At 48.7% G+C, this 254,149-nt stretch overlaps 5 protein-coding genes across 7 annotated transcripts; 2 read left to right on the top strand and 3 right to left on the bottom strand.

Annotated features, from left to right (window-relative positions):
- Nucleotides 1-1,147: 1,147 nt before the first annotated feature.
- On the bottom strand, nucleotides 1,148-184,322 carry LTN1 (listerin E3 ubiquitin protein ligase 1). The gene is made up of 32 exons (XM_078877327.1): nucleotides 184,156-184,322; nucleotides 182,140-182,397; nucleotides 180,827-180,925; nucleotides 179,640-179,870; nucleotides 178,611-178,663; nucleotides 177,484-177,661; nucleotides 176,445-176,618; nucleotides 175,361-175,551; nucleotides 173,548-173,761; nucleotides 154,841-155,035; nucleotides 152,670-152,922; nucleotides 150,016-150,491; nucleotides 148,211-148,252; nucleotides 128,265-128,487; nucleotides 120,715-120,954; nucleotides 50,872-51,025; nucleotides 44,852-45,008; nucleotides 33,743-34,034; nucleotides 15,015-15,222; nucleotides 14,208-14,318; nucleotides 13,338-13,480; nucleotides 12,543-12,681; nucleotides 12,199-12,340; nucleotides 11,678-11,948; nucleotides 10,922-11,168; nucleotides 8,539-8,613; nucleotides 7,697-7,883; nucleotides 6,692-6,890; nucleotides 4,406-4,632; nucleotides 2,860-3,054; nucleotides 2,156-2,323; nucleotides 1,148-1,332 (listed from the first exon to the last, which is right to left on the bottom strand). Exons 1-32 carry the CDS (start codon nucleotides 184,195-184,197, stop codon nucleotides 1,270-1,272), a joined length of 5,847 nt encoding a protein of 1,948 aa, XP_078733453.1. The 5' UTR covers nucleotides 184,198-184,322; the 3' UTR covers nucleotides 1,148-1,269.
- On the top strand, nucleotides 88,362-95,073 carry LOC144947931 (uncharacterized). Its single transcript, XM_078877342.1, has 3 exons — nucleotides 88,362-88,596; nucleotides 90,484-90,882; nucleotides 93,755-95,073. Exons 1-2 carry the CDS (start codon nucleotides 88,530-88,532, stop codon nucleotides 90,849-90,851), a joined length of 435 nt encoding a protein of 144 aa, XP_078733468.1. The 5' UTR covers nucleotides 88,362-88,529; the 3' UTR covers nucleotides 90,852-90,882; nucleotides 93,755-95,073.
- An 88-nt stretch (nucleotides 184,323-184,410) lies between the features above and the next one.
- Nucleotides 184,411-198,609, top strand: NSUN3 (NOP2/Sun RNA methyltransferase 3). Of its 2 annotated transcripts, XM_078877191.1 has the most exons (6): nucleotides 184,411-184,667; nucleotides 185,692-186,533; nucleotides 188,993-189,150; nucleotides 193,528-193,652; nucleotides 196,866-196,989; nucleotides 197,990-198,609. In XM_078877191.1, exons 1-6 carry the CDS (start codon nucleotides 184,429-184,431, stop codon nucleotides 198,158-198,160), a joined length of 1,659 nt encoding a protein of 552 aa, XP_078733317.1. In that variant the 5' UTR covers nucleotides 184,411-184,428; the 3' UTR covers nucleotides 198,161-198,609. The 2 variants fall into 2 exon arrangements, with proteins under 2 accessions (XP_078733317.1, XP_078733316.1); XM_078877190.1 differs by lacking the exons at nucleotides 196,866-196,989; nucleotides 197,990-198,609 and adding an exon at nucleotides 195,601-195,894.
- A 990-nt stretch (nucleotides 198,610-199,599) lies between these two features.
- Nucleotides 199,600-217,042, bottom strand: LOC144947932 (F-box only protein 30-like). Of its 2 annotated transcripts, none has more exons than XM_078877344.1 (11): nucleotides 216,765-217,042; nucleotides 214,083-214,161; nucleotides 210,218-210,481; nucleotides 209,519-209,725; nucleotides 208,850-209,314; nucleotides 208,470-208,589; nucleotides 207,692-207,909; nucleotides 205,970-206,114; nucleotides 203,983-204,213; nucleotides 203,249-203,548; nucleotides 199,600-203,000 (listed from the first exon to the last, which is right to left on the bottom strand). In XM_078877344.1, exons 2-11 carry the CDS (start codon nucleotides 214,083-214,085, stop codon nucleotides 202,803-202,805), a joined length of 2,151 nt encoding a protein of 716 aa, XP_078733470.1. In that variant the 5' UTR covers nucleotides 214,086-214,161; nucleotides 216,765-217,042; the 3' UTR covers nucleotides 199,600-202,802. The 2 variants fall into 2 exon arrangements, with proteins under 2 accessions (XP_078733470.1, XP_078733469.1); XM_078877343.1 differs by having other exon boundaries at nucleotides 205,970-206,117.
- A 7,024-nt stretch (nucleotides 217,043-224,066) lies between these two features.
- Nucleotides 224,067-245,841, bottom strand: LOC144947802 (uromodulin-like). The gene is made up of 10 exons (XM_078877155.1): nucleotides 245,590-245,841; nucleotides 241,001-241,113; nucleotides 237,756-237,844; nucleotides 233,444-233,548; nucleotides 230,510-230,670; nucleotides 228,992-229,127; nucleotides 227,460-227,554; nucleotides 226,363-226,531; nucleotides 225,381-225,540; nucleotides 224,067-224,410 (listed from the first exon to the last, which is right to left on the bottom strand). Exons 2-10 carry the CDS (start codon nucleotides 241,080-241,082, stop codon nucleotides 224,067-224,069), a joined length of 1,341 nt encoding a protein of 446 aa, XP_078733281.1. The 5' UTR covers nucleotides 241,083-241,113; nucleotides 245,590-245,841.
- Between the last annotated feature and the right edge of the window lie 8,308 nt (nucleotides 245,842-254,149).

A 254,149-nucleotide genomic window follows, 5' to 3' on the forward strand; every position in this document is an offset into this window, starting at 1 on the left:
GTAGCGACCTCGCCACAAATGACAGCTCAATGAAGTGGCTAATCACGTGGAAATTTAGAGCGGCCAAATTCTCTAAACACATGTTTCTAGATGTAGAGGGAAAAACCGAAGGACCCGGAGAAAAAAATCCACACCGTGGGGAGAACATGCAAACTCTAAATATACAGGAGTCAGGATCGAATGTATGTTGAACTTCTTTCGCACCATACGGAGACAACCGTGCTAATCGAAGGGTCGGGATTGAACCCACGGCCTCCTGTATACTCGGAGGTAGTTAACATCTCGCAACCGTGGCGTCGGTGGCGAGATGATCTATCAGGGCTAGGCGGAGGAAGAGGGTGGACAATTTTTCATGGTGCAAAATTTCAGACAGATGGTGACTACGATCTCCAGGTTGCAGATGAAACATCTACCTTTATAAATAAGAGGCAGTGTGCACTGACTGATTTCCATAAGTATTCATATTCTTAGGTTTTTTCGGTAAAGTCACGTAGGTAAAAAATAAAAATAAAAATTATAATAGAAATAAAATAATAATTGTATTTCTTTTTTATTTCTATTTTATTTTTTACCGACGTGACTTTACCGAAAAAAACCTAAGAGTATGAATCCTTGCAGTCACGAAAGCTTCAAATCTAGAAGTAGTCATATTGCCAGCTGGCTTCATGTATACCCATCCCTTTATGATTCAAATATAAAAAAAACATTAATTCTGTAGCACTTATTTAACAGAACTGAGAGAGGCAAGATAGCACACAATGACAAGAGATGCAACTTTTCTTAATTATAATTATATCTTTTATTTACCAATTACCACTCGTGTTGTTTACAAGAAGGCTCCGCTTTATTGAATGACACCTCTATACAAACTGGCTCTACTGGACTGCGCGTGGTTTGACGATAATGCAGACCTGTTTGTAATTCCATTAAACGTTTGTGTACACGGCTCTTAGCTCCACTGGGATGAAGTCAACACGTTCAAAATATTGTTTTTTTTTAAGACATCCCAGCAGTGCCCAGGTTAACGAATCACAATGCCGAAGTAGCCATCACTCACACACCAAGTCACAGGGATTCAGACTCTAAAGTGCCAACTCATGAATATAGTAAATGCGGTGGTGTTATGCTGCTCGGCTCATGTATTGTAAAAGTCTCCTTGGGGTGGAAAGCAGCGTTTGCAGCTCAATGCGGGATGAGGTCACCGTGCAGTCGACGAAGTGAATGAGATTCCCGTGGGGGCGGTCGGTTTTGGTTGAGATCCACCTGGACTTAGAAGAAAGTCTCCCGGCACAAGGGGCATGTGGACTTGTTGCTGGACGTGAACCACTTGTACTGCAGCACAGCAAGAGCACACAGGAAGGGGAACGCGCACGCACACACACACACACGCGCGCGCTGTCAGCAATCGTCACCGTCACGTTTCTTTTGCAGAGCGTTTTGCTTAAAGGGCCTCGAAATACAACCAGTCAGCTCTCTTGCGATCCACGCTTCTTAAAGACACCAGCTAAAAAAAACAGCTCTTACCGTGCAGATATGTACCCAAGCTGTCCATTGCTAATGTGAAGAAAAATAAAATCACATTAGAGTTAGCTTCGAGTAACTGCAAAAGGGTTCTCTGCTCACATTCCTGCATTGATCTATTAAAGTGTGCGGGTGGGATGCCAACTACAATTGAATTGATTTGATGCCCTCATCATCGACGCCATCCCCAAATGTCACCGTCGGCCCCCACGGACGGTTTTTGTCTCCCCCCCCCTCTCGTCTCAGTGAACCCTCGCACCCCCTACAAAGACAAAGATCCCCTGTATAGCCTCCACAGGCTGTTGGGGCAAGTGCTGTTAGCGAGCACCTATGAAGGCCGGCACGGCACACGGGGGGGGGGGGGAGGGGGGTGGCCAGCATCACGCCCGGCTCCATTTGCCTCCCGAGTGGCGATGGTTAGATACCGCACCAGGGACTCATTTAAAACTGAGTTGACCTAGGGAAGCCCCAGGACCGGTTAAAAATAATCATCACAGGTGTTGGCCGTGAGCGGGATGTGAACTCTGCTCACCGGCTTCGTAGCGCAGCGCCCTAACCGCTACACAGCTACTGCTCCCCATACTCCCCCTACCCCCACCCCCCCCAACCCCCACCACTCCAGCCCCGCTCGCACCAGGCACGCCGCGTGGAATTTCTTGCGGCACGTGCGGCAGGCCTTGCGCGGCAGGGAGTAGTTGGAGCCGTGGATGACGGAGTAGCAGATGGTGCACTCCTCCACGCCCTCGAAGCGCTTGTCCACGTTGGCCTTCCACAGCGCCAGCCCGTCCATGATGCTTCCGTTCTGAGGAGGGGGAGGGGGGGTGGAGGATGGTGACGTGGATGGGGCCAAGCTTAGGTGTGTAGCTACAGCGGCTCAGGTGCACGGAGGCCAGGTGGCTCAGACGTCAGTGGTGAGCTGGCACCGCTGAGGACCCAGTCGCCTGTGAATTAACCAAATTCTCCAGAATGATCTCAAGCCCGGTCAACATTGACTGCACGCAACCATTGCATGCAAATTTGGTTCCGCATTTACATTTCAGCACTGAGGAATAAAACAAATATTGGTGTCACACTCATGCATCGAACCATGACTCTCAGTGGCATAGCAAGTGGGAAAGCGCTGTCCCATACTGTGGACCAAATGTCACTGGAAGCAATCTCAGAAGTAGTTTTGTGATATCCGCTTGCGTGGGCTCTACTCTCACACACAAAGGGTTGCACTGCCCAGAGAGAGCGAGAGAGAGAGACCCAACTGTATACTTGGTGGTGGCGGTTAACACGCTGCTATCACACCGGCGGCCAAGGTGCAACAGCGGTGGCTTGGCAGAGCTGCGGTACCTGGTGAGTGAGGAAGGTGCTCAGCTGCAGCATCCAGTTCCACCACTGCTGGCTGGCGACGCCGACGCGTTTCCCGCACTCCACGGCCACCGGCCCCAGCGGGTGGTTCGGTGGCAGCGTCACCACCAGCTCCATGTACACCTCCTCCACGTTGTACGTGGCCACCACCTCACGGGCCGCGGGCCGCGCGCGAACCTGCGGAAGCCGCGGCGACGGCCGTGATTGTGACTTCCGTTCAATTTTATTCGATCGCGGTTGCCGAGCGCAGGCCTAAAAAGATGGCAAAAATTCCAAGCGGGACAGAAGCAAACTAACCAAGGTAGAAGTGAGATAAAGGTCGCACGTAGAAAAAGACAACCTGATCACGATGCAAGCAGCGGTGAGAAGGAAACCGGCACTATTTGGACACGTGTAGGATGGACAGCAACAGGAATATTTTAAAGTGTGTTGCTTGGGAAAAATGGAAGGAAGCGGAAACAGAGGAAGAGCTATGAGAGGATGTCTTGAGGACATCACAACAGATTGGTGCCGGAAAGATGTGGCACTACTTGAGCATATTGGCACAAGGCAGGGAAAGTGGAAACAAATGAAGATACGTGAGTGGTCACCTACGGGGCTATCTGTCCATGGATCGTGACAATGATGAGAAACGAATGGCAAACAGCACTTTTAAGGTCGTAATAATATATCTATAAAGAATCGATGTGTTTCTTGAATAGAGCCAAGGTTATGGGAGCTTGGGAAAAAGAGTCGATGGGTGGGAATTCTGAAGCGGAGCAGTGCGAGGGAAGGAGACGGAGTTAGTGTTTCGACCTGCCGTGTGGCGAGTGGGCAACAACGTGGGTGCAGGAATTCACGAGCGAAGTTCAAGCAGAACAGTAAATATTGCGGTGGCAAGAGAAGAGTGATACGGACGCAGGCGACCCCTCCAGTGAGTGAATTAGTGACTGCAGTGAAATGGTGAGTGCTCGACCGTCAATCAACCTGACTACTCGACGTTGCATTCTATCAAGTGGCGTGGGGTGGCGGACACAGCTGTTACCTAACATGGCAGTAACTGCACTGCTCTGCGAGAGATCCGTACGGAAACACTTCAATTCAATGTACGTTGAACTTGCTTCGCATCATACGTAGCCAACCATGGTGCGGAAGGAGAACAAACTAAACACTCAAAGCAGTTCTAAAGAAATGAGTTTTCAATCGAGATTTAAAGTGCATAGCTCCAGTGGCTTCCTAATAATATAATCGGAGGCAAGAGTGTTCCAGGTGGCCGTAGAAGCGCATCTTAAAGCGCGCGATGTAGTGACCATCTTTGTTCGACGGCGAGCCAAAAGCCGCTAAGAGGTTGACCGGAGTTTGCGCGATGATTTATGCTCCTTGACGAGATCAGCCAGATATTGTGGTTTACTTGTGGCAACGTATTCGTTCGGCAACTTAGCTGCTAGCCAAAAGCTGCCGCGAGGCCGTGAATCCGATCGCACGATTGAAATACGAACGGGGGGATGGAAAACAAAGCGTGAAGAAAGAAGCAGCGTGCTGCACGCACCGTCATGTCGTGGATGCGCTGGCCGGTGGCCTGCACGGCGGCTATCTCCTGCGCCGACAGCACGGGGCTGGCGTGGCGGCTCGTGAAGCGCTCCACCACGCCCGACACGCGCTTGTCCTGGTTGTTCCACCAGAGGCGCACCATGGCCGGCAGGCAGCGCAGCGCTTCGGCGTACACGCAGCAAGCCACGTGCGGCACCTCCACGGGCAGCGCCGCGGCACCATCGTCTGCGGGAGGGGGACGCGGGGGACGGGACGCGCGGGTGTGCGGCGGGGCCCGGAGAGGCCGCAAAAGTCGCACGTCAACTACGATAACTAAACTATAAACTCGTTTTTTATTTGACCAGGTAAGGCCCCCATGAGCTGCAGAGCTCTTTTTCAGAAGCGACCTGCCCGCAAATGATAGCTCAACGAAGCGGCTTATCGTCACGTGGAGATTTATAGCAGCCAAATACTCTGAAACGCATGACGTTGGTTCTAAATGTGGAGGGGAAAAACCGGAGGACCCGGAGGAATATCTACACAACCACAGGGAGAACACAATATACAGCAGCAGGCGCCAGGGTCGGAATCGAACCCACGCACTCCTGTATACCAGGCGAGGTAGTTAACATCTCGCCGCCTGGCCGATATGCCTAAAACCGAGTGCTTTTACCTGAATGTAACCTTTAATCACAATTTAAATGTAACGTAAACCTGACCCTACCACGGATTTTCAAAGTAAATCCGAACCAAGTTGCTGTTGTCAGCCTGAAGTATGACAATCACAAACACAAACATCTAATCTAATCCATATTTATAGACCGTCTTCACTCAAGGCGCTTGACGTAGTTTACAAAACGATGACAGCATGAAATTATGTAATTGGCGGGGGGCGTACTCGGATTGAGGAATGGGTGACCGCGATAGAGAGGAGAACTTAGGGATCACGGAAGGGTAGGGGGGGGGGACGGGAAGGAGTGGAGCGGAGTGGGGAGGGAAGAGGAAGAGAATGGGCAAGAGAGAAGAGGTGGAGCTTTGAGAGAAGAATGGAAGAAGGTTGAGGGGGAGACTGCTTAATGTGCAGGGGCAGTGCTGAGTCTATGGGCAGTGTTGAGTCTATGGTGTAGCGTTGAGTCTGTGGGGAGCGTTGAGTCTGTGGGCAGCGTTGAGTCTATGGGCAGCGTTGAGTCTATGGGCAGCGTTGAGTCTATGGGCAGTGTTGAGTCTATGGTGCAGTGTTGAGTCTATGGGCAGTGTTGAGTCTGTGGGCAGCGTTGAGTCTATGGGCAGTGTTGAGTCTATGGTGCAGTGTTGAGTCTATGGTGCAGTGTTGAGTCTATGGGCAGTGTTGAGTCTATGGGCAGTGTTGAGTCTATGGGCAGCGTTGAGTCTATGGGCAGTGCTGAGTCTATGGTGCAGTGTTGAGTCTATGGGCAGTGTCGAGTCTATGGGCAGTGTTGAGTCTATGGGCAGTGTTGAGTCTATGGGCAGTGTTGAGTCTATGGGCAGCGTTGAGTCTATGGTGCAGTGTTGAGTCTATGGTGCAGTGTTGAGTCTATGGTGCAATGTTGAGTCTATGGTGCAATGTTGAGTCTATGGTGCAGTGTTGAGTCTATGGTGCAGTGTTGAGTCTATGGGGAGCGTTGAGTCTATGGGCAGCGTTGAGTCTACGGGCAGCGTTGAGTCGATGGTGCAGTGGTGGGTCTATGGTGCAGTGTTGAGTCTATGGGCAGTGTTGAGTCTATGGGCAGTGTTGAGTCTATGGGCAGTGTTGAGTCTATGGGCAGCATTGAGTCTATGGGCAGCGTTGAGTCTATGGGCAGCATTGAGTCTATGGGCAGCATTGAGTCTATGGGGAGCGTTGAGTCTATAGTGCAGTGTTGAGTCTATGGTACAGTGCTGAGTCTATGGGGAGCGTTGAGTCTATGCACAGCGTTGAGTCTATGGGTAGTGTTGAGTCTATGGTGCAGTGTTGAGTCTATGGGCAGCGTTGAGTCTATGGGCAGCGTTGAGTCTATGGGCAGCGTTGAGTCTATGGGGAGCGTTGAGTCTATAGTGCAGTGTTGAGTCTATGGTACAGCGCTGAGTCTATGGGCAGCGTTGAGTCTATGCGCAGCGTTGAGTCTATGGGTAGTGTTGAGTCTATGGTGCAGTGTCGAGTCTATGGGCAGTGTTGAGTCTATGGGCAGTGTTGAGTCTATAGGCAGTGTTGAGTCTATGGGCAGCGTTGAGTCTATGGGCAGTGTTGCTCAATGTACAAGTGAAGTTGATTCCAGTGTAGAGGGGTGCACGCAGTCTTGCTCACCTGTGAGTGCCAGTGGCGGAGGCTCCGTGAACATGCTCCGCGTGACTTTATCCGTGGCTCCTCCACAGCTTCCGGCGCCGGAGAGAGATGGGGCGGCCGAGGGGAGAGCCGGACTCTCCGGCATGAGCCTGAACAGTCCCTCGAGCAGGCGGCTCAGCGAGCCCTGCTCACGGATGAAGCCCGAGTACTGCACGCGCAGCTGTGCGGGGGACGCGCAGACGCGGGGCGAACAGACGGACAGACGGGACGAGACGTGTGGACTTTAAAACCAAGTAAGAATTCGTTGCCTAGGACCAATTCAATTAGAGCGAGGGCAATGAGCAAGGTTGAGCCTAGACAGTGCGTGCATGGGTGATCACCATGCACAGATTGTAATCGGGCCATTGTTGTACTGTAGTTCTATGCTCCAAAATGCATCCTCCCCACCTTCACCAACCTGCACTGACCAGGGTGGTGAAGTATGGTCAAAAAACCCCCCATGATCGGAAGGTGTCAAGGGGCCTTCACTCAGTAGTGGACCGACAAAAATGGCCGTATAAGCACATGATGACGATGAGGACAGTGCTGGTAATGTCGACGACGATGATGGTCACGAAAATGACGATCCTCTTGGTCGAGGAAGACACAACCCTAAATCAAATCATAGCTCACCTCGAAATGCCGTGTTCTGTGCCGTCCGACACAAACGTAAACACTAACGAAAGATCATTTATCTTTAAAGTCACAGTCAAGCAAATCATTACAGCACTCTCGTGACGTCACTCCGACGTCGCTCCCACACAAGGAGCTCACTCGAGCACACGACATCAGCACACTCGACCGGAACTCTAAATCGATTTTTTGTTTTACTCATTAACAAAGTAACAGGTTTATTCTATACCCATCACCCAGTGATTGAATGAATGAAAAGACGAGTCCGAGTCCATGGCCTCGCTCTGCTGCTGCGAGGGGGCGGGGAGGGGGGGGCGGGGGAAGGGGGGCGGGGGTGGGTGGGGGAGGTCGCACCTCTGACGAGGCGGCCTGGAAGAAGCTGAGCAGCAGCTTCCAGGCGAGCAGGTAGCCCAGCGTGGTGTGGTACGCGGGCGTCAGCGGCTCCACGCGCACCGGCTCGCCCACCGGCACCGGCGACAGCAGCTCCAGCAGCTCCTCCTCCAGCAATGCCAGCACGGACATCAGGGCGGCCGGGGGAGACCTAGCGCCGGGCGAGACGTCAGTTTGGGCCTCCCCCGCTCGTCGAACTTTATTTCGTTGTGGGTCAAAGGTGGGGTGGCAGTCACGTACTGCTGGGACCGGAGGAACGCTACGGCAATGTTTGTGTCAGTGTTTGGGAGCACGGAAGTGGTGGGTGACTTTATTTTGATGGCAACATTTGATTGGTAGAATACTTATGATAATTTGTAATTTACGTTGATTCTTTGTGTATTCTTGCACACCACTACTGATGCAATCATTAAATTGTTTTCACCTATACGGTACGTGTTTAATTCAACTGGCTACATCTCTCTTGTACGCTAGAGCATCTGTAGAACGAGTCACGTGCACAATAGACGTGCGGGATACGAGTTGTCTTGTATACAAGGTAGGTGTTGTCACCCGAATAAAATCCTTTCAAGGTTTTTGTTTATAATATATTTTTTTATATATATATCATTTGCTAATATTCACAAGACACAATTCTGGCCACTCGATCGTGCCAGCCACAGGAAAGCCCTCATCACTCACAACTCACAATATGAGTGAAGTGGCTTCACTGATAAGTCTCGACACATGGCGACAATGTTAGGGAAGAAAGAAACCACTGCGGAAGGCGTGCGAGGTCGGACAGGATGATCACGCGGGCCACTCACAGGCACGACTCCGTCTCCCCCTCGTCTTCCGGCTTTGCTTTCCCGGTGTCAAACGCCGGCAGCTCGGGCATGAGCCTGAGGAACACAAGGCGGCAGATGGCAACACAACTCGGTACCACACACGTCACACACTGGGGCAGTATGAGCAGTCGGCACGCTTGCTACTGCTGGTCCCACATACTATTCAGGGCTTTCATTCATTCCGCTAGATGAAGCTGATTACTTATACATTGCTTCTCATCGTTGTTTGCTGTAATGCACAGCACCTGTGGAGTACCTACTCCTTCCGGAGAGCCAAATAGGACGTTAAAACTCCGGTTGCGGGCCAAGCATTACCCACACACACACACACACACCTCTGTCACTTCTGTCACTGCAAGACACCCTTGCAGTAGCAGAAGTGAGTGAGCACACCAAATTAAAAACAGAGCACGCAAAAATATTCTGCCCCGAGTATCCGCTTAGCGCAGCTAAGACGCTTGCAGTGAGGGATACATATTGTTCGTAGGCCATTTTTCAGTGGTAGGCCTCTCATGGTTGTGAGCCATGCGAGTGGCGGGACGAATACGAGCCGCGGGCTGCAGGTCATTCACCCCCTGACGTGCATAAACAACATTGTGCCGTCATCATTTGCAAAAGCAGGCCACCGTGTACTGCTATAATGACCCAAACCCGTAGCGTGATAATTGTCTGCGGCGAGTTGCAACAGGCTGGAGCCGAGGTACGGCGGTGAGAGCGCGTCGCTATGAACACGATGACCCGAGTTTCCGTGGCGAGTGATATCAGAATCGTTCCTGAGCCTCTCCTTTTCGCCAATAATGCGCACTGAGCAAGGGTGTTGACATGGAGAGGCCTGAATCCAGCGGTGGATACTATAACCAATCTGGCAAGCCGGGCCATTAAGCCAGCCACAGTTTATGACTTGCGGATTTGATTGTATAAACAAATGCAAGCGTGCGCACATGCAGATTCACGTACAAATGGATGCATGCAAACGTTAGGCACGCGAGCTCACACTCAAATGCACACACCCTAACGTACGAGTGCTTAAACGCAAAGGCGCATGTTCCAATGAAGCCGTGGCAATTACTCCGGCACACAGACAACATTACACATCTTCGTCTCTTCCTCCGATTGTACTCCAATTGTGCGATGTCAAGAGGCAAAATAATCCATTTACAACTCTCCGTGGCAGTGCATCATCCCGGGAAAGAGAACGGTCCGTGTATTATCACAGTTGTTCTTGTAACATGTCCTACAAGTGACAACTCATGCACACCAAGTGGCTCGGCAGGAGAGTGAGCGGTGCAACGTCACGAGGTTGCTTAAATCCCGGTTACATGATAAAAAAATAGTTCAGTTTTATTATTCGTTTCGTTAGTGATTTGCTTAGCTGTTATATACTTTGCACTCGCATCGTGTTTGTTGTTTTAACTTTCTGACCGGCCCGACTGGACATCTGTGACAAAGAGCTTCACAGCTCATCGGATTCCTCCAGTATGAATAAAGATTCTGATTCTGAACTCAGCCCATCGTTCCATTGGGGGTCGAAAGATTGAGCACAACTTTGTGTGGAAGTCCACAGTGAATATCTTATGGACAGACTCACTCAGTCGTAGGAAATTCCCTCCCACTGGCTCAGGGTGAGCGCTGCTTCGATGTCCAATCAAGCTGGCAACCACTTTTTAAACTGATTTTGTTATTTACCAGGTAAGGCACACTGAGCTATATAGCTCCTTTTCAGAAGCGACTTGGCCACAAATGAAAGCGCAATGAAGTGGTTTAAGTGGACATTTATAGCAGGCAAATAATATAAATAATATAAATGCATGTTTCTAAATGTGGCGGAAAAAACAGAGAAAAATCCATGTGACCGCGGGGAGAGAGAGAGAACATGCAAACTCCAAATATACAGCAGGTCTCAGGGTCGGGATCGAACCCACGACCTCCTGCATACCAGGCGAGGGAGTTAACTCTAGATTTGAAGCTTTCGTGACTGCAAGGATTAATATGCTTAGGTTTTTTTCGGTAAAGTCACGTAGGTAAAAAAAAATCAAAATTAATAAAAGTTAAATAAAAATAAAATAAAAATCACGACGTTTCGGAGGCAACACAAGCTTTCGTCTTCAGGTGGAACCGTCACAGCACGATTGCTGTATCAAGTGAGAGAAATTCCAAGAAAACAGTCCTTGTATATATACTGGTTGAGGGTGGGAGGAGCCAAGGCAGGCACCTGGACATTATTATTGTGAGGTTCGGTGCGGCTGACGCACGCTGCTAGAGGGAGTTAACATCTCCTAGCCACCGTGGCGCCCACTTTGAAAGGTGGGGGGGGGGGGACACCCGGCTTGCTTGCGCAACTCGTGGCGGCGAGCCTCCTCACTTGTCGAGCATGTGGAAGGCGGCGAGCTGGACGGGCCTCGCGGGTGCGCCCAGCAGGGGCGCCAGCGTGTTGAGGGCCGTCTGCAGCGCGTCCGGCAGGTGGCTCCGCTGCCCGGCCACTAGGCGTGGTGGCAGTCGGTGTCCGTGCAACTGCTCCACAGGGATGGGGCCCAGGGCCTGCGCCGTGGCCTGCAGCAGAGCCAGGCAAGGCCTGCCGGGGCCGGTACCTGCCGCGCCCACCGCGCCAGCTGCGCACGCACGAAGATGTACAACCCCACCCCCCCGCTGTGTATCCAATGCAATCGTCCAGCCATCTGCATTCTATCGTCCGACACCATCAAGTGTTTTAGATTTGTGTTTGAGCATCACTGGTAATGGAAGCGATATATTTTCTGCTTCACTTCAGGTCATCATCATCTGGAATGGTCAATCCACAGCTAGATGAAGCCCTCCGCAAGCGGTCATCCTGCAACGTATCAATCCACCTGGCGTCTACACACACAAGCCGATTTGTTCATCGGTCCATATCTCTGCAGTGGACATCTTGTCGGACGCGTTCCACTCCTCGGCTGCCACTCCGTTATTATTCTTGACCATCGGCCATAGTCTCCCCATGCGACGTGTACTGCCCAGGCCCACTCATAACTACGTCATTAAGCTGCAGCACATTCTCAAATGTACATATTCCTATTTCTCTCTCTCAATATAATTCCAGGCTTGCAAGGTGGGGAGGGGTGGGGCGGGGAATGATGCGTACCGCACAGGGACACAAACGCGGGCAGCAGCAAGCTGTAGGCTCCGTCCGCGAAGAACTCTGCCCACTCGGTGAAGAGGTGCGGAGGCACCGCAGCGGAAGCCTCCTCCGGATCCACGCTCTCCGGCGGTGGCGCGGAGACGGCGGCGGCAGCGCCGGGCGGAGGCGTCTGCAGGAGGTCGGCCACCGACGCCAGCAGGCGGCAGCTCTCGGCCGCAAAAGCGAGCACGTGCAGCGACGCTCGTCGCGCGTCCCCCAGGCTCTCGCCTGTGCTCTGCGCAGCGGGGGAGGGGGGGAGGGGCAACACAGCACAGGGGTCGCGGTGACACTGCGGTTATTACCTGTCCCGATTAACACACCCACACTATTAACCCTTTTCGGTTCCAATGACGTACACATGGTGGGCTCGAAGCGCGGACCTCGGCGATGAGCGGAAAAAACGCGCCGCGTCTCGTCGGCGCCACCCGCGACATCGTGAAACGCGACCCCCCGCCCCCCGCCGCCGTCACGCGCTCCGCACGAACCTGCAGCCACGAGAGCATGGAGCACAGCAGGAAGTCCCAGTGGCGGTGCGAGAGCGGCGAGTGCGCAAACAGGAGCCCGCGCAGAAACCGCATCATCTCCACGTTGCACGCCACCGCCGCCCCGTCCTCGCCCGACACATCCCTGCCGCGCGGACAGACACAAAGGCAAAGACCGTTTGCCACCCGCCCCACTGTGTGCTGTACCACAGCCTTCAGCACTTGTCCCAGGGGACCTTTGTGTTTGTCGTCATGTGCGATTGCTGTGTGTGTCTGCGTATGCATCTGCGTAACACTGATGGATATGAGACTACGGTGTGTCTGTCTGCGTGATGGTTGGCTCTGACCGTGCGAACAGGAAGACGTCGTCGCTCTCCTCGTCCCTCCAGGCAGAAAGCGTGTCCAGCGCCCTGTGCAGGCCGTCCGTGGGGAGCTCAGGCTGCGACAGGAGGCACACGGACAGCAGGGAAAGGCAGCCACGGGCCCCTGCAACACAAACGCACGGCCCCCAAAACCAAGTCTCAGAGGGCCGTAGGGATACGTTGCCGTCAATGATGGCCTACTAAGGCTGGCACGGCACGTGGCGGTGGGGCCGGCATCACGCAGGCTCGGCCACTTGAAGCACTCCTCACTGCCGGCGTCGTTAAACACACACCGATGACATTTTGTGCAAGGCCATGTTAACCTGGGGGAAAAGCCCAACCCGGCACAGGCACCACGCGACCTTGGCGTTGTGCATCGCCGAAAGACCCCCAAAAACCCTGGCGGCAAAGTGTCAGAATGACTGACCCCACTCGTGGCGAGTCCATTGATCTAGGAGAAGAAGAAACTGCCCACCTGTCTATTTCCCAATTTGTCCCTAACATGTTTTTCTGCCTGTTGCCTGTATGCATCCCCTGCATCTGTTTACTTGTCTGCCTGCCTGTCTTTACGAATTTCTGTCTGTCCGTCTTGTCTCTAGCTGTCTGTCCTGTCTCTACCTGTCTTATGCCCTCCTACCTGACTGTCTGCCTGCCCATCCATCTCTCTGCCTGCCGTCTGTCTGTCCATCCATCCATCCGTCTGTCTGTCCGTCCACCTGTCCGTCTGTCTGCCTGTCCATCCGTCCGTCCGTGCGTCCGCACGCCGATCCGCGGACATGCCTTGAGCACGGGTGCGAGCGTCCGGCGGGCAGGACATGAGCAGGGCGGTGGCGACGTCCACGAGCGCGTGTGCGTCTGAGCGCGGCAGGAACGGAGCGAGTGCCCACGCCGTGTGCAGCTTGGCCTCCGTGGGCTCCGAGAACCTGCGGCGGTGGTGGATCAGCAACAGCAGCAGCAGCAAGCGCAGCGCGACGGCAGTCACCATAGAGGACAAATACACAAGGATCCTCCCTATAGCCCTAACAGACTGTTGGGGCAAGTGCCGTTAGCGAGTAGCAGCTATGACTGCCGGCACGGCAAACGAGGGGGTGGGTGACCAGCACCATCCCCAGTCGCCTTTGTCTCCCCAGCGGCGATGTTTACACACCGCACCGGGTACTCATTCGAGGCCGAGTCGCACAGCGCCAACAAGGAAGACGGCACTGGCGGTCCAAACGTGACACCGTTCGAATGAGACACAGAGAGGTGACGACAGAGAGGCGACAGACGAATACCAATAGGAGGAATGGCACAAGACAGTACAAAGAGTACATAGGATGCACACTGCAAATGAGGAAGTATAAAGGAGACAGGCAGTACGAATGCAATAGTAAGGAGAGAGAGGAGCACTGAGACACAGTACAACACAATAAAAGCGGTACAAACAAGACAGTAAAAACGGCACATGCAAGACACAGTGCAGGTGAGGTAGTACAAAGGAGACAGAAAGTACAACTGAAACGGTGACAGTATCACCGAGTTCATAGTACAAGCAAGACAGTACAAGCAGTACACACAATACACAGCACAAAGGAGACGGTACAGAGGAGTCTGTAAAGTGCGGTGGGTCGAACCCGGCGTCGGTGATGGTGTGAGCGCATCGCGTCGTACCACTCGACGGAGCCGTAGAGGGCCTTCACGTCCGTGTCGAGGCCTCGCCTGGAGGCTTCGGGCAGCGCGTGGGACAGCGCGAGGGCCCACAGGCCCCCGTGCTGCACGGATCTGTGCGGCCGCACGCGAGATAGAGACAGAGAGAGAGAAATAGAGGACACATTACTTATTAAAAGGTAAAAGCGAATGACCAAATCACCGAGAATGCGCCCCATCTTATCAGATCCTGGAAGCCAAGCAGGATTTTAGCCTGAGCTTGCATGGGCAACCTCCATGCACAGCAAGTTGTTAAAGGCTGCTTGCAGGGATATGTGTGTGGGCAGCAGAGGGTAGTGTCAGCGTTAACTCTGCAAATGGTCAAGAATGAAATAAAAAGGCAAAATATCTCTGTAAATTCAGATTTTTATTCTGTGACGTGGCGCTGTGCACAGGTTTACCTTGCGTTACGCGAGAGTAGTCGATGCGTTCCACAAAACCGAGTCAGCTACCTCGCCGCATGTCGAGTGAATTCAAATGACAAAGAGCGAATTTTGTGCAGAAGTATTGTTAGCCGCATATACGCGGAACCGCACAAAGCGAACTTACACCAGTACGCCACGGAGACCTATGGTCAGTGTTCACATTTCGCTGAAACAGGCTCTGGCCCCAGGTGAAACTTCTGGACGAAGCACGCCCTGGCGCAGCGGGCACAAAGCGTGCTTTACTTGCGCCTGTAACGACTGATCGGTGCGGTAACGAATTGTGAACTGCAATTATCCACCTACAGGTCACCTGTCACCCCTCCCGCTGTCCCGTCGTGCCCGTCACCTGTTAAAGAGCTCCCCGAGCAGCTGGCTGAGCGCGAGCGGTGGGTCAGCGGCAGGCGTGGACGGTGTGGATGCCGCGCCCACGAGCCCCCAGCAGAGGGCACCGACGCAAGGCGGCAGGGAAGGCCCGGCTGGGCCGGAGCGACTCAACCGGCACCACGTGTCCGCCAGCATGCACTCGCACGCCAGCTCCAGGCAGCACGCGGGGTCTGCGCGCAAACGGTGGGGGGGACCACGGTGGCGAGATGTTAACTCCCTCGTCTTCTATGCAGGATGTCATGGGTTCGGTCCCGACCGTGACGGCTGTTGTATAGTCGCGTGGATTTTTCTCAGGGTCCTCCGGTTTTTCCCTCCGCATTTAGAAACACGCGTTTAGAGTATTTGGCTCTTATAAATATCCACGTGATAAGCCACTTCGTTGAGCAATCATTTGTGGCCAGAACGCTTCTGAAAAAGAGCTACATAGCTCAGTGGGCCTCATCTGGTAAAATAAAAAGTTATGTTTAGTTGACTTAGCTTAGTTTTAGTTTATTTTGGAATGCTACATGAGGACTAACTAACAAACAACCCCTAACTCTTAATTTGCACACACCATAATCAATGTCGGATGAACTTAAAATATCTGGGAGCAATTATCACGGATGGGAAGGCCAAAGGATAGCAACAGTAATCCTTGTAGCTCAGTGGGCCTTACCTGGTCAAATAAAAAAAATTGTTTATAGTTTAAACAGAAGTGTTGCCCGTGCAACCTTTAACGGACTGTCGGGGGAAAGTGCTGTCAGTGGGCACCTGCGGTGGACGTCATGGAACACGAAGCATTACCACCGGCTACCTTCGTCCCTGATGATTATACACAGCGCCAGCTACGTAGAGGTGGCCCACATCTGATTCAGATATCGCTTGGGGAAGACGTTATTAACAACACACTGCTTTGAAACCCACCTCGAATGATCGAGCGTGATCATTATTGTCGTGGCTTGGTTCACATTGGTTTACATCCACGATTGCCATCCACTAGACACTGTTTTGATACTTCAAATAATCAACATCCTTTAACCAGGCAAAAACCACCGTGTGACCTCTATTACTCACACAAACAAGATTTGTAAAATATTAGCTACAATCTGAGGTGTTCTTGAATGTGGTTTACAGCGACAATTGTATTGCCTTTTGACCTAATTACCTGGAATGTGCCCCATCTCCTCAGACCTCGGAAACCAAGCGGCAAGCTTGAGCCTGGATAGTGCTTCAACGGGGAACCAAGCGTGCATAGAGGCCGTTATTGGCTGCTGCGTGGCTACGTGGCTAGCAGCAGAGGGCAGTGCAGATTCATATATAGTTGGACTGTACTTCTATGCTCCGGCATCTACGTCACCGAGCCACACTGACCCTCGTAGTAGAGTACGATTCAATAAGCCCCTCCCACGACTCGCACGGCGTGGGGAGGGGCCATCATCCAGCAGTGAATCCAACAACGCTGCACGGGCGTGCGCCACCGTGCGCCACCGTGCGCCGCCGTGCGCCGCCGTGCGTTTCCTCTGCCGGGCAAAGCAAGGGGGAACTTACGCTGCAGCAGCGGCACGGTCTGGCCGCCGCCAATGGTGAAACTTCGCGCGGAAACATTTTTAAAAGCGCTTAGCGCTCACGCTCTGGAATCGCTCCTGCTAAACAGATAACCCTCCCGCGGCTCCGGTCCCAGCGTCTTCGCCTAAGCCGCTACTCCGGTGGGCGGGCGACTTCCCGGTGTCGTTTTGCACATCTTCGAAATAAATCAGCGCCGCATGCTTCCCTGGGTCTTCCCCCCCACCCCGTAGAAAGGCGGCTAGTGATTTAGAGTTCCCTTAAAAGGCGAACCCCCCCCCCCAGCCCCGTTTGTAAGCGCAAAAATAACGGCCGAGAAACCCTGGGATGTCCCCCCTTTGTGCGAGATCCGTGCGCCGTCGTTCATACATCACCGGCGTACAGAGGCACTCAAGAGTTTTCCTTCACTGCGCCAGGCAATCGCCACTAATGACTCGTGTGTGTGTGTGCGTGCCACTGCCGCGTACAGTTCGAGCGGTACCTATCACCCCTTAACCTAATTCTAACCCCGATGCAGACTCCTCACCCGTTTTCGTATTCCTACCACCAACCCTGAGCATCACTCTAAAACTAACTGCTAATCTCTAAACGGACCCCTGCGCATATTCCGCAAAACCCAAATTATTGTTTTGTCAGCGTGCCATCGATGTGCATTCACGTGCCATTTATAGTCCGCAATTCTAGATCAAAAGTTCTCGTTAAAATACAACTTTGTTCCTATGCAATAACCTTAAGGGGAATCCCACAACGCTTTCTGAATCGCAGTGCTGCAGAGCCCACCGCGGGCACCGACCGATAAAACCATCAACGCTTGCTGACCGGCCATTAAGATGTGAGCGTCGTAACGGAGACCCGTCTCTGCAGAGGCATTAAGTGAGATGGGGCATCGCAGTGCACCGCTGGGCCATAAACCCTACACATCATTGGTTAAACAGGAATACGACCGATTATTATTATTATATCCCGAAGTAGACTAAAGGGATTTCTCAAAAGCGGAATGTCTTCCTGTTCACGAGACAATTATAACGGAGGTAAATCGCTCGTCCCCCTAGAACACGTGTTTTAAAAGAAGATCTGCGCAGCGGAAATGTTTATTAATTCAGGAGAGAACTGCACGCTTGTCACTGTGATTTGATCGCAATATTTAACGAATTTTTTTTCCTCCCTCCCTCCCGGCTCTGCCAATTTTCTGAGCCAAATTCAATTCTCTGACGTGCGGAGGCGTAGGGGTCGGCGCGTGCGAACTCTGCGTTTCACACCAAGAAAAGGGACCAAAAAAATGCGGAGAGAATAACAATATAAAGTAGAAAAAATGCAGTATAAATCAGAATGAAACATGATGTCCATGATTACCGGGTAATAAGCGAGCCCCATAGGATGAAAACGAAGGGAGTGAGAGCGAAGACAGACGGGTTACATGGCCAGAACAAAAGGGAGCAGTGGTGCAGGAAAAGAGGCGGCAGTGATGAAAACGGGTGGCAATGGGGAAAGGAGTGGGTGATGAAGAGGGCGACTGTCTGGAGAGCTAGCATCCATTTAACAATGGGAGTCAGTGTGGAAAGAGGGCATCAATAAAGGGGCATACGATGGATAAGGGGGCGGCAGTGACGATCGAGAAAGGGCCACTGTAAAGGGAGCCTGTATGTGTGTGCGTATAACTTATTTTGCACCGTACATAGCCAACCGTGCTAATCGGAGGTGCGGGGGGGGGTAAGGACAACAAATTAAACACAAAAGAGCAGTTCTAAAGAAATTAGTTTTCAATCTAGATGATGATTTAAAGGTGCATAGCTCCAGTGCCTTCCTAATATCGGAAGGAAGAGCGTTCCAGATGGAAGCGTGCGATGCGGTGACCGTCTTTGTTCGATGGCTAGCCAAACGCCGCTGCTGCGAGGATGCTGACCGGAGCTCGTGTGATGGTTTACGCTCCGTGATTACATCAGCGGGGTATCGTGATCCATTTTGCGGCAAGCACTTCGTGTGTACCGAATGCGAACTTATCACGTATTCGTACTCTTTGGTTTTTTCGGTAAAGTCACGTAGGTAAAAAATTTAAATAAATTAAATCACAACGTTTCAGGTACAACACAAGCGTCCTTCTTCAGGTGGCGACAACTTAGCGAAAGTACAACCGCTTAAGTGTGAATTTAATTTATTAGAATTTTTCACCTACGTGACTTTACCGAAAAAACCAAAGAGTACGAATCCTTGCAGTCACGAAAACTTCAAATCTAGAATTATCACGTGATTCATTCGGCAACCGGCTGCAGTGGAGAGGCAGGGGCCGGCAGCAGCAGGTGCCAGCTCCTTGGCGAAGATAAACAAATCCACTCGCACAAGGGTGGCCTCTGCAATGCGGTCAACCTGCACAATTCATCACGGACCCTCCTCCCCCCCAAACTTCCCGGCTCAAAAAAAAACACTTCACCGATAAGAGCTATGGGTCCCCGGTCACAGAGTCGGCGAAGCTCAAGGGCCGAACGCCAACGCTGTTCGGCGTGCTTGCGTTCGGTTCTTCCCCGGCTTGAGCAGCGACGTCAGCGGTATCGCTGTCGTGCGGGGAGGCAGTGCCACTGAAATGGGGGGATCACGGGCCAAAGGGGTCTGGGTTCCAAGCAATGAATAGGGCCCCCCCCCCCCCCACACTTACCACCCCCCACTTACCCGCTCCCCTCGCTGCGCATTTCAGAAGTTCGCGTGATGGTTTATGCTCCCCGACGAGATCAGAAAGGGATTGCGGTTCACTTGTGGCGAGCGCTTTGTGTGAACTTCCAAAATATTCGTTCAGCTAAGCCACTGACAGGAGCATAGATGGGCAGGTGCGTGTGCCAGCACGTGCCAGCATGTGCCAGCGTGTGCTAGCATGTGCCAGCGTGTTGGTACATACATGTAAAGAAAACGCACACGCGCATGCTGGAGTGCTTTTAAATTGCACGTATGGGACATCGGAAATGAATGTTTTCTCTGTGGTGTATAAACTGCCTACGACCAAAAATCACCTGGGATGTGCCCAATGGAATCAGATCTAGGTAGAACGTATCAGTGTTGAGCCTGCACAGTGCTGGGTGATCACAATGCACGTGACTCGTGCTGCTCCCCACTTTCACCAAACCCGCACTGACCAGCGTGGTGAAGTATAGTCAAATAACATCATGATCCGCATGGCATGGGCAAGAGGCCTGTCAATCATTGTGGATTGTCAGCAGGGCTCTGCATGTAGAAGAGTTGCCACCCACTGCTACGATACAAATGGTAAAAATCTTTAAAGTAAAATCGCTAAAGCCAGCCCTTTCTGAGGGGCTCTGATCTCGAGGCACTGTTGGTCAAAGGGCAACATTCCCCGTGGTATTTTTCCACAACTTCAGGCAACCGGGGGTTGCTTTGACAGGGATCAGAAGCGAGTTCTCTGGAAAGCTTGCTGGCTGTGTTCCCCGACACGGTGCATTATGGCCCCCAGAGACACCCAGGCACATGGCGTGAACCCAGGACCTCGGCAGGGCTGGCTCAGCACCCCCAGCGTGATACATTAGCCCCCTGAGGCTGCCGTGCCTCCTCCGTCGAGGCTCAACTGGAGCTTCTCCATCCCCCACCCGGCCCCAGCCCGGAACCCGTCACTTCCAGAGCGGCTTCGGTCGAGTCACGGCGGTGACACGGTCGGCGGCGGCGTCGCGTCATGCAGCGTCCGCGCTAAGCGAGGCGCGGCGAGCACGCGCGGGGAGATGCAGCGAGTCCGCCGCGAATCTGGGCCGTGACGTCAAGGGGTTTAGTTCTGCCATGGAGAAGAGTTGAACCCCAACGCCGACACGTTACGCAGGCTGATGCCTATGTGCAACATCACCGTGAACTGCCCCGGATCTTGTCCGATTTTGACAACTAAGCACCACTGAGCCTGCTTTGTACTTGGATGGGGAGGACTGCCTGGAAACACCAGGTGTTGTAGGCTTGGGCTATAAGGTTGTCAGTACAGCAATGTGTTTTCTTCAATCTATCTGTGCGGAGCATAAAGTGGTGGGACCTGCATGACTGCGCCGTGAGGTTATGATCATGAGAAAAAAATAATCTAGAATATTTTTTTCTCCAATATCTTTGCAATTATTCCAACAATTTCGTGTTAGAAAACAGCCCGCGGGAGGGGGGATATCTCAATGCTACATCCGAGATCCTTTCAAGTGAACTCTGGAAACGCAGAAAGTTGTGACCGGAGTTCATCGGAGCGGATCGCCTCTCGCGGAGCCTCGTGAGGAGCCTCGTGAGCAAGGCGAGGGGAGTGACCGTCTGCATGCCACTTGCCTGCTTGAAGCTGCTGGTTCATTGCGCGGGGATTTTAAACGCTTTCGTGAAAGCGCACGATACATGACCAAGCAGTTGCAGCTGTACAAACCCATCGTTGCATCCTAAAGCATGGCGAGCCTCTTGCTGTACGAGCTATTTATTTTAAAATGTCTAAAAATCCAGGACATTAAAACACAAACATGTCCCAACGAGACTGCAGTGCCTAGTTTTGATAACAATTAAAATGTCTCTGTAAAACTAGTCTGGGTAGATTTCTAAACGACGCGCTCAGACGGATCCCAATGAGCTCATTAAATTAATTTGCTCAATTCGATCTGCGACACTGTTTTCTTTCCCTGATTGCCCCCTGGGCAAAGACGTATTTGCACAATAACAGAACCCCATGCAGGAGCTTGCGACCACACAATGATGACTCGCTTTAGGGTCAACGGGGGCCCCAATGATGGCAACCGGCGCATTTACTCATGGAAAAACAAGTGAAACAGCCTAAGGCCTACTATACGTGCAGGTCACAGTCACACATCAAATCATGTTAAAATATAGGGTCAGAGTTTGGGCTGGGATTCCGTGAAAAGTTAAAGAGTCTGGAGTCGAGTTGCGAGTTATAATGGAGCGCGTCGCTTTTTCAAGTTCCGTCTTATTCCGCGTAAAAGAGGCCCTCCTGGAGTGACAATGAAGTGTCCGATTTCACGCGGCGGACACCTGCCTTGATATCCATCCCGCGCACGCCCGTAGGCTGAGATTTGTAGCCGTGTAAATGTGCCCGAGCGCGTGCCGCACGCACGTTTAGCCGCGGGCGGCGAAGGTGCCAGTGGAGGCCGGCGCGGGCTTTTGGTGCAGGTGGGGGGGGAAGCGTGGTGGGGGGGGTAGAGGGAGCGTGGTGGGGGGGGGGCAGCATTCATTAAATCGCGCGTACGGAAAATAAACGAGGGCCAATTTGCGGTCGTCTGCGTCGGCAAGAATTCAACTTGGCCCGGCGCGCGCCGGTACGTTTGCGGGTCGCCTGCCAAAGACAATCCGCGGCTCCGCGCCAATCACGGAGAGCCGGCGAACACAGATGAGTATCGGCAAGGCGGCATTTGAAGTCCCCGCGCACTCGAGCGCGGCTCAAGATTTAATTTCAAGCGGTCGAAGGAAGGCGAGAGCACGACAGAAAGAGAAAAAAACTTTTATCGGAGAAATCTGTGGGGAAATTTAATCCGACTTCATCTCAAGAGTTAAGAGGGAAAGGGTGCGATAAAAAAAAACTTTGGAATTTTACAACCACCGTGGTCGTAGCTGCAGGATGACAATGGGTGCGCGACCACGAATTCACTCGTTTGCTCGCTCACTCAATAATTTACTCACCCACTCATTAATTCGCCCGCTCACCCACTCACAGTGATCACCCGAAGGGCGTTCGCTGTTCGGTGCGAGCGCAAAAGCAATTTCTCTCCTCTTCCAAACACCGCTTGTTCTGCCCCCCGCCCCGACCTCCTCCGACTTCAGCCGAGGCTCTCTCAACATGGGCACAACAAACAAACAAACGTGCGTGCAATTTCTGCCACTTCTTTGCTTTTGCTTTGCCGGAAAGTTATTAGTGGCGCTTACAGTACGGGGTCAAACTTTTTTTTTGTCCTTGTCCACATGTGGGAATGAGAACGAGGCAGAGGTCTGGATCGCTTAGGCTGGGGCCCACGTCAGGTGCGGGCCCCGGCAGAAACGTTAATGCGAAAAGCATGCGGAGCCATCAATCATTAGCGAAACTCAATTGGACGCACCCCGGACCGATGTGTCCTGGGAATTACAACATGGATCACTGAGGACTGGGAAATGAACCCCGATACGGGGCTCTTCATGTAATAAAATCATTATGATTAGACAGATGGAATTTCCACTGGCGCTCACAAAGACAAAGATCCCCCGTATAGCCTTGACAGAATGCTGGGGCAAGTGCTGTAAGCGAGCACCTATGAAGGCCGGCATGTACACGAGGGGGTGGGTGGCCAACATCACACCCTTTATCTCCCCAGTGGTGATATTTACACACCGCACCAGGTACTCATTTGAGGCTGAGTCTACCTAGGGGAGGCCCAGGACCGGTTCAGACAATCGTCACTGGTGTTGTTGGCCGTGAGCGGGAATCGAACTCGGATCGCCAAGTTCCTAGCACAGCCCGCGAACCACTACACCACCGCTTCCCACAGACGCTTACACACACGCACATGTGCTCACTCTCTCGTACTGTACGCACTCGCTCGTACTGTACGTGCACGCCTAGAAGAGTTGGGGATACGCGCATGGTTTTGGAATGAAATATGAATGTTCGGGGGAATCTTTTTATGAGCGTTTCAGTGAGACGATGATACACGATTCCCTAGAGGGCAATGGTGAGATCAGAGACGGGAAAGGAAAACGAAGATAATACGATAAATTATTAATAATAATCATGCGACATAGATTTATCTCTCTATGTCATTCATTCATGCGTGGATTTAATCGTAACATTTTTAAAAGCCGTGTACCCTTTGCAAGCGACGACTGCGTTCGTTTTTATTTCGAAAAATTTGATATATGTAGTTTTTTATATATATAAGCAATGTATAACGCGGTGCTGCAAAATATCGAATTTGTTTTAGAATAAAAATAATAATAATAATAATATCGAGAGCCGAAGCACCACATATGGAAGAGAAACACATGAAAAAACAATAGGTTTTATTTTACTCAGGAAGCCCTCACTAATTATGAAGATTCATTTTTCAAAGAGTCTGGCTTCAGCATGATTGATCAATTCTGTTTTGGAGTAGTTTTCTGCGCACGGGATGGCATGAGCGCCAATGTGAATGCCGGGGGCCTACAACTCAAATTGCACACTGATATTTGTGGCCAGGTTGCTGCTGCAAAAGTAAGTTAGAACCTCAGTGGGTTCATCTTCTTGGTTCTTTCGGTAAAGTCACGTAGAAGGGAAATAATAAAATAATAAAAATAAAACATAATAAAATAATTCTGACGACGTTTCGGCCACAACGCAAGCAGCCGTCTGTTGTGGCCGAAACGTCGTGAGAATTACTTTATTATGTTTTATTTTTATTATTTTATTATTTCCCTTCTACGTGACTTTACCAAAAGAACCAAGAAGATGAATCCCTGCAGTCACGAAAGCTCTAAATCGAAACCTCAGTGGGCTTTGCCTGATAGGACGGAGATGGTTGCGTTTTATTTGTGTATTGTTAATTGTAATTTGCACTCATCTATCGCGTTGTTGTACCGTTTGTTGTTGTAAAGTTATTACCCGCCCCGACAGGACATCAGTGGAAAAGAGCTTGACAGCTCATCGGATTTCTCCTGCAGTGTCAATTCATATTCTGATTTGGAACCCACTCGTTGCCTGGCAAGTGTGGGGCTCTCTCAGACAGCCTCCATCTTTGTAAGACCCACCAACCCCAACCTATGAGTCTCAGTATTATATTCTTAGGTTTTTTCGGTAAAGTCACGTAGGTAAAACATCAAAATTAATAAAAATAAAATAAAATAAAGATCACGACGTTTCGGAGGCAACACAAGTCTCCGTCATCAGGTGGGACCGTCACAGCCAGATTAGCTGCATCAAGTGAGGCAATGATTCAAGATGTAATCCCTTAAAAGCAAGTTGAGGGGGGGAGGAGAGGGGGGGGGAGCTCATCAGAATGTGGTAGCCAATGAATGGAACGTATCGGGAGGGAGGGGGGCGGGGCTCATTGGCTACCACATTCTGATGAGCTCCGCCCCCCTCTCCTCCCCCCTCAACTTGCTTTTAAGGGATTACATCTTGAATCATTGCCTCACTTGATGCAGCTAATCTGGCTGTGACGGTTCCACCTGATGACGGAGACTTGTGTTGCCTCCGAAACGTCGTGATCTTTATTTTATTTTTATTAATTTTGATGTTTTACCTACGTGACTTTACCGAAAAAACCTAAGAATATGAATCCTTGCAGTCACGAAAGCTTCAAATCTAGAATTCTCAGTATTATGTAGGCGCCATCCAACTTGCTGCCTCCACAAATGTTAGGCACCTACAAAATCCATACAGAAATAAAAGCAATATATAGCTTGTAGAATGATGAGGCCTAAAGTGAAACTTGGACTAATTTCTTAAAACCGAATCACTCCTGTGTGTAACCCACTGTGGACAGACTTTTGAGTCTTATCTCCACGTATAAGTCTTTATTTATATGGATACTCCAGATTTTCTCCCACAAGAGAACCACTCCCTATAAAGCATTTGGCCAAACGGCACAATGCAAAGCCCTCGTGACACACAGTCAAGATAAATAAAAGGCCTGTCGTGATGAATTTATGTCGCCACTAGCCATGACTGCACTGCCTGGGGTCGCCTTAGGGCGATTGGAGTGATCTCCACGTCAGGTGAGCACCTTCAACAACCCACACCGTCCACTACGGCGAAGTACGGTCACACATATACATTTCCCCCCTAAGATCGTGCAGCCTGAAACTCAGTCCTCAAGTCATTTACAACTCTCTATGTATGTACGTTGAACTTCTTTAGCACCGTGCATAGGCAACCGTGCTAATCGGAGGTGCGGACAACTCTGATGTCGTGAACCACGACAACGGCCGCATGGCGGTTGGAATAAGCGACATTCGGAGAGTACATCCGACGCGGAGGTGCAACGTGGGTGCATTTGAGATTTGAAGTTGGGGTCGGTGGATCATGCAGGGATGGGGCCTGTCTGAGAGCCCCATTTGCAGGCTGGCAAGTGGGTCACTGACATATCTTTATATTTGAACTGCATTTCATAATTCGAGGTGCTAGGTTTGAGTTTGAGTATTCTAAATGTTTTATCCGTTACACGGATGATCCCATGTAGCCAATTGCCTGGATATTTTACAAAGGAGATCTGTGGTTAAATTTCGATTTAAAACTTTCGTGACTGCAGGGATTCATCTTCTTGGTTCTTTCGGTAAAGTCACGTAGAAGGGAAGTGATAAAATAATAAAAATAAAACATAATAAAATCAAGTAATTCTCACGACGTTTCGGCTACAACGCAAGCAGCCGTCTTCAGGTGAAGAATGAGACACTGCCAAGCTAGGAGCTTATATATGTAATGTAGTAACTCGGCGGGAGACGACTTCACGGGTAACACACTCTTTATTTTATCAAACTCGTTCACAGGTGACTAACGCCTACTTTGTATCTCGGGTGACAAACACCCACTTAGTATCTCGGGTGACAAACACCCACTTAGTATCTCGGGTGACAAACACCCACTTAGCTACTTGGCGACTAACGCCCACTGAGCTACTCGGATGACCAACATCCACTTAGTATCTCGGGTGACAACCACCCACTTAGCTACTCGGCGACTAACGCCACTGAGCTACTCGGATGACCAACATCCACTTAGCTACTCGGCGACTAACGCGACTGAGCTACTCGGGACACTCCCTGCCCGGGGTATCCGTCTCGACTGTGGGTCCCCAGCCCGACCCACGGGGGCGTCGGACCCCGGGTCCCACAGCCTCGCCTCCGAGCCACACAGGGCCCCGGTCCCCACAAGGACGGCGGGACTAGGGGTCTCGGGGCACTAGGTCTTCAGCTCCGTCTTCGGGTCTTCAACTGGGTAACTCTCCCCGAGTGCTCTCGCGCGTCCCCCTTTATACCCCACCTGCGGACGTCGCTGCGAGCACCCACTTATTCGACCAATCGCCGGGCGCTGGCTACGATCCTGTTTTCCCACATCTCATCGTGCCTCACCACCCACGCCGCGCCGCCCCGTCATCTGTCACTCCCGGCGCGCGCGTCCACACCACGCCCACAACGCGTGCCCAACCCCGCACCCCGCGCCGCCCCGTGATCCATCACTGTCACAGTCGGCGCACGTCAATACCACCACTACATCACCCCCTACCACATAGCTCGCAGCCGACCCGGCTGCTATAAAAATATACAAACCGCCCTGTGTGCCCCGTAACACAACACAACAACAAGAACAACTAACGTAACAACACAACACGAGGCGAACACTACCATCCGCAACCATCAACCAGTGCCACCGCGACAATAGAACAATATATACAAACCGGCGAGTGACAATAGCAATGTGTATGCAAAAAGGAAAATAAATGGAAATTTTTTTTTTTCTTTCGACTCGTGCAGTGTCCCCTTCTTTTTCCGAGCGTCCCTACAACGGGACATTACCCCGGCAGAGGGGAACACCGGGCGAGCTCGGTGTAGAGAAAAAAACGTCTTCATGAAAATTGTTGAGCCCTAGCCCGAGTCCGCCTTGCCGGTCCGTCGTACGGCACCAGACGCGGTTGAACGTCCGGTGGTGCCGGCGGTTCAGGAAGACATCGGCCAGGCATCGAGGACCCGTGCGTGCCCCGGGGTTCAGGCTCTCGACGGTCAGCAGCCGTCAAGCCCGAGGCACCTGGGGGTGGGTCAGGTGGAGACACGTGAGGATCAGCCTGCGACACCTCCCTCCCCGAGTCGACAGTCACATCACACGCCCGGTCGTCACGGCACAGAACGGGGTCACACGGTGCCGCATAGGGCTTCAGTCGGGAGGGGTGCACGTACCAACGGCGTTTCCCCCATTTAATCTGTATACTCTGGGGTCGTGCAACCCGCACAATTTCCACCGGTCCCCTCCAAGGTCTCAACAACTTGGGGGACGTAGCCAACGGTGCATGTGGACAATGCAGCCAGGCCTTATCGCCTGGTTTCCAATCATGCGTATGCACCCTCCGCTCATGCAATTTCTCGTTCGCAATTTGCCGCGACCGCGAATTCAACCTTGCCGCCTCCCGCGCTTCAGTCAATTTGGCGATATTAAATTTGATGTGGTCTGCCAATTTAGATTTTGCACGTGGCTGGGAAATCCCCAGTTGGACGTCCATGGCCGGATCGGCCTCCCGCCCATACATAAGAAAAAATGGGGAAAACCCCGTCGCCGCATGAGGGGCCATTCGATAGGCCGCGAGTACCCCCGGCACCTGTAAGTCCCAATCAACCTGATCGTCGCAGACCTGTTGGCACAACATAGACGTAATCGTCCTGTTCAGACGCTCAACCATCCCGTCAGTCTGCGGGTGGTAGGGGGAAGTACGCACTTTCTTTGTACCCAACAGGTCGCACACCTCGCGCAACAAAACGCTCGAAAAATTCTTTCCTTGATCCGTCAGCAAGCGTTCGGGGGCGCCCTTGTCCAAAACATAACCCTGGACAAAGGCGTCCGCCACCGCCGCAGCCGACTGGTTGGCGAGCGGCCATGCCATAGGCCATCGGGTGAAGTATTCCACGCCAACCAGCAGGAACCTATTTCCCCTTGGTGTAGCCGGAAAGGGCCCCAAGATGTCCAACGCTACCAATTCGTTTATGCGCGAAACCTGAATGGATTGCAGCGGTGGATTAGCTGCCAATGGTGGCGGTTTCCTTTTGGCGCACCCTACGCATCCCTTAAGAATATTCGCCACGTCGTTACCCATCCCCGGCCAATAATAGTCTCGCTGGATTAGGGCGAGCGTTTTGTGAAAACCCAGATGCATGAGCCGTTCATGAGCTGCCAGAACAACCCTACCCCGCATAGCAACAGGCACAACGAGCACGTGACGCCGGGACATGTTGTCCCACTTCATCAAAAGGCCCTGTCTGCACACCCAGGAACTGACCCGCGCCTCCCCTACCTCGGGAGCGCCAACTTTCCGACGTAGCGTAAGTAGGGAGCTGTCGGACATCTGGAGGCGGCCCCACTCAATGAGGGGCAACGACAACAGCGAATCCCTCCCCGTGGGGGCGTCCTCTCCCGGGGTGTCAGTGGCGGCGAGCGCAACTCCCGGGGTGCCGGCAACCGGGGGTTTGCACCGCGCCGATCCCAACAAACATGTGCAGTCCGTGCACGGAGGCAACCGCGACAAGGCGTCCGCATTTGAGTGTCGCAACCCCTTGCGGTAAATCGTCGTGAATTGGTAGTCTTGAAGGACCTCCAACCATCGGGACAATTGGCCCGATGGCTGTGCCACGCGCATAGCGTATTGTAGAGCCGCATGGTCCGTACGGACCGTAAAATGACGGCCGTAAAGATACGGCCGGAATTGCTGTGTAAAAACCACAATGGCTAACAATTCACGACGAGTTACGCAATAGCGTTGTTCGGCGGGGGAAAGAACTCTACTACCGTAGGCGACCACCCGTTCAACCCCCCCGACCACCTGTGAGAGCACCCCCCCGATACCCGTATTGCTGGCGTCTGTGTCAAGCAAAAACGGTTGTGTGAAATCGGGGTAACACAAGGGGGGAGCCTGCACCAAGGCGTCACGGAGGGAGCAGAACGCAGCCTCCTCTTCCGCCCCCCAGTGAAACCTCACACCCTTAGCCGTCAAAGCGTGCAGGGGCCTGGCTATGGTGGCAAATTGCTTGACAAAACGACGGTAATAGGAGGCGAAACCAATGAAACTACGAACCTCCGTGACCGAGGTTGGCGTTGGCCATGAGCTGACGCAATGCGTCTTAGCAGGGTCCGTCGAGATCCCTGAACGACTCACGATATGGCCCAAATACCTGACCGATTCCCGAAGCAGAAAACATTTAGCCGGTTTAAATTTAAGCTTAGCGGAACGCATCCTGAGGAACACCGCTCTCAGTCGCTGGAGGTGCTCCTCGAAAGTCCGACTAAAGACGATGATATCGTCGAGATAAATCAAACAGGTATCCCATTGGAGGCCCGACAAAACCAATTCCATGAGTCTCTGGAACATGGCGGGAGCGGAATGTAAGCCCATGGGCAAACGGTTGAATTCAAATAGGCCCCCAGGTGTCCGGAAAGCAGTTTTAGGTTTAGACTCGTTATCGAGTGGTAATTGCCAAAATCCAGAAAGCAGATCGAGTGTGGAAAAAAACTGCGCTCCCGCCAAGGCATCCAGCGACTCATCCATCCTGGGGAGCGGATACGCATCCGCCATCGAGATTTTGTTTAAGCGGCGGAAATCGACACAAAACCGCAAGGACCCGTCCTGTTTCTTTACTAGGACAATAGGAGCACCCCACGGACTAGAAGAGGGCGAAATGATATCGGCCGCCAACATATCATTAACCGCCGATTGCACATGTTCCTTCTCGGCTGGGCTGAGCCGGAAGGGATTCTGACGAATAGGGGCCGCGTCCCCTGTAGCTATGTGGTGGCGCAACAGGTCAGTGCAGCCGATATCGTACTTATGTTTGCTGAACACGTCAGCAAACTCGATTAGCAAACCCCTCAATGCTCCCAATTGCACCGCGGACAAGTTAGCAGAACCGGCACACAACGAGTCCAACCACTCAGTCCCCTCATCACTTGGAGGATGCGACTTAACAGTGAAATCTGCTTGAGCCACGAGCCGTTCCTCAACGGGTAGCGGCGCGGCGTGAGCCAGCACCGTTCCCTGCGCAATTACGGCCGGCCGCGACCCCGTATTCAGGACCATTACGAACGGCTCACTGTCCCCTCTCACCATGGTTTGAGCAACCGCTAAGTCGAGGCCCCTACTGGCTCTGTTAGACGGCCCCAACAGCACCCCCTGTGCCTCCGCACCCACCTCGAGTGGCTTCCTGAACCGAAGGGGTACTAACATTTGCGATCCCGGGGGCACCCGTACAGTGTGAGTCGCCAGCGCCTGCACCGTCGCACAAACCGTGCGCATTTTGGTAGGGCTCGACAAGAACGCAACCCGCCGACCTGACGGAAGCTCTATGCAGGCCTGATCTATAAGAATTTTGATGGGCATTTTGGACAAAAAGTCCGTACCTAGCAAACAGGGAACGGCCAGCGATGATACAAAAATAGGGCCCGCCAATTTGATGTCACCAATGCAAATAGTCGCCCGAATCTGGCCGATGATCCCCAGGGATCCCCCATTCGCCGCATAAAATGGCACGTCTACTGGCAGAAGGGGTCTACTTTGGACGGGAAGAATGTTATAAATAAGGTCCGAGATGATGGTGGCCGACGCACCCGTGTCAACAAGCACCCGGACCTCAACCCCGTCAATGAACCCCGTTACCACGGACGACCCGGCCGACGCAGCCACGATCCTGTGGGCCAATTCGGACCACTCGACTGCTTGCGGGCCGCGTACGGACCCCCCTCGCCGAAATGAACCCCCGGCACCCAGCCGCGAACCCCCCACCGCGAAGCGGCGACCCGAATGTGCCGTGTTTGTGGACCGAACGTGTGAGGTGCCGCGACTTGCCGGGTTTTGTTGGGATGACTTGTGGCCCTGGTCGTCGTCCCGACGTGGTCCTGTGGCGCGCTGACGCGGGGCCCGGCACCCGGCTGCGACGTGACCCCGAAGGCCGCAGTTGTAGCAGACGACGGACGTCGTAGGTTTCGGTTGCTCCAGCTTGCGGGGCGAACGTGTGGGCGAACGACCTCCCGTTCTCCACTCCCCCGGACGCGATGCAGCGAAGGCCTGCTCCTGCACCCCAGCTGGCTGAGGTTCGGCGATCGTGGCGGCCAGTGCCGCGTTCCCCGCCCATTTGCAGACGACCCCCGGCTTGCGTTTGAGGACCTCGTACGCGTGGATGCTCGTGGCGATCGCCAGGGAGCAGATATCCATCTCGTCCGCCACGTTGATGGGGACCCCCAACTCGTGGGCCAACACCAGCAGCTGCTCCGTCACCATGGCGTCCTTCCCCTCCTTATCCATGCGGGGAAAAGCTGCGTCCGCCAAGGCGAGTAGTGCCGTGCGATAGGCGAGCGTCGTTTCTCCAGCCACCTTCCGCCGATCGTAGAACTGGTGGCGACACGTGGAGGGCGGCCCGAACACCTTCGCCATCAGGTGTAGTGCGGCCTGGAGCGTAGAGCGGGACGACCTTGCAGCAGATGTGAAGGCTGCAAGCGCGTCGTCGTCAAGCATCGCTGGCAACGCACGCAGGGCAGTGGTGTCGGACCACCCCGACATCTCCTGATGAGCGAGGAACCTTCGTTGGAAGGCTCCCCAGTCGCCCCCATCCGCCTTGAACGCCGACAGCGCGGGCAATCTTTGCTGGAGGACCCGATCGTCGTCGACGTCGGAGAGATTTTCCCGCGCTCCGCTGTAGTTGTGTAAAATGTCGGCTCGGTTGTCAGGCGCAAAATGGAGGGCTCCGGCGCGCGCTGATGACGTGGGCTGCGCTGCGCGGAGGTGTCCGGCCACGTGGCGTCCGTCTTTCCCGCCAATCGGTGGCGGCCCCCCAAAAACGGCGGCAACTTCCAGACTTTTGGCGCGAAGCGCCTTTTGGCGGGAATCCTCCAACGTCGCTTCCTCCACGACCCCCGCAGCCGTTTTTCCGCTCGCCGGAACGGAGATGTCGGCCAAGACAGCGGCGGCGGCGAGTAGCAACTCCGCCAACCGGGAGTGCACGTCCTGGAGGCTGGTGTCGGAGGCAAGCGGAGCGTCGGCCATCACCGCGAAGTGCTGCATCGGCGGCAACTCCTCGTCCTCTACTCCCGAGGTCGGTGTCCCCGGTACGCCGTCGTCGTCCCGACCTCGCTCGTGGGTACGGGTAGTCTTCCTCGTGTCCATACTTCTTGAAGACAGGTTTACTTCTGACGCCAGTTGTAATGTAGTAACTCGGCGGGAGACGACTTCACGGGTAACACACTCTTTATTTTATCAAACTCGTTCACAGGTGACTAACGCCTACTTTGTATCTCGGGTGACAAACACCCACTTAGTATCTCGGGTGACAAACACCCACTTAGTATCTCGGGTGACAAACACCCACTTAGCTACTTGGCGACTAACGCCCACTGAGCTACTCGGATGACCAACATCCACTTAGTATCTCGGGTGACAACCACCCACTTAGCTACTCGGCGACTAACGCCACTGAGCTACTCGGATGACCAACATCCACTTAGCTACTCGGCGACTAACGCGACTGAGCTACTCGGGACACTCCCTGCCCGGGGTATCCGTCTCGACTGTGGGTCCCCAGCCCGACCCACGGGGGCGTCGGACCCCGGGTCCCACAGCCTCGCCTCCGAGCCACACAGGGCCCCGGTCCCCACAAGGACGGCGGGACTAGGGGTCTCGGGGCACTAGGTCTTCAGCTCCGTCTTCGGGTCTTCAACTGGGTAACTCTCCCCGAGTGCTCTCGCGCGTCCCCCTTTATACCCCACCTGCGGACGTCGCTGCGAGCACCCACTTATTCGACCAATCGCCGGGCGCTGGCTACGATCCTGTTTTCCCACATCTCATCGTGCCTCACCACCCACGCCGCGCCGCCCCGTCATCTGTCACTCCCGGCGCGCGCGTCCACACCACGCCCACAACGCGTGCCCAACCCCGCACCCCGCGCCGCCCCGTGATCCATCACTGTCACAGTCGGCGCACGTCAATACCACCACTACATATATAAGCTGAGTTGGAGGTGGAAGAAGAAGAGAGCCTTAACAAAAGAATGTGCATATCAAGAGGAATTTGGCATATTCATGGGAAATGCGTATGTTTTATTTTTATTATTTTATCACTTCCCTTCTACGTGACTTTACCGAAAGAACCAAGAAGATGAGATCTGTGGCGCGTGAGCCCAACAGCAACAACAAAATAAAGACAAAAACGTCAACATTGCAGAGGATGAGTACAGGGTCCTGCAGGAACATTGCATGATTAACAAAGGGGATACTTGACAGTCAAAAACTAAACAATCGCCGATCGAAAAAAACTGTCCAAATATGATGACAGAAAGAGGTGCTCGAGAAAGGTGAGGTACAGGTGCAATAAGGTGCACTGTTACATCGCAACAAAACACCATGAGATACGATACCGGCTTGAGCAGGCCTTCATCCAGCAGTAGACGGACCATAAATAACCACGATAATGATAATGATGCGCACGCATGTCCACTCACCCAGCAGGCGGGAGTCGGCCTCCCGCTCCTCGGAGTCGCCGATCTCAGCCGCTGTCCCCTCGTCTCCGTCGGCGCGACCGCTCCGCTCGTCCGCCCTCTGCAGGTGACCCACGAGACGCGACAGCAGCGAGACGGCCGACAGGTGTGCAGGGGCGGCGGCGTCGTCGGCGGCGTCGCCATCCTCACCGCCGTAGTCGTCGCCGGGCGTCGGGCTACAGGGTCCCGGCTCCTCCGGCACCGCGTGCTCCGGTAAGGGCAGACGGCCGATCAGCGTCGCCTCTGTCAGGCTCTGCTGGGAAGGGGGGCGCAGGGGGACGTGAGGTTGAACTCTGCCGTGGGTTTTCACGGCCGTGCTGCTGCGTAGCTTCCCGCGATGTGTTTCTGGGTGTGTACGGAATCGGAATTTGTTTTTAGACTGGAGAAATCCGATGAGCTATAAAGCTCTTTTTCGCGGATGTCCAGTAGGGGCGGGTCATGAAGTTACAACAAGAAACAATACAAAAACACGATAGGAGTGCAAAGTATAGGAAAGATAACAAAATCACTCAAAATAAATAGATAAATAGATCAAGTAAATAAGCAAAAATTACAGAAGTACACCAATTCCAAGACTTGGGCAAGGCAGCAAAACAACAGCAAAAAGAGTCACAAGATACAACACAGTCCCCGAATAAAAATTGCACATTAAAATCTAACTATCGATATATGGGTAAGGACGACGGTTTACAAATCACATTCACCAATGCAGAAGTATCTGGGTACTACCGTGTGCCGGGTCGCACAATGACCACATGCCGGGAGCTTGTTTATGAACTCAAGCGGTTAGTCCACCGCATTCGCAACCTACCAACCCAAGTTCAATTACCGGCCGTGGCGAACAACAGTGTGGTGAAGTATGGTCACACGAACCCCATGACTGACATGCCATATAAGGAGGCTTTTTTCCCAGAGTAGATTGACAAAGGCTGGTATATCACGATTATTAATCAAGGAAAAAATTAAGGTGTCGAAATGTCTCGATTTCTATATTTGTACGCTGCTCCTAACACATCTGATCCATTTTTACGTGAATCGTCTCCTGGCTCAACACTCACAGCTTAAGGCATCGCACGTCAGGTGTGACCGCACTGTTGCATTAATGTCACGTGATCTGTTTACAGAGTGATTGCCACTGACTAAATAAACTGCTCATCGGCCGTCACAAAATGTTTTGTTTAACTATTCATTAACCGCGGACCGTGCGCGGCCTTCCTTTTCTAGGAAAGAAAAATAAATGTTAATAAGTTGAAGAAAAACACTCACCATTCTATGCCAATTATATAAATACAACACGTGTGGTATTATTCAAGAGAACAAAAAAAAACATAAATATACGTGCATTTTTATTCATATTGTATAAGTGAGATGGGTTTGTTTTTTTTGTTTCGAATTAAGCAAGCCAGCTGTCATCTGCCAAGCAGAGCCCAAACTCTCAGGAAAATTTGCAAAGACCAAGCCGGAATTATCATCTCACCAACACCGACTCCGTTCCATGCTTAAACGCAATCCACGCTCGAGCTTTTTTGGCATGCACTGTGGCTGCGAGAGCTGCAGAACGGTAGGTAGGCAATTAAAATAAACACACTGCCAAATTTACAAAAACACGCTCCATGAAATGAAACTAAATCAATCTCGTAGCCACACGGAGCTCCCAAATTTCTGCGCAATTTGACGAGAGGGTCTCCCGCTGCGCTTTGACACCTGCCCAACGTCTTGCCGCTGTGGTCGCGTGAAAAAAAAAGAGCCGGTCTTGAGAAAAACAAGAAATGTAATTCTCTCTCTCTCTCTCTGGGACAGAAACTAAAAAGCACAGGGCAGGAGAGAGAGAGGACAGCGGACAAGAGAAGATGGATCGTAGTGAATACAAGCCCGGCATACCAAGTGGCATTCTGATCACCAAAAGCTCTTTCGAATTATTGCTATTCACCAGACATTAAAGGTCAGGAAAGTCTGCAACGGGCATCGTGAATAATGTGCGCGCGTCGCTGTTTATTCCATAACGGAAGGAGAAGAAAATTGATTAGCGGGGCCGTATAATGAGCGCCTTAATGCGTTAATTAAAAAGCAAGGTTGAATGGAAAACATTTCCTATTGTCGGCGCGGTGGGAAGCGGTGGGAAGCTGATCGAGGTAGCCAAACGGAAGAGGGGCTCCGACGCGCCGCAGTACACACCGAGGTCGTCGGTTTTTCGTCATTCTTCAAGAGAGAAACGCTCCCTGCGATTCCCGCAACGCCGCACTCCGGAGGTTTAACTCACACGGGCCATTCATCAGGCCTCGTGATCTATGGCACTATTAGTAACCCGTTGTCGAAAAACTGTCCCAGTTAAGCCTTAAAATATCTAAAGCAGACAGGGCCGGGTCCTGGGGATTGTAAAAGCAGGGAGAGGATGGGAGAATTTCGAGCAAGGAGCAGGAGGGGGGGGGGGTGTTTGATAATCGCTGCGTCCCAGGGTCATCAAACAGTGGGGCAGGTTTGAGGACACGATTGGTGGTTAGTACAACGAGGATTTTCACAGAGTGTGTGAAAGGATTGGGGCCAGCACACAGGCAGTGGCCTCTATCGCCCCGAGGGCAATGATGCTGAGGTGGAGGCCGTTTGGACCATGAAGCACCACCTGTAACCAAACTTCCTCCTAGTAAATGCAGGTGCCTCTCCTCAACACCCACATAGACCCCTTAAAAGAAAAAAAATTCTGGTCGAGATTCTCATATCAGAAGGGCATAGGAATATTTAAGAGTTTAAATGCGGTCGTCGCATTTGAACAAAGCACCAGTCAGAGTTAACCCTGGATAGTGCTTGAATGGAAGACCACGGTTGGCTACGTATGGTGCGAAAGAAGTTCAACATAAACGCAACCATTTTTTTCTTTTACCAGGTAAGGGCCCACTGAACCACGTAGCTATTTTTCAGAAGAGACCTGGCTATCACAAATGATAGCTCAACGAATTGGCTTATCATGTGGACATTCATAGCAACCAAAAACTCGAAACGCACATTTCTAAACGTGGAGGGAAAAACCGAGGACCTGGAAAAAAATCCACGAGACCATGCGGAGAACACGCAAAACTCCGAATATAGAGCAGGCGTCAGGGTCGAATCCACGACCTCCTATATACCAGGCAAGGTAGTTAACATACATACATACACACATACATCCATCAATATCAGCTGACAATTGTGCCCCTCGTTTGGCACTGCGAGTTCCAGGGGGTCGAGCGATGCGGTTACGCTGACCCGTGCCTGGCCCCGCCACAGATAAGGCAGTGCCAGACGCCTGTCCTGGGCCTTGACAGCGGTTTATTCGCAGTTAACGAAGCCTCGGAAATTACAAACAGTGGACTGGGCTGAAAGCATTCGGCCAAGATGGCCATTCCCGGCTCACGTTCCCAGCGCGGTTTAAAATCTTGGCTATTATGTAAAACAATGCGTGTCACGTGACCCCCACCCCGCACCTATCCCCTATTTATCATGGGCCAATTATTATGATCAGTTTGGCTGTGCGTGTAGCCTTGTGCCTCAGCACAGGGTGTCCTTGCACCTGAAGGGGTATAAAGGAAGAGGCTGTTTTTCATTGTTTGCTGTCATTTGGTTCACGCTGAATACATTGAATATGTTGATCTGGACGATGTGCTGAGGCAGCCTGCTCTAACGAACGTCATCGCAGGGTATCTAATGTGAATATGCTTAACCAGGTCAGCTTGCTTTGGTAATGTTGACCTACGGGATTAACTGGGCACCTCCGGTGACGAGATGTTAACCACCTCGCCTGGTATGCAGGAGGTCGTAGGTTCGATCGGGACCCTGATATCTGTATATTTGGAGTTTGCATGTTCTACCCGTGGTAGCATGCGGTTTTTTATTCGGGTCCACGTGATAAGCCACTTGGTTGAGCTACCATTTGTAGCCAGGTCGCTTCTGAATAAGAGCGACACAGCTGAGTCGGCCTTACCTGGTAAATACAAATCTTAGTTTAGTTTAACTGGTGAATTCAGCTTCTGGTGAAGTCAGGTTTCAAAGTGCCAAACCCTTGCAACTGTCCAGCTTGTTTGACAGTGTGTATTGTGCTGAGCTATCTAGATGTGAGTGTCTGTGTGTGTCTTTGCCTTTGTGACACAGTGGTTAAACCACAGCGCTAAAAACCCATCGATTTGAATCTGATTCCTGGCCAAGGCTAACTAACATCAGTGGCCAGTGATATGTGAACCACTTCTGGGCATCCTCTATGTTGATTCAACCTTACATGAGTGGGTGCTGCAGTGTATAAAACATAAGCAATTGGGAAACAAAGGCGGCCAGGCGTGTGTGTTTTAGTAGCCACACTACCCTCTCGTGTGCTGTACTATCCTGAACAGGTGCTCACTAGCAGCACTTTCCCCAACAATCAAAGTGGACAATACCGGACATGGGACCTTTGTCCCTGCGTACACGAGTGGCACGATTCGCTATGAAGCCCAAGTTCGATTCGCGACCATGGACAACATCAGTGACGAGTGATATCAGAATCTGCCCCTGGGCCTCGCGCCTTTGGTGAACTCAGTCTCAAATGCGTGTGTCCGCCACATCAGCACTGGGGAGACAAAGAATGGCCAGGCCATGGAGCTGACCCCAATACCTCTTTCGCGAACAGCACTTGCCACGACAGTCTGGAAATAGCAGTACTGGAGGTTCTTTATCTAGGTGTGTGTGTGAGAGAGAGAGAGAGTGTTTACAAGTCACGCAAAACTGGATCAAGGGAGACCCAACATTACGACATCATTTGGTCAGGCTAACGTAAACAGGCGCAGGCTGTAGCTGGCTGCTAGCGTGCGTGCGGCGATGGGGGGTGGGGGCATATGCGCTTCGCCAAAGGGGCGTAAGGATAAGGGAAAAAACCTGGGAGGCTTTACTCGAGGGATAACCGTGGGGGGGGGGGGTTGGGAGAAGGGGGGGGGGCTGAACGATGGTGCAGAGCGCTCGGGAGGTTACCGCCGCCGCCGCCGCGTGAGCGAGAGACAACGGAGACGTTGGCAAGGGACGCTGTGCAGAGCGAGCGGCGCAGATCCAGACGCTGATTTCGCGTCGGGGATGAAAGGCCGATGGAAAGCGAAAAGTTGTCCATTTCCTGCGCATTTTCTTGCACTTAACTCTACCTGGACAGATGGTATTAGCATCGTCGTCTGCGGGCAAAAAAAAATTGGCGGTGTTATTTCCTGTGTCCAGAGTCAGAGAGTTCGAGTGTCTGTGTACTTACTGTGTGTGTAGTAAATTATCTCCGAACAAGTTCCACATTTGAGAGATAATAAATAATTGAACATTTAAAAACATATGCTACTTGTAAAATAATGTTTAATGTATTTGCTTACTGTTATATAAACCAGGTGAGAGTGCATGGAGTCACATCCTCGAGGGCACAGATGACAAAATCAGTGCTAAGCTGTTCAAAAACTGAATACTCCAAGTAAAATCATTCATAATACCACAAAACGTCCACTGCAATTAATCATATCACAGGACAGCACCAAAAAAAAACTCATTACTTGCCGCCGTTCATTTTGAGACGTTTCTTTACGCTCGCACACTTTCAGAGTCCTTTAAAATGCAATATTTTAGGTCACCGCTTAAAAAAAAAGTTCTCTAGCAGAAATTCCAGAAGAGGGGGCTTGCTGCCCGCAAAGGGCGGAGGAAGTGCTGTGAGCTTGTCTGCTTATAATAAGAATTAGACTACGTATTATTACGTATGCACCGCACTGTGAGAAGAACCCGGGTTTAAGACCAACCTCCCGTAGACAGGCATATGAGCATGCGGTTAAGTCAATCTACTGCTGGATGAGGATTTTTCCCATTCCGGTGTTAATCAGCATGGTTGGCTACGTACGGTGCGAAAGAAGTTCAACGTAGGTACGTACGTACAACTTTAGCTCCACAATAATCAGCTAGCTCCACTTAAATTTCGATCTAAAGCTTTCGTGACTGCAGGGATTCATCTTCTTGGTTCTTTCGGTAAAGTCACGTAGAAGTAAAATAATAAAAATAAAACATAATAAAATAATTCTCACGACGTTTCGGCCACAACGCAAGCAGCCGTCTTCAGGTGGAGAACAGGTCAGACTCTTCAGACTCTTCAGACTCTGCCTTCTCGACAGACCTGTTCTCCACCTGAAGACGGCTGCTTGCGTTGTGGCCGAAACGTCGTGAGAATTATTTTATTATGTTTTATTTTTATTATTTTATTATTTTCCTTCTACGTGACTTTACCGAAAGAACCAAGAAGATTAGCTCCACTTATTACTGTGCTTCGTGTGCAACCCATTCAGTTCCAGTTTTGGTTCTTAATTAAGACATACTTTAAGTTATCCTTGCGGTTATAGCATTTTTGTCAGTGAACCAATAGTTATTGCAGTTCTCCCGAAGAGAGTGGAGCAATATAAGAATAGGTTTTACCCTTTCTGGCAATAAAACAGTTGTGTTAAGATGTTAAAACACCAAACTGAAACATTTTGCAAGGAATCATGTCTGCATTAATACTGGGAGGAACCACCTGGTTCCACCAGCCTACAGGGGATTATTGTGTCCGTCCGTCGTGCATCCAAAAATGGGAGGGGTGGGGCTGGGTGGAGAGGGGAGGGTGGGGAGGGGCTGGGTGGGGAGGGGAGGGTGGGGAGGGGCTGGGTGGGGAGGGTGGGGCTGGGTGGGGGGTGGGAGGGGTGGGGGTGGGTGGGGAGGGGCTGGTCACCCCGTGGTACCCTTATAAAACTCAACGTTTAACCTACTCACGCCGGCTTGTGCCCGCCCTCACAGTCGGCCATATTTGCGGAATACACCACGCCGCCGTTGACCCTGGCCATTGACCGAGCAACCCAACGTTCCTACCAGCTCCCTCCGCAGGAATGTGTTCACATAAACATGTGGTGAACATGCAAACAAAAAACATGCTCTGGTAGTACATGCATTGTCTTTGAAACTGATTGGTCCACAACCAGAGACAGCTTTCTTTAGAGCCTCGTCTCAAACAGTGTTAGACCAGAGGATGCCAAAAGGCGAACAGCACAAAGACAACGCACTATCAGGACATTGAGAAGTCGGGGTGAGCAGCTCGCGGTGAGCCAGAAAGGGTAAACCCTATTCTTATATTGTGATACTGGCAAGAGAGATCCCATGATAGAGTGGAACAATGTGGATGTCCAGAATAAACGCCTCATTCGAAACCCAAACATCGCACCCCCTGGCTTTGACACATCTCCAAGACACGGGTGTAACCATCAACCGCATCAGAACATCAACAGGCTGATTCGCACATCTCCTTCGTGAATGGAGAATTAAAAGGACACAAGCGACTGTGGCCATGCAACACAAACTACGGACCATCTAAGTAAACCACTGTGGGTCTACGCTCCTTCGACGGAGGAGGAACAGCAAAAACGACACCAAGTCTCTCCTGAAGCCCTCTCGTCGTCGTGGCTAGCTGACCTTGACATTGGCATCAAGCTCCCAAACATATTGCCAAAATCAAGATGGGATTATCTATACTCTTTGGTTCTTTCGGTAAAGTCACGTAGTTAGTTTCTTTACCGAAAGAACCAAAGAGTATGGATTCCTGCAGTCACGAAAGCTTCAAATCCAGATGGGATCATCTGTCGTTCTCCCTCCTGTTAAACGCTTACATTTAATCATAATCAATGTGAGCAGACCAAAGCAAAGGTATTGTCAGAAAGTAAGAGGTGAGTTTTGTGTAAGTGTTATTATGTAATGCGTATTGACACCGTGTGCGACCTAGCGCCGTTAAGCTTGACACCATTCGATAACATTATTCTCTTACATATGTTGAACATTCATTTTCAGTTCCATTCTAGTGCCGCCAACATCATGCCATATATATTCGCTGTGGTTGCTGTTCAGGGAATCTACAAGCGCTAAGTTCTGGCCCTCGGTCGCGATCGTGACCACGGATTGCACCCCATCGCCCCACAACTGTTCACTTGCCACAGCGCAGAGAAAAGAAAACACTGCACAGCGCCAGCAGGCAGGCTCCGATAGAACAAAAATATATAGCATTGCCCATTTTACGGAAAAAACAGGCGAAACTCATCCGTTTGTAAAACAGCCCTTCTAAAATGTGACTTGTTTGTTTATCACGTTAATGCGTCATATACTACCTTAGCTGAATCATACAAATGTAAGACTGCAACAAAAAAAACGATGAGTCATGTGTTACTTTGCACATCCGAATCCCGTGTTATTCTTCGTGAAAAATAAACACACGCACATACACAGACACACACCGCGATGCGTTCGGCGTTTTCACGTGTCCACATTCCTGCGTGCATGTGAATAAACGTAAAAATAAAAACTGTCAACAACAAAAAAACCTGTCACGTGTAAACCTCCAACCGTTACGACCCAAAAACAAACGGTCGCCTCAGCGGTATCACCGCACCGTAGCTCCACGTGGTGGGGCAGCCAAAGCGACGGTTTTGATGAAGAGGGGCCCCCGGAGGGATATAGGTAAGAGGGTCATCATCATCACCATTACCACCATCCATGGGCAGATAGCCCGTAGTAGCTGTCCACTGCACTTTTTGGAATTTGTTTCCGGTTTCCTCGGTCTTTGCGCCAATATGCTCACAAGTGGTGGCCACATCTTTCTGGCACCAATCTCTCATCATGTCGTCGTTTAGCCATTCTCTGTTGGGGCTTCCTCTCTTTCTGGTTCATTTCAATTTTTCCCAAACAACAACAACACTTAAAATACTCTTTGGTTCTTTCGGTAAAGTCACAGGGGTATAAAATAAAATAAATTAAATCACGACGTTTCGGGCGCAACACAAGCGTCCGTCATCAGGTGGGACAACCACAGCAAGAAACAATTGCTGACGTGGGCAAAAAGACTGCCGTGACAAGAGGCGAAATAGGTAAGAGAGGGGGGAGGAGCAAAGGAGGAGAGATAGAGAGGGGGGTGTGAGGTAGGGGGAGTGGAGCGCTGCTAGAGGGATGTTCCTGTTGTTGTCCACCCTACGTGTGTCCAAATAGTGCCAGTTTCCTTCTCATCACTGATTGCATCAGGTCTTCTTCACATGCAGCAAAACGTCGGTCATCGTGACCAATATTACGCAGCACAACCCGTAAACTAGATTGGAGGTGTGTGTAGCACAAGCGCGAAGACATATACGCAGCAGAATCTTGTTACGAATGATTGCAAGAAGGGGCCCTTCTCTAGCAATAGTATGAGCGGATGATATTTGCCTCTATATATATATAAATATATATTCCATCCTCATCAGCCGTGGTCAATCCACTGCTGGATGAGGTCTTCCTAAACTGCCAGCACCACATCTCACGATCCTGCGATACAATAATTATGACAATAATAATCCACCTAGCACTTGCAAACATATCTAACAGCTACAAATTAATGGATGAACGAATGAGTGGCGATGAATGAGAGGCAACGAATGAACAAAATGGACAAAATGAACGAACCCAAGGAGGCACTGAGTGGGCTACGGACATGGACATAAGCTCACGCGTCAACCCTGTGGGAAGCCGGGTTCCAGAGACGGTGGCACAGACCCACGGTCCCACGCAGCCCGCCCAAGTTCTCGCTCACAGCGGCACGAGTCTCGGAGCGAGTGTCGGCTTCAATTTCTCCTCCCGCTCTTTGTGTTGCTTTTTTTTTAACTTGACTGGAGTCTAAAACCTGGTGCATTTTCTATGTCGGTAAACTTGTTATTCACAATCTCACAAAATGCACCTAAGTTACTCCTTCTGTTGATTGCTTCCCCTCCCCTCCCCCATCACCCCGCGTTTCTCTTGCGACCAATGACCAAATCATCAGGAATAATAAATAAAATAGTTTTAGAAAGTGCCTTTTTAAAAAAATACACAAAGCGCTTAACAATTACGCAGCAGTATTGTGGCCACAAGAGAGGTCCGGATAAGAGAGAGATGTGTGGGGGCCGTGACAAACGTGGCGGTTGCGAGGAGGGAGAATTGAAAGGAATGGGGGAAAAAACAAAGATTCGTCTTGCGTTCACGCCCCTCGTTGTATTTCTGAGCTCTCACTTGCACTCACCCACCGTGGTCGTAACGGACGTGACAGGATGCCATCGTGCACGGGTGACCTCCACGCAACGCCAGGTTGTCATCGGCCGCTGTGAGGCTGTACTACGTGGCGGGCAGCAGAGAGCTGCGTGGGAAAATCCATTGCTGAATTGAACTTCACTGCTTCCCACCTTCATAAAACGTGCATTGGCTATTATTGATTTGCTGATTGATCTATTGATTGACTTACCAAACTAAACGACCAATTGCATGACCAAGGAACTGCGTGCACTGCACGTACCGCTCCACAGATGAAATGACAAGTTTCACAGCCAGTGCTCGGGACAGACAGCTCAGCGCGCAGCGTAGCGGTGTAGCTATCTTTTCACGCAGATGGTGCAACTGCATCGGAGAACATGGGCTGGAGGGGCACAGGTGCTGGGCTACGAAGAGGGAGAAAAGCAGGTGGCGAGAGCTGGAGAGGGGCCCCACACCCCCCCTCCCCCCCCCCCCCGTTTCATTTCTTGCAACAGGACTCAATGCAAAGGTCGCGCCGGTTCAACCTTTCGGCGCAGCGGTTGAAACAACGGCGCAAGTTTCTCAAGTCTCCCCTTGGAAACCTCCGCCCGGCCAGCATCAGCGTGAACGGCTTCACCGCAGTTAGTCGATCAGCAGGTAGCGTTTGGCGCGGTAGAATGTGGGGGTTACTCGCACCTATTCCGAAACCGCCTGACTAGCTGCACAAAGTAGGCCAAATACCCTCAAGATGGGATCTCTCTTGGGCTTACTCGAATTGAGGCACCATCTGCCAGCACTGGCGTGGACCCACACCAATCAACCAACAGCCCTGGCACAAGTGGCTCTTTAAACACGAGAAACCACGACAATAACGACTCGCATTTTGCATCGCACAACAAAACGCCTCGGAGAACGTGGCTTTATTTCTGCCCGGGGGACCCCCACCCCACCCCCGATGAAAGCTGTGTCCCGTGAAACGCGTTCCCATTGAAAAGAAGGAGGGGGGGGGGGGTGAGGGGGGGAGCGCCATACCGTTTGTCCCAGCAGCAGCGGCGCCCTCAGGAGGTCCCACTCGGCTGCTGAGGGCAGCAGGCAGCGCAGCACGGCAGGCACCGGGTGGGCGGTGGGCAGCCCCGACGTCAGCGCGACGTCCACCAGCGAGCAGACGGCGGCACCCAGCACGTCCAGGCTGGGGGACAAAGCTCTTTTGTCACAGATGTTCAGGAGGGCACGGGGTTAGAAATTAGTTTGTTTGTTATTTGACCAGGTAAAGCCCACTGAGCTATTTGATTCTTTTTGCAGAAGCGACCTGGACACAAAGAATAGTGCCACCAAGTGGCTTATCACGTGGAAATTTAGAGCAGACAAATAACTCGCAGGCACCGGGGATACTCAGAGAGGCACGTGCAGACGCACGCACAAACGTTCGGAACACAATCACAAAAAAATTGGTTTTGTACCTTGGTAAAAACTGTTCTTTTGATGGTTGGTGTCGCTGAGAGATACACAATATATTTTCAGTAATGTGTTACGTAACAATGATAATGGCCTTTATTTATCGATTACAGCCTCACTCTTGAGCCTCCAGGACTTTTTTTTTCGGTTGGGCACTAACATTGAGATGTTTGGCTCATTCCATGAAGGAGTGTTTTGCATCTGGGAGGAAACCAGAGTAACCGCAGCAGATGACACATATGAGAGAGGACAACACTCAAAGCGCCGCACAAGTGGATTCAAGGATTTACTTTCTGTACCGCCATCTCCAGGCCACCTGGTGGGCCCAGTGCATTTGGGACTTTCACAAATAAAGAAATAAATAAATCTGCCCCATCCACCCTCGCCTAGAAGGCGCTGAATACAGGCATTCACCACTACGCTTGGCTCTGACATGCATCTGCAACTACAGTAACCGTTCACTCGGTGGAGAGAACCTGAAATGTCCAAAATTGGAGAGATTCTGGATGACAGGGAGGAGCCGTGGCACACACACACACAATGGTTCCGACCATTTATCGATTTAAATTTCTATTTAAAGCTTTCGTGACTGCAGGGATTCATCTTCTTGGTTCTTTCGGTAAAGTTACGTAGAAGGGAAATAATAAAATAATAACAATAAAACATAATGAAATAATTCTCACGACGTTTCGGCCACAACGCAAGCAGCCGTCCTCAAGTGAAGAACAGGTCTGTCGGAAAGACAGCGTCTGAATGAAACAACACCAGGCTTGAAGCGTATATTTAAGCTGGGTTGGAAGGGGGGAAGGGCGCCTTGACAAAATAATTTGCATATCAAGAGGAATTTAGCATATTTATGGGAAATGCAGATATGCGATTAGTACTACTTGTGAAATGCGTAGGAGGTTTGGCGGGGAGTTTTATTTTTATTATTTTATTATTTCCATTCTACGTGTCTTTACCGAAAGAACCAAGAAGATGAATCCCTGCAGTCACGAAAGCTTTAAATCGATATTTTTATTTTGCCAGGTAAGGCCCACTGAACTATACAGCTCTTTTTTCAGAAGCGACCTGGCCGAGAGCTCAACAAAGTGGCTGATCATGTGGAAATGTATAAAAGCCAAATAACCTAAACGCATGTTTCTAAATGTGGAAGGAGGAACAGGAGGACCCGGAAAAAAATCCACGCAACCACAGGGAGAACAATACAAATTACAAATATACACCAGGCGTCAGAGTAGGGATCGAACCCTCGACCTCCTGCATACCAGGAGAGGCAGTTAAGATCTTGCCACCGTGGCGCCCCATTTGATTGTCATACTCAAAATAGAGTTTGACAACCTAAAGTAGGACTATTACTTGCAAAAATGAATTATTTATCAATGAAACCACAAATAATATTTTTTGTTTTTTCATATATCACATTTTGTAAAACAAATTATTATTTAAAGCCTTTGTCAGTGCATCAGCAGAAAGCATCCCCACCCCACACCCGTTGTGGGTCAAGGGGGTTGGTTGACTACACTTCACCACATTGCTCAGTCAGAGCACAGGGCCCAGCACTGGTTCATCGTGCAATATGCTAACCAGAGCACCCAGCAACCCAACGCTACCCGCGGTTTTAGAATTATGTTTTGTTAAAAAGACTCATAAATCTGAGGCCTCAGACATATACGTACACCATTGCAAACACTGCCTCATCATGTTGGTTGTGTAGGTTGTTTTTCTTTTCCTCCCCAGCCCCCCCCCCCCAAAATAAATTTGCGTATTAACAACAGCGAGTGGGAAAAATACAGATTTAAAAAGCAACACCTGGCATGGTTCACCAGACTTCAGAGAAGCCATCTCGGTGAAAAACCAACTGCACAACATTGCCGTTGTCGGCCACGATCCGACGCGCGTATATCGATATCGACTCGCGCCGTTTGAACCTGTTTCTGTTTTGAATCGACGTGTATTTTGAGTTCGGGATTACTGAACCGCTGCCAAGTGATTACAAATGCTCCCCAACGGCAATGCCAGTTACGTTTGAGTGCCTGGTCAACACCCAACGGCCGTAACAAATACAATCCCCGACTCTCCCGTTAAATGCGCGCATTAAGGGCACCGAAAGTTCACTGCGAGGCGCGTAAAAAGACGTTGCTCTAGCTGACAGAGGGTTGTGATGCGATTATAGGGCGCAGACTTTAACCTGAATTCGCTCACCGCCGTGCCAGCATTGCACGCGATCGCACAGACGGCACACGCTGCTTGACGCCTGGAAACTGTCCAAAAGCAAAGTGACAACCCACGAAGGTTGTTGTGATGGAATCGAAAACATGACTCTTAAATGGGCTGCAAGCAAGCACACTTTATTATGTTACTGACTTTGGGGCTGACTGGAAATGACGAGGAACAAACTGACACGGCCAAACAAAGTAAACAAGCTTCAAAATAGGGGTGCAGGTGATTTTCACGTCGTTTGTTTTTACAAGTGGATATGTTATGACCAACTGCAATGCGACTGTGTCATCCCTCCTAATGAGATGAAACGTCGAACGGGATTTTTCGTTACGGCAGGCAGATCCTCACGTTGCGTTAACGAACTGCCCCAGACGATGTCTCCAATTCAGCCGCTTCTCGAATCGCTTCAAACGCCTCTCTTGCTCATCGCTAGACAACAGTCCTTCGCTCTCAGATACATCCGACAACTCTGACCCTCAGAACTGCAGGGGGCCTAAGTGGCTGCAGCCTCCATCAAAATGATTGCAAACGCAACACTGTAGCACTGTGATAAATCACACAGGTAATGTGGCCATGAAAGCCATCGAATCACTCTGTGTATGACTACCAGTTATGTGCCAAAATTGTAATAGTTTTGATATTTTGAGCTTTGACTTAGCTTTACAATTGCTATTTCACATTTTTTAAACGCCAGTGAAATAACCAAGGTGTATAACAGTGGAGCATCTGGCATGGGTGGCGGAAATACGCTAAAGGGAAGGAATTGAATTTCCAAAGAAGGGCCCCCCCAGAACTATAACAGCCCTGGGCCCCCATCGAACTTAATCCAGCCCTGGGAATCAAGGGTGACAGTTCGTCAAATTGCTGCACCTAAACATTCCATAGTAAACCCTTCAGGGATTAAATTTAAAAAATGTGACCGGTGAATCTTTTGCTTTTGATTTAGACGCTGAAACTGCACGTACACATCGGGGCCTACCACGAACACCCCTCCGCCCACATCTTGCTGATCGTACCAAAAACTCGGCTTTGATAAGCAAATAACTGCAAGCAAGCAGCAGGAGAAAATGTATTTACACAACCCCTCGACTTGTCAATAGTAATTGGTGTAAACAGTTGCCCGCTCCCTGCGGCTAAGCTACGTCATGTGCCAAGCACGCGATGGCTCTGGGCAGGAACGATGATCATGTAATGACGGCATCGTGCCCACACAATCACTCTGAGGGTGTGTGTGTGTGCACAAGTGTGTATGTGGGGCTGCGATGGCTGGGTCATTTAGCCCGCATGCCCAGCCACCGCATTCATAAACAGCTTTTGTTCGGCCGGATAGAGGGGGCTAAACGGACGCGGCACGGGCTAGAGAAGAGATGGAGTGATGTGGTACAGGAGGATGTGGAGCTGAGTGGACTTGCCGATGACTGGTACCAGCGGTGTCATGATCGGCCTCTGTGGAGGAGGCTCGTGAAGGACGCTGCTACTGGGCAGTTAGAGGCCGTCGCCCTCCAACAACAACGGAGGGCAGAGGAGCGACGCTCACAACAACGAGCGGAGCGCCGGGTGGCTAAAGCACAGCAAGTTAGTACAGTAGGGGGCACAGGTGGTGCATCAGCCAGTCATCTCAGTCAGTCGACCCGTGGGCACCTGGGTCTGTCCCGTGACCTCCTGCCAGCGGGCGTTCGACACTTCACGTGGCCTCAACGTGCACATGGCCTGGCACAAGCGTGGTGGAGATGTCACCGCCACTTAGTGGCGAATGGCGGTTGTTGTTATGTGGGTATATATATGTATGGTAGCACACAGGGGAGCACAGGTGGTGCAAACTGCCAGTCATCTCAGTTAGTTAACACACAACAGCTGGATTGGTCCCGTGACCTCATGCCAGCAAGTATTTGGCACTTCATGTGGCCTCAACATGCATATAGCCTGGCACGACTGCTGCGGTGACGTCACCTTCACTCAGGTGCGAATGGCAGCTGTTGTTTTTATATATATATGGGGAGCGGTGGCGCAGTGGTTCACGCCATGTGCTATATGAATCGGGCAACACTGGTTAGATTCCCGGCTATGGCTGACATAAATAGCTAATGTTATATGAATTGGTCCTAGGCCTCCACGAGGTTTACTCAGCCTTAACTAGTAACCTGTAAAACAGCAGCAGTAGGGGGAGGAAGGCGCACTTGCCTCAACAGCCAGTTAGAGGCTATACAGGGGGATCTTTGTGTATGTGCGAGTGTGTGTCTGTGCGAGTGTGTGTCCATGCGTGTGTGTGTGTGCGCATCTCCCAGTCGTCTCGGTCAGCCGGCCCCATGGTGCCTGGGTCTGTCCCGAGGCCTCCAGTCGGTGAGCCTTCGCCACTTCACATGGCCTCAAAGTGCACCTGGCCTGGCACAGGCGCCGTGGTGACGTCACCATCACTTCGTGGCGGGTATTGGTGTGTGTGCGCTAGTCTAGCGGTCAGCGCGCTGCGCGATTAATCAGGTGACCCGGGATCGATTTCCGCTCCTGGCCACCGCCAGTGACGATTAAGTCAACCGGTCCTGGGCTTGCTCTAGATCGACTCAGCCTCAAATGAGTACCTTGCGCAGTGTGTAAACATCGCCACTCGGGAGACAATGGCGGCCGTGAGTGGTGCCGACCTCCCACGCCCTCGTGTACCGTACCAGCCTTCATAGGCGCTCTTAAACAGCACTTGCCCCAACAGCCTGTTATAGGGGCTATACAGGGAATCTTTGTCTTTGTTTGCGCATATGTGCGGCGGGGCATTCTCTCGCGGCTTTGAACGCAGCTCGTCTGTGCTCGTCTTGCCGTGGCCTGTGACCATGCGACCTTCGACCCCCAGTCAAATCAGGTCTCGGCCTAGAGCCGAGGGGCACAGCGGCGGGACGGGGGGAAGGGGGGGGGACCGCCGATGGTTTGAGTTCAAACAGGGCCCCAGCTCTGTGCTGGAGGGCAGTGCGCTCTGGGATGCGCCGACCGACCTTCGGATAAGACGTTAAGTCGACATTCTATTTGCTCCGCGGATGGAGCCCCGAGTCTCCCGTGGCACTCTTCAATCAGACGCTTCGACTCCAGTGTCCTGGCAGCGATCCCACGACGGGTCAGAAAAACACGTCTGGCCTGGTCAAATTACCCACCGCTTGGATGCTGCCCAAATATCAAGACTTCCCCTGTGTGGGCTGGACATCTCTAACAAAGAGACGTATGGTTCTCAGCGGAGTTACCCTGCATAAATATGTCCTAAACTAAACAACTTATGCAAAGTCACGTTAATGTTTTATTCTCAAACTTAGCAGTAATTCTGGATTTTTCGTTGACATTTTCACAGTACTTTACAGTGAGGAGTTTAGTTTTTTTGTGCTGTAAAAAATATGTACCTTGCAGGGCTGATTTGTTTTCCCATGATCCTTTCCTTCACCCACAATGCCGTGCTGTGGAGAAAGCCGCCCTCCTTCATGTAGCCTCCCTGTTGCGTGAGCAGGGCCGTGAGACCGGCCTTCCATGTGCTGCTCAACTTCTCTCTCAGCTCATCTGCGCAGGGTAAAAAAAACAAATTCAACCACTTTTATTGTCTTGTATAAATATTAACTTGAAAAATGGGCCAGGAAAACATTTTACAAAAAACAGGAACTAAAAGGGCACAAGTAGTAACACTCGGCTCTTCATAATTTTTTTTATGATTAAATCCACCCATATCATAAAGCTCCATAAAAAGTTAAACATCGTGTTGATGTATATTCTGGCACGATCCTATGTTTATCACATACACTACATTTGTAACACGCTGGTATGCACGGTTAAGGAAAATTGGGGCATTAGTCGTGTTTACACGTATGAAAATAAACCAGTTCAGCACAACCGTTCACAACACAATGTTTCCAAAAATAAACCACCCCGTTTAGGTGGTTCAAATACATAAATCACTGTATCTCGTTGTGCACGAGTGGGTGGATCGGTTAAAATTATTCTGCTGAATCGGTTTATTTTTATGCAGGTCAAGAAGTTGCGTGTAGTGTATCGGCAACACATTTTTGTCAAGGGGAATCCACAATGGGCAGATGCAGCGACTGGGCCAGTACCTATATAACCGCGGTTGTTATTCGATGTGTTATCTATCGGTAACCGCTAAAGGAATCGAACATGGACGTCACATGTCAAGCAATCGATGATCGAATCTGGTAAAGTTTTAGCAACGATCGAACCAATTGGCAAGTGCGAACGTTCGAACAGTAAGGCAGGAGGAACCAATGTGATTGGTCACGTCACAACCCATTATATATAACAAAATATATATATACTTTTGAAAGTTACAGCCCTTCGTCAGTTATAGCTAGATGAATGCTTCACCATGCCGTGTCGGTCACGGGAGTTGTTTGACCAAACTTCCCCACACTAATGAGAGTGGGTGGTTTTATTGATCATTGTTTTGCATGTCATTATCAATATTGCTGAAAAAGAAACTGAAACCCTGAAATTAACCCTACACACCACCCAGACAGAAAATGCACAGTGTGTTATACAGTCACGACATCCGTCCCACACACACTTCCAAATAGAATCACACGAGGTCTCAACAGAGCCAACGACTGCAGAAAAAAGTTCAATTGTGGGGGACGGGCATCGCCAATAACACAATTCGCAAAAACAACGTTTACTGGGCCCCCAGCACAGGAAATCCCTTCCGTTCACGTGGAAAAACGAGAGCAAGTTGCGGCAATCGCCGCCCGTGAACCTTTTGGGAAAAGCTCAATATGGCAGGAGCAGTGGGGATGTGTGGGCTCCGGACAGGAACTTGCCAGGGAGGTGACGGGCAGCACAGGAATGTTCCCAGCAGTATGGCACGCGTAAAAATCGAGGGTTAAAAAAAAAAATCAGTTCGGCTCGATGTATTTTTAGCCCTCGACTTTCGATCTGGGACACTAATTTCGAAAAAATGTTTCAAAACGAGCCAGCCACGGGAACATTATTATTTAATAGGCCTACGCCCTCCGGGAGCCGAGGTCTCATCTGCTTGTTTGTGGACATTAATGAGAAACAAAAACTCCCACGGCACGCAGCGGTCCGGTGTCGTCGCTAAATCTGCCAACAATTTGGTCGTTGCTCCTCAAAACAACCGAACAGAGAGAGAGGGATGCTCCCACAATCATCTCAGCGCTCGGCTAATGATCGCCAACTCTCGGCGGGCATGACGGCCCTGCATTAGAATTGCCACCTGTCCTGGTTTTCCCAGGATTGTCTTTCTGTTTGAGGTAGCTGATCTGGGAAAACCAGTACATGGCTTTTGTCAGTTAAGTAATATTACACCCACCCTACGGACAATGCATCACACGTATTTCTCCCATCTTCCGGTATTGCAAAGAATTCTTCTTCTATATGCTTATATATTTATTTTATTTTTATTTTACTTTTATTTTAAAAAAATTAACCTACGTGACTTTACCGAAAAAACCTAAGAATATGAATCCTTGCAGTCACGAAAGCTTCAAATCTAGAATTAATTCTTCTTCCCAGTTTTTTGTTGTACCGCAGAGGTGGCAACCCAAGCCATTATCACCGCCACCGGGCGGTTCAAGAGACCGACCGCCTTATTTGGGCGCTTCCTGGCCATGACGATCAGAGGCAGGCGGGGCCGCATCATTTTGTGATTTCGCGGAAGAGGGGGGGGGGGTGACCTGACCAAAACCACATGGCGGAGGAAGGTTGTGTCGTCAGCCACGTGACGCCGTGTTGGCCGCAAGGTGGTTGCGGCCTACGGGGGAAGGTTTAAAGGTTTTAGACAGCTGCGGCTGAGATTCTGGCAGAGGCCCCAACGCGTGGCACGACCAACTCCACGGTGTCCCACGCAACCCGTAAACGAACTCCCCTTCCAGAATTTGTCTCGCTCTCGCGCCTTCCGGACCAAACCTTGGATTGTCGACGCAGCCCCAAAATATGAAGAGCGAGCAACCGCGGGGATGACGCATCGTGATTGAAAGAAGCCACTGGAGCTATGCACTTTTAAATCTGGAATGAAAACTCATTTCTTTAAAACTGCTTATCGTGTTTGTTGTTCTCCCCCCTCGCCTCTGATTTGTTCAGCTGGCAACGTACGGTGCGAAAGAAGTCCAACATACATACATTTTTTGCGTCTCCTTGACTTATGTTTTGGTTTTACTAAACGATGATTATGATGATGACCCACAAATGAGTGCATTCATACTTGCAGGGAAATTGGCCATATTAACCAATAAATGAAATATTACATAGCATTTGTACACAGTAAACAGTTGTTATGAAAGATATAAAATATATATCCAGTAATGCACAAAAAGTAAACGATACTGGACTGTTTAACTAGTTACGTAAAACCTAAATTTTAAGTTAAATGTAAAAAGAGTGTCTTTTTACATTTAACTTAATCCGCTTTGAAAGAATCCCTTTCCCCATTCGTTTTGCCACCGCCACTTCCGCCACCGCCACCGCATGAATCCCAAACGCCTCGTATTCGCGGGCGGCTCGGGCAAACGAGACGCCATTTCTACATCGCGAGGCATGGGTTACTGTGACGTCTCGGGGTGAAGCCGTCAAGTGTGTGTGTCGGTGGAACGCGCAACTCCATAAAGACATCAAAATGGTTCTCCCACGTGCCCACGATGCCACGGCCACCACCACCGCCGCTGTGCGCTGCATTCCAAGGAACCGTTTTAAAGCCTTCGCTGCTGCTGCTTTCTCAGCGAGGCACAGGGTTGGTTTATAATTAAAACAAGCCTCTGTCTTTTTAATGGGTCGACGCTATCTTTAGCCCAAGTCCCAAATTTAGCGCGCGTCCCCATCGAAAAATTGCGATCCAGTATTGAAAGAAATTTCTAACACGCTGTCCTATCTCCGACATGAATCCTGTCTTTAAATCATGGTCCGACATATAAGATGGGTCCTGTCTTTAACATGCATCCTTTGGTAGACACTGAACATGTGTTTAAAATGGATCCTATCTTTAACACCGTCTTCAAAAATGGCCCTCGACTTAATACGGGTCTATAATTGACTGACCCCATGTTCAACAATGACCCGATCTCTAACTTGGTCGATATATTTAACACGGGCAACACTTTCAACAGTGACAATGACCCTCGAGTGATATGTTTGGTGATGAACACTGCTGAACATCCGTGTTACAAACATCGCTCATGAGAAATACCGTTTTGTAACGCACGCAAACCATACATCACTTCTTTACTTGTTACGGCTAGACATTTCCACAAGACAATGTCCGAGCGAGCAGTGCACCATGTCGTGTCGGAGAACGGCCCCAGGAATAAGACATCGCAGAACTACTTCTGAGGTCACTCTTTATTCAGATTAGGGGCATGCCTGCTACACACGTCAATCAAAGCAAAACACACTGCATGAGAATAACTCCAATTCATACAAAAACATTGAATATCATGTTTTTTTTGGGTGCAATCAATCCTGAGTGGGCTGAGACCATTGACGCACTATACTCAGGGCAGCATTAAGTTTGATGGGAGCTCAGGGACTTTCTAGTTTAAGGGCCACTTCTGTGAACTAAATTCCTTGCCTCGACTGTTTTAAAGCCACCCATGCCCCATAACAAAAGGCCCCCACTGCTATTCGCTTTGTTGATTTCAGTTCCAGTTGTTAAATGTGATGTACAAACTTTGAAGCAAAATCAAAGTCCAAACGCACAAAACGATTTCAGTATCGGCGATGCTATGGCTTCAACGACCAAATTACCCGTGGGATTTATCATATCACTACGACAGTGTTGCGTGTTTCAATCATTGTGAAGCAGTTCATATATTGGGGGGAAGGGGGAGGGGGGACACTTCAGAGTGCGGGCTGCAGCCCCTAAAGCCCTGGCATGAACCCAGCCACGCTGGACTCAACGTGGACATTCGTCTTCTTGGTTCTTTCGGTAAAGTCACGTAGAATGGAAATAATAAAATAATATTATAAAGAACAAAGTCGCGTAGAATGGAAATAATAAAATAATGGAAATAAAACATAATAAAATAATTCTCACGACATTTCGGCCACAACGCAAGCAGCCGTCCTCAGGTGAAGAACAGGTCTGTCGAGAAGACAGAGTTCAGACAGAGTTCAGACTCAGTCTTCTCGACAGACCTGTTCTTCACCTGAGGACGGCTGCTTGCGTTGTGGCCGAAACGTCGTGAGAATTATTTTATTATGTTTAATTTTTATTATTTGATTATTTCCATTCTACGTGACTTTACCGAAAGAACCAAGAAGATGAATCCCTGCAGTCACGAAAGCTTTAAATCGAAAAGTGGACATTCGTGTTTCACTTAACGCAACCCCCGTGTGCATTCACACAGCACTTAACTTAGCCTCGTGAACATTCGTGAGGCACTTAACGTAACCTCGCATGCGTTTGTTTTGTCAATTAACATAGAATCGTGTATATACATGATCCACTTAACCTAGTCGCGTGTGCATTTATGTTTCCCTCCACGTAGCCTCGACTACATTCGCGTGTCACTTAACATACCATCGTGTAAATTCGAGTGCCATTCAACGTAGCCTTGTGTACGTGCATGCGTCAATTAACGCAGCCCCATGGACACGCGTGTTCACTTCACGTAACCTCACACGTGTTCGCGTGTAACTTAATAATGTAGCCTGGTGTGAATTCACACTTCACTTAACATAACCTCGCGTACACTCGTGTTTCGCTTCAAGTAGCCTCGAACAGCTCTGTGCGCCAGAGCGAAAGGAATCGTCGCCTAGCGATGGCAAAGACAGGCGGTTGCAATTTAAATGGTTAAAAAGTAACCACTTAACAAAAAAACTACCTTTGCGAAAATCACCTGCGCGTGTCATGTGATTTACTTCTAATTCACGGTCAGTTCCAGTCGGCAATACCGCAAAGTAAAGTAATTTAAAAAAATTCTAGACATAACTAGTAGTAATGTGCATCGTGATGCTATGGTTTTAACGACTAAATGAAACCATATAATGTATCACAGTGCCGCAGTATTGAGTTTCAATCGTAACAAAGCACTGTATTTTTATTATTTGGGGGGGGGACCCTAAAAATACCAGGGCCTAGGCTGCAGCCCCCACATTAAGCCAGCCCTGGCCACACTTGAGAACCTGGTTTCATCACCGTTAGGCAACGCAAACCCCCCGGATTAGGAACCAGGATCTCAGTGGTGCCGGCTCAACGTCTCTAACTGCTCTGAGCCACCGGGCAAACCCCTAATAGAGTGTCTCTCTTCCACCCCCAGAGTGTCTCTCTCCCACCCCCAGAGTGTCTCTCTTCCACCCCCAGAGTGTCTCTCTCCCACCCCCAGAGTGTCTCTCTCCCACCCCCAGAGTGTCTCTCTCCCACCCCCAGAGTGTCTCTCTTCCACCCCCAGAGTGTCTCTCTCCCACCCCCAGAGTGTCTCTCTCCCACCCCCAGAGTGTCTCTCTCCCACCCCCAGAGTGTCTCTCTCCCACCCCCAGAGTGTCTCTCTCCCACCCCCAGAGTGTCTCTCTCCCACCCCCAGAGTGTCTCTCTCCCACCCCCAGAGTGTCTCTCTCCCACCGCCAGAGTGTCTCTCTCCCACCCCCAGAGTTTCTCTCTCCCACCCCCAGAGTGTCTCTCTCCCACCCCCAGAGTGTCTCTCTCCCACCCCCAGAGTTTCTCTCTCCCACCTGCAGAGTTTACAGCGCAAAGAGCGGCAGCGCTGGCGTTCGCACTTCAGCCGGTGTGGGACGCAGCGTAGCGTTGGGTCTGGGAATGCCGTCTGGATTCGGTCAACAACTCTATAAAGATCGCTCGGTCGACAGGCAGAAAACCCAGCGACGTCTCCTTTCATATTTTGAAACATTCCTTTGTTTTTCTTGATGAATCTCTTTTTTTACTTTGCACCCCCCCCGCCCCCCCCCCCATTTCCATTCGTGCTCTTGTACGAATGGGGTCTTGCTTCGTTCAGCCGACACCAGCCCTCGCTATCATGAGCAGAGGGATTGAGCGCTATCGCTATCGTCCACGCACATGAAGCAACGACAAATGAGACTAATGATCTGTAAAGCGGCACAACGTCCGATACAGATATCCCATCGCAGTGGACATAACACAGCAACACGACGGGGTTATGTAAATATACCTCCTATATACGCGTGTTCACGTTTAAGACTATGCAAGGATACACATTTTTGCAGCGTATATGTACCATTAAATAGTTTTGTTACTATGTACGTACTTGCATGCATATGTTTGCATGCGCACATGACTAATATTTCCACGGCCAGATTTGCGTGTATGCAGAGGCGAGCGATTTTTTTCCCATTTTGATTTGTTTTGGGAGAGCAGTTTGGTTTGTGCCCCGTGCCTCAATCTCGGCGTTGTGCTGGCGCGTTTCTGTGAACTGGCTGTACGGGCTTTGCGGCAAGGCAGGAGACAATGGCAGTCCAGCAAGAGGGTTCGTGAACACAAGTGCTGGCCCTAAGTATGCGTGTGTTTTCTCTCAATGCAGTTGCCTCCCAGACGAAGCAAAAAACACTCTTTACAAGGTGGAATAATTGGCCGAACGTCCAAAAGCAGAACCGTGCTGAAAAATATTTACTTCCCGAATAAGTCACATTATTGTTAATAACGTGGCATTCGAATCGATCTCAGGCCTGATTTACATTTCCTCAGCATTCAATCGGTGAAATGAGCCACCTAGACCCGTCGCGACAAAATCGGAGACCTCCCTCGTAACCAGGACCCCAGACCCTCGCGATAGTTGGATGGGCGACCTTTTCTGCCTAGCGCGGTGCCAATAGGATCTTGTGATTAACTTATTGTAATTGCACGTGGCTTATCGTCTGCCATTAAAAACGATCAACACTTTTAATGGCGCAGCTTATAAACGCGTCGCGGCGTCACCGCCATCATGGGAAATCATCCGAACGGAACAAGAGGGCCAATAAAAACCTCGCGATAACGCCCACTAACTTGTGGGAAATCGCAATAAAAAATTTCTATAAAGGAAAGCAAAAAAAAACGCAAGTAGAAAAAAAAGCACAAAACAAAAACATGGAAAGAGCGTGTTGCTCCATCGATAAACCGAAGAACTACAGATGCAGAGTGAAGTGTAAGGGCAGAGGGCTGGGCACGGGGGGACACCGACTGATGCTATGACCGCGTAGCTTTTCGCTGCTGCTCCACAAAGCGCTCCGATGTGTTTTCGGGTTGCGCCGCTGCGTGCTGTTTGGCACGACGTCCAACGATTACGGTGAAACAAAATGCTCACGGAACTGCACGCAGTCACAACCCGACAACAACAACAACACATCTGAGAGCTGCGACTAACTATGTTAAAAGGTTCTTTCGGTAAAGTCACGTAGAAGGGAAATAATAAAATAATAAAAATAAAACATAATAAAATAATTCTCACGACGTTTCGGCCACAACGCAAGCAGGACGGCTGCTTGCGTTGTGGCTGAAACGTCGTGAGAATTATTTTATTATGTTTTATTTTTATTATTTTATTATTTCCCTTCTACGTGACTTTACCGAAAGAACCAAGAAGATGAATCCCTGCAGTCACGAAAGCTTTACATCGAAATTTAAAGATGTTAAAAGGGTTTCTATTTGGTGTTTGAACATCTTGACACCTGTTTCATTGCAGAGAAAGGGTAAAAACTATTCTTATTTTTCATGATGTTAAACGGCCTCTGCAGGTGCCGTCACTGACGCACGATCGATCCGTGCTTTACGTAATCCCGCACGTGGGCGGCATGATGTATGTGGCATGATTTACGCTGCTCTGTTGTTTTCCTCACAATTATATTCCAATTGCAGCTGTCGGTGCTCAGTCATGCGACAAAAAGGGTTTCACTTCAGAACTCTTGGGAGTGAACTGCCAGGAGATTGGGCCCTGGAAGATGAGATCACGAAACTACTTCTGAAAACCGCGGCGATGGAAATGTTATCCATGCGAGGTGGTACGCTTCTTACTCAGAATGTGAAGTGTTTATCGCACGGCAATCGTAAAGATATGTTAAATCATCAGAGACATAATTATCCAAGTTAAGTGAAACAACTAATTTTGTATGATGGGGTGGTTTTTTTTTTTGGTGACCAGGCTGAGATCATCAACTGCCTATATACTTGAGAATGGTTTCATCACAAGTGACATCTTAGATAATGTGGGAGTACCCACATTTTACCCCACAAAAAAAACCACGGCCCACTTTGCGAACCAGCTGCACGTAGCACAAAGTTCACACTTAGAGCATTTATTTAAAAAAAAAACGTCAGCATATTGCAAACAACCAAAATTCCGCTCAATGCACACACAGGAAATCAAACAAATAAATGAGTCATCTTTTCTCCACATCGGTTTTTTGCATTTGTAGAATGTCATGGGAAAAACATCCACGGGTGCTGCTGCAATTGCCTTCAAATGAAGTGTGGCTTAAATTAAAGTTCAAACCCCACCGCTTACTGGAGGCCCTGCTTTCTATCCAAGGGTGTAAACAACCCTTCATGTACCCCGCATGCATCCTCTGGACCACTGGCACACGATGGCTGACTCGTAAAGAGTCTTTAAACCTCTTGGAAAGAGATGAGATGTCATGCTGTTAAGAAGAGTAAGTGGGCTTGTGTAGGTCACGTTAATAGGGGCGTCGTGGTGGCAAGATGTTAACTACCTCGCCTGGTATGCAGGAGGTCGTGGGTTGGATCCCGACCCTGACGCCTGCTGCTGTATATTTGGAGTGTGCATGTTTTCCTGTGGTCGTGCGGATTTTTCTCCGGCTCTTCCAGTTTTTACCTCCACATTTAGAATCAACATGAATTTAGAATATTTGACTGCTATGAATGTCCACCTGACAAGCGACTTCGTGATAACCAGGTCGCTTTTGAAAAAATTTGCTATATATAGCTCAGTGGGCCTTTATCTAAATAAAAAGTTTAGTTTAGTTTAGTCTAGATAGGATGGCGAAGTGGTACCTATGGGAGAGACGAAGCAAAACGATCGGCTTGTGTGGAGGCGCTACGTGGATTGTTACATCGCACGCGCGTGAGAGGTGATGGTTGCTTTGGAAGGCATTCATCCAGCAGTGGATTGTCCATGACTGATGATGATGATGGAGATCCACAGCATTATTGAGTGTCTCTTAGCAGCAGATGTCAGCAGAAAGGGTGATCTAAGCAAGTGTGATAAACACGCTACTGCTTGTAAGTTTTTTTTTAAATGCCAGGGTATTAAAGGCAAAACACAAACTTTAAATAAAAAGTGAGCATGTACAGCACATCATTTCCTGTCCTGAACGAAGTTGATCTCGGCCTTGACAATGCAAGAGCAGAGCGTAATTCACAGCACATTGAGGATGAGTCTATCTGTGACCACGTAGACTCCCGTTAAAAGTTTAACAATGCCATCTGGACAGCAGTAAAATAAAGCAGTATCAAGTAAAAAATACAAATCGCGCCAAGTTACGCTCAATTAAAATACCGCTTTGTGGAAAACATGCACGAGTGACATCCCACAAGAAGCAGCAGTTAACCATTTCCCAGGATTAGCGGGTATCTGCCGCCCCGTAAAAGTTAACGGGATCGCGATGGGCGCTTCTTTTCGGCCTGGGAAATGAACTGACTTGTGAGATCTCTCTTGCCTAGACCCATAACCTTGCACCGTAAGGACAGAAAAGCAAATGTTATGGCCTTATCGGCAAACTGTCGCAATTTTTCAGGACAGTGTTTGTGATTTTTTTTCATTAGTTTTATATCCAATATTTCTCCAAGACTTCATCCTTCCTCTCATCACTAAGCCACACATGGCAGTCATTTAATATTTTTAAAAATGCATTATCTTACTGCCCTGCACATTTTTGTTATGATCAAAGCAAAAATGTTTTTACTAAATTTAACCTTTATAAAGGCTAGGAGTTTAAGACTACAGAGAAAGTGACCTTGTAGAGCATATCTATGCTCCCATAATATTTCCTTTAATGCCAGTATGCTGAAATATGATATACACACAGTGCATAGGCACACACACACATTGTGCATATACACACACATACAAAGAATGTATGATTCGAAGCCAAATTTCAAAGTGTCTCAACACTCTAACAAGAGCGGTGCTCATCTTTGTAGATATTAAGCCGGTGGTGGACATTCTACATTCATAACACAGGGACCATGCACGGTCAAAAGTATAACCACTTTTAGATTTGAAGTTTTCATGACTGCAAGGATCTCCATACTTAAGCGATTGTCCTTTCGCGGTGTTTGTCCCAAACTGAAGACGGACGCCACTTGTGCTGCGCCCGAAACGTCGTGATTTAATTTAGCTGTTTTCAGTTTAAATTTATTTTATTTTTTTACCTACGTGACTTTACCAAAAAAACCAAAGAGTATAACCACTTTTGTTGACTTGACAATCTGGAATGCTTTATACTGGCCCCGGAAAATCTGACAATGAATCATATTTATTAAGCCTATGACCATATCACACAAAATATGCCCGTTCTCATCTGACCTTGGAAGCCAAGCAGAACTGAGCCTGAACTAGGCTTGGATGGGTGACCATCATGCACAACACAGGTATTGTAGGCTGGTGCGAGACTACATTGTCATCAGAGGGTACGGCAGCAACATCCATCGTTACTCTGGAATTCTAGCCTCCAACTCATGCTGTTGCAGGAGGTGCAAATGGAATCCATTTGACAACCCCAGATGCCATCGGCCCTGCCATGTTTTGATGGTAGGGGGCAATGGTGCTGTGTGTAATCCCAAATGTGTTATTTGTAGATAACGTTTCAGCAGTGGGATGTTTGGTCAACACCAGTTACATTGTATTCTGTTTTTATACATGTAAATATATTTAAAGAAATCAGAGTGCCCAGAGGAAACTCGTGTAAAACATGGGGGAGACACAAGCTCCACACAGTCAAAAATCAAACCCAGGCCACTCTTGCTGTGAGGCACAGGTGTTACCACCATGCCGGTCAAATAAACCCGGCCCGTTACTTGTTAAAATGCATAGGAAAGAAGAAACGCACTCATCGCTGAAAAGCGAATTGTGCCCGTCTCGTCTCCTCATCCGTTGAGGGTTCTAAGGATGCAGTCGCATTTATTTAGATGCTTGCAATACAAATCGCTTCGTGCTCTCGGGAGAGACACCCACGCGATGACGTCAATTCCTCAGTGACAAAGGGCGACGGGGCGTCATCCGCAACGGGACCACGCGCTTGCAGCGACCGCAACGGCGTGATCACGTTGGAGGATGCCGCGAGCAAGCGTGTCTCTCGTCGCCGCACCGGTTATTTGTTACACCATCGCGATCCGTTGGATGCGAAGCTCTGTCGTCGCTAAATCGCTTTTGCAGAGCAGCGTGCCGCTTTTTCACACAGAATCTAAAGTGGTACTCACCCCGAGATAACGTCAAAGGCCTCGGAGGTCACAGAAGGCTGAGTTGGGTTCGAATCCAGATTTCAGCCGCACCGTGATTATGATGGGAGTTATTGAGTGTACAGAGGTGATAATCATAATACTTAAAATGTATATAGCGTCATTGATGCTAATAGCATCCAACAATGCCACACATTAATTATATATATAAAATCCCATATCCAGCCACTAACAAGCAAATTAAAACCCTACTATCAAACAAAATAAAAAATTTGTGAACCAATTAATAAATGGTACCGCAATCAACAAGTGACTGTAAAGACACACGCACACAAAACCCCCATGTTAAGTTTGAGTTTGCAATTCATTTGGGTAAACTTGCAGCTCCAACAATTGAAGATGGCAGTTTGACCGTCATGTGACAATCTCCTAAGCGGGTGTGTGGGAGAGTGTGACAGCTCACCCCCCCCACCCCCAACTGTGTAAATGATCAAAGGGGGATTTGGAAGGATATTTATAAAGTATATGACATTTCCCAATGGATTGATCATCTCCATGATTTGATGGTGCCCACTGCACAATTCTGAATACATTTATTTAAAAAAAGGTAATATAAACACACATTCCAAGACGCCAACTGTAACATGAACTTTACGTGATGGGCACGTTTACGAGAAGCGCGCCAGAAGGAGGAAGTGGCCGGCGAGACTCAGAGTACTTAGCATACTTTTGTCAGAGTAAAGAGTCCGAACATCTGTGTCAGAGCACCCAGTACACCAGCCAGTGACTATACCAGATTCTCAAGTGTGAAGATTTAATTTTCCGAATGAATATGAAACAAATAACATGAACAAAAAAGTAATACAATATTATATTATTTCAACTCCCATCCGAGGAGTGAGTTAACGCATTCACATGTACACGCCTCGGTCAGTCCACTGCTGCATGAGGCAGGCCCTCCTCCAAGTTTGCACGGGCTGAGCAGGTTATGTGACCAATCCTCACCATGCTGGATAGTGCGGGTTGGTGAAAGCAGGGAGCATAAAAGTGGGCGCAAGGAAGTGTAGTACAACAACGGGTCTTGCTGCTCTGCCCCCTGCTGCCTCGCACGTAGCCCCGCAGCCAAAATAACAATTCTCATCCTCTTACTTCTACCGGCACGCAAGGGATATAATTGGTCGGAAAACCATAAATGTCTACGTTTACACAAAAGTATAGTTTTCCATCGTATAATTGCCGGGCAGGCATGCGGATGTGGGATTTCATGGGGCCAAAAACGAATACCGCCACATTGTACTGAAGCTCACTCCAGCCTCCGCCGCAACAGACAAGGCTGACATTAAATGATAAACAAACGCGGACGATGCTTTTCAAGTTTGGAGTGAACAAAGCGGTGGCCGGGTGAAGATTTGTTTACATTTTTAGCGACTCCACTGGAGCTATCGCAGCTCCTTTTTCTGCAGGGAAACAAAATGTTTATTCATCTGGCGAAAAATGTGCAGCGCAATTATCCGTGGCAGGGTTCCATAGGGGTGCTTTTATTTTTAATTCAAAAAAGCAGTTTAACGATGTATATTTTGATAGGATGTGCATTTAAATAGACACATAAATAAGACGCACACGTGTGTATACCAACGGCAATAACAAAAATAACAGCTGATAATGTGTAACAAAAATGTCACGCAAATGTATTGTGACTCGGGAGGGTGTTTTTTTTTATGCAAACGTTTTGCTATTTTCTCCCAGTTACATTGCAAGTGAGCTAAGAGAATCACTTTTTCAGATTACAAAAGACACACTTGGAACTCTCATCGATAGCAGTCCGTCGCCTTTTGTTTTGTTTGAGCAGCCTTTGGAAGAAGACATCACGAAACTACTTCTGAGATTCCTTCCCTTGCCCCAAATTAAGAGGCGCACGTTCTCAAACGTCCCCATTATTTTGGTATCGCATGACGATAAAATACATCTAATTTGTTTAAGTCCTCAGAATTGTAATGCCCCAAATGCTTCTTCTCAGTAGACTTGAGTTAAACCTAGGACTGAAAGGTGGCAGCTACGTGCTTTTGACATGGAAGTTTTTGTTTAACCAGAACTCGAGAGACCAGGATAGTCAAATTTACATAAGCAACCGGCGTCAATTGCTTACGTACAAGCCCAAATTTGCAGGAAATTTTCGAATAAGAAAAAATTGGACTGGCACACCATGGGCCTACTCTTGCAAATGACGTCAGGGGACCTTTAACGCTCACTCGTCAAGCAGACAGCGCATCATCGTGGTCATCACACCCACAGTTATAACCAGGGCGGCCGCTGGATTGAACCGTGGTATTAGTCCCGCTGAGCCACCTGTCCCCCTTCTGTACGAGGCTCTAAAATAAACACAATGTCACATGAGGTGAATTTTAAAAATAAAGTTTTGCGGTATGGTGAGTTTGTGTAAAACATTTTATATCTCATTGTCAGAAAATCCTTTGCATATGCACACACGTAGACACGCATATACATTTTACAATAACGTTGTGCCCTTATAAACCTCAACGTTCATCCTACAAAGTCCTATCACAAGGGAGAAACACAAAAACAAATGTTTTGTTGTTGCCCGTATTGAAACGGCTGTACGTCATATGGACCTGAAAACTCAATTTCCCTGTACAAGAATACGGGTAAACCGTGTGGATTGACAGGTATGCTACCACGTAGAAGCCGGTTATGAAGGGGAATTATCCCATACTTGAGGTCGGCAACCAAAATAACAAGAAGATAAAAAAAAATTCGAAATCGGTAAAAAAAAAAATATCGAAATCGTAAAAAAAAAACCTCAATATTTCAAGAGCTGCAATGCACCGTGTGGTGAATACGAGACGGTGGTCCTAAAAAGAAAACATCGCGAAACAACAATACTTAAAGAGCAACCGCATGCGGCGCCGGAAGAACAGGTTGCCAGCCGTGAAGACAGACTTATGATTTTGTCAGATTAACCTTACAACAATAATAATGTCCAATATCCAAATAATATAACAACAACCATGCCCTGTATCTACAAAAGCCTCACCGCGTCTCAAGGTCCTGCAGTATTACACGGGGCAAATTCCTTTCAAAATGTCGCTGTAAAAGTGGAAATAACCTCGAGCAAAGCACAAACACATGGGGTTAACACCGAAAGGTGTGCACAGATGGATTCATGAATTTGTTTTTGCTGTACAGACATATGGCAGCCAATTGACAGCTCAGAAGACCTTCACTCAAGACCCTTTTTTTTAGAATGGTACCCTTTGGGATGTTTGTCCAATTTCATTTTTAGTATTTGTGTGTGTGTGGGGGGTGAAATCAGAGTTCCTTGGGAACACTATGCACGAGAGAAAAGATTACGCTCTAAAAAGTGAATAGCCACCCGATGGGCGAGTGTCTCAGAGGTCAGAGGACTGAGCAGGCACGGGCTGAGGCCTAAGGTTGGAAACCAGTCACCTGTGATTAAACCAGACTTTCAAAAGTTGATTGTCTCGATAACGAAATCACACGCAAAAAAATCCATCACCACTAATTAGCATTCATTTAATTCAGGAGAAAACTACATTTCAAAAAAGGATCGATGTCACGCAACTTATTTTCAGTGGCAGAAAAGTACCACCCACTACCATGTGACCAGAGGTCACTTAAAGAGATCTCAGAGGTCGCTCTGATCTCCACTTCCACCATGGGCTGTTCTCGAACACAAAGGGTTGCAAATGCTCTAAGAGAGAGCTCAATGGATTCTTCACTTCACGCTTGAAATTGTATCCACAGTTAAATCAACAACCCGCTCAATGCACTTCTACCCAATTCCCACAGCCCTGCACAGGTGATGGGCATTCTCACGAAACACGACGAGATCCCCCAGGTAATCCGCCAAACCCAGAACACGGACGAACATCGCTAACAAATGAAGCTGTCAAAAAATGCAGGCGCGCCAGTTTACATCTTGTCATCTGTGCTGCATCTTGCTTCTAGCTCCGGCCTTAAGTTTGGGCGGAAGGAAATGCATTCCAGAACCCTAAATAAGTCGCCTGCCGGACCAACCCCCCCAAATCTCCCCCCCCCCCAACTCTGCGTACTCTCCCGCTCATTCCCGCGCTGGCCGAGAAAGATGCATTCTGGCCGAACAAGATGCATTCTTTATTTGAACCCGCCCGCCCCCCTCCCTCCATCCCGCCCACCCCACCCACCGATGTATTTGCCTGCTCATTCCCTCATTCCTTTCATTCGTACATTTCACATAAACACCGAGGGAAACATCCGACTGTCACGAGCACTTCCACTGGGAAGATGAGCGGAGTCTCCCGTGAGAAACCGGGGGTTCGGGTATTACTTAGTGGGGGGGGAGGGGGAGGGGTGTGTTTGCCGTAGAGCGACTGCCTGCGGTGATGGGAAGCACTGCCGCCCCCGGTTCTGGCAAGAAGGTTTGGGGCAATTAAGCTGACGAAACAAATTGGCGATCGTGGCCACAGCTGTCTGCCGTCCAATCGAGAAAAACCCGGGCATTGGTTTGAATTTGTTCGGTACCTTTGGAGCGTTTAGTAAGCACGGGCATGTGCGTGCGTGCGTACACACGTGTTGCATACATTTCAACTAAAAACAGCCGTTCGCTCTCTTGTGCAGGAGTTCTGGGCCTTTCAAATTTGTTCCTTGACAATCCCTCGGTGAACCGGTGGCTACATCCTGCAAGCACAGTGATTGAGAGCTTTGATCGCAACGTTGGTCGGGGGGGGAGGGGGGGGCAGCACCCCCCAATCAACAAGCGAAGCCACCAAACCCGGCTCTCCCCCATGCCGCATTAAAAGGAAGCTGGCGCCGATCCCACCTCAGCTGCGCTCACGTTCACCGCCACCCTCCACCGGGCTCTCTGCGCAAGGGACCGAGTCGTGCCGCTTGTTATCGTTACACGAATGACTGAGCCGCTCTAATAGAGGGGCCACTTCAATAACCGCAAGAGCATTAGGCTGCGTAGCATTTAAAATCAGCGGGCGATAGGGGAACGGTTCCGCCAATGCACCTGCGCCTCCTGTACTGTGTGGGCTGGCGGGCGCTATGATAAACGGAAGTGTAATATCGGCCCCTGTGTTCCGCCGCTGTGTGTGCGTGCGTGTGCGAGTCCGAGGCCTCTGTCTGAGATTGACAAGAGACGCTGCCCATGCCACTGCGTCGCCAAACTGTAACCTTGAGAGCCATGGTGAACATTCTCTCCTTGGCTTATGCTCCATGCCTTTGATGGCCACCTGTCCTAATAATGAGCCCGATTTGAAATAGAAATGTACTTGTGTTCAGGGGGAGCAGTTGCGGAGTGGTTCGCGCGCTGCATTGTAAACACGCTCGCCGATGTTCGATTCCGGGCCTTGGGCCCCAGGCCCCTTCGCTAACCCGCGATGCCCAGCAAGATGAATAATAACTAGTTGGTTATAGATAGCGTCGTTCCTGCAAATTTCTCCCTCAAAATCACCGAGGAGCCACAGACAAGCTGGAAGGCAGCCAGGCGGTGAGCCGGCACCAACGATTGCTCACAAGCTCTGCAGTCCTCTGTATATTCAGATGTTTTCAGCCAATTAATCAGTGTTCGTACATGTGGGAGGAAAATGGAGCACGCGGAGAAAACCCATGTGTGCGAGGGGGTAACACTATCCCCTTACGGAAGGGACAGATTAATTTAGTCCACACTTTTACTGGACCGCCTTCTCCTGGCAAGCCAGGGTATGGCAACCTCGACGCTCATGGGAAGGGAGTTGCCCAACTTTTGCTGAGATCTACCAACCCTCGCTGCCTCCACAGTGCTGGATTACAGGCCACGTGCATAGCCACGACCGCCCGGCTGAAGCCTGATAAATAACCACCATGATGATCATTCACGCAGCAGTGCATTGACAAAGGGCTGGCAATTATTACGACTATTATTGTGTTAAAGAGAAACATATATACATTGTATTTTTCTACAGGCAAGTAGTATCAGGTTTCTGAACATGAAAAAATGCATTGAATTAATGAAACGTCAACAATTTTAAAACAATTACAAACCCATCATGATTTGGGTGGATACAAGTTTTTCATACCAATTAACAAAAAAAGTTAATATAAAGGTACAGTCGTGCATTTTAGGATTACCGTGGCAAAATTGTCACTCAACATGTGTGCGGGCCTGTGTTATGGGGAGTGTTGGCGCAGTGGTCAGCGTGCTGTACTATGAACCTGCAAAACTGAGTTCCATTCCCGTTCAAAGCCAACAGCGGTGATGAATATTTAAACTGGTGCTGGGTATAGTGCGGTGTGTAGACATCGCCCCTGGGAGCACAAAGGCGGGCAGGCGTAGTGCTGGCCACTCGCCAGAGATCGCAACCGGGTACCCGATACCCGTACCCTACCCGATACCCGGCTACCCGTACCCGGTCGGGTACGGGTACCCGTTTGCGACCCTGGTGAGGCCGGGTACGGGTAGGCCGTGAGTCACTGATGAGTAACCGTTTGTCACTCATTTCCCAACGTCTTGTCTCTTCTCACAATTCAAGTTCCTAGAATCAACCCACCCGCGCCTGCAACATGGCTTCATCCCAGAGGTCGCAATCGGGTACCGGTACCTTACCCGATACCCGGCCGGGTATGGGTAGCCAGGTATCGGGTAGGGTTCGGGTACCCTTTTGCGACCCTGGTGCAACCGGGTACGGGTACCGGTAAGGAATCAAAACCCGTTTGCAACCTCTGCCACCCGCCCCCCCGTGTGCTGTGCCAACCTTCATAGGTGCTCCCTAACAGCATTTGCCCTATAAGTCAGTTAGGGCTATACGGGGGATCTCTGTCTGTGTCTTATTAGTGAAGTCAATGGTTCAGTCAGATGTTGTTTAAAAAACAACTATTATTCTTTGCACTGCTCAAGAGCTGTCACATTAAACTGTTGCCATTGGCTCATCCATTGCAGCAGTTTAATTAATTTGCAGATCATTATCAGTCATTGCTAAATATATTGTATTTAATGGCTAAAGAATGCTACTTATTAGAAGAATAACAGAAACGTTCTCAGGCTCACTTTTTTTGCAGAAATTATCTTCCATTATTTGAACATGAAAACAATTGTTAAAAAAACAAGGAATAATACTGCATTTTTCTCTCCCCCCCCCCACTGAGAGTGAGATAACTTCACAAAAAAAATAAACTATGACCCAGCAACAACTGAGAACACAAAAAAAAAACTCAGTCCCAGGGTGACTTGAAGAATTCTCTGACATGTGCGATGATGAAGTTAAATGAAAGCATATTTGGAGCCTCCCTTAAGGAATATATCTGGAACCAAAAATAGCATTATATGGTTCATGTAATTATTTATGTTCACCTTATATTATTTTTAGCGAACACACATCTCGAATTATCCCATCCTCGGTTCATCCCACGGGTCGTCAAAAAAAACAACCCACACACATACACACAGGAAAAATGTAAAGAAACAACACAAGCCAGGCAGACACGCGTGCCAAACTCTGCAAATATGGTCATGCAGGATCCAGCGGCAGAGGGTGCTGACGCATGCTCGTTTGTCTCCGGAATTCGCTCCTCCGAGTTTCCGGAGCCTCGTTACTCCACGCAGGATCTCATCCCCCACCACCCCGTTGCCCGCCCACCCCCGTCCAAGCGATCAAATGCTTGGAATGAACCACAAGCCACGTTTCCTGTTTCATCATCATCATCATCGCCGCCGCCATCATCATTACCACCGTCATTACAATTATTAGTATTCCTATGACTGTTTTGTTGAAAATAATAGGATAAAACAAATATTTAAAACTTTAGTGGTCGTTTCCTGCCGGGGCTCCGCTGCCCTGCAGTTACGGGACCAATTTTACGCTTAGTTCAAGTGGTTTGCGATAAGAGGGAGGTGCGGCAGCGGAGGATGGGGCAATCGGCGAAGGGGGAGTTGTGAGCGAGCGTGCCACAACCACCCACACGCTCCATCCCGGCAGCTCCAGTCAACCGAAAGACCGCAGCAAACGCTGGGGGGGGGGGGGAAAGATTCCCTAATGAATGGGTTCTCAAAAAAGGCCCTGCGGACCCGTCTGAGTGTGCGCAAGGATAAAGCGTCCGTGTCAAAATCTGCGCTGCTGTACGACGCGGTAAATGCATTCTCTTACCTCTTCAATAACGATTGCACAACGGCCGCATGCTGACGAATGTCTGCGAGATTTCCAAAGGGGTCTCATGAAATGTGCCCTCAAAACCCAAAAATGGCCAAAGGAGCCTGTGCAGTACATGGTGTGTTACATCACACACAGCCAAGTGAGAAAATAATCGCCAATAAAAAATATTATTAATTAATGTAATAGACATGAGTGTATATCGTTTAATTTGCAAACCTTAGTAATACGTGGATAATACAAAAAAATAATATATACTCGAGGCTCATTTACAATTAATTATTTCCGGGCACACAAAAACACATTTGTGCGTCAAACTCTCTCCCCGTATATTATGGCGCTGCATGGACACGTGTATTAGCGCGTCGTCTACGCATCGCTAACCAGTGGCCAGGCTTACAACCAACATGCCCTGCGAAAGGGCCTCGGATGTAAAGTAAACCAAATGTTCCTCACATACATTTCTCTCCGAATTTATGGAACGAGACATTTTACTCTTTCAAGCGCGTGTAATTTAATTGACATGTGGACGTTTCGACGAGCCTGCAGGGGAGAAAAAATGTGCAAGAAACTTGACCTTATTTCTAAACTGGAATTAAATGATTTCCAAATGAGACCCCTAACGTTTGCAAACGTTACGGAACGATACAAAAAAGCACACATCCAGGGTTCGCTAAGAGGGCACTGCTGTTGAAGAGAGTGCTCAATGGGGAATCTATGACAAACCGTTCGTACTCATAGGGACTACGCAAGATCTTTCCACGGATAACCTACATAATGCGCACGATTGATCATTCTGAGAATAATGATGTTGATGATAAAGATTATGTACTCCCCAGTAAATATGTGCACGTGTGCAACATGATATAACATTTTCGGAATTGAGAATAAATAAAAAATGTTTTCTTTTCTGCCGGTTTTGGATACTAACAAACCGTATGTACCAGCTGACTCTTTCAAACAAATCGCTACATTTTTAGCAACGGAATTACAGGAATAACTCACACTCGAAGAGATCCAAAATGGAGTGGAATATGAAATGATTCTGACAAAACAAACAAGTTACAGTTTTGGATGTTTGGCCATACATCAATCTTTCCCGAGGCCTCCAGTGGCCGTTTTTTGGATGCCATGGAGTTGGACTCCTGAAACACTTTTCTGGCCAAAATATTATTTCACTTGCATTCCTTTTCCCCCAGTCTCACCCCCAATTTATTTCTGGGTTTTTTTTTTCATAAAAATTACGCTGGTGTGGAGGGGCGCGAGGAGGGAGAAATACAAACCAGAATGGAACTGAAAACATGGCTACAGTGCAACGAGGGTTCTGCTTGTGGCCATGGTTGGGCGTTTTAAGCCGTTTCACCGAAATGTTTGTGAGACCGGTGAGAAGATGGTCAATCAAAGCGTCGTGTTAAACCAATACACCGAAGAGAGAAAACAAACACAACTGCACAGCACGGCTATTAAAGGGAACCTCAGATTTGTTCGGGAATTTGACTGCATGATAAACAAAAATTGTGCGCACAGGCCTACGCAAAATGCTCACACAGATGCACGCACTTGTGGGGCACGGCGAAACTTGCCACCTGAAGTGGAAAAACTTTAGCGGAACTCAATCACCCACGAATGTCTGTCCTTAACGCTCGTGACGTCACTCCACATCGACCAGCTCCCTCATTAATATTGATGAGCAGGTGACGTCCTCCATATGGACACCCCCCCCCCACTAATAATCATGAGCAAGTGACGTCACTCCACATCGAACAGCCCCCCTCATTAATAATCATGAACAGGTGCCGTCACTCCACATGGAGCACCCTCTCCCCCATTCATAATAATTAGTGGGTGACGTCACTCCACATGGGGGGCCGAGGCGCCTCCTCCCCCCACCTCGGCGTCAACTCACAACCCTCACTACAAAGGCAGAACCCTCACGTCACGTGATCTTCGTCACGCTGTTGAGACATCGAAGTAAAAAGGACGTCGTGATGAACAAGAGATTATAACCTTTAAATGAAATAGGTCTGTGTCACCGCGCCCTTACAAATTGCACACGCATTGATGCAATGAATATATCACGCTGTGGTCTGCTTTTCGCTTGCAAGTTTCAGATTTACTGCAATACACCCGCCCTTGGATGGGCGGGTGATGGGCAAAAGGCGAGGCTATAAGATATCCTATCCAAATGAATTGTTTAATATTGCACCTACGGTCATCGCTGGCCACGCCAAGTGGAACTAACGAGTGGGATATCTGAACCGGAGCAGCCATGTGCTGCTCGATGCACACTACGCAGAACGGTGACAGTGCTCACACCCAGGGGCCCCCGGACGATATCCGGCTCACCGAGATATTTATTTTCACGCACGAGAGAGCGAGAAACGGGCGGCAGTAGCAGCGGCGGCAATTTGATACCTTCTTATTTTCCACTTTGCAATAAGATCCGTGCCGAGCGAGGCGGGTGGGCGGGGTTTACCCAAAAATGTATTTTCGGCGCAGAGCGGCAGCGGCGTGCGTTCGAGGACCCCCTCGGCTGCGAGCAACGAAACAGCGCCCTCTGAGATGAGCCGAGGGGGACCAACATCTAACCCCACCCCCCCCCCCCAAGGGAGAATTCTTTTCCATCATTAAAAGCCCATTTTGTGTGTAAAAAAAACACGGGGGAGGGGGGGAAATAAATAATACATGTGGGCAAAAAAAACACCCTTTGGCAGACTCTCCGATATGCGTTTGTTCGCTGTGGTCGATGTTTTTTTTTATGCTGCATTGTAAGGAGGTTCATGAGGAAACACAAGCTTTCGAATTTTTTTTTTAAATCGGGGATTTTTTTGTTACGTAGAAGACATGCGCCAGATGCCAAGATTTTTAAAGTGGGTCATGGCGCGGCAGTGGCAATTATTTCGGCTGAACGAATGTACACGCACAGCATTGTCCCTGCTCGTAGTTTAAGGATTTAGCGCAAGTTATTGATACGTAATGCCCGAGAGACAGCGACACGACAGGGATTTAGAACAACACTTTTGAGCGCAGGGGACCGGCCAAGTTGGCTATATAAATAAATGCTTAGCATTGCGGCACAGAGATATCCAGGAAAGAAACACACGCTCAATGGGTAAACGTTTGTTACAAACCATCTGAGATTAATTTCGTTTTTTTTGCTAGTTTCGCAACAGTAAATCTAACTCCGGGGGTGTAGTTGCCCTGACTTGAGCAAGTTTTCTGGACAGCCAGCTTACAATGCAATCCTGTAATCGACATGCCATAAGGATCCTGTCGGTGTGACGACTTACACAAAATATGCCAGTTACACCTGAATGACGCCACACTTAAAGCAGAGAGCATTTATGCAAAATGATTAATCGCTTGTCCACAATGTGAATTCACGGTACCCATTGGTGCTGTGGGCAGCTGAAAGTTTCCTGCAGTAAATAAAGAATGCTTGGATTAAGTCCAGAATTTAGGAGCAAAGTACTTTTAACTTGTAAATCACTGCAAACAAATCAAAAGCATATTTATATATAAACGAAAATGCTAACAAGGCCAGAACAAGTTTAGAAAAGATACGCAACTCTTGGCCGACTAAACAACCAAATTCAATGTCTTTTATGAAGAAAAGAAATACTTATATAATCTATATGCGTGAAAAAAAAGGAAGAAAATAAACAAACAACATGTCTTGCTACGCACACAGCATTTACACGATGAGCGTGGTTGGCTACGTACTGTGCGAAAGACGTTCAACGTACATACATCCGTTCCGTGTTTTGATATTGTTCAAAAGTCACTGCTCAAATGTGAGTAGTGAGCATGGGCCTGAAGAACCGGAAATGTAGACAATTCCAGCCACTGGCTGACCAAAGCAAGCTCCCTGAAGGAAGGACCATCCCGGGATAGAGAACTCCCATAACTCAGCAGCAAAACATTTTGGCCTGCTCGCTAAATAATAATTTAAAAAAATCATAAAAGCAAAGTGAGACTAAAAAAACAACATTCTTAGTGTTTCGGCCAGAATGTCCACGAAGGGGATGCAAATGAATGCTGGATGGGGCCTGTGCGAATTGCGGAGGCTTGCAGCGATATCGCCGACTTGTGACCGGAAATGCTCCAGATTCCATGATAGTTCCCAACTGCTCAGCGGGGACTGGGACCAGTCAGGCCGAGATGTCCCTGCTGGCCCTCTGATCACCATCGGGGGCCTCCTCTATCTGCAGGAGACCTACCACAGCAGGCATGACCATGAGCGCATGCTGCGGGGGGGACAAAGGCGGTCGCGTGTGGTTCTGGCGACGCCACCCCCTCGCGCGCCAAGATGGTGGTCTTGGTAGACGCTCAGGAACGGCACTTGCCCCAACAATCTACGCGGGCTACGTAGGGCATCTTTTCCTTTGTGTGCAGAATTAGTTTTGCAGTGGTTACTCTCCTGTGGCCATGAAACCAGCGACCTGAGTTTTATTCCCAGCCGTTGATAGCATCAGTGTTACGTATTGTGTTGTAAAGTAATCTAAAAAAAAACCAGCACGGATGTACACATTGGAAGTTATTGCATAAATGCCAAAACTTGCTTCATGAGTAAACCATGTCGTCGTAGACGACTTCCATGAAGAGGAGTTCCTATTTAGAGCTGGGTAGCAATCCCACCAAGCAAAAGTGGACACGGCGTAAAGTATCATCAGGAGGAGCCACGATTAATACACTGCTGGATGAAGGCCTCCCCAATCCGCCACCACTTCTGATGATTCTGCGATACAAGGATCCATCCAGTACCTGCGCACGCACTGGTTTCACTGCTCCATCTCTTGGCCACCACTCATGCTGTCACGATGTAACAATCCATCCGGCACCTGCGTATACATTGATTTCATTGCTCTATCTCTTTGCTAGACATACCCTGGACACTTTCCATTCCTTGGACGCCACTGCGTTATAATTCTTGACCATAATATAGGTTTTTGGGTCAGATCGCGTTATTTACAAATGTGTCGTAACCCTCCACCACCCGACACAGCCAAACAGTAAAAAATGTGTCACGTTTTTCAAAGGACAAAATAATAAGCGAATTATTTTGAGGATTACGACACATTTATAAATAACGCGATCTGACCCAAAAACCTATATTATGAATAATATTGGTCGCGAAAGCCTACGTGTTAAATTCTTGACCATCTTCCATAATCCCTTCTACCCGTGCCATGTTCTGCGCAAGCCCACTTACTTTTTTTATGGCTTGAACGATGGCATTAAACTACGTATGTTCTCTAATCCATGTCATCCTCTTGCTGCCTCTCTATGTCATTCCAAGCAAGCATCAATCCATGGACGCTTCTTTGTGCATTTTTCAGTTTCTGTTTTATATTTTTCGCTCGTGACCGACCGTGTTTCTACGCCATTCAATAGCAGATAATAAAAAAACAATGCTACCGATACCAGTTTTGCTATACAATGTTCCCTAAATGCTAATGCCCAGCTTTACCTTGTCTTTGTGATACGAACAACGTGTTAACACATTTAAAGCAATGCGTAAGTTTATTCATGAATTTGTTCATTAACTTATCCTCCCATATCCTCATACGCCTACGTCACCATAAAGCATAAAGCATGGCAGGGATTTCCACATCTCGACTGAGTACACTCCTCTGACAGGGAACAAACATCGGCTATTTTTAATATCTGATCATTTTTTTCCATTCCGCTCTTGCAAAACGACGGCAGTGCCCCGAGCACGTAGCACAGGTGAGGTGACAAGCGACCGCTGTCAGAAGTGGACTGACCAGAAAGGCACGGCCAGTCATGCGCACGTACACACAAGACAAAGATGCCCCGTATAGCCCCTAACAGGCTGTTGGGGCAAGTGCTGTTAGCGAGCGCCTAATAAGGCCTGCACGGCACGCACGGTGGTTGTGGCCAGAAGCACGCTTGGCTGCCCTCGTCTCCCCAAAGCTGTTGTTTACACACCACACCAGGTACCCATTTGAGGCTGAGTCGACCTAGGGGAGGCCCAGGACCGGTTCAGATATATTCGTCACTGATGTTGGCCGCGAGTGAGAATTTAACTCGGCTCACCGGGTTCAAACAACGCGCTACCCAATGGACAACCGTTGTATGTGTGTGAGAGATCAGCGATGGAAGCACATTGGGAGTCAGATGTTATCTTATCTAGATGTATATAGCGCCTTTATTCAATCCGATTTACGGCAATTATAAAAGCGGTACATTTGATGAAAAGACAAACACACACACACATATATAAAACACAATACCATCTAATTGGCACATGCGCAATGCCGCACGCACACCGCCACGGCGCTATACGCTTGGCGACACACCTTTGTGTGTCGATGATTAAAAGACACTTTGTGCGCCTTTTGTCGAGCACGGCGGAGCCACATGACGCGTTGCAGCTACAGAGCCCCCCCCCCCCCCATCCTGGAGCTCAGAGCCTCTCAGCTGCCTTTTCATCTTCACATACAACATGGTACCAACAAAAGCTTCAGAATCCTCACGCGTTGTTGTGCGTGTGCGCACGCGTGCATATTCGTCTTCGACGATATACGTGTGTGCATGCGCATATATTCCAATGATCTCATCCAGTTGACCCATGACACCTGGGGTCTGTCTCACGACCTCTGCCATGGAACTTTCGACACTTCACGTGGCCCCAAAGTGCATCTGGCCTAGCACAAACGCTGTGGTGGTGACCTCACCGTCGCTTAGTGGCATATGGCGGCTGCTTGTTGGTGTTGTACGCGGCGGGGCGGTGGTGCAGTGGTTATCGCACTCCAAAGCGGATCTATCCAATGCTGGATGAGGGCCTTCCTTCCCGAGCTGTTGTCACCTCTCACGCTCGTACAATGTAACAATCCACGCAGCGTCTCCACACGAGCCGATCGCTTCGATTCTCCCATGGGTACCACTTCGTCATTATTTTTTACCATTGGTCATCTGTCCCTTCTATCTAAACTAAACTAACGAAAATGTTTACTTGACAGGGTAACTTCCACTGAGCCCATATATAGCTCTTATTCAGAAGCAACCTGGCTATCGCAAATGATAGCTGAACAAAGTGGCTTGTCATGTTGTTAAATTCTAAATGTGGAAGGAAAAACCGGAGGACACGGAGAAAAATCCACGCAACCACGGGTAGAACATGCAAACTCCAAATATACAGCAGGCGCCAGAGTCGGGATCAAACCCACGAACTCCTGCATATCAGGCGAGGTAAGTTAACATCTCGCAACCGCAACCCCCCCCCCATCAACGTGACCTGCCCAAGTTCACTCACTTTTAATTCTAGATTTGAAGCGTTGATACAGCAATTGTGCGGTGACAGTTTCACCTGAAGACGGAGGCTTGTGTTGCCTCCGAAACGTCGTGATTTTTAATTTTACTTTTATTAATTTTATTTTTTACCTACGTGACTTTACCGAAAAAACCTAAGAGTATGAGTATCACTCACTCTTCTTAACAGCATGACATCTCATCTCTTTCCATGCGGTTTAAGGACTCTGTACGAGTCAGCCATCGTGTGCCAGTGGTCAAGAGGATGCCCGCTGGGCACATGAAGGGTTGTTTACGCCCTCGGATAGAAAGCAGGGCCTCCAGTAAGCGATGGGATTTGAACTTTAATTTGAGTCACCACTTCATTGAGAAGCTATTTCAGCACTGCCCGTGGATGTTTTTTTTTCCCACGACATTCTATAAACGACATTCTATAACAACCAACGTGAAGAAAAAGATTACGAATGTATTTGTTTAATCTCCTGCGTGCGGAGAAGTTGCATACAGTGAGAATACGGGCTGTTTAGGGGACAACCCGCAAGGCTCGGCTGACGGCCACCGTTTAATCTCCTTCATTAACTCCCATGTTTCTGATCTATGTGTCACAGCGGGATAGTATTCACTGATTACAAGCACAATATATACGATTATAAAAAGGCTCTTTGTCTGTATATGTAAACAGTTTATTGTGCATTGCAAGAACAGGCAGTCCTTGCTGCCAATCTTAGATGCAATCAGGCATGAAAGTTAGTGGGCAGGTGGAATTCTAAATGCGGGTTGGCTGCCGTCAATCTTTTTTTACCTTTCCACTTCACTGCACAGTAAGTTCACGTGCAGCAATTTCGCAGTTTCGTACCAGTTGCTTAATTCCAACTATGAGCCCACTCTCACGTCGTAAATCAAACAACTGCTCACTCACTGACATGCATAAAATGCCCATTGTGAAACTCGGAGGGTACGTACATGACATATAAAACAACCACACTGAATTGTGGTGACAAAAGCACGCCGATGACGCAGTTTGATCAAACGCGGCAATGCACGCAGGCGGGCGTGGAAGTTACGATGTGCGGGGCGCGCAACTCGCGGAAGTTCAACAAGACGCGAACGTCGTCGTCCTCCCAGAGCGACCGCCGGTCACAGCAAGCGCTCGTTGCGGCATCGCAGACTTCCAGACGAGGGGCATCTGTCCGAAGAATGGCTGACTACTTGGCCCCATCAGGATGACGCAGAATGGGCCGTTAATGTCCCATGTAACTCCCCATCTCCCCCAACTCACCCCCCCACCCACACAACACCCCCAATTTTGATTCATGCAGCGCAGGCTGCCCGTTCAGAACGACGCCACTTTCAATCGCAAACACGTGCAATGCTCCTGCACTTTCCTTACTAATAAAACACGACATTGCGAGTGACGCGATAGGTACGAGGAGATCGTGCCAAATTATTATGCTGTGCCTTTGCCGCGAAAACACAGAAGCTTGGCGGGATTAAGGTTGCACGTCATTTTCAGTCGCAAGATAATATTAGACCAAACAGTACTTGGACACTGCTGATGCTCACAGTGGCTTAGCAGAATCACAACTGTTTACACGAGCATGGCACGGATTTTGGATTTCAGGGAGAGAAGGCGGCTGAGCACAATTGCCAAAACAACGGGCCGTTGTTTGGGTATTCTTGGCAAGATGTACTGGACGAAACGATATCATAACAGTTACAGATGTCAACTGGCGATTAAAGAAGATATCTTTTTTACGACTGCGAATGTTTTTGAAATGTTTTCGGGCTACACCACGGTGCTGTTCGGCACGCTGCCTGTCCCACGAGCTGGGAGCCATTTTTTTTTTAAATTAAACCTCGCTTTCATGTCATTTAAAGGTAACATAAAATATAGTCTAGAATCCTGTGAGGCAAAGGGTCAGCGAAAGATTTATGAGGTTTTTCTTTTCCTTTACATTTTTTAAAATTGTTAAAATATTTTTTTTTTAATCCACTGTTTCAAGGTGGGCTGTGAGTTAGAGTCGCTGAGAGGGCATCGCTCTCCGTTGAATGTGGCTGCCCGGACGCTTTCACCACCCACGCAGACTCACAGAGCGCAGCGGCTCAAACACAGCCCTGCTTGAGGTGGACATGGGCGACTCAGGGGAGGAGTAATGTGGCGAGATACTTCGGATTCTTTTTTTTTGTCACTGTTGCTAAGCGCAGGGCCCAAAGGCCCCACAATGACAAGTTGGTCGTAACAAGCAGCACTGTTAAAGGTGTAATAGAGAAGAATTAAGGTTTCTTGGAGTAAGTGAAGTTGAAAAAACTTGGTCATGGAGACGACTGGAGGGGAAAGGATGACAAAAAGAAGTGTTGTGACCTGCAGTGCAGTGGTGATTGAACGCAGCGTGGGTGAAACGAAGCAGTCGGTCGGTTAGGCCGAATCCTCAACATGGGAGGAGGAATCAATAAGGGAAGTTCATGGAAACAGTAGCCATGTTGAGTAGCGATAGAGGAGTGACAAGAAAGAAAGTGACCATTGGCGAGGGGGTGAATCGAGTGGATCAAAATGAAGTGCCCACTCCTTTACGTTCAATTCCATCCGTCGGATCCTGGGTCCCAGCCACCCGTGATACAACTGCGTTCTCAAGTGCAGCACGTTGACGCCAATAACTGAACACGCGCACACAAGCAAAGTCCTTACATCTCATTCCTGAGGATAAAATATTGTAGCCTCATTGTTACACAACACTCTATGATGTAGGGCCTATAAAAATGTCTCTCTCGTGTCAATAAGAGGCAATTTAAAGGAATTTAGAATCACTTATGTGATGTCACCTCCCAGGGGTTGTTTCTCTCAACACATTCTCGTGTTGAATGTGAATTTCTTCATCTCCTGAGATGATGCACATGGCACAATCAGAATTGGCAGTAAAAGACAAAACAATGTTACACAACCGGACTAAGGCGGAAGGAAAAAATGTAGACTGTGGTGAAACTCAGCCACGGTAACTAACACCGGACTGTGCGCAGCAGCTCAAACTCCAATACCACTGCTGGCGTCATCAACCCACCATCAGTATTCGTTTCGTAAAATGAATATCAATTTGTCGAAATGGCACGCGGATAAAGTGGCAACCACCACAACAATTTAATTTACAAATGGAGCTCGGCGCTGCCACCGTTGATGGGGCATCGCTCCGTCGTTGTTGCTGGGATGAACTTTGATCTTTGACCTTGACTTCATCACGAGCCACCCAGCACACAAGCTGCCCCCCCCCCTTCATTTTGTGGGCTAAACCATGGGGACCCCCACCCCACCACCACTCCGTGTGCCGCCGTGCAGTGCAGGGTTCAAGTCTCATGCAGCGGCTGGGTCACGTGGACCATTTCCAACTGCCCACCACTCTGACACCCACCGCCCGTTCATCCACAGTCCCGATATCAACATCCCGCATCTTCGTTTAGGGTGATCGTACCGCTACTGTTGCTGATGCGAAGGTCGTTCAGCCCCAGGTCTCAAGAGCTTCACTCCTGACGGGTTGGCCACGGCCAAAGGGTATTTTGCTGCCCCTGTACTAAATGAGGAAGATGAAACTGCACTGCATGGGTGACCCCCGCTAGAGGGAGAGCTACGGTCTCTTCACGTGGAAACGCGGCAGGCTGAACCGAGTGACCCTGTTTAATAGGCGTGTTGTGATTCATCGAGTGAAATGTTATTCTTACACTCGTATTGCAGGCACCGAATTGCCCGTGAAAGGATTCTTTATTCGCTACTTACGAATAACGGTTTGCAAATGCGACTCACAGGTCAATGGAGCGGACGAGAGACGAGGGGGGGAGCTTACGAGACAGACAATCCACACGAGGAGGCGGCACAAAATAAAACAACAACAAAAACATCTCGAATAGAATTGTAAACCAGACTTGTGGCATTTGAATGGCTGCATGCCTTGCATAATATATAATTGTTCTCAATAAAATATTGAAGGTTTCCTTGTAAACAAGCTGTACCACCATCACTTTATAACTCCACACCGCGAGTAAATAAATAACACGATCGAGTAGAGCTGTAATTTCAGCCAAATTCTTATCTAATCAGACATCCCACCACTTCGCTATTATCCACCGCACTCCGAATAAGTTTAACACAAACGTTCAAAATGCTTTCACTATTTCATTATTTCTGAACTCGGCTGAATATTTTTTCTCACATCTTTCATGCATCCCCACCGCTCAATTCCCCACTGCGGCCCACCCGCTCACCTCAATCGCCTCAGTCAAGTTTTATCCCGTTACTTCCAATCTTTATTGCCGGCAGAAGATAAGAAATAAAACGTTATTCCAAAGGTGACAAAGTTAATCATTGCCATCGCTTGCACTACACGTTCATCCTTGCAGAGCTGCGCCTTGCCCGGGGGCGTTGCTCGCAACAATATTTTGCGAGTAGACAAAGCGAGGATTTTGCATTTACTGCCCCCAAGACACTTGCAGTCTGAACCTCATCAACTGCCGGTGGTTTGGCGGTGCGGTTTGGGCAACGTCGCCGTCAAAACAAGCGCAGGCTGTGAACAAATTACAGCGCACGGAGAGCGATGGCCCACAGATACCGTAGATTTACAACACTCGCAAGAGCGCCGCGTTAAGCAACGCGACTTGTCTAGGGCCGGACGCGTTGCTGAGAAGGAAATGAAGGCCGGAGAATGAGCGCAATGACAAAGTGGCAGCGAAGGGATGGGAGAGCGACGGGAGGAGGTGGCGGCGGTGGCAGTGGCTTTGGGAGGACTTCACCCGATAGGGTTGCTCATGACCGGTGATGGCATTATCGAGCGTCTCTTGGCAAAGCAGACATCAGTTGAAAGGGTGAACTGAGCGTGAAAAACACACTGCCACTTGCAAGCCTGAAAACATCCTGCGGCATTAAAGGCAAGACACAGTTCTTACGTTGTTGTTATTATGACGCTCGTTTACCCAGGTGAGTCTAGCCAAGTCTCAAAACTATTTTTTTCAGGAGGGTCCAGCCAAGATTTGCTCACAAGTGGACAACGCTTCTGTTTTGGTATCTCACGAGTTATTTGAACGGAATTTTTCAACATGGGGGTTTTTTATTACTTACTTATTCATTTATCCGGAAGGGCCACGCTGAGTCTATAACTCCGTGTGGGACTCTTTTTTGTTCAGGAGGGTCCTGTGCATTGGGTTTCCATTTCAATATGTTTTCAACCAATTAATGGTGAGCTGTGCATATATCGAGGCTGCTTTGGCTGGTGGGTTCACAACTGCCGGGATTACAGGCCACATTTGCATAAGTCTTGCCCCCCGCCGCCACCGCCCTCTAATTGAATGCATTTCATCACATCGACATGGATAATGCAAATCGGGACGTTTCGGCGTAGCGTGATGTACGGATGTCCATAGATGGAAAAAGATGGCGATTAATCCACTTGCTGTACTGCCTTCTCCTGGCCAGCCAGGGTATGGCGGCACCTCGGCACCCAGGCGGGTAAGGGAGTTTCGCAATGCATGTGCAGCGATCCCACCAACCCTCACAGTGGCGGATTGTAGGCGCGCACCACCACCGGCCAATACCTTCCGTTATGTTTTTAGCTACGGGAATATGCTGGAGAAACCCCCGGACACACAGGGGGAGGACATACAACCTCCACAGAGAACGGTGCCCGTGTTGGAAATCAAACCTGGGGACTTCTTGCTGCGAGGCAAACGTTTTACCACTGCGCAACCACCCCTAGCGCCCACGTAACAAGTGACGATTTACAGCGCAAAGGAATGTTTTATTTCACGTATCCTAAACTGTTTATCTCGGCCTTGACGGTGCGATTGCAGAGATGGCCCAATCTGTGCCCACAAGCACTCATAATAAAAACATTTAACGTGCAATCGGGAGGCCGTAAGTTATTTCCGTAACTCGGCACACGACATCCGGTAAACCTCCCACGATGGTTGTGCCTGCTTAGCCGTGTTTTTACCCCTGGTCTATCACCGACCTGGAAAAACGATCGCCAAAAAATGGATCCGTGGATCCATTGCACGCATGGGGCGCGCCGGAATACAGCTGTGTGCTTTCTGCCACGTGCCAGGGCGTGCTACAGTTACCGCGCGCACAAACGTGCTTGTCGAAATTGTCCCGCATGGGGACAGAGGCTAAACGACGTAGGTACAGCTGTGAGGATACGGCAATGCCTCACCACGCCAGACTGCAAACACTGCAACATCCTATTGCCTTCCCTCTGAGGTTAGCGTTACCTCTTCCATGTGATGAGGCCACTTTGGCAGGTGGGTTACAACTGCCGGGATTTACAGGCATCATTTGCATGAGTCTTGCCCCCCCCCACCACCCCCCTCTAATGGTATGCAAAAGGTAGCCAAGTAAGCATTGATGATTGAATCCATTTCATCACAGAGCACCGAGATGGATTATGCAAATCAAGACAGATAGGCGTAGCATGATGTGCGGATGTCCATGTAGCCTGGTTCGCTTGTTAGCGGATCAACTGCTAGGGTAACATTAGCAAGGCTTTCATGCACAGGAATGAATCTAACCCACAAGGCAGTGCCATCAGCCGCAATTAAAGAATACAATAAAACCAACACGATAAAATGTCGTACAACCCACTGAACACAAGGGGCGATGTTTGCAAGATATGACCATTATACTGCCGATGTTGTGACCATAACAACAATGTTACGACGGAAGTTTTTCAAGGACGTGCTGTGTTGCCCTGCCATGCTTTGTCGGGTCATACCGTGCGCTGTTCGGCACGGTGCCCGACGTTTCGCTCCACGCGTTGAACAGGCTTCCAAGCAAGTGGAGCAGATACGTGGGAACGCATTGCCGACCAGCATGGGAGGGGGGGTACAACCTGACAACCCGTCGAAGAGCCACCCTCGAGACAAGCACCCACACTTTAGAAACATTTTTATAGAAAAAAAATGCAAGCTTCACATCTGCTTGGGTGGGCACATGGCCCAGTTGGAACTCGTCTCTGTGCTAATAATTACACTGGGCATGTTTTGCCAAAGACAATGGTTTAGAGACGCTATTACACCATCTTGGCCGGGCCCTTCTATGGCTTCACGGCCACCACAGGCGCGCACCCTCTACTCAACCGTGCGTTCCACATCGCACGCCCGCGGACACACGTGCCGTGGACAACTGCTGCCTTTCAACAGTTTGGACGATCGAGGCCTGTCCGATTGAGCTGAGCGGAGACACCAAGTCAGATTACAATTCATACTGTCTTTCGCTTTTTGCTTTTTTCGACGCAACTATATTTGCAATCATGCAATCAACGACACGTCACGTCCCATGCACCACGTCTGCTTCGGAAAACGACCCTGGAAGATGGCGCGACAGAAATACTTGTGAATTCCCTCAAATAGACTTACACAACTTTGCCACCGTAGATTGTATTGTTAATGTTGTGCCTGCGCTATTTGTGTTCAACACAGACGATACAATTATCCGCACGCCGTACGATCTATCGTAGAATCTCCATATTGTGGCACAACAAGCAGGTAATGATCCAGCAGCCAGAACCAAGCTGATGTCTGTGAGTACAGAGTCCAGGAGGGGTGAGGAGACAGCAGTGCCCATCGAAAAGCAAACAGAGCCTGCAGCATGGTCATTAAGGCCGTGCATGACCCCAACATGCTGTGTATACGTATATAGCCTCACCCAAATATGTCAACTGGTAAGAGCACAACAGCATTCCCCAATAAGGAGATATTAAAAAGGAAGAAATGAGACATCGGATTTTTTAAATTCAGATAACAGAGCTTCTGCTCGTAGGGTGCGGTAGGGCCTGGCACTCCGCCGCTGAAGGATAACAGCCACAGGCACACATGACTGAGTCTGAACACACCAACACAATACAAAGATGCCCCGTATAGCCTGAGCAGACTGTTAGGGCACGTGCTGTTAGTGAGCACCTATGAAGGCCAACACGGCACGCAAAGGGGATGGGTGGCGAGAGCACCACGCACCAGCCACCTTTCTCTCCCCAGTGGCGATGTTAACACAGCGCACCAAATACTTATTTAAGGCTGAGTTGACCTAGGGCAGGCTTGGGACTGGTTCGGATTTCACTCGACAATCCATGGAGGGGAATTAAACTCAGCTTATCGGGTTCATAGCTCTGCTGCGCTTGTGTGTACAGGTAGTCCCCGAGTTACGATGGTCCGACTTACGATATTTCGATCTTACGATTGCGATAGCGATACGACAAAATTGTTAAATATTTAAAATTTTGCGCGGCAGGCAAACGCAGCAGCGTACGTGATACGGTGCTGTACGTTAGAACGCTGACGGGATGTAAGCATGTTAAAAGGTTTGATAGCAGATAGGATTGTTTCCTGAAAAAACTTAAATTGCAGTTCATATAGGTAGGCTAAGAATTTACCTTGTTTTTTTTACTTTACATTTTACTGTGCAATACAGTATTGTAATTCATAAATAAATACAGTATATAGTTTATACAGTACGGTAATGTAAATTGCTCTGTTTTGCTAAATTATCACCATTCTTTAAGACTCCTGGGTAGGCTAGGCTATCTTCGACTTACGATATTTTTGACTTACGATGGGGTCGTCGTAACGCATCTCCATCGTAAGTCGGGGACTACCTGTATATTTATACACAGCGACTCTCAAGTGGCTTCTTAAAGAGCAACGCAAAATTTGTGATCCAGCAGAGTTTTAAAAGGCAACTTTAGAGCTTCCTGGAGGAACACAAGCCGACTGACTGAGAAAGCAAACATCGTAAACACGTCAACTGAAAAGGCAGACAAAGACAACTGGAGAGATTGTGCACAATTAGTTGAGGGGGCGAGGAGGAGGGCATACATTTCACTCTAACACGCCGCCTGCTTCTCACGTCAGCGCCAATTTGAGGTTAATTGAAAATCGAGAGACGCACAGCCAGCCTAGTTTTTATTCACAAGTGGCGAATTCAAAACATTCCTGCGGTCTCGCTGCCGCGTCCTCCACATTGCGCGGAAGCTGCGACACCGAACTGCGGTGTGTACCCTCCCCGGTATCCCCGCGCAGAAATCAAGAGTGCAATCGAATCGATTGCACTCTTGGACTCGTATTTTTGATGCATAAATAGAAAGTTCATGAATACCACGAGCCGAGACGTGCCAAGCGCTGGAAATATAACCTGATACAAGCAAGCAGAAAACTCCCAGTAAGCATTTGGGGATATAAATCTGTGAAACCCACATTTTGCATAACACCCTGCCCCTCAATTGTGTCTACATTACAGTGAAACAAAAAATACAAAAATAAAACTGCCGAAAGGCCCCGATAAAGCTCGATATAAAATGGCTGTACACAATGTACAGCCATTTTGTCACTCCGCTGATCACAAGGCAAGGGTCGTGGGGGTCACTGGACCACCATGTAGCCCCTCGAAATAACGACAACCTGTTTATTGGACAGCGATCGCCCCGGTCTGGCACCATATCCAGGCTCAACCTGCTTAGCTTTCTCACAAACTGATGAGATCATGCGCATTCCAGGTGATGTGGTCAAAGGTTTCTGCCCTTGCAATGTTACAATGAAGCAGCATTCCTCCGGACGATTGGAACATGAGCTCACGGGGGGGGGGGATGGAACAAACACTCAATGACTGCACACACAACAAAAGATTAGAGGCCACTTTGGCACACTGGCTCGCAAACAGGTGAGGCTCAAACTCAGGAGGGTGAGGCAATCTCTTTGGTGATGTGCAGAGAGGGCAACAGAGAGGGGCAAGAGGTGCTGTTCCTCCCGTGCTGAATAACAGCAAACCGCTGTCGCTGCCCATTTAATTCAGCGGGACAGGCAGACCGATAAGTCAAGCATCATTTTGTTTTCAGGAAGCAGTGGGCGGAGGTTTTCTGGGGGGGGAAAGGCGGAGGGGCAGGCAAGGGGTGGCGGTAGTTGTTGTGGAAAGGGGGGGTGACGAGGGGGGGGTGGCGAGGGGCGGGGGGGAGGGGCGGAGGGGGGATAGATGGATGGAGGGAGGGGAGAGGAGGCGGAGGTGGTGGTGGTGGGTGGTGTGGGTGGAGGCATCCTTGCAGATAAAGCGCGTTGCGGCTCTGGTGCGGAGCAGTCGTGCGCTACTGAGCAGCACATTCAACGCCCGCTGGCTACGCGCGTGTGCTGCACCAGCCAGAGCGCGCGGACGCAGCCAGCCACAGCAGCGCGCGGACGCAGCAGCGAACCGGCGCACGCACGTGTACAACGATCACGCGCGCCGTCTCACCAGCGAGCAGCCATGAGCGGCCGGCTTAACCTCATCTGTGCGTTTGTCTTGGTCGCCCTGCTCGAGTCAGCCTACGGAGGTGAGTGTCCGTCCCGAGCAAAGCGCCGTTCGCCGTTTGCTTCGCTGCAAAACTTTCTGTCGCGCTGCGCGTTTGTATGCAATGAAATGCTCGCTTTCCTTTTTTGTGTCAATGCACGATGAACTTGGCTAAAGAGAAAATGTTTGATGTTGGATGCACGAATAATGTAAACGCGTTTGCGTAAAAAAAAGGTGATGAACCTACCAACAGGTTTTTTTTCCCGTCGATTGTTTTTGGAACGACTCCAAACGTTTCAAAAATTAAGAAGATTCGTGCTCACATCCAATAGGCATCTAACAGCGTATAAAAATCACTACAGATTGAGTAGATTTAAACCAATTCCGTGCATCTGTAACTTATTGCACTCAGCTTGGTTCCTTTGTGATGCGTACATTTGCTATCGCGACCTGTTTGCGGGGGGGTGGGGACCGAAATGGTTACATTTGTTTGGCGGGCACTCAAATCTAAACGTTGCAGAAAAAATAATTACGCAAAAAAAAAATATGAACCGCAGAAAAAGCAAAGCGACGCGAGACAGTGATCAAACAAATGCGGCTCAGGAACTGTGATGTCTGTATGACAAACCGCAAGCCCAACGGCGCATGAACGACTCGCTAAACTATGCGCGCAGCAGATGGCTTTAATTAAGTCCTTGCTTTAAAAAATGCTCTTGCGAGATTTAACGAACACTCAAATATTTTATGTGCCAGGTTGGAAAAAAAACGGCGAATGAGTGGTCCCACAAGCACAGACGCGCACACACAGACACACACAGATACACACAGACACAAATAGACACACACAGACACACACAGAGACACACACAGACACACACAGACACACGCGTGCACACGCTTACAGCTGCCTCCCCCTTCGCCCTGCACAATTAACACCTGGGTTGATTGATGTCCCCTGTAATCGCGAGCCGAGCCTATGCAGCATTAATGGATGCGCGTCCCAACTTGGCGGGGGATCGTTCACTTGTGCCGCTAACGAGGTGTGACCGTTGCGAATCGTTCTGGCAAAACAAAAAAAAAACCCTTGATGCGAATCAAAAAAAAAATGATCGACGCAATTCACGAGCGCCGGATAAAAGGCGACGTGACGAAAAACCTAAACGTGCCGCCACTCCAACGGCGCGGCCCCTTTTGTCGCGTCGGCCGCCTGCGCGGCTCGACGGTGCGGCGGTCTCCGTCTCCACCCCCCCCCCCTCCCGTGCCGGCCACAAATCTCTAAACATCGAAAGGGCAAATTTGCCTTTGCGACTGAGTTTGTTCAGAAAAAAAAAATAAACAACCCCGCATCCAATCCACCTTGGGTGCCAGAGTCCACGGCGGGGCCGTGCTCCAGCAACTCCGCCAAGCTTCTCCGCGTCGGGGTGCTTTGTTAGGCACGTGCACTCTCCTACTGCCTTGTTGTTCCTCAATTTTTGTTTGTGGTGGTCGTGTAAAAAAAAACATTTTCAAACAAAACCTCGAGACCCTCAGCAAGGGGGAAGCAATGGAAGAGCGCACGTGGTGTGTGCCGTCCTCTACTCCATTTAACTTCACGACAGAAGTTAAGAGTATTTTTATTGTAATATTGTAATGTCAATCATTCCGTGTCAGTCACTGGGGTTGTTTGAGCATACTTCGCGACGCAAGTCACAGCGCTATTTGGCGAAGGAAGGGACCTCATCGCCACCGATGTCAGCCAAGGTCATGGATCAAACCCAGGTCACCGACTTCACGACCCGCCGCCACTGAACAGTGATGCGCGTGACCCCGTGGGAACATTGAGCGAACACTACGTAACGTGGTTTTCGCCGATTGACCGCACGAGTGCGAATCTGCTCCCACGATGGGTCGGCTAAACAAACACCTCCTGACACTGCCTCGCTTTTAACAGGAGTCATGCGGAAAAGGAGAGACACCTTCCAGCACGGTCTCCAGATGTCGTCGTCATCGCACTCGTCGCCGTCGCGATCGTCGTCGTCGTCGTCGTCATCGTCAGCAGCGACGTCAATCTTCTCATCCATAATGGAGGGCAGAAGGCCGCAGGCGGCGGCCGCGGCGAGAGACGCAAGCGCGTCGCACCACGCACGGCGCCACCAGCACAGGCCGCGGTGCCGCGATCACCCGCACCAGGGATTCTACCCGCAGCACCAGCACCGGCACCAGCAGCAGCACCAGAAGCACAGGTGCAACCACAGGACGCCGCAGCAAACCTTGCACTCATGGAATCGCCCGTCTCTCAACGGCCGGGGACCCATTTAAGCGGCGGCGCCGGCTGCTCCACACCCACACGGTAACGAGCGCGCGCACGCACACGTACGCACACGCACGCGCGTACGCACGCACACGTACGAGAACTGTTGCTGTCCACATGATGTGTTCATACAGCAGTGGCGTGGCTATCGCGTGTGCGGGCGGTGCAATTGCACCTGATGTGGTGGGAGGGGGGGGGGGTCCCATTTCATTAGTTGCAGCAGTATACCCCGACGTGTACATGTGGCACATGTGCTCGTACCTAGGCCACCCGCATGTCTGTATAATCGTGTCTGTACATTGGAACTGTACACCTGGCCGGTACACCTGTGCACATTCAAGCTGTGTCTCTGTGCATCCGAGATGGGGAATTACATACATACCTTTACAGCTATTCATCCCATCCAATCTGCACATCTCTCGACACAATCGCCCGATCCGCATGGCTTTACACGACCACTAAAATCCACACGCTTCACGCACAGCGCGACGTGTTTACACAGCTGCACGGACTCACTTCATCTTCCCACCTGCATCAGTGTAGCGCAGTGGGTACACCTGTGCTGAGCGAGATGACCCCGACACCTGCCGCCACTGTGCATACTGACGGCTAGGGCCAGGAAATTGGAAGTGGCAGTGGGGTCATGGCCATGGAATTAACCTCTACGTGAGCTCATCCTGTGGCAGTTCTCCCAGCGTACGCGTGTGTACGCATGTGCAGCATTTACACGTACACACAGCAGAAAACACGTATTTTTAGCAAAAGTGTATTCATACTTCAAAAGCCATCAATTTGGTCACCCACCAATTAAATGAAAAAAAACGGTTTAGTTTTCGTTTGCTTGGTTCTCTTTTCCTTTCAATGAAAGCAACGCCCCTATCAATAGGTGGTTAATGCTCAGAAAAGTCACATTCCACAGCCTGCTTTTTGTCCAAATGCTGTTTTGGTTTTACAATGCGGTCAGAGGAGGATCAGGCAGCCACAGGAGCACAGTACCACTTAGTCAGCTGACAGGTCTACGTGGAAATACTTTCATATGAAGAGCAGACAGATGTAGAGGCATGCGCTGGCACTCGCAATGTGCATCAAGTCAACGCACACACACTGCACACTCTTGGGTGGTGGTATTGCCTGCACTGCCACTCAATAACTTAACTATATTATAGACTTTCAATCGTTCATTCATCTTATTTCAGGATCAGTGAACTACACACTGTATTTACATTTGCCTCATCTTCCGTGGCATTAAGTAAATAAAACAAATCATCCTCATAAAATCTGTAAATTTAAACTATTTGCAGCTAACCATCTGCAGGTGACACCAATGAAAGTCACGAAATCCCACTGTGCAGACCAGGGGCCCCCGAATGAAACCAGTTTACCTTGTCAGCGTCAGGGAAGTCTGCCCACCGCCCAGCACAGAAGGCTAGCAGACCTCAAGCGGTATTAAGCCGGCTTCTGCAGCCTGCATTGCGGACTTTTGGGCGACCCCGTGAACGATCAGTCGCCTAAATCAGTGGTCGCTGATAACACGGTCTGCCAGGGCCTTGACAAAAACCACTTCTGGTCTCACTGGACTCCCACCTGGGTACCACGTCATAAAGAGCTATCTTTCTGGGCAATTCCACTACTGCACAGCTGGGGATCGCCCTCGAAATCGATCGTGTCGATCGTGAAGTTCGGTGAAAACATGGAGATAAGCGATAGTTGCCGAGCTGAGAAGCGAGAGAGGCTCAGCTTGATATCTCCCCCTTTGGATAAACGCTAATTCCCTAGGTTAAACTCCGATAATTGATCTTGGGATATTTTTTTTTATTAACGCCGACGTTGCTAGGAGAAGAGAGCCGACTGGCGGGTAGCCACACTCTCCGGGCGGGTCTCGTTCGCGCTCGGTGCAAATCATTTGCATGAAAGGAGCCACTTTGGCGCTTGACGGCACTGAGGATCGGGGCGTGCACGTGGGTGGGCAACCTCGCCACGCTCTCAAACACACGCACACACAGTCGAACGCACACGCGCTCTCGCACGCGCAGGCTCGGCACACGCAGAGGGCATGCAATTCACCAGTGCTTATTACACTTCAGCAACATCCTTCGGCACAACCTGGCGAGCGGCAACCCGGTCGCTTTTGTTTCCAGAGCTCCCGACAATTCTCTCGCGCAGTTGAGGCCATCGATCCCTCCCCCTCTGCGCTACCAAAGCCCCACGGAACCCTTCCCGTGCTCACGGGCATCAGTCACAAACGCCAGTCGGATGACCTGGACTCAGCAACGATAAGAAACAGACGCTAGAGCCACATTCTCACCACAGGGATGTGCGACACCAGAGGCAATAAAATAACAAGCGAGCTACTTCTGCAGCGTGTAGCCTACCGACGTGGTCGCTGCCCACCTCTCCCCCCCTTATCAACGTTGGCAGCACCACCAATCGTGTGAGCGTGGCCACGGCCAGGGGATTAGTCACTCGCTTCTGAAGCACTTTGGTGCGGCATCACACGTTGGGCAAAGCAATTGTGAGCAACGTACAAAAGGAACGGTGTAAGTGTGGATTAACGCGGAGGGAATGTGGAGCTGCATTGCACTGGCAGTGGGGGGGAGGCCACTGAGATTTGTTTTACGAGCGACGGGACCTTGCCAGCGCTGTGCGGTGGCAGAGTGGGGAGAGGGAGGGCAGGGGAGGGGCGCAAGTCGACACAGCAAACCACTGCAGGCCTCTAGGTCATGGTCAGATTAGAGGGGGGAAAAAAACCCTTTTCAAAACACGCCGGTTTACTTTTTGGGAATTGTGTTTCAGTTGCTGCTGTGCGGCACTTGCCGCGGCTGAACTTTGGTTTACAAAATAAACATGTTGAAAAAAAACTAAACGGCAACAATCTAACTCTGGCGCGCGTGCCCTTCGATGTGCTTCACAGGCAGCGGGGATTTCGTGAGGAGCGGACGGGAGGCAGCAGACACGCGGAGCGCAAGGTCCTGGCGACGCGCGTGCGATGAAGCGTGACAAAAACAACAACAACAAAAGAAGAAAAATCAAACCACCAACAACCGTCAACGGGGGCAATAAAAACCAAACACTTATAGAAAAAAAATAAACAAAAAAAACGGCAGGCACCAGAGAGCATTTTTGTGTGGCTGCACATCAACTCGCAGACGCCACGATGCTTGCCGACTGTAGATCGCTCCTCTCTCTACGGCGAGCCAGCGAGCGAAGTAGTGAGCGAGGGACTGAGCGAGCGAGTGAGCTGGCGGGTGTGCTGAAGGATTCTGCGTGCTGCGGTTTGGAGGAGAGCACCGTCAAGTGCCGTGGGGGCTCTCTCCCAGCCCGCGAGTGTTCTGGGCAGAACGTCAATGCGTCCCTGCGGACGCCAAATGAACCACCCCCCCCAACCACACCGCGTTTGCCGACCCCCTCCTTCGCCACGCTACTCAAGCTCCTCCAACTCTCCCAGCTTCTTCCGCCAGCGGGACCGCTCGAGTTAAAACCCCGCGCGCATTTCTCAAGCATGTGTCGAACATTTTTCGAACATTTTTCAAAACTGTAAACCACCGTCTCCTGTCCCGCCCCTGCCGCCTGCCTCACAAAGCCTCCACCACCCCACCCTCCTTCCCCCCCCCCACGGTCTCTTAATTGAGAACAAATTAAACTGGAACACAGCGTCCTGCTGCCAGGCTTCTGTGGGGAGCGTAGGTGAATAGCTGTCACAAAGGGACCCTGGTGTGAGATTCTGGGGCGTGAACGTCGTCGAACGAATGCGGTGTGTGTGTGGAGAGGCACCGCGGTCGGTGTGGCTTTGGGGGTTGGAGGGTCACGGCAGCGCTCTAGTTTTGCAAGTGTCCAGTGGGACTGGCACCGTCTCGCCACCGTTGCTTTAGTGTTTATAGACGAATGTTGTAACCTCTCCTCTCACGTGTTCTTTTCTGTTTTGCTGCTGGTCAAGTATGAAGTGCTGCCTGTCTATGGGCTGCTACGTAAAAAATATATATATAAAATTAATATTATTATTTTTATTATCTTTTTTGTTTTTTTTCTTTCACTTTTTTTATAGATTTAAGATGGCATTTTTACCAGGTATGAAGCAACAGTATTTAACTTTGTCATTTGTTTCGTTCAGTTTCTCTCATTTGTTCCTGCATTAAAATGTTGTTATACGGACATTTTTTTACGAAAGATGTTTGTTAAAATGTTTCTCATTTGAATGCTCACTGTAAATAAAACTTTGGATAATAGACCCAACTGATGACTTCAATCTCTCCTCCTCGCTCTTTACAGCCACCGTGACCTTGTATCTCATAACAACTTTTGGTATAACCTACGACCCCACAATGAAACATTAAAACAATAAAGCAAACACACAAGAGACTGCTTAGTGGTCTAAGGCAGTCATGAACGCTGCGTGGACGTTCCAGAAAACGCTCCGTTGCTTTTACAACCCGCGTAAGGTGTCTTCACGGCCGTGCCGTAGAGCTCCCTTGAGTGCTTTTGGGCCGTCACCGCGACATGTCGGGGTGGTACAACACGTGGCGGTGACAAACACAGCTCTGTTTAGGAAGTGCCACGGCCAAATTAAGAAACTGCGAGCTCCTTTGGGAAAACAGGACCTGAAGAAAGTCCCGGCACGTGGAGAGAAAAGTCGGATGGTCGTACTGAACAATGCACGGCACAACCCCCCCGAAAACGCACGTGCGCCTGTGTAATGTTAAACTTCTCTGGCACCGTACGTAGCCAAACGTGCTAATCGGAGGCGCACTGCAGATCTATCGGTTACTTTTACTGCCCCGAAAGCTTTCATTGGGCACTTTGGCAATGGACAGAGGTGCCTAGCGAAGGCCAACGGCAAATCCTCGCTGCTGTGACAGGACAGGGAGAAACCGGCGGTTTACGGGCACGAGCGATCAGTTCGTCCCCACGCCTCCATGCAGGAGCTGTGTGGGAGCGGGGGGGGGGGGGCGACGGCAAATTTGAACGTCGTCGAACGAATGCGGTGGGTGGAGAGGCACCGCGTTCGGTACCGTACGCGCAAAAAGAGAATACAAATTGTAACCATTTGCCGCCGCAGTTATGCCAAGGGGTGTTCAAGTGGCAGCCTTAAGTGTGAGCAGGTGGCAGTCACGGAGCAGGTGGCAGGCTCCGTGGCGGGGCAGCCCTGGGGGTGAGGCGAAGGCAGCAGCGGCACGAGCCGAGGGCGTAATTTTAAACAGGGGAAGGCATCATTACGTCGCTTTGTAAGTGGTGCGGCTTCAAAAAGAGAGGGGGGGCGGGTGGCATTTGAATCTAAATTCTAAAAAGCTGAACTTTCCCCCCTTGAAACGACGCCAAGAGAATTAACAAACCTAAACACTACCATGTGGACATTGGGGCCAAAGTTAACACAAACGTCTATCCACATGCCACGCTAATTGGATTAAGATGTAATGGTTTGTTGATGAAATATGCACACGGTTACGCCGTCGCCTAACGACAACAAAAACGTTGCACCTCGAAGCCGCCGGCGCTTCGTTACTTCTGCTTCAGCGGGCAATGTTCACACATTGTCCCCTTCAGTCGAAAAGACACAACTTCATACGCCGGTGGCATCACCGTACCGTACGCGCAAAAATAATAAAAACATCGCGCTGCACCCACCGCGCAAACGTGTCAGGTCAGACGTTTTGTACAACTGGCGTCGTGGCGGCATGCTGATCGATTGCACTGAAGCGCCCTAGGCGGTTGCAATTTGATCGACGGTTTGCAAGGCGGCTCGCGTGAGCTGTGTGCGTGTGTGTGTATTTGTGCGGGTTTTTAAGGGCAGCGGTAGTGCAGAGGTTCGCGTTACGTTTTATGAGCCCGGCAACGCGAGCTCGGTTCCGACTCACGGCCAGTACCGGTGGCGAATATCTTAACGGGTCCTGGGCATCCCCTAGGTCAACTCAGCCTCAAACGAGTACCTGGTGCGGTGTGTAAACATCGCCACTCGGGAGACAAAAGTGGTCGGGCGTGGTGCTGGCCACCCACCTCCTGAGTGTGCGTGCCGACCTTCACAGGTGCTGCTCGCTAACAGCACTGGCCTCAAAAGGTCTGTAAAGACTTTATGGTGGGACCTTTGTCTTGTGTGGGCTCTCAGCAGCACCGTTAATCACGCACAAACTAACCGCCCCATGAACACCCACCCCCTCCCCTGCCGCCCACAATCTTGCATCTGCTTTACTTCGAATTCAACACCAAACTGTCCTCGTTAGCAATTCTTGAAAAAGGACACAAAAAAATCCGTGTGCTGACAGAGCACGTGTTAGCGAGTTGGGTTAAGAGTCAAATTAATCTGTTAAAATTCGTGCGGCGTTAATTTTTCAATCGTATAACACGAACGTTGGCGGCGAGCGCTGGAACACAGTTGGCATCGCGAAACATTCCAGCAAGCCAACTGCGAAGGCACCTGGTTGACAGCGTGTTACGTCTGGCGTGTTTTATAAGTTTATATTAAAGCAATGGCATCCGTGTGCAACCCAGTTGCTGCTTTGAAATCTCATCTCCCGGTTTAAAAAAAAAAAAACAGTTTACTAATTTGTGATAACACATTGACAGAGGTGAGTGCAATGTTAAATAATGTAATGAGTTAGCCGCTGAGTGTGATTTTTTTATACTTTTAATACCTCGCTCGCAAACCATTTTTTACCGACCCTCTTGACACAGACGTAAAAAAATCCACTTGAGAAACGCCGCTCTTATTAACGACAGGCGGTCGGGGGTTAGGAGACAACAGGTGAAACCTAGTATGGTTTTGGCCTGCGATTGCATCTGTGCTGAGAGACAATCGTTTGACGCTGTCGAAATGTAAACATAGCCCCGTGTGTCTGCTGTACGGTGGACGTTACACGACCCCCCCCCCCCCCCGTGACATCGACGTTCACGCGAGTGGAACAGGGCGACTTGGTAACGGATACCACGTCTAAAGTTGTACATTACACTAAAACATTTGGTTCACTGAAATCTTCTACATTACCAGAGTTATACAATAACAACATATGGCCATTTGTCAATTTACTGACAAATGGGGTCTGTTTGGCCATCCCTCACCATAACTGGTGAACAGCGGAGGGATGCAGGAACAGTTCAAAGACATTACCCAGGGCTGGAAATTGAACTCAGGTCACCAACAGTGTCGTGCGCAAATGACTATCCTGCAAGTTTCCTCCCCCCCCCCACAACTACAGTGATGGAGGTGAGAGGAAAATCTCACGACCACCGTCATTAGCACGGCCGTATAATAAGTGAGTGATATTTCAGAGGCTGACATGACGCACCGTATCGCTTTTTTAGAGCCGGAAAAGGGCATAAAGACTTGCATAGCTGTAAATCACACTTTATAGTGCGATACTACTCTCAGTGAAAACACCGAGAAACGTGATATTCGCACACAAGTTAGCTCTCAAATGAAACATGAACACTCCTGCATAGGTTTTCGCGGTTGAGCTGCACGGCTCTCCGACGATGAGTTTTCGGGTTTCACCACGCAATGTTTGGCACACCATGTCCGACGTTTCACTCCACATGCTGGGATCTCGTTGAGGACCTGAATATTTGAGTTTCACTGACTATTCATGCCAAACAACAAGACGCAGTACAACCCAAAAACATAGCGGTGTATGAATGGTTACAGAAAAAAAAAAGCTAAATTACATCAATGGACTTCTCACCCGGTGACGTAAAGGGAATTGAATGAAACAAAAGGAATGAACTAATGAATACATTTTTTGTTTAAATATCTGACAGCTCTCTCCCGGCCTCGCGCTGCACCTGCCACGCATGGCTGAGTGAACGAGTATCTGATAACCGGGTCACATGCCCAGTCTGGGCGCCCCAACGCATCCCTGGGCATTCCTGTACAGAGTCGATGAGCTGAGCAAACAAAGCCCAGCCGTGGTTATTGTTGTAGGCGTTGGATATTTTTTTTTTAATGGACGAAAATAAATAAGCTGTGCACAGCTTAATGGAGCGGCTCCAAGGGTCCCGCACCGACTTGATATACGATCGACGGGCGGAATGACAAGAATCAACGACGGCGGTGATTGTCACGACGATTATGATGATGATGATGTTGACGATGATAAAGCTGACAATACACGGTCAGGATGATCACTGCGATGACAATGATGGTGCTCATGATACTCATGATGATGATATTTTAAAATATATTTATGCAGAACAGCATGAGCAGTACGATATTTATAACTTCCAATTATGATGTTTGGCTATTTCAATGTGAATTTTCTTTACAATTTTGTGGTATTGACGATCATAACACACAAATATGGAAAAATGCAAAATTCAATTAAACTTTCTTGATTTAGAGCCCAGTGGCAACTTTCGCAATCCTCTTCCACTTTGGGAAACGCAACGTAATTTTTGCGCAACACTTGACCGAATTAACCACTCCCCGTGCCGGCATGAACCCCTGAGAGAGTTCAGAGCACAGAGGACTTCAACTGGCAAGACTCGAACCCATCGGCGTTCGAAGTTAGAAGCGAAAACAACCTCGTTGCACAAAGTCAAGGTCAGAAAATTGCAGTGCTTCGTGTATGTTGCACTTCTTTCGCTTATAACTCCGAACACCGTCCGTAGCCAACCGTGCTAATCGGAGGTGCGGGGGGGGGACAACAGATGCATTCTGGGAATGAGCCTCGTCAGCATCTCGTACTTGGCAATGCAAAGAAGAGAAAGGATTGCCACCAAACGAAGCAGAAATACTGGAGGAAAAAAGAGATCCATCATCGCGGAAATGTGTTTGTTAATAAGCAGTTGGAAGGGACAGATGATGATGATGCCTCACTCATCTCCTTCCATGTCCCCCATCGTGCTCTTCAATCCAAAACTTCTCTCGGTCTCTCACTGTCCCTCCCTCCTCCTCCCTGTGCCCAATCCCGTGTTCAGTTCTTCTCCCTCCTTGCACTCCTCCACTCGAATCAACTTCCCCTGTAAATTAATCAGCACCGCCCATAGACTCAGCACTGACCATAGACTCAGCACTGCCCATAGACTCAGCACCGCCCATAGACTCAGCACCGCCCATAGACTCAACACTGCCCATAGACTCAGCATCGCCCATAGACTCAGCACTGCCCATAGACTCAGCACTGCCCATAGACTCAACACTGCCCATAGACTCAACACTGCCCATAGACTCAGCACTGCCCACAGACTCAGCACTGCCCATAGACTCAACACTGCCCATAGACTCAGCACTGCCCATAGACTCAGCACTGCCCATAGACTCAACACTGCCCATAGACTCAACACTGCCCATAGACTCAACACTGCCAATAGACTCAGCACTGCCCACAGACTCAACACTGCCCATAGACTCAACACTGCCCATAGACTCAGCACTGCCCATAGACTCAGCACTGCACCTGTACATTGAGAAGTCTCCCTCCTCAACCTTGTTCCATTCCTCTCTTAAAACCTTTCTCCATCGCCCATTCGCTTCCTCTTCCCTAACCCTCACCCCTCCACGCTGTCCTGTCCCTCTGCAGTGCCCCTTAGTGACCCCCACGTGCCCTCTTTCACGGTCACTCATTCCTCGGCCCGAGCATGCCCCTTGCCATCTAAATCACTCTATTTTTACACTATGGGAACCTCATTTGCCAGTAAAAATATGATCATTGGTTTTTTACCCTTCTATCTGGCAACAAAACTGACACCTTTTTACAAGGAGTCATGTTTGCATAGACCGCAATACCTGTAGTCATAATACAAACAAAAGAACATAACTCTGATAATGTGCACTGTCCTTGAAGTTGATTGGTCCACACCCGAGACAGCTTTCCTTAGAGCCTAGTCTCACATGGGTTGGACCAGATGACGCCAAAAGGCGCACAACTCAAAGACAATGCACCATCAGAGTATGAGAGCTCGGGGCAAGCATCTACACTATGGGAACCTCATTTGCCAGTAAAAATATGATAATTGGTTTTTTTACCCTTCTATCTGGCAACAAAACTGACACCTTTTTACAAGGAGTCATGTTTGCACAAACCGCAATACCTGCAGTCATAATACAAGCAAAAGAACATAACTCTGATAATGTGCACTGTCCTTGAAGTTGATTGGTCCACACCCGAGACAGCTTTCCTTAGAGCCTAGTCTCACATGGGTTGGACCAGATGACGCCAAAAGGCGCACAACTCAAAGACAATGCACCATCAGAGTATGAGAGCTCGGGGTAAGCATTTACACCATTGGAACCTCATTTGCCAGTAAAAAAATATGATAATTGGTTTTTTACCCTTCTATCTGGCAACAAAACTGACACCTTATTATCAGAGTTATGTTTTTTTGTTTGCATTATGACTGCAGGTATTGCGGTCTATTCAAACATGACTCCTTGTAAAAAGGTGTCAGTTTTGTTGCCAGATAGAAGGGTAAAAAAACCAATTATCATATTTTTACTGGCAAATGAGGTTCCCATAGTGTAGATGCTTGCCCCGAGCTCTCATACTCTGATGGTGCATTGTCTTTGAGTTGTGCGCCTTTTGGCGTCATCTGGTCCAACCCATGTGAGACTAGGCTCTAAGGAAAGCTGTCTCGGGTGTGGATCAATCAACTTCAAGGACAGTGCACATTATCAGAGTTATGTTCTTTTGTTAGTATTATGACTGCAGGTATTGCGGTCTATGCAAACATGACTCCTTGTAAAAAGGTGTCAGTTTTGTTGCCAGATAGAAGGGTAAAAAAACCAATTATCACTCTATTTTTGTTACCGCTTTAAAAACTATGTATAGCGCTTTGAGCTAAGGTGCTCCATAAATATAAAATATGATAAGATAACAAGATGACCATGACACCCCATTGAGTGGCTCGACTTGACGAGCCCAACAGGGATAAGAAAGAAAAGACTGCGGAAAGGACATGGAAGACTCTTCGGCGTTGAACACCCACGGCGGCCGATGTCGATCGCAAACACTCCCGCACCGATTTACAACACAGACCCCGTCAAACCTGCTGACATCTGATCGGCGTGATGCAACTTGCTGCTGCAAGGTTCACCTTTCCCTGAAATAATAAACGGGGATGACAGATGCAAAAAAAAAACCCATAGTCACCATTGCAACATTTTTACGTCGGAGGTGACAGCAGCCACTGGAGTCAAAGTTAAATATTTTTTTTGGAAATAATTCAGGAGCTGTAAAACAAGAATGTAATTGAGCAATAAAAACCAGGGCAGCAATGCAGCCGTCGCCCGTGACGCGCGTACAACTTCGCGGGTCCCGTGGGACCTGGACACTTAACCCCGCAATCGCTCAAAGCGACGAACTCCACCGCTGACGCGGCAAAACATGCCCCGCTATCTTGCACGCCGTCCGGCTAATCGCTCCGCCTGGCCCAGCGCACGCCAACGTTCCATTGTCGGCAGGACATCAGAAATATACGCTGCCCATTTATAGAGGATTAGAACGGTTGGCTACGCATGGTGCAAAATAAGTTGAACGTACATGCGTAAATAAATACAGAAGAGAACGACTGGAAATCCATCCATGAAACTAGACGGCCAGCATATCTCTTTAGTACGGAAGTTCAAGTATATTGGAATCCACAAAGCCAGACAATGGAGAGAGATTGACAAGTAAAGTTAGGAGTGGAATAACCAAGGTGTGGGTCAAGTAGAGTTGGGTGATGCACAAAAATAAAATGCCAATTTTTTATGCAAGGCATCGTCCTTAAGCCAGGGTTCATGCGTGATTCGGGAGTGCTGGGTACGAGAGAAAACGGCCGGAGCACACGATGAGGCTGATGACGGAGATGGATTTGTCGAGTCGGGCAATTCCGGCACAATTTGTCCGACAAAGCCAATTGCTGTATTCACCAGCAAAACATCAGGGTACTCAAATACGTAAATGTTGTGGGTTTACTCTCCAACACACCGGTACGCTGAACTAGTAACTAATTGGCACGTTTGGTCTACGTGACAAACCTTACTGATTGGCTGCGTCGGGTGGTGGGTGGGTTAACAACACATTTACGCGATCTAACCAAAAATAACTTTTATCATGAAGAAAAGATCGCGTGGGAAATGAACAAGTGAGCCGACGGGTAAAAGTCGCGGGCATCGATATAGGAGCAGTTGGGTCGAATAGACTGCAACGGTTTGGGCATATGTGCAGAACGTCGAGGGGGTAAGTTGAAACTAGAGAACACGAAAGTTGAGGGAAAGAGAAAAAGGGGGAAACTGAAGATGACAAGTCAATAATGAGGACATGAGAATATGTGGCGTTACTGCGGAGATGGTGATAGATCGAAGACTGTGGATGGAGAGAGGACTTGGCCAGGACTACGCCCGGCCACCTTTGTCTCCCCAGTGGCAATGTTTACCCACCACACTAGGTACTAATTTGAGGCTGAGTCGACCTAGGGGATGCCCAGGACCAGTTCAGATAATCGCCACTGGTGTTGGTGGTCGAAACTCGGGTTGCCGGGTTCGTAGCGCAGCGCGCTAACCACTGTTCCACCACTCTCCACAGACCTCACCAAGTGGAGCAAATGCTCAAAAGAAGAAATACGTTTCACAATCATATTTAGCCACAATGGTTGGCACAACCGGTGATGGAACTGCCACTGTGGTATGAGGCCTCGGGTTCATATATAGGGTTAGCAGTTTCTTCCACTGCAGTTCACTCAACATAATCATTGCAACTTTACAGCCTGTAATGCTTATAATGCACATTCTGCCAGTTATGCAAGAAATAATCAACGAGGTGAATGAATTGACAAGATTAGGAGACCATATAACCACCACATGGTAAATAACTCCAGGAAATTGTTTGCAAAGCAATGATTTAATACATAACAGCAAATTGACTTCAAAATGTAATGATTGTGATTTTGCTAATATTTTGTGATGATTTTTTGTGAACCTTATATTTTTTGTGAACCTTATATTCTACGGCATATCGTGTTATTATCATATCACGAAAACCCTTATTGTCATGGCAAGGTGGCGTAATGGTAATAGTTGTGCCTAGCAGCAAGAACGTTTCATGCCCCGATCTGCATTAAGTTTATCCTCCAGGTTCTCCATTTTTTTTCCTCTCGCAAGAAAATAACAATCAGTGTAACTGGCGTTGACCACAGATCGCAAATGTTGAAAAATTACCCGCAAATTACTCAAATGAGACAAAATACGGCAGCAACATCGTACCCCCTACTGCAAAAACTTGGCAGGACCCTCCTGAAAAGAGTCTTGAGACTCGGTGAGACTTTCCTGAGGTAAACTAGCGGGGTAGTAGTAATAATAATAGTAGCAGTAATGACAAAAAATCATTCTCCAAAAACATTACCGAGAACCCTACTTTGTTAAAAGTAGCGTCTTGCACGCCGCACGTTTAAATACATTTTCTGCCACTTCTGCCAAATCGATTCCAAATGATCCAATCGCCACCCTCCCTCGCTGACGGGGTCAACGGGGCTAAACTTCGCAACAAGAACATTAATTTCCGGTTGAAGCGTCATTTTCTCCTCAGTTATTCCGGCTGCTGCTGCTGCTGCTAAAGCCACGAGGTCATGCGATGCTACACAGGGGGTTGATGCAGCGCAGGGCTCCGACACCGCAAAAAAACAGACGTACCAATTTGGCCCACGGGCACGATTTTACAACGGCCGGGGCCGGCGGTGGCGGCGAGATGATATCAGATTGCCGTGCGTTGGATGATAAAGTACAACGTCTGCAATTCTTGCAAGATTAAAATAAATAAAGGTGGAGACCTGCGGCAGGCGGAGCCGACGCGCACTCGGCGTGATTGACGCATCGCCAAGAGCCCCCCCCCGTTGTTTCAACGCAGCCTTTGCACCACAGACATCACCCCATGAATCTCCTGGCCCCCCCTTGCGTGCGCCAGCGGACTCAAAGTAGTTACAAACGACGGCCATCTGGGGTTAAACCGGGTTCTCAAGCGTAGCGAGCTGATGGTGCTAGTTCGATCACCGATGACTGCACAAATCTAAATGAGATTTACTTTGTTTATTCAGCTCTGAGAATTGTATAATTTAGTTTCATTGACTTGACATATGAATAGGAGGGCTTACTGACGTTCAAGGCAATCTGTACAATTGCGATTAATAGCAGCAGATTAAAGATGTAATTTTTATTTGTTATCCACTCAATTGTCTGTTCAGAAGCAGAGTGGATCTCGTCCATTCTTCTTTTAAAGGAGTGAAGACTGCAAGTGTTTACAGTTGCACCAGCTTATCTCATGGAACGCGGCATTAAGTTGTCCATCTTCATGGTTCTTTCGGTAAAGTCACGTAGAATGGAAATAATAAAATAAATACAATTACACATATTTTATTACTACCATTCTACGTGACTTTACCGAAAGAACCAAGGAGATGAATCCCTGCAGTCACGAAAGCTTTACATCGAAATTTAAGTTGTCCACTTAATTAGGCTAATTTCCTAGCTTTGAGAATTAAAATATCGGTTTGACTTGTCAAGCAACGAACATCATTCTCATATTCAGAGCGGATAGGAAACTTTTTCCGCCTTGCTGCGTGAACATGACGTAACTTGAAGAAATCTCGGAGGTAGTTCTGTGGTATGCGCTTCAGTGATAAATATCATTGTGAACACACGGGCAAATGTATACCGTGGTGATAATAACGTACGTACAGATGCGAAGAGAACTTTGAGAACGGAGTAAGAATTAATGAGGCAATAATTATTATTGCACACGGACTGTTAATAGTTCAGGCCCAACCGGTGTTCATTGATCGGGCTTGAGATGTTAATAGAATAGGACACTAAGCCAGTTACTGTGTCGTGTTAAAATCAATTCAAAACAATCTCCCACAACATTTTCCGACTCCTGCATCAAATCAACATCAACATGATGAGCAGCAATAGCCATGGGCAAATCCACTGCTGGATGAAGGCTTCCCCGATCCGGTGCCACCTATCGCAATCCCACGATGTGACAATCCACCCGGCGGCAACCGCATACGAGCCGATAACTACATCACTCCAACTCAACGCTGGATGGTCCTTCCGGGAAGGATGACCAAATCAAATACGCCAACCATGAGTGCCATGAGTGAGCGCATTGTATTGTTGTCACGTAAACTTCCGTACACCTGCCGACGACGATCACGGATTTCTTCGAGATGCCCTTGCTGCTGGCTAGGAATGTTCCTCCAGGTAACCGAAGGCCTCCCTCCCTTAGATGACACCCCCGGCGTGACGCAGGATTTGCTGTGAGGCATCAAACAAAATCTCACACCAAGCACGCGCCAATAAGTCTTTGCTCTCCAAGAATTGCAAAAATAAAATAAAAACCACTCCCATCAACAATCGGCAGCCTCGTAAAAACTAGCAATAGCTCATGTAAACTGTTTGCACAGCCATATTTGGAGGGGCGGGACCACGTGAACAATAAAGCAAACGTTCGAAAAGCTGTTGCCAAAGTCTCAGCGTCCCGAGTGAAATTTTCTCCGGCACGCTGGCAGACAGGTCATCCCGACTGGAGCCAGGAATCTGCCGCGTGGGGGTGTTGTTGCTGGTAGCGCAAGTTCCCCTTCCCCCCCCCCCCCAAAAGTGCGTTCAGCTATTGTGGCGTTTATCCACTACAACGGCAAGAAACACGCACAACCCGTCCGAACACCATCCCGAAGTTCACCGCCCAACCGAGACCTTTCTGGGGCTCAGCGAAGCGCCGCTGTGCATCGATGCACTCGACCGTTTTGGAGCGTGAGTAGTTGTTAAAGTGCCGAGTTATTTCCCAGAGAACGTAAGTTCTATTTACTGCCAGCTGTCACTTTCTTGGCCAATAACCTAGGAGTGTCCGAATGAAGTAAGTGCTTTCAATGAAATAAAAAATGTAATGAAATAGAGATGTAGAAAGTTCCCACCAATTTTTTTGGTTTTATTATTGGTGGAGCACAGTAATATTTTGATAATCCTAGGATATGTAGAGAACAATCATTTATATTTGTGCAAAGTAAATAAAATTGTAAAAAAAATCTGAAAATGCAGTCGATAAAGAAATATAAACATTGGGCTTAAAAATTAACACCACCAAAACAGACCTATTTTTGTATAAAAAAGCAGACAATGTTTTATACAAGTGGGCAGCCAAAGAGATGCATCACAATATCTCTGTTGTCAATGCGCCTATGCATACACTGTGTTATATAACGGAACAATAGATCATGGGCAAGAATGGAGGTCCTTAGAACAAGTCGAAGAGCTGAGCATGAGAATCTTAAATAATCGCGTTCTCATAATAATTTTTCCCATCTTTGAAATATCTAAATGCTTAATTTAGATCAACTGTTTTTGTTTATGAAATTTATTTCGTTTCCTTATTTATAAGTTCGTAATTTCGAGATGACATTTAAGTGCTGAAACGTAACATGTTGCTTACACTGTGCTCTGGGCAGAGTAAGTAAGTTCTATTTACTGCCAAATTAGCGCTTAAAACTTTGACGCGAAACCAAACATCGCACAAAAACACAACGCGCAATTACGTAACACGGCTACAGAGTGCAGAAGTTATAATACTGGTAGGAACCACCTGGTTCCACCAGCCCACGGGGGATTATTGTGTCCGTCGTGCATTAAAAATGGGAGGGGTGGGGCTGGGTGGAGAGGGGAGGGTGGGGAGGGGCTGGGTGGGGAGGGGCTTGGTGGGGAGGATGGGGAGGGGCTGGGTGGGGAGGGTGGGGCTGGGTGAAGAGGGGCGGGGCTGGTCACCCCGTGGTGCCCTTATAAAACTCAACGTTTAACCTACTCACGCCGGCTTGTGCCCGCCCTCACAGTCGGCCATATTTGCGGAATACACCACGCCGCCGTTGACCCTGGCCATTGACCGAGCAACCCAACGTTTCTACCAGCTCCCGCCGCAGGAATGTGTTAACGTGTTAGCCAGGCGAGGGCATATTTGAATAGCTCTTAATTTTCCCCATGCAAGCAAAAATTAATATCAATCCGCATACAATAAATAACAGTTGGCAATCCCATGCAAAGTTCATTGCACGCATAGATAACTAACTTATGAGCAAGGACCATATAAGACCGAAACACCTAGGACGGAATACTTCAGCATGGCCACAATTATATATATTTAAGCCCCTTGTCAAATCCACTGCTGGGCCTCCCTACACCATGTCTGTCATGGAAGTTGTCAGGACACACTTCACCACACACTGGTTCCATGTGCGTTGAAGGGGGTGTGCCCGGACAAGTTCAGTTAACACTCGCCACTGACATGATAGCCTTGGAAGGGAATCCAATTCAGGTCGCTGGATTGAAAGCGCAAGTGTGTGTGTGTGTGCGAACCACCGCACTGCCCTTCACACCCCGGGTAATAGGCCACACACGTCATATCACTTGGAAAAATGCAGAGGCGTACGGCCGGGGGCTCTTAATCCGGGAGATAACGGGAGGCGTCAAGGGTGGAACGCAACTGCCGTGCGCGCACGTGCCGTACCCCAAGCCGTCTCTCCACGTCGGTTTGCACGCAGATTACCGCTTGCTCGTTCAACCGCGGTCATTCTGCCGCGATCCTTCCGCTGTCACCTTCCATGTCACCAGCCACACTTTTTTTTTAACGCGGTACTTTCCCTGGAGTGCATTAATCCTGCCCCAGCATGAGCGCCATAGATAGGCAGATAGATGTGCACACACATCTGTGTGCGCGTGTGGGTGTGTACGTGCAAATCCACCGAGCTGCGTTCCTAGCAACCTGAGATTCTATTCCTGGCCATGCATAAAGTCGGCGGCGAGTGAACCTGACCTGGGGGACTTCTGTAGGTTGACTCGGCCTCAAATGAGCACCTTGTGCAACGTGTAGACAATACTACTTCCTCGTGTTCCCTGCCAGGCTTAGAAAGCACTCAGTCAAGGTCATCAGTGTAACATTAGTTGTAGCAAACATAGCGTAACGCTACTCCATTTACAGCGCAAATCACTGATGCACTTATCAAATTATGCACAGAGACAGGGCGAATGACATTAGCTTGCTGCGTCTCCTCTTAGGGCAGGGGTTGGCCACCTGCGGGCTCTTTAAGAACCGCTTCGTGATATTATTTATAAAGGATCGGCTCTTGAAATAGAGGTTTTTAACCAAATTCGAGAATAAAAATGTTCTTCTTGTTATTTTGGTTGCCAACCCACTCTCTTAGGGCATTCTTACGAGAGCTTTCTGACAGCTGCCCTGTGCTGTTGCGGACATGCATCTGTGCTTTCAGCGCACAGCCAGAACCCACGCTGCAGCAAGCACACAGATAAGGGCTGCGAGTCGCTGTAGCTTATCAACATTGTGCCGCACGCATGCAGGCATACGCAAGCATCGCAGCACCGTGTGACGGAACCTCTCAAGAACATATGACTCATGCCATCTGCGTATTGACGTGCAAAAAAAATACACAAAATATCTTCACAACAAAAGGACAACTCATGGTTTTGGCACGGCCTCTCATTCTACATAGTTTACGTATCTCCATGTAAAATATACATGTGAGTTTGTGTGTGTAATGAAGATTAAGCCATTCGGGTACCAGCTGTTGGAGCAATTAGTTTGGCTTGGGGTTCTGTTCTTTAACATATGGGCTTTTTCTCCAGCCAACGAGAAAGTGGGTGGCGTCCATAAAATAATAAAACATAAGCTGGTCTCTGGAAGGCAATGCCTATGATTTATATTATTCTCAATTCTTTCCTTTCTTTGAGATACAGTGCAAAAGTTGGACATACATCGACAGAAAACCCCCCCACCCCTCCAACTGCTAAGCCATGTGAGCTGCTGCTGCTGCTGCAAATGCTCCGAGCGAGCTCCTAGTATGGGTGAGCATGACGCCGGAAGGAGTGAACAAATGTGACCGCCACCACGTGCACACCACGACGCTCTTCATTCCCAAGTGCTTGTCATTGCTCAACTAAACCTTTTATTATACCAGCTAAGGCCCACTGAGCTACATAGTTCTTCTTAAGAAGCGACCTGGGATCACAAATACATAGCTCAAACACAAGTGACTTATCATGTGGAAATGTATCACAGCCAACTATTCTAAACGCATGTTCTTTCTAAATGTGGAGGGAAAAACCGGAGGACCCCGGACAAAAAAATCCACGCGACCACGGGGAGAACATGCAAACTCCAAATATACAGGTGGGTCAGGGTCAGGATCGAACCCACGACCTCCTGCATACCAGGCGAAGTAGTTAACATCTCACCACGGGGGTGCCATTGTTCGTCTGCGACACAGCACCCGTGTAGTTACTTCACATCGAGTCGTCTACCGGGAGAGAGGCACAAAACCACCGGCCAATGGAGTTGAGATTTCGCTGTTCACTGGCTCGACGCAGAGCCGGTAATGGAGCGTTCCGTTGCTGTCTCTGTAGAACGTTGTGTGTAAACTACGATTCCTCTCTGTTCGCACGCGCTAACACACGCACATAGATCCCCCCCCACCCCCGTCTGGGGCTACAGATGATAGGGGCAAGTGCTGTATCTCGATTGCTCATGGAAAAACACCAAAACAGGTACTCATTTGAGCCTAAATAGACATAAAGCAGGCCAGGTTTAGTGACGACCCGACAATGACTTTATGGCAGGATCAAAGCGCACTGCAACAAACACTCCTCCCCCATAATAATACCTCCACACACAAACAAAGATCCACCCATGAAGCCATTACCAGACTGTTAGGTCAAGTGCCGCTAGCCAGCGCCTAAATAGGCCGGCACGGCGCAAGGGTGTCGTGGTCAGTATCGCAGACGGCCACTTTTGTCTCCCCAGTGTCGATGTTTACACAATGTACAAGACATTCATTTCAAGGGTGGAGTCAACAAAGTGGACTCATGTGATTAGCTCAAAGATCAAAATTGGACCATTTTTTCTGCCAGCATCCAAAATGATGAAAAATAAAAATAGGTTTTTACCATTTCTGGCAATAAAACAGGAGGTGGTAAGACGTTCAAACACCGAATGGATACTTTTTTGCAAGGCATCAATTCTGCATTAACCACACATACTTATGGCAACACAAGGAAACAAACACGCTCTCATAATATTTCCATTGTCTTCAAAACCCGAGCTATACGTGTTCTAATACTTGCATTGTCTTTGTGCTGTTCGCCTTTAGGCGTTCTCTTGTCTAGCACGTGGTGAGACTAGGCCATGAAGAAGGCTGTCTCTGGTGTAGGCCAATCAATGTCAAGGACAATGCATATACATTCATTATCACAGCTTGTTTGTTTGCATGTTTTTCCACAAGTACGTGTGGTTAATGCAGACTTGATGCTTTGCAAAAGGTTTTTATTTGGTGTTTGAACATCTTAACACCTGTTTTATTGCCAAAAAGGGTAAAACCTATTCTTATTTTGTCAGGCTCATAGATGATGTTAGCTGTGATCGCGAATTGAGCTGAGGTTGCGGGATTCGTGACTCAGCGAACTAACCGCTGCACCACCACTACCCGCAACAAATACACAAACATGTACACAAAGTAGCTGCCTTCACAATTGACCTGTACACCAGATATTATAATTTCACTAGCTTATGCAAGCAGTTTCCTTTGCCAGAACTTGTCAGCTAATATTGATTGAAAGCATGCGATTTACACCTATTATTGTAACATTAAAAAAATGCTTAAATCACACACACACACGCACGGGGCGAGTTGGAGTGACACATTATGAATCGTGGATCAATTCTGCACCATGCCAGACTCCACCAATTGCACCACAGTGACAAGATATTAACTCCCTCGCTTGGTATACAGGAGGTCATGGGTTCGATTCCAACGCTGAAGCTTGTATATTTCGAGTTTGCCTGTTCTCCCCGTGGTTGCGTGGAAACATGCGTTAAAAACTATTTGGCTGCTATAAATTTCCACCCGATAAGCCTCTTTGTTGAGCTAACATTTGTGATTATGTCACTTCTGAAAGAGAGCTATAGATCTCAGTGGGCCTTAACTGGTAAAATAAAAACAGTTTATAGTTTTACAAACCATAACATACCAAGTTCACTACAGGGTCACTGCCACACCCTTTCCCACGTCCAGCGAACCTCAAAAAGCCCCTCCCCGTGATGACCCCAATAGGAAGCGGCCGCTCTTATCAATCAATACAAGAGAAGGCGGCACGATCCGGCAGACCCATGAGTTGGCCTGGTCCATGGGACAATTGCTGCTCCAATAATATTCACTCACTAACTGCCTGTGCGTAGGCCACTGGGCATTGGTGGTGGAGGCTGTGAGATGCACACAGAGGGCTCCATTGACCAGGCAGCAGCAGCAACCACAGAAATCCTGGAATTGGCAGTGTGGCTCATTGGCTAACACCAGGTGTCAGGGCACAGAGCCAGCACCGCTAACATCCTGGGTTCAAATCTGGGTGTCAGCCACTCATGGTGAAACTTGTGAGGAAAAGTAGCAGTGATGTGGCCACGTGGTTGAAGGGGATGAAATCTGACGAGAGTGCATTGAACTGCCGATGTGAGTGTTGTGTTTTGTGGCCTGCAGTGTCGTGGTGATGGTGATGGAACACAGTGTGGGTGAGATGAAGGAGCCAAGTCATTGGAGGAGGAATCAAGAAGCGAATGGAATAAATAACTGGCAGAGAAGCGGGAACCAGAGTCTGCATGGATCATACTAAAAGTTGCTGGTTACTGATCGCATTTGCTTTGTTAATATACATTTTTTACCTTCCTTTATTTTTGTTAGTATAAGAATGTAGTCTTGTATTGTTAGTTTTTTACACGCATTTTCAATCGGCTCCCTATTCCTGTATTGTGTAAAGCAAGTGCTGATAGTCGCTGTTTGTATCGCGACCAATGTAACCACGATTGCGTTTTAGCCACCTGCGATTAAAATAGGGTTCCCGTGAGTAGCGAATTGATGGCCACCAATGACTGCACAACAAAATATCATCCAATTTGGATTTTCAGTCAAGTTTTCACTTTATTTGACTTACTCCAGCTCTGAGCGATACAACATGTGTCAATATTCCTATAGGACACGCACTCTTTTTAAGTTGTATGAAAGGTATGCCCCGAGTGTAGGTGAACATGTCTAATGAAGTCGTTCTAAAAGATCATCTTCCAGGGACATTCTTCTAACACAGGGTGGTGCACTGCTATCTGTGAGAGTTCAGAAATTGAAATGTTCATAATATTAAAATGGCAACAATAGTCCAGGAAGTTGAACCTAGCGAGTGACGTCTCACTTCCACGTTGACCCCATGATCTTTCACGACGACTTGCAGGGTCGGCTCAGCTCAGTTCTAAGTGGGTGGCATGGGTCAGGAAGTAAGGTCAGGGGCTCCAAGGGATAATTTTGGCCTTCAAGGGCTGTCATGTGGACACAGGCTTGTGGGTCCAAGCGAGTGCCAGCAGCGAGCCAGCCCAGTTCCACCCTCGCCACGCAATACAAGGAACAGAGTACTGCCACGTTATAAAATTGGATTATACTGTTAGGAAACTAAGCACTCGGTGCACTGAGCTGCCCTCACTGTGACACAAGAATTATCGCAGCCGCACGCCTTCGTCAGCAAACCCACACCCGAAACGATCACACGTTTTCCAAAAAAAACAGACCAATAATGATAGCGGCAACACCAACGCACCGAGTGAGTTATAAACAAACCAATTAATCGCTCCTGGAACCCATTAGCTTGGACGCATGAGCGGGTGCGCTCATGACACCAGCACTGGCACCGCTCCAGACCCACAGTGGATGCAACATAGATAGAGAGAGAGGGGAAGAGGGAGGGGGAGAAAGAGGGGGCAAAAGCGGGCGGTGGTGGGAATGGAGGGACAGCAGGAGGTGAAGGGGGTCGGGGGGAGAAGGGTGGCAGTGCAGCCCCCCACGTGTCCCGGCGTGCTCGCCCGTCACCGGGAAGGTGACCGAGCTGACACCGTTGCCGGCGTCCATTATCAGCGGCCTATTTATAGGCGCGGTGTTGCGACGCGAGTGGCGTGCGTAGCCCTGTGGATCGGCCGGATGGTGAAGACGCGTGGCGCCGCTGGCGTGCGACGTGCGCCACCGCACGAGGCCCCGCCAACGTTTGTCGATGGAGCCCCGTGCCGTCGAAGAGCCCCCTGTGTTTTTCCAGAGTGTAAAAATAAAAAAAAGTCGATGGAGCGTACATTCCCTGAAGCTCAAATTAAATGTTGGGGCAAGTGCTCATCTCTGTTGGTGGTCAACAAAAATGTGGTAGAAATTCCACATTTCTATGGCAAGGCCCAGTTGTCTCAAAGGGACAACCTGAGATTATGTCTCACCAGACGGTGCTTATGTTGACGATCCTGAAAGAATGTGGATGATTACGATGATGACTCGTTGATGGTTACCATGATTAGGTCAAGAGTGATTTTGATGATTGCAATGATGACAATAAAGATGATGATGATGACTGGCTGCGATTTGAACGTGCAATGTCAATCGTGAGCAATGCCGCTCTACTAACCGAGCTTGACGTTGGACACGGAGTTGAAAGAGAGTACTACAAATAATAGACTCCGAGGGCCGGTGGAGTTGGGAAATCTGGTAAGGTCACGCGTGCGCGCCGTGGATTTCTGAACGCTTGCGAGTGGCACACAAAGACCTGTGGCCGGGAATTCACTTCTCAGAACACAAGGCCCAACCCACAAGGCAATTATAGGACGACAAACTCAAGGTCTTTCACGCAAGCGAGCGGTGTCACAGCAAACTACATTACAACAAACTCGCCCGCTCCCGGCACCGTACGACTCGCTGTAACTTAATAAAGGACATTACTCGAGTTTAAAATAGTCTCGTAATTTAAAAAAAAAAACACGACGTGGAAATTTCTGAATTAAACCTGACACATGCTTCCAGTTAAACAAGGCGACCAGTGTTATGAAAGGGTTTGCGAGTGGATTAATGAATAACGCGAGTTTGAAATGTGTGTTTAGGTCACGAATCGGCGAGCACACCTCATCGAAAACGAGGTCTCGCTGAAGAGAAAAAAGCCACCCCCATCCGCCGACCAAATTTACAACCCCTGGAAGGCTTCAAAAACATTCCGAGGTTCAATTCTGTATACATACCGACTTTATTTGTGTGTATAATGTTCGTGTGTGTGTATATAGTATACATAGAGTGGGGAGCGGTGGTGTAGCCATTAGCGCGCTGCGCTACGAACGCGGCAACCCGAGTTCGATTGCTGCTCACGGTCAACACCAGTGGCGATTATCTAAATCGGTCCTGAGCCTCTCCTAGGTCGACTCAGCCTTAAATAACTACCCGGTGTGGTGTGTAAACATCATCACTAGGGAAACAAAGGCAGCCGGACGTGGTGTTGGCCACCCACCCCCTCGTGTGCGGTGTCGGCCTTCATTAGGTGCTCGCTAACAGCACTTGCCCCAACACTCTGGTGGGGGCTATACGTGTGACCTTTGTCTTTGTATATAGCAGTAGTACTAGTAGTGGGGAGCAGTCGTGTAGTGTTAAGTGCACTTTGCTACGAACCAGGGCTGCCCAAGTTCAATTCCCGCTCATGGCCAACATCAGTGGCAAATATCTGTACCATTCTCGGGCATCCCCTAGGGCAGGGGTCGGCAACCTACGGCTCCGGAGCCGCATGCGGCTCTTTACGGGCTGCTTCTTGACGATATGTACGTATGTACAGTATGTACTCAGATGCATTGCGGCTCTTGAAATACTGAATTTTGTACCGAATTGGAAAGAAATGGCTCTTCTTGTTATTTTGGTTGCCGACCCCTGCCCTAGGGTTACAGCTTTAAATGAGCACCTGGTGGCGAGATGTGTAAACATCAGAACTAGTTCTGGCCACACCACCCCCTCGGATGCCATGCCTGCCTTCATAGGTACTCGCCAATATCGTTTGCCCTAACAGTCATTTAAAGCCTATACAGGAAATCTTTTGAATTTGTGTGTGTGTATATAGTACACATATTAGTTTATTGTCCTTCCTCCACACCTCCGATTAGCACGGTTGTTTACGTACGGTGTGAAGGAAGTTCAACATACGTACATATATGCATTGTACATTGTGTACATTGTGCAAGTATACACACGTATACGCACACACGAGTGGCAGTCAAAAGGTTTTGAATAAATATATATACATAAGGCTCCAAAATCCTGAGAAATGTATGAATGTAAATACAGAGCTCATTACACTTAACAAAACACAGCATTCCGGTGTCAAAGCGAGTGTCGCACGTTTTCCCTTCGCCATCACATTGGCGAGTCCCCACTTTCAGTGCGGCTTTCATCTCTCAATCTTCTACGGCAACATCTCTCGTGACAGCCCGACCCCGAGTCTGTAATTGAATAAATATTATTGCTAAGATTATTTTTTAAGTGCCGGGCTTGTATAAATGTTTCCGCAAGCCTACGAGCGCTGCACTGACGAGTACATTACGCGCGGCTGTCTGCGTGTGTGAGCGCGTGCTCGCTAACAGCACTTGCCCCAGCAGTTTGTTAAGGCAGTGCAGGGGATCTTTGTCTCTGTTGTTTTTAAGATGTAGTTGGTTAAGCAATTTTAATAGCTTTGAAGACAGCACTCACGATAAAAATCAAAATCTGAAACTATTTGCATTTCTCCAACAGTCGTAAGTCCCCCCAAAAAAAACGATAAAAGCATTCCACCTTTTACATTTAACACACACACACACACCACGTTCGCTGGCAAAATTGACATTTTTTTTTCTCTAATGCACATACACAGTGATACATTCACCAGTGCAGATCTCCAGCGATTTGCGTTTATCTCAAACCCGAGGGCCGAGTGGTGCCCGACCAATTGTAATCGCTAACGGGCGGGCGGTGCAATTTTTACGTAATTAAACGGCGCAAAAAAACTAACACCACACGCACGCCTGCGATGCCAGCTGGGTAGGGTACGCTCAGTGGATTCGTTCCGATGCTACGTGACAAGGTGAAACATGTGCGAGCCAAGGGGCATCATGGGAAATACCAATGAGGAATACCAGCGAGCAGTGTACAACGATAAATGACCCCATTGCCCCAACAATGAGCGTACACTACGGTAGATTATCTCGGTTAAGCAAAGTTACGTAAACAAAGCAGTAAATAAGTAATGGAACTGTATTTAGAAATAGTGCTGCCCTTGCAAAGTATGCTTCGTGTTAAGGCCCAGTAACAAAGATGATATTTTATGGCTCAATGGATATTATTGACTGTGGCCTGGTGCAGCCAAAGGTCATAAAGTGTCCGACAATAGAAATTTGGGGTTTAAAGTCCCCAGTCAACCTTCGCTCCGTGGGAGGTTCCTCTGCTGCGATTGTTTGGGACTCCCTTCCATCAGTCATCCGTGCTGTCGACTCCCTGCTTCTGTTAAAGTCGAGGCTCAAGACCTGAATTTTTCTCTCGGCCTAGGACTGCCTCTTTCTCTGTATAAAATATGCCCAGCTTGTATACATTGTTGTTTAACAGAGCAGCTTTAAATGTTTCTAGTTTTTAAATGCACGAGTATGCAGAGGATGATAGAAGTTCAAAGGCAGAAGAGTGCGAGTAAAGTTTGATGATGTCGGAGCAAAGTTTTATAAATGTAATCAGGGAGTAAAGGTTGTGACGAGTAGTGGGGGACATACAGAACAGGGAATTGGAGAGGCACGCAGAGGCTGGAGACAACACAGGATGACCATCAGCCCGATAGTGATGAGATTGTAAGAGCAGATCTTGGAGGTCAGTACAGTTGTCAACTGCGCCACGTTCATTAGATCTGGCAGAAGTTAAACGAGGCGAGGTGTGAAGGTGGCACCTGTGGGAGCTGTGGTTGGTGGTGGCAATCTATTTTGGGCCTTTAGCAGAAATTATTTCTGGGTGCGTCATGTGGCTCCAAACATTGCTATGGTCAAGCCACCCAGCTCAATTAAATCACAGTTGTGTGAAGTAATTTATTTAAGACACAAATTACGAGTAATATTATGTTTACAGTGTTACGAGTCAGATTTGGGGTATCCCTATTAACATAATGTATCCAAGGTCGCTTGAGTAATTATTTCGATTATTTGTCTGCTATAAATTTCCACGTGATAAGCCATTTGTTTGAGCTACCATTTGTAGCCAGGTCGCTTCTGAAAAAGAAACTTAATAGCTCGATGGGCTTTAGCTGGCAAGATAAAAATGGTTTAGTTTTATTTGGATATTTTTTAACTGATTTGTTTACCTTTCCTATACTTTTTACTCCAATCATATTTTTCTTTTGTTGTTTGTAACGTTCTGACCTGCCCCTACTGAACATCTGTCAAGAGCTTTATAGCTCATCGGATTTTTGGGGGCCCCACGCTTATGCCGAGCACCGCCACTGTGCGAGAGAAGGGGGCGAGTGGCCTGACCTAGCAAGTAGTGTTATTTTAACCGGCACCGACCATTTCGCTCGCTAGACGGGTAGCGTAATTCGAGCGGAGCGCAACCCTCCGGCCGTGACAAAACTTGCCCGCAGCATCGTAGGGGGAAGGGGGGGAGGGGGGGGGGGCTACCCGGGCACAAAACGGCGAGTTGTCGGTCGGCCGGCACTTTTGAAACAAACCCAACGATTCCTCTCCGCTGATCGCCAGGGCTGCGGGAGGCGTCACGACATAAGGCAACCACGGCCCATCGCTCCGTCAGCACCCTCCTTTGAAGGCATGGGGGCTTCGTGCATCGGGTGCTCTCACCCTTTCATGTGCTCTTTTTATCTTCGTTTTAAAGATAACAAATATTATTAGAGTGGGGGGTGTACTGAGACGACGTGATTTAATTTTTGACGGCTTGGAGGCAGAGCATGCCGGCGGTTGGTCTGATCTGGAAAGTTCAATCAAAGCGACCAACGGCTGTCTGTCAGCCACGATCGACTTATCGGTCTTGTAAAATCTACCAGCAAACCGCTTGCTACTGGTGCGGAAGTGAACATTGAGCAAAAATAATGTCACCATTGTCGTCGTAATGGTCAACTCGCACACTTCACGCTCGAGTGAGTGGCAGGCCAGTAATTGCCTCCGGTGTCGGCCTTAGCCAATAGGCGGGAATTCCGCACTCCAACAAACAAGTTTTGCTGTTGCACACCGCACTAGCCCCGCAGCCTATAACACCTGCTGTGCACGATAGTTGCCTTATCCACATGCGACATTATTGTATGAATGTGCCACTGCACCGTTAGTCTACGAGAATGAACGAGACAGTACGTACGAGGTAATCGTGCACAGCACCACCGTTGAATAAGCAGTGTTCATGTAGGGTGATATAAAACAAGAGGGGGGGTGGGGTGTCATATTACGAAGCGTGAACCAAACCATATTTTTCCCAAATGCCTTTTGAGTTTTTGCGGATCACGGATTTGGGCAAGGGATTTCATTGTCCTGCACTTCCATGCACCCATGCCTTTGCCTCTACGCCTTTGGCGAACCCGCACTCGCATGTTCACTGATTGTGCTCCCAGGGCATTCACATTTTCCCACACGTATTGCGTGTACGCGCACATCCAAACACATCTACGTACGAACATGATAAATTAAAGCACGTCTTGGGATTTCTTCCTTCAACGATAGCCAGACAAAATATGGAGTCATTTGTTTTCACAAAAAGATTATTCCCCGTTTATGTTTCAAATAAATGTCTGCATTGCCGTAGGAGAGCGGTGACAAAGTGATTAGCACACTGGACTAAGCAACCGGGCTGCTTGATCCCAGGCCACGGCTAATATCAGTGGCATCTGAGCCAGATTTGCCCTGCCCCCCTCCACCACCGTTGGCTCCCTTCATCAAGTTGTACCGACTAGTATGGTGAAGCACGGTTAAACAACCCGCCAAGACCCACACGCCGTAGAGGAGCCCCCTCAACCAGCAGTGGAGTGACACAGACATAAGGGCTGCGCATGTGCGTGACCGTTTCGTCGGCGAAAAATTGTAAGCTGTGATCACGTTAGTGGCACGAGTGACGCTTTGCATGAAGCAATTGCCATTGGCTACACTGAGCAATGAATGTATTGCAATTTGGGCACTGCCAATCGGTGCAAGTGTGGTCTTCAAGGTTAGGCTACGTGGTAGAAAACCCTTGGATTGCTACTGGTGGCTGTGTTGAATCGATATCCCTCACGAGGGAGGTTACCATCCAGCGAGATAAGACAACTGGAATGGTTCCTCTGCGAGGAGGAGGAGAGAGGGTACGCTCAATACGCGGCCCCAACCGCACGTCCACACTTGGATCCCGAGCCGCTGTGAATAACCTACGTGTAAACAACTATCAATCCAGTTGCTGATATTGTGACTACCTTGTGGTATAGGGCATCACTACATCTGTACACAAAAGTAACTAGCAAAACAAACTGCATTGATGTTGCGCCCCGTAACGTAAAACAAGTATCGGAGCGCAGGTTTTTAGCCAAGGGGACGCCCCTAATGGCAGCTGTCCCTGTGCAGCACAAGGCGAACACAGAAGTTGGGAGGCGATGTTGCTATTGGTTTTTCCAATGAAGCGACAGGTGCAACGCACACACAGAGGTGTGAGAAGAGCCCGGGTGACAGAAAAGGAGTCGCGAACTCACCTGTGAAAGTGGGATTTGAAATTCACACTGCCGATATACACAATGGCGAGGAGCTTTGAGACAGGCAGGCATTGGTAAATCTGTCGCCTGTGACGGTGGATTTCAAATTGACACCGCCAAGAGGCAGGTGGAGAAGCATCCCCGCCGGGTGGCGGTCCCGAAACGTGAAAAAGTAAATATCAAAAAAACTTGTGTTAACTCAACTAAAATCTGTTTTTCATAGGTGGTCACCGACACGCTCCGGCAGGTTACCACTCTCGAGGGGCTCTCAGGCAGTGTCAGTGGATCCACATGGAGGCGAGCAGTGCGGGACAGGCAGACAACAGGCAGACGACAGGCAGACAAGGAAGTGGGGGGGGGGGGGTTCAATCACTCGCCTGTGAACGCATCCTTCTCCCTGCTCTGGCACGCGAGGCGGAAGATGGCGGAGATGAGGTCCTCTGCGGCCGCGAGCGCCGCTCCGCCATGCCTGGCGCCGAAGAAGCTGCAGGCGACGTCGCACACGAGCGACACGCACGGCTCGGCGCGTGTCGGGGCGCCGTCCACGCCGCAGCGCGGGAGCGCCGCGCGCATCGCCGACACCACGCGGCGCACGCACTCGGCGGGCAGCAGCGGCTCTGCGGGACACAAGGCGCGCGCGCGCGACGGAGAGATGTTAACGACCTCGCCTTGTGTACGGGAGGTCGTGCGTTCGATCCCGACCCCCCCCCCCCCCGACGCCCATTGGAGCTTGCGCGTCTCTCTCCCTGTGGTCGCGTGGATTCTTCTCCGGGTCCTCCGGATTTTCCCCTCCACATTTAGAAGCGTGCAGATTAAGAGTATTTGGCTGATAGAAATTTACACGTGAAAAGCCACTTTGCTGAGGTATCATTCGTGGCCAAGTTGCTTCTGAAAAAGCGCTATATAGCTCAGTGGGCCTTTCCTGGTAAAATGATAAATGAATCAGAGTTGAATAGTGTATAGTTGAAGACGCACGCACGGCGGACACACCCACGTGAACGCACGCACGCGAACGCACGCACGCGCACACGCACGTGCAGCTGTGTGCGAATACACACCGGGCTTTGTTTTCATGCAGGGATTTATTCCGGGTCACTGGTAGATGAGTAGCCACAGGCAGCTAGCTAATCAGAATCAGAATGTTTATTTATGCTGGAGGAAGCCGATGAGCTATAAAGCGCTTTGTCACAGATGTCCAGTAGGGGCAGGTCAGAGCGTTACAACGACAATACAAAAACACGATTGGAGTGCAAAGTATAGAAAAGGTAAGTAAATCGCTCAAATATATATAAATAAAACTAAACTATTGTATTCTACCCAGGTAAAGCCCAATGAGCTATTAGCTTATTTTACAGAAGCGACCTGGCTAGAATTGATAGCTCAACGAAGTGGACACGATGTTCAGGGGTGGAAATATTTTCTGGTTTTCTGACCCAGGCAGACCCAGCTGAAATTAAGCCACACGCACGCATAAACAAACACATACATTCACGGTATAATGAACACACGTGTATAAATACACACAGAGACGCATGTGACAATGAATCGCTTGCTGTCAATCTCCCGTGGAACAACAGCCTCGTCACGGCGTGTCAATGACGAGTTGTTGAACCGTACTTCATCACACTGCTCAATGGTGGATGCCGAGGGCGGGGAGCACAGACACGGGAGCGTAGAAGTACAATGGAGCAAAGGATTTTTCCGCGCTGCTCTCCGCTGTCCACAGCGGAGACTCGTAGCCAGCTATGACACCTGTGATGCATGGTGGTCACCCTGCTCAGCGCTATGGAGGCTCAAGCCAGCTTTGCTTCCCAGATCTCATGAGAAGTGGCGCATTGTGCGATTTGGTTGTAGGCTTCCTGCCACATGAAACAAAATATACTCAGTAAGCAACTGGCCAAGAGGACCGCTGCTGGATCAAGCACTGCAGAGTTGTAGCTTCCCGCTCTGTGAGAAGGCGCGCCTCCAACGGAGGCATCTGCTGTAACGCACAACTAAAGAATTGCAGCCCTGCTTGTCGTCAGATGATGACGGTCCGTCCCTCAGCCGGCCTGCCCGAGACGCGGCCTCTTCGGCGCTCAGCGGCAGGTGCCCGAGCGACGTGTGCCGACGCAGGCGGCGCTGGCCCGGCACGATCGTCGCATTCCAGCGCCGGGTCTGGCCCAGAGGTCGCAAACGGGTTTTGATTCCTTACCCGGCCCGTCCGAACAGCGCCCGGCGTGGTGGAGAGGGGGGGGGGGGTCGCACGTACTCGCGACCCGAGGAGGCCCCGCAACTCCTGCCTCGCGAGCGGCCACGTCGAGAGCTCAGACGTGAACTCGGGAGGGGCCCCGCGCGCGATCCGTCTTGCAGACAGCCGCTTCGCCTTCGGGGACCGTTCGCGCAATAAATCACGCGACGTCAAGCCGCTTGTTTTCCCTGCCACGCTTCGCGCAGAACGTTAGGACATTGCGCCGGTTTGCCCGACGTGAGCATTTGCACAGGAAGGCCGAGGGGAAGAAGCCGTTACAAGGTGGTGTTTTTTTTTCTTTCACTCGCTCGTTCTACTTCTCTCCTCGCAAGGGCTTCACGATAAAAAAAGATATAAGAAAAAAGTTTGCATCAACATCCCACACGTATTTATCAGGAGCATTTCACTGAAAAACGTCAACGTTGATTTTTAAATCCCCAGGGGGTTCTGCGGCAGCTAAAATTCTTGATGAGGTGTGAATGGGTTTAGGAAATCCGTGTTGATTTGGTAAACTGGGTCACAGAGAAGACACGCAATAGTCCACTGCTGTAAGGAGTAGTGCAAATATTTTTCCAGTTACATTTCATGTTCTTTTCACCAATTCTATCGCAACTGTTCCACGTTCAATCATCATCCAGGCACACCGCAATGCAAGACAGCAGCGCCACAAATCACATCACACTTTGTTTCAGATCACGGAGGTCAGGCCAGATCCTGGAGGTCAGATGTCGATTGAGCAGTAGCTGCGGGACCTGGCGCAGGGTAGAACGCGTTGCCAACGGGGCGCGGTGGCACCAACGACTTTGGCCGTGATGACCTCTTGATCTTTGCTTCAAGTTCTTCATTGGTTACATTTGACCACAATCTCCACATCATGCTCCCTGGATGTGGAGATGAGCGAGCGGGTAGGTTTGTACCTGTCGGCCAAAAAATTGTTTTTGCAGTGAAAAAGGGTCAAATTAAGTGCAAAACCAAATTGGGTTCGAAGCCAGGATCTCAGCACTGCCAATTCTAGACGTATTCTTCTTGTGTGTGGCTTTTTATAGAAACTGATGAGTCCATCACGTGCAGGCCGTAAGCACAGCCTCGGGGGAAGCCGAGCGGAGGATGTCTTCACAACGCCTCCGCTGACTTTAACCGCGGGTCGCGATGCGGTCCCCTACAGTCTCCCTACGGTCGTGGTCAGGATTTCCGCAGTCGCATGTCGCCGGGGCTCTCTCTCTCTCTCCGACCGTCCGCTTTGAATATGCGGTGGTTGCCCCATCCGGTGTGGGTGCTACGGGTCGTTCGGTTCAAAGGCCGATGTACCACCCGGCCACGTCGGCCTCCCAGTGACGATAGCCTCGTCATTCCCCTTTGCACGGTGCCGGCCAGGGAAACTCCCGAGTTTATTATGACATTAAAAACCACATTCGTCAATAACACCACCCGATAACATAAACACTATTTAGCATGATCTTTTGAAAAAAGGGCCATTGTCTGTAAGGTAGCCTTTAATACATCCGTGTCTGTAGTGAGGCGGCGTTTAACGCTTGGATTTGAAAGCGTACGCAAGTGACAGGCTGCCAAGGAACCCAAAGTGGGCTTGGCAGGGACAATTGGCGGTGGCCGAGCTTGTCGACGGAGTGGCAGCCGAAGGAGGGAAGGCGCCTGGACGTTCGTCCACCGCAGGGATGGATCACTGACATCGGCTCGCGTGCGAAAGCCAAGAACGGATCGTTCCACTGCAGCGGTGTGCCAATTCAGTGCGTAATTTTTTGTTTTGTTAATTTAATATCTCATCGTGAACGCTCGGCGATCGCGTGTGTGAAGGAGCCGTGGCGCAGTTCTCCACCCCCCCCCCAAAGCCCCCATCCCATGTGTCACGCATCCCACAGTTGGCAGCCGTGCGAGCGCTATGCGCTGAGCGCATAGCGACAGGGACAAGACAACTCCGCGATTCCCACGACATCAACGTCCCGAGGGGCTACGCGACGGGATGTACAGGGAATTGTAAAACGGGAGGGGGGGGGGGAACAAAAAAAAGACATAGTAAACTAATCGGACGAGCGGGGCGGTGGACACTGCCAGACGCCACCCCTAAAAACACCGTCCCCCGAGGTAAGACGTATAAACAAAGCAACAGCTGCGTTCAAACGCGCCTGGCGGCAGGGTAAAGATAACCTCGCAATAAATCGCGCGCCCGTGCACTTCACAGTCGCAATCTGCAATCCGGGCGTTGGTGGCGCGGGGACGGGTCGAACGTCGAGGAGGGGGGGGGGGGTTATGCATCGCCACACGGAGGGGGCCGTTAGAGCGTGCCGCAGGGATGCAACGCAAGGTGCCCTCCCGAGCGTGACTGGCCGATGCCCGTAAGCGACGGCCGCCACCGTGACGGAAAATATTGGAAAGCGGACAAGGAAACCGGAGACGATGAAGGCGGCGTCGTGCAGTTTGCACCGCGCAAGCCCGCGACATTTGTGCACACGTGCGCGTGTTTTCCGCCCATGGAGCTCTCGGTCGATCTCCATGGACACGTTATCTTATCTCCAGAACGCTGACAAAACGTAAACGTTGAGGGATGCTCCAGAATGAGGACAGCTCCGATACACGGATTAAAAGGTCAGGGGGTCAAGTGTCGATGCGAAGGCACGCCCTTGGAGCCGGGTGCATCTCCAGGACGACTCCCGGAGATGCATTCCCCTTCGGAGGCTTCTCCGCTGGGTGCTGCTGCCGCTGCTGTAGTTACTGCGGCTGTCGGGCCGAGTAGGGCCACTCGAAATAAAGTCCCTCGAAGGATGAGACTCGTTGATGGAACAGTGGAAGCTCAGGATGCGGGTCTTGCGTCCGTACGCACTACATACGCTCGCTTGCCTCTCGCTTGCCCGTCAATCACATCTTCGTAAAAGTTAAACAGTGTTATTAGATTTTTTTTTTATCTCGCCACATCAAAGCAGGATGGAGAAAGGGCCCGTTTAAACGCGGCATTGTTGTTACGAGGCCATATTTTACAAATATAATAATTCTGCGCTACTTTAAAATAAATCCCCCAGCAATGTCCGTAGCAACAGGAATGCTTTGATTTGTGAATAGACCGCCGGGGCACTGGTGCTAAAAGGGCCCGCACGGTGGCACGTCAATCTCGGCGATTAATCCCCCCCCCACCACCGTTGCGGCTTGTGGTGGGGAACCGGCGACACCGAATCGAGAGCTCTGGCGGTGCTGGGGCCTTTGTTTCAGATCGTTCGACGGCTCGCTTCCTCCGAACCGGTTGGGAGGGGGGGGGGGGATGAAAAAAAACTAAAAGGAAAACAAGAATTGACCGTCACGCTTAAGAGGAAAACAACTTTGCGCGCTCGGCTGCTCAGCTACGTAACTCTGCAGTTGTATCGAGTTTGTTGACAACATTCGGTGCGTGAGGATGACCGGACAGGCAGGTTCAGTGGTGTGGAGCGAGCAGCTTCACAATCGCAACGTTGGGATTTCAAATCCTGGCTTGGGGGATAACTCGGCCCATCATCCCCGCTAGGTGGATAAAAGGAATGCCCACTGTGTGGGAAGTCAACGGTGGTTGTGCTCTGGAGAGACTCAGCCCCACCATAAGAATGTGTAGTTTCCACCACTGGCTGAGACCTATTTAAAATGTGGTAAAAAAAAGTGATTCGCAGTTAAATCTCGTGTTTTTGTATTAAAACCTCCACCCATCCTTATTATAGAGCCTCCATCATAGCTCAATAACAACAACGGAAAGAATAAACTTCCTTTTCTCCACCGCCACACTCGAACATTAATCCTTCTCGGAGGCATGTAACTGCAAAATTCCGCGGTGCATCGTAACCTCGGCACCGTGCCGGGGTGGGGAGGGGGGGGGTGTGGCGGACAGGCGGGCAGGCGAAAGCCATCCCCAGGTGGGAGGATCGCAGCGAAGGAAACGAAAACTGTGCAGGCCACCTGCCGGGGCGATCACGTCGCGAGAACGCGAGAACACACTGCGCTGATTGTTTCTCCACCGGTCGCTCTCTCGCGCTCCGCTCGCGATTTGTTTCGTTCCAGCGGCTCTCCTGGGTAGGTGAGCTGGCCGGAAGGAAGGCTCCTTCAGGCCGGTCACAGCAAGCGACGGTCGCTTTACTACAACAATAATGAGAATCACTGCGTAGGCTACAGCGGCCGTGCTGCATAGCCCTACAATGTGTTTTCGGGCTGTGCCGTGCGTTTGTTCGGCCCGCGTCCCCGCACCTCCGATCAGCACGGCTGACTACGTACGGCGCGAAAGAAGTTCAACATACATACGTACATACACGTCCGACATTTTGCTCCACGTGTTGGAAGCTTCTTCAGAAACTAAACGTGCACGGACGTCCTGAAGAGTCAAACAACACGTGGTACGGCCCTAAAACACAATAGCGCGGTTGCTTCGCGAGTATTTTACATAAGGGAGGAAACAATAGCACCTGGAAAGAACCGCCAAGTGTGAGAGGGTAGGAATTAGATGTATGCAGAGTTACTCTTCAAGCAACTGACTAGAATGACAAATGTGATTCACACGTGAATTAAACGGTAAATTATAGAGGATCTCACCCAATCAGCGTCATCAGTGCAGTGAGGGCAGCACTTTTATATCCCACAGGCCAGAGGCTATGCAGTATGCGTGGAGAGACCACGAAGAATTTGGCAACGCGGGTGTTTTTTGTAACGCTCCAAAATTCTGGGAATCTTTGTGAAAAAAGTAACATCTGATGTGAACGTTGGGCCCACTCAAGCCGCACCGACCAGGCCTCTTCTGGGCTGTAACCAAAAATAAATAAATACATTATTAAGTTTTGGCAAGGAGTCCAAAAGGAAAGTTAATCGTCCGTGACGTTTCCTAAACTTTGGTACGCACATCAATTTGGGGGGAGGGGGGGTTAAGTAACGGGCCTGTTGGTTCGCAATACGTAGAGTGGGAGCGACGGCTTTAGCCAGCAAAGTGCCCATAAATCCACTGGCTCACGCTCACCCTGAGCCGACATTGGTGCTTCCAGGAAGGACGCGATGCGAGCATGTAAAGTATTCCCTCGTTATTCACAAATTTGCTATCCGCGATTTTGGGCTATCCGCGAATCGCATCTGGAACTGTACACGGCTACTCAGCATCTCGCTTGCAAACAACCGGACAGTATTGTTTTATGTCGCAGACAGAAGGTTACATAATTAGGGTTCTCTCTGCATTACTTTAGCGCGTGGGGAAACGACAGTTGTTATGTTGCATTAAGTGTGTGTACGTAAAGCATATGTGAGAACAAATACAATGAAGGGGCACTGTTTAGCCTGGGGACACTAGTTGAGGCAAGGGTTATTAGCGAGCACCTATTAAGACTGGCACACGGCACAGGTTGTTTGTGTACTCGGCTATGAGCTTGGCAATCTGGCTTTCATTCTTGGCCATGATGTAGCAAATGGATTCTTAGACTCGAGGCTTAAGTTTTTCGCTTAATATTTTCCAGCTTGCTAGTCGACACTGGTGGCACATCACAGCCATACGGCGGTATCGTGGACAGCAACAGCACGGAGGAGACAAAGACGGCTGTGTGTTCGCACAAGGTACCAGGCACAATGCGCACTGTGCCAGCCCTAACAGGTGCTCGCCGACGCCACGCGCCCCAGACTTAGGAGCAAGGCTAAGAACGGGGAGGAAAGGCGGGTCTCTGCGTTTGCCGCTGTGCGTGCAGCGTCACTCACTGCCATCGGCGTGTGAAGAGAGCGCGAGAGACAGCAGGGCCCAGCTGTCGGCTTGCTCCGCAGACAACGACGCTACTGCTGCTGCTGCCGCCCCACCGCTCGCCGCTTGCTTGCCCTGTCCGGGCCGGCACAGCCTCCGGCACGTGACCACCAGTGTCTCGGTGAGCACCGGTCCCATGAGCCACGCCTGGGCCAGGCGCAGGCGTCCCGTGTCTGCACATGCCTGGTGAAAGCAACGACCACAAACAACAACAACAGCTCTGTGAGCAAGGTTACCGCCACAACAACTATCATCAACAATGATAACCACCATCTTCGGCAAGGCCACCAACAACAACCATCAACAACAGCTGTTGTTGGCTACGTACGGTGTGAAATAGGATCAACATACATACATACAACAATAATAGCACAATCAGCAAGAGCACCAATGGCACCGTCATGAATAGAAACGATAGATTCTTGAATCAATCGGTGCAGGGATTAAAGATTTATCAGGTTGTATATGCAGCTTTAATGCATGTACTCCTATTTGCTCTCACATGCCAAACACACTCATTAATGTAGGCCTCTCTTGAAAATAACCTGTTACGGAAGTGCTTGATAATACGCCGAGTCAAAAAGCCATAAGTCAAGGTCACAGGTCAAGGTCACGGTATTCCTAAAAGAGCAGCGGCACTCGACAGGATGCGCTTGTCACGTGGGTGCCGGTCTTCCGCACAGTCGCAGGATCCAAACCACTGACAAATAAAAATAACAACACAAGAGCCACCACGTGGGCGCTGACGTTTTAAACGCGTGGCTCGCGAGCAGCGGGCTTCACCCAGGGCGTAACGGAGACCGCGCGCACGGCTTTGTACATCTGTTTTCACGAGCCTTGCTCCACCGGGCAGCTACGAGACGGGCGCTTGATCGCCGAGGGCAATTAGCATTGCGGGGAAACTCCGCGGGGGAGCACGGCAATAAAACGCGGCAGCCGCGAGCGCCGTGCTTCTGCGGCAAGCAACGGACGAGAGCAGTTCGCTCGAAAAGAAAATGTTAAAGGGATCCAAGGAGGCGGCTGTCTCGGTCAGACGGTGCTCCCGGCCACAAATCGTTGACAAGAAACGCCCCATCTGCCTTTCACAGTGGCCTCTGTGTTAACACAAAAAAAAAACACACACCAAAATAATAAATGAAAGAAAACGGCAATTCCCACGTACGTGAAATACGACAAGACCTCCACTTTGGCCCGACGCCCCCACAACCGACTTTACCTCCTTTCCGTCGAAGCTGTGAAAGATCTGCCCTCCTCCCTCTTGCGATCAACACCCACGTCTCTAGTTGCCCCCACCCACCCTCCCCAGCCTCGGCATCTCTAAGTCTAATGATATTTTTTATCCCCAAGGGCTATAGCAAGGGCCAAGGGGCTGTTTGTGATTAAGTGAGATGAAAGATGACCCATCTGCGCCCTTTGGTGCAGCACGCTTGGCTGATACATAGCAGGCTCCTTCGAAGCGAGGCTGTCGACGTTTTGAGAATCCAAGCTCGCTCGTGCCTCCGCCCACGCGGCCCTTTAGCGGACGGTGAGAACAGCATGCTAGACTCCCAGCATGCACTGCATGGTGCAGCCCTGCAAATGATCGCTCACGCCACTGCTGGAGGCTCAAGAGAGCCCCTCTAAGAGAGCATCTTTGGCCTATACTTCCTCGCTGGAAGAGGTGGTGGTACCCACACTTTACCCCAATGCATGCGAACTGCCGATTGACCAACTGTGGTGGTGCTCATTAACATTGCTGGGTGGACAGAGGTGGGCGATTTAAGAAGTTTGCACAATTCCTTTAACTGCCACACAGGTCAGACTAATCAAACCGGCCTCCACTTTTTGTGTGCTAACGATTACAACATGGTAGAAAATCGTGTACGTGTTTGATAATATACGCGCAAAGTTCAGTAACGAACGTGAATTCTGTATTTAATTCATTTGATCTTGATAAACAACGTAACTATGTGCTTGAAAAAAAGCCTTTTCAGTCAATTTACATTGCCCGGTATAACGACATGATAGAGAGATATGGACATTTAAAAACAAAATCAAAGCTCAAATACACTAATCATACACAGTGACTGAAAGAAAAAAACGTGGATTAGGGAACAGACACAAAATGAAAGACATAATATTGACTGTGATTTATAGTGACCTCTGGATTGCAAGTTCAGCGTGACTCCAACAACGCTGCAAGTAAAATAATAATTGCCGGGCGGTGGTGGCTATGCATGTGACCTGTAATACAGCACTGTGAAAGCAGCGAGGGCTGGTGGATGGAACAAGTATTGTGAAACTCCCTTCCCGTGGGCATCGATGTGCCATACCCTGGGGCTAGCAGGAGGCAGTACAGCGAGTGGACTGATCGCCATCTCGTTACATCTATACAGGGGTAGAGTGCTGCTCCCTCGCGCGTGTTCCGGTTTCCGTCAATATGTACCGTGCGTAGAGGGGTCGCTACTTAAAAATGATAATCATAATGTTTATCGAGATGTCGCGCAATGAATTAGCACGCACATTGCAGGTGATCAAGTCATCTGGTCGTAAAATGTGTAATACAAATGTTAATAATTATTGGGGTGGATCAGTTGCAAAAGGGTTAGCGCACTGCACTATGGACCCAGCCACTGCTGACATCTGCACCAGTGCTGATGCCCACCACTTCACCAACCCGCACTCTCCGGCGTGGTGAAGTATGGTCAAACAACACCCGTGAGAAAGAGGGGTGGGGTGGCCATCGTTCAGCAGCGGATTGACAAACGGCTATGTACGTTATCATCTTCACTTTCTCCACTCGATTTCCCAGCTCAGCACCTCCTCACGAAGCCCAATGCGTTCGAGTGAAACGCCGTCGCATGTTGAAGTTCGATTCAGTGACAAAAAGTTTTAATCCAATGGTGAGGAGGGAGCTTCGTTGGTCAAAATTTGATCGATACATCAGCGCGGATAAACATTATCCTTGTGAATGTGACAGCTTTGTTTGGTGGTGGGGAGTTAATGATGAGAAGGTTTGCATAAACCTACCACGTGGATCATTATTGTCATCGATGTTAAATTACATACCCAGTAATTAGATACAAATGATCGGATCTGCCACAGATTATCATTGGCGATCCCAAGGCGGATCTGCACGTTAGCAGTGGCAAGCGAGAGGCCCTGCTAGTCTCCTCTTGCCCTTCCCCGCACCTCCGATTAGCACGGTTGGCTATGTACGGTGCAAAAGACGTTCAACACACGTTCAAATATATATACACACAGAAGCTGAACAAAATATAAATAGCAACTGCATACGCCGTGCATTCATCAACCTCCAAAACATGTGGAACATTTCAAAAGCCCTGGCTGGCTTCATTTCTAGACCCGACAGGGGCGTCCGTTTGGAGCGAGCGAGGGCTTCTGGCAAAGGCCCTTCGCTCGGCCGTTTGGACACTTACAAGGACACAAGGAGAAATATATCAGCCCAGGGACAATTTCTCTTTTTGTAGCACAGGAAGCGTGCGAGCAGACGCTGCGCTGTGTAAATTAGGTTGCCGCTAGGGGATGCAGACACTGCGCGCGCATGCATGCAGGCACACAGGCATGTGTACACGGCATATTTGCGACCGAACACAAGGGGCGATCAGCGTGCTTTGGCAATGAGAGACTATGCATGTATGAAGTCACGCTGACCTAAAGTATTCTTTACCGTCGAGCCTTGCATTCATATGTCACCGGAATTTCAGTGGATGCAAGCAGTGATAGGAATGATAATCTAATTTATCACTGTGTAGGGTTTCGCAGTTGTGCTGTATAGTTCTCCGATTTGGCATATCATTACGATGCATTGTAAATTATATTTTACACACACGATTCATCGCTTGCATTGTGAGCACCGCTATATACCCAATAACCACACTTTCATTCATAAGAGATTGAAGATGGGTACATATCATCCACTGTTTCCAGCCATGAGTATCTCTCACGACAGGTTCCATCCCAACGGCTCACAATGTTTCTCTATATCGCCTCCTATTTTCCAGGACAGAATCATCGCCATCATTCCTCCAGATGACCCTCGTACGGTGCACCGTGTATGCGAGACCTTCCTTCTCATTAGACTTCACAGGCAATTTCTGCGGGAGATAAAACTCCATCGTAAGTTGAACTTCTTTCGCGCCATACATAGCCAACCGTGATAATCGGAGGTGCGGGGGAAGGGCACCAAACTATGTATGTACGTTGAACTTCTTTTGCGCTGTACATAGCCAAACCACCCTAATTGCATAATGTACGTTGCCTCAGTAATTTCCCCCCCCCCCCCCCCCCCACATTGTGCAAGAGTGCATAAGCGTGGTCACCACATCTACGCCTCGATATAAGGAACGAAACAGATGGACTTTTCCCCAAATCTGGCTGTCGTCTGATGAAGCTAGTTGTAATTACTGGCGAAACGTCGTACTCAGATTGTAAATCTTGTGGCTTGGCTCTCCAACACACAACCAGTGTGCTGTACTAGTGACGAATTGGCCACGTTCTGTTTACGTGACAATCCTTACTAGTTGGCTGTGCCGGGTGGTGGCGGGTTTTAATGACACATTCATATATTTAGGCGATCTAACCCAAAAACCTCTATCATGGATACGACAACCTCTTTGTTCATCTTTGATTCGCACTGGCTCGCTCTCGCCGTTCTCCTGGAGCGTCTCAAACAGATTCCGTATTTGCGCGTCGTTCTTCCACATGCTGCGCGCTCCGCTCGCGTGCCTGTCAACCCATACGGTTTACCCCTATTCTTGCACAGGGAAATAAAAGGGTGCAAACTATTCTTATTTTCCATAGTACGTATGAATATTAATTATTTCGCACCGCACGTAGCCAACCGTGCTAATCGGAGGTGCGGGGCCTACTCGGCTAGGCTAGCCTGCCACAAGGCAAGGGAACGGTTGAGATGAGATGTGATGCAAGGTGCTTTGGGATGCCGAGGCATTTAAGCGAGCGGCCTATAAAACCTTACCCTCCTTCTGACCCTTTTTCCCCACACCTGTCATGCTCCGTGATTGTGCTCCCGAGGATTTCAGTATTCACAACTCCCCACATGCGTTGCGTGTATGCAAGCGCACAGACATCCGACATGTCTACGAACTAATAAAATAAATGAAAGCATTTCTTCCTTAACGATAGCCAGACAAAATAGGGGGTAGTTTTTTGCAAAAAATCATCACCGCTGATTGTTTTCACAGACAAATGCGCGCATTGCGTAAGGGAGCGGCGGCGTAATGGTTCGCAAGCTGCACTACAAACCCCGTGACCCGAGTTCGATTCCCGGCCAAGGCTAACATTACCTCCGATTAGCAGGGTTGGCTACGTACCGTGCGAAAGAAGTTCAACATACAAGTGATATCAGTTTTAGATCCTCGCTAAGGCACATTGACCAGCGTAGTGAAGTAAGCTCAAACTATCCCTTTGACCGACACAGAGTGGGAATCAGTTTAACCGACAACAGACCATATTATTGTGTATGCACATAAGAACGGAAGACCCCGCAAGTCTTCCAATCCCGACATCAATCTTGACCCAAACAGCTGCACCAGGACTGCGTGGCACAGACCGGCTGACGGGAGGAATGGAGGACAAAATCAGCTCCAAACCAACTCCTTATCGGGGATCCTACAACAGTCTGTCCACCTGGCTTCACCCTGCCACGCCATCAGCAGGTGCTGCTGGACAGGTACCGGACACAGGACGAGGTCGCTGTGCAGCCGACTTCCACCGTCGGGGTCTCTGTGACAACCCACAGTGCGGCTGCGGACCGTACAAACAACGTCGCGAATTGCTGATGACCATCCAGCGCTCGGTTCGGCGATTACGCGCACGATGAACTAATGTAGCGTAGACACGTGCAAGCGGGCACCTACGTACGCTTTGGCGATGCCCTCAACGGAATGGGCAAGTCCACATTCTGTTGCAGAGATGACTGACAAAGGCCACTCGTACGTTGTATCTGGCCTCACACTTAGTAAAGGCCTAAACCTAACCACAAGAACAATAACACAAATGTACTTTCTCATCATTTACAAAATGGGCAAAACCGACGCGGCTCTGGCCGGGCGAATCGGAGAAACTCGCGTGCGTCTTAGGATTAACTCAGCGGCTGGGCCGTTTACGTAAATACTTTTTTTTTATAAAAGCACAGAGGCTTTCCGTGTCTCCCGAAAGAAGCCAAGCAGCACCCATGGGGCATTACGTTAATGATGTAATTTTAAATAAAGGTCAGTGTCAAACAAATCACTCTTTCTTTCTATATTTCTGGATTAAACTGTAAAAAATCTGTGCATTTTTTTTGCTTTGCTTACGCTTCGGCTGAAAACAATGACGCCAAATATTTCCACTGACCTAATTCTTAACCGAAGACTCGCGATGTTTGAAAAATGCATTGTGGGAATGCGTAGCGCGCTCGAACGTATGGCAATCGCAGCTGTGTCATAACGGCACTCTCGTTTCCCCAACGCGTTTTTAAAGCAAAGATCGAAAAACCTGACGTCGAACACCGCGGCAAAGGCAACCACCAGAATCTGGCCGCCACTCACATTTTAACGTGAGTTATCGTAAGATATATTTTTTCTTCTACGTATTTCTGGGAAGTCGCTGCTTTGGCGCACTTATTTTATGGGCTTGTTTGTTCACTACTTATCAGCTGAAAAACCTAACTTTCCTTTTGAAATTTCAATGCAGAGTGCAAATCCAACCTTTGTACAAACTGGCTGAGAGGCAAATGTAATGACCCGGACCACTATGCCAACATGTCGCCCACATTACACACAAAAAGCGCTCGCTACAAATGAACCACAATACCTTGCTGATATCATCAAGGAGCATAAACCATCACGCAAACTCCGGTCATCCTTGCAGCGTCTTCTGGCTCACCATCGAAAAAAGATGATTACTGCATCGCGCGCTTTTAGATGCGCTTCTGCGGCCATCAGCATGGCAACTTCCTTCCGATATTAGGAAGCCACTGGACCGATGCACTTTTAAATGTAGATTGAAAACTAATTTATTTAGAACTGCTTTTTGTGTTCAGTTTGTTGTCCAATTTCCCTGCACCTCTGATTAGCACGGTTCGCTATGTACGGTACGAAAGAAGTTCAACATACATACATTAATGAATAGATAGATACATGTAGAAATACTGGGTACATGCTGAAACGGCATGGGTAGACCCTCATCCAGCAGCGGACTGACAAAGCGCTGTATGTGTACACATCAAATGTAATGTTGTCACATCATTGACTATTTCCAAGGTTACCCGGTGATTGTATTTAAGCGGCCCCAGTACCTGTGCACGTCAATCGTGCACTACTTTGCCCTCTCACTCATTCATTCCGATAACCTTTTACGTGACAGACCAATGAATTCCCACCGCGGAGCAGTGCTGAGAACATTGCAAGGGGACCCCCGCACGCGTGTGGGAAGGGCGAGATTTTGTTTGCAGGAAACAAATAAGGGACGCGCCACCCCTCCAGAGCGGGTGGCAAAACCCTTCTCGGAATTAACGCCACGGAGACCGTTTCAAGCCTAACAAACCCTCCCGCGTGGCGGCAGTCGTGCTGGTGGCAGTAGTATCAGCAGCGGCAGTAGCAGCAGTAACAGTAGCAACAGCAGTGGCAATGGCAGTGGCAGCAGCGGCAGCAGTGGCGGCAGCAGCAGCAGCAGCAACGGCAGCAGCAGCAGTGGCGGCAGCAGCAGCAGCAGCAGCAGTGGCAGCGGCAGCAGCAGTGGCAGCGGCAGCAGCAGCGGCAGTGGCAGCAGCAGTAGCAGCAGTGGCAGCGGCAGCAGCAGCGGCAGCAGTGGCAGTGGCAGCAGCAGCAGCGGCAGCAGCAGCGGCAGTGGCAGCAGCAGTAGCAGCAGCAGCGACAGCAGCAGCAGCAGTGGAAGCGGCAGCAGCAACGGCAGTAGCAGCAGTGGCGGCAGCAGCAGCAGTGGCAGCAGCAGGAGCGGCAGCAGCAGTGGCAGTGGCAGCAGTGGCAGCAGCAGCAGTAGCAGCAGTGGCGGCAGCAGCAGCAGTGGCAGCAGCAGTGGCAGCAGCAGTAGCAGCAGCACCAGCGCGCAATCAACCGGAACAATAATTGGCGGAGGCAACTACTCTGCTGCCGCTAAACCTCGGCGATCGCGGCGACGCCAGTCCTGTCTGCGAGCCGTGAAGCGGGAGCGAGGCGCCTTTTGTCGGACGAAACACAATTAGCGCTCGATTGTGCAAAGTGAATTAGCGCCGACACTTTTTGTGTGGTGACGCGATCCGCCGAATGGCGCCTCCCGGATCAACGCAACGATGCGTGCGTGATCGTCATTGTTGTTGTTGTTGTTCCCACCCAGGTATCAAGTCGATTTGGGCGCAAACAATAAACCCGCAGAGATCAAACGCTTGGAGGGATCGAGGCCGCTACCCTGTTTACTCACACCCTTGCAATAGCCAACCTACATGCTTATTGAGGTCACCGTTATTTCATTTTTATTTCAATGCCAATGTTTTTTATATGATATTGGTCATTGTTTGTACGCTGTTTTTTATTTCTTCCCTAAACGCAGCTGTTTAAAAGAAACTATTCCCGATTCGGTTTGTTTTTGCTCCGATTTCTATTTGCTCCATCGCTGTTACTTCTTTGCCAGGTTATTGCTTTGGTGATTTTGGTGACCCAGTTCACACTTGCAAATGAGACCACTCCTGTCATCTTGAGTCCTTCACCTGGTTAAACAATTTCAACTTGAACTTCAGCAAAACGCCCTCTCCTCCCATCTACGTTGTCGCGTCGCGTGTTGTTCGGCACAACGTCCAAAACTATTCATCAAATTATTATAACTGCACCATATTGACATTTAACAGCGCAGTGACCACAAACAAATGACCTCATCCAATTTAACATTGCGGGGAAAGTTCCTCTAACAGCATTTGCTCCCCTTTTCTCAACGCGGTGCTGCGCGCATGTTATGTCATCGGCCTTTGAGTGGTTTTACGTAATCTACGCAACGCAAGCGTCTGATGAAACGCGACCCTGTGGTGTTACTATGGTCGCACGGTGCCAAGTAGAATGTGCACGGTACCTATGCGACGGGGGTGGGGGGCATTGATTAGAAAAAAACAAATAACTTGCGCGCTAAGAAACTCACTTGCCGAACAAAAAAAACAAAGACGAAGATCCCCCCGTAAAGCCTGAACACACTGTTGGGGCAAACGCTGTTAGCGAGCACTTATGAAGGCCGGCATGGCGCACGAGGGGGTCGGTGGCCAGCATCACCGCTTTTGTCTCCCCCAGTGTCGACGTTTACACACCGCACCGGGTACTCACGTGAGGCCGAGTCGACCTAGGGGAGGCCCAGGACTGGTTCAGACAATCGTCACCGTTATCGTCCACGAGCGCGAATCGAACTCGGGTCGCCAGGATCAGAGCGCAGCGCACTACAAACTCGGGTTGCTGGGTTCATGGCGCAGCGTGCTAACCGCTACACTACCGCCGCCCACACTTGCTGAACAACACACACACACAGGTGGTATTTCAGAGTCTTTCGTCTGGCCCCGTAAAAACAAACACTGCAGATTAGTAATCGGATGAGCTTATAGGAACCGAATGCCGCTAAACACAAACACCTGACGTGTGTGCAGCAGCGTGAGAGTTCAATGCCACTGCCCCTCCATCCCCACCCAGCACCACCACCACCACTACCTCCACGAAATCCTAACTTCCCTGTGACCCCTGTTTGACCCCGGCTGCGTGGAGACGCGCGAGGCCCGGATTACGAGCGCCTTTCATTCAACCGCGGCCACTTAGGTGCGAGCACCGTCTAATCCCGAGCTCACCCAGTCAAGTACAGGTCAGACTCGGCAAGGCCGCAACACTCATAAAGGGGAGCCATTGTCACGAGTCAGAAATCCGGTGGGGCCCACAACTCAAATTGAATCTGGTTTGTGGGTTTCTCATCGTGCGGTGCGATATTGGGTTGCTAAGGCCAATCCATGCTTGAGATTGTTTGCATGCATGGACAAAACTAACAGCCGGAGAAATTATTGAACTCCACATGGATAGGTTGGCAACCAGGTGGGAATCTTTATTGTAACCAGTTGAAGCTCGACTGTGCTATCGGTGTCAGGTCGGCAGATGACGTTACCATTCGGATATGTCACAGAGCGGCGTAACCCGTCATGTTAGAGAACGGCCCACAGAAGCGGACACCACTGAGCTACCTCTGTGAATCCTTCTATGTTAGGGTGCAGCACTTTGTCAACCGCTACGCATGACAGTAATGCTCTTAGCAGGGCGGTCAGACCAATATTTTTCATTCTCAGAGCTGGAATTTACCCAAATTAAGCGCAGAAACAAATGCAATGTGTTTTATTTTGCAGTCAGAAGTGACCAGGCTGAGAACATCAATACACCGCACTTGCGTGGGTGGTTTAGTCACAGTGCTGCTCATCGCTGTGACACCTCTGGCCACCTCCTGCAGGTTGGGGTATTTTACAAATTCTCCTTGCGATCTGCCAAGCTGACAGGCATGTGCCACCACGCCCTGCCATTGTAAAAATGCCATTGGGATACATGTGTGGCAATGGCGGTGACGAGGGAAATTCATTCAGAGTGATAATCAAGATGCGTCTCTCCCTATTGCAGTCACTTTGTAACGCAAGACCTGCTGACGTAAAAAAAAGCCATAATGTGCCGGTAAACACCTGACCCAGAGACGACCTGCAATAGCGCGCAAGGACACTCACTGCCCGTTGTGAACATTGGTGCAATGATTAAAAGAGACCTCCTAAAAAAAAAGTCACGTACAGCCCAAAGACATTTACATTACACTAACACCAACAAGGGGTCCCATTCCAGACAAGGTCTAATTACACAGCCGCACGTAACACAGGAAATATGGTCTCTTGTAACCAAGGCACATGACGCTCAATCAAAGCACTCAACGGTAAAGACACCTCGGCATTCATATATGGTACCCAATGTGAAGTAAAGCGTGGATGAAGCCTGGTTGTAAAAAACTCTGAATCGCCAACTCTCATACACACGATTCAATGCACGTAAAACGAAGGCAACAATCTATTTTTCATAGATTGTTACGTCCGATGGATCGTTGCATGCCTAGCCCACGCACATGCAACAGGGCAGATTACGTGTGTGGGCAGAGGAAGAATCAAGATTGAGGAAGGCCGGGAGAGGCATGGGAAACAGGCCCTGCCATGCCATGGCCCTGTGGTAGAGGAGGGGCGGGGGGCAGGCTGGTGGGGTAGCACGCATACCACCAAAGGCTCTATAAGCCGGCCGCTGATCAATCATCATCGCTCACAATAAATCCACAGCTGGATAAAGGTCTCCCCAAACTGTTACCATCACAGTCCTGCAATGTAGCAAATCCATCAAGTGCTCGCACACGAGCTCAGTGCATAGCTCCATCTCCGACGTGTACGTCCTCCTGAGCATGTTCCCCTGTTTGGCTTGCTACCGTCATTAGTCTTGTTTACCGGCCACCGTGTGCCTTCATAGTTGCGCATCTTCCCCAAGCACCGCCACTCCTGCTTGTCTCAACAGTCAACGTGACATCTGTAAATTGAGTGCGTTCTCAAACCCATGCCAATGAACAGCAGGATGTGATTACTCTTAAGATACAAACATTATGTGGTAGATGATTTTGCTGCTATAAATTCCACGTAATAAGCCACTTCGTTGAGCTATAATTTGTGGCCAGGTTGCTTCTAAAGAACAAGCGCATAGCTCAGTGGGCTTTACCTGGTAAGATAAACAAAATTGTTACATTTTATTTGCATAATTTTTTTTTAATCGATTTGTTTACTTTTCCAAAACTTTGCACCCCCATCATATTTTACTACTGTTTCTTGCTGTAACATTCTCACCTGCCCCTACTGGACATCTGTGAAAAAAGAGCTTTATAGCTTATCGGATTCCACCAGTATATATAAAGATTCTGATTCTGAGAGGGGGCAGTGCTATCGCTTGAAAGACTTAGAGGGGGGAGGCCAGAAATCTGCCAAGGCTTAGGTGTACGCTGTGGGGGGGGGTCACACGAGGATAGTGTGATGTGTGAGACTGCCCCTTTGAACTGAGCGAGTAGCACTGGGTGGGTCCCGGTGCGTGGCGATAGCGGTGGCACATTTTTTGTTTATCATGTGCCGCCACAGTGCACTGTGGGTAATAAAATACAAATCAAACACACCAGGGGTCTACCTTGCCGTGTAAACACAAACCAACGTGGCATCTTAGCCCATTCCTGGTGATCCAGAGGTCGACGGTTTGATTCGATCTCCCCTGGGCGAAGTGGCTGAAACAATTGACAAGTTTCTCAAATCCCCTGCCCCGCCGCTTCTGTCCACCCAGTTAGTCGATGGGCAGGTCGTACGTGGTGGGGTAAAGTGTAGGTACTCTCACCTCTTCCAAGCTGTCTGGCCAGCGTGGAAGAGTAGACCAAAATACCCTGTAGACGGGCTCTTTCGCTCCTGCTAGTGGAGGCCCTTTTGCCAGCAGTGGCGTGAGCAAGCAATTGGAGGGCTGCACCCTTTGTGTTTTTAGTCCATCAGACGATGGGGACCTGTGGAGCCGTGTTTTCAGGCAGCACTTGTGGAAGCAAGCAAACTCAGACTGGTTCAGAACTTTCTGGGTCTCATTAGCAGTGCCGAGATCTCGGTGAGAGACACTGATGGATGGCGATGTTCCCTCCGCTAAATGCTGCTGGTTCAGTGTTTACCACTGGCTTTTTCAGACAGTCGCCGATAAGATAAAAGACAATAATCGCGAAAAATTACATTCAGTGCCCGGTCTTGGATGTCCAAACAAAACCTGACATGAATAAGAACTGTACCGAGTCTAATGTGCTCAAAATGTACAGGCCAATGCATGGCATGCGTAAAATACCAAAGTTACATAAATATGTACTTAGTGGCGGGATAAACCTAGTAGTATGAGATGTCATCGCGGGGCCAGTTTGTCCGGAGTTGATGGTTTCAACTCAACAGGGAATTACCAAACCGTGTCGTCGGTTGCAGAGCGAACATTAAAATATATTGTGATATTTTCTAGCAAGAGCAGGCTTATTGTAGGGCATTGTTGTGGTGCCAAATTCCACATGTGAAATTTACCCGCGGCAAAAAAAAATTGTCAGAAAAAATATCATCCACCGACTGTCCTTAAACAACTTCGGCATCCGGCGCTGCATTTCAAGTGTGATAACAGCCACCAATGAGATCCCCACCTGCTCTAAATGGACGATTATTGAAACGCGAATGAATGCAGCATTGTATCTGGCTTTGTAAAGGTGCCTCACGGAACATTTCACAGCAGCAGTTTTGCTGAAGGTTTTTTGCCCGCGAATTAACCTAATTCCCTCCGCTGAGTGCATTGTTGGGATTTTTTCGCGAGTTAAGTTTCTTTTTGAAACTCACAGAAAGCCTCCGCTCTTAATTCCTTTCATTTTAAATTGCCTCTTTATTCCTCACAAGTAATCGCAACTGATGTTTAAAATGATTTTTAATCAGAGAAAGCTTTAAACAAACACGACCGTTTTTTTGTCTAACTCTTCGAGCAGACCAGTGAAACGAATTTAAATCTACAAAAGACCGTAATTATTTCATTTCGTTTTCATTTGGCTACAAATGAAATTTCACATCCGAGTGCACGGTATTATCACCGACGCAAACAAGCACAGTATCGCTTTTTACCCAACCTGGCTCAGGGGCTACAAGGCCTACAACACAACCCAGTGCAGACCAAGCGTTCACAAACACACAAGCCCAGCAGCGCTTTCACTGAGCGGTAAACGACTCTCCACATAGGACACTGGCGCACGAAAAAAACGGCTTACTCACAAAGATCAACAAAGATTCATGTAGGGAGACATTTACAGCAGCATAAACTACCCATACACATGCACAGGGCACTTACGCGCATTTGAAAGACAGGAGAGCTGATGAGCGGATGTAAGTGCACAGGTAATAATTGAATGCTCGCTAAGAATGTTGCGGGTGCAAGTGAGCGCAAACCACCACCGTCTAGGGAGACATTCAAGCTCCAAATTCCTGAAGTAGTGCAATGCAGACACCAATTACCGATTGACTGTATGCCTCGTGGAATTGAGATTTTAAATATACTGATTGCACAGCTGTGTAAATTAGAAACGAATTACAACTGTAACACAATTACATATTTAAATTACGAAGCACTCTAAATACTGCTCTACTAAGCATCTAGGCATTTAACAACTTAACGCTTCACCTGTTGAATTGTCAATATAGGGACTCACAATCTGGTTCAAGAAATAAACATTTTGTTGCTTGCTTCTTCCTTATTAGAGGTTATTTTTAGTTTAAATCACGTAAACACAAACGTGTCATTGCTTGCTTCTTGTTTTTCTAATCTGTGCTATCTCAATTTGGTCCGTCTCATCTACATCGACCGTCAGAAGCAGGGCTGTGCGCAACCTGTGTCGAGTGCAGGCCGCCACGTCGGGGATTCCTGAGCTCCCCGCAGGCCGCAGAATCTGAATGGTCCTCGTGGACAACTTTGCGAGAGCAAAGTATGCAAAATATAGTTGTTTTTTTAACAAAACTGTATAAATCCCATACAATCATAAAAGGGAGCGTGTGTGTGCCTTGTTCGATGTATGAATTATAAGCCAAGTCAATGTGAAGGGTAACTATGTATGCTGAACTTCTTTCGCACCGTACGTAACCAACCATGCTAATCGGAGGAACTATTTCAGGCTGGGTGAACCTGAGGCGTAAGTTCTCCTTAAGCAAAATGTCAGGCATCATGTCAACTGCAAAACGCTATGTGGTGGAATAGCAGAGCACTGCTCAAACTCGGAATAAACCTGGTGCCTTGAGAAACGGAACATACCCCCCATTGAGAAAAGAACCAATCCTGTCAGTGGCCCTAAATGTATTAGAGCATGGGAGCCTGGTGCGTGCGCACATCTCCCAAAGCCTCTTGCTGTCAAGAATTACAAATCAACAGTCCGGTGCAACAAATCCAGCCCCCGGCTTTACGACGTGCCGACTGGTGTTTTCCAGCCGTCCCGAGTCCACAAACGTCAAACTCTCATTCCGCGCGGAATCCGTCAGCAGTCGGCCAAGCGGAACGAGTTCCGATCGTTACTCTCTGCACTGGGGCTTGAACCCGGGCCCCGAGAGGTGCTGCTTACAAGGCTCCCCCCCCTAATTTGGATCTTATCCAAACACGAGACTGTCAGCCACCGATGGGCAGACCAAGACGTCTGCTGGTCGTGCCGCACGCCAAAGAGGGTTGTTTAATTCTCCACTAAGAGGTGTCGGAGGCTTCCTCTTTCAAGTACCAACTCCCTAGGGTCACATCTGAGCTTTGGAATTTGTGCGTGTGAGAGGTTTTTTGGCTAAAGAAGTCTTGATTGAAAATCTGTGGAATTTTAACTGCCAAAGCAAACGTAACATTTTTTTATCTGGCATCGGGCGAGTGGTTTTGACCCATCGGTGATAGAATGTTTCATCTGGGTTTTTTTTTTATAAAGCTCAGAATGTTGTTTCGTGGTTAGTGGAGACAACAGATGCCACTGCAACCGTCGGTTTTAATCATCCGGCATGGAAAATGCAAAAACATTTGTGCTCAATTATTCCAAGAAATTAACTCTGGTGTTTTTTTTTTACTGATTAAAGCCATCCGTTAATTACCCCTTATTACCCCGAAAATAACAAGGGCTTTCCATGAAGGAATGATAAAATAACAGGCTTGGTGGAATTTTAATTTGGGCTACCATTTACGCATTTGGTAAACCCTTCCCTGCAATAAATGACGAAAAGCAGCCTTAACACAACCACAAGTGAGCGAACACTGATTACAGGAAACAGGTGGCTGTGGCCTGTGTGGGGAGACAAGACTGAGAGGTGAGCTTCGATCGGGCGTTGGGCTGGTTTCTATCAAGACTAAAGCAACAAGTTCTGCCCGAACCGTGAAATTAACTCTCCGCACGTCTCTTATTTACAAAGCCGGCGAGATCCTTTGTTTGCAATTTCACCGCGCACGGGGGAATTTTGGGAAATTCCGTGGCAAAGGAAGCCCGGGTTGACGTTCGGTCGGCAAATCGGAGGTGCTGAGTGCGCAACGCGGTCAGACGCCGGACACTGGAGGGCATCAGCGACTGCAACCAGACACGGCGATTTTAATAGCGAAATGTTTTAACGACAACGATGAACTGAGAGCTCCTAATAAAAGAGCAATCACTTTAAATAGTGTTTCGGGAGACTGTTTATAGACGGTAGGGGTCAGCCAGCTGGACTTTTATATATAGCCACACAAGATGGTACACATAGGAGTTCATGGAAAAATAGGTAAGTAATGCGAAAGATAAAATAGAAGTGGCAAGACAAGTATGAGAGATATGCTTTGCTCTCCTGCCATAACCGACAGCCCGTGAAATACGGTCACTGCTTTGGTACGCGCATTTTCAGACATCTACACTGTATTTGTATTGTAAATAAACGAATGATAAATGAAAAAGGCTCTTCAAATTATTGTTTACAGTCCACCCGTGATGGTGGTGACTGATGCTGCGAAGGCATTCCGTGCTCGTGTCTCGGCCACACGAAGGGTGGTCGCCGCACAAAACAATGCAAAAATGCGAAGGCTCTACAGGGAGAAGAAGAAAAAAAACTTGTATAAATAAAAAAAGCGAAACCAATTATTCCCTAAACAAAAACAGATTGTCAAAACCGCAAGCTCCCAAGTATGCGTCGCATCACAAAAAAATAAATAAACCGAGTCGACACAATAGGGGGAGCCAAGCTGACGTCATGCCGAGAATTCTGAGATTATACACGGGGCCCTATTCGTTACAGAAGACATGTTCACCACGGTGACAAGATGTTAACTACCTCGCCTGGTATACGGGAGGTCGTGGGTTCGAACCCGACCCTGACGCATCTATATTTAGAGTTTGCAAATTCTCCCCGTGGTTGTGTGGCTTTTTCTCCGGGTCCTCCGCGTTTTTCCCTCCACATTTAGAATCCGCATCCGTTGAGTATTTGGCTGCTATAATTTCCACATGCTAAGTCACTTCATTGAGCTATCATTTCTGGCCAGGTCGTTTCTGAAAAAAAGCTATACATCTCAGTGGGCCTCACCTGGTAAAATAAAAAGTTAAGTTTTTGAGAAATACCAGCCTGTTCAACATCACCAACTTGCATTGTGAGAATATTTGTTCCGCGCAGATACAAACGAATATTACAAAAGACACAGACAAACACAGAAACAGACATGTGTATATATATATTTTTTCTTAGCACACAGCTCTTGGCTGTGTTTCGGAAATGATTTAAGTGGAAGTTATTATTCACGTCTTTATTTATTTATTTGCCGAAGCGCTCTCTTTGCAAATCAAGGCTGCAACGGCCCACAGCGATACCACGACCACCCGTTCTGGCAGGCGCCGGGGGAGGGGGAAAGATTAAGAAACCCCAAGACCATTCGGTTGGAGGGCACCCTCCTGTCCTCCCGTCCGCCAGGAACCTTTTCCATGGCACAAGAGGGGAAAGAGGCGGCGTGCGGTTAACGGCCGCACTCCAACGCCGCCTGACCTAACGACTTCCAAATGTGCGGGGTCGAGAGTTAAAATGCTTTCGTACTTCCGCGTGTGTGTGTGTGTGTGCGTCCACGTTTTCGAGCGAGTGGGCAGGCAAATGACGGGCGAGGTGGATGCAATGCTTTACCCGCCCCCCACCATCACCCCCACTGGCCCCCCCAAAGTCAGGAATTCCGCTTATTTACAGCGGGGACACGGGGGCCCAGGTTCACGGCCCCGCTGTGTTGCTGGGTCCCCTGCCACTAGAATGGGGGGTCGTCATGGGGTCACAACCGGGCGAAGAGGGCAGCCGGGGCGCTTGCCCCAGGACCTCGCCCCCCACCCCCTCTCCGCTTAACGAGCTTTTGCTGAGATTAACTTTTTTTCTCCTGTTCTCGCTTTTTATATACGTTTAAAAGAATTCCTCGGTCTGTGCTGGCACATCGAGAGGTAACTGCATGCGAGGAGCAGTCACAAACGACGATGACAACGACGATGATCACGACGCTCGCTTCTATGTGTAAGTGTGCGTGCATTCTTAAGGTGACGTGGTGGTGGTGCGGAAAATTCGTGAGCACAGTGTTGCGATACCGAATACCCGATTTCACGATACACATCGGAGGCAAGAGCAAGCCTTAATCTAAATCTGGTCCAAGCCTCCCCAAAGATGACTTACTCACCCGACAAAGGGTACCTGCTAGGTTGTGGTCACTATTAACCAATGGAGTGGCAAAGGTGGCCAGGCGTGTGTGGATACTAGCTGCTAAACACCACGGCCCTACCCTGCATTATTGGCGTCATATCACGATAAAAAAAGGCTTTTCCAATGGGAACTCTCACAACTAGCAGTTCACCACCTTGTGTACGAGAAAAGCCCTGCAAAGAAGATATCACAGAACTAAATCTGAAATCTCTACAATAAGCCTATTTGTCCCAACCAAGAGCATGCTGCTGTGGCAGATTGCATCGTTTGCTCACGAACAACATCATCAGTCGATAATGTTTTGCCAAGAGTTAATTTATCCAAACAGTAGACGAAATGCTCCAGAATTAAATGGCCAAACATCGTAAATCACGACCTTCTTAAACGTGATTCTTTGAGACTCAATAAGGTTTACGGCTATAAACACACGTCAAGATGTATACGTAATATCTAAAGTATGTGTCTTGTTTTTATCGGCCCGACCCGGCGAGAATATCTCACAATTCCAAAGTGGGGGGAGAACTGCATGTAAATGCAGTGTTCCGAGGCGGTGCATTCTTGCAGAACTGAACAAAAACTCGGCCTTGTCATGTTCCTGGAAGACCTACCCAGGACAGCACCTGTTCAGGGCCTCTGCACAGTTCGTTGTTTGGCGGCGGCTCGGATGCTCCTCTCCCAAACGGGAGCCATGAATGTGTGACCAGAGCTGCACTATCCGTTGCATTAAAAGCAATTGATTACTCTGCTTATCATCTTCTTGGTTCTTTCGGTAAAGTCACGTAGAATGGAAATAATAAAATAATACAAATAAAACATTATAAAAATAATTCTCACGACGTTTCGGCCACAATGCAAGCAGCCGTCCTCAGGTGAAGAACAGGTGTGTCGAGAAGACAGAGTCTGAATGACAACCCTAGGCTTGGAGCGTCTTTTTTAAGCTGGGTTGGAGGGGGGTAGAGCGCCTTGACAAAATTATTTGCATATCAAGAGGAATTTAGCATATTTCTGGGAATCAGTTCGATTACTCGACCAATCGGATAACGCGAAACTAGTTGGCGGGGGGGGGGGGAAACAAGTCTCACACACGTGTTCCCATGTGTGCCGCTGGACGGGAGGCGATGAGCGGGGCTAGGTGACGGGCATCGGCATGATCAGCAGTGTCACGATGGGTGCGGCTTGCAGGAGGTTTGCAGTCTTCGCGAGGCAGGATGTGGGGGTGGCTACCGTTTTAAAAGCAGCCCGAGTTATGGACCACAAAACATAATTATCAGTTTTGATCGATTAATCAACTTAAATCGATAAAAATCTAACGTATATATTTTAAGGTGCGAGTTAGAAACATTCGCTCAAGTATAATTACGTAAAATGTAAGCTTCATCGCCCTGCAAATACAGAATTAGAATTTGCGGGAGGCACTCGCTCACTCACCCATTCCCTCAGTCACACGGACTCGTGACGGTGCATTAGTCAGTCACGAGTCAGTCACACGAGTCAGTCACACCGACTCATGACGGTGCATTAGTCAGTCACATGAGTCAGACACATTAGTCAGTCACATGAGTCGGTCACACCGACTCGTGACGGTGCATTAGTCAGTCGCACGAGTCGTCCACACTGATGTTGTTGCTGCTGCGCACTGGTATTTACCTTCTGAATGAGCAGCAGCAGAACGGACGGCCCCAGATTCATCTGTGGATGTGAAGAAAAACAACCGATTAACTTTGTGCAATGTGTTTTTCCGTTTAATTTGTTATGTCTCCCATGTGTTATCTCTCATTTGCTGCATTATCCTAACGCGTATAATTCGATGATGATCGTCATTAACTGAAAGTACATTATCTCACGCATACAAGATTGGATGCATGTGTTGTGAGCGTACGAATGTTTAAATCCATGAGCTGATAAATCATAATAAGCCTAATGAGACTTACATTGTTGTGATAATAAATTACGAGATTGCTTTTCTTATTTCAGTTGCGGATGGCAAAAGTAAAATACAAATTAGATTTTTTACAGCTCATTGCGAATATCGCTTTCTGACCAAACACACCGTAAACTTTTCCCCCGATTTTTTTTCCCTCCGCCCCATCCGTGGCCTTCTCTGCCCTTGCCTTTCTTGATGAATAACAGTTGAAAACCAAAAGAAAAGAATCGCGCTGATTTATTACAAACAAAGCGTTAACGATGCATAGGATGTTGAAATTAGCGAGCAGCCCTCTCGGGCAACACACACACACACGCCGGCGTCATGTCCTCACACCGCTGACGAAGATCCAACACGCGCCAACGACCGATCGCACGAACACTCGCCCCACGGGGCTTTGTGACGACCATCGTGCCGGCGATGGATCGGAGTTCCATCAGGGTCAACTACCGGCCGCTCGGCCCACGTTCTTCTTCTTGTCGTACGGCTGATGTAGACGCAGAGCAACAACTACGATTTCACATTCAGGTGGTCAAGCCCCGATAACCGCATCAGGAGCAGTGGAGTGTATCGCCGTGATGTCCCCTCCGTATATTTGCAGATCGGGCATTGCGTCATTATACGTTGTACAGTCTGGTGTGGATGTTTTCATCCAGACCAGTCTGGTCGCACACCGTTGGAGAGATTTTACTTTTCCATTTGTGCATCAGGTATCCGCATCTGCTGCCATGGAATGTGCAGTGGATGCGATTTAGGGTGAACCGTGAGCTTCGTGGAAGATCAAACACAGGCATCTTCTCACGTTGGGTCTTTTAGGTGTTCGTTTGCGAGTTCTTTTGCACTCCATTACGCTCTCGAGGCTTCACTGGGGTTGAATTCTCAGGCCCAGCTGACAACGGCAAAGGCAAAACGTCGCATGGAGTTTGCGCACTGCCATGCGGTTTTATTGTTTTAGCTCGATGTCGCCGAGGAATCAATCGCCAAAAATGCCTCCCTGGCATCGGCAGATAACGGAAGTGAGCAAGGGAGGCAGGATGGATCCTGGACAGTGTTTGTCCGAGTTGACCACCGTGCACAAACAGCTGTTATAGCGCACAAGCCAAAAACAACGAATGTGCCCAGAGTAATCCTTCACAGAGATGAAGCGATGAAATCAACTCGTGCACAGGTGCTCGATGGATTGTCACATCGCAAGAACACGAGAGGTGATGGTGGCAAAGGGGACGCTATTATCCAGCAATGGAGAGATCATGGCTAATGATGATGATGAAATGTCTGGCAGGACAGCAAGTAGCCAGGTGGGAAGGTAAATAGCCAGGCAAGCAGATAGAGCAGACGTGTAGGCAAGTACATGGGCAGTGAGATTGGTTTACAACTGATTAGCAAGGACTTAATACCTGGTCTCCCCGAGCACAACCGCGTGGCACTGAGAAAACCAACCACAAGCAGCGTCACTCAATAGCGGTGACACCGACGGTAGCAAAATACGCACAGACGCACGCAAGGCCCTCCCCCTCGAAAGCCACACCTTGCACACGTCGTCCAAAATATCAGCGCGCTGCCTCTGATCGCGACAGGCGCGCAGGACGCTGAACAGCACCTCCACCAGGGCGGCTCGCTCCGGGGCACGGCACTCGCCCAGCCAGGGCAGCAGCGCGTCACGCAGGAACCGCAGCGCCGGCAACGGTCCCAGGACCTCGACGGCGCGTTCCCGCTCGTCAGCGTCGCTCGGTCGCGCCTCGGGCCGCACGTCGGACGGACGGCTCGCACGAGCCTCGGCCACTCCGTCGTCTTCTCCGAGCAGCGAACGGAACGTATCGTCGGTGGGACAGAGTGCCAGCACGGCAGAGAGGAAGTCGAGGTGCGGCAGGGAGCCGAGTTCCCGTGCGCGGGACAGGCCGAGTCGCGCCGCGCGACGGCACAGCGCCGGCAGGGGCCCGGACGGGTCCGGGCCGGGGTCACGGGCCGCGGTGTCCTCGCTGGCACCGGTGGAATCGTCAGAGCCTGGAAGCGGGGAAAAAAAGGTGCAGCACTGCAATTGTTTGCCATCTGGAACGCTCTTTAGTCCGATATTAGGAAGCCACTGGAGCGATGCACTTTGAAATCATATCGTTTGAAAACGAATATCTTCACAACTGCTTTTTGTGTTGAGTTTCAAGTTCTTCCCCCGTACCTCCGATTAGCACGGTTGGCTACGTACGGTGTGAAAGAAGTTCAACATACATACACTTCTGGCAGAAGGGCCTCTGCTAATGGAAGCTCTAGAGACCTTCTAGAGGGTACTTAGCCTACTCTTTCATACTGGATAGATGTCTTGCGAGAGATGGTAGGACTCGCACATTATCGCACCGTGCGACCCCCTCCAGACTGCTGAGCAGACAGAGGGATGGGAGATTTAAGAAACTTGCACTATTGCTTCAACTGCCGCGCCGTGAAATTTAACCGCAACAAATTGTGCGCAAATCCACTAAACAACGGCAGCATCCCGCAAATTTCAGACCATGGGAATCACAGACGCGGAGGGATGCATATCTCCCGCGAGCACGATAGTGAGTTAGGACACTTCAAACAGCCCGCGTAAACACGCATTAAACAAGAGGGGCTTCATTTACGTGCTAGGGATGCTGCACAAACAACACGTTAAATCAAGAGGATTCAGGCCCAACTCCTAGCTCCAGCTGTCGCGAGAGAAGCAGATCAGCGTGTGATCATTGGCTTTATAACCGGGCATGCCACGATTCATCAAATGATCCGCTAAATGGAGCTCAAGATAAATGCATCAAATAGTGCGCTTAACAACTGATTGTATTGGACTTGTATCTATTTTTTCGGCTCATGGAAGCCTTGCAGCCACTGTGGCATCGACTACACACACCACAATAACAAAAGAGATTTTTTTTTTTATTCCAGGAGTGCAACGTTGAGTCCAATGACTCTTTTTCAGGAGGGTCCTGCATCATAGTTTAAATTTTAGGATGTTTTCAGCCAATTACTGAGTGTTTATACACCTGGAGAAACCCCACGCACGCAAGGGTCAACTTGGAAACAGACGGCGATTAGTCCACTTGCTGTACCACCTCAACACCCACTGGAAGGGAGTTTCACAACATTTGTGCAATCCACCAACCCTCGCATCCACAGTGCAGGATTACATAGCCACCACCACCACCCCCGGTTATTCATGAATTGAATGATGACCCCGAATTGTGGAAATTCACCAAATGAATACATGACGAGGACTCATTTTTACAAAAGTATGTCTGTACATGCTTTGTGTGGGAAAAAAAAATACCATGCCAAAATCATGAACAGCTGAAACTACACATACACTTCAAGCAAGATGCACAACCAAACAGCAGTTACTCTTATTCTACAAGTACATGTCGAGGATGCGTCTCAACGGCTGTAAGAAACGCATTTGGGGCTTTGTTAATGATAAAACAGACTTAAAGGTCACAATCGTGCAGCCTCTAAAGCACCCTCTAGTAGCCTCGGAATGGCGAGACTGCCCTACCTTCCAGGACAATGTGAACAGGACATGGGAATAAATAAGCGTCACAATGCACGGTGCATTGTGGGAGCCGGCGCTCCGCATGTCGTCATACACCACTCTGCCGGGCAAGTGCCGGGAAATCTCTGCGCTCTTTACTGGGACCTGTTTGACAAGGTCTTACAAAATGAAATGTTAATTTTACTTTTTTATTATTATAGCAGAAGAGCCGTCACATTGCCATGTACCTATGTCGTTTAGGACCTCATGAGCCTCCACTGGACAGCTCTCATCATTACCAACATCGAAGTGTGCTGTGCTTTTTAACGATGTGTGATTGGTTGCTCCTGTGCTGTCATAACAAAAGGTTATTCTGACTTTCTGGTTTTATGACCTGAGGAGGATGCTTGGTGTCATTTAAAACTCTGCGTTGTATCTTGTTACTGAATTTGGTTGTCAGAATCGTTCTTCAATTCACCGGTGAGATGAAACAATAACAATCGGCGTGTTATACGCCTGTACCTCTGACAATTTCACCTGTTTAGCTATATCGGCCGGTGAAGGGTTACGCAACAACCAATTTGGCAACATCATTACGTGGCCTAACCAAAACATCTCATGGCTTTCCCCCTTTAAAAAAAAAAATCCTCGAGCGCAAGGCTGGAATGCGCACGACGATGCGACGCGCGTACCCGGGGCGTCCGTCGCGCCGGTTTCAATCCGCCCCGCGGTTTCCTCTGCTCCGCCACCGCCACCGCTGCTGTCGTTTCCTGCAGCCTCGGCCCGCTCTACTCCGGGCTCTGGCGCAAAGCGAATGCGTCCCGGCTTCTTGGCGCGACGCGCCGTGACGGCCGAGGGCTGCGCCATGCCCGCGCCGGGCTGGCGGAGGGCGGAGAGGAGAGCGGCGACGCCAAGCAGAGCCCGCTCGGGCTGCGGTGCACCCACCTGTGTACAACAAAGATCCCCCACCCCCGTGTAGCCTTAACAGACTGTTGGGGCAAGCGCTGTTAGCACGTATGAAGGCCAGCGAGGCACACGAGGGGGTCGGTGGCCAGCACCACGCCTTTGTCTCCTTCGTGCGATGTTTATACACCGCACCGGGTACTCATTTGAGGCAGTGTTGACCTAGGGGAGGCCCAGAAACGGTTCAGATAATCATCACAGGTGTTGGCTGCGAGCAGGAATCGAACTCGGGTACCTGGCTTTGTAGCGCAATGCACTAACCGCGACACTACCTACCGCTCTCCATACACTCGCATGTGCACACACACGCGCACGTGCACGCACACACACGCGCACACAGGCGTACACGCACACAGGCGTACACACACACACGCGCACACACACACACACACGCATGCGTACACACGCGCACGCGGCAACGGGGATGCCGCGTTAACGTTGCCAGAATGTTTATTTTAGACGCAGTCTTAGTCAACGGCACTCTGTAGAATATTAGAGATCAATTAAAGCATTCAGTCAGTCGAAATACCAAGATCTTTTTGTTCCAAGGAACTACGTAGTAAAGTGTGCTGTAGGACTCAAAGTCAGCCAAACGGTCTGCTCTCTTACCGCTCCGATGGAGGGCCATTGGTCACATATTTATTTTAGAAAATATATTTATTTTCTATCACAAGGCAACGTTGACAAGAAGATTCTTCTCGTGCTTGTTGTGTTTTTTGTTCTCTTCATAATTGCGCAGGTGTCTTTTGAACGCAGAACTGGTGCAATGGAGATATTGATCTGTCCATTTAACGGTCTTTATTAATTTGTACTATGCTGTACATTTCCCTTTCATACTTTTAACCGATATCATTAACGTCCGTGGAGCATTAAAGGTTAATTTTACTCCAATTACTGTAATCACATCGGTACTTTGGTAATTATTGATGTAATCTGCGCAGGCTAGTTTATCTTCAACAGCATCATTAGCATCATTTATAAAGAACAAAGGGGAGCCTAGCCATAAAGGGTACAACTATTTGACAGTTGCCCATCTGAACTATATAAACATGAAATATTACATTGAAAAAAATTAAACGGCAGTATTGATTCCATTTAATTTGTACTACGCTCACTAACAGTAAACCAAAATACCTTCGAGGTAAAAAGAAACTACCGAACAGATTGCAAAAGGTTCGTAATCTCAATTACCAGAGATTAGATTACATGTTGCAATTTGAGCAATTGTAGGAAATTAGTTGCTTGCCGTGTTATCGAAAAACGCTCAAGAAAATATCAAAGCGCTTTCCTGTTCAAACGTGTATATACACAGCAACCCTCCTCTCTCGCTAACAACCCTGGTGTGCACGGATGGAGGTTAAACGCCACATTCTCATGGCAGGGGCAAGTCTTCCTGCAGGACAACCACTGCTAACTTCACAAAAAAAAGTATATTTCATTGGTCTACTCAAGAGAAAGGAAAGACATGTATTCGTTTAAAGCTCTATTTAATGAGAAAAAAAATATTAGCTGCAATTACTGCCTATGAATACGGAGACTTGTATAAATCTCTTTTTGGTTGCTTATATCAGAACTGTGCTCATCCAGCATCCACTGCCTGACAACAGCTAACTCTCGATTTAAAGCTTTCGTGACTGCAGGGATTTTTGCAATTTACAATTGTATTTCATGATGTTTTATTTTTATTATTTTATTATTTCCCTTCTACGTGACTTAACCAAAAGAACCAAGAAGAACAGCTAACTCCTGACATTAGAAGAAGGCCTTTGTCATGTATTCCTTTGGGCAAAGCTCTGAGGGTTATGCATCTCTCAACAACGCGGTGCGTTTCACCGCGATCATTCGCCGCCGTACGTGCATGCTCGCGTGCGTGCTCGCGTGCGTGCGTGCGCGAGTTTACCTGTGCCAAACACGTGCTCCCGACGCTTTCCCAGAATGCAGCGAGCAGCTCGCAGTAAGCCTGCCTCTGGTTTGGCGGGAGATCGGGGTCCTCCGATCGCCGCCCCCAATGAGCCAGCAGCTCGGAGAGCTGCGCGAAGACTGGCGACTGCTGCAGCTTTGGGTCCGCAATGGCCAACTCCACCAGGGGTAGCAACTGTTGAGCAACAGCAACAGCACACATGTCACGTACATTTTTTATTGGTAGGAACCCACTGGTTCCACCAGCCACCAGGGGATTACCGTGTCCGTCCGTCGTGCAGGGAGGGGCTGGGTGGGGAGGGGAGGGTGGGGAGAAGCTGGGTGGGGAAGGTGGGGTATGGTGGGGAGGGGAGGGTGGGGAGGGGCTGGGTGGGGAGGGTGGGGAGGAGCTGGGTGGGGAGGAGCTGGGTGGGGAGGGTGGGGCTGGGTGGGGAGGGGCTGGTCACCCCGTGGTGCCCTTATAAAACTCAACGTTTAACCTACTCACGCCGGCTTGTGCCCGCCCTCAGTCGGCCATATTTGCGGAATACACCACGCCGCCGTTGACCCTGGCCATTGACCGAGAAACCCAACGTTCCTACCAGCTCCCTCCGCAGGAATGTGTTTTAATACGGAACCTACATGACATAAGGTGACTGTGTGGCTGTGATGGCTCAGAGTAGGGGCACTGAACTGAGAGGCTGGGTTTGAATCTGGTGACAATCAACTCATAACACTTGAGATCCTAGTTTAAACATGGGCGGCTGGTTGCCTGCAGTCTGACCCAGGACCTCAGCAGTGCCAGTTCAGCACTCTAACCCTCCAAGCCGCCTGGCCACCAAGGCTAACCTGCAGTCTTAACCGGCGAAGAATCTGTAACGTCACCGAACAAACGAGGAGGCTATTGCTGGCCAGTGTCGGCAAAAACACATGTCAGAACACCGTATGGGGCTTCGCTTGCCAATGAGCCGAACGCAGCTCAACCGACGGACAACCAAATAGAGGGCAAAAATTATTATGGTTACAAAGACGGCGCGTTAAAAAGGCACTCTGGCTTGCATCACTCTCTTCGGTCAATAAAACGAGAGTGCAGCGCGACAATCCAATACGTCAGTTACTCTTAAACTTGATGTTCGAGTGCGGCATATGTGACATCCCAAGAGGGTCATGCCCGGCCTCTGTAATCATATACATTGTGATCGTAAGTCATGCGGAATTTAAGTTTTGTTACTTTGCAGAAAGGAAAAGCGATGGAACAAAAAAAAAGACATTGTCGAGCCCTTTGCAGGGTGGTCACGTAGCCTGCAGTTGTTTTATGGGCTGCCCCCCCCCCCCGCTGACAAGAAATGCAAAATAAAAATCTATTTCGGACCTTTTTAAAGTGGCAGACGCTGAGACACAAATATTTAGCGAATTCTTCTTGAGAGGAATCCGGTGCCGCATCCATTCCGATGGGGCGGCACAGCATAAAAAAAAACTCCAACTCGCAAAGCAACAGGCTGCATTCCACGGTGAAAGATGAGGTGAAGCGCATTGCGTACTGTATACACGGACAGCGTCGAATTAAAACAACCTGATTGCAGCAGCATAAACAAGACAAAGACACCCCCCCGTATAGCCTTAACAGACTGTTGGGGCAAGTGCTGTTAGCGAGCACCCACGAAGGCTGGCACAACACACGAGGGGGTTGGTGAAAATTTTTACACACCGCACCAGGTAGTCATTTGAGTCTGAGTCGACCTCGGGGGAGGTCCAGAACCGGTTCAGATAATCGTCACTGGTGTTGGCTGTGAGAGGGAATCGCATCCGGGTTGCCGGGTTCATAGAGCAACGCGCTAACCGCTACACTACCACTCCCCACACACACGCAAACAAATATATATACACAAATGTGTGCAGGCACAAATGCAAGTATACGCGCTGAGCGTGCACATCTCAACAACAGTACTATGGGCAAAGACGCATAGATGGTATTCAACTCGGTGTAGAGTGAAAGAAAAAAACCACCACCTCTAAACAATGTAGCACATTTTGGTTTCAGTGTCTCTAATGGTTCCCAGATGTTTAATGTACACAGTGCTGTGGAACGCAGTTAAATACGATGAGGATGTGCAAGCCTCTGCCAAGCTCAGCAGTCCGGGGCGAATGCAGCGCCGACACTCGCAGAAACAACCTCAGTCCTGACTCCGGCCGGAGGTCGAGTGACCAGTGCAAAATGTTGTGTTTCATGTTTTTTATTAAAATATAATTCGGCAAATTGACGCAGAGCCTTAAGACCATTTGTTTTTTGCGCGAGTGTCCTTTTTCCGTACGTTGTTTGACAAATGCCTTCGGGTTTTTTTTTTACGAGCAATTTTGTGCGTGGGAGGAAACCAAAACGCCTGCACCAAACCCACGCATTCAACGGGAGAGCAACCAAACTCCGCACAGAGATTCTGTCAACAACCTACTTGCTGCACTGTCTCACACCGGGACTTCACAAGCAATTCCGTGCATGGGAGAAAACCGGAACGCACAAAACCCACAGGAGAGGCACCATGCGCTTGTAACACGTTTTTTGTGTGTTGTTTAAAACTTACGGGTTTTTTTCCAGCACGCAGTATTATTGTGTTATGATGTGTTTTTTGTGTGTTGTTTAAAACTTACGGGTTTTTTTCCAGCACGCAGTATTATTGCGTTATGATGTGTTTTTTCTTCTCGTCATTTACACATTTTACAAAAGTTACGAACATCAACCTCCGCACAATTTTCATATCCTGCTCTCACAACTTTGGAGGTGCATTCTGCCAAGAGCACCGCCATGGAAAGGACCGATGCATCGCAGGATCGTCAGATGTGGCGGCAGTTTTGGGGCGGGGGGGGGGGCTGGGTGGGGGCTTCATCTAGCAGCGGATTGACCATGACTGATGATGACCGCCATAGCGTGCTCTCGTATCTGCCCTGTACTATCATTGCATTACGTTGTGTGTGAGTGACGTTGCAGAAATAGCACCGAAGTGCTAGATAATGGCACACTTCACCATTAGTTTAAAATGTCTTTAGTCCTTAATGAAGCTTCAGACTTGCATTGGACAGAGCAGGACACACAGTCTAGGTACATATCTTGAACATAAGAGGTGGTTGGTATTTGGAATATGTCTATCTCTCTATGTATGTATGTTGAACTTCGTTCGCACAGTACGTAGTCAACCGTGCTAATCGAAGGTGTTCTTTCACATGCGTGCGATAGGAGTTCCTCAAACCCAAGGTGCATTGAGAGAAAAGGTAAAGGTGCAACCCTGCAATTTCTTGCTCAACTCAATGCTGTCATAAGGGCCCCCACTAGAAGGAGCTTTGCAGAGCCTTTCGAGAGGGTATTTGGACAGCAGTGGGATCATTTATGAAACGAGGAGGTGGCGGTGCATTGTAACCAATAGAATTCTAGCGATTCTAGATTTGAAGCTTTCGTGACTGCAATGATTCATATTCTCAGGTTTTTTCGGTAAAGTCACGTAGGTAAAAACATTAAAATTAATGAAAGTAAAATAAAACAAAACAAAATAAAATTCACGACGTTTCGGAGGCAACACAAGTCTCCGTCATCAGGTGGGACCGTCACAGCCGAATTAGCTGCATCAAGTGAAGCAATGATTCAAGATGTAATCCCTTATAAGCAAGTTGAAGGGAGGTGGAGAGGGGGGGGGGCTTATCAGGCTGTGGTAGCCAATGAATGGAAACGTATCGGGAGGGAGGAGGAGCGGTGATCAAAGACTGCACGCAGTGCTCAACACAATGAATGGAGACGTGTCGGGACGGAGGGCGAGCGGCGATCAAAGACTGCACGCAGTGCTCAACACAATGAATGGAGACGCGCCGGGACGGAGGGCGAGCGGTGATCAAAGACATCACGTAGTGCTCAACACAATGAATGGAAACGTGGCGAGCGGTGATCAAAGAACAATGAAGAGATTACTGTTAAACACTGTGGATGTTAACACTCGGTGAAGTAAATTCAAATAGTGCCTGTCAGATAAGATGGTCCAAAAAGTGTAATTAAGTCTTTTTTGCGTGGTTAATAACATCTTTCCAGTGATTACTGAGTTTGTACCCATCATCACGGTTGAAATTATGTCTGTGTTTGTATATTTGTATGGCTTCGTGTACAAACCTTTGATGGTAGCCCGGAGGTTTGCAGAGAACCTTGGTCTCGGAAAAGACAATTTCATGAGAGCCCGCCGAGTTGTAGCAATGATCGGCAACGGCCGAAGAATCAGTTCTGCCGTGTTTCAGATCTGACTTGTGCTCGCGGACACGATCAGCAACATGACGTTTTGTTTCTCCAATGTAGCAATCACCACAAATGCAACTCAATTTGTAGACTCCAGGATACTGTAAGTCAGGAACGACATCCTTCACAGATGGAATCAGATCACGGATTTTATGCACTGTACTGAATCGGACTTGGATCTTATGTTTGTTTAGAATTTTGGAGATCTTTTTGGTCACGCCTGCTATGTATGGTAACGTGATAGTTTTGGTCAGAGTTTCATGTGGTTGTTTCTGTGTGGTGGGAGAGACAGCTTGGCGGATAGTGCGGTCAGAGTATCCGTTCATCCTGAGGGCCCGATGTACATGTCTTAATTCATCAGTCAGGTGGTGTTGGTCAGAAATGCCATGGGCTCTGTGGTATAGCGTTTTGATGAGAGAATTCTTTTGAGATGGGTGGTGGTGGGAATCCGGTTTCAAGTAGGAATTTGTGTGGGTGGCTTTCCTGTAGACAGAATGTCCCAAGGATCCGTCAAGCCTCCTCTTAAACAGAATATCCAAGAATGGTAGTTTACCGTCTTTCTCCACTTCCATGGTGAATCTGATAGATGGGTGTCTAGAATTGATGTGGTCCAAGAAGTGGTTCAATGCTGGGAGGCCATGTGGCCAGATGACGAAAGTGTCATCCACATATCTCTTCCACAGGGAAGGACGCAGGGTGGATGTCTGGATGGCGTCTGATTCAAACTTTTCCATGAACATGTTGGCTATAACTGGTGACAAGGGGGAGCCCATAGGAGTACCCTCATTCTGTTTGTAGAAGGTGCCATTCCAGGTAAAATAGGTGTTGGTGAGGCAATGCCTAACCAGCGCAGGTACATCAGAATTCAATCCATGTTGGACTAAGTCCTCAATTATTGTTAGGGTGTCCGGTACTGGGACTTTGGTAAACAAAGATACTACATCAAAGCTGACGAGGATGTCATCAGGAGATAGTACCATGTCCTTAACCATAGAGACTAATTGGGTTGAGTTGAGTACTGCCGAAGAGGTCTTGCCTGTGAAGGGGAGCAGAGTATCTGATAGAAAACGGGCTAGTTTGTACGTCGGAGAGTTTATCGTCGACACGATGGGTCGTAGCGGGGTGCCTTCTTTATGGATTTTGGGAAGACCATAGAGTCTGGGAGGTCTTGCCGCCGATGGTTTTAGAGAGGGACGTTTGCTTGGTTCGATTAGGGAAGTCGAACTCGTGATGATACTGTTGGTTTTTGTCGTTAGGCTTTTAGTGGGATCGTTTTTAATTTTGGAGTAACTCCCATCATTAAGCAGGTCCAGGATTAATCAGAGTAACATTCCAATTTCTGACAATCTAAAAACGGTACTGGCCAAAGGACTAAATTTCGCCGTCACCCCTAAATATATACCAGTAGAGGATATGATTTCTCAGATTGATGTAGCCCTCAGAGGCATAGGACACATCCATGCGGATGTAGCAAGAGCTGAAATAGCTACTATTCTTAAGAATGCTAAGAAACCCACTAGTAACATCAGCAAAAACGAACGCTCTGAACTCGCGAATTTAAAAAAGAGAGATGATATAGTCATCCTCTCGGCAGACAAGGGCAATGCCACGGTCATCATGGATAAAGATTCATACAACAACAAAATCCTGGACCTGCTTAATGATGGGAGTTACTCCAAAATTAAAAACGATCCCACTAAAAGCCTAACGACAAAAACCAACAGTATCATCACGAGTTCGACTTCCCTAATCGAACCAAGCAAACGTCCCTCTCTAAAACCATCGGCGGCAAGACCTCCCAGACTCTATGGTCTTCCCAAAATCCATAAAGAAGGCACCCCGCTACGACCCATCGTGTCGACGATAAACTCTCCGACGTACAAACTAGCCCGTTTTCTATCAGATACTCTGCTCCCCTTCACAGGCAAGACCTCTTCGGCAGTACTCAACTCAACCCAATTAGTCTCTATGGTTAAGGACATGGTACTATCTCCTGATGACATCCTCGTCAGCTTTGATGTAGTATCTTTGTTTACCAAAGTCCCAGTACCGGACACCCTAACAATAATTGAGGACTTAGTCCAACATGGATTGAATTCTGATGTACCTGCGCTGGTTAGGCATTGCCTCACCAACACCTATTTTACCTGGAATGGCACCTTCTACAAACAGAATGAGGGTACTCCTATGGGCTCCCCCTTGTCACCAGTTATAGCCAACATGTTCATGGAAAAGTTTGAATCAGACGCCATCCAGACATCCACCCTGCGTCCTTCCCTGTGGAAGAGATATGTGGATGACACTTTCGTCATCTGGCCACATGGCCTCCCAGCATTGAACCACTTCTTGGACCACATCAATTCTAGACACCCATCTATCAGATTCACCATGGAAGTGGAGAAAGACGGTAAACTACCATTCTTGGATATTCTGTTTAAGAGGAGGCTTGACGGATCCTTGGGACATTCTGTCTACAGGAAAGCCACCCACACAAATTCCTACTTGAAACCGGATTCCCACCACCACCCATCTCAAAAGAATTCTCTCATCAAAACGCTATACCACAGAGCCCATGGCATTTCTGACCAACACCACCTGACTGATGAATTAAGACATGTACATCGGGCCCTCAGGATGAACGGATACTCTGACCGCACTATCCGCCAAGCTGTCTCTCCCACCACACAGAAACAACCACATGAAACTCTGACCAAAACTATCACGTTACCATACATAGCAGGCGTGACCAAAAAGATCTCCAAAATTCTAAACAAACATAAGATCCAAGTCCGATTCAGTACAGTGCATAAAATCCGTGATCTGATTCCATCTGTGAAGGATGTCGTTCCTGACTTACAGTATCCTGGAGTCTACAAATTGAGTTGCATTTGTGGTGATTGCTACATTGGAGAAACAAAACGTCATGTTGCTGATCGTGTCCGCGAGCACAAGTCAGATCTGAAACACGGCAGAACTGATTCTTCGGCCGTTGCCGATCATTGCTACAACTCGGCGGGCTCTCATGAAATTGTCTTTTCCGAGACCAAGGTTCTCTGCAAACCTCCGGGCTACCATCAAAGGTTTGTACACGAAGCCATACAAATATACAAACACAGACATAATTTCAACCGTGATGATGGGTACAAACTCAGTAATCACTGGAAAGATGTTATTAACCACGCAAAAAAGACTTAATTACACTTTTTGGACCATCTTATCTGACAGGCACTATTTGAATTTACTTCACCGAGTGTTAACATCCACAGTGTTTAACAGTAATCTCTTCATTGTTCTTTGATCACCGCTCGCCACGTTTCCATTCATTGTGTTGAGCACTACGTGATGTCTTTGATCACCGCTCGCCCTCCGTCCCGGCGCGTCTCCATTCATTGTGTTGAGCACTGCGTGCAGTCTTTGATCGCCGCTCGCCCTCCGTCCCGACACGTCTCCATTCATTGTGTTGAGCACTGCGTGCAGTCTTTGATCACCGCTCCTCCTCCCTCCCGATACGTTTCCATTCATTGGCTACCACAGCCTGATAAGCCCCCCCCCCTCTCCACCTCCCTTCAACTTGCTTATAAGGGATTACATCTTGAATCATTGCTTCACTTGATGCAGCTAATTCGGCTGTGACGGTCCCACCTGATGACGGAGACTTGTGTTGCCTCCGAAACGTCGTGAATTTTATTTTGTTTTGTTTTATTTTACTTTCATTAATTTTAATGTTTTTACCTACGTGACTTTACCGAAAAAACCTGAGAATAAGAATTCTAGCGCTTGGCAGGAATTGCTGGTCAAGAGGCAAGAATTGCTGCCACCTGACCGAGGGTTGTGGCTATGCGTTGGGGGCTAGGGCAGCGTACACCGACTGCGTATCCGGCATCCCAGAAACGCCCGAGTCCTCAGCCGTGCTATCAATTCGCCCAAGTCCACAGAGGCGCTTGCTAACGAGACTCACGTGGTGGGACAGTGGGGAAAACCCAAGGAGGAGGGACGACAAGGAGCTTGGCTCTGTCTCTCATTAGCCAGAACGTAACGGGTGAAAAATGACATCGTCGAGCACTTAGAGTTCCCACGTCAATAACGCTAATAATGGGGGGGGGGGGCAGGTATGCGCATTATCTTGTTTCAAAGGAATTTTTCAGATGGCTACTCCTCGGACCCAACACTGCTGCGGAGCGCAAGAGTCCGCACTCGTCCGCGCGCGCTCGATGCGGGTCGCTTCACCAAGACGGGCAATCGGGGTGGTCGCAAACGCCGAACGCGCTCGCCCACCGAAATGTTGGCGCGGCGGTAACACTCGTGCGTCACAGAGAGAAGGGCCTGAGTTTGAGCTCCAACTCGGGTGCCTTTCTGTGGAGTCTGTATGTTCTCCTCCTGTTCTGAGTGTTGTCCGGTTTGCTTCCATCGCTTAAACAAAACCCGATACAATGCAACTTGTATTGGCCAGTCATCCAACGCCGAATAAATTACTCGACTGGGATTACACTTCAGCAGCAACATCGCCTCCGATTGCGAAAACTTGGCAGGACCCTCTTGAAAAAGTCTCGAGTGAGGAGGCTTCACTGGGTAAACAACGATGAGATTTTTTTTTTAAAGAGAACAGACCCACGAACATCGAGAGGGATCCCAACGTGTTCAAAGTATCATTCGAATCATCAGGACAGAATCCAGCACTGCCCACGCCATGTGGCTGAAATGCGATCCGATTACACCCGAGTGAAACATTGCAAGGAGGCCACGCTTGTTTCCCTTGGCTGCCAGGAGTGACTATATTGAGCACACTGAGCCGAAGTCAAGGGTTCAAACTTCAAACGGCCATCAAATTTGTTGGGACATTAACCGTACCGTACGTGACCTTATCGGGAACGTTTAAAAATGTACAGATGTAAAATGAAGCGCGTTTTCATTCAATAAGGGCGCCGAATCGGGATGCAGCAGCTGTGCAAAATTGCCCCGGACATTATCGCCACCTGAATCTTTGGTTGGGTTGTTTTTTTGTAAGCAGGCGTTCATACCCCGCTTCCCCTGAGCCCCGACCGCCCCCGAAGTCTCACTCATAAAACCATTACGGTCGTAGCGGCAGCGAGCTCGGGGCCACAGTGAATTGGACGCCTCTTGAAAAGCCGAGGCCGGACCACTCCAACTCAAAAAGATGATTCAATATTATTCTTGTAACGGCTCCCCGGAATTTATTTATTTATAAGTTTTTGGAAAACATTACCGTTTTTGTAAATCCGGCCAGGTGGTACTGCGGCGAGCACGCTTGGCTCACAATTGTAAAATTGACTATTAGACCTCTCTCTCTCAAGGATGAATAATAATGTAGTTGTGTTATAGGGAAAGCCACACAGCCTCGAGATTTCAAGCGCATATAAGTACTGCACTGGGTCGTTTGGCCACATCCATGCATCGGTGTTCTACATGTGAGACAGAAACGAAGAATACTCTGGGAAAATACACTCAGGTAAAAGGATTAACACCCACCCAAAGATCCACACAGATGGGTTCACGAACCTACTTTTTATCCTGCCACTTCTCTACACCTCGCAGCAGCGGATATGAGAACATCACAAAGCTGCACGATGCCAGCCTCCGCCCCCCTCACCCTAACCTTTTGGATCACAACCGTGCACAATCACGCTCGGCCGCAATCAGCCTGGCCCACACCATGGTAATGTGGAATTTCCATTGTTATCCAAGGGACGCCACTGTATATAAGCACCGTCATACAGATTCTTAGGTTTTTTCGGTAAAGTCACGTAGGGAAAAATTTTTAATTAATAAAAGTTAAATAAAAATAAAATCAAAATCACGATTTTTCGGAGGCAACACAAGCTTCCGTCTTCAGGTGGAACCGTCACAGCACGATTGCTGTTTCAAGTACTTTTATTAATTTATTTTTTTTACCTACGTGACTTTACCGAAAAAACCTAAGAATATGAATCCTTGCAGTCACAAAAGCTTCAAATCTAGAACTGTCATACAGGTTGCATTCGGTGACAAAATATTCATGTGCAAGGCACTTTGAGAATGGCCAATGACTAAATCCCCAAGAACCAACTCACATGATCCCATCAAACCTCGGAAGCTAAGCTGGGTTGATCCTGGATGATTCTTGGATGGGCAATCGCCACGCATAAAACAGGTGGAGTAGTTGTAGACATTGTGGGCAGCAAAGGGCAGTGTGGTAAAATCCAGTGCTGTTCTGCACTCTACCCCTCACCAACCCGCAACTGACCAGCGTGGTGAAGTATGGTCATATAACCCTGCCTGGTGTCAGAAGGCCCTCATCCAGCAGTGGATTGACAAACAGGCTTTGCATTTACAGATGTACACACTTTGGAGTTTCTGTGGTATTTAAAGGCCGGATAAATGAAAATTCTTATCCAATGTGTCGAGTATATGTAAATTAATGCGTACATTTCTTGCTTTTGATTGTGATGAATGAGTGTAGATTTATTGGCTCATTTAATTACCATTAACCGCTAGCTAGGTGGCCCTCTGGAAGTGCAAATGCCGGCCTTTTGTACAGAAGTTCACCACAAAAACGCTGCCTGTTAAATACGCCAATTATCACAAAAATTCCGAGGTGTTTTTTTATTGCGCGCAATGTGACGAGAAGTAGCTGGAGCAGAGTTTTAGGAATAAAAAAAAACTAGCGCCGACGTTCCAACTTTCCAGTTAATTTCACTGAGACGATGGACAAGGGACTGAGCAACGTGGAAAACAAAACTAAAAGTGGTACAGAAGTTTCACTATTTGTACAAAAATTCCACAGCGTGGACCAAACCCCTCCATCACCCCGATGTTGTGCATGGAGTCTGGAACATGTTCCTGCTCTTTGTGCTGTCATCAACATCATCAAACAAATACAAGCGATGACAGAAGACACTGCAATGAGGGTTTTAAATGGCAATCGTTTTCATTGTGTGCTAATAGTACAGCCAAAGGCATGAATACTCCAAAGAGGATGGTCAACTGTAGAAATGGAGTGAATTCAGCTCATACGCAGGTGCTAAGTGGATTGTTGTGTCGCGTGACTGAGAAACAATGTCGGCCTGGAGAGGCTTTTGTCCCACAGTGGATAGACCGTGGATGCTTCTTCTTAAAATGAGTACAGCACAGATCCTGAAAACTATCAAAAACATGAATTTGTAAAAAAAAAATGGCGTAAGCTAAATGTCAGTGTGAATTCTAATTAAAAGATTAACAGAGTGCATGGGATGTGATATACAAGAACCAATTAAAACTCACCAACATCAACATTAATAAAAGTGCCCTACAACAGGGGAAAAACACGTACGTGGATTCATCATGCGATGAGGCTTTGGACCGCATTTGCAGTTTTATTATCCAGCGCGTCTCTAACATTGAGTTTTTCTCTGTTTCCTGTCGAACGCCAGCGTCAAAACACGCGTCGATTTCTGGCAGGCGAAACGCGAATAAGACGGGAGATGATCTTGCCACACAGCCAAACAAATGCCTTGTGGGCAAGCCACGCTCACTCACTCGTTAGCTTGCATTCACTCCATTCGCGCGCCACGGTGGCGAGATATTAACTACCACGCCTGGTGTACTACAGGAGGTCGTGGGTTCGATCCCAACCCTGCCGCATACAGTATTTGGAGTCATCTTCTTGGTTCTTTCGGTAAAGTCACGTAGAAGGGAAATAATAAAATAATAAATATAAAACATTTTAAAATAATATATTATGTTTTATTTTTATTATTTTATCATTTCCCTATAATAATAAAACTAAAACATAATAAAATAATATATGTTTTATAATTATCATTTTATTATTTCCCTTCTACGTGACTTTACCAAAAGAACCAAGAAGATGAATCCCTGCAGTCACGAAAGCTTTAAATCGAGTATTGGGAGTTTGCAAATGTCTCTCCCCATGGTCGTGTGGATTTTTCTCCAGGTCCTCCAGTTTTTCCCTCCGCATTTAGAAACAATCGTTTAGAGTATTTGGCTGCGACTATAAATTTCCACATGATGATAAGCCACTTTCCTTGAGCTATCATTTGTGATAGCCAGGTCGCTTCTGAAAAATAGCTACATAGCTCAGTGTGCCTTTACCTGGTAAATTTTAAAATAAATTAGTTTGGTTTCTTTTCAACGTAAACTGTGCTCCAGCACCTGTGCTCGGAGACGAGCAAAAACTCACGCGAGAGATCGGACACAGGAGACGATGCCTCTCAACGCAGTTGCTGCAACGCCCCCCCCGGCCCCCCCCCCCGGCCCACCCCCCCGACCGCGCCCCCTCCCGGGCCATCTGGCACCAAGATTAAAAGTGTCCAGTTGAAACGGGGGACGTATTGTTTTTGGAGAAACATTAGTTTATCTTTTCGCGGTGAAGAAAATATGAAAATGCACGCATGGACACCCGCACGGGAGGCATGTGCACTCACACCCACACCCACACGCGCATCCAACGCTACGATGAATTGGCCGAAAAATACGGCGTTTCAAATGTACGCCATGTAAGCCTGAGAATCCACAAACACCGCACACATGCACGCAAAAGATAAAGATCCCTACGGATAGCCTTAACAGACTGCTGGGGCAAGTGTTGTTAGTGAGCACCAATTAAGGCTGGCATGGAACGGTGAGGGGGTAAAGCCACACTGTTAAATGTACACCACCGAAATGTCCATCCCAGGATGCCTAAGCATTCGCGATAAAGGAATGATACAAATATTACTGTATTTGTTTTGTTTGTACCGGCCTGTTAATAGTGTTCTCGTTTGGTGTAGCCTTGTTCAAACCTTTAATGTAACAAGTGTCACTTTAAATAGCTCACACACGCACGAGTCCATGCATGTGTCGTAAGATTGGAAAAGTCTATTTTAATCGACGAGCCAATTAATCATCATGAACACGAGCATTCCTCTAAAAACGCTAACACTGCTATAACATTGGGCACGAAGGCTCCTATTGCCCTCAATACCGATGCTGCTCTCACAACGAGGAGACGGACGTCCTCCTCTGTAAACTAAACTATTTATTTTAAGCTACAGCTCTTTGTCAGCTACAAATGATAGCTCAACGAAATGTATAGCAGCCAAATACTCGAAACGCGTGTTTCTAAATGTGGAGGGTAAACTGGAGAACCCTGAGAAAAATCCACGCGACCACAGGGAGAATGTGCAAATCCCAAACAAACAGCGGTCATCAAGATCGGGATCGAACCCACAACCTCATGTACACCTGGCGAGGTAGTTAACATCTTCCAGCCACCGTGGCAAACGCGCGAATGTCGCTCGAACGCCACGGACGGCGGAGCGGCGTTCGTAACATTCGTCCGTCCGCCTCTAACCGCTCGGCAGCGCGAGCCCCGGTCGACGCGGCGTCGCGCTCGGATGGTGCACACACTTTAATCCTACGCCGGGCGAATTGAAGGTCAGAAAATATTTGCCGTGGTCGAAAGGAAGCACTAGGATTACAGAGCAAATATGTGTTTTTTTCACCCAAGATCTGATCCTGGCCTGGGGCTTCGCACTTCAGGCCCCACTACCTGTTTTTGCACGGCGTGTGAAGGACATTTTTGTTATTTTATATTAGGGCTTTTCTTTATTCCTGTGCTTGGCTTTCGTGGGAAAAAAAAAATCAAGTGGATCGCCGACGGTTGACTTTGGCACGGGAAGACAGATCGGCTGGAACAGAAGAGCCAAAGACGAAAAAGGGAAAGAGTTGATGGAGAATGAGTGAGCAGTCGAAAGACCTGGTGGAGGGTGTTAATGCACAGATGGCGCAACAACAGCCTCAATAATTCCTACTGAGGTACAAGGTGGACGAGGAAGAAGAGGAAAGTCCATAAATTGGGACCAGAAATTGTTCAAATTCACGCTCGTTGTCATCATTGTGACCAGGGGAACGGCAACCTGAGGCTCCATCTCCACGTGTGGCTCTTTAAGATTGCTTCGTGACGTTATTTATTAAGTGCCACCGTTTCGTATTCAAATGCATTGCAGCTCTTGAAAGAGTTTTTTTTTTAAACCAAATTTCGAAAAAAAATATTTTGGTTGCCAACGCCCGGCCATGATGGATGGGTGTCGCAAAACTGTCGCCATCTCTCACCCTCTTGCAATGCGAAAATCCGTCTGACTGCTACACGTGCTCCGACTTCACCGCTCCAACTTCAAGGCCAACGTCCTCTCGGAAGTGTTCTCTCCTTTAACTGTGACTCCGCCGTTAGTCTCCACCGCCAGCCGTCATTTTTTCGAGCGACGTGTCCTGCCGATACATCCTTCCTTTTCTTCACAGACAACACGGTGTCTCTTAATTGCGCGTCTTCTCTAATCCACGTGTTCCTCTTCCTGTCCCTCTCCATGCGTCTTTGTGCAACTTTCAGCATTTGCTCAATTCTCTTTGTCAATTACCACATATCAGATCCGATGAGCACGGTTGGCTATGTACGATGCGAAAGGAAAAGATTAAGAAGTTACCAGGTTTCAGATCTCTGCCGGGAGGTGTATAAATCAGCACAATATATGGGGGATGGCAGAGCTTGGATAACTGTTGGTAGTGGCAGCTCACCGCCTGGTTGCTGCCATACTGATTGTCTGTGGTTCCTCACGCCTCCCGAGTCATTCTCTCTCCTGTGAACAAGATCTTCATTGCTCATCGGATTCCTCCAGTCTAAATAAAGATTCCGATTCTTCGAGAGTGAGCAAATACCATGCGGCGTGTTACAAGTTGAAATTACCGATTGAAAACATTCCTCTCGGGGCACATTGCTATGTCCAGTTTTGCAAAAGTACTCCAACATGCTCTCATTTTCCTCTTTATTTCATCACTATAATGAGCAAATGGAAATTGGAAATTGTTCTCAAAAGCCCTTCTAGAACCAAAGAATGTTGTGTTTTTGACATTTGGATGTATTTTCTTAATTTAGTTCAATTGTATTGCATTTGGAGTTACATGAATTGTCCATTCCAGTTGGCTATGGGTGGCATGTGTGTGTCTTAGTGTGTCTGTGTAATCTGTGAATCTGCATGTGTGTCTGTATCTGTGAATGTGTGTGTACAGAATTGTGTATATTTGCATCAGTGTCTGTGTGTGTGTGTTTGTGGGTCTGGTTCAAGCATATGCTATAAGTTCACATCTCTCTGCATGTGTGTAGACTTGTTTGTCAGTATGTGTCCTTGTATGTGCATTTGTAAGTGTGCGTTTCGGTCTATATGCCTGTAAGTCAGCCTTAAATGAGTACTGGCACACTGTAAACATCACAACTGGGGAAACAAAAGCAGCCGGGTGTGGTGCTAGCAAAATCAAACTCCAGTGTGCCAATCTGGTCTTCATCACTGCTTGCTAACAAGCATTTTTCCCCAACAGTCTGTATTAGGCTATATGGGGGGGGGGGGAAATCTTTGTCAGTGGATGTATTTTTAGGTAGAGCGTGTACGTGTGTCTGTACACATGTCTATGACTACCACACCACACACACATTCCTAGAAAGGCTGCTGGTGCACAGCTTAATTATCCAAGCCACAGCCAAGAGGGCAACGAAAATCCCTACCAGAGACACCTACGGCTGCTTGAGCTACCCCAGGTGGTCCCCGGTGCAGGCTCTGACCAGGCCCAACGCTGCTCAGCGTCTGTTTGTCTGCAGAGGTCAGGTTACCGAGGTGGCGGGGCAGCAGAGGCGTTATGTAACCGAGATGCCGGACACCATCGCGGCTCCGACCGCTCTTGTTTAACAATAAGCAGACGTGCCACCATTATCGCACACTTCAATCGCAGCGTCTGCCCTGTAGGGGCTCAGGATAAACTCATCTCGTGCCCAACGCCGTTGCGGGTTATTAGGGGCAAATATGCGTCATTTTGAAGCTCCCTTCTGAATGGGTTGGGTTTCTCCAATTAAAGTGACACGAGCTCATTAATCTACGGATAACGAAACGTGACGAGAGGACAAAATGTACCGGCAGACATGAGCCGGTCGTTGGAATTTGTTGGACGAGACGCAGGTTGGACAAATTAGCGACAGAGCATGCCAAATGGACAGCAAATACGAGAAGTGAGTGGAACTCACGCATGCCGACCTGTGGCGATGCGCACTTGACGAGCAGGTGATGGGAACCAGAGGCAGGCATTGCAATGCACATCACGATGCTGCGACACCCAGGACCGCCCAGAAAGGCGGTCAAAAGGGGCAATTTGACCCCAGGATTTGTGTAAAGGAGAGGGTCCCACAAGGAGCCTGGGAATGGCGGAATAAGGGGGCCCCAAGTAGCATGCTGCCCCAGGCCGCCTCCAGGAACCTCTGGGTAGCCCTGGCGACACCTACATAATATACTTTGGGTGTTGTCATGATGGAAATACACGTAGCGCAGCTTTCTCTCTTATCTCCACATTGAAATAAATATCCATAAAGAGTACGTAAATTTGGAGGGTAATCTATGTACAGAGAAACCACACTGATTTGTCATATCGCGAGTAACGTCTTCTCAACGGGCGAGTGAATATCGGGAAAGCAATGGCTACATGTTGCACGGAGAAGAATGGTCAAGAGACTCGGTCGGTGTGCCGAGATTGGTGGGAGACAAGGAGAGCTTTTGATTTAAAAATAGTTTCCTGTCTTCATTCTCTCTCTTACTTTTGTTGGGTCTCAATCAATAGATCACCCTTGTGAGCCGGCATCACTGTTTCAGTGGGGAAAACGATAATACCCTGTGATCCTGTGAACAATATCAGCAAGACTTTGCACCAAGCAATAATTTGTCAATTTGTCATTGCCAACACTTAGCAATTTTTTGCAATTCAGGCTCCATCAATAAGTGGCTGATATGGGTGAATACGTTGGGTAAAAGGTGAATAAATGGAATTATTATTACTGAGCTTACCGGGTTCATAGCACAGCGTGCAAAGCACTGCTCCACCACTTCCCTAAAGTGGCGAGTGATATTTGAGATGTTATCTTCCTTACCTGGTATGCAGGAGGTCATGGGTTCGATCCCGACCCTGATGACGCCTGCTGTATGTTTGGAGTTTTCATGTTCTGCCCGTGGTTGTATGGATTTTTCTCCAGGTCCTCCGGTTTTTCCCTCCACATGTAGAAACGCGCATTTGGAGTATTTGGCTGCTATAAATGTCCACGGGATAAGCCACTTCGTTGAGCTATCATTTGTCACCAGGACGCTGCTGAAAAATAACTACACAGCTCAATGGGACCTTACCCTGTAGAATTAAAAATAGTTTAGTTTAGTTCTGAACATCCCCACCCCCCACCCCTTCACCAATCCGCAATGGCGTGGTGATGCACGATCAACCTGCACGGCCGACAAGGCGTGGGGAGGTCTCTTTCATCGAGCAGTGAATTGCCGAAGGTGTGTGAATTATGACTATCATTCAAACAATGTTGTTCTTACAGCGGGCTGTGCTGGGGGGCTCCGGCAGAAGGGCTGTGTCACTGACGCTGCTGAAGGTGCACGGAGCAACGCCGCCCCCTGGCGTCAAAACCACCGCCGCGATGCGTCGATTCGAACGCCAACAACACACGGCGCCGTACCGTGTAATTTGGTGCGCGTGACAATAGATTTTACGCTCAGTTCACTAAACGTTTACGTCAGTATTTTCCTCCAGGGTAAATGTTTTGTTGAGGTCAGACAGCACGGTACTCACGGTCGGTCGGAATGAATGAGACAGAACGAGACCGGCAGTGTCAATAAAATAAAAAAAACATACAAGACAGAAGGTGGCACAAGTGATAGGGTCGGTAAACACCAGAGAGCCGGGTAGATGGGTACTGTAATATTATGCAACGATTTTATCAATCCACTTCTGGATGAAGAGTATGGGGGATTGTTATACCATATTGCACCACGCTCACAAATGCAATCTGAAGGAAGAAACTAAGGACTGGGTCAGATATGACTCGTCACTGTTGTTAGCAGTGGCTGGGAATCTAACTCAAGCGACTGAGTTCACAGTACAATGCGAGAACCACTGCGCCACCGCTCCACCGAGCCAGGTAAGCATCACCTTGCTAACAACGAAGCATCGCTCATGAATTGTCTCCCACCTGGTTAAGGATGGCTGGATCAAAGCTATTCAACCAGACGCATCAACACAGGGATAGCCCCATGCGTTTGCGCCATGGTGGTGAGTTGTTATCACCCTCGCCTGGTATACAGGAGGTTGTTGGTTCAATCCCGACACCTGCATATTTGGAGTTTGCATGTCCTCCCAGGGGTCGTGTGGATTTTTCTCCAAGGTCCTATGGTTTATTCCTCCACATTTAGAAACAACATCATGCGTTTAGATAATTTGGATGCTTTAAATATGCCTGTGATAAGCCACTTCGTTGAGCATTCATTTGTGGCCAGGTCGCTTCTGAAAAAGAGCTAATAACTCAGTGTGCTTCACCCGATTAAATATAAATAGCTTGCGTTTTTTTACTTCCGTTAGCGTCGCCACGTGTCTGGACGCACCTGCTCGCACAGAAGGGCCTTGCGCAGGGCAGCACCTCCACCACCTCCACCTGCCTCTCCCTCCACCTCCGCCACCTCCCCCTCCTCCCCCTCCTCCTCGCCGCTCTCTCCGTCGCTCACGCTCTCGTGCACCGCCAGACGGAAGCAATCGGTGAAAGCCCTCACGATGGCGGCTCGCTCCGAGGGGCTGCTCTGCACTGTGTCGCTGCCCAGGCTGCAACACAAGCGTGCGTTCCGCAATCACAACGCTCATCATCAGCTGCATCATTGTGTAGGTCCAAGTGCAGTGCCTTTTGTCAATCCACTGCTAGACAAGGGTCTCCCCACATCGTGCTGGCACTTAAAAGTCTCGGCCTTATACTGGTAGGAACCTCCTGGTTACACCAGCCCACAGGGGATTATTGTGTCCGTCGTGCAGGGAGGGGCTGGGTGGGGAGGGAGGGGCTGGGTGGGGAGGAGAGGGTGGGAAGGGGCTGGGTGGGGAGGGTGGGGAGGGGCTGGGTGGGGTGGGTGGGGAGGGGCTGGGTGGAGAGGGTGGGGAGGGGCTGGGTGGGGTGGGAGGGGTGGGGCTGGGTGGGGAGGGACTGGTCACCCCGTGGTGCCCTTATAAAACTCAACGTTTAACCTACTTACAAATATGCCCGCCCTCACAGTCGGGCATATTTGCGGAATACACCACGACCCTGGCCATTGACCGAGCAACCCTACGTTCCTACCAGCTCCCTCCGCAGGAATGTGTTCTACGAGAACTGTTTGTTTTCTTTTGTGTGCCTTCCTTTAACACCACTTTATAGCCCTGTGCTATAATATCCTTCGAGTTTCTGGATTGCACGCTGTTGCACTTTAATTGAATGCCTAACCGAACATGCGTGCACTTCATTGGTTTATTGGCCTTGCACGCATTGTGTTAATGCCTTTAAACGATGAGATGAAAATTGTATTCACATTACCCAGGCTTCCTAAAAATAAACCTTTGGTTGAAATTAACTCTTGTCTGCTTATAAAGTATATATGTGTGTAGGTGTCATATTTTCGTGAGGAAATTGGTCATTGCAGGTAGTGCAACGTTATATCTGGGCATCGTGACATCATAACTTATGAAGATATGATCACTAACCTTGAGATCTTGACTCCAGGTCTCTCACCCCTCTCTTGTTTATCTCAGTTTTATCTCACTAATCTATGTCTGTTCCACAGCTCCCAAGTCTTCTTCAGCTCTCTTCAACCTCAATAATCCTGACCTCCTTGTCTCGGTGAGCCATATCTCTCAGCGGGTCACGGCTTGGGCAGATCAGTCCAATTGCGTTTGTGGGCCACATTTTACCAGCTCAATAACCCTGAATTATCTAATCGAATCACAACCCCAAAATAACAACGAATCACAAAGAATCACAGCAGAGAAAAAAACAATCATGACGTGCACGCTGTCAGCACCGTACCCTCTCTCCTCCCATTTACCCCTTCCCCACATCCCTCCCTCCTTCCCTCCATTCCTCACTTCCGCTCTACTTTACCTCCCTCACTCCCTCCCTTACTACCTCTCGCTTTCCCTACCTCCCTCCCCTTACCTCCCTCCCCCTATACCTCCCTCCCCTCATGCCTCCTTCCCCCTCCCTTACATCCCTGTCTCCCTTACCTCCCTCCATGACTCACTCCTTTGCTACCTACCTTCCTACCCTCCATGCCTCCTTCCTTCCATTCCTCCCTCCATCGCTCCATCCTTCCCTCTCTTTCTCCACGCCTCCCTCCAAGCCTCCTTTCTTTCATCCATCTCTCCCTGCCCGCCTCTTCCCCCCACCCCCACAGGCCTCACCCCTGGCGCAGGCTGCAGAAGAGCACCGGGTAGAAGAGGGCGCGGGGCCCCGTGACGGCGGGCGGCATGAGGCCCAGCAGGGGCAGCAGGTGCGGGTGCACGACGGCGGCGAGGCCTCTTCCGCCCTCCCGCAGCACGGCCCAGAGGCGCGGCAGCACGCCCTTGCGCACGCTCACGTGCGTCCAGCAGTCCTGTGCCGCACGAGAGAGAGAAGGGGGGGGGGCGTCAGAACGAATCGTCCTCAAGGTGTTTGACGAGGTTTCAAACGCAAACGTCGTAACCCCCGTTGCTATACATTCAGGTCGTGGGAATGTTCTCTGCGACTTACGGGCTGAGCTCAATCGATAATAGTCGCCGCGTTAAACGCTTGTACGCGTGGTGGTTTAATCTGTGTGGCCGTGGCGGGTGGTGGAGGGTCTTAATGGTATAATTTGGTCAAACCGTCACCTGGCCTAACCCATAAATCAACCATGAACCATAGTCACATAATCTTCCAAAGCCATACAATGAGATGACATCACATGATGCCTGAGCTGTGATGTCATGAAGCCCACAGAAGCAGAACTTCTCTGTTGATTTCAGGTAATAAAAGCACCAAATCAAATACGTACAGCAGGCAGTAAATATTTAGTCCTGCAGACGCGGACACAGGTCAATTAATGTATATGACAGCATTCCCTCGTCGTGTTATTCAAATCACTATCCGCAATTTTGGCTATCCGTGAATCGCATCTGGAGCTCTACATGACTGCATCGAGAGAGAGAAAGTGATGAGAGAAAGTGTGATGCAGGAAAGAGATGAGAGAGATTTACTTTGTTTATAACAACACTTTTTTTTATTTGTCTTATTGTAATTTTCATGTATTAAATAGCTTATTTATGTCTTTATTTAAAGTTTTCATAGGCCAATATCATCATCCGCGAAATTCCCTATTCACAAGCATCTCCGGAGCGTACCCCTCGCGAATAACGACAGAATAAGTTTACGAGAGTTATCTTGAGCCCATTTCACAGACGGACGGAAACACAAGGCAGGCGGACGAGGGCTCGTGCGTTAAGAAGCGGGGAGAGTGGGTAGCGGAACCTCGATGGTGGATGCGGCGAGCAGGGCGGCCTCCCAGAGCGGCGCACACGCCACGGGGTCCGTCTCGTCCAGCGCAAGCAGCACGGTGGGGCACAGCCGCCTCGCCTCCCCGCGCGCCAGCTCGGGTTCCGCGCGGCACAGCGCCGACAGGGCCTCGTACAGCGCCGCTCGCACCTGCGGAGTTGCCCGCGCGGGGAAGGAGGAAGAGGAGCAGAGGACGAGCAGCGTCAGTCCCGATTGGCAATCACCCGCTATCTATTATATTCTGATGTATCTATTTTTATTTTTAAGTTTAGTCCACTGAGTTATACAGCTCTTTTAATAATCGACCTGGCCACAAATGAAAGCTCAAAAACATTGAGCTGTCATTTGTGGAAATGTAAAGCAGCCAAATACTCTAAAAGCATGTTTCTAAATGTGTAGGGAAAAACTGGACTTCCGGTGGAATTACCATGCGACCATGGGGAAAGGCACATGTCAACTCCAAATATGCAGCAGGCATCAGGGCCAAGATCGAACCCACGACCTCCTGTATACCAGGCGAGGCAGTTAACATCTCGCCACCGTGGCGCCCAATCGTGCGGCGACCATCACTGATGGCATTGCGTGCTGTGATGAGCCCAACTCACTGCCCTGTGATGTGGACAGGAGATGGCAGTCAAGCAAATAGGTTGATGACCTGCCCGTATGGATTTGAGTTGTATCCTGTTACGTACAAAGATGACCGCAAGGTAATATCGTCGCTTGTGAAACCAAGAATAAATTGACAAACAATCCCGAAGCAGAGACTCTCCTTAAAGACTTAAGTCATGGGACTCTATGATACCATCCTGGACAAAGACCGAGCTCACGATCAATTGAGCGGTGGTGCAGTGGGGTTCAGACCCTGCACCATGAACCCAGCAACTGGAGCTCGATTGCTGACAATGGCTAACATCATCGGCGTATCATCTTCCAGACTTACTAAGTCGTAGAGGCTGCCGAATTCGAAACGGCTTTTGCCATCCCGACATCCTACGTGCCCACGTCACGGGCTTACCTGTGGGGCGCTGTGCTTGCTGTACTTCCACAGCTTGGGCTGGGCGAGCAGGGCGGCCAGGCGATCCGAGAGTGTGGCACGCTCGCCGGGGGGCAGCAGCGACAGCAGCCGCTTGAGAGCGAGCAGCGAGGAGGTGACCACGCGGATGTGACGCGCCTCCTTCTCGTCCGTGCTCACCCTGAGCAGCACGCATGCACACAAGAGAATGCCCCCTGGATTAGCCTTGAACAGACTGTTGGGAAACGTGCTTTTAGTGAGCACCTGTCAAGGTTCAGAAGGCACACCAGAGGGTGGGTGGCCAACACCACTCCTAGCCAACTTTGTCTCCCCGGTGCTGATGTTCACACAAGGTGTTGGCCTAGGGGAGGGCCAGGACTAGTTCATACACTCGCCACTATTATTGGTCGCAAGCAGGAATTAAATTCATGTCGACGGGTTTGTGGTCGGTGCAGTGCGCTAACCACAACACTACTGCTGCCCATACACGGCACAAGTGTCACGACACGCAAAGCCTCGCCTCCTAATTGCTCTGAACAATACAACTACCGTGAACACTACGGCGGAGGTTTTCACGTTTGTGCTGTATGGCTCTCTGATGTGCCTCCAAAATTGCATCGGTTATTTGTTGTTTTGTATATTACCTATGTTCAACTTTTGTTCCATTTTCCTTGTCAGTGCTGAGATTTCTCGTGCCAAAGCGGGTAATATGCAACGATTGGAAAGTTCTTCTTCAGACACAAAAGGTAAGTTTATTTCACAAAGCAATGTGCGATTGTGAGGGAAGGCAGCGGCTTGGAGTGTCCTTTATCCAGCAGATCATGGTTGATGAGGATACTATGACTTATGACTCTAATCGACACCTGGCCAAGGCTCACATTAGTCGTGTGCTATATCTGAACTGGTATTGGACCCCCTCTTCCAAATGTACACTGACGAGCATGGTGAAGTATGGTCAAATAAATAAATTTTTAAAAAATACGTACATTTAATTCACAAATATATAAACGCACGATATGCCTACATATGTACATATATACATAAAGAAAACAAGAGCATTCTGTCTGTTAAAAGTAGTATTCATGAAGAGTATAATCACATTCATGAATATGCAAAAGGTGAACACTCACTGTGGGTCGCTTAACGTGTCCGGAGTTAGCTTGAAAAGATTGTCTTGGAGGTGCTGCAAGTAAAAAAAACAAAAATAACAGTCAAACAACGCTAACAATTACACAATCGAATAAACCATAGTTACAAGAGTGGTCGTAATGCCATTGTTTCTTATTGTTGAATTCTGCATATCCGTGAAAATTTTGCCTATTCGAAGTTAGTTTACAGGTGGCTACCACTGTCCTTATTTTTTAAAAAATGTACCACCGTTTAAACCCAGTATCTTTTGCTCTGCGACGAAACAGGTCTTGTAGGCTTCATGCAAAAAAGACACATCCCAATCCCAAGGCTTAAATGGAAGGTCAACGATTCTGACGGGCCCATTATGGAGTTACACCCAGCAGCAAGACTACAACTCAGGATCTCAGCAATTGATTGACACAGCCATTATGAGTCCCCATGAGAGAGTGGGACTGCAATCCAGGGCTTGAACCTCACATATCAGCAGTGCTGGCTCAATCACTTTGACACAGCCGTTATGAGCCTCAGCACTATGGGGCAAATGAGAGAAGGCTATGATGAGAGAAGGCTATGATGAGAGAGACACGACGACACCAGGGCTTGAAACCAAGATCTCAGCCAAGCTGGCTCAGTGGCTTCGCAGTATCTAAATTGAATGTCATTTAATTACTTTGTAATTTGTGAATGGTATTTAAATTACACACCTCAAAAACATTTCCAATTTGTATGTAATATATGCAAAACGTGGTTGCATACTCTTTGGTTCTTTCAGTAAAGTCACGTAGGTGAAAAAATAAAAATAAATAACGAAAAAAACCCGACGTGGTTGATTGCTAATTTGTATCCACTTTACATTTAATGTAATTTGGATGAATTTCCCCCCCATCTCTGTCCGGCAGACGAACATAGCCACCGCGAGCCCTCAGCCATCTCCGCCGAACAATAAAACTATAAACGTCCCGGAGCGAGCGACCACCGGGACGCGGCCACATCACCACCACCACCACCACCTCCGCCCCACCACGTACGCTCAGGATCTCGTCCTTGCAGAAGGCGAGAGCCTCAGGCTGCTTGGCAGGCGGGAAGGCGGCGCTAAACGCGGCGCGCGCGGCGGAGGCGGCGGGAGCATGGCCGTCGCACTGCGCCACCAGCCAGGTCCCCATCACGGCCTTGAGGTGCGGAGCGAGGGCACGGCGCACGCGCGACGCCAGCTGCTGCATCGCCACCTGGGCCGCCTCGCGCACGCGCCGGTCCAGGTCCTGCGAGTGCCAGACAAAAAAATTGGCAATTTATCCACGCCCGTCAGTGACCGAGAGAGTGGTCAAATCGGTCCCGGCAAGTGCCATAAACTCAAGGTCATCGATTCGACCATCGCTGAATGGGCGGCTGGTCTATTGGCCTCAGCCCAATGCCGGAGACAAAAAAAAAGAGGTAATTTGGTCGTCCGTCAGTGAAGTAAGACAACTGTGCCAACAACATTCATTAATTCACGCATCACCCACAAACAGTGACATCGAGGTGTTGACCATAGGATGTGGGACAGCAAGTGTACGGTGCTTTTTCTGCAAAATTTTGCTGTCTTTTCTTAGATTTTCTGTTTGCACATAGTCACTTTAAGATGTTTTCTTGTTCATGTTTGTTGCGGTTGCACCCAATTCAAGAGGCGAATGGCTCACAGGGCTATACCTAATAAATGAAACTTGAAATTTGATGTAGGTTGCCAATCAGTCTGTGTAGCGTGTGAGTGTTATCCCCTTGTGTGAGATTTTTTTACAGACATTCTGGTTTCATGCCATCCTGAAAAACGGCCAAAAAAGATCTGACAAAAACATCCCAAGCAGAACTATTCTAAAAAGTGGTCTTGAGATTCACTTGAGGCATTCTTTGGTACGTTAAAAAATACTATTTTTATAGTTGTATGCAGAGTAAAACAAATTTATAGCCTTTTTTAAAATTCCACTGCTTCCCAAGCCATTAGGTTGTGGGGGTTATTCATCATAATTCACCAAGCTGGTCAGTACGGGTTTGTAAAGGCAGATCGTAGATTAGATATTGGAACACAGTATCATGTATTTTGCTGCATTGCTCTTAGCTAACAACGTAGCCCTGCAGCAACCCACAATTCAACACCAAAAGCACTACAGTTTCACAGCATGAAAAACACCCACTAATACAAAGAGCAAATTTGGTTTACTAAACAACGGGACAGTTTTACCGTGGAGATTTTGTTGTAGAGGCGAGGCCAGTAAGGCAGGATGGCTTTAACGACATCAACATCTTTCTCCTTGCACATTGCTCCAAACTCCTGCATGGCCTGAACAAACAAACAAAAACAAACACTCCTTCACTTACGGCACTCAAGTCAAGTGCTTTGAGCATACATTGAGACAGCATGCAGTACCACCGGCGCCAGCCTATAGAGTAACTCCTGCAAAATCCCCCCAGCACGTGCCCTTCCTATCCACAACTTTCAAGCATTACCATCTATCTGATGCAATCTAGAAGCTTGTGCATGACACCTACTCATCACTCTTTCTTCTCGTGCCATGTTTCTCAGACTCCACAAAGAGTACATTGTAGCCCCACAGTCAGAGCCATGCAGATAATGCAATCAGTATCATACAGACCAAACAATGAATATCATCACAGTTTCAAGGTCATTTTATTTTCTGAGAACTCAGAGACCAGGATAGTCTCTTGTGTAAGAGTGACCAATGGGGCATTAATCTGCCAGTAGAGGGTGAAGATTGCTATGTAGAATCCCAATTGAGTAATTTACGACTAATTTTAGAATGGCAATTTGGACACCCAACGCTGGCACACAATGGCCTATTCTTGTGAATCACGTCACAATATCTTTAACATCCACCATGAAGCAGACAGAGTGTGGTATTATTACGGTTATTACAAACGCAGTAATAACCAGGGTGGCCGCTGGATTCGAACCGCGAACCTCTGCAACAAGCGGTGAATGCGCTTCCGCTTGGCGACGTCGCCACCCCAATTTGTGACCCGAAAAGCATGAGTGTGACCTACAAGCAGTAATGCACAATAATAATTGTGCAAATGCTATAAGCTGCATTGTTTACATCATGAAAAAGAAGTACTATATAGGCCTGCAATAAGTAGTGAAGAATAGATATATCATCAGTTCTGTTAAGAGCCTTGTCAGTATCGCGTACACAATGCAAGCATCATCCTTGCAGGATGTATAGATGAGGCAGCCTACGACTTAAATTAGTAGGGTTGGCAAATATGAAGCATACTGCATGTTCCCAACAGGCAGTACCATACAGCCCCTACAATCATCAGACCCTACAATCATTACTATATGGCCCTACAAATAATAATGTGAATTTTCACTGGAAATATTGCGTAGACTAGACAATAATTGCATCGCAGACCCTACGGCATTATTACAAAGCCCTACACATAGTGTAGTCTAAACCCTAAAACCAGAACCGTGTAAACTCCACAAGCGGACAGAGAGTAAGACCAACACGGGCAGTCCCTGTGTGGCTCGCATACTTTAAGCTTGGTGGTCGTATCCCGCTTGGAGAGCTTGCGCAGCACGAGGCGGAAGTCTGGGTCAACGACATTCTCCACGTCCTCGGCTCCTTGCACCGCGGGCACGAACCCCAGCTCCGAGGTCAGAGCGCCGATGCGGAGGTCAGAGGTCGCAGCGCCGAACACGATATCGCTGGTGGCGCCCCCGAATCCGAGGAATCCCGGCACGGAGCCGACATCCCGGGCGAGCAACTCGGCCGCGCGGGCACTGCTCGACGGCTGTAAAGAGGAAGGGCGCACGTGGCGTTGAGCAAACCGGTCAATACTGTGCAGTCAGCTGTCGTGATCTCAGTGCGACAGCTCAGAGCGGTTGGAGCACCTGAGGTGGCACTGCTGAGGTTCTGGGTACAAATCTAGGATCTCTCATTCATCCCCTGAGCCTAAAGATAAAATCTGCATAAAAATCAAGAAATCGATTCTAACATGCTTAAATTAATAAGTGAATTGTGAGTTTAAGGATCTGTCGTTAAGTAATCATTACATGCTTATCACCGCGTTAACCTGCATTGCGTAACATGATTCTGCAGTTGGGGAAAAACAACGCTAGCGAAGTCATTTAAATTGCACTTTAAAGACCCTACGGTATGGGCAGACATAGTAAAAATGTACCAGTTTTAACTGTGAGATTCCTTTGTGGCCCACAGGAAAGGAAACCAGCTCAGACAATCACACGTATGTATGTTTATACAATAACGTGCATAGCGTATGTTACGTAATAACAATACACACGTAAGTCACAATAAAACAGTGACGAACTATGGATTACAATGTTATCATACATTTACAGATCGCTTTCTGTTCGATGTGAAGATGAATGCTTCACAAGAAACCGCGGGCTAGGTGTTTAAATCACGTGAACGTGTTCAGTTGATCAGAGCAAGATTGAAGTCTGCAGGCGCATTTTTGAAGTGCAGTATTACCACCGGGATCCCTTTAAAAGAATAGTACACAAGAGTTCGCAAACGGCAAACAAGAACAGTTGTCAATAATCATGGGACCTCCTTTGCCAGTACCAAGATATGAGGATAGGGTTTCCCCTTTTTTTCTGGCAACAAAACAGGCGTTAAGATGTTAAAACACCGAACTGAAACCTTTTACGAGGAATCATGTCTGCATTAATGTCTGCATCTGTTTGAGACTAGGCTCGAAAACAAAGCTGTCTCTGGTGTGGACCAATAAGCTTCAAAGACAATGCATATATTATCAGTATGTTTTTGTGTGCATTCTGACCACAAGTATTGTGGTTAATGCAGACATGATTCCTCATAAAAGGTTTCAGTTTGGTGTTTTAACATCTTAACATCTGTTTTCTTGCCAGAAAAAAGGGGAAAACCTATTCTAATATTTTGGTACTGGCAAAGAAGGTCCCATGATGTAGATGCTACCCCGAGCTCTCATTAGTCTGATAGTGCATTGTCTTTGTGCTGTACGACTTTTGGCGGCCTCTTGTCTAACACCGTTTGTCTGCATCTGTCTCTATGTCTGTAAGTTTCCATGTTTCTGAGTCTCCCGTATCTGTTGAACATCTCTCAGCCCGTTATTATTTTGACGGTCTGTGCGCGTCTTTCTCCGTGTCTATCAGTGTACCTCTGTGTCTGGGTATACCGCTGTACGTGTGTCTCTCTCTCTCCGTGTCTGTCCATCTCTCTGCCTCTGTGAGTTGAGTCCGTGTCTCTCCCAGTCCTTCAGTCTCTCTCACGGTCCCCACGTCCCCACGTGTCCCACTTTACCCCAACTCAGGACCACAACCGGCAACCCCTCCCATCGCCACCACGTCGACAGCGACTCTCAACAACAACGCGAGACGCAAACAGCCCCTACAAATTACCCTCACACACACCCCGACATTCGTGTCATATCCGACGGCTTTCCCCTCGCCCATATTCGGTACACCATCCAGGCAAAACCGAGGCTCGGGCCTGGACCCCGCGGTCCCCCCCCCCTCCCTCGCGGCTACGAATCTCCCCACGCGCTCACCCGCACGTTCCCCTTTGTCCGCTGCTTGTTCTTGCCCCCCATGCGCGCAGCTGTGGTGGCGGAATCACTTTGAATCGGTTCAAATATAATTTCCCGACGGCAATCTACTCTCTCCACAGGGCTTGTTACGGCTGTTTAAAACTCAAACGGCACGCCAGAGGTGGGGGGAGGGGGGGGGCGGTGATAGCGTGACCCGTGACCCCTCCCCCTCGTGACGTCACGAGGGGTCAGGGTTCACCAGCTGACAGCTGAAAGGTTCACACGTGGTTTGCCATGTGCTCACCTCTGGGCCGGACCACGCTGACACTACCGACTCGGCTTTTGCGGGGATGCCTCCCGGCCAGACTTTGTTCGTGCCGGCGGCCAGGGGAGGCAGGGGACCGGCCCCTCGGGGGAGAGGTCGCCGGTGGCGGGCGGAGAGTCCCGGCCGGCCGCACGGTGTGCCGGGCAGTGCTGGAGCACTTTGATGCGGAGTACGGAGAGTGGTTTGGGCAGCGTTGGTTGAAGTTCAGGTGCGGTTGTGTGCGGGTTTGGGTCGAGTTTGTTTGATTTTGAAGGGATGGATGACGAGTAAGAGGTTGTGGGGGGAGGGGGATGTATTTAAATAGAAGTCAGAGATTGTGTCAGTGATCCCCCGTCAGTCTTTTTTCGAGACTGGGCCAGGCAGTGGTGTTGATAAGAATAACAGTGGACTCTTAGACTAACACTGCACCCACAGAATAACACTGGCACCACAGACTTAACAATCTGTCCGTATACATTTCGATTTAAAGCATTCGTGACTGCAGGGATTTATCTTCTTGGTTCTTTCGGTAAAGTCACGTAGAAGGGAAATAATAAAATAATAAAAATAAAACATTAAATGATGTTGTCTTTTTATTATTTTATTATTTCCCTTCTACGTGACTTTACCGAAAGAACCAAGAAGATGTGCCCGTATACAGTTTTGTCTAGAGACCCGATCAGAGACTGGTCTACCATCTGTATATACTGTGAGCTGAATGGACAGGTTTGCCTTGTGTTCAATCGGTGTGTTTTTCTCTGCTTGTTTTTAAAGAGATGGTCACGTTAATGAGAATGGCAAAATAATGGCTTTGTTGTTTAAATACCAGTAATTGACTGCGAGCGCAGTCGAGGTTGTGTCGACAACTATTCTGTCATCTTTTAAATATAGAGGCCCCATTAGAAACCAGTCTGGTTTCCGATGTGGATTTAATGACGACAGTGTCTTTCGACTCCAGCAGGCACTAGTGTTTTAGTCGATTGTTAGGAGACCCCATTATAGGCCGTTATTTTAGTCTATGATGTGAGCAGTATGTACAGGAATGGCACAAATTAGTGTGGGTGTTTTAGATGGAACGATGAAATCAGCTTTTATGTAGGTCCTAGGCGGATTGTTGCATCGTAGGATCGTGAGTAGATGATGGTGGCAGCTTGGGAGGCCTTTCTCCAGTGGATTGATCTTGGCTGATGAGAATGATGTCATTGTTAATGCTCCTTCATGGCTGTGTTCTTGCACCGTGTGGCTGTGAACAGGGCAGTGATGCTTGCACCCAACAAGTGGCAGTATGCCGCATTGCCCAACCTGTTTGCGATGCAGCAAAGGAGAGAGCAGTCCTGCCCTCAGCATCACTCACAGCAGCTGGCCGAGGAGGAGGAGGCATGTCACACACAGCACAGCGCCTTTCCATCCCACGATTGTGACAATGCGCCCTCCTGCAAACTCGCTGACGGCAGTTGGTCAGACTGCAATGGGAACGTTACTACCAAAGACATCACGGTCGGTGATTCTCCAAAACTGCACGCGAACTCTAATGGTGACACCTGGGCGTCTGGCTCCTGCGACAGACTAGCGCAAATGCCAGACGGTCCGAGAGATTGCGACGACATCCACACAACCTGCTGGACTTGTGCCCCGCAGTCCGAGTCGCGTCCCTCCAGTGATCGGAGCGAGACGAATGAAAACGAACGGCGTGCAGATAGGATCGCGACGCGGTGCCCGTCGCGCGACCACGCTTTCAACGAGGCGGTGTATCTGTCAGCCACGGGCATCCTGCGCAGGGAGACTCGAGAAGGCTTGGCGGAGCACTTCCGCGACACCTTCCCCGCTGGCTCGCACGGACCTGAGTGGCCGCTCAGATCTCTCGACGACGGCCGGTCCGCTGGCGTTGCCGGATTGTGGTGCTTCTTGGCTCAGGCCGGCAGGCCCTTCCCGAAGCTCCGGCACGAGCCGGGCCGCCTCAAGGCGTTCTACGTCCTCAACGCCGCCTCGCTGTTACCCGTGCTGGCGCTGGGTGTGCGGAGCGGGGAGCGGGTGCTCGACATGTGCGCTGCTCCCGGTGGCAAAACCCTCGGCATCCTGCAGTGCGCGCAGCCAAGTGAGGTGCCGGGTGATTTCAGAATCAGAATATTGTATTTATAATGGAGAAATCCGATTAGCTACAAAGCTCTTTTTCGCAGATGTCCAGTAGGGGCGGGTAAGAACATTACAAAAACAAAGAATACAAAAACACCAAAGCAGTGCAAAGTACAAGAAAGGTAAATAAATCACCATCCCAATCCTGCCAGGCAAAGCCCACTGAGGTATTAAAAAAACAAAACTAAAATATTTCATTTTTAGCAGGCAAGGCCCACTATATACAAGGACGGTTTTCTTGGAATTTCTCTTACTTGATACAGCAATCGTGCTGTGACGGTTCCACCTGAAGACGGAAGCTTGTGTTGCCTCTGAAACGTCGTGATTTTTATTTTATTTTTATTTTACTTTTATTAATTTAAAATTTTTACCTACGTGACTTTACCGAAAAAAACCTAAGAATATGAATCCTTGCAGTCACGAAAGCTTCAAATCTAGAATGAGCGTAAGAACTTATTTTAATGACCAACTGGGTGAATCCTCGAGTCTTCACGGCCACCTTCCTGAAGAGCTCAACTCAAATATTTGCCACTGGGTGGCAGAATGACCACGGTTAGAGCGGCGCTCTTTATTTTACAGACAACGAGGATGGCTGAGCTAATAGATACGGGTCAACGCCAAAGGGTTCAAACCGGTGAGACCTCGACTGAAAAACATTGGGGAAAACAACCGAGATACTGATACGTAGACCCAATAAACCGATAGATGAACCCATGAAACCGAGGCACAAACATTTCACTGGCACGAAGCAAGCAAGGGCGAGCATTATGGAGAAAAACGGGGGTTACTAAATGAGTTTGCGTAGCAGCAAAAGGCTAATGTACTCCACAACTTGTTGAAGCCACAGTAAATGAATGAATAATAACCTTGGCTAGATGGGGTTATAATAATTGTTTTTTTACCCTTCTATCTGGCAACAAAACTGACACCTTTTTTATAAGGAGTCATGTTTGCATAGACCGCAATACCTGCAGTCATAATGCAAACAAAAAACACAACTCTGATAATGGATGCAAAAGGCGTCATCTGGTCCAACCCATGTAAGACTAGGCTCTAAGGAAAGCTGTCTCGGGTGTGGAGCAATCAACTTCAAGGACAGTGCATCCATTATCAGAGTTATGTTTTTTGTTTGCATTATGACTGCAGGTATTGTGGTCCATGCAAACATGACTCCTTATAAAAAAAAGTTGTCAGTTTTGTTGCCAGATAGAAGGGTAAAAAACCAATTATCATATTTTTTACTGGCAAATGAGGTTCCAATGGTGTAGATGGGGTAAGTTTCCGGCTTGTGTCTCAAAGGCTGTGAGTGAAGACAACAGTGGAGGAGCTTACGTGCGGTCTAAGCCAGCGGGCAGCACCTGGCGGTGAGACATTGCCATCAGTAGGGCTGAGTGAATTACTCTCAGGTAAACAACAACCACGCACATGAGAATCCATTGCATGGCCCGCATGTGTAGAACCCACTCAAAATTGTGAGAAAAAAAGCGTGAGTCCCAGGGGTAATTCTAGAAGTTTAATTCCGTATGTGTGGCGAATGGATCACAGCATGTGCTTTAACAATGGTTTAAATAAGCCATTGATGGAGTTGTATGCTGATTTTTTTTCTCTTCATATCATTGAGATACGTTTTTGTACTGTCAGTGCAGAATGAGTAATCCAAATACAGTGCTTAAATGAAAAAAAAATTGAATTCTCCGAAGGGATAAACTTTATGGTCTGAATTTTTAGCGTTACATATGAAATAGCACTCGGGTGCACCTTCCTGTCGTGTTATTACACAATCCCACGACACTCTAAAACTTTGTAAACATATGTAGAATAGTACATACAGGACATGGACTTTATTCATAACTGGGTGAGAGCCCACATACACAAAATACTCTTATGCAAGTGAACCCGGAGTGCAAAACACAATGCAAATATCAACACACAGAATACACAAATGAAATAACACGAACATTAAAGTTGATAAGTAGAAATATATTTCAACAAAATTAACTTAAAAAACACACGCAAGAGCGTAAGAAAATAACAAAGCAACATCGCAGCTTATTGACGAGCGAGATGAACCCGGTTGTGACAGTTGAAGAAGGAGTGACTGATGGCCCGCAGTCCTGCCTCGCACCAGACCTGGGATCAATTACTATTGTACGTGTGTAATCCATCATGAACTGCAATCAACAATGTAATTGTAATTTTAGCTAACACCATCAGCAGCCCCGATCGATTCATTTTAGATTGAAAACTAATTTCTTTAGAACTTATTTTTGCCGTCCTTCCCCCACACCTTCGATTAGCACGATTGGCTACGCACGCTACGAAAGAAGTTCAACATACAGTACAATCCACCGCTGGATGAACGCCTCCCCTACCCGCTGCCCGTCGGCTAACGATGCCGCTGCAATCGCGATCCACCCGCAGGCTTGCTGTGCGCCAACGAGCCGGACGAATTGCGGCGGCGACGTCTGCTGCTGGCGCTGGAGTCGTTCGTGCCGCGCTCAGCGCTGCGCTCGCTCGTCACCGTGTCGGCGCGGGACGGCTGCGAGCTGGGCGCCCTGCAGCCCGCGTCCTACGACAAGGTGAGGCGCTAAGCGACTCGCCACTCACAAGCGGTTTGGACGGACATGGGACTCCCCGTAGATCGATAGAGCAATGTCCCTGTTGTAACGTAAGTGAGACGTCGGACAAGTACACCGGTGCAAGGGCCTCTGCCAGATTTTGCTGCACGAAGGGCTGTTATTCAGACACGCAGTCGACAGACAGTGGTGCCGGAGACTCCTCTCTGAGACTTCCCCCTACAAAGGGCTGTTATTGTAAACCAAGCAAGCAAGCAAGCAATGAGACAAATACACCAGTGGAAGAGCCTCTGCGAGACTTTCCTCCATGAAGGGCTGTTATTCAGACACGCAGCAGACAGACACAGTGGTGCCGGAGACTCCTCCATGAGACTTCTCTGAAAAAGGGCTGTTATTGCTGTAAAGCAAGCAAGCAATGAGACAAATACACCAGTGGAAGAGCCTCTGCGAGACTTTCCTGCACGAAGGGCTGTTATTAAATAAGCAGACAGACCAGACAGACACAGTGGTGCAGGAGGCTAGGTGAGAATTTCCTTCATAAATTTCAATATCCATAATTTATTTAACAGGAAAAAAAAACCGACGAAGATAACACCCAAGAAGAATCTTTGACACGTTAATCTGGATGAAGGACTGATCATTTAACAAGAATTCGGACAAAAAACAGCACAAGAGACTCGGCGGAGACTTTCCTAGCGAAATAAAGAACCGTTAGAATTGAGAATTGGTTTTCCCCTTTTTTTCTGGCAACAAAACAGGTGTTAAGATGTTAAAACACCAAACTGAAACCTTTTACAAGGAATCATGTCTGCATTAACCACATATACTTGTGTTCAGAATGCAAACAAAAAAACATACTCTGATAGTATGTGCATTGTCTTTGAAACTGATTGGTCCACACCAGAGACAGCTTTCTTTCGAGCCTCGTCTCAAACGGTGTGAGACCAGAGGACGCCAAAAGGCGAACAGCCCAAAGACAACGCACTATCAGAGTAATGAGAGCTCTGGGCGAGCAGCTACATCATGGGACCTCCTTTGCCAGTACCAAAATATGAGAATAAGTTATATTTTGGTACTGGCAAAGGTGTACCCATGAACCGTGACAATTATTCATCAGTTGCAAAGGCCGTACCGTTACCACTCGTCAGTTTGACATATTTACATCTCAATTGTCTGCACACTCAACCCCTGCGCGGTAAGGAAACATCACGGCACCACTTTGCCTTGAGCAGTGACAGTGATCGCTGGGATGCCTCTGTTCGGCCCCCGTCCGGCCCATCGAGCCGTTTGTTGCGTTTCGGCACCCCACGTTTCACGAAATGCCGTCTGTACGGGGCCCGCCCAGGGGGACAGAACCAGCTCTGGCACACAGCTGGGGCTCCATCAGAGGTCGCAAACGGGTACCCGTACCCTACCAGTACCCGGCCGGGTACGGGTAGCCGGGTATCGGGTAGGGTACGGGTATCGGGTACCCGGTTGCGAGCTCTGGGCTCCATGGTGCAGGGTCAGTGAGTAGCAGCGCACGGCCGAGCGACAATCCACCGCTCGCACAAACCGTGCGGGTAGCAGTGGATAAAGACCCAAGGACGATGGACGATACGAGTCTTGATTCCACACTGTGCGTGATTGCGCATCTGTTTGTTTTAGAAAGCTTTCTAAGGTACCGTATTTTCGATACCTTCACATCTGCACGCCCTTGCTTTCAACCCGCACTGATCAGCGTGTGTTGGCTTATGGTAAACACAACCCCCGCCCGGTGTGGGGAGGTCCTCATCCAGCCATGGATTGACATAATAAGTTCCGTACGTGCACATGATTAACTTTCCAAAGCTTCCCGTCATACGCAAAATCACACGGACACACATGTGCAAGTGCACACTCGCACTCGCACACTTTCATCCAGTATGGGCCACGTTGGGCTCATATCCATTCATCACAGCAGGGGGAGGGGGGGTTTGGGAGGCCGACTGGGGGGAGTCAGAGTTGGGGGGGGGCGGTGGGCGAGTGGTGATGGGTGTTTTCACGAAGTTTTGGCAGGCAAAGGGGCCCGTGAGGATTTACGGGAGATCCCTGCTGCGGTTGCCAGGGCCCGGCTGGCAGGAGCGTGGGGTCCACGGACGCTCGGGGCTGGCTGGGCGTAGTAGTCGTCCCTAGCAGGAGTCACAACTATTCATCCCGAGTCGTCCGTTTTGCTCATTGTAGCCATCATCATCATCTAGATTTGAAGTTTTCGTGACTGCAAGGATCCATACTCTTTGGTTCTTTTGGTAAAGTCACGTAGATGAAAAATAAAAATAATGATAAAAATAATAAAATGAAAATAACTAAATTAAATTACGACGTTTCGGAGGCAAAACAAGCTTCCGTCATCAGGTGGACTTTACTGAAAGAACCACAGAATATCATCATCATCATTTAATATCATACTGTGCACCTCCCGTGCACTACATCTATAGGCACCGGTTCACCAGTGCTGTTGGCGATGTTGTCAAGGGGGGGCTGTGGGGGGATGAAGAAAGTTCAGTTTCTGGGCTCTTTCAGCGAGCATTAAACCCGCCTTGTGTCACGGGGGACGCAGCTCGGGTTGACCGAGTCCCTTCACGAGGCGTCGTCTTCCGCCCAAGTGGGCACACCTTTTATAATCTCTGCAGCAAGGAGTATTTATCAACGTCGTTGAAAGCAAAATGTTTAATTTTGAGCGCTGGAATAACTATAATTAAGGGGGGAGAAAAGCGTATTTGATGTGACGGGGGTTTTGTTTAGCCACGTGTGACTGGGGCTGAGGCCGTCGCTTTAATCACAGGCAGGCTAAAACCCCGATTCGAACCCAGGTTCCCAGCGTTGCCGGCTAAGTTCTTCGATCCGCCGTTTGCCCCGCCGCCATATCCCGCGTGCACCGTTTAATGCTGCCCACTTTGAAGCGCGTCCCTGCTGTTGAACCGAACAGAGGCCAAATGACGCAACGGGACTTTTTTTTTTGTCACGTAATGACGGTGGGCTTTGTGTTTTTAATGTACCGTAACCTCGGCCAAAGGTCACTCATATTGACCCGGGGAAACACTTAGGTTTTATTCCCAGGGGGCTGTTGATGTCACGTTTATGGTGATTGACACATTTAGAGCTATGCGATTCGTTTGCATGAGTAAACGATTGACAATTATCCGGTCGATTGCTCGACAATTCGGATAAAGCAAAAAATGGGGCGAAAAGTCTCGCCTGTTCCCATGTATGGCGCTGGAAGGAAGGTGATCGGGCCAGGGCTTGGCAGAGGTCGCAATCGGGTACCCGATACCCGTACCCTACCCGACACCCGGCTACCCATACCCGGCCGAGTACGGGTACCCGTTTGCGACCCTGGTGCGGCCGGGTACGGGTAGGCCGTGAGTCACTGGTGAGTCACCGTTTGTCACGGTTCTAGGAACTTGAATTGTGAGAAGAGACGTCTTGTCTCTTCTCACAATTCAAGTTCCTAGAATCAACCCACCCGCGCCTGCAACATGGGTTCATCCCAGAGGTCGCAATCAGGTACCCGTACCCTACCCGATACCCGGCCGGGTACGGGTAGCCAGGTATCGGGTAGGGTACGGGTACCCATTTGCGACCCTGGTGCAGCCGGGTACGGGTAAGGAATTAAAACCCGTTTGCGACCTCTGGGGCTTGGTGACATCATCATCAGCATCATCAGCCACTTGGCACTGTGTGGCTCGCTCACAGGCGGTTTAGCGCCTTTGGGAGGCAGGATGTTGGGGCGGCCACCATGTTTCAAGTGGCCTGAACAATTCTACCACGAAAACATAACCGATTAAAATTTTGAGTAAGATTACTTAACGAAATGAACTAACCGGTTCGTACTATTCATGTAGCCTTGGTGAAGGCAACACGTCGCTGTTGCAATGGAGACCTGGAATAAATATACGGAGGAACAACAAAAATCCATGGAACCCAGCAAGTACAAAAATTAACGTATAACACCTTTTAGAAAAGACAAACAGAAACAACAGTTGCCAGGCGTGTGATATATACAGTAAAATCAGCCTAGCAATGGAATGCATCCGAAGAGGACGTCCCACCGATGGGATGGAGCGATGAAATCGGCTCATGTGCAGGCGCTGGGTGAATTATTACTTCACAGGATCACGAGAGGTGACGGCAGCTTGGGGAGGCCTTCATCCAGCAGTTGATTGACAATGGCTGATGATACACGTACAGTGCGCGTTTCTGTCAGGGTGAAGGTGGGAGAAGTCAGCCGTGGCCCCGACTTGAACTCCTTCCACGGCGGGGGGGGGGGGGCGGGAAGGACAACGAACCAGGCACGAAAAGCAGTTCGAAATGAAACGTGGTTATGCGTGCGCACGTGTCGGCCTGTGCTCCCTGCCGCAGATCCTTGTGGACGCCCCCTGCTCGAACGACCGTAGCTGGCTCTACGGCGGCGGCAGCGAGGCGCTTGCCGAGCTGCGTGTCCGCGAGCGCGCGCACCTGCCTGGCCTCCAGACGCAGCTGCTGCGGTACGTCTGCTGCGCCGCGCGCCCGACGGGTGATCGTCAGAATTGTCAGGATATGTATTTATACTGGAGGGATCCGATGAACTGTATAAAGCTCTTTTTCACAGATGTCCAGTAGGAGGGGGGGTTGGAAGGTTACAACAATAAACTGTACAAAAACCACACGATACGAATGCAAAGTACAGGGACTCCTCTACTTACGAACGAGTTAGGTTCCAGGTCTGTTCGTAAGTCGATCTGTTCGTAAGTCCAACTTTACTTCTGTAGATTCCAAACATGTTATACGGCATGTACACTAAACACGGGGAATGGCTTTAAAAGTTGTATAATCTCCTGTAGATGCAGATGCCACTGGTTCTTCACGTTCTGCAGATGTAGATGCCACCACCGCCATCTATTGCGCGGCGGTTGAACTTACGACTCTCGGTCCGAACAGGTAACTGGACATATGGAGAGGTTTGTTTGTAAGTAGGGGAGTCCCTCTATAGGAAACGTAAAAAAATCCTATCGTTCTCTGCTCTGAACCAGGAGCACCAATGAGGCGGTAGGCTTGAGGCTGATTTCTCAGCCTCCCCTGATGAAAGCAGGCTCTCAGCCCAACTTGCACAGACATCCATAGACTCACTAAGACTCATATAGGCCGGGTTGTCAATAAACTGGGTTCTCAAATGTAGCAAGTAGAAGGTCTTTGTCCCTGATGAACGAAGATTCAAACTCATATCGGACTGCCTGGAACACACAGGTTTAGAGGAGTGTTTCGAAGAGATAAGAGCTTAGTTTTTTTGGATTGCATCGTGCCTTAATCTATGCAATGCTTCGTTCGAAACTTGGCCCCCCTTGGTGTGAAAAGAATAATTAATATATTTTCCCATGAGCTGCTAATCTACCCTCCCCCTCCCTGGTTGATTGGCACTAAGTGGCCTGGCTTGTGGGGAGAGCCGTGGGACCGCGCTTTCGGCACTGCCCAGACAAAACGCCACGCTTTGTTTTGCCGTGGCCGCCACGACCGGGGCTCGAACTTTTGACCCTGAGCTCAGAGGCTTAGTGTGCAGCCTCGTGACGTCGTAGCACAGGGGCGTGACACACTGCCACCTCTACCCTCGCCGCTCGCTAGGCTACTGGGTTCGATCCCAGTTTATTTTTGCCCGAGATATTTCAGCATTTTCACACGCAGATGTTTAACTTGGTCATGGTCAACTCCTAGGTTGGCTGAGCTTAAGAGAGGTGAGCCCTCAACTTTCTATTTTAAGTTTTGGAGAGGGTTAAAAAAAAACCTCAACATTCGTGTGCAGAGTAAAATCTTGGCATTGCCCGTTCCCATCTGTGAAATATAAAGTGGCTTTGTGGCTTGGCGCTTTGAAATAAATAAAATAGACGTATGCAAAATAATTCACCTAAATAATGTAGTCTCGAGAAAGGCCCCTCTATTCAAACATCCACTCTCTTCCTTTCCCATTGGGCCAATAATGGTTCTTATTCCTGACATTTTTCTTTAATCGGCCCGCGTTGTTTGTGAATCGCTAAGGAGCCCCCTATATAATACAAACAAGACCGATGTACCCCCCCTCCTCCACTCCACGAGATGCATGAGCTCATCGGAGTGGCGTTTACGCCGCACTATAGCGTCACGGTGAGCATCGACGCCGCCCGCACCTCTTTGTCGCTCCTCTGTTCCCCGTCTCTCGCCGACGCCTTCCCCCTTCGCGGCCCAATGAGTAATTCCGATCCTTTTCGGCCCTAAATTTTACTACGACGCCCGCCCACCACCTATTGACGCCCGCCTGCCCATCCGGAACTAATCTGACCGCAGCGGTCTGTCAGAATTCTCTGAAAGAGTGAAGGAATGTTTGGTAATTTGTTAGCGAGTTGTAAGCGTTGCTCTTCTTTTTTTTCCTTCCCTCCCCTGCCTTCGTCGTCCACCCTTCTTCTTTATGCCGCACCGTCTTTTCAGGGCGAGCTCGTCCCGCGTGTTCTGAAAACGGTCCGACTTCTCCCCGCTCCCCAGTCGCTGGGAAGTGCTGTCAACCACAGGTTGTGAGGTCCCTTTGTGTTGTGTTTTTTAAGTTTCCGTCTGACAACCCGCCCCCTCACCCCCCCCCCCCCCCTCCAGCGTAATTTCCCTGGGGTTCGAGAGGTTGCGGGTTCAGTCCCGGGTTACGATGGTAAGGATCAAAGGCCCGTTCCCACCCCGTGCGTTTACGCTCGTGGGTACGACGAGGTTTCAAAGCGGCACGGCCCGCGAGGTTTGTCACCTGTTTGCTCATCTGAGAATTTCTTGCACCGTCCGATAATGGGACACGCGTGTCAGCGGTGCAACGTCGGCAGACTGAGCTTTGCAGGGCTCACACAGGTGTTCAAATCTAACTCCCAAGATCGTAGTTGATGACGACTCCACAGCTCTAAGTCTGAACACTTAAGCATGCTTCTACACATTTTTGTGATTTTGCCGATCGACGGTGTTAGTCGATAGACTGGTCGTGGGTGATGGGGTAAAGTGTGGGTACCCTCACTTCTTGTACGTGTCAGCATACGCGTGCGAGCAGATCAGCACAGACGTACGTGTGCTTATTTACGTGCCGTGGGGAAAGGTGGCATAATGGTTGGTGCACTTGCCTACGGACCCAGCGATCAGTTCGATTTCTGCTCACAGCCAACATAGGTGATGAATTTCTGAACCGGTTCAGGGCCTCTCCTAGGTGGACTCAGCCTTAAATGAGTATCTGGTGCGCTGTATATACATCAACGATGGGAGAGACAAAGGCAGCCGGCGTGGTATCAGCCACACCACCTGCTCGTGTGCCGTGTTGGCCTCCACAGGTGCTCGCTAACAGCATTTGCCGCGACAACCTGTTAAGGATACATTGGGGGATCTTTAAGGGGCACCACGGTGGCGAGATGTTAACTACCTCGCTTGGTATGCAGGAGGTTGTGGGTTCGATCCCAACCCGAGTTCTTGTACATTTGGAGTTTGCGTGTCTCTCCCCGTGGTCACGTTTATTTTTCTCCGGTTTTTCCCTCCACATTTAAAATGAACGTGCGTTCAGAGTATTTGGCTGCTATAAATTTCCACGTGATAAACCACTTCGTTGGGCGATCATTCGTGGTAGCCAGGTCGCTCCTGTGAAAAACAGCTACGTAGCTCAGTGGGCCCGGTAAAATAAAAAAAACGTTCACGGTTCAGTTTTTACCTTCGCGCGTTTGTACCCGTGCGAGCAGGTCGGCGCTGCGAGCCGTGAAGCCAGGTGGGATCGTCGTGTACGCCACCTGCACACTGAACGCACGCGAGAACGCCGGGGTGGTGCGCGCCGTGCTCGAGGGCAACGCCGGCGTCGACGCAGAGGCACGTGGCTGTACTGCTCTCTCACCCCCGCCCCCCCCACGAGCCAAGCACGGCAGTGGCACAGCTATCAATCGTGCCGGAGATGCAGCTGTACCGGGGCCCATGGGACGAAGGAACCATCGGGGCTATAAAGGGGAAAAGGCAGAAACGGCCCCCCGCACCCCCCCCCCATTTCATTTCTTGTACCAGGGTCCGTGCCAACCACCGTACGTTTGCGAAAAGCAGAATCCAGTCCCACGGTGGCTCGTGATTGGATGTAAACTGGGGCTGCTGTGACGCAATTTTTCACCGTACAATACGATATCAAATTTAAAGCACATGGTGCCAGTTACACAAAACTGATTAATTCCACGAATTAAATATGACGTCATTAAATTAACCTGTTGTAAATTACTCAAAACATTTCACAAACCGTTAATTTAATAAACAGCAATTTATTCGTAACTTTCATTGTAGAGTTTGCTCCTCTGTAAATATTGTCAGGGACTTAAATGTTTACGGAAGAAAAAAAATGAGCAACGAGACTCGAGACAGCTCGATATTTTGCAAAAACAGACGACACGATTATCGTGGACCTTATATCACACGATGAACGACAGTACCGCCACATCACAGGCAACACTAAGGGGCCGTCCATAAATGACGTCACGCACCTGGGGGGGGGGGGGGTCAAACATTTGTGACGATGTGTGACGAGGGAGGGGGGGTTTGAGAAATGTGACGTCACATAAAAATGCGCAACTTTAAATATAAACGCGTTCTACTTAATTAAATACTTTTTAAGCGATTTGAAGCATGCTTTTTTTTTGGGGGGGGGGGGGGGCAGAACTTTTTGACGTCATATTTGAGGGGGGGGGGGGTCTGACTTTTTGTGACGCCGTGTGACGAAGGGGCGGGGGGGGGTAAAAAATCGTCCAAAACCGCGTGACGTCATTTATGGACGGCCCCTAACATATATGAACTCTTCTCTGCGATGCGGTCGCCTCAACCGTCATTACAGGTCGTCGACTTGGCAGACATGGCACGGGGTCTGCAGGGTGTGTTTTCATTGGACGGTGTTCCGGGCGGCAGTGGTGGAGGAGCAGGAGAACAGCCAGGCCTGCTCGTGGTGCCGGAGGAAGGCCGCGCGTGGGGACCCCTGTACCTGTGCAAGCTGCGCCGGCGAAGCTGATGTCGTCGCCTTCGCGTTCTCAGCTTACGACGACGTAAACGCACGGTGCCGCACCACCCAAGCAACGGCGATTCGCATTCGCTCAGTCATTCATTCGCTTCACCTTTGACGTTAGATTTCCTTCGGGGCAATGGGGAAATTTAACACGTAGGCTTTCGCGACCAATATTATTCATAATCAACGTTTTTGCGTTTAGATCGCGTTATTTATAAATGTGTCGTAACCCTCCACCACCCGACACGGCCAATCAGTAAAAAAGTGTCACGTTGACAAAAGACAAACCTTTCACTGCTTTAGCCCACCGGTGTGTTGAAGCGTGAAACCACAACATTTACAATTCTGGCGAATTGCCCGATGCTGGATGCAATTACCAGCGAAACGTCGTAAATGAAACACAGACACATTCTTTATGCCCGTATTGAAACGGCTGTATGCCGTATGGACCTGAAAACTCAATTACCCTGTACCAGAATACGGGGTAAACCGTATGGGTTGACAGGTATGATAGTGTAGTGTATATTGTAGTGTATAATAGTGTATAGTAGTGTATAGTGTACTGTATAGTAGGGTATAGGAGTGTATAGTCGTGTGTACTGTATAGTGCATACCCGTCAATCCCTTATCAGTGCCTCCTACCTCATTACAGACCAATTCAGACCTTATTGGTCACCCCGTGCCCTCATAAATCTCAACGTTCATCCTACAAAGTCCCATCACAAGGGAGAAACACAAATAGACAAAGCAATGTCGTTGCCCGTATTAAAATAGCTGTACGCCATATGGACGTGAAAACGCAATTTCCCTGTACAAGAATTACGTGTAAACTGTATGGGTTGATGGGTATGCAACCCCCCCCCCCTTTTTTTTTTGCTCATCTGAACACTGTGACATTCTTCTGGGTGCAGCGACAATTGCGTACCAGCCTCCACATCGACACCGCCTGCACACGAAACATCCCTCGTGCAAGTTTTACAGAGCTGCAGTGTGTCCAATTGTTTTTGTTTCACGGGACCTAGGGGAAACGACCCGTGGCCGAGTGATATCAACCGACGTTGAACAACCCTCTTCCTTCCTCTGGAATCTACAGACAGCAGTTATATCGCTATAGAATACAGTTGTCTTTATATAAGAAATCAGAACCTTAAGATGTCGACACTGACCGAATGAAAATGCATGTACTTTATTCGGGTTTTTATAATAAAATTATATCCAAAGCAAGATTCTCCTTGTGGCTCAGATTATTATTCTGTCGTCTCTGTTTGCGAGTCTGCTTGGGTGTTATGCTCGTGGCTCCATGGCAAAGCAATCATTCTGCCGTGTTGAGATACACTGGTGAGTGAAACGATCTTTTAGATATGGCCTGTAGAAATCAGATTTTATTTAAAAGTAGCGTCTTAAAAGAATAAGAATACCTGTAAAAAAATGAAACTCTTTTTTAATTGTCACATGCAGGACACTTTATTGTGAAACGATGGAAATGAACAGCATTCTGCAGCCAACGTCTCATGGGCTCCGAGCTTGGGGAAGCATTCCGCTTTTTGCCGCGGCGACGCAGTAAACACCATAAGTGAAAAGCGAACAAAAAGTGAAAAGGCCAAACTTGGCCATGGCAGGGTGGGAGTCTGGGGCTGGAGCACACAAGTCTTGACCCTAGCTAAGCCAATCAGTCCCAAGCACTAGCCCTACCCCAACGACCACCTGCCCTTTTTTTCATTTTGGTAATTCTTTTCACTTGTGGTGTTTACAACTCCCTTCAAATTCCCCTCTCAAAGGCTGTGGTTCACAGTGCCCTGCAATTGAAAAACACTCCACCTTAAATGTGCCCGCTTGCATTAATCGGGCACTGCAAACACCTCTGCGTTGACAATAAACGAATTCTAACACACTCTATACAACGATGAGAAACTCGTTGGACAAAAAAGTAAGTGCAGGCTGCATACGAGCAAAAGGTCATTTTTAAACACCCAAATGCGTGATGGCGACCAAAGGGTCAGTCCAAATTAAGCCTTGCATGCCACATGACATCACCATACTGCGTGTGTAATGCACACAGCCTCGCTCGAGACCACAAATTCAAGAGAACTGTGGCCATGATTGCAGAACAGTGAGACAATCATATGCCGGGATCCTATGCTGTTATAGACATCACGTTTTGCATATATTATGATCTGTGTTGAACCAACTGCTGTGGCAAAAGGCACACCTGAACTATGCAAACTGAGCTAGCAGACGCCAAAGTCAGTGCTATGTCAGGGCAACCGGCTTCACAACTATCAGTGTGGCTCCACACATGAGAGGCCATGCTCGCCAAATCTCTTCCAGTGGTGGGCATTTATGTGTGTTGGGCATGACGTGTTTTAAGATATTTGTCAACTGGGTCATGCCTACCTTTAAATGAAGCCACACCGGGAAATGATCTGGTGTAGGTTAATTTGATTGTTGAAGGTACAATGAGACCATCAGACGTGTGTTGGAAAGAGGTTGCCTGTTGTCCTACTCTAGAGGTGCATGCTTGGCTCCCCGATTACCCAGGAGGAGGGAAACGAGACTACATTAGCACAGGCTTAACTGCAGAGACACCACGGCACGAATGCTGTCCATATGAACCACACGGAGTAGTGTCGCATGCTCCTCCGAGGCTGTAAACAATGCACAATGCACAATGCAAACACTGCGGGATGTGTTTATAAACGTTATTCTTCGGGCTGTGATCGCAAAGGTGATGAGACGAAAAAAGAACACACAACCTGACCGAGTGGGAAGCTCAATATGGCTCAATTCCTTTAGGGAACCCATAAACGGGGGAAACCTTGGCATTAAAAGGCAATTGAACTGAAGCATAATCTGCGATGTAGCCGATGACCAAAAAACCGGAAGTGTGCCCCATCTTGTCAGATGGGTTGAGCCTGCATAGCGCTTGGGATGAGTGACCACTCTGGGCTGCTTTGGGGATACATGGTGGACATCAAAGGGCAGTGCAGCAAAATGAATTGTTGTACTGTACTATGCCCCCACTAAGACGCTCCCCACCTTCACCAATACACGCTGACTTGCGTATACAGATAACGCCAACAACCAACGGGGGGTTATAGAGGCCTTCGTCCAGCAGTGGAATGACAAAACATGGCTGTGCATGTACAAAGTGAAGCTTAGGTAAGATTAGTCCTGGAAAGCGAAGTGTTCATGACCTTATTGAGCATCGGTTTTGCTCCGGTCTTGTTGACGGATCTCAATGGAGTTGTGCCTGGCTGAAGCGACAGAATAATGGATATGCGCACACGTGTGGCAATCAGCAGTGCAGAAGAGTGATCCCCAGCATCATGTTAACGTCTATAAGTTGGCTTCTATAGGAAGCTGAGAATTGACATTTACAACAAAAATCTATTGCTTAGTTCAAGGAAGGCAATACAATACAATATAGGCACCCGTTAGGTATGCAGAGAGGTCTGAAAATTGTTAAACGTGACCACTAGCGACGGTGTAGGTTAAACAATGTGCGTGCCAACTTTGGAATATTAATGGCAACACTCGACGTGAATGCACAAGTAGCTGGGTTTCAAGTGGGTCGTGTAGTCACACGCACCTACTCGCTTCAGCGCGCATCAGTGTTACGTGAGCATCGTGGGTCAGAGAATGCTTGGCTAGACCACAGCCCAGCTGTCGAAATGGTCACAACATCTTGGCACACTGTGAACCACGCGGCTTAACTTATTACAATATATCTCCTATTTTTGAATTTTATAGTTACAGAAATAATAAAAGTATTTGAGCAAATTCCATTATGCTGTAAGCTATGGTGTTGCGACAAATACCATAATTGCAAAAGGGATGTGCACTTCGTTACTCCGACATTTTAAGTGCTGTGCTTAGCTTAATTCAAATGTGACCTTAAGAGTCTAAAAATAACCATTCACTTGCCGGACTGGCTTGTCACACTTATATTTTTTAGAGCATACGCTTTTCAAGAGGTTTCCGCTTGGGATTTTTGCCAACTCATATTAATTATGAGCACGTATGCATTATTGTAGAAAATTAGTGCCCGGAGAAAGTCCAAAAAGCATGAGAAAATAAATCCCAAAACTCCAGCGGCAACTCGGAAACCTCCTAACCACACCACCTCATAGACCTCGTATCCACTGTACCATCAACCCACGCCAGACCCGTGGTGAGCCAGCCCAACTCAGGAGGTGCCAAGGTTGTTTTTCCCACTGCTGACATCAAATGCCATGAACGTGTCATGAGCCCTGACCCTGGTGGCTCTGCATGGCTTTGAGTCACATTTTAGGTGTCTTCTGAGGCAGGCGTATCAAGGTTTGGTTGCGGCTCGGCATGGCAGAGAGAAAATGGAAAACCACCCGTACTCTGAGGGCCCCACGCTGGCTTAGCTCGAATGTGGGAGTGAAAAAGGGGCATTACAGACACCTCCGTTGCTCTGCAGGTGGGTGTCTTGTGCACCTGACAGCCCAATCTCTACACGATCCACCAACCCCATATTCAGGCTGCTGGAGCAGCAGGCGCCCAACCGTGGCCACCGTGGCCGTCAGACGCCGGCACGGCGAGACGGGGGGTGCTTTCGCCCGCAGCGGCAGTGCTCCCCCACCGCGTCCCGCATCTCGGCTCTGCTCGTGCGTACGCCGCGGCGTCACACGGTGGGGCGCAGGCTCCTGCGCAGGGCTCGGCGCGCGTGCTCGCGGGGCCCGCCCATGCAGGGCAGCGGCACGGCGTCGGTGCGAACCTCCACGGTGTAGCAGGGGCAGTGGCGCAGGTGCTCCGACATGCTGGGCGTGTCGGCGAACGCCCAGTGCCGCACAGGCTCGAACGCCGTGCTGAAACTCCACGCCTGCACGCCGGACCGATAACGATGGCAATGGATATAGAGATCACTTTGTGAGAGAAAGGTCGCTGCTGAAAGATTATCTTTGTGATCGTGGCAATGGTGGAGATAACGGTGAAGATGCTGCCGATAATAACGATGGATGGTGGAGACGATGATAGTGGCGGTGGAGATGACAGCAACGGATAAAGCCTGTGATGTTACTGATCAAAGGCGACTAATGATGATGACGACGATTACGGTGAGCGGCTTGCCTTGGCTTTCGTGCTCCAGAAGGCCCGACCGTCGGGCCCCCGTGTTCGCTCCCACACGAGCGCCACCATGCCGCGTTCGTGCAGCAGGCTGGAGCACACGTCGCGCATCGTGCGCGACACCAGCGCCAGCTGGCAAAGGCTGAACCCATCGAGCATAGCGGCCACGCGGCGCACGATCTCGAAGGGCAGCGCGCTCAACTGGTCAGCGCTGCCGTTCGCATCACCAGACGGTGATGGCGACGGCTGGCTCATGCTCACGCCCAGAGCTCCCATCTCCGCGCTGTGCACCAGCCGGTAGCCCTGCATAACACAACAGCTTTTACAACACAGACTACACTAACCTGGCTCTGGCCGCTGCAATGACAGGACACTGAAATACATTGTCATCGACTTTTACAGGTATTTTGTCAATCCACGACTGGATGACGCCAAAATCAGGAAACGAACGCCTCGACCCCCAGCCCTGACACTAATTAAAACAAAAAACAGGGTCTGGGCTCAGACCATCAACTCACGACACTTTAGAACACAGTTCATTCACAAGCAGCCAAAACCTAGCTACAAACCCAGAAGCTCAGAAGTGGAGCCCGTCCCTTAATAGACTGGCGCGTGCCATCTCTGCCATCCCTTTAACTGAACTGCAAGCGACTGCCCAAAGAACCGCCACGATTACTCAAGGCACCGGTCGAAGGGAGACCCAAGCGGCAGGCAATCCGCAACCGGTGAAGTGGCACCTGCGCAACGGGGCACAGCCGGCGCTGCGAGTGCGAACAGCCGTAGTGCGCGAGCGGGCAGCGCTGCTCCAGCCAGCCATTGAGCGCCGAGTGTACGTCGCCGTGCGAGTTGCGAAAGTGCCACGAGAACTCGTCACGACGGAAGCTCTGGCCGCAGACGAAGGTGAACACGGAGCGCTGCTTCGTGTGGTACATGGTGACGCAGTCTTGCACCAGGTCCAACGCCAGAACCTAGTGGTGGCAGACATGCAATGGACAGAGACAAGACAAAGAAATGCTTAGCCATGGCTGGGACAGGGAGAGACAAACTGTTTAACGGTAGAGTACACGAACCAACTAAATATGAGCCCGACCCCCAACGAGCCAATTGCGCAAGATAGCCCGACCTTGTGACCCAAACCACAACCTACTCTCCTCTTAAATTTGTGTTGTTTTTTCACTTCTAATATTTACCAGATTCCCTCCCCAAGCTGTTTCAGAGTGCCCTTTCCACCGTCAATGTTCCCACCTACGTTTTGAGCCTCTGCTCACTCCTCTGTGTTAGCAATCAACCGATTCTTACACTTTCTGTAAAAGGCGAGCGCAGGTTGGCAACAAATAGGAGTAATTGCATACGTGAAAGGTGATTTATAAACAGCAAAAAAAAGGTGCGATTGTAAACATACAATTGGTCCCCCCATGAAGCTTTACATGTCATGTGACATCACCACAATGTGCGTACAATGCCGATAGCCCTGTATTATACCACCGACTCATGCGGGTCAAAATCGAGGCCAAAATATTTTAGCAGCAGCGAAAGATAACCGTATAGCTATTCCTTTCTTGTGTGGAATCATGGGTATAGTTTAGCCACCAATGACTACCGTTGCCTTTTCTTTCCGATGAGTTTCTGGCTCTTCTTTTCCGATGCGTTTCTCATTAACAGAAAGTTTTAGAATGTATATACTGTATATACCCCCGGCGAAATTTCCATCAAAACTGGAATGGCGAAAAGGTCATGTGTTCAGGACAAGGCAAAGTCTCTGTTGTCTAGCCAGTAATGATGTTAACACACCGAACCAGGTTCTCATATTTAAGGGATGACTGGCCACTGCTTCCCACACATGTAAACACTCACTCACATGTAAACATTTAGTCACCTTGTGGGCCTTTGTATATATATTTTTAAAAAGGCAGCCAACTAGGTCAGTTTAGAAAATTCGCCCCACCAATTTCGAACGCTTAATAGGGATGCATTAGTTTAGCAACAAGGGATAACACAATGTGAAATGGTTAAGTTGATGATGATAATGAGAATGACAGCCCTAACGGTGGTGACGTTGATAACAACGAAGACGATCATGTGGCTTCTGCATATGATTACAGTCCTTTTGCTGATGCTCACAACGACACTTGGCTCCAAACACATAAGTGTGCAAACTTAATTTGGAGCTTTCGTGACTGCAGGAATTACTCTTTGGTTCTTTCGGTAAAGTCACGTATAAAGATAAAATAATAAATTAAATACTAGCATACGACGTTTCAATTGCAACACAAGCAATCATCATCAGGTATAAATGAAATAGAAACACAAATCTAGTATACTTAGAAATGTAATGTAATACAACAGAGAGTCAGATAACATAACAGTCAACACCCTACCTGGTTGATTACGTTCTTCCTGAGAATGATAAATTTGAGAGAGAGAGATAAAACACAGAACCAGAGACATATAGACAGACACATAAGCAGACAGATATCACAGAGATACATAGAGAGAGACAACACAGAGACACACAGAGACACACAACATAGACACAAAGACAGACGTATAAGCAGACAGATATCACAGAGATACATAGAGAGAGAACAAACATAGGCACACAGAGACACCATGCCTCTGTGTCGAGGCCTTAAATAAAGAGAGGGGGCATTTGTTGTCTGAGCTTGTTATCAAATTTCTCACACACACACCCCCCACCCCCCTTGCGATGCAGCCTCCACACACCTGTGGCAGTGGTGCTACAGCGAGCTCTTCCTTCCGGAGAAATCCCGTGTCAGAGGCAAGGTTCGCCAGGAAGTCCTTGGAGGCCAGGAGCGTGGGGAAGACGAATGTCTGCGTGCCCACGTCGACGTGGTATCCATCTCCAGTGCTGCTGATGAGGCAAGCAGAACTAAAGCCGTCAATGAAAAATCTAAACGACACCTCCGGCAAGCAGGGGTAAAGCTCGGGGTTGTCGTCGGCTAGGTGCCGTACGCACACGAGTACCCACCCGTTCTGCCGGGGTGTGTAGGCCGAGGCAGCCTTGCACTGCGCCAGTGTTCCTTTGTCCCATCCCGACGTGCATTGCCCAGCATTGCATTGTCTACCCAGACTGAAGTATAGAGTTCCTAGCCCTATTCCCTGTAGTGTAGTGGTTCTCTACCGGGGGTACACGGTGATTAATAAATGTGTAATGATACCGTGCATGAAAGTCATCGGTGAATAATCATGTATGAATCTGCCAATTGAAAATAAATATGGTAAAAAGTAAATCCATATGGTAACCTAGGAAGATATAAAAGACCTTTCTCAACTCACTGATTGTAAACAATGTGGTTTCCAAGAGCAACCAGCGAGCACGAACTAATGACGTCACGCATGCAGAGCGCCCGTTGAATTTTTTTTACTCGCTTGCAATTACGAGCTCGTTAGGATGGTACCTGACAAAATGGACAATTGGCTAAAATACTGATGTTCATTATTCATAGAATTATTTCTCAGACCCATGTTGGGTCAGGTAAGGGGGTACTCGGTTGAAACAAAATTTAACAGGGGGTACGGTAGCCAAAAAAAGCCTGAGAACCACTGCTGTAGTGCATTGGTCTGTCCTCGCTTTGAATTGGCACGCCCTTACCATGGCCCTGTATACAACCCATAACCCAGTGTATATTCCTACTGCACGTACCTAATCCCACCCTTAGTATCTATGGCTACCGTAGGACCTTTATGTTCCCTGTCATATGTATCCTTACACCTAATGTCTTTCCATATCACCTACCCGATAATGAATATGCCCTGCCATGTATATCCTCCTTTAACCATAATGTAGTGGCTATCCGTATCGTAATACTTTGCCCTACCCTTGTAGTATTTACCCCTCACCCTGTTTTATACCGCTACTCCACAGTGTCTACCCCAATACTAATCAATGGTGGAGCATACATTTTCAGGTGGGGGGGGGGCAACCCCTCCAGCAATGAAAAATTATAGGAGTTGGTAATAAGTAAGGACTTGTGCCTTGCTTTTTATTCGACACGTGTGATCGGCATCACGCTCGCAAAAGGTGAATGCCTTCGGGGAAGTCGTGTACTGTTTACGCAACTGCGCATAATTCTGAGTCACTTATAACTGCTTTGCCGTTACTTATTGCCAATTATGGACTCAGACTATTGTCCTATCTTCCCATAGAGTCCCTGGCACGTAATAATATGCTACACAGTGGCAGTGGGGGTCGCAAAATTCCGATTTATTACTAATAAACCCAAATGATCCGATCGAAATTAGGGATTTCGATCGGATCATTGCGGGGACACGTGCCACCCCACCCCCTTCCCCCACTGGCTCCGCCAGTGGTGCTAATGTTAACCCACAGTGCAACCGGCCTGCCAGATGGTGTCAATGCCTACACCCCGTGCTCCACCCTGACCTCTAGCTCATCACTGTGCATTGCCCCCCCCGCTTTCACACCGCATGTCGGAGATGCCTGTGCCTGGCCGCGCCTCCCCCTCCAGGCAATACATGAAGGCAGCCGTGAGCACGTCCATGCGGCCCAGGCTCGAGTGCTCCGCCTCCTCGTCCACCCCCGAGTCCAGGTCGCTTGTGTCCACGGCGCGGTCCTCTCGGCTGCGCCGAAACTGCAGGGCATCGCCCAAGCGCGACTTGTAGCCCCGGAACGACGTCGGTACCTGGGGGCGGAGTACGGGGTCGTCACGGTCAGGTTCAGAGTTATTTGGCTGCAATACATTTCCACGTGCCAAGTCACTTCGTTGAGCTAATATTTGTGGCCAGGTGGCTTCTAAAAAAAGAGCTCTGTGGGCCTTACCTGGTCAAATAAAAAAAATGTTTTAGTTTTAAGTGGGCATGTGTGAAAAAGAGCTTCCTAGCTCATCGGATTTCTCCGGGATAAATAAAGATTCTGCTTCGGAGGTGTCAACGGCACTGTCCAAGGGCATGAAAAAGTGAAAAGCAACTGAAACATTTTAAAGAGGCCCGACTGCAGTACTGGAGGTCTGGTTGGGATAGGATTAGAGTCAGCGGCAGGACTAGTACTCATGGCCGGTGGTTGGCATGGGCTCTGGTGCAAGGAATTAAATGCATGCCCCCCCCCTGCCCAAGTTCCCCCCTCTTTGTAGCCTTGCACCTGGGCGACTCCGGCCCATAGGCCCCAGGTACAGCCGCACGGCCCGTACATTAGATAGCTACGCCACTGCCAGTCACATACATCGTCAACATCGGAGGAACATACCTTGAAAGTGCTGACAGTGGTGATCGCCTGCGGCTCCAGGGAGCCGTAGACGAAGTCTTGTTCGCGTGGCGTGCACGCCGCTCGTTGTCCAAAGTGGATGAGCATGCTGCCCTGCTGGCTCTGGCAGAGAGAGGATGGAACATTTGCTGTCGGTGGGACCCACCTATGTCGCTCCCGCTCCAAAGTGTTCACACAAGATCAAACGTTGCACAACGGCGGAAAATGCCGCGTACCTTGCGTGCGCACTAAAAAAACAACGCGCACTTCACCACCAAACGCTGCGCACTTTTCAAGCTGTACTAGCACACACTAAATAATGCGCACATGCAATATCAGGCGCTGCACACTGCACTGCCGATACGCCACCTGTCCGCACCCACCTGGCACGAAGTTGAGTCCGTGCCGTCGGAGCCTCCCGCTAGCGGGAGCAAAGCGGCGGCACCGCCGTCTGGCCCCGTCACGCCGTTGTGCGGAGGGGGCAGCACCGGCCCGTCCTCCGTAGGGCCCCCCATGGTGCTGGCCGAACCCGCCACGGAAGCCTCCGCCTTGGCAGTGGCACGCTGCTGCGACCGTTCCTTGCTGAACAGGGCAGCGTCAAATGTGTCCACGATGGCTCTCACGACCTCGTCCGTGTCACCAGTGTCCTCTGTGTCCCGGGACGCGGGACAGCCACGGCCTCCCGTCGCACGGTCCGTGCCATTGTTGAGAAGGTCAAGTGCGGCCTCCAGGCACTTGGTGGTCTCCATGGTGGCTCTGTACAAGTCCTGCAGGTCCTTCTCGAGATGACCCTTACTTCCAGCCGGAGAAGTAGGACACGCAGCATCAGCGGTGGGGCAAGGCATTATCTGTGATGGCAGAAATCATCATCATCACCATCATACTTTTTTAGTGTCATCATAATAATTTCCAAAGTAATTTGCAGTGTTAATATCATTATGATCATTATTACCATCATTAACATAATCACCATCGTCACCATCACCGTGACCATTTTTATCATTATCACCTTACCACGTCGATAATGATCATCATCATCACTCAGAACTCACTGGTGGCTCTGCCATGAGCTCTGGGAAGAGCCGCGCACCCTGAAGAGTCTGCAACAGCAGCCTCTGGTCGCGCTGAGCCACGGCGAGATCCAGCTGCTTGTCAGGGTCTCCATGGCGACACAGCTGCTCAAACAGCTTGCGGTCCGTGTAGCTGATGGGCCAGCGGTTCCATTCCATGCTGCAGCATACCACGCTGGCAGGGCATGTCTGTGACATAGGGAGTAGCAGTGGGTCAGGGACAATTATACTTCCATTTAAATCATAACAAACATGAAGGATGGGTAAGAGTGAGTGAAGGAGCAAGTGAGTGAAAGTGTGAGTAAAAGGGTGAGTGAATGGCTGAGTGAGAAAGCGTATGAGCAATAGAGTAAACAAGCGAGCATGTGAGTGAGAGAGATTGTGATTGCATGACAGGAAAGTAAAGGGGTAAGTTAGCACGTTTGGCTATTTCCAGTGCAAAAGAAGTTCAACATACATACATACAATGATAGAGCCAGCGAGTTGGTGAGTGAGTGAAAGGGTGACAGAGAAAACTAATTTGAGAGTGTGTGAGCGAGCGAGTGATTTAGTGAGTTAGAGAGACTGTGTACGAGTGGGCGACTAGTGAGTGAGCAAGTGACCACGGTAATAAACAGCGAGCAAGCGGCCGAGCGAGTGAACAAACGAGCAACCCAGCACACACGAGCGAGCCACGCCCACCTGCAGGTGCTGACCCAGCCTGCACCGCTGCATGGAGAAGGGGCACCCGAAGTCGCGGTTGATGCAGGGCACGCGCTCCAGGGGGCACAGCAGCGCGTGCTCGTCGCCCTTGCACGCGTGGTAGCGGGCGCCGCACGCGCACGGGCAGCCCACTTGCGCGCAGCACACGCGCGCCTCGGGCGTGGCGCGGCAGCGTGAGCTCACACAGCTCAGGCAGTGGGCATGGGCCGAGGGAGGCGGCGGAGAGGCCCCGCTGCGACGACGCTGCGCGAGACACCAGATGCGGGGGGGGGGGGGGTCACGGGAGGGGTCAGGGGGACGCAGAGGAAATATGGGGAAGTGTGAAGGGGATAATCATTTTCTTGGTTCTTTCGGTAAAGTCACGTAGAAGGGAAATAATAAAACAATAAAATTAAAACATAATTAAATAATTCTCACGACGTTTCGGCCACAACACAAGTAGCAGGACGGCTGCTTGCATTGTGGCCGAAACGTCGTGAGAATTATTTTATGTTTTATTTTTATTATTTTATTATTTCCCTTCTACGTGACTTTACCGAAAGAACCAAGAAGATGAATCCCTGCAGTCACGAAAGCCTTAAATCGGGATCATCATTGTTATGTTATTTTGTTACTCTTTTGTCAATCCCACCGTTTCATTTGCAAAATCTGTTATGTCTGTGCTGTGTGAAATATTTGGCTTGTTTTGTTCCAACCAATACATCTACAGCTTTGTCAATTCACTGCTTGATTAAGACCTCCCCGTGCCATGTCAGTCATGGGAATTATTTAACTACACTTTGCAAACCTGGTGAGTGCAGGTTGGTAAACTGATGTTAGCCATGGCCAAAGGTCACTGGGTTTATAGCTCAATGTTAACTAACCGCTGTGCCACTGCTGTCCCCTATCACTGATCTTATTCTTTTTAATTGTCTTCACCATCGACATCACCGTAGTCAACATCATCGTCAACATCATGTATGCTTTTATAATTACATACATCTCCAGTGAATCTCCATCAACATCACTACCGCCTACAACAGAAAATAACCATTGACACTCCAGTATGTGTGTGACCTTACCCAAAGCTATATAATACAAAAAATACATGTGCATAAACCAGGTGAGAACCCAGTAAGTGAACACATCTCTATGGCAAGTGAAACCTGGGGGGGAAATACAGAAAGACAAGTTAACTAAGTAAAAAAATGTGCAAAAAAATTAAATTTAAGTATCATAAAAAACCACGCTTGTTGAGTGTTAGCACTGCGTGGCTGTATGGAATGATGGCGTGAGTATGGCCCTGTTTATCCACTTTCACTGCCTTGGTACTGATTCTCAACACAAGCTCAATGGCTTGGCAACCATAATCTCTCCTCCCCCCACCACTCAACTTCCACAGCGTAACCCACACTCAACACGACCATAAAAGGTTTCCAGATGAGCAGCCGCACGAGAACCGGGAGTAAGGGATGAGGGCGGCAGCATCTTAGCAAAAGGGGGGGAAAATTACTTAAAGAGTCGTGTCTGTCTGAAATACTGTTCAGCATCTCAAAGTTCCTGCTTCTCTCCATTCACTTCAATATCCACGCAGTCGATAAGCAACCTTTTCTGGGGTTTGCATTGGAAAAAGGCCAGCACAGAATTACCGGGCTGCTCATAATTGCGCAGTGCCAAGCTACGGTCTTCAAAAAGTGGGTGCCTTGCCAGTGTGTATACAGCAACAATGTGCTTCAACATAAACAACGTCAACTTTGCACGCTGCTTGGGATTTGCACGCTAACATCCGTTGGCACTTTAAAAAAAACTACTCGTTCCATACTCACTGTTTAAACGTACAATTTCTGTGGATGAAATATTTATAATGAGGAAAGCTATAATGATGGCTGGATGTTTACATGTACACAGACCGGCGAGCATAGGGTTCGTTGCACTTAGAGAGACAAAGCGCAAGATGGAATGTGCGCCTTTTGGCGTCATCTGGTCCAACCCAAGTGAGACTAAGGAAAGCTGTCTCGGGTGTGGACCAATCAACTTCAAGGACAATGCATATATTATCAGAGTTATGTTTTTTGTTTGCATTATGGCAGCAGGTATTGTGGTCTATGCAAACATGACTCCTTGTAAAAAAGGTGTCAGTTTTGATGCCAGATAGAAGGGTAAAAAACCAATTATCAAGATGGAAAGATGTTTATGAAGGGATCCCACCATCCCCGATGCTTAAGGAGTTGGCAGAGTTTTCACTCGAATGGTTTAAATCTTGAGCTAAATGTGACCTTTAGGTCTGTCTCTAAAGAAATACCACGCAACGAACCACCAGTGCTTTACTGCACCGCGAGAGCATTTAATAACACAATTAAACCCCCAGCATCCCATTAATCGCAGCTGCGTCCAACATGGTTTATGGCTCGCACCTTAAGGGACATTCACAATGGGCATTTTTTTTTAAAAAAAAGCTCTTTACACATTTTTAAATTGTGACTGGAATCTGTTTTATATGTATTGCAATAAAGTTGGAAGCTACAAACATTCAGCAGTTGTTTCCACTATAAAAGTTTCATTGCGTTTTTGTCAGATGTCGCTGAGCAGCCCGGGTGGCTTTCGTGGTCAGTGCACTCACAACTGAGCCAATTTGCACAGAGCTGACAGTTTATATCCTACCACAAACAAGACAGCGAAGAGGTGCTGGGTTTATTTCCGGCAATAACGCGTAAAATAATTTGTATAATTTCATTATAGAACCGACTACTGGTACAAATATTGCAATGCATGCCCCACCTGAAGAAGATACTTCAGACTCATTGAGACTTTTCAAGATAAATAAATAACTATATTATATCAGTATAGCCAATATCTATTGCGTAAACGCTCACACTGCGGGCATAAACATGCGCACACTTGGGCGTTTTAATTCACAGATCGATTGTGATTGAGCAAAGTGAGAATATAGAGTACATCCAGAGTGAAGAGTAGACCAAGCAAGGGTTGACCTACAGCAAAGAGTGTGTCACAATAGAGGTGATGGTGCTGGTGCCTGTGATGAACACGATGGTAGTTGTGATGCCAATAACTTATGTGGGCAATGACGAAAACAAGTTAAGAGCATGTGCCATTCACACAAGTTGGCCTATTGGCGTCAATCATGCCAAAACAATTCAACATGTGAAAGTTAAATTTCGATTTAAAGCTTTCGTGACTGCAGGGATTCATCTTCTTGGTTCTTTCGGTAAAGTCACGTAGAAGGAAAATAGGAAAATAATAAAAATAAAACATAATAAAATAATTCTCACGACGTTTCGGCCACAACGCAAGCCGAAACGTCGTGAGAATTATTTTATTATGTTTTATTTTTATTATTTTCCTTCTACGTGACTTTACCGAAAGAACCAAGAAGATGTGAAAGTTAGCCACGGCTAAATTAAAAAAGTTTGTCATTACGTATATTACAATCTCGTCCAAACATCATCAAAATACAGTTATCCAAATTATTATTGCAAGAGATAGAACATCTCTAAGGGCCCAAACCTGGATATTTACGAGACTTTACGATATTTCAGTGGCCTATAAATGTCCTCTCACATTCATGAAGTAGTACGCTTATTGTGGAATAAGCGTTTGTGTTCGACACACCTTTACTTGACCTTTTATTTGCAGTAAATGTGAAACCAGATGCGTTGCCAATAGGCCAGCAAATGTACCATGAAATGTGAGTCAGAAATAGTTTTGCATTTCGTTACATAACATTACACTGAAAGACGTGTTATACTCATCCCTTACACGAGTCATTAGCATGTCCAACAACAGATTGATTTGCATAGAAGCAAACATTCCCTAACCATGAATGCAGAGCATGTCATTCACTCACCATGGTTGGGGTCCTTCCTCGAAATTGCTGGCAATGAAATCACGTGGAACTCCAAATTACTCTCAGCATGGTACTGACCCTGCACAGTAAGGAACACACGAAATGGGGCAGCGATTCAGTGTTGACTGCAAGGTGGCAACGTGTCTGTGAAAACATCTATCCCCTTGTATGCAAGGGCATTCTCCAAGGACTCCCGTAACCTCCCACATGAAGACACTACTTTATAAGGAAATGTAAAAACATCCCAATGCAAGACTGTCTTGAATTCCAATGTAGCACCAATGGAAAGAGACTTAAGTCATTCTGAATACAAGACATCATTGTTGTTGTTTAATACAATTTCACAGACATCGTATTTTACACAAACGATAACTAGCATTTACAATAAAAAAGTGTTGTCGATGTTAAAAAACACTGTTAAATTTCACCTTTCAAAATATATTTTAAAAACTCAAAACTAGATCGATCAGAAAAAGGAACAACTGCTGAAAATAGTTTACACAAATGACACCTAAGCACCAAAGGTGTGGAACTTCCATTAAAAAAACTGCTAAACACCTGGATGCAATATGCAACTAAAAAAGATGCGAAGTTGCCCATCAATATAAATATATAATTGATTCACAATTGTCTGTGTTGACGATGTATTAAAAGGAAAACGTTGATGTCATTAAAGCAACAATTCAGGGTGACCTTACTGCACGAGTCTTTTCAGCAGATTGTTGTTGGATGAGGGAATGCAAAGGTCACATTATGTCAGCAAACTAAACAGGGTAATGTTAGTACATATGGTCACACAGTGATTTGCAAAGAATACAGCTTTGCAATAAAATCCTACCAACCCAGTACATCTTATAGCATGATGCTAACAATGTTCACGGTAATATTGTTAATCGGTATTTCATGGTCACCTTGAAAATTCCTAAGCAGGTGGTAGAGCATTACTGCTCCATTTAAATGATATTATGGGCAATTTCAAACACCACTATCATCACCATTACTAATACTGTCACGGCCATGGCCACAGCCACCACCAACAACACCATCACTACTACTACACACCACAAAAAGCATCATCATAACCTCGATGGCCATGACCAACACAAACGTCACCACCACCATCAACTCTATCGTCACCACAAGACCAACGGCCAATTGTAATTATCTAACCTTGCTGCTGTAATAATCATAATTATTACAACAGCAAGGTTAGATAGCAATTATAATTACTTTTACAGCAGCAATGCTAGTTGAAATTACACTGTGATTCCAATGAATTACGAATGACACAATTACAATTGTAATTTATCTAAGCTCTGTTCACCAACATCACCACTATTTCCACTCTCAATATCAGGAACAGTATGACCACCACTACCAACCACTACTACTGCTACGATATGCACCACCACGAGCACCTCAACCTTGATCACACGCTTGGGGCTGCCCTTGCCCTGGCACGAAGGTAATCAACAGTCACAAGTTCCAGTCGCCAAAAATACAATGACGACACACGGTCAGACAGCTGCCACCATCGTCCATGAGCTCTGTCCCTCACCAGAGCAGTGGCACCACAACCTCAGACGATGGGGCATTGCGTTTGGTGGCTTTGACTGACATGGTGGGCACCCAAACACAATCGCATGCGCACAATGTTAAGTTGGCTACTGCTATCATTTTAGATGCACGATCACGTGTGCATATTATGTTTTGTATTTACGAGTGTAGTGTTCAGGGTGATGCATCTTGCCAATCACAACAGCCAGATCTGAGTTTGGCCAGCGACCTCCTGTCAGGGAGCCTTTGCCACTCCGAATGGCCCCAAAGCGAACCTAGTCTTGAACACTTGGCGAGGAATGACGACTGTTTAAATTAACAATGCATTATTCAGTAATAATACGATGCAAAAGTGTGGAAACACGCTTTCCCTTCGCAATGAATTTGTTCTGGGGTTTCGAAGCAAATTAATCTGACAAACTAAACCTATTTGAAATTAGTTTTTTGTAATATTTCCATACTGCAACATATACATTTCTGCTAATAGTACTTCAAAAGCTCCAGTAATAGTTAAATATCAGTGATTTCTCACTCGAACTAGTGTGGGCCACATCCATCTCGTGTGCATTGCCCTGACCAAGTGGAAAAAATGCCACATTACGATGGTAGGAAATGACACACTTTACAGCCAACAGTAATGCAATAACATATACAGTTACAGTCTATCTCATACGGAATTGAGCATTTCATACTTTTAAAACTGTTAGAAATTTCCATCAACACATTTTAATGTTTTTAAATGGACCGTGTCGAAGTTTAAAGGGACATTGTTCAAGTGAGTCTTAAAAATAAACTCACCGGCTGTACTACCAACACTGCAGCTGTATACATAATACGTTAATAACAGTATTACAATGTGGCATTATATTTATTGCTATGTTTGATTCCTTACATGTTCTACTTTTGAACGTATAAAATAAGTCATTCAATGTTGTCCATAATTCATATATTAAGTTTATTCAACGTTTTCCTAGGATCGAACATATATATATAAAGAATCAAAGATAGAAACACGTATCATGCATTATTAAAGAAACTCTATCCGTGCATTTAAATTAAACACTTAAAAAAAACCCCTCTCTAAAAATGACCGCGAATGCGGCCTAGGACACGGTGAAGCCTTACGTCTTTCCTAGCCACCGGATCCGGCCATGCTCGGGGGGCTGCAGCCGCGGCGCACAGGGGGTGTTCCGGTCGATAGTCGGCGTCGACTTAACAAGCGACGGAACGCCGCTCAACGACCACTAAAGTCTGTCGTGGCGTCGCAGACGAGCGGAATTAGCAAACAATTGTAAGTAAAGATTAAAAATAAAGTATGTTGAAGCGCTGCCAAGTATAAGTAATAATAACTGCATTAGTCCCGGCAGCGATAGCCGTAGTGTTGACGTGACGTCATGGCGAGGGCGTGGCTAAAGAATATGAATATTAAGTGGGCGATGACGTAAACGGCTGCGCTCTTGCAACGCATTGCATGACAGATTTGAAGCTTTCGTGACTGCAAGAATTCATACTCTTAGGTTTTTTTCGGTAAAGTCACGTAGGTAAAAAATAAATAAATAATAAATAATACAAAAAGTTATAGAAATAAAATAATAAATCACGACGTTTCGGAGGCAACACAAGCTTCCGTCTTCAGGTGGAACCGTCACAACACAATTGCTGTATCAAAGTCTGAAGATGGATTTATTAAGTTATTTCTATTATTTTTTCTAATAAAATTTTTTGTATTAACTTTTTACCTACGTGATTTTACCGAAAAAAACCTAAGAGTATGAACGCATTGCACGACAGATTTCAACGCAACCTGGCCATGCAATGCAATTTGGGGGCAATCTGTATTCGGGATGTATGTTAAACTTCTTTCGCACCCTACGTGGCCTGGCATCAGCAATGAATGCGACCACGTGTGCTTCGCTGCTGTCTTGCCCGCATTGCTTTCTTACGAAATCCGCATGTTTGTTGTGTGTTCTCCCATTTAATTTCAAAATTTTCTCCGAATCGTGTTTGCAGACATCCGTGTAGGCAATTGTCAGTTTCACATCCCAGTCCATTGTTATATTTCTCTGCTTCCTCCGTGTCGTTCGTGGCTTTGGACAATTTGCTTCTGCTTTGCTAGGTAGGCATTGTCCCCTCTTTAAAGGTTTGTTTTAAATTACTCTATGGTAGTTAAACACGTAAGGATTTCGCGATCAATATCATCTATAATATAAGTTTTTTTTTGTTTGAGTTAGATCGCGTTAATATAAATGCGTCGTTAAACCCGCCACCACCCGAGACAGCCAATTAGCTAGTTGTAATTACTGGCGAAACGTCGTACTCAGATTGTTATGGATTTGCTCTCCAACACACCGGTGTGCTGAACTAGTAACGCATTGGTGTGTCCTGTGTACATGACGCGCCTTACTGATTGGCTGTGTCGGGTGGTGGCGGGTTTAACGACACATTTATATTTACACAATCTAACAAAAAAACTATATTACTCGATGGTAGTTCATTAATTGCAATGCAACGTCGCATATCTGACCATCATATCCACCCTGATAAATTAACTGGACACACCCAGTGAGCAGGCTGAAATCCAAGCGTAACTTGAGCCAGCTCTGAGAACAATCCCTGCCATGTTAAAGATAATTCCCATGAGCTGAGCCTCAGCAAAGCCATAATCGAACCACTTCACGAAGTGGTATTGTTACTGAGTGAACCGATGCTCAATAAGGTGTGATATATATTCTTAGGTTTTTTTCGGTAAAGTCACGTAGGTAAAAAATTAAAATTAATAAAAGTAAAATAAAATAAAAAATTAAATAAAAATCACGACGTTTCGGAGGCAACACAAGCTTCCGTCATTACCTACGTGACTTTACCGAAAAAAACCTAAGAATATGAATCCTTGCAGTCACGAAAGCTTCAAATCTAGAAAGGTGTGGTATACTTCATGTCAACTTCTGTAGACTGCATCATCCGTATGCCTTGCAGAGACGTTGATGTCTGCCGCTCACACCGTTGGTAAGGGATGATCGATGGAATATAAAAATGAATGTCACCACTTCACACAGGCACATATCGAAAACGTTTATTTGGCACACTGCACAGAGGAGTGCACAATACACCGCCATAAATTAGATGTGTATAGAAGAGGCTTAGCAAAAAAATAAACGGCTAATCATGACACTTATGGCGGGACCCCGGGGTCCCATAAGCCCCCGGCTCTCGCATAAACTGCGTTGCGACGTCGTTTTATGTCTGTTGAAGGCGAACGACACGGCAATCTATTCCTCTCCACGAGCTCTACACGATGCACTGATCAAAGTTTCAAAGTTTTTTTGATGACTACGGCAATTTTGGCAACAACGGGTGCTTGGTGAAGAACGAGAGGATTGATTTCTGGTGGGTCGCGGCGTTTATGTGCGCGGTGGGACGGAGTCCCCAAAAATAGAGAAATTTATTACGATTTTGAGTTCCGTTTATTCGGAACCACGGGGTCCCGCCATAAGGTTCATATACAGAGCACTCTGACATAGTGGGCACTGGGAGCTGAATTCTGCGTGTATGCAGGATAATCAATTGATTCATATCCGACAGATCCATAGTGGGACTCTTACTTCTCAGAATCAGACTGGAGGAATCCGATGAGCTATGAAGCTCTTCTTCACAGATGTCCAGTATGGGTGGGTTAGCAAGGTGATGAAATATTGTGAAAACCGACAGGTCCGTCTGTTACAGAGTAAGAAAGTTAAGCAATGCAATATGTGCACTTGGGTTTGGTGGATGGATTTGAATGAAAGTGTTGACTTTCTCCATTATTTCACGCGATTATTGTTGTGGCGTACAGCAGCTACAAGTGTGTATCGCAAGGCCAATTGAGATTCGGCCTTTTGAGATTGCCCTTGGGTTATTTTCTGAATCTGATGCCCCGAATGTAAGACACCCTGGAATAAATACAGCACTCGTCTGCAGCGGTAAGGTGGGGCATGTTGTTTCACTCTGTCCACAGCAATCACAATCACCAATTGCACCGCATATTCTGCGTTTAAAAGAGTGGACGTCGAAAACGATACATTTATTGTAACTTTAATGTCTGGATTACCGTATAGAAACGATCATTTATACAACCTACACTCATGAACCTTAACAATGCAATAAGACGTCACCTACACCCTTCAGAACATTCTAGATTTGAAGCTGTCGTGACTGCAAGGATCCATACTCTTTGGTTCTTTCGGTAAAGTCACGTAGGTGAAAAAATAATAATAATAATAAAATAAAATAATAAAAATCCAAAACTCCAGCAAATTATTTATTGCTGTGGCTGTCCTACATGATGACGGAGGCTTGTGTTGCTTCCGAAACGTCGTGATTTAATTTAGTTTTTTTTCTTATTTTTTTTAATTTCTTTTATTTTTATTTTCACCTGCGTGACTTTACCGTAAGAACCAAAGAGTATGTACCCTTCAGAACAGCCAATCGCAATGAGTAGACCGTCCTTAACGGAACTGAAAACCCTGGGCAAATAAGACCTTAATGCCCCTTCAACTTCATCCTTTACGAACCCAGTCAATACTTGTCACGTAACCCTTGCGTGTATCATAATCGTACGCTGGCGCATCTGTAAAAACTGGGTAACAAAATATACATTTACAAAGTAACAAAACATATATAGAAACAAAGCAGACCTCACTCTTAAATCATCGGTGGCCCGCGCAGCAGCTTTGCAACCTGGGTGGCCACCGGGATTGCCCTCCGCGAAAGAGCAAGACGTGCCAAGGGGCCACTTCGTGGGTGCTGCCAAGCTGCTGGGGTGGGTGAGCGAGAGCGAGTGGGAGCTCCCACTCCGTTGTGAAGGTGGGACAAGAGGAGAGCCGAAGAGATGATTCACTTGACAAGGCCACACGGTGAGCACGCGAATATTATTTTTCAGTAATTTTTTTGTTGCATACCAGGGGCGAGACAAACAACAAGGATCTATACTCTTTGGTTCTTTCGGTAAAGTCACGTAGGTGAAAAATAATAATAAAATAAAACATAAAAATAAGAATAAAATTAAAATAAAATTCAAAATAAAAATAGAAATAACTAAATCAAATTACGACGTTTCGATTGCAACACAAACAATCATCATCAGGTGTGGAAATCACAGATAGAATTGTTTTACTAAAGTGGATTTTCTAGCTGTGATTTCCACACCTGATGATGATTGCCTGTGTTGCAATCGAAACGTCGTAATTTAATTTAGTTCTTTTTATTTTTTATTTTATTAAAATTTAATTATCATTTTTATTTTTTAATTTTTTCACCTACGTGACTTTACCGAAAGAACCAAAGAGTATGGATCCTTGCTGTCACGAAAACTTCAAATCTAGAAACAACAAGCAAAACAAGGAAACAGTAACAAAATTAGCTATTTATACACCTCCCCCCAGGTGAAGGGGTTAACAGTCACACCTGTTGGAGGTTATCTGCCTGTATGATGATCTTGCTGTGTGCAAGACTCATTGTGGCAGCGTTACTGAAGTGGGGTTTTGTTTTTCTCTCCGGATGTTGACAACACAAGTGTAATGCTGCCTTGGGAGCCTGTGGTCTTTACATTGTCTCAGAGAAGTAAATATATCACCTAAGCAAGTTAGCACTCGACACATCATTCACTTTACAAGTTAGACTCGGTTTTATTCTTCTATTATTACACTTAAATATTTGATTTGTTTTGTTTGTTTATAAACTATGGATTCCAAAAGATCACTTCGTACCATTCGCATTGCTCTGTCGTTAGTGCTGGCGGGAATTTTTTTTTTAAATAGTGGTTAATAAAAAAAACACTGAACGTTCTCAATCATCTAAGATTCGACTGTTATTGGCTTTAGGACATTTGAGGCGGTTTGAACGTTGATGATAATGACAATGATGAGTTCTAGTCGCGTAACAATGCATCGATTCATACTTTAAATATAGATGCAAAAGCACCACGATACATACATCGAACGGTGAAGTTTTTCGATCCGTATGTTTTACGTCGTGGGTTCTTGTAAACATTCCAGCCAGGTAGAGGCTGTAACATTCACCACAATGTAAAGCACAATCAATTACGGAATCGTGATGCTAAATTGTGCCAATTGATTTCATCTCGAGGGAGAATTATTCAGATCCCGAGTTACCACAAAATTGTGTGGCAAAACGACTTGGTTTGTGATATCAAGTCAAGGCTCTAGACGTTTTGAAGAAAAATACATTGAAAACATCCAGTTTATTCCAGACAGAAATAATGCAATACAAAAAAAATCCCGATACAATTGCAAAACCACCCTTTTCAGTTCACGTTCCAAGTTTAGAAAGCGAAGAACAGGCTCTTGACAAAAAAATATTTTTAGGTTTTTAAAAATCCTGTCGGTTTTACAACTTAGAGAAAAAAACACATGGTATAAATCAATACCCATGACTAGGGTTGCCATCTGCCCTGGTTTTGTCGCAAGTTCTTTCTCGACTTGAGGTAGCCGTCCTGGGATATCTGTAAATCTTCCCAGGACAATAAAAGTCATTTTTTTGTAATTTGTGAAACACTGCACCAAACAAGAGGATTCGTGTACGTGGAGTTTTCTCTCCTCCGATACTGCGAGATATTCGTCGTTTTCCTGTGTACCTCAAAGGTGGCAACCCCATCCATCCATGACCCCTTCATAACGTTCCTGAAATGAGGTATGAAATTGAATTTTCCACTGCTTAGTGAGGAATCGTGTTGGAGTGAGACTGAAACTGCGATTGGCATTGAAGAGTGCCTCAGGCAAGAGGTCACTACAAATTAAAAAGTGTTGTTCTCAGGACCATGGCTTGTTGGATTGTTTTACATGCTGTCAGTTTTATTAACAAAATGACAATAAATACATTTTATAAAAAAAACCCACCAGTGTTATTCTTGTCAGAATACTGTCTATGAAGCACAAGTTATTGCTAAGATTTATTGAGACTGTGGAAACAGCAATTACATCATAACAAGTTGGCAGACTTAAAAAACAATACAGTAAAAACCCCTGGCTATCCAGACTAAAAGGAGCAGCCCTGACCCGGGTATCTGAAAGGGCTGGCTAGCTGCAAATGCATTGCACATCTATGGAACAAAACATCAACAACCCTGTAAATCACACTTAATATCGCTAAAATTAATTTTAAAACTTTTTTTTACATACATTTACTGTACTTTGAAGACCATGAAATAAAATACAGACCAAAACAATTTAAGTACTGTGCTGTACTTTGAGTTTGTGGTATACTGCACTATACTGTATGTGGGGGAGTGATGGCGCAGTGGTTAGCGCGCTGCGCTATGAACCCGGCGACCCGGGTTCGATTCCCGCTGACGGCCACCACCAGTGACGATTATCTCAACTGGTCCTGGGACTCCCTGATGCCAAATAAGTACCGGTGCGGTGTGTACAACATCGCCAATGTGGAGACAAAAGGTAGTCGTGCGTGGTGCTGGCCACCTACCCCCTTGTGTGCCGTGCCACCTCATAGGTGCTCGCGAACAGCACTTTCCCCAACAGTCCGATGACGGCTATACGGGGGATATTTAAAAAGCACTGAGTGTAGGCCTACACTGTGCCACATGGTCTAAGCAATCCCAGAGGCTGTGGGGCAGCAGGTTCTTTTTTAAATCCTTTATATTAAGTTCGCTTGCTTGCTTGCTTGCGCGCTTACGACCGTGCAAATCTTTCGGTCGTTTTTTATTTAAATCCTTTATATTAAGTTCGCTTGCTTGCTTGCGCGCTTACGACCGGGCAAATCTTTGGGTCGTTTTTTTACCCACTTCCCGTGATCCAATCGAGCTGACATGTTCCACACAGACTCGTTGTGCGTGACAATTAATTTTCGTGAAAATGTTTTTCCAAAATTTTACACTTTTTAGGAACAAAAAATTATATGTAATTACCAATTGCTTAATGGTGCCAAGCAATCATCTGACCCATAGGTTGCAGCCATCTCAAGCCAGAGGACGAGAGGACTCTAGCCGCCACGCATATAAAGGATTTATAGTGAAAAACTTTGTTTTTACGGGTTAATTTTTTTATTTTGCCGAGCTTCGTCTGGACAAACGTGAATTTTGGCTAGCCAGAATTTTACTGTATTAAAATAAGATACCAGAGAAACACTTTTTATAGTTCCTTGAAGTGAAACCAACTGAACCTATAATTAGCCACTTCAGATGGAACTCAAATTAAAAACAAATCCTGTGTACACATACATATATATCTTTTTACACATCATAACCAAAAGTAACAATTCCTCGGCCCGACCCGTTCCAGCACAAAACTGCGTCTGCGACGTTCGTGAGATTTAAGAAAGCCACGAGGAGAAAAGTGGCGTGGTCCCACCAAATCTCGAGGCGAATCCCAACCTCGATCCCCCCCCCCGATCTATTTCGCCATCTCGCCGATGAACTCAGTCCGTGCAGTGTCCCAGATCTGCGTCGGGCAAGAAGGCCGGGTTGAAGGAGGGCTGCGGGCCCCCCGTGAGAGCGACGGACCCCGCCGATGACCGGGGCGGCGCGGGAGACGTCCCGGAGCCCGCGAGGCGGATGGTGGCGGCTGCGGCGGCGGCGGCGGTGGTGGCGGCGGTTGTGGTGGTGGTGGTGGTGCCGAGGCAGGCGAGGTCGTGACGAAGGGTGACGCGGCGCGAGCGACGCGACCGACGCCAGAGCGCCGCGACGATGAGGACAAACAAGGTGGCCGCCGTGAGGAGCACGCTGAGGATCAGCACCTGCACGGAGGACGGCCTGCTCCGGCCTGCGAGTCGCACGCCGGGGGGAAAGCGCAAAGGACAGTAGGATTGTGCCGCGTTAAATGCGCATGCCTGTCAACCCATTCGGTTTACTCCGTTTTTTTGTACAAGAAATTTTGTACAGCCGTTGCAATACGGGCAAAAAAATTTTTTTGTATTCTTGGTTCTTTTGGTAAAGTCACGTAGAAGGGAAATAATAAAATAATATTTTATTATGTTTTTAATTTATTATTTTATTATTTCCCTTCTACGTGGCTTTACCGAAAGAATCAAGAATATGAATCCCTGCAGTCACGAAAGCTTTGAATCTAAATTTAGTTTTTTAGTCTAATTGTGTTTCTCCTTTGTGATGGGACTTTGTAGGATGAACGTTGAGATGAATAAGGGCACGGGGTGACCAGTAAGGTCAGAGTAATGGTCTGTAGTAAGGGGTTGACAAGAGTCAAAGTGCCGAGCTGGCATCGCTGGGATCCTTGGCTTCACATGCAAGTTTAAGCCAACCGTGATTCAATTCGGATCTCGAGTGTAGCGAGTTGATGGTCTCAAACCCGGTCACCGATGGCCACACGTTAAAATTACCGCAATAAATTCGGTTCCGCGCTAATATATCTGGACGAATTCCAGCTCTGAAGATAAAACATCGTTTCTGACTTCTAGATTTGAAGCTTTCGTGACTGCAAGGATTCATATTCTTAGTTTTTTCCGGTAAAGTCACGTAGGTAAAAAATGAAATTATTATTATTATTTTATTTTTATTAATTTTTATTTCATTTTTTACCTACGTGACTTTACCGGAAAAAAACTAAGAGTATCGTTTCTGACTGTCACGCGATAAACGAAAGCCTACAGGAGGCATCTGCCGTGATTGCAGAATGGAAGACGTCATTCCAGCGCTCAAGCGGCCGCTGTGGGTCGCCTACGGGAAGAAGACAGAGGAACCGAGAGAGAGAGACCGACCGGCTGCGTCCCCTCTACCTGCGCCAGGGCGACCCGCAGTCTCGTGCTCCGAGCCCTTGCGCCGGATGGGCCCGTAAGAGACGGTGCGCGCCGAGGTGACCTCCCTCCGGACGCGGGCGGTGACGTCGTGAGGCTCCGTGCCTTCCTCGCCGTCGCCCGACACCACCAGCTCGCATGCCTGCGGGGGACCAGCGGGGGACCAGCGGGGGTTACGGAGCCCTTTTCGCACGGCAACTATCCATCAGCGGCCTCTGCGTCGCCATTATCTCCCTTCGAAAGCCTCATGCCGACTTGCGTGTGTGCGTGGGCTCACGTGGGTGCCGGTGGGCTCACGTGGGCTTGGCCCTGAAGTTCTCACGGTGAACTAGAGATGTGCTCTCCAATTATTGAACTTATTATGTATGTTCATTATATGTATGTTCAACGTCTTTCGCACCGTACGTAGCCAACCGCGCTTATCGGAGGTGCGGGGGCAAGGGCAACAAACTAAACACAAAAAGCAGTTCTCAAGAAATGACCCCTTAATGTATTCTTATCCCAGATCTCCTTTTAAAAAGGATAATTTTGTGTCGGTGAGTTTGGCCACATGAAAGCCATGGTCGTCGCATAACAGTCAAACTGATATTTGAATGCTCAGAGCTTGAAGGTATCCAATTTAATTGTAGAACCAAAGTTGATGCGATGGGGTTTTTACGTGTCGTCATTGGTGACTGGGCCGAAACTATCAACTCACGACACTCCAGAATACAGTTTAATTAAGACCCTCCGCCATCCAACATAGCCAAAAACGCGCAATTGTCACGTGTACAAGCGTTTGACTGGAAAACTATCGCCGTTTCAGCTCATCGATAAGTTGCAGGACAATTCTCCCGAGAAAAATACTGGAAGCACGACGAGATACGATCGCAAAGTCACGCTCAACTGATATCACCGTAATGGTCACGCGGCGATAAAAATCACATCGCGCCACGCCGCGCAACCGTCCGAAGGCGGCACTCACCGGCACGCACTGCATGGCCGCGTCGTGGCAGATCTGCACGGTGCAGTGCAGGTAAACGGCCAGGTAGGACGCGCCGACAAACTTGAACATCTGCAGGTGGAAGCGGGCGTCCGACGCCTCCCCGTTGCGCACCACCGTGAGCGTGCTGTCCGCCAGCAGGGCCGGGCAGCTGCGGGCGGGAGCGGCAACGGGAGCACGGGAGGGTGGCGTTCGGAGCGCTGCCGTGTACCGAGGCCAGGTGGAACGTTCACGCACAGTAGCGGCGCTCAGGCGTAAGCGAGCCGAGAGAAAGCTTGGCTCAAGCAGCTTCAAGGGTCCTCGGATTTATGAATGAATAAATAAGGGTGCGTCAAATAGCAACTGAAATTTGTAGCACGTCAATTAACGTAAGAAGCGAATTCATATTTAAGATATTTGTTTTTGCGAAGGTGTCTTTTTGTCTACATTTCTCTCGTCTCACTCCTTCGCTGTTTCGTTTATTATCTGTTCTCTCACCTCACAGAGGGGTTTTATTAATTGAACGGGAGGGGGGGGGGGCAAAAACATTGGTCCGTAATGAGCTCGCACCACCACTGGGTCACGCATCAATACACTTCAATAATAATACTGGTAGGAACCTCCTGGTTACACCAGCCCACAGGGGATTATTGTGTCCATCCGTCCGTCGTGCAGGGAGGGGCTGGGTGGGGATTGAGGGGCTGGGTGGGGAGGGGAGGCTGGGGAGGGGCTGGGTGGGGAGGGTGGGGCTGGGTGGGAAGGGGAGGGTGGGGAGGGGCTGGTTGGGGAGGGTGGGGCTGGGTGGGGGGTGGGAGGGGTGGGGTTGGGTGGGGTGGGGCTGGTCACCCCGTGGTTCCCTTATAAAACTCAACGTTTAACCTACTCACGCCGGCTTGTGCCCGCCCTCACAGTCGGGCATATTTGCGAAATACACCACGCCGCCGTTGACCCTGCCCATTGACCGAGCAACCCAACGTTCCTACCAGCTCCCTCCGCAGGAATGTGTTGCAAAAAACAACTTCTGCGCTGACCGGCTGCCAAGAGGCCCGTCTGCAGTGACAATCAGTCGACATCGCACGTTACTGCACATTGTCCATTACCTGTCCTGGATGAAGATGTGCTGAATCGAGTGGTAGGGGTCACTAGAAGGGGTCGCCCAGCACCTCTGCACCCGAAGGATGAGATGCGCCGGCAGCTGTAGAGGGCGGCACACGGTGATTGCGAGCACTCGTTGGGGGCTATGGCTGCTCATAGCGGCAGATGGGTTTGTAAACTATAAACTAAACAGTTTTTTTTATTTTACCAGGTAAGGCCCCACCGAGCTACGTAGCTATTTTCAGAAGTGACTGCGGCCACAAATGATAGCTCGACGAAGTGGCCTATCACGCGGAAATGTATTCTAAATGTGGAGAGGAAAACCGGAGGACCCGGAGAAAAATCTCCACGACCACGGGGAGAGAGACACGCATACTCCAAATATACAGCAGGCATCGTCAGGGTTGGGATCGAACCCACGACCTCCTGTATCCCAGGCGAGTTGGTTAATGTCTTGCCACCGCGTCTCCTCCGGTTAATGGAAACGTTCAGTTTATCGAACAAGTCCACTGAAAGTTGACTTTTGTGTCTCGGTGAGACACCACGAGTAACCAGAGGCATTAAGATGATATCTGCTTGGGGTATGGGGTGGAGTGTTTCTCCCGGTTTCCTTCCACGTGTCAACGATCCTTAATTATACGTAGGATTGCAGAGCATGGGCAACAGTTGGCACCAGCTCATCACGTGGCTGACGACTTTCCCACTTGTCTAAGTTTCATTCTCTAATTACGAGAGCGAGCGGGCACTGTGGGGCACGTTACAAGTTGTGGGGCGCCACGGTGGCTAGGAGATGTTAACTACCTCGCCTGGTATACAGGAGGACGTGGGTTCGATCCCGACCCTGACGCCAGTATATTTGGAGTTTGCGTGTTCTCCCCGTGGATTTTTCTCCATGTCCTCTTGTTTCCCCCTCCACATTTAGAAGCATGCGTTTAGAGTGTTTGGCTGCTATAAATTTCCACACGATGATGAGCCACTTCGTTGAGCTATCATTTGTGGCCAGGTCGCCTCTGAAAAAGAGCTACACGGCTCAGTGAGGCCTGACCTCGTAAAAGAAAAAAATGTTCAATTTCGATGTAAAGCTTTCGTGACTGCAGGGATTCATCTTCTTGGTTCTTTCGGTAAAGTCACGTAGAAGGGAAATAATAAAATAATAAAAATAAAACATAATACAATAATTCTCACGACGTTTCGGCCACAACGCAAGCAGCCGTCCTCAGGTGGAGAACAGGTCTGTCGGAAAGACAGCGTCTGAATGTTCAGACGCTGTCTTCTGAATGTTCAGACGCTGTCTTCCCGACAGACCTGTTCTCCACCTGAGGACGGCTGCTTGCGTTGTGGCCGAAACGTCGTGAGAATTATTGTTTTATGATTTATTTTTATTATTTTATTATTTCCAAAAGAATGTTCGTTCGTTTAAAATAACACATTCAATATGAATGAATAATCATTAACAATATGAATATCTAACAATCACTATTCGATTGATGACGACCTTGGTGACCGTGGCAATGGGATGTCGGCAGGTCATAATCACCATGTGAACGCGCACGTAGACGCTCTCCTCCAGGCTGAGCATGGGGATGCTGTTCCAGCGCTCCTCAAAGAGGCCGTCGCGGTACAGCTCCATGGAGATGGAGAAGTTGCCCTCCTCCGTGTCCAGCATCACGGGGCTGGGAGAGATGGGACGCGTGTGTCATTCCGCCGTCGTGGTGACACGGCATCGTGGTTGGGCGCGTTTGACGATTGTTGTAGACGTTTACGGTTCAGGCCTATGGCCACCCTGGTAAATGCTGTAGGAAAACCAGACTAAACACAAAAAGCAGTTCTAAAGAAAGTAATTCTCAATGTGGATTTAAAAGTGTAAAGCTCCAGTGGCTCCCTAATATCGGAAGGAAGAGCGTTCCAGCAGCGGCCGCAGAAGCGCATCTGAAGGCGTGCAATGCGGTGACCATTTATGTTCGATGGCCAGCCACAAGCAGCTGTTGCGAGGATGACCGGAGTTTGCGTGATGATGGTTTATGTTCCTTGACGAGACCAGGAAGGCGCTGCCTGCATCACGGTGGGTGTTAAAGATCGCGTGACGTTATTTGAAAGGGAGTGGGGCCATGTGGTCCAAATTTTTTTTATTGCAACGCCTAAACTGGGACATCGAATTAAGATAGACACCTATCTTGGATACGTACGGTGCGAAAGAAGTTTAACATACATACCTATGTGTGTTTACGTCCCAAATGACCTGGAGAATGTTGATTAAATACAGAATAAAGAGGCTGTGTGTGTGTACGTGTGCAGGCGATCTGTGCCTGTCTTCAGCGTGCTGCTACTCGTTCACAGCACTCGCCCCAAAAAGCATGTTAATGCAGTGTATGTTGAACTTCTTTCGCACCGTACGTAGACAACCGTGCACATCGGAGGTGCACAGGTAGCACAACAACATCGGAGGTGCACAGGTAAGACAACAACATCGGGGTGCACAGGTAAGACAACAACATCGGAGGTGCACAGGTAAGACAACAACATCGGGGTGCACAGGTAAGACAACAACATCGGAGGTGCACAGGTAAGACAACAACATCGGAGGTGCACAGGTAAGACAACAACATCGGAGGTGCACAGGTAAGACAACAACATCGGAGGTGCACAGGTAAGACAACAACATCGGAGGTGCACAGGTAAGACAACAACATCGGAGGTGCACAGGTAAGACAACAACATCGGAGGTGCACAGGTAAGACAACAACATCGGAGGTGCACAGGTAAGACAACAACATCGGAGGTGCACAGGTAAGACAACAACATCGGAGGTGCACAGGTAAGACAACAACATCGGAGGTGCACAGGTAAGACATCAAAATCGTAGGTGCGGGGAAAGGACAACAAAAGGCGTCGCACGGGATATTTGTATTTGCGTGCACGTGCGTGCGTGCGCGTGCGTGCGCGTGCGTGCGTGCGTGCGCGTGCGTGCGCGTGCGTGCGCGTGCGTGCGCGTGCGTGCGCGCGCGTGCGTGCGCGTGCGCGTGCGTGCGCGTGCGTGCGTGCGCGTGCTGCTCACCGCACGTCCACGTGCACCACGTTGCCCCCGTTGGCGTACTGCACGAGGTACGTGACCGGGTAGCGGCACGAGAAGGTGATGTTCACGTACGTTCGGCTCACCACGCCCGACACCTTGTTCTGGATCGTGTTCGTGAACACGATGTGCTTGCCGTCCGACGCCTGTGTGCTCCGTGTGCGTGCGTGTGTGTGCGTGGGTGTGCGTGTGTGTGTGTGTATGCGTGTGTGTGCATGTATGCGTGTGTGTGTGTGTGTGTATGCGTGTGTGCGTATGCGTGTGTGGGTGTGTATATGCACGTGTGTGCGTGGGTGTGCGTGTGTGCGTAGGTGTGCGTGTGTGTGTTTGTGCGTGTGTGTGTTTGTGCGTGCGTGCGTGTGTGTGCGCGAAAGGGGAGCGGTGGTGTAGCGGTTAGCGCGCTGTGCTACAAATCCAGGGACCCGGGTTCGATTCCGGCTAACGGACCAACACCAGTGACGATTATCTGAACAGGTCCTGGGCCTCCCCTAAGTCGACTCAGCCTCAAATTACTACCTGGTGCGGTGTGGAAACATCACCACTGGGGAGACAAAGGCGGCCGGGCGTGGTGCTGGCCACCCACCCCCTCGTGTGCCATAGGTGCTCGCTCACAGCACTTGCCCCAACAGTCTGTTCAGGCTATACCGGGTAATCTTTGTCTTGTGTTTTTGTTTGAACACAGACATTGAAATGCGTCAATCTCAGGAATAACGCCTCGGAGAATTCTCGCCGCACGGACGTGAATTGTTGAACGAGGATCATCGTGAAGAGCATCACAATCAATGTGTATATCCGGGAATGCAAAAAGGAAGTTGTCATCGCGAGCAATCCGACCGTCGACCCATGGACACGCACCACGATGCATACAGGGAGAAGCTGGTGGCGCAGGAGGGTTAGAGATAGAGGGGCAAGATGTGCCGGGGAATAGGAAGGGATGCTGGAATGGAAGTCTCCGAGATCAACCAATCGATCAAGTCTTTATTTCTATAGCGCTACTTCGTGCAAAAGATGCAAATCAAAGTGTCGTCCAGGTAAAAGAAAAAACATTGTCAAAAGACTCAATCGCAAGAACAATTAAGGAAATTTCCAGACAAACCCAATTCGCATTATAATCAATTTCTAGCGAAGGCATATATACAACAATATACATATATAAAATAATCTTAAGTAAAAGCAAATTTTAAAAGTAAGTTTTTAGATTTAACTTAAAATTGCTTAATGATTGTGAAGCCCTCCGACAATCAAGGCAGGTAGGGGAGGAGGAGGGGGGGAGGGGGAGGAGGGGGGGAGGTGAAGGAATGACCAGGCCGAGATGTCAGGGATGAGTGGGTGATGATGAGTGGGTGATGATGAGTGGGTGATGATGAGTGGGTGATGATGAGTGGGTGATGATGATGATGAGTGGGTGATGATGATGATGAGTGGGTGATGATGAGTGGGTGATGATGAGTGGGTGATGATGATGAGTGGGTGATGATGAGTGGGTGATGATGATGATGAGTGGGTGATGATGATGATGAGTGGGTGATGATGATGATGAGTGGGTAATGATGAGTGGGTGATGACGATGATGAGTGGGTGATGACGATGATGAGTGGGTTATGACGATGATGAGTGGGTGATGACGATAATGATGATGAGTGGGTGATGATGATGATGATGAGTGGGTGATGACGATGATGAGTGGGTGATGATGATGAGTTGGTGATGATGATGATGATGAGTGGGTGATGATGACGATGAGTGGGTGATGATGATGATGAGTGGGTGATGATGAGTGGGTGATGATGAGTGGGTGATGATGATGATGAGTGGGTGATGATGATGATGATGAGTGAGTGATGATGATGAGTGGGTGATGATGATGATGAGTGGGTGATGATGATGATGAGTGGGTGATGATGATGATGAGTGGGTTATGACGATGAGTGGGTGATGATGATGAGTGGGTGATGATGATGATGAGTGGGTGATGATGATGAGTGGGTGATGACGATGGTGAGTGGGTGATTATGATGATGATGAGTGGGTGAGTGGGTGAGTGGGTGATGATGATGATGATGAGTGGGTGATGATGCTGATGATGATAATGAGTGGGTGATGATGATGATGAATGAGTGGGTGATGATGATGATGAGTGGGTGGGTAATGATGATGAGTGGGTGATGACGATGAGAGGGGAGGGGAGGGGAGAGAGAGGCAAAGAGGAGGAAGGAGCGAGCAGAAGTGATGCAGTCATCCCAGCCCTCACAAACCGCGGCCTAAATCGATCGCACTCAGAGTAACAATCACCACCTCGAGTCATAATGATTTGTCAAATTTGTGGGAAGTAAGTTTTTACTTGCTCAATAGGTAGTGCACTGGACCCATAGGTTAACACAGGACACCCGTACTGAATTAAGACCTGCAATCCTCCAATCATGAGTTGTCAATAACACTGCCCCAAAATGAAAAAACGATATATATACAACAGGAGACGTTTCGGCCAATGTCGCTTCTTCATAGCGCCTGCTGATTTTATTTTCTTGTTGGTATTTGTGTTTGTGCACCACTGCCAACGTAGGATCACCAGAGAATCTGTTCAATGACGCGTCGTGCTCTCTCAACCACTGCGCCACCCAGCCAAGTATTGCATAGAACTCCTCCTATCTGCAACCCTATTACCCGTGGCTCCTATTATCCATAGGAACGCGAAAAAACTCCAATCGTCCGCTGCCCTATTCTTCCAATTATCCGCGATCGTCCGCATCCCTTTTTTGCCCTCGGATAAAGGGGAGTAAAATCGCGGGCGGCCACACAGATACATGTGATGCGCCACGTTTTGTCACCCACAATTGCTGGGCCTGGGAAGTTTCGTAATGCTGCGTGTGGGCTGACATGAGATGCGGTTTCAAGACATTCCATCGGGAGGGCACTCACGGTGACGGTTCCACAGTTGGAGTAGTTGGTCTTCACTTGGAAAACAAAAGCGTCTTCCGTTTCAGTGCCTCGGCACGAGCGGTCGTTGAGGTGCAGGTCGTAAATCTGGGGTGGGTGGCGGGGAGGAGGTGGAGAAAAAAGAAGAGCGAAGGGGGAGGAATACATTTAAAAAAACACTGCCAGGGATTCATCTTCTTGGTTCTTTCGGTAAAGTCACGTAGAAGGGAAGTAATAAAATAATAAAAATAAAACATAATAAAATAATTCTCACGATGTTTCGGCCACAACGCAAGCAGCCGTCCTCAGGTGGAGAACAGGTCTGTCGAGAAGACAGACTCTGAGAATTATTTTATTATGTTTCATTTTTATTATTTTATTATTTCCATTCTACGTGACTTCACCGAAAGAACCAAGAAGATAAAGGAAGGCCTTTACGCAATCATATTGCAATCGGTTCTATCGGTGTCACGTGACGAGGCAAAATGACTCTCATTCATTCAGAACTCTGGCAGGAAGCGATAAATTACCCATTGTTAAAGGGCGCCCTCTTAAGCGACCCGTCCCTAGACGGCATGATGACCAGTGGACGAGACTGGCGATAGAAGGGCAGCCAAAAGGGGGTGAACGTTCCCTAGAGAATGACCACTGCAGGGACGGGGCTGGCTCGTGTGCAGGATGGAGATGGATGGACCGCGAACGAAAGCGATGGCGTGGGCAGGCCTTCATCGTGCAGAGGTTGGACAATGGGCAGCGATAATGTAGTCCCGTCAATTGCCCCATGTCCACTCTAGACAGTGCGCCTATTCAAATGCCTTACTTACGGGGGTGTGTGTCACACGGCGAATCGAATGGAACATCTTCAGCGGTTAGAACTGGAGTGTGCCGAAACTAAAATGTGTCCACTGTAGACGTTGCACCGATTCAAATGCCTTACTACGGTGTGTGTGTGTGTGTGTCACACGGGTAAATCGAATGAAACATCTTTCAGCGGTCAGAACTGGAGTGTGCCGGGTATTTTTTGTTGCGAGCGACAGACCAAACGTAACGCGACAGCGTTTTGCCGTGCGGTCGTTGGTGACCGCACAACTGTGCCCGTTCATGCGCCACACTCCGGGAGGCCCAGTTGAACCCAGCGGTTGTCGCCACTTACTCATAACGCGTTGGCACATTTAAAAAAAATTATAAGTTTGAAAAAGAGCATCCCATTACGTGCACGGCAAACCAACCTGTCATATTTACAATCAACTGCACGTTCAGGCTGAGATCGTGAACTCGCAACACTCGACAACCTGGTTCGATCCATCTGAATATTTGTTTATATTTCGATTTAAAGCTTTCGTGACTGCAAGGATTCATCTTCTTGGTTCTTTCGGTAAAGTCACGTAGAAGGGAAGTAATAAAATAATAAAAATAAAACATAATAAAATAATTCTCACGACGTTTCGGAGGAATCCGATGGGCTACAAAGCTCGTTTTTCACAGATGTCCAGTCGGGGCAGCGGGTAAGAACGCTGCAACGCGGCTGAAAAACCAGGATTCCAACCCATGATCTCAACAGTGCTGGCTCCGCATGTGTGAAAAAGCGCTTTATAGCTCATCGGATTCCTCCAGTATAAAACACATATTCTGATTCAGTATCAGCCCCCCTCATTGAGCCACCCAGTCACCTCCACAATGTTCCCTGTTAATGGCTTTTTTTATGCCACGAGTCTGTTTGTTCCAGGCACTGAAGCCCAGCATCTGAGACGCGTTGGCTGATGATGACATCAGCATAATGTCCTGGACCACCCAGACACGAGAAGCCTTCCTTGAACGCAACAGGTCACGACCGCCCGTCAGGCTGATTGAGTGCAATATTCAGACGCTACTGGGAATGCCCCATTTACATTCAACGGCAAGAAAGTGTTTTCAATAAGAAAAAAAAAATACGTCACTTAGAAACGGATTGTGTAAATGTTATTTAGCAACCGACAACGTTGTGAGTGCCATAGGCAGGGACTTCCCTAGGTCGTGGGTGGTGCGGGTATCTGGGGAAAATCGCGGGTTGCCCCCAAAAGCGCGGGGCCCGGGGCTAATGCCCCGATTCTCCGTACCATGGGAACGGCTCTGTCTCATCACCCCATTGCACGATTTTGAAACGGGTGGGGGCTTTGAAATTGTAATTGCCTTAACCAGGACCAATATGCCAAATTAGTCCAATTGTCAGGTTGAAAGTATATTTTAGGTATATGTTCACCTTATTTACACAAAACTACATTTATTTTTTTCTAATGACTCCTCATGATTTGAAATTAATCAAGCGGTACCATGGGACCTTTTTGGCACTATCAAAGTATGAAAATTAATAATAGGATGTACCCTTTCTAGCAATAAACCAGGTGTTAAGATGTTCAAACACCAAATAGATACCTCTTGCAAGGAATCAAGTCTTTAGAAGGCCGTCTCTGGTGTAGGCCAATCAGTTTGAAAGACGATGCATACACAATCAGAGCATGTTTGTTTGCATGTTCAGCCCAAGTGCAGTGTGTGGTTAATGCAGACTTGATTGCATACAAAAATGCATCTATGTGGTGTTTGACCATCTTAACACCCGTTTTATTTCCAGATAGGGTAAGAACCCTATTCTTATTTTTCATAGTCGAGCGGTCTTAGTTAAGTTCTCTGAACAATCGTAACAAACAAAAAAAGCTACAAGCTTTATACACAAACCATACACATAGAGAGCGTACAACCTCCAGAGTTTCCCAAATTGCAGTCCATGCAGCCCGCCACCACGCTCCGAGGACTCTCTCCGCGACTACCAATTTACTCCCCATCAAAAAATCAATTAGCTCGTTTCCGCGCTGCACACACCCGATTATCGTGAAACACGCCCCACGTGACTCGCTCAGCGACTTCACGCTGCCCGCGTTACGCACAAACACGTGTGCACGCGCGCGCGCGCACCGAGATCTCCAAATGTTGTGGATTCACTCTTCAAACACACCGGTGGGCTGAAGAAGTAACTAATTGGAGTTTAGTTAACGTGACACATTTTTTACTGATTGGCCGTGTCGGGTGGTGGAGGGTTGCGACACATTTATACGTACGCGATCAAACCCAAAAAACATTTTTACGAATAATACTGGTCGCGAAAGCCTACGTGTTAAACTGATCTCAAACTTAATTTGAATTAGCGTGAATTGCTTAGCGTGTCACGTGGGACGTATTTAACAATCATCCGGCGTGTGGAGCGTGAAACGAGCAAAACATTGTAATGGAGAGTAAATTAGTAAAGGCGGAACGACGCAGCGTGATGAGTCACGAGGATAGAGGTTTTGGAAAATCTGCATCATGACCCATAACCTTAAACGACAGGGTCCCTGGCCTGTAAACGTAAGGCAGTTAGTTCTCCAGCACTCGATGAGACACTCTCTGTCAATCGATCAATCGATCTTTATTGTATGCGCCAATATCGCCCTCGATGTCTAAAGCGGTGCACGGTTTATTTTGAAAAAAGATGCACACCCAGAAGGCCGTGAGCCGATGGGTTCTTATCAAAATATTGATTGTTTTTTCTACGCGAAGGCAGATATATGGATATACTAAGGGGGGTTATTGCCCATCTGTTTGGCTGTTTCTACTCTCCACAGCCATGTGAGTGCCTATCTTGTCCTCCGTTCATTACAGTGTGTTTATATATGTTATTCACTCGCCAATGTTAGGCACAATTATTTTATCACCAGCGTTACCAGAGCTTATGGGCAATGTTGCTAATTTGCAATTGAGTTGTATGAGGCCTGACGAAGGTTACTGCAACAAGCCTGTCAACCCCTTATCAGTGCCGACCTCATATTCTTGGTTCTTTCGGTAAAGTCACGTAGAAGGGGAATAATTTTATAATATAAATATTTATATTATAAGGAAATAAAATAATAATAAAATAATATCTATATTCAGATTTATTTTATTTTATTATTTCCCTTCTACGTGACTTTACGGAAAGAACGAGGAATATGAATCCCTGCAGTCACGAAAGCTTTAAATCAAAATTTAGTGCCCTACCTTATTTCAGACCAATTCAGACCGTATTGGTCACCCAGTGCCCCGTATACATCTCAACGTTCATCCTGCAAAGTCCCATCACAAGGGAGCAACACAAACAAACAGACAAAACATTGTATTTGTTGCCCGTATGGAAACGGCTGCACGCCGTATGAACCTGAAAACTAAATTTTCCTCGACAAGAATACGGAGTGAACCGTTTGGGTTGACAGGTATGTTGCAAGATCACAACAACAACAACCACAACACACCTTGGACAACGACTTACCTGCACGGGCGCATTCCGGTTGGTGAAATACGACCTTGGGATGGACACCTCCATGTAGTCCTTGGTGCAAATGACCGTCTCGTTGATGTCTGAAGGTGGAGCACAGCAGACGCACGCTCAAGACTACTACGAGCAAAAAGACAACAACGAAAAGGCCACCCACACCCCCGATTAGATGCAGAGATCGGCCGATCAATGTGCCGCTGTTGGCGAACTTCTGCGAGAGCCCAGCTTGACCAGCAACCAACCCTCGAGAAGCGTCATCCACCTGTTGTAAATGCCAATTATGAAATTTTGGTAAAATTAATAAAAATTAATGAAATTTCGAAAAATGCGTAGTTCGCATACATTATGCTAATGTGTGTAATTATATATTTGATGGCATTCCACGTTTCCCAGATGCCTGTCGTGGAATGTGGCGAGTAGTGGGTTTCTTTCATTATTTAATTTAAAAAATATATAAAAAATGTTGGCCTAATTATTCTTAATATTATTTTTTGGATAACGGGGCATAGATACAACACACCCGACGTCGAGCCTCGTAATGACACTTGTTTAGGCTGAGTTAACCTAGAGGGGAGGCCAGGTCATGTTCGGATTAGCAATCCGCCACTGGCTCTGTGCGTCACTATCCAGCAATCAAAACCCAGAGTGTTAAGGTCTTCAGTGCCTTGCCAAAACCACAACTACAACCCAACATGCGAACTCCAAATATACAACAGACACCTTGTATACCAGGCGAGGTAGTTAACATCTCGCCACCGTGGCGCCCATGTTGATTGGCTTGTGAACACAGTTTAGAGTTTCAAAGGGTTGCAATATACCGTCGTAAATGTGAGCCGTAAGCAGCTCAAATTAAACGACGGCGGAGCAATGAAACATCAGTCTCGTTTGCGTAATTGTTCCCAATCGTTCGCATCGCATTCAACTCACCTGAATAACGTTGAAACGGAAGTTCGCGTTTTGTGACAGTCAAAGACGGACACGACACGACTCTACAATTGGTGCTGGCACGAGGATTTGGTTGGGGCAGAAGTAACAGGAGCCATGCTCACCGATCACACGAGCTGTTATCTGCCTCGCCTGGTATACAGGAAGTCCACGGGTTCGATCTCGAACCCTGGTGGCTGTATAATTGGAGTTTGCATGTTCTCTCCACGTGGTCGTGAGGATTTTTCTCCGGGTCCTCCGGGTTTTCCTTCCACGTGATAAGCCACTTGGTTGAGCTATCATTTGTGGTCAGGTCGCCTCTGATCTGATAATTTAGTTTTACCTACTGGATATCTTTGAAAAAGAGCCGTATATCTGATTCTGAGCTACAAGTTCCCCTTCATTATCATCATCATCATCATCCACGATCTCGCCCTACCACCTCCTCACATCACATCTCACCCTACTCCCTCCCCCTGTGCCCTCTGCTCCAGCAAACAAGGCATGCTGTCAAAACCCCACAGTCACCCGCTGCTCAACAGGAGGTCTCGCTTCTTCTCTGTAGCTGCTCCCATTGTGCGCAACTCCACTCCACTGGCTGTCGGCGTGGCCGACTCCAACTCCTGTTCTAATCCAGGATTAAAGCTTCCTTCTGCTCCGCTGCCGACGACGGATCACTGCGCTAAGTCTATTCAATTCAGCACAGGCCAGGCCCGGCACACAAACCGCACCTGCGGTGAAGAGCAGACCATGCATCGTCGCTCGCCTGCTCCAGCGTCGTCTGCTAGAGAAGCCGAGCACAGCTGCTGCTGCTGATGATGATGATGATTTAAGCATCAATACTGCCCCTCGCCGCACGTGGTTTGTCATCGATCTAAGTTGTTCTTATGGACTCGTTTTGTGATTGAACTCTTTCGAGTGGCGTCAAATAAAGTGCTATCTCTTGGCCATAGTCTCTGGGTGTGCGCGTGGTTCATTCCGTGTAATCGCTTGGGTGAATCTCGACTTGTGTGTGGAGGCGATGCAGTATATGCAAGTCTCGCATGAGGTGGCGTTCCGAGGCACAAACACAGAGAAGTCGATTCCACTGTCCCCCTGCATGGCACACTGAGTGAGAGGAGCTCATCCACTCGCTTCCCTGCGAGCCCCTAACACGACACGACCGTGCGCTGTGTCGTTAAAGCCACTTAGAGGAGTTGTGCATAATTCATTGCCCACCGACGCGGTCAGCTGTGAGCAATGCAGGCAGTATAAACAGGCGGAGGGGGGAGCGGTGGCGCAGTGGTTAGCGCACTGTGCTACGAACCCCGGTGACCAGAGCTAAATTGACGGCCACGGCTACCGTCAGTGGCGAGTCGTGTCTGAAACGGCCCTGGGAGCACCCTTCACCAACCCGCACTAAAACCAGCGTGGTGAAGTATGGTCAAAGAACTCCCAACAGCGAAGCAGCGTGGAGGAGGCATTCCACCACGTAAAACGCAAAACAGTGGTGCTACGTATTCTTGGTTCTTTCGGTAAAGTCACGTAAAAGGGAAATTATAAAATAATAAAAATAAAACATAATGAAATACAATTCTCACGACGTTTCGGCCACAATGCAAGCAGCCGTCCTCAGGTGAAGAACAAGTCTGTCGGAAAGACAGCGTCTGAATGAACACCACCAAGCTTGGCAGCGTATATTTAAGCTGGGTTAGAGGAGGAAGGGCGCCTTGACAAAGCATAATATGACTTTGAGACCCTCCCCACCTCCTACGCATTCCACAAGTAGTGACTAATCCCATATCTGCATTTTCCATAAATATGCTAAATTCATCTGTTGATATGCAAATTCCTTTGTCAAGGCGCCCTTCCTCCTCTAACCCAGCTTAAATATACGCTGCCAAGCTTTGTGGTGTTCATTCAGACGCTGTCTTTCCGACAGACCTGTTCTTCACCTGAGGACGGCTGCTTGCGTTGTGGCCGAAACGTCGTGAGAATTATTTTATCATGTTTTATTTTCATTATTTTATTATTTCCCCTCTACGTGACTTTACCGAAAGAACCAAGAAAATGAATCCCTGCAGTCACGAAAGCTTTCAATCGAAATTTAGTGGTGCTATGATCCATCAACCTCGGTGCCTTCTGTAGCGACGCTTTCCAGCTGCTTGTGACCTGTGCCCACGCGCGAGTGGTCCATCATTTAAAAAACATTTTTTTTTATTAAGCATGTGGACAACTCTGGACCGGTTTTCAATTCCTCTGAGCGTCCTCGACAGCAGCAGCAGCAGGAGCAGCAGCAGGGGGTGTGGGGGTGTCGTGGACGCTGCTGCCCTTACCGGCTGTGGCGAGCGAGTGCCACCCCCCCAGCAGGGCCAGGGCGCACAGGAGCAGCGTGCGGTGGGGCGCGTGGTGGGGCATGGCGCCCTGCGGCGTCTACGCACGGACAGGGCTGGCGGGGAGGGAGAGAGAGAGGGGGACAACAGGGGCAATGGTGAAGGAGTTGTTGCTCGTGCGCGAGAACCAGAGGTCGCAACCGGGTACCCGATACCCGATACCCGGCTACCCGTACCCGGCCGGGTACGGGTAGCCGTTTGCGACCCTGGTGCGGCCGGGTACGGGAACTGGTAGACCGTGAGTCACTGGTGAGTAACTGTTTGTCACTCATGTCCCAACGTCTTGTCTCTTCTCACAATTCAAGTTCCTAGAATCAACCCACCCGCACCTGCAACATGGCTTCATCCCAGAGGTCGCAATCAGGTACCCGATACCCGTACCCTACCCGTACCCGGCCGGGTACGGTACGGGTACGGCCGGGTACGGGTACCCGTTTGCGACCCTGGTGCGGCCGGGTACGGGTAAGGAATCAAAACCCGTTTGCGACCTCTGGCGAGAACTAACTCCGTTTAAAGACCGAGACAGGAGGGACTTCTTCACAATTGTCGCGAATCGCCTGATGAAGCCGGCTGTAATCACCAGAGAAACGTCGTAAACGTTGTGGGTTTACTCTCCAACACACCGGCGTGCTGAAGTAGTAACTAATTGGCGCGTTTTGTTTACGTGACAAACCTGACTGATTGGCTGTGTCGGGTGTTTTTGGGTTTGATCGCGTAAATATGAATGTGTCGTTATACCCGACACAGCCAATTAGTTAGGGTTGTCACGTAAACAGAACGAGGCCAATTCGTTACCGGTACAGCACACCGGTTGTGTGTTGAAGAGCCAAGCCACAACATTTACAATCTGAGTAATTACAATTTTGTAAATGTTTATACTCTTTGGTTCTTTCGGTAAAGTCACGTAGATAGAAAACATGTAAATGTTGTGGCTTTGCTCTCCAACACAGCCGAGGAATTTTACGTGTGTGTCGTTAAACCCGCCACCACCCGACACAGCCAATGAGTAAGGGTTGTTCACGTAAACCGAACGTGGCCAATTCGTTACTAGTACAGCACACGGCTGTGATGGAGAGCCAAGCCACAACATTTACATTTTTTCTACCTTCGTGACTTTACCGAACGATCCAAAGAGTATAAACATTCACAAAATTATAATTACTCGTAATAAATTGGCATGTTGTGCTTACTAATTGTCAGTGTCGGTGTTGTTGGGTTTAGCGACACATTTATATTTACGCAATCTCACCCAAACAAACTTCGATTATGGATTCTTACTTTCTTCATGCAGTCTTAGTCCAGCTTTGTAATGTCTTTTGTTTGTTTATAATTTAGATACAATATATACTTTAGATCTCGGTTTGTGAGCGCTTGCATGACTGCATTGATTCCCTACTGAGTCAAAAGCCTTTTCATAGTCTACAAAGGCGGGGTATAATAGTATTTGATATTCATTATTCTTTTCTAGAATGTGATTGATAGTACGTGGTATATGGCATAAAAAAACTATATATTGCCGAAACCCCACTTGCTCGCGTTTTTCCACTATGAATTATTTTCGCTTATAATGTATCTATAAGCTTACATAAGAGGCGAATGGGTTTGGCATTTGACGTAAGGTTTTTTAAAAAGCCATTTCTGATAAGGAGAGATGATCGAGGCGTTTCATGCCTTTGTAAAACATTTCTAGTCAAAAGCTCCGCTCATTTTGTCGCAACAACTGGTCGAAAAACTATGTCGAGCAAGTTTGCTGAATACATTAAAAAAACATATCTATTGCCAGAGGGACACACATGGAAAAACATTTCTCATTACGTTAACCGCGGCCAATTCTTGAACACGAATCATAATCACAACGAGGTGGACACAAACAAAGAGGCAGATGAAAGCAGGTTGGGAGCGCTTTTTCAAAACTAAACTTGATAATAAAAAAACAATCAGCCTCAACAGGGACGTTTTAAAGAATCGTTGCGTGTTACAAAGCGAAGCGACGCGTCGATTAGAAGCGAGGACATTGCCGGCGAGGATGGAACGCCGGACGACGACAAAGGAGGGGTGGGGGGGGTGCAGGAAGGAGCGTGGGTCGGTGCCGCGTGGGGGATGAGACCGCGGGGCAACGGGGAAGGCGCGGATCAGAAAAGGGCGCGCGCGCGAGTTGGAGTGATCGATTTCGATTGATCACGATTGAGTGATCGAGTTTTAGTGATCAAGTTCGAGTGATCAGCGATCACGTTCGAGTGATCACTGTAGAGTATATGGCACGTTTGAGTGATCACGTTTGAGTGATCAAGTTTTAGTGATCACGTTTGAGTGATCATGTTTGAGTGATCACGTTTTAGTGATCACGTTTGAGTGCGCGGAAGAGTTAACTCGGACTGCAGGAGGGGGAATCCGATGAGCTGTGAAGCTCTTGTTCACATATGTTCAGTGTGGGGTGGGCGCGGCCTCAGCCAAGTTACAGTAAACAATAGAACAACAATACAACAACAATACAACAACAACAATACAACAACAACAAAATAGAGGAAAAGGTGGGAAAGTCATTAAATATAAATACATACTTAATTATGAGTCCGATTTATCAAACTTGTGCAAGGCAGCAACAGCAACAACAACAACAGTCCCAGATCACAGCAAGATAACGCCCCACAGCAGTAGCCCCTCAACGCAACGGCACATGAACACTATGGGAACCACGTGAACAGTGGACTATCGATCCACAGCAGTAGCCCCTCAACGCAACGGCACATGAACACTATGGGAACCACATGAACACTATGGGAACCACATGAACACTATGGGAACCACATGAACACTATGGGAACCACATGAACACTATGGGAACCACATGAACAGTGGACTATCGATCCACAGCAGCTCAGGATCAAAGTGACAAATCGCATTCGCAAATGCGGCCGTTCTGTAATCCAGCGCCAGTATTCTGCTTCGGGCTCTTTTCGTTTTCTTCTTTGTTTTTGGCAGGAAAGATGCACGAGATGAGGCGGTGCGGAGAACATCGTGACGACGAGGGGATGAGTTTCGGCTGTTCGAAGGCTCGTGATGTGGCAGTGGTGGCCAAAGTAAGAGAATGATGTCACGTGTCGCATCACAAGGCTGCCGCTTCGAGAAACGACTGAAAATGATTGATACATGTACGCTGATGATACAAATAGGAGGGAGTGGATTATTTTGTTTTGCTTGTCAAAGAGGTTTGCTGCTCAAAATCGCATCGAGGCATTGATCGTCTCCCGTTGACGGCCAGGGGTGGAAAGTCCACAGTACGATGGCGGGAGTAAGTTTAACCGAAGCCGTTCTCGTTGTATCGACCCCGATAGGATGACGGGCTGAGTTAAACCCCCCAACCAGGACTTGAACTCGCAACCCTTGCAATTGCGCGTCGCTCGCTCGACCATCTGGCCAGATTGGTTTAAAGCGAAGAAAATTAACAGCGAGGAAAACATTGAAAAACAAGTAGGGAAATAAAAACACTGCGATGCAAAAACACATGCGAGAAAAGGTGTATGCATCTCACTGGGCTGTGGTACTTTAGAAAGCACGCGAAACACGTGTCAATCACACTGTCGCCTTTAAAGGAAAAACATATATATAATCGGTAACGTTATTTTAGCAATGGTCCTTTTTCAAAGCAATTTTTTTGCCCGAGCAACATATTTTCTTCACGCCATTGTGAAATGCAACTTTGCCCGAACGAAAGCGATATATATATGTTTAAATGTTACGTATTAATTCTACTTTGTTTTGTTACGCTCTACATAATAAGCAGGGCGATTGCCCAGCAAGTCACCCAGCGCGCACTCTCCCTTGTGAAGGCCACGCCGTGGGTCTTGGTGACAACAGCGGCGGCGTTAGACCGCGTACATAGTATACGTGTGTGTCGTTAGACCCCGCCACCACCCGACGCAGCCAATTAGTGAGGGTTGGCACGTATTAACAACGTGCCAGTTCGTTAAGAGCACGGCACACCGGTTGTGTGTCGGAGAGCCAAGCCACAAAATATACAATCTGAGTAATTACAATTTTGTAAATGTCGATTTAAAGCTTTCGTGACTACAGGGATTCATCTTCTTGGTTCTTTCGGTAAAGTCACGTAGAAGGTAAATAATAAAATAATAATTATTATATTAATTTTGTAAATGTTTATACTCTTTGGATCGTTCGGTAAAGTCACGAAGGTAGAAAACATGTAAATGTTGTGGCTTGGCTCTCCAACACAGCCGTGTGCTGTACTAGTAACGAATTGGCCACGTTCGGTTTACGTGAACAAACCTTACTAATTGGCTGTGTCGGGTGGTGGCGGGTTTAACGACACACACGTATATATGTACGCGATCTAACCAAAAAACAAATCCCTGTATTATGGATAATATTGGCCGCGAAAGCCGACCACGTGTTCAACGACCACGTTCGCTTTTCCCCTTTGTGACGTTGCAACTCGGGGGGCAAGTGGCCCACGTGTCGTGGCCGGCTGGCAGGTGAATCCGCTCTCCCTCTCTCTCTCTCTCTCGCCTCACCTGAAGCTTCACCGCACGCCTCACCTCTTCCACGCTTGGCGGAACAGCTGAGCCGGCTGATGTCGCCGAGGTACCGCTCGATGCGACTTCTGTGCGCGAGGAGGAGGAGGATGAGGATGAGGAGCGCGCCCCGGTCGTGTCGGATACGCGATCGGTGCGCTGCTGCCTCTCGAGTGCGTCCGCGCCACGGGCGGCGCGAGAAGGTTCAGCGGACAGACACCGCCCTGGAGAATCTCTTGGGGGTGGTGGTGAAGGGGGCGGCGGTGGTGGTGGTTGTGGGGAGGAGGGGGGAGCCACTGCACAGTTAAATAGGAGGATGTGATGATGATGGTGGTGGGGGTGGTGGGGGTGCGATGGATGGATGGGGAAGGGAGCAGGGTGGATGGAGGCCGTTGCGGGGGTGGTGGTGGGGTGGTGGGGCAGACGGTAAATCTCAGGGCGAGTTTGTCTTTAAGAGCCGACCGGGCAGTATGACGCACAGGGATGGGGAGAGGGGGGGGCCTGGTCTTTCTGAAAAAAGTGCGCACGCTTCAGAGGGCGTCAGTAAACTTGAATTCAGTTTTGCCTTTTTAATTGCGTAAATGTCATCGCCGTCGGTTGAGACAATTCCGAGAAATGGTAGCGGTTTGTTTGCGCTTGAGTGGAACTTGTACGGCGAAAAACAATCCCAGAAATGTTCCTTGCGCTGTGGCGAGGATGGGGCAGGATCCAAACATCGCGAGGTCTCAGGAGATCCAATCAAGGGGACAAAAGCAGGAAGGAGGTGGTTGAATTAATCACTTCGTCGCCAACAGTTCTAGCACCAACGGGACATTTATATCCAACTAGCGGGAAGTACCCGGCGTTGCTCGGCGAAAAAGACACACACACACATCGACTTACACACACACAAACACATCGACTTACACACACACATATGGACCCAAACACACACATCGACTTACTCACACACATATCGACGTACACACACAGCGACTCTCACACACACACACATCGACTTACACACATCGACTTACACACACACATATGGACCCAAACACACACATCGACTTACTCACACACATATCGACGTACACACACAGCGACTCACACACACACACACATCGACTTACACACATCGACTTACACACACACATATGGACCCAAACACACACATCGACTTACTCACACACATATCGACGTACACACACAGCGACTCACACACACACACACACACATCGACTTACACACATCGACTTACACACACACATATGGACCCAAACACACACATCGACTTACTCACATACATATCGACGTACACACACAGCGACTCACACACACACACAAACACATCGACTTACACACACACATATGGACCCAAACACACACATCGACTTACTCACACACATATCGACGTACACACACAGCGACTCACACACACACACACATCGACTTACACACATCGACTTACACACACATGGACTTAATTCCACACACATGGACTTAAACACACACATACATAGACTCACACACATCGAACTACACACACACATATGGACTTACATACACACACACATACGAACTAACACACATGGACTCACACACACATTAACTGACACACAGAGTCACACACACACATCGACTCACACACGCACATAGAGCCACACACACACATCGACTTACATATCCAATCATCTCCATGTTCAGCTGTACGTGCACCGCGATGCCAAGAAACCTCGCGGACTTAGCCAGGGACACACACACACACGTGCCGATGAATGTAAGCACAGATGATGGCAAGAAGTAGCTACAAACTAGAGTTACGAACACAGGCATCAAATTGTCCGTGGCTCCGGACTGAACCGGGTTTCTGCGGCGGCAAAGTTGAAGACGCGAACGTACGCCTTGAACTTCTTTCGCGCCGTACGTAGCCAACCTTGCTGTAGAGCATCAACCCCACTGACTCTAAATGACGCACGAGATGTCAGTGACCTCCGACGGTGGTTGTTGTCGAACGGTTTGTTGGACAAAGCGTATCCGGAGAGGGTTAAAAGAGTTAATAAGTGGAGTGACATTGGTTGGGTTACATAAATAAAATTCACTTTTCTCTACGATTCCTCCACGTTGACGCATGTCGTGTACGTTGAACTTCTTTCGCGCCGTACGTAGCCAACCGTGCTTACCGGAGGTGCGGCGGGAGCCAAAGACAACAAACTAAACACAAACAGCGCTTCTCAAGAAACGAGTTTCGATCTAGAAGATGATTTAAAAGTGCAAAGCTCCAGCGGCCTTCCTGATATCGGAAGGAAGAGCGTTCCAGACGGCCGCTGAAGCGCGGCACGATGCGGTGACCGCCGCCTTTTGTCCGATGGGCAGCGAAAATCCGCCGCTGCTGCCGCTGCTGCTGCTTCTTCAAGGATGAGCGGGGGGAGTTGAGGCGCCTCCAGCAGGTGTGGGAACGAGACGGAGTTGGTTCGTGCGTCAGCGTCGGCTCCGCTTGCTTTGTGGTCTCAAAGGTGGGCACGGGGAGAGAGGCGAGGGGGGCTCTGGGCAGGGTGGGCGCCTAGGGGGAGGTCGATTTTCGACCGTGTGCTGCGCGTGGCAGCCGGACCGGGCACTGCGCTACCCGCCAGCAGCATCAACGCACGTCCTGATGGGTAATTATAGATTTTTTTTTGTTCCTGGGTAGTAAGTGTTATTTTCGAAACTCTTTGGTTCTTTCGGTAAAGTCACGTAGGTATAAAATAAAATAATCACGACGTTTCGGGCGCAACACAAGCGTCCGTCATCAGGTGGGAAAGCCTCAAAAGTTCAGAAAATGTATATTATTTTGTGACCAGGACTTTTTGTGAAGGAATGACACAAATGTACACCACGTTTTCTCATTGAAAATAGGTACATTTAAAATATCACTGTCCTGGTCACAAAAGAAAAGTTTGCGGGGATTAATAACCATTTTCTGCACTTTTGAGGCATAAGCAATTAGAAAATAACACTACCCAGGAACAAAATTTTTTTTTTTATTTAGTTATACAGTGATTAAAATTATCATCATCACCCACCGTGGACTCACCGCATCAACCGCCTCCTACTCTCCCCCCCCCGCCCACCATCCTCCCCCATTATCTGCACAACAACAACAACAACCAAAATATAACAGTCTCGTAAATCGTGGCCGTGAAGCCGCCACGGCACAGACGCGTTTGTTTGTGCGATCACCATAGCGATCCACATTCGCCTCTTAAACATTCTACGAACGCACTTTAAAACTGCCCCGAATGGGTCGGGGTGGGTGGGGGGGGGAGAAAACCCCCGCTTCGTTATCTTATTGAAAATTATACCTAAATGCATTTTAAAATAAATAAATAAATGACAATCACGTAACATCCATTCGTTGACTGTGCTTCACTCGAGCCCGCTTTATTGTTTGGCGGGTGGGCTGGTGTCACATCTGCGTCGTCTGCTGGGTTTTTGTTTGTGTTAAACCAGACTGTCCGCACCGCTCTCTCCACAGTTCATGTCGAGACTCGGCACCCCCCCCCCACACACACGATTATTGCTAAAGGAGCAAATCCGGCTGTGTCGCACATGGCCCACCAAGCAGAGTTTGTCGAGTATGAACAACGTGGCGTTTAGAGAGACGTTGCAAGAACGGACGAACCACCACCCCCCCGCCCGCGCGCCTTCCCCCCGACATCCATCAACGCCATCGCCGCCTCGTCTCCAGCAACAGCCGCAGTTCGCTTCGCGCCGTGACGCTTTTGAGTCTGCGCTGTCCCCCAGAGCATCACGGAACGCGCCGATTGACACCTGACGTCTCCAATAAAGAAATCCACGACGGGGCTATGCAGGGCAACGTTGGGGGGGGGGGGGGGGTAAGGGGGGGCCTTGGGAGAGCTTTGTCTCTGGGAGCGTGAACTTGCCGTGGCGTGATGAGCGAGCACAGCGGGGCGCTGTGTGGATCACGACAGGGCGGCCACGTCGTGAGAGCGACAGTGGCTTCATGCCACCCGTGAATGGGGTCGTGACCTGTGGCACCGTGGACTCAAAAAAGCCTTCACCTCCGGCCACGGGAAAGGAAAAGCAGATTTAAACTAAACGATTCATCATCATCATCACGATGCATGGGCAGATAGCCCCGTAGGTGTCCACTTTCCTCCGTCTTGTGCCAATAAGTAGTGCGCGTATCTTTCTGGCAACAATCTCTTAAATCTTTAACACGTAGGCTTTCGCGACCAATATTATTCATAATCAACTTTTTTGGGTTTAGATCGAGTTATTTATAAATGTGTCGTAACCCTCCACCACCCGACACGGCCAATCAGTAAAAATGTGTCACGTTGACAAAAGACAAATAGTTCACTGCTTTAGCCCACCGGTGTGTTGAAGCGTGAAACCACAAAGCGAAACGTCGTACAACTCAAATTGTAAATGTCCTTTTCATCTGCAAGGAAAGGCCCGAATCTTGCAATACGTGAACGTTTGCTTACAGACATCTGCATACAATTCATCCAATAACTGATGGCCAATGGTCGAGACTAATGATGGATTGAGACGCAAACTCGGGGACGAGCCCGAGAGGACGTGAAAAGATTGAGTGGTGAGATTGGCTCGTGCGCAGGGACTAGATTAGGTCGTCGTAGTGGGACCGTGAGGGCTGGAAATGTCTCACTGGGGGCTTCCTCCAGCGTCGGACATATCAGTGTTCTTCATTGCAAGGCCAGTGAGCCACTGGCGGTCCCTGGCGGCCTTTAGTGTGGGTCCCGACAATACACAACTTTGAAAACAACCCCTTGCAAGCGGTGTGCTGGGCCTCGCACTGCTGATGTCTTATCGGCGAAAGCGGCATCCCCTCTGAAAATTCGTGACGAACACGTGGATAGATCATGGTCGGTTCTGCGGCTGCACTGTCCCACACCAAGAGCCCCCAAAGACAACCAGAAGGGAGACGCGAATCAAACGCCAACACAAAACGCTTGAATACATATACACTCTTTATTTATTTAAAAAATATAAGATCATTGTAGCCCATTTCAAAAGCTCCCCGAAGAAACAAAACCCGGAGCTCCCACCACGTATGTGTAACTACTCGTGTCTGCTGGCTTTTTTTTTTGGCTTTTTGTTAGTTTTTTTTTCTTCTCTGAATTAATCGTCGGTATTAATTACACGTGTGCATGCACACTCGTTAAGTGAGGTGGGTGTCGATAATATACACACGGGCGCGCGAGCACGGCATGACACAAGACGTTGCTGCTGCTGCCGCTTCAGAACGCGTGCGTGCGTGGCTTCATATTGCTACTGCGTGATGGTCGTTATCTGCAAGTTGCATTTCGTGCAACAAAACAAAACAAAAAAAACCCCAGCGTGCAACCAACCCCGCGGCGTGTTTGGCTCCCCAATTTTATCGTTGCCAAATACGACGGCGCTGTCACGAAACGCGGCGCGAAGCACTTTCAAAGCGGACGTGGACGAAAGCGTTTAAGTCTCTCGTCGCGCATTCTCTCTCTCTCTCTCTCCGACGTCGTCTCCCGGTTGTAAGAGGGCGCGCGTTGTTGGCGACACGATGTCACACGCTTCGTTCCCTGCACGTGCCGGCAAGCTCCCACGGCAACCGAGCAGCGAAACGTCGGACATGCCGCCGAACGACACGCGTCAACAATCCTGTAACGGCACAACCGCGAAAGCGAACGCGGTGTGCGAACAGGACAAATGTTTATTTGTTTTTTTGCTAAATTCGAGGGAATGGCTTTGCGAATACGACTCCCTCCGTAAGGTCGGTCCACCGTTCCCTTCGTGTGCGTGTCCGACTGATTTGAGTACTGCATCGGTAGACCCGACCATTTGAGCTCTCCTGCACCGACCAATAAGCAAAAATCAATAGCGCCCAGAATCAAATACGTTTGTGCACAATTTCTGGGCAAAGAATTGCATCTCCCAATTGAACGAAAACGTTGATTTAAACGTGTAACGGTAGCGGCGGCGGTTATATCTGGATACTGGTAATGTAACTCATGAGTGTGTAAGAAGACGACAAAAATATTTCCAATCTGGTAATTAAATGTTTTATACAGTAATCGATGTGTGTATAGATAGTGCTGTATCGTGTATCAGTCACCAAAAGACATGTGATTTATGGTCAGCCACGTGAACGCCTCGACACAAAACCGCATGACCGCCATGAAGTGCAGGGATATAAAAACAGGGTGCTTCAACGTTTTTGTTTAACACTTCTGATAATTTGCAACAATACCACGAGAAATGTTGTGCCTCCGGGCTCTGGAGACCACCTGGAGAAGACTGCAGGCAATGCGTTGACAACTATGGCGAACAAATGGACTCTTTGACTTTTTGAAGCTATTCACATCCACTTGTTATCACGTGACAGTGTTTTATCCGTTATTTTTCCATTAAAAACGAGTCCCATATAAGTGTTAACATTTCTTTGAAGCACCCTGTATATAGTTTGTACACACTGTGTATACATTGACATACTCTGTTTAGGTCCCGGGTAACAGTGTTAGTTTCGCCTTTAAACGTACCCACCACCACACCACTGCAAGTCATGCCACTGCTCAATGGCTCACGTGAATTGCACATGACAGCGAGGCCCCATAGCCAATGACTCCATGGACTCGGAACAATACACGACACGCAGTACATCTGTGTGTATACACACACCACACCAGTACACGTGTGTGTGTATACACCACACAGCCTTACACTTTGTTTTGAACAAACTGCCATGCGTGCGTGCTGTGTATGCGTATTTATGTAGACTGCATGGGACACAATGCACACGTTGTCGAATGTGCCTTCACTCACTCTACCCCAAACACCCGAGTTCCATTGCTTAAAACGTCCTTAGTGACTACCCCAAGCTGGATCACAACTGAACTTTCGATTCTTGATGATCGCTTAACTTGCAATTGCATATGACATCGTATATCATCGTCCGTTTACATTTGGTACAGGTGCACCCTGCATCTGTCTAATATATCTGCAGCTTCATTGTTATTGTTCCACGATCCGTCTAAGAATAATCGGCACGAGCCGACTACGAGATGGAATGTTGTTGTTGTTGTTGTAATATTGAAATGTGTTCGTTGCGGTATTTCGGATTTGTCATGCGGCAGTTGTTTTTCCCCCCGATTTGGATTAGATTCATTGCTGTATTTTAGTCGATTTATTTCGGAGTTCGTAATTTTAGTGACCACCCAGGCGACGCTTGCAATCTCGCCGGGTTAAACTAAATAAACTTGAACTTTGACCTCCAATTTTTTTTGTTTTCGATTAACTGTGCCGACCGCTTGCAACCACCACGTTGACATTATTTTGGCCGATTCGACAACATGCCAACGTGTCCCCCCGTACAGCGCGGAATAACGCTCACAACGGAGCGCAGTAAGCGTGCGCGCACAACTACGGATGGGAACAAAGCACACGCACACACAAGCATTGGTCCAGACGATGAGATGGCGGGTCTAATCAGCCGCATTTGTAAAAGTACGCGCGTCCGTGCGTGCCCGTGCGTGCGCGTGCACAGACTGGGATATATCGGCGCACATTTGGTCGCTGTGTGCCCCCAACACGTGTGCCCAGTAGAACACTGCCCCCCGCCCCTCCCCAAAACTGTGCTCAGCCCAAAACATGCACGTGGTGTAAACAGCGGGTTGCACTGGACAGGTGAACACACACACACACACAGGCTGAAGCACACGTACACATGATGATGATATATTACATGGGGTGGTGCACCGGTAATTCTCGAAAGCGCCGCGTGTCCTCATGCCACCACATCGCCCCCCACCCCCCTCCACCCGTGAATATTTACAGCGGCAACCATTGGAGCCACACGCGTGCGTCGTTAGCGGCTTCCTTAGCAAATTGTTTCTCACGCACACACACACAAAAACGACCGGATCGCAAATTCACGCAAAACAAAAAATTTGCAACACGGCCAAGGCAGTCGCACTTCCGCTGGAAATAAATCATACACAAACTGGGGGCGCGTGCACGCGCGCTGCGAAAACGCACAAGCGGAATACGAGTTACCAAACTCGCACGTGACAATTTGTAATGCTTTTATTTTTGCAAGTGCCAAAATCACGCGGGGGGGGTGGGGGTGGTGGGAGGTGGGGCGGGGGGGGGGGGCTGTGCGTGGGGAACAGAAGCGGGGCTCCCACTGCCAACGCTGTGCCCCCCCCCCTTTATCTATAGAGCAATGCCAGCGAGCGATTGGCGGAGCGACGTCCTTCTACAAAACCGCGAGGATGTTCCATGGAGACAGAGGTTAAAGCGAACTATTAAAAAAAAACTCATTTTTTGTAGTTTACCAGGGAAGGGTCCACCGAGCTACATAGCTCTCTCTGCTTCAGAAGCGACCAGGCGATCACAAATGATCGCTCAACCAAGTGGCTTATCAACGTGTGGAAATTCCTATCAGCCAAACAATTCTCAACGAGATGTCGATTATAAATGTGGAGGGGGGGGGGGTGGCAAAAACCGGAGGACCCGGAGAAAAATCCACGCGACCACGGAGAGAGAGAGAGAGACGCCAACTCCAAATATACAGCAGCAGGCG

Source organism: Lampetra fluviatilis, chromosome 47, assembly GCF_964198595.1.
Source record: "Lampetra fluviatilis chromosome 47, kcLamFluv1.1, whole genome shotgun sequence".
NCBI lineage: Eukaryota > Metazoa > Chordata > Hyperoartia > Petromyzontiformes > Petromyzontidae > Lampetra > Lampetra fluviatilis.

Coding starts and splice junctions, on each gene's coding strand:
- LOC144947931 (XM_078877342.1), top strand. CDS start 88,530: ATGAGCGGCCGGCTTAACCTCATCTGTGCGTTTGTCTTGGTCGCCCTG. Junction 88,597..90,483: donor GCTCGAGTCAGCCTACGGAG/GTGAGTGTCCGT, acceptor CGCTTTTAACAG/GAGTCATGCGGAAAAGGAGA.
- LTN1 (XM_078877327.1), bottom strand. CDS start 184,197: ATGGGGGGCAAGAACAAGCAGCGGACAAAGGGGAACGTGCGG. Junction 155,036..173,547: donor AGGCCCTTCTGTGCGAGCAG/GTGCGTCCAGAC, acceptor GTTGCTCAACAG/TTGCTACCCCTGGTGGAGTT. Junction 11,169..11,677: donor CGCGTTTGTGTCCCTGTGCG/GTACGCATCATT, acceptor GTGCGTGCGCAG/CTGGCGCGGTGGGCGCGGCA.
- NSUN3 (XM_078877191.1), top strand. CDS start 184,429: ATGTGCTCACCTCTGGGCCGGACCACGCTGACACTACCGACTCGGCTT. Junction 186,534..188,992: donor CCTGCAGTGCGCGCAGCCAA/GTGAGGTGCCGG, acceptor ATCCACCCGCAG/GCTTGCTGTGCGCCAACGAG. Junction 189,151..193,527: donor AGCCCGCGTCCTACGACAAG/GTGAGGCGCTAA, acceptor TCCCTGCCGCAG/ATCCTTGTGGACGCCCCCTG.
- LOC144947932 (XM_078877343.1), bottom strand. Junction 206,118..207,691: donor ACAGGCATCTCCGACATGCG/GTGTGAAAGCGG, acceptor TTGCCTCATCAG/CAGCACTGGAGATGGATACC. Junction 203,001..203,248: donor TCTGGAGCACGAAAGCCAAG/GCAAGCCGCTCA, acceptor TCCGGCGTGCAG/GCGTGGAGTTTCAGCACGGC.
- LOC144947802 (XM_078877155.1), bottom strand. CDS start 241,082: ATGCCCCACCACGCGCCCCACCGCACGCTGCTCCTGTGCGCCCTGGCC. Junction 227,555..228,991: donor TCTACGTGCGCGTTCACATG/GTGATTATGACC, acceptor CGCCCTCTACAG/CTGCCGGCGCATCTCATCCT. Junction 225,541..226,362: donor CGGCCATGCAGTGCGTGCCG/GTGAGTGCCGCC, acceptor GGTCCCCCGCAG/GCATGCGAGCTGGTGGTGTC.